At 46.8% G+C, this 243,793-nt stretch overlaps 3 protein-coding genes and 2 long non-coding RNA genes across 8 annotated transcripts; 4 read left to right on the forward strand and 1 right to left on the reverse strand.

The window, feature by feature from the left end:
- The first annotated feature begins 39,662 nt into the window (after positions 1-39,662).
- LOC135385186 (tyrosine aminotransferase-like) lies at positions 39,663-89,029 on the forward strand. Of its 2 annotated transcripts, none has more exons than XM_064614380.1 (12): positions 39,663-39,825; positions 69,022-69,203; positions 70,037-70,141; positions 70,772-70,839; positions 74,527-74,685; positions 76,133-76,324; positions 77,856-77,938; positions 79,406-79,475; positions 79,673-79,801; positions 84,184-84,267; positions 84,330-84,428; positions 88,501-89,029. In XM_064614380.1, exons 2-12 carry the CDS (start codon positions 69,071-69,073, stop codon positions 88,675-88,677), a joined length of 1,299 nt encoding a protein of 432 aa, XP_064470450.1. In that variant the 5' UTR covers positions 39,663-39,825; positions 69,022-69,070; the 3' UTR covers positions 88,678-89,029. The 2 variants fall into 2 exon arrangements, with proteins under 2 accessions (XP_064470450.1, XP_064470451.1); XM_064614381.1 differs by lacking the exon at positions 39,663-39,825 and adding an exon at positions 62,544-62,638.
- A 12,162-nt stretch (positions 89,030-101,191) lies between these two features.
- LOC135383099 (uncharacterized) lies at positions 101,192-105,265 on the forward strand. The gene is made up of 3 exons (XR_010419661.1): positions 101,192-101,503; positions 101,676-101,834; positions 103,686-105,265. It is a non-coding gene; the product is annotated as an uncharacterized LOC135383099 (long non-coding RNA).
- Positions 105,266-116,565: 11,300 nt separating this feature from the next.
- On the forward strand, positions 116,566-242,912 carry LOC135385187 (cytochrome P450 3A24-like). Of its 2 annotated transcripts, XM_064614382.1 has the most exons (15): positions 116,566-116,672; positions 181,691-181,826; positions 182,627-182,723; positions 185,495-185,547; positions 198,144-198,240; positions 198,922-199,038; positions 199,140-199,228; positions 201,491-201,636; positions 204,656-204,771; positions 221,292-221,391; positions 231,182-231,339; positions 231,823-231,911; positions 238,779-238,916; positions 241,171-241,333; positions 241,775-242,912. In XM_064614382.1, exons 1-15 carry the CDS (start codon positions 116,576-116,578, stop codon positions 241,850-241,852), a joined length of 1,674 nt encoding a protein of 557 aa, XP_064470452.1. In that variant the 5' UTR covers positions 116,566-116,575; the 3' UTR covers positions 241,853-242,912. The 2 variants fall into 2 exon arrangements, with proteins under 2 accessions (XP_064470452.1, XP_064470453.1); XM_064614383.1 differs by lacking the exon at positions 181,691-181,826.
- On the reverse strand, positions 175,735-177,371 carry LOC135383100 (uncharacterized). The gene is made up of 4 exons (XM_064612722.1): positions 177,266-177,371; positions 176,559-176,584; positions 176,188-176,226; positions 175,735-176,075 (listed from the first exon to the last, which is right to left on the reverse strand). Exons 1-4 carry the CDS (start codon positions 177,306-177,308, stop codon positions 175,851-175,853), a joined length of 333 nt encoding a protein of 110 aa, XP_064468792.1. The 5' UTR covers positions 177,309-177,371; the 3' UTR covers positions 175,735-175,850.
- On the forward strand, positions 210,367-214,516 carry LOC135383101 (uncharacterized). Of its 2 annotated transcripts, none has more exons than XR_010419662.1 (4): positions 210,367-210,845; positions 210,983-211,077; positions 211,201-211,318; positions 212,341-214,516. It is a non-coding gene; the product is annotated as an uncharacterized LOC135383101 (long non-coding RNA). The 2 variants fall into 2 exon arrangements; XR_010419663.1 differs by lacking the exon at positions 212,341-214,516 and adding an exon at positions 211,441-212,129.
- Positions 242,913-243,793: the final 881 nt, after the last annotated feature.

The following is a 243,793-nucleotide window of genomic DNA, read 5'->3' on the forward strand; positions in this document are numbered from 1 at the left end:
TACTCGTTATGTATTCGTGTGGATTAGTAATAAATGTGTTAAGTTGTACAGTCGTTCAAGAACTGCCACATGGTACAATGTGATATTGACGCTACCAATGCTTGGTGCAAACAAAACGGTCTGCTCTTAAATCCTGGTAAAACCATATTTATGTCAATAGGAAGTGCGGTGTCCCTACGCATGATTAGACACTTGATGTCTTTAGGTTTTTACGGCCATGTTTTTTCTACTATTAGTAACTGTGTGCGTGTTCTCGGATTGATTTCTAGGATTAGTCGAAACTTTAGAAACCCAGCCTGTGTTGTCCATCCAGCTTGTGTTGTCGACCTATAGCAGAATGTGCGTATACATGCAGTGAGGAACTACATCTCGCTGACTGGTATAATGGTATGGAGAACATTCAAAGAAAGGTTGCGAGAGTATTTTACGACACATATATGAGGAGACGACTATACTATCGTGATGTGATGTGATGTGAATAAAGAAAAAAATGGGGATGTTAGTTTCGACGACTATACTATCGTATTTGGGTATACTGAGCCATTTGTGCATACCTACTCACTTTTCTTCTTCATATCATCATCACTTCTTCATTTATTGTTGTTGTTGTTCTTCAAATGGTATCTGTGTTTCCTTGTGTAAACTGTTTATTACAGATTTTGTTTCGTTTTATGTAGGTGCACTGACTTTTAGTCTATTGATAGAGCTGTTGTCAGGCACTTTATCAAATAAAATGACCAACAATGGTACATCGTCACTCACCGCACGTCTGAAAACACCTGATCCGACGAGATGAGACCGCAGTTCTCGTTGTTCTCCGGAGCAGGAAGCAAGATGGCTACTTTCCGAACCGCCCCAGCCTATACGACGCAGATGTGGAACTATGGAGTCAGTACGTTGAAAAGTCGGAACAGTCTTTCGGCGGTAGCACGATCACATATAGGAATCAGTTCGTCGGCACATTTCCGTGATTTAATGCCTCTTTTCTTTTCTTTCTGTTAAACATATTATTCCCCCTCCCCCACCTATATTCCTCTGGGTTGTGGGACCGAAAACCTAGGGGCTACTTCGGAGCCTCCTGGTCCCGGCCAAGCCGAGCACGAACACCTTCCTGGAAGTCGTAGCAACACTCAGCTGCCACTTCGCCCCGAATCCATCTGAAATTGTGGAACGTTTCCGTTTCAACTCCCGTATTCAGCAGGAGAACGAAGCCTTATCTAGATTTGTCGCAGAGCTGAGAACGCTATCTGAGTTTGCGTATTTGGAATCACTCTGCGGATGCGATGATACGGGATAGGATGGCATGTGCTGTCAGAGACAACTGGCATGCAAAAACGATAGCTTACAGAGCGGAAATTTACCCTGGAGAAAGTCACGACACTCGCGTGCGCCGTAGAGATGACAACCAAGAATGCCTTTGAGTTGAGTCAGCCTCCGGACAACTGAGTAGACGAGATCATCGGCCGAAAGGGTCCGATTGGTCATGGGCCGACACTGTTGGAATAGAAGGGGGGGGGGGGGGGGGGGTAATAGCAGAACCGGCTCGCCGTTGTTGGCCACACAGAAGTGGGTGTCATCGCGATTATAACAAAAAAAAAAAGACGGATGGAGGATAGAGGATGAAGGGTGGAGATGCGTGTATGCACGGCATTATGGCTACACCATCGGCTCCGTCTCCCGTTTTCAACAAATCAGGGACGAGCACGTTGTCATTCGGGATGATGGTTGGCTAGTAGCGTGCTATGTGGTGAAATTCATTTTTAAGAGTGTAGAGCAGAACGTTATGTGTACGTCAGCGTTGGCGTCTGGTTGGATGCTACGATTTTTCGAATCATGTAACAATGGATAGAAGTATCTGGATGGCGGTACGCCGGTGTCCGAAAAAGAAGTGCGTTTTTATATTAATGCGGCGGCGGTGGTGGTGGTGGTGGCGTAAACCGGCTTGCCGTTGTTGGCCTCACGAATGTGGGCTGCGTCACGGCTGTAGCCAAGATGAGATGAGATGATGTGATAACAGATGAAGGAATTATGACTGCCGAAAGTTACGATCTAAGGCAGACACTGCCAGAGTTGAATAGAAGTCCGAGCAGGGCTCATAGCCTTTGAGCGAGGCCCGATTCCTGGAGAAAGCAGACGATGCTGCGAATTTTGAAGTTTCTTTCTGTGAAAGCGCCTCTGGGATGTAGGATACCGTACAATTCCTGCAATAGCCAAGGTATTTCTCCCGCAACGCAGCATATGCACCGCAATGCAGTAGGATATGTTCAATAGTTTCAATTTGCTGACAATGTATGCAGTTTGCGTGTCTAGAGAGCCAATCTTGAATAAATGTGATTTAGTGTAAGCGCTTCTTGTTCGCAATCTGAAGAGCAGCGTAAGCGTGCATAAGAACTATCTCATTGATGACCAATTTTCTGTCGCTGTCTCCCGGGGTTGGCAAACTAAGGCTAGTGCTCTGGTGTGCAGCGGAAGGAAGTTGGTCCGCTTTTTCGTTGCCACTAATGCCGACGTGGGAGGGGATCCGTTGCAGTGAGATGTCTCCACCGATTGTCCTGTGTTGGGCACATGACGTTCTGATACACCTTGCTAGAATGCTGTTGCATGTTGGGTTCATCACCATTTGGAGAGCGCTACGCGAGTCCGTGAGGATTACAGCCTTGGTGATTCCCCTGACCTGTACCGCAGCTGCTGCATGTAATATTGCCAGAAGATCAGCCGTCGTAGAGCATATTGGGTATCGAGCTGATTTTCCTTGCCATGCCACATTTAATGATGGTGTATAATAGGAGGAAGTAGCGCTCCTACACTCTGCGTCAACGGAGCCGTCTGTGAACACCAGAGTGTGAGCGTGAAAAGTGTCACTAATTAGGACCTCAGCAGCCGCCTTGGCTTCCAGTATCCAGTATCCAGGGCGAATCCAGAGCTGGATTCGCCCTTCTTTCTTAGCCCTGGGATGTGCAACAATATATTGGGCATTCCCTCACGCCATGGAATAGCATGGTCGTGGGATATATTCGTCGTACGGTAGGGGGCAATGGCGTGCGACCTAGCCAGGCGGCTTAAAGACGAGGTGAGGTGGCCTTGAAGACCGGTGAGGAGTTGTTTCTTGCCCAGAAGTGTTGCGTTGTCTATGAACTGGAGCGCTCTGAGTTTTGAATGGATGCTGACGGGCTTTTCCTTTGGCTCCAGTTAGGTATAGGTAATGCTGGAGAAGCTGGGTAGACCAAGCGCTGTTCGTATACCGGCCCGACGGAGACGCTCGAGGTTTAGCCATTGTGTTGGAGACACGTCAATGTACGGTGTCGCATACATGATCCGAGATAGAATGAGAGCTCTGTGCAGAGTGAGCATAGATCGCGCATTACAGCCCCATGCTTTGCCACTGATTCGTCTGAGCAAATTGAGCGATTTCTTCAATTTAGCAATGGTTTCGTTCACCTGCTTCGTCTAGCGTAAAGTGCTGTCAATAGTGACACCGAGGTATTTGCATGCTTTACATCTTGGAACAGGGATGTTATTTATGCTTAGACGTGGGAAGTCCCTACCAACGTGTTTCCTTGGGGGGATGCAGACAAGACATTGGGACTTTTCTGGTGATATCTCTAGCCCTCTCTCCGATAAGGCCTCGTTGATGGCGTTTAGAGCAATGTCGCCTGAGTCGCGAATCTTCTCCTTGTTCGTTCCTGCTATGCGGAGACAGATAGCATCCGCGCATACGGTCAGTTGTGGCGCATACGGTGTCGGGCGCATCCGTTTGTGGATCCCAGCCATGATTAAGTTGGATAGCGTGGGGGACAGTACACTGCCCTGCGGGACCCCTCGCTGAAAAGATTTCGTGTAACTAATGTGGCCGCTAACAGACACTTCGAACTTTCTGTCTGACAAAAAGTCAACAATGAATCTCAGGAGGCGCCCAGTGATCCTGGCTTCAGTTAGCGCCGATAAGCAGGCTGCGTGCTTTACAGAATCGTACGCTTTCTTCACATCTAAGAACAGGGCAAGGGCGAATGCATTTGACTCCCTCGCCTGCCTTAGTCCTGTGGCCACTTCGGCAATTGCGTCCGAGCTACCTCTGCCTTTTCTGAAGGCTGTGATGTGTTCAGGGAAATGGTGACTTTGCTCTAAAGCCCATGACAGCCTCTTTTGAACAATTATTTCCAGTAGCTTGCCAACACACGAAGTGAGAGCAATGGGACGATACGAGGACAACTGATCAGGCGGTCTGCCCTTCTTTAATATAGGAATGACCCGGGCGTGTTTCCAATCAGTGGGTATGTTTCCCGAACACCAGACCTTGTTGAATACTCAAGGACAGAGACAAGTTGTTCGTCACCTAGGTTCTTCAGGGCATGATTCGATGCGTCGTTTTAAGCCCTTGACAGCCTCATGTAGCTCAGTCATGGTAATATCATCATTCGCTGGGGAGCCATCGGAAGCTGAATCCCTTAGCGATGGACGAGGGTCATTGCAGCTGGCCACTTGTGCTAGTTCTGTGGCAAATTCTTCTGCAAGGTCCTTAGGCTGTCTTTTGGATGAAACGGACAGCGTGACCAACGGGTTTGACGGTTGAGGGAGGCATTCAATGGCTCTCAGAGTACTCCACACTTTTGTGACAGGGGTGTGAGCATTAAGGGACTCAATAAACTGCTTCCACTGTGTGCGCCTCAGTTTTAATACGTGTCTTCTGTGTGCAGCCGAGATTCGTTTGTACTAGATCCAGTCAAGCAGATCACCTGCTGTGGAGTTGGCCAGTCCCTGTCTGTATTTCTCCCAGTTCGTTATTTTCTTCGTTTTCCTGGGCACACTATGGTGACTTGGGGGCGACAGCACAATAGGGAAGTGGTCCGAACCCCATGTGTCGGGCTCAGTTTCCCACTTTAAGGTGATATCCGGAGTAATCAGGGTGAGATCAATGGCATTCATATATCGAGGCGGCCTCATGTACGTCGGATTACCATTGTTGATGACAACTAGGTCACTGGTAGACAGGTAGTTAGCAATGGCGTTACACCTTCTGCAATTCCTGTGACTGCCCCACAGAGTGTTGCTGGCATTGAAGTCTCCGCAGATGATCAGAGGTCCACAACAAGAAGCACAAAGTTTCTTAAGGGATTCAGCGCTCGGTTGAGCATAACCCCAGTGGTACACCGAGATGACCGATACAATTTTCGAGCTGGCCTTCAGCAGGCAACCTACGTATTCCTCAGTGGGTGAGCAAAGACTAGAAATGTCGATCTCAGCCTGAGCAATAGTCCGTTTCACGAATAGCGATGCCCTTGGGAGGCCATCAGCTTGAAAACCCCCTAGCGTGGTATGACACGTATGGCGGAATCTTGAATGATGGCTGAGTGAGGCTTTCTTGTATGGTCAAGACATCAAAGTCCTCCTTCCGTAAGAGTAACTTGAGATCGGCTTGCTTGTGTACGCTGCACACACTATGAAGAGGAAGCATTGACCAATAAATTGTAAATAGAATTACGAAGCGCGGAAGAACAATATTACACCTATTACACACGTAACTAAATACCTGCAGATAGGAGTTGTTACCCCTTTAATCTGCATGGAATACACAGTGTGGACACCCGGACAACTCCGCGTCCATGGATTTCACCACTCGTTGGATGGACATTCCCGTTAACGTGGAAGCTGACACAGGTTCGTCACAGCACGGGGGCTGCTTACTTTCAATGTGAATGCCGGTAACAGCGAAAGCAAGGTTGCCAATCTGAATGTGGAATTCAAATCCCTGTTTGAGCCAGTCATGTGCTTCATTGTAGGTTCATACATTTGAAGCAAGGCATAATGTCGAAGTTCCGCAAAGCAAGGTTTCTTCCATACGCAATATGCGCGACAGTGTGCGCGACAGTGAACTTGATCGGCTGGGTGAAGCGGGAGTGCTCACACTGGTGACCCATTCCGAATTGGCAACATCAATTGTGCCCATCATAAAGAAATATGGCACAACAAGGATATGCGGCGCCTTCAGCGTAACCCCGTGGCAAGTTTGCTGAGCAATACAACGTTCCGTAGATTGAAGACATGTCTTCTTGACTTAGTTCAGCGGAGTACTTTTCGAAGCCGGACATGTGCGACGTCTACCTGCGGATTCCACTTGATGAAGACCCACAGAGACTCGCGGTAATAAGTACACACCGCGGCCTCTACAGCCACTAGCGTCTACTCTACGGCATTGTTTCCGCACCCGCGATCTTCCGGCGTCGGATGGAGTCCTTGATTAGAGATATTCCCGGAACACAGATCCTTCTCGATGACACCCTGATTGGAGAACGGGTGGCGAACTTCGGAGAAACTGTGCGCAAGATACTCCAGCGTCTACAGGACAAAGGTGCCGGGGACGGAGGACAACTGTGAGTTCAAAAGGCCGAAATTTTGTATTTGGCACATCGTATTGACAAAAGAGGACTTCGCCTCGAAGAAAAGAAGCTGAGAGCAACAAAAGAAGCGCCAGCGCCGCAAGACGTGTTTGAGATCGTTCTTGGGACTGCTTACTTACTACCACAGCTTCATTACTACTTCATTCGTAGCCTGTCCTTATTGCTCACACACTTGTACGACCTACTGAAAAATGCTTCCATATGGAAATGGTACTGCCCAAGAAGAAGCATTCTCAAAGGCGAAGGATGTGTTGGTAAATTCCGGATTTCTAACACATTTTGATCCGTCACGGGAACTTTAGCTGGAATGCGAGGCATCACGCATGGAATAGCAGCAGTTCTATCACACCGCATGGATGGGCAAGGCAGACCAATTGCGTTCAGGTCTAGAACTCTCACGGCGGCTGAACAGAACTTATCTCAGCTGGAGAAGGAAGCATTTGCACTTGTTTTCGGAGTCACGCCATTCAGAGACTACCTGTGGGTACGACAGTTCACTCGATGGAGAGACCATAAACCGTTGGTTGGCCTCTTCAAAGAGAGTTTGAGTTTTATTACAGAAAAAAAAAACAAAAAAAAACAGGAAGATATTCAATTCGTCACCTGACGATTTCTGCTACTCCCACAAAGATCCCCTAAATGAAAGAAAAATGAAAAGATGGAAAGATAAAACTAGAAAAAATCACCCGTCCCGGTCACCGAACTGTACGTGCACCATGCGTAGCTACATCTCCTAGAAGTGAACTGAATTTCTAGAAACTAACAGAAAGAGGGAGTTCCCTCTTCAAAGGAAGCAATGCTACATCATCCACGGCAGCTAGTGGAATTCAGCGATGTGCTTTGACACTAAGCAGAGCGCCTATGGTTACAAAATTGAACATAAACCCGGATGTCAAAACGGCAATGCGGATGAACTAAGTTTTTTTTTTCCTTTTCGTCAAATAAATATATCGCCCATGCCTCCCCCTAAAAGGAACTGCAACTCAGGAATAACTCGCAAATTCACGAACAGACGCACACAGAAATTCGGAGGATGATGTGGTGGGTCATTCGTCGCCGCATTGCCCCATTGCTCTTGCGGAAGGGACGAAAAAGGGACGATGATGGAAAGATGTTCTGTTAGAGTTCGTTCATTAGTCCAGTGCTGGAGAGGAACTCGGCAATAACTCGTGGGGCTTGCATCTGAGGTGAGGGGTTCGACCATGACCCGATAATTTTGGCTACGCTGAACTGGCATTGATCGACGCGTTGCAGAGCAGTTTTCATGAGGGCGCGCTGGGCGATCGTACTGTCCGCAGACCAGAAGGATGTGATGGAGGTCACCGCGCACCGTCGCAAATTCAGAAGCACTATGTATCCACATCCTGGAGGAGGGGCCACTGTCAGCAAAGCAGCTAGCAGACTTGACAAAACAAGATGCTTCCTTGTCGGCACTCAGGGATGCCATACATCGGGGATGTCCACATACGCTACAAGACAATTGGCACTGCGACCGTATTGGTCTCGGAGAGATAAGCTCTCGAAAAACACGTTATGCAATGCTACTGGACCGCCTATCTACACACTCTGGAATTATAACAATGAAAGACGCAGGAAGGTCACCATTCTGGTGGCCCGGAGTAGATGGAGACACCGAAACCAACAACAGGAATGTCAACAGGCACAACCAATGCCGCCAACAAAAGAACCTCCGTGGATGCTCTCGACAACTATATGATGGTCACTAGTGCGTATTGGTTTCTCCGGGCCCATCGAGGGAACGATGCTGTCATAGTGGACAGCTTCTCACGCTGGGTAGGAGAAATACTGGTTAATAATGCTTCGTCTGAACAAAATGTGAAGGAACTTCGCAGTGTATTCGTGCGTTTTGGAATCCTGCACTGCGTAGTGTCGGACAGTGGCGCTCCATTCACAGGAATACTATTCCAGGATTTTGTGAAATGGGATACGACATATCCATGCAGCCCCATATCACACGCAGTCAAACGGACTAGCAGAAAGGGCAGTACGCACAGTGTGGGATGCGTTGAAGAAAATGAAAACTGGGAATTTGTGCATAAATGTGGATTCTGTGGACCGCTCGTTGCATTCATACCGTCGATATGCAAACACTGTGCCCAGAAAATCGCCTTCGGAAATGATGTTTGGGTAAAACATCAGGTCAATATTGGGCTTCATCAGCGTCCGATAACTGCACAGCGGAGCAATCTCAAAACCTGACCATGCACGTCCAAACACTCAAAAAGTTGCAAGCACTCGAACAGAAACAAATGTGCTCCAGCTAGGGAGGCACGTGTTCTCTCGAAATTATGGGTGAGCACAAAAATGGTTTCCTGGGGGAACCAAAAGGGAGCCCGAGTGACTGTCGTGAAAACGGCGGTCGGAGACACAACGCGGCCCGTCCACGAACTGCGCCGACGACCTCCGTCGTGGATCATCTCTGGGAATGACACCGACTGTTGTGCAAGTCCACAGCTGTCCACGAGTCCACGGAAGCCCACGAGTCTCCTGACTCCTGTTCCTCTACCTAGAAGATCGAGACGGTGCAGGAGGTCATCAGTACACTACGGGCAACCGATGACATACTAATAAAGTGGTAGGAGTGCTGAGTGCGAGACATGCGGCTAAAAAAAAACTACAGGCTCTGCACCCGCGCCAATGGTGCATTCCTCACGGAAAGGCCCACATAGGAGATGCCCATAACATGGGGTCGGAATGCACCATCGCGGTTCGAATATACTCTCACCTTTCTCATCAATCGGTTTCTTACGAGCATTGAAGCCACTAGCTTGTACTCGATATATATTCGTGTGAATTAGTACTAAATGAGTTCCTTTGATATAACCCACTTGGATACACTTCACTTCGAGTGTGGCTGTCGCGTGTCGCCGTGGTCGTTCCACTTACCAAGCTACAGTCGGTTCTCAGCGGTAGGCCAACCACCTAAGCAGTGACGTCCGTGCGGTAAAATCGCCCGTAGGTAACACTGTACCATTTGCCCCGGTCGTCGTCCGATTTACACGGCTGACGAGTATTTTATTTGCGCATGCGCAGTGACGACATGACGCCGGTATCACTTGTACAGTGACCCTTCGACTGCTGTGCTTCAAGGCTTCGCGCCATTTTTATTGTTACTGTTCTAATGATAGGGGACACGCTCGTCACTGACGAAAATTGTTATGCTGAGCACCCCCAGCTCCTCCTCTATCGCACGGTTTATTCCGTCGACTAGTCGAATGAGCGAGGTTGATGGCTCTTATAAGTGCACGGTCAATTCGCATCAGGCAATGCGTACGTCTCAATGAGCGTATGTATCTCACGGCAGCGTCTCCCTTCATCGCCTCGCGTCTGGGAAGATACTCCTATCTGGGTTCTGCAATCTCGCATTATCTATCTCGCATTATCGCATGCAATAACACTTGAAGCCCATGTCCCGGCTGCTCCGTTGACCGAGGAGGATATGCCGTCATAGAGTGGATAGCTGCGTTGTAGCGCGTTCAATTCCGTGTCGTGGAACCGAATGCCCTACTTGTTGAAGCGTCGCAAACGGTTGGTGTTGCTGAAGTTCAGCAGAGTGTGTCCACTTATCCAATCGTATTCCGTTGCCCACGTGTCGATTTAGAAACAGAAAGGAACAATTTCACTGTACACAGCACCGAGGAAGAACTCTCTGGAGTTGAAGCGGTGCACGTGTTGTCGGTAGTTGAAGGATAATTTAACGTTGTAGTGGCCCCGGTGCTCTTTTCAAAGTCATTGTATATTACACATAAAATGTCACTTCAAGAAACCATCGTACTGCAGAAACTGTACAAAAACTGTTCGGGTTCCCACGTTGTTTGCCAAACTGTTACGGCTCTGGTGTCAATAAGCGCACCAAGAACAGGGTTGGCATGCTCTGCCAGATTCCAGGGGACTGAAGCCGAAACGAATATCGGTTCGGTTATGGATACGGTTCAGTGTTAGAACTCTGAAAGAGGTTTCGGTAACGTTTACGGGATTCGCCGTTTTAATATTTGTGATTACCGGTAACCAAACAGTTGCACCGCTATTTTTTTGTCCCGGTTTTCTCTATGATATATCTTCAGACTGCGTGGATGTCGCAAATTGAGCTACAAAGTGCAAACGGGTGAAAATGGCCATACTTATCTGTTGCAGGAAATTTTATTCGAAAAGCTTAGCAGGACTGCACTGCAAGTATACAGGGTGTTTCAACTAAATCCCCGGGCCAAGTAATTCGCGAACGGGTGCACCAATCGATCTGTCCGATACCACCTACAAGCTGCGCACCGTGTGAATGAGTGGGAGGCGCTCATTATTTAAATAAAAATTCAAATGAGTTTCGTGAAAAACGTAACTTCTAAAGCAGTGCGCCGTCAGCATTAAAATGGGTACTACCCCTTTTGGGACCTTCAGTGGACACCTTTTAGAGAAAAATCTTCCACCGAAGCGGGTCATTTGTTGCAATAATTAATTGGTTTCGGTTTACATATTTTTGTCGCGGCTGGTCGCGGCGAAGCGCAAAAGGACGTAATTCATTTGTGTAATTCATTAATGGATAATGGAGTGGAAAAGCGTCCTTTTGCGCTTCACCGCGACCAGCCGCGACAAAAATGAGCGCCTTCCCTCATTCACACGCTGCGCAGCTTGTAGGTGGTATCGAACAGAAACCCGTAAAAAAAGAAAGTTCTGGTGCACCCGTTCGCGAATTATTTAGCCTGGGGATTTAACTGAAACACACTGTATACTACACTGTTAAAACAGAACTTCACCACATAGCACGCTCCTAGCCAACCATCATTCCGAATGATATCATTCTGTGCAATGATTTGATGAAAATGAGAGGAGGCGCCTATCTGGGACAGATTATCTTGTCCCAGATAGGCGCCTCCCCCCTGTTTTGAACAAATCATGACACAGAATGATATCATTCAGTATGATGGTTGGCTGGGAGCGTGCTATGTGGTGAAGTTCTGTTTTAACAGTGTAGCGACAACGTCTTGGACTGTTTCCCCTTTACTTTGAGGAGAAGTGTAGCCATCGAAGAGTACAACGCATTATATCTATGCAAGAAAACATACATTTGTGACGTACAGAAATAACATAATATACGTCAGAACAGGCCACCACAGGAAAGCTCATGCATCGTTCACCATATACGTGACATTCACGGATAAACATAAACAAGCCCCTGACCCAACTTCCGGTGCCACAAAGACTTCCGGTCCTTCTGCGACCGAGGACGCTCGCAACCGGCCGCCATGCAGAAATATAACTTTCGCTTTCCTGGTTTGTTAAAAACAGGAGGCGTACGCCTTTTTGTGGCAATTTGAATTGCCACGAAAAGGCGTATGCTATCTTCTCTCTCCAGGCAGGCAGACCGCTCGAAATACCCCCCCTCCCCTCCTGTCTCTCTCTCCTCAAATCAGAAGCGATAACTGTGAATGAATCGGCACAGTGGTTAGCACAGAGCGTGTTTGCTGTGAAACCACACTCTTAGAAATGAACTTCCCCACATAGCACGCTACTAGCCAACCATCATCCTGAATGACAACGTTCTCGCCCCTGATTTGTTGAAAACGGGAGGAGGAGCCTATTTTGTGCCATTATGCACGGCACAAAATAGGCTCCTCCTCCCGTTTTCAACAAATCTAGGGCGAGAACGTTGTCATACGGGGTGATGGTTGGCTAGAAGCGTGCTATGTGGTGAAGTTCATTTTTGTTAAAGGAAAATTTATTAAACTCAAGAACGGAATAAGAACTGCTACTTCACACGTTAGTTGACGTACACCTTACATACACATATGCTTACAAACCACTCTAGATCCACTACTTCACATTTCCTTACATATATACATACAAACATACAAACATACATACAGTACTCCCTAAGACCACCACCCTAGATGTCTGCGATTATGTACAGTATGGAATGAAGTACATAATAAGTAGGAATAAGTAGGAAGTTAATTTTTAAGAGTGCAGATGTCGTTTTGGCACCAAACCGGAAGCAGTGAAAACGGTATGTATACGGCAGGTTACAAAGAACCATCATCATGTCCTCTAGAGTATCTTCAGACAGGTTTCCTTTTTGTGGAAACACACAACGTGCAACGCTTGGTATCTTAAGTGATCCTAGTGATACAGTTCATAATTCATAAGGGACGTACGCACTACATGTCATGCGTTGCCTATGTCATGCGATTATGGGTGCAACCCAAGCGCATAAGATCGTATGTTGTCTACACAACTTCTGAAGGAAAAACACATGACGAAGAGACCTACTTTAACAGAAGCAGGTACAACACCACTAATCAGAGACTCAGACTAAACTCAGACTCAGACTAATCAGAGCTGTAAAGCGATACAAATATCGCAACAAAAGTTGTTCGCCATTAACGCTTGAACCGATTCATATGAACCGGTAACAGAAATCACATTTTTCGGTTCGGGTTACGGTTAATTGCCGATGATGAATTGCGGTTACGTTCCGATTACGGCTCTGGAAAACATTTGGGTGCCAAGCGGTTTTCGGTTCCGTTCCAGTTTCAGTCACTGCCAGATTTTGTTGTTTTGCTTTGACGGCAGAAAAGAAAAGGAGTGTGTTGTGCTCATCAAGGGCGTCGGATCGGCCACTTCTCGTAATGAACCTCTTTCTGTTTTCCAACCAGCTAGGAAACACGTGGGAGGCGGGAGAGGAGGACAAGCGCATGCGCTCTGACGCAGGAGAAAAAGCTGGATTGGAAGAAGAAAGAAAATTAATATAGAAGAACTACGAGAGAGAGAGAGAGAGAGAGAGAGAGAGAGAGAGAGAGAGAAACGTGGTGTCTGAAGAAAAACGCACAAAAGCTTCCAGGACTTGGGGTTGTTTAACCGCAGGGTCACAACGGTGGTCTGGAAGATCTAGAGCACATCCTTCTCCATTGGCTGCACTACCAACCTCTCCTCCTCCTCTCCTCTCCTTTCTTGGGCCATGTCGTGCCTGTACTGCACTAACTGTTCTTCTTTCTTTTTTTTTTTCGTTCCTTTCTTTCGTTTCGTTTATTTTCAGTTTCTTTCTTTTTTGGAATAGCAAGCTGGCATTAGCCTGGCTGACACTTCCTTTCTTCCTTTTTTTTCCTTTTCACTCTATTAAAGATATTCCGTCCCCCCTCTCCGATCCAGATTTTCAGGGTCTCTAAATCAGTTGAACTCTCGCCCTCTCGCTATGGCAAAATTACTTGGTCCATGGCCAAACCCAGCCTACGAACGCTCCACTCTAAAAACACTTATGAAGTTTTTTGGACGCTGTAGAACTTCGGCCCTCACTGTGAGGGCACTCAGGAAACCGTAAGCGCCCTTCGATTCCGACTGCGTATCACTGTCAGTCAATCAGATATCAGCAACGTGATGTCAGCGACTCCAAAGGAATCAGGCAATTGGCTTATCATGTTTTCGGAACGTTATTGTAAAACTTCTACGTTTTCGTAACACTCCCTAATGCTCCCTAAACTCCCTAACTCCTCCTCCTGTAATAGTCGGGGTTTTACGTCGCGAGACAGCTGCGATCATGAGGTCGGGTGTGTGGGTTAATTTTGCCCAACTGAGGGCTCTTTAACGTGCGCCGAAATCTCGACGCGCGGCGAGTTGGCACCGTCCTCGGCTGGGTTTGAACCCGCGATCTTGGGATCAGCAGGCGGACACGCTACCGCAACTGAGCCACAGAGGGTGCGAAACACCCATGGAGATGAAACTCCTCAATCATCATCATTTAAAAAATGTTGTTGTTGTTGTTTTTTACCACAGGCCAGAAACACAGGATCCTCTTCACGTCAGAAGGTCTGCTTCTATGTCGGGCCAAGACGGTCTGGAGATCTGGTGATTATATCGTCGACAAGACAGCATGCTATGTTATGTGTCCTCAGCAGACACAGACATTGGGCCAGTTAGGGGAGTCCGCCTTGCTAAATCAGGTCGTCTGCTTGCAGGGCACGTTCGTGACTACGTTCTTGCCTTTTAGCCTGCCGTATTTTTGACGAGTTGGTTTCGGTTTTGGTTTTAAGAAAAATAAAATGGAGAGTTTGGCTTCACTAATGTGAGGCCTGCAACTCCACATCACTTGCACCAGTTACTTTGGTGGAAAACTCCTGGATTGATGATGCCAGTGATGGTGAGCAGGATGATGGCGATGGTGATGATGATGACGATGATGCTTAGTGCTGGTGGTGATTCCGACAGAAAGTAAGTACACACACACTGAGATGTTACAGAACGCACAAACACGCAACATGCAAACAGTCGAACAGCAAAACCCACAAAACATACACAGGCTCAAAACTTGTTGACGAAGTATTTACGTCTTCTCGATCGTTTACGGCGCTTTTACGTGAAATATCACGTAATGTCTTGGCGTAACGGAGCAGAGCGTGTCCAAGAGCATCAGAGCCAGAAAAACTGCAGTGGAGCCTTCGACGCCTACGGATCCTCTACTAATTGCGTCCCAACGGTCTCAAACATGCTCGATCGCCAAACACCGGCCGTCAACATCATTTGCAAGAGGTTGTTTAGCTGCCTCGGAACCACTGTCAACTAGTGCTGAAACTTACCATGTCAAAGCCACCAACTCATTAACACAATAGGCGATTTCAGATATTGCCCTTGTGCTCCGCACGGGGGCCCTCCGTCGCCCAAGTCAAGCGCATCGCGCAACGCGTCGTGGGAAATGGTTTGCATTCGTGCTTGCCTGCCTGTTGCTCGAAGGAAGGAGGGAAAACCGAAACCGTTTGCGCTCTTCTTCTTCTGTCTGACTCATGAAAACTAAATCCCAAGGTGCAGTGGGGCATTCGCAACACGGCGCTCTCTGGCGGGCCATCCATGCAATTTCTGGAATCGTCTATTAACTGATATCGCGAAAGTGGCCAAAGTCCCCCCCCCCCCCCCCCTTCTCTGATTTTTCGACGCGAAACGCGCAACAACAAATGAAAGATAATGACATTAGTAGCGCACTGGACTAGTGCGCGTTGTGTGTGTTCTTTTTTTTTTGTGCCATGCACTGTGGCTTTTAGCGTTTTTTTTTATATATTCACTTCACGTTCAACACTTCGGCTCACCCAGCCCTAATTCATGGAACTGATATACCGATTCAAAATAACCGATCAATAGGCAGTTTTGGTAGATAGGAAGGCGTTCGATCTACACCGTATACGCAATAGGAATCCGGTAACGAATCCGGAAACATTTGAAGTGGCAGGTCTTCACCACACACCACATTGCCGATATTTGTGTTATCGTATCGTTATCGCGAAGTGCTTTCAATCTGTTCTCCTGCTCACAGATCGATCTATAGTGAACTTGATAGTAGTATTGGGGAAGAGAACTAGGCCAGAGAAGGAGGGAAGTGACTAGTAAACTCCATTGCCACCCGGTACCACAGCTCCAGGCCGTATCGCTCAGGTGGGGTGTAGGGGAGGGAAAAACAGAAATGATTGACAGGATGTTTTCAGAGATGATAGCACTCACTAGCGAAGCCACGTCGGAAGCCATGTACGTCGCTCCTGCTCAAAGTCTGAAGCACCGCTCTGCCGCTCGTGAGCAGCGCTTCACTTCCGCGTCAGCCCTCTTCGCATGGTGGGCGGGGCGCTTCCGAGGGCGCGTTTCCCTTGGAGACACAACGTCACGGCTTGTATATATGTCATAGCGAGGAGGAGTGCACTCACGCCGGGCACCACTCGAAATAATAGCAGAAAGGCCAGCATTTATTTATTTATTTATTTGCAATACTCTCAGGGCCACAAGGGCACAAAAGAGGGAGGGGCTTGATGCAATCGATAAACAACAATAAGCGTACACTCTTAAAAATGAACTTCACTGCATAGCACGCTCTTAGCCAATCATCGTCTCGAATGATATTGTGAGAATGAATTAGATGCAGACGCATCGCTATTGTCGACTGGTGCCCTGTAGCCCGCGGCGCGAGATTCGCTCGCTTTGGCTGATCAGCAACCCTGGCGATCTGACCTATCGAATAAAGCTCTCACAGTTTGGTGGAGGTGCGCCTGATCTTCGCCTTTACTCCTAATACTCTACCCTGGAGCTTCGCTCCCGCAGGATACTGCCTACAATGTCGCCACCGCCTTCCGCAGTCGGTGACCACCCGACGCCTTCGGGCGACTCTGCTGGGTCTTCATCACCGCTCCTCAGGCCCCGGGACCCACCGTCCTTCTCGGGAACTGACTCTCTCGATATCGACGAATGGCTCAATACCTACGATCGGGTCAGTCGGCACAACAAGTGGGATGATGCCACAAAACTTAACAACGTCGTGTTTTACTTAACCGACTTAGCGAAGACGTGGTTTCTCAACCATGAAGCGGATTTTACCAACTGGATGGCTTTTTCCGCTGGCATTCGCGAACTCTTCGACCGCCCTGCCTATCGCAAAGCCGATGCCGAACACAAGCTTTCGCATCGAACACAGGGTCCCGACGAAACATATACTTCGTACATCGAGGATGTCATCTCTCTTTGCGCCAAAATCGACGCTAACATGTCCGAAGCTGATAAGATAAAGCACATCATGAAGGGAGTGCGCGAAGACGCCTTCCAACTCCTTGTCTCTAAGGCCCCAACCTCGATCTCCGACATCGTTACACTGTGCCAGACGCTTCAGGATGCGCGCAACGCTCGTATAACCCTCCTACAAGCCTCACCATCGTCATCGCTCAACAGCACCAACTTGTTCCCCCCCGGCACCCTGGACACTATCCGTACCATCGTAAGGGATGTTATACGCGAAGAGCTTGCGCGCGTTGGCTTCCCTCCGCCTACACAGGAGTCGTACCAGGCAGAGCTGGCACCAGTCAACCTTCACACGGTCGTGCGTGAGGAGCTCGCTCACACACTGCGCAGCGCCACAAGCCCTCAGGCTCGGCCGACTTATGCGGACGTCGTGCGTCTGGCGCCACCGTTGTCCAGTGGCCAGGCTGAACACGTGGCCTCCCTCACTCACATGAACGCACGCATGCCGACGTCACCACCCGCCGTTCCTCAGCCTCGCTTACCCGAATTTCGTACATGCTTATATTGTGGCATTCGCGGGCACATCGCGCGCTATTGTCGTAAGCGGCGTCGTGATCAGCAAGCTTTCTACGTGTCACAGAGCGCCTTTCCTGCTGACTACGCCTGGCACAGTCCTGACAACAGTCCGTTTCCATCCTCACAGCGCGTGTGGGATGATTCTCGACGCTTCCCTGATCGTCCTCCTTACGGACGTGACTCGTCACCTTCACAGCGTCGCCGTTCAGCATCTCCATATCGCGGACGATCACCACCGAGGCCTTCTGCTCGTCGTCGGTCGCCCACCCCTCCGGAAAACCAGTAGCCGCAGTCCGAGGAGGGCGGGCTGCGCTTGCGGCACCATCGCAACCACCTCCGTCTCTTCAGCACAACCTCGTCGACGTGTCCATTGAAGGTTGTGCTGTTGCCGCCTTGATTGACACGGGTGCCGCAACATCGGTCATCACTTCGGAATTATGTGCTCGATTACGAAAAGTCACGACGCCCTACGATGGTCCCAGCTTGCGAAACGCCTCCGGAAGTCATATTTCGCCCCTCGCCCGTTGCACAGCCCGCGTCACCATCTCAGACGTAACTTATCCGGTGGAGCTTCTCGTTTTGTCGTCGTGCTGCCATGATCTTATACTAGGTTGGGATTTTCTTCGTGACAACCTCGCCATTATTGACTGCGCCTGTGAATCGCTCTTTCTGAGCGATATGCCATGCTACGACGCTCTTCATGTCGATAACGCTCTCTGGAACCTTTCTGTGACCGAGGATGTCGTCGTTCCCCCTCGCTGCACCATGAACGTGGCCCTTTGCCCTCCTCCCTGCTTCCTCGGTCCTCCCTTGTGTGCTGCTCTTCTTTCCCCGAAGAATAACGCCCTCAGCAGGAAGGGACTTGCGGCACCGTATTCGTTGGTTTGTTTTACGAACAGCACTGTGCATCTCTCGATTACCAACGTTAGTGAGAATCCTGTGCTTCTGCCAGCTGGTTTCGTCGCTGCTTCTGCAGAACGTACTGATGCGTTATGTGCAATCACTGCCCTCGACGTCACACAAGACGAACCTAGGTCTGGGACCCCGCGCGTCGACCCAACCGTCTTTACCCGCATGATCTCCTCTGACCTCCCTCCCGAGGACCTCGCCTCGCTACAGTCGCTGCTTGCTTCTTACGTCCACTTATTCGATATAGGCAAGCCTCCGTTAGGCGTTGCTAAGGGAGTCTATCACCGAATCGACACCGGGGATTCTCCACCGCTACGTCAGCGTCCGTACCGTGTGTCTGCTTCTGAGCGCGCCACCATCGACAAAGAAGTGTCCGACATGTTGTCCCGCGGCATCATCCGGTCCTCCTGCAGTCCGTGGGCATCTCCTGTTGTGCTTGTCACGAAAAAGGATGGCAGTATTCGTTTCTGCGTTGATTATCGCCGACTAAACAAGATCACTCGCAAAGACCTTTATCCAATGCCACGCATCGACGACGCCTTAGACACTCTGCGGAATGCCAATTTCTTTTCCTCCCTGGACTTGAGGTCGGGGTACTGGCAGATCCCGATGGCGGAATCGGACATCGAGAAAACTGCATTTACCACCCCTGACGGCCTATACGAATTGACAGTCATGCCATTTGGTCTCTCTAACGCGCCCGCAACATTTGAGCGCATGATGGACACGGTTCTTCGCTGGCAGACCTGTCTATGCTATCTCGACGACGTCGTCGTGTTCTCCGAAACCTTTCCCGAGCACCTACAACGCCTACGTACAGTCTTCGAGTGTTTCGTTGCGGCTGGCCTTCAACTGAATCAGAAAAAATGCCACTTCGGGTACCGCCAGATCAAAGTTCTCGGCCACGTTGTCTCCGCGGATGGCGTATCACCCGACCCTGAAAAACTTCGAGCTGTGCGCGATTTCCCAGCCCCTACAAATCTGCGCGAGCTGCGCAGCTTCATAGGCCTGTGCTCCTATTTTCGGCGATTTATACGTGGCTTCGCGACAATCGCCGAACCCTTAACATCCCTCTTGTCTCAGGGCTTTACGTTCCAATGGACCGAACCCTGTGATGCCACCTTCCGTCACCTCAAGTCCCTTCTTACTTCGGCGCCTGTCCTCTGCCACTTCGACCCGGCCGCGCAGACGGAGCTTCATACGGACGCTAGCGGTGTTGGCATTGGAGCAGTGCTGGCACAACGGCTACCGTCGGCTTCGATGGAACAGCCCGTCGCATTCGCCTGCCGTGTCCTCAGCAAGCCCGAACGGAACTACTCAACGACTGAGAAGGAATGCTTGGCTGTAATATGGGCCGTTCAGAAGTTCCGACCCTATCTCTACGGCCGCCGCTTCTTTGTCATTACTGATCATCATGCCCTTTGCTGGCTCTCTACCCTCATTGACCCCTGCGGACGTCTTGGGCGCTGGATACTGCGACTGCAAGAATTTGACATCACCATTAAGTTTAAGTGCGGCCGCTTGCACTCGGATGCTGACGCGCTGTCCCGTTGTCTTCTGCCACTATCCACACCTCCTGCAGCACCCGACATTCTCCCGGACAACGCAGATGAGTCGCTCTCTCCCCCCTGCTGTCCTCTAACCACGTACGACCCAGCATTCCTCCGTGCGGAGCAAATGAAGGACACCTCTTTCTCGCGCATCATCTCCCACTTGGACGGCAGCCGTCCTTCCTCGGACCGTGCCGTCATCCGCAAGAGCAAGAACTTCACACTTCTTGAAGGCGTTCTGTACAAGCGGAATTTCTGCCCCGACGGCAGTCGTTTCCTATTGGTCGTCCCCAAAAGTATCCGTGAGCAAGTTCTCCGTAGCCTTCACGACGATGCCACGTCCGGTCACCTCGGCTTTTATAAGACGTATGAGAGGGTCCGAAGTCGGTATTTTTGGCCTCGCCTATACACTTCCGTCAACCGCTACGTCAATGCATGCATCACATGCCAGCGTCGCAAACAATCCCCTCCGCCGCCAGCTGGGTTCCTTCGTCCCCTCCCGCCTCCAGGCCAACCTTTTGAGCGAGTAGGCATCGACCTTTTCGGCCCACTACCCGTCACCCCCTCTGGCAACCGTTGGGTCCTCGTGGCAATTGACCATGCCTCCCGGTACGTGGAGACGGCTGCTTTGCCGTCCGGCACATCTGAAGAAATTGCGCGCTTCTTTATACTCAACATCCTTCTCCGTCATGGCGCGCCACGTGTTATTGTCAGCGACCGCGGACGTTCCTTTCTGGCCACGCTGCTTCAGGACATCTTCCGCGCCACCTCTGTGGTCCACAAACCAACGTCGGCGTATCATCCCCAAACAAATGGTCTCACAGAACGATTTAATCACACGCTTGCTGATATGCTTGCTTGCTACGTGTCCGCTACCCATACCAACTGGGATGCCATTCTACCTTACGTAACCTTCGCCTACAATTCCGCTGTGCAAGCAACAACTGGATTCAGCCCTTTTCGGCTCGTTTACGGCCGCGACCCCGTTTCCAATATCGACACCCTGTTCCCGTACACCCCGGACACAGACCACAATAGCACTCTCGCCGACGCTGTCACACGTGCAGAAGAATGCCGACAGCTAGCCCGTTATCGCACGTTCGACTGCCAGGCCCAAGCTAAACGGAGATATGACGCACGTCACAAGCATGTTGAATTCCGTCCGGGCGATGAAGTGTGGTTGTGGGCACCAATTCGTAAACCAGGGCTCTCCGAAAAACTTATCTGCCGCTACCTGGGCCCATACCGAGTCCTGCGTCGTGTTTCGGACGTCAACTACACTGTCGAACCTATCAGTCCACCACCCGACCGTCGCCATCGGGGCACTGAGACCGTCCATGTCACACGTGTCAAGCCCTGCATCCCCCCTGACGTCAGTTCGGCTCTCCGCCAGGATGGCTCCGTCTCAGCCCCGGGGAAGATGTGAGAATGAATTAGATGCAGACGCATCGCTATTGTCGACTGGTGCCCTGTAGCCCGCGGCGCGAGATTCGCTCGCTTTGGCTGATCAGCAACCCTGGCGATCTGACCTATCGAATAAAGCTCTCACAATATCGTTATCTACCCTGATTTGTTGAAAACGGTAGGCGTACGCCTTTTCTGTGACAATTATGAATCGCCTAAGTGTCACAAAAAAGGCGTACGCCTCCATTTTCATCAAATCAGAGCAGATAACGATATCATTCGAGATTATGGTTTGCTAGGAGCGTGCTATGCTGTGAAGTTCATTTTTAAGAGTGTACACTGTTAAAACAGAACTTCACCACATAGCACGCTTGTAGCCAACCATCGGTTCGAATGATATCATTCTGTGTATTGATTTGTTGAAAATGGGAGGAGGCGCCTATTTGGGACAGATTATCTTGTCCCAGATTGGCGCCTCCCCCCTGTTTTGAACAAATCAGGACACAGAATGATATTATTCGGAATGATGGTTGGCTAGGAGCGTGCATTGTGGTGAAGTTCTGTTTTAACAGTGTAGATACAATAAGGCGCACTGGGCACTCACAAGAGTGAATCGCACACTTAAAGCAACGCAGAATGCAACGCACTGAGATGGCACACTGGGCAGGGTCACATAGAGACTAAGCATGTAAGGACTATACACTGTTAAAACAGAACTTCACCACATAGCACGCTCCTAACCAACCATCATTCCGAATGATATCATTCTGTGTCATGATTTGTTCAAAACAGGGGGGAGGCGCCTATCTGGGACAAGATAATCTGTCCCAGATAGGCGCCTCCTCTCATTTTCAACAAATCATTGCACAGAATGATATCATTCGGAATGATGGTTGGCTAGGAGCGTGCTATGTGGTGAAGTTCTGTTTTAACAGTGTAGTGCACACTGGTGGGAAGATTATTAGACGTAGCAAGGAGCCACAGTCTGATGCACTAAAATAAATATAGTAGTAACCAGGGAAGGGTAATGGCAACGGAAACAGAAACGGTACATTAACGAAATTGGAGATGGTAACGATAACGGAACCGGAAACGCATACCACGGTCCTCAATTACCGGTAACAGAAACGGAAACGAAAATTATCGTCCGGTATTGAATTCGGGTAATGGCTATTCCTGTTGTGCGATGACATTTGAGTGACGTTTGATTTTATTTTTGTATTTTGATGACTCCATTCCCTGTAATGCTCTAAATACTACATGCGAGCATGGAAACAAAAGCGCAATATTGGATCTCGAGGGTGCATCCCTCACTTACCTCGTCCCGGTCCTCGTAACTCCTTGACAGCAACACGCGGCAATAGTCTACCATAGCACGAGGATGACAGCCTACGATCTTTAGTTATTTATTTTTTACTTTTTTTTCATTTCACCGTGGCTATGGCAGTAGTATTTACTACTGACAGCGTCCGGTTATGAATGCGACATTGAATGAAGGTTACGCCCATCTTGAGTTGCTGGACTTAGAGTGACTGAAGACACGTTCCTACAGTTAAAAAAAAACTCCAAGATGTGCGCATCCCAACGACGTAAAATTACTTTTGTAGTGTGTACGTGTGACATCAAACCAGCACTTGGGCAAAACGGGGTGCTGACAGAGCCGGACTGGCTGTCCTCCCGCAGCTCTGTAACAGACGTTACATTACCGGAAACAGTAACAGAAACGTAACAGAAACCAAATTGAAAGGCTGGTATCTGAAACGGATAACGGAAACGAAGATATAGCAGTAACGAAAATACGTCCGTTACCCATCCCTGGTAGTAACACATAGCACATGATATATAACACATAATAAGACACAATAAAGGGAAAACAAGAGAGCATGAGGCGAAAATGGGTTTAGCAGTTGTTATGAAGAAAATCACTCTGTAATGGAACCCCTAAAGGAGGGCAGATCCTCTATGGTAGCAATGTCACGCACTAATCTGTTCCAATCACGTGCGGTGCAAATGAAAAAAGAGTCGCAGAAAGAATTAATATTGGCATGATGGATTTTAACTTTTCGAAAGTGATCCAAGCCGTGGGAGGTATATATATTTATATATATATAGTTTTATTGGCTTGTCCATAAACAGCGCAATGGCCTTCTAATATGGTACAATGGTTAGTACAAAACAGTCGAACATGAATTAGTAAAACAATGTACAATCAAAAACGTCAATGTCACAAATTTCATCACTATAAAGACGCTGCACACGGGCCAGAGGACTCAGTGAGCTAAATCTCGGAACATTAAAAACACGACACTGGCGGAAAGTTCTCGTTGGTGCATGAAAACTAATTGATCCGATCAAACACTGGCTATCGCAAATGGCATGAACGCATTTGCACAAAAATATAATGTCTCGACTTTTGCGTCTCACAACCAACGTTTCTAAATTGCAATGACTCAGTATTCTGTTATACTCATAAATAGATACTCTCTATTTATAGATATATAGCTATACCGGGTGTTTCAGTTAAATCCCCGGGCTAAATAATTCGCGAACCGGTGCACCAATCGAATAACTTTCTTTTTTACAAGTATCTGTCCAATACCGCCTACAAGATGCGCACCGCGTGAATGAGCGGGAGGCGCTCATTATTTAAATAAAAATTCAAATGAGCTTCGTGAAAAAAGCTAACTTCTAAAGCAGGGCGCCGTCGGCATTAAAATGGGTACTACCCCTTCTGGGACCTTCAGTAGATACGTTTTAGAGAAAAATCTGCAACCGAAGCGGGTCATTTGTTGCAGTAATTAATTGGTTTCGGTTTACATATTTTTGTCGCGGCTGGTCGCGGTGAAGCGCAAAAGGACGCTCTTTCACTCCCATGTCCATCAATGAATTACGTCCTTACACCAATGAATTACACCAATGATTTACGTCCTTTTGCGCTTCGCCGCGACCAGCCGCGACAAAAATACGTAAACCGAAACCAATTAATTACTGCGACAAATGACCCGCTTCGGTGGCAGATTTTTCTCTAAAAGGTGTCCACTGAAGGTCCCAAAAGGGGTAGTACCCATTTTAATGCCGACAGCGCCCTGCTTTAGAAGTTAGCTTTTTTCACGAAACTCATTTGAATTTTTATATAAATAATGAGCGCCTCCCGCTCATTCACGCGGTGCGCATCTTGTAGGCGGTATTGGACAGATACGTGTAAAAAAGAAAGTTATTCGATTGGTGCACCGGTTCGCGAATTATTTAGCCCGGGGATTTAACTGAAACACCCGGTATATATATATATATATAGATAGACACTCTCCCGAGGTATCTATCAAAGTAAATTCTATATACGCGGGGGTGATATGTAAGGGAAGAGGATGGGGTCCTCATGATAGAATATTTTGTGAAAAAGTGATAAGCGGGCAGCTTTGCGACGACAGGCTAGTAGGGGTATTCGTAGATACTTCTGCGCAATTTTGTATGGATTCCAGCATTTTAGTAAGGTTATTGCTTCAGTGGTCCCAAACCCAAGCAGAGTACTCGAGTTTGGGACGCACGCGGGATCTGTACATGCAGGTGTAGTTTAACGTTAGAGGAGGCCGACGAATGAAACCAAGTGAGAAGTTGGCAGAACAGCATATGAGTGAAATGTGGGATTTCAAGCATTGTAAGAGTTGAAAGCAAAGCAAGCAGTCATTAAAACATCGGGTAGCCCAGGCAATCGAAACTCGAAAGGGCTGTCAGGTAATCAATCGCAACTGATGATCCTCGCGCGAAGCGTCATCCCTTATCCCTTCTTGCCCACTTTTGTACACCAGTCTTTCTATGTTCTGCAACCCAAGCAGTGACATTCAAGCAACGTATATAGACTGCTGAATGATGCTAAATGATGTGGATAAGGAATTTACGCGTCCTCTAACCAGGACGACCCACAGGGCTCACTGCATGTACGTCTAACTCCACAAGATAATGCAAACGACACGATGGATCGTGACATAAACTTCAACAGCGCTGGCATCAGTTGTGAAAAGACAGCAGACCACGAACGCTACCCCCAACCGGATGACATCAAAGGATCACAGAACCTGGAACCCAATAGTCCGCCTAAGGAATACCCGATCCAATCGATCACCGGGGTCGTCGCCATAACTACGACAGGCTTCAGCATATCATGGAACCAAGACACCGACATTCTAACCTTGAAAGACAGTGGTGAAGAAAACCAGCACAACGTGGCGCCAAAACGTCCAGTCTTCCGGTCTACTGCACACTGGACAGCATCCACCAACCTTGGAGTGGTTTGACTTCAACATAACGTTGGCAAAGGATATCTCCATTACGTATCAACTGGCATGACTTATTTGGCAAACGTATTTGCTGCACCCACACCGCTAAGAAAACTGGTGTGGCACCAAGGCATGGGTCCTATAGACCGCCGTCGAACGTCTGGCCAGCAGCGACCAGTCACGTTACAGGCGAGAAGTTGTTGCCAAAGCACACTGCGCTGCAAGCATCAACGCTGGACGAAGAGAGTTTCCCCAGTATACATTTCCCTCCTCAAGTAGTGGTGTGCTTCATGCACTTCGAGAATGCCAGGCGAACGACGAGGCGTGCAGACCGACTTTCGGTACACGATGAGGAGGTGGGGATTACTTGGACCAGGCATGTCCGAAGTACTAATAACAGAGAAGTATTCGACTGATGTTGTGCACAGTCAGCAGGCACAGGGCATTCCTTTCTCTTGAATACGACATCTTGTTAGACAGTGGAAACGCAACGCAGAGCAACACATGCTTCTTCCATGCTTCTTCGCGGGTGGCGGCCTGTTGAATATTTCCTCGCCCTGCGTAAACGAAGAAGACGACGTTCCAGGCCTCTCTCACGCGATCCTCCATTCTCAGATCATTTCATTCTTTTCTCTTCACCAGTATATTGCTCATCCTCTCTCACTGTCCTGTTTTGTCTTCAACACACGTCGCCGCACCGGCGCCATCTTTCCTCTCAGTCCATCGCACTTGTCCTTTAGAAGTTCTTACGCATCAGGCCAAAGTATGTGTACCACGACTACGACCGTATTGACTGTATAGCGACACCTCGCAAACTGTCCCTAATTTCTCAGTGTCTTTCCCGAGGTGGTCTCTTTCTGTACACTCCCCCACCAATGTCACGCGTTTCCAATTACGTAGATTTGGAATGATTTAATGTACCACAAAACATTGACCATGCTCTTTCGTACCACAAATCACCTCACGGGTCAACCGCCGACTCCTGTGAGCCGAAGCCGCATCACGCCGTCTCGCTCATACAGTTACAACGCTGGGTAGCTTAAATTTGTGATCTCTGTTCACAATCAACGTACGCGACCAAAACTTGTTCTTGTGACTATTGAATCAGGACTGCAGCTACATATAATAGGAACACTACAATTAATAGGAAAAATCCTTATGAACCGACAATCAGCCGGCGCATCAAGCAGGACGTCACACAATGGCAGCCAAAACACACTGGAACCGAAGGCGCGTCTTTCTTGTAGAACGATAAAGACACAGTTGCGAGGTCGTGGTGGCGTGCTATTTCCGAGCGATTTGCCTGCCGGACATTGGAACATGGAAGACATTGTTAATCAGCACATGAAATTTCCTAGGCTTTCTGACACATGTTGACCTGACCTCGATGTTCAGCTTCTGGGAGCCTCTGGTCGACAGTCATTCTTTTCTTTAGTCCTAAGGGGACCTGCGCATGGGATACCGGTGAAGGAGACGTGCCGCATCCTCGGCATTCATTTCAATCGGCGGTGGCCTCTGATCAAGAGCTGAGAGCTGGCTTTGCGAGACACCACCCACCCTATCCAGTCACTGTCTTCAATTACCTTAGGCTTTCGGGAGCGGGCTCCAGGGTCATGTTGCATACATCAAACGGACACTCAAACTTCGTACAGCGAGAAGCAGCAGAAACAAGGCTCGAAACCTAAGATGAATACTCGAAAAAGAGAACACACGCTGTACGCTGGAACGAAAGACACGGAGACGAAGCTGTTGCGTGGACACCGATATGACGGTCCGAGCTATTTGATAAAATCGGTTTCACATACTTTTTCCAATTTTCTAACATCAAAGGGACAGCGCCCTGTTGCTTTCAAACGGTCGCAAGAGCTCGTGTTCCCCCACAGTTGAAAACCATAAAACTTTAGTTTCTTCGTAAAAGTTTGGTTAGAAGTCCGTGGTGTCATTCCTTCTCGCTTCTGCGGGTTCCCACGTTGAGTGTGTCCCCTTTACTTGGTTAATTTTGTGCTCGGTCTCCTTTCGGCTACGGCGAGGGACGTCGCAATCCCTCGCCCTGTGACGTCCCTCGCCGTAGCCGAAGGGGACGGAGCACAAAATTGACACCACGCACTTCGTTAACGATAACGAAACATGATTTAATGAAAGCTCAACTGCAACGGTATTAATCACGGTCCATGACAGATTACAAGAATCGCGACAATAATACACACGAGATAAAGCGGGACAAAACTAAACACTACGCTATTATTCACTTCGTATAATGGACAACACAAATCGCGGCAACAACATGCATGATATCAAGCGAACACAGCTTAAATATATGACATGATATGCTTTAAATAAATGGCTACGCAAATCGCGGACAAACAAAAGTCGAGAATCATGGGCAAACGTGGGAGAGACAACAAGACGGCAAGCGTGACTGACCCCGATTTTGTACACCCCGACGACACCACATCTTCACGAGGCCGTGGACGATGGCGTGGCAGACGAGCTCTGAAGACGACTTGGGCAGTGACCTACGCGGCCGGGTTTTCATGCTGTGGCTTTCGGTTGCTGCTTCCGTCGATCTTCATCCGCTCTGGTCTCCATTCTTGGTCCACGACCGGGTCAAACAATAGCAAAGACGGCAACTTGGCGGCAGACCTATACCGTCCCACCTGGAGGCTCGGCCCAGGAGCTCGGCTACCACCCTCATCGATCCGCCTCTCTGCTCACCACATCGTCGTCGGGTGCACCTCGTTCCGGTCAGTCGCCGCGGTTGCCCGGACGCAGCACTGGTCGAAGGAGACTTCGGGGACGAACCCTCAGGTCGAAGGTGGGTTCCAGGCATCAAGGCCGCCGCCGTCGGCCATCTCCTTCCCGGCATCCGTCGGGGCTCCCGCTCTGGATCACATCTTGATGACTCTTCGCTGGTTGCGACTCTCGACGCAAGCTACGACTGACTGTTTCGGCGCCTGTCTCACTCTCTCCACTCTCTCGAAGTCATCCATGGTTTATATAACCTTCCCGCGCCACAGTCCGGGCCAGTCACGTACGCCAAATCAAAAGCACATGTGCGTCCGACACTGCATTCGAAGAACGCTGTAATTGCCACTGCTTCCGTTAACATACAGTTATGCTGCCTTCTACACAAAGCTGCCTCCAGGGGAAAACAACACTGTCTAAGGGGGAGCAGATGTCACCCTTCGCACGGAGAGACACTGCGTACATGTCAACTAAAGTTTTATGGCTTTCAACTGTGGGGGAACACGAGCTCTTGCGGCCGTTTGAAGGCAACAGGGCGCGCTGTCCCTTTGACGTTAGAAAATTGGAAAAAGTATGTGAAACCGTAGCTCAAGCTTTTATCAAGTTCAGTAAAAGCGCAAGCTTTTATCAAGTAGCTCGGACCGTCACACCGAGAATCTGCAACTTAACTGACGAACCTCGATGGTACATTAACTTCCAGCCGCGAGCTGAGGAAAATTGCTTCCCTTGACATATCATGCCAAGTCTCTTGACTCTTTCATCCAGGTCTCTTCATCATTTCGCTTTCTGTGCATGTATCTGAAATAACATTTTATTCGCTAAAACCGTCACGATTTCTACAATTTCAAGAGCGACGATACAGTTAGCATTCCACATACAAGATCGAACTCTCGCTTTGATATGCTCTTAAAGGAGCTATGAACTGTACGAAGCGAGCCCGCCGATTGTGTCGGCTCCTAACGGCGATTTCAACGTGTTGTCTGTGACACCCTTTGTATAGGTGAATTTGATAGGTGCGTAGCTTCAGCACATAGCACGCTCCTAGCCAACCATCTTCCCGAATGACAACGTTCTCGCCCATGATTTGTTGATAACGAGAGGCAGAGCTATTATGTATCTATTATGCACGGCTACAAAATGGGCTACGCATCCCGTTTAAAACAAATCAGAGACGAGAACGTTGTCATTCGGGATGATGGTTGGCTAGGAGCGTGCCATGTAGTGAAGTTCATCTTGAAGAGGGTAAAGCAGAACGTTTATGTGTACTTCCGCGTTGGCGTCTGATTGGGTGCTACAATTCTTCAGATGACGTAACGATGGATAGAGGTATCTGGACGGCGGTGCGTCTACTCGCCCGAACACGAAAGAGAGTGCGTTTTTGTATTAACGCTGCACAAGTTATGAAGGAGAAGAATTGAACAATAAATTGTAAATAGAATTACGAAGTGTAGAAGAACAATATTACATCTATTAAACCCGTAACTAAGTACATGCAGATAGGAGTTCTTACCTCCTTTAAAGGGGCACTAAAATGGAAAGACAAGTTGACTTCAAATTACATTACACGCTATGTTAATTTCGTACTTGTTATCATAATTGAAAACTTTATTTTCGTTACGAAGCTACAATCAAAATTATGCTGGTCTCTTTCCTGCTTCGACGCTAAGCAGAGAGTCTTTTCAGCTCGGTGTTTTTAGTTTGCTGCGCGTGCACGGGCGTTCCACGCCATGCAGATAGCCACGGTGAAAAACATAGTGCGCGTTGTGAAGCGGACTGACGTCGTTGTCCGAAGGGCGTGCAGATAAGTGTTGTCAGTGGAGCATTCGCGAGAACCGTTGTGGGCTACAATTCAGTGAATGGCTTTTGGAAAATGAGCAGTGTGCATCATGCCGGAATATACGGAGAACTACCATCGAACCCGTTCCAAATCCACACTCACACGATAGGCATGCGCGCGCTTCTCCTGCTGTCTTACTGGATGCCGCCAACCTTTGCCTCCTCGGGACTCCATTCGTTGCCGGCAAACACAATTCTGTTTTCATTGCGTGTTTCTTCTAAACGGTAGCGTTGTGTGAACTAATTAAATTTTGTTTGAATTGTGCGAATTGACACACGGGTTTTCATTGGAGTGTAAGTTGTTTTTGCATTTTAGTGCCCCTTTAACCCTCGGTGATCTCTTAGTGCACAAGTATGATGAGTTACGTGGTCAGTTTCTCCACGGTGAGGTCCATTATGACTGTATCTTGTTCTCGTGAGACCGTCACTATTGTTCATCATCATGAATCATCATCATATCCTCAACATCACTGCCAATTAAGAAAAAGGAGAAACAAACAGTGACGGTGCTATTAGTTTCAAAGAGCTGATTATGGTGGCGTGCTGTTCAGTGGGATATCGTAGGTCCTCAGCCTACATCACGGGGAACTGTTTCACTCCCTCATCTTCTCGTCATCATCATCTCATCATCATCACCTTCAGCTACAGTCGCGACGATGCCCACGGCTGTGAGGTCAAACAACGGCAAGCTGTTACCATCACTCCCACACGTTTCGACGTTTGTCTGAACCCAGTGTTTTCAACATTTGTAGTAACCCGCCTTTTGGATAACCGAGTGAAAAGAACAGGGCAGAACAGTCGGTGCCAGGATCCCAACCCGGGTTACGACCTAGTAGGTACGGCGGTAGTTCAACTACTCCTTCAGATGGGGTAGTGGGCAAAAAGAAAACTCAATACCCTGATGATAGGGCGCAGCCAAACAAATTTATTCAAATTATACTGCGAAAAGTATTCAGATTTCAAAGTTCAGTGAAAAGAGGTAAATCTCTCGCAACAATAAAAAGAAGGTAAAACTACTCATAGTGCATCCAAATCCACATGGATTTTATCCGGTGGATTTTTTGGATTTTATCCACACAATTTTATCCGGATTTTTTAGAGATTTTCTCCAGATGTGATGTGAAAGACAATCTGAATTCAACGTCACACGGAAAACTGCCGGTTTATTTTCTTGTAGTGTTGGCTAGCTGTTTGCAAAAGCCCAGGTGCGCGCAACATTAGCTTTTAACTTTTTTAACTTTGTAACTTTTAACTTAACTTTTTTAACTTATACCTTTCCAGATTTTAACTTTTTCCCGCTTTCTTCTACTTCTGCCCATTCAGGGAGAGGCTTTCTTCCGCTTCCTGGAGGCACTGTAACTGAAGTGCGCCGAAAGACAACAGCTAATCCAGGCGTGTAGGATCCACTACATTCAACCAGACGTGCATGGAAATCCACTTTTCGGAAACAATAGAAACTGATACAGTGTTGCTGGGACAGGCAGTTCCGTAAACAGAAACTCTGAGAGGTCACACGAAATGAAGAACAGCAAAGCACATTCGTTTTGACTCTGTGTCACATTTGTAGCCTTGTATATATTCTCCAAAGATATCCGGGTTTTATAAAAAAAAAAAAAAACACTGGAGAGGATCTTTTTAAAAATATCCGATTTTTTTTTTCAACCCTGAGCGTGCAGTGTTCTGCGTATGTTATCCAAATGTCCGCGCTCCTCAATGCCCCACACTTATTTATCCTCCATTTGACTAGTACTGGTGAAATGCATATTGAAGTTGGTGTGCACGTATCCCGAATGATCCTTCTCCCAAACAGTGCAGACTGATTACAGTGAGTAACTGTACGAGAGGTGCCATCACACGGCTACCTAGATAACGCGAACATAAAAGGGGGTCATATGCGAAAACCCGTCAATTCAATAAATTCTGTCACGCACCCGGTGCTTTGTGGCGACGTGCTATGAAGTCGAGCGGAAGAGCGGGAAGGTTGCACTAGTGATTTATCCGGACCCCCCTGCCATATGGCCGGAGACACCCTTTAACTTTTTGGTCTGCGTGCCCCCTACACGAGCTGCCATTGCTATTTCAGCTTTAGACACCTGTCGACATTGATATTTTATACTGTTATGACGTAACTAGAATAATGCCTTCCCTCCATTTTTGCCAACATCCCTCCGTGCTTGGGATTCTGGATAAAGCATTGGGTCGCAGTTAGGGGATTGCTTGTGCCCCAAGCATCCGTTGAATGTAAACCTAATACAACAACAACAATAAATGAAGAAGTGATGATGACATGGGATGTTTCCCCGTGGTAGCCACATGACCCTACCCCACTTCACAGTGCTTAATATGAGAGGATGAATTATGATGAAAGTGAAGCGAAGAGCCCTCCGAGGAGTCCAGTGTCTTGCATGAAAGCAAAAAGGGAGCGAAGAGCCCGACACTGATGCGCAGGGGAGCTCCATGGACCAAGTACTTTGGACAAGCTGAATGGTCTATGGTCTACCTAATACAGTAACAGTTGAAATGTGGAAAAAGCCGGACAGTGCGGCATTCTCGATTGCCGATCTCTCCTCGAGGCTGGTGTTGTGTTCGTCTGTTTGTGTCTTTCGGCCTCAGAACAGTTACTCTCCAACGTGCTAATAGTAACAACTGAGTAACACCAGATGATATCAGAAATTCCACGAGCCGTACCTGTGGTGTGTTTCTTTACTCTTCTGAAATATTTAGTAGTGAAGTGTTTGTTGCACATCATCGCATATTTCGTGAGCCGTTTCCCAATCCTGAGTTTGACGCACCGAACTTTTCGTTGTTTTGTGTCCTTCGGGAAGGCATGAAAGCTAATTCCGGGTCCAGTGCAATGTGTATCGCACAAAGGGACGTCCCGTAGTTGGCTTTCTTGACGTCTCCCATCTTTCTATATTTAATGTTGTAAGGTAACTTGATGCTTTGTTGTGTCCGTCCTTCCGTGTTCCAGCCTCAGAACGGCTTTCCATCACGCGGAACACAGCAACAACGAATAATTTTTCCATAACCGTTTCGAACGCTATGCAGATCTAACGCGCCATTCACACTATTCGGAACGCCCGCAGCGTCACCCATGGGCCGTTCTCCTCGCCAATAACCTGCTATGTATTCAGAGAGCAATACCAGCAGTACCTGCATACTAGCTGCACTGGCACATCTCTCGTTGAGGTATGTCAGTGTTACCATCCGCACTGGTTAGACTGACCCGTATAACTTAATTAATCAGCAAAGTTTTATAATAGTCGTTTATGAGCTGAGGTATCAATTGAAGTTACAAGCGCATTGAGAAATACCCGATCAAGGGGGCGATATGTTTAACAGAACGAAAAGAGGAAATGTGAGCCAGGCTCATGCTAGCAAAACAAAGAAAAACTCAAAACAAAAAGTAAAAGTTTTTTTTTCTTCGGCCTTAGAGGAGAGCCCCTGATACGAAGTTTGAACACACAAACAAGCAAACAAAAATAAATAAATAAACGGGTCATCGCGCTGCAACTCCGGCACGCGAGCCCGTTGTCACGTGGATTTTTTTAGTTTCGCGGACCTTCTTTTCTTTTCTTTGACAAAAACAAAACAAAAACAAAACAGAACACAAAGAAAAACAAAACAGTCACATAAAGCGTACTTTGCTGTAAACACCTCGACCGGGTGCACTCTACAACATTACAATTTACACCTCGGCAATTAAAAGAAGGTTAAAAGCTAGCTATGCATAGTCATATCTCATTAGTTTGTTAGACATATGAAAAGGAAAAAAAAAAATACTGTCGTCTATCTGAAAACTGATGGTGGCGGTGAAAGGGCTCTCCGTTGTCGGACTCACAGAGGTGGGCAACGTCACAACTAAAGCCCTTGTGTCCTGGGCCGACTTCTAAGGGAACTACACTCTTAAAAATGAACTTCACCGCATAGCACGCTCCTAGCCAACCATCATCCCGAGTGACATCGTTCTCTCCCCTGATTTGTTGAAAACGGGAGGCGTACGCCTTTTTGTGACACTTATGTAGAAATGTTAAGTGTCACAAAAAGGCGGACGCCTCCCGTTTTCAACAAATCAGGGGAGAGAACGATGTCACTCGGGATGATGGTTGGCTAGGAGCGTGCTATGTGGTGAAGTTCATTTTTAAGAGTGTATGCCGACATATGTCTGAAAGCGTCTGAGGAAAACTAAAAATTGAACTTCACCGCATGGCACACTCTGCGCCAATCATTGCCACGAATGACAGCGTTATCGCTTCTGATTCGAGGAAAGAGAGAGAGGCGTACGGCTTTTTGTGTCAATTATCATTAGGGAGTGACTTTTTCGGGTTAAATGCCTTTCTCAGATTCGGGAGGTAAAAATCGGGCGCTATTTTTGAATCTGTAATTCGGGGGAAATCGGGCGATAATTGTGCCTTTGGGTGTTATCGGGTGTTTTTGTTTCTCCTCTTGTCTATTAAGCCCTTTCCTAATCTCTCTCACTCTTTTTTTTTTTTTTTTTTGCGGGGTAGTGACCTTCCAGCGGTAATCCGCGAAGGCATAGACAGTGCTGGACACACATGGGTGTATTGCTGGGAACGTAAGTAACCCATTCTTACATGTGTTACACGTGGCGACGTCACTTGAGGATTTCATAGTGACTGGAATTCGGGGAAATCGGGTTTAAACCGAATTGGTCGGAGGTCAGTTCTGGGGGAGGGGGGGGGGGGAGGAGATAACCGGGCGGAATCGGGTTTAACCCGAAAAAGTCACTCCCTAATTATCATGCATCCAAACTGACACAAAAAGGTGTACGCCCCCTATCTCCTCGAATCAGACGCCCATCGACACCCCATCATTCGTGGCAATGGTTGGCGCAAAGCGTGCTATGCGGTGAGGTTCAGATTTTAGAGTGGACTATCATACACGACTGCTAACAACATTGAGTTGGTTTCATTCGCGATGAAATTTATTTCATTCATTCTTCCTTTTTTTTTTTAAATGCTGGCACGTGTTATGTGGACATCCTGCATAAATCGTGCCCTGCATCGTAGCGCAGTCAAAACCGTGTCCTTCCTGCACACATTTCTAACGTAAGCGCGTGTGTGTGACATGAAGGCGGTAAGTAGCGAGGCCCTCGAAGACGCGCTCACAAGACTACGGGTTCCGCCGTATACCCTTAAGTTGGGAACCATTGAGTACCCTTACATTCTTCTCCCTGAGGAGGCTCCAAGAGATACTTCGCTCGATAACGTCGACTACCTTCCATTGAAAGCGAGATCCGCATGTTAATTGTACCCCCAGTGGCCATCGGCAATGGATTCCAGTGGCCGTCAATTTTTTTATTTTTTTTTTGTCGCATGAAGTAAGAACTAAAAGAAAGTGAACGGCGGCGCATTCCGGTTTTCTTTATTACGTTACGCACATACGGCCACACATACATATGGAGGTGTTTATTTGTGCCATCAAAAATGAAAGGTCGAATGGCTGCGAAGTGATAGAGATTGAAAATAGCCGCGAAACGAAGGGATAGTTACGAACAAACAGCTCATTCGACGGGACAAACGGCACCTGAACGAATGCTATATGCCACGTTAACATACGTGAACGTTGCTGAGGAAGCCCCGCTTTCTTCGTTTTCTTTTTCCGTGATTGGATTAAACGCGCCATAATATGCAGTCTTTTCCTATATGTACTTTATCCGATGGGGCCCATTTATTTTAGACTAATGTGTGCAGATAACTAAAAAGCGAAAGATGTGTCCCATATCATAATACATTCTACACTGTTAAAACAGAGGGGGGGGGGGGGGGTGATGGCAGGATAGGCTCGCCGTTCTTGGCCACACAGAAGTGGGCGTCGTCACGACTATAGCAAAAAAAAAGAAAAAAAAAAGAAAACGCATAGCAAAACAAAACACAAAGGAAGGACGGACGGATGGAGGATAGAGGAGGTTGAAGGATGGGGATGCGGTGAGGTGCACGAGTTCATTGGGGAGAGTAGAGTATTAGATGGGTCGATCAGCAAGGCCTGTCTTCAGCAGGAAGAGAATGAAGTTTCTTGCTTTGGCGGAACGTTCGGCAGAAGAACCAGCGGGGTAGAGGATGTCTGCTAGCGAGCCCGAGGTGGAGCGAGGGAGATGTGTTTCGCGCGCAGAATGGTATGCTCGGCAGTCTCGCAGGATGTGTTCGATTGTTTCGGGTTGTTGACAGTGGCCACAGCAGGCGTCACCAACCACCATACAGACTGATATCATTCTGTGTGTCCCAATAGGCATAATGTGTCCCAGATAGGCGCCTCCTCCCATTTTCAGCAAATAAGGACACAGAATGATATCATTCGGAATGACGGTTGGCTAGGGGCGTGCTATGTGGTGAAGTTCTGTTTTAACAGTGTACAAACAGAACTTCAGCGCATAGCGCTCTCTGCACCAATTTGGATAAATGGTAATTGGCACAAAAAGGCGTACGCTTCCCTCTCTCTTCAAATCAGAAATGATAACCCTATCATTCGTGGCAATGGTTGGTGCACAGCGTGCTATGCGGCGAAGTTCCGGGTTTAGAGTGTATCATGAAGCCAAGAAACTGTAGTTCAGACAACCGCGAAGTACTACAGAAACATACGAGAATGACCTGAGTAAAAGGTTAGAGTGCACAAGAATGTTAGTGACTTATTACAACTTAAAGGGACTGTTACATCATTCTAGGGAAAAAATGGTGTCAACGTTCCTCAGGACTCAGGAAGGGGTCTCGAGGAAGGCCGAGCTTCCTTTGAAACGCGAACTTCTTTTTTACCCTAGAATCGTGTAATCGTCCCTTTAACTCATAATAAATGAATGATATCCTAGTTCACTTTAAAAAAGGACAGTCCGGGAAAACCGGAAGTTGATTTTTTCCAACTGTCACGGAAGCTTACATGCTGGGTGGAAAGTTTCAGCTCACAAAACGGCGTGGTTTTCGAGATATCGAATAAAAAAAGACTCCTCTGAAGACATCCGGTTTCGTTTTTCTCCCTCGCATACTCCTTGCCCCAAGGATCCTCTATGTACGTCAGCCGTCACGTGAGTATGACGTCCCGAATGGACAAAGTGGAGCGGAGGACTGCGCCGTTGCTGGGAATGCAGAGAGGTGTTTTTGTCTATGAGTGTACTGAACAGAAGGCTACGCCGTGATACCTATGTTTACATTGACGATACTCTGCATTTTAGTCTACATAACGCGTGATTGCTACTCAAAAACATCATAATGGACAAATGCTAGCACGCAACAATCAACTATCGATCAAACAGGCATGCGCAAGTCACGTGCGGCATTGCTCTTATGCACGTCACGCGAGAGCTCGCTGCGGCCTTTACTCGGGACCAACTGCGGCATAGAAAAATGTCGATTATAAATCGTGCGATACGATTTCTTCTGAAATATTTTGCACAGTTGTTGTGAGGAGTATTAGAAATCATAAGGCGGTGTTTCCCAGACCTATGTTTTCGGCCGGACTGTCACTTTAAACTTCCACAAAGTGGTCGCTCATTTTTATTGGGCTACAATGGTGTAAAAGGGCTACAAAGGTTTTAATGCGATACCCTGAGAGTTCACGGGATGATTCACGCTCGGTTATCTCACAAATGTACAAAAAGAAATAAGTCGAAGCTTTATGGCTGCGCATGAAGTGGGTACATGTTCATTTATCAAGCATACTAGTATCCCAACGAATGCGAACGGCTGCTTCGCCCTTTTTTGAGGCTCTTCCGCACAGCCCAGGGTTGTCATCAATGACACACTAAGCCTGCGACATTAGCGCCTGCATAGCGCATGCATATCGTTGCATCGTAGTTGCATATCGTAGTTGCATACCGTAGTAGCGCCTGTATCGTAGACAGTTCTGTATCGTAGAATTTGTTCCAATGATCAGTGTGATGAGGAATTGCGAAAGCTAGAAACAAAATACATTCATATCAACGGGAATTAGCCCCCCCCCCCCCTAGTTCAACGCTCCGTCCCGAGCTAGGGGAACTAGACGCCGGTCCCTTCAAAAAAAAAGAAGAACGAAAACGCCTGGTTCGATAAACCTCACAGTCACATTTATGAAGCACATTCCTCACATTATTATTATTCTAAGGCTATTCCATTTTTTCTTTCTACCACTATCTATTTATGTATCTATCTAAAGCAGCATCCCTTATGCTTTCACAGTACGAACGCGTGCAATCAATATTCCCTGACACACTCCGCGTAACTTGCCGCAGAAGTCGTAATTTACGGGATGGGCGAGCAACAGCCGAGTACGAACTAGCGGGACAAAGCTACAAGCTGTCGACCCTGTGACGGAAGCATGTGCCAGATCTGTAAGTTCATGCCAGTACATTAAGCATTGCACAACAAAAATCCACGTTTGACGGCAAATATTCTCGGGAACTTTGATTGCAACTCGTCTACTATCATCCACCTCCTGCAGTGCGACACTTGTAGCGTGCAATATAAGACTTCCTTCAAAATTCGATTCAATGACGATAGGTCAAACGTAACCGAGAAACATAACCTACAAGTTTCGCGCCACTTCCAGCAGCTCGGGAACTCACTTGATGATGTGTAAATTTATATTTTTTATTTCGTTCTTATTTGACATTTTCAATTAATTTTTGAATTTTTATTTGGGAGTTTACATATCGCATAACCGAAGACCCGGAAATTTTTTGCACTGCTCGTAGCATTAACATAAACGGTAGAAATCGCCCCCCCCCCCCCGAAAACGCGACGCAACCATTCTAGCCTTTACACTTTTCCTTTGAGTGTTTGGACAGTAATAATAATCAATTGTAGATCTACACGTAAGGTCAGTTCTCATGTGGACAGTTCTCAAGATGACGTCAACCAAAGGAAAGAAACCTAAAAGCCTGACCTTTTGAGAATTTTCCACAACGCGTAATAGACCATAGCCACGTGACGAGCCGCCCTTTTCCCACTATATGACATCATATACGAAATCGACGTAAGGCACAACCACTGTGGTCTCAACCAACGGATCATTGCCTTTACGCATGAATGTAACATGTTCCAGAAGCCGGGCCTCATTATAATGAAACAAAACTACATCAAATTTGACTGAAGAAAAAAGAAAACTTCATCAGTATATACATAGTAATATTATATAATATATAATAATAATATATTATAGTAATAATAAAAAACGTATTTTTCTAACACTTTGTTCCCTTATCGATGTGATTAATCTTGATCCCCTTTAAAGAATTCCTAACGTTTTACTTTCCTACAAACTTCCGCGTCATACTCACTTATTGCACATTTTATATTATTCATTGTTGGCGGCCATTTGAAACTTCTCCACATTCTACGTGCGCATATGTGTGCCATTATTTCCCGTCTCCCAAAATCCCACCATCGCACATGTGGGTGCCGTTGTCACAGCCACAGGAAAGCTTTCATAACGCCGCCTGTCGTCCAGTCCAGGATCGTACAGACGGGCGTCCGACTCGAGGAAAATCTCGTTGTGCATGCTCCTCTGATATCGCCGGTGGCAAGACACCCAAGGCTGCCAACGGACTGGTTCTTGTCTGTCCGCAGACGACATCGCGCACTCCACGGGCTAAGACGCAGACGAAGATTGTCTCTCTGCTGATCTGTACACGACTATCTCCCAACTCCTGCTCGGGTAAGTAGTGCTTATTGTGCCATTCGCGTGCACATAGCGATAACTGACAACAGCTTTTGCGAATCGCACGCTATTTCACTGTTGCTTCCTGCACCCCGTCCGTTCACGCTTGCAGCGACGGTGTGTCTTTGCCATTCTTGCAACGTATTAGTATCGTCAACCATTTTACCGTCTCCCTGCTCGGGGAAACGATCTTGGACAGTACCATGTTTGAGAAATTGCGCGTATTCAGTCAAGCGTATTGGTGCAGTGGACACCTTGAGAGTTCGCGGAAAGATCATTAACCGAGGTTTACGAGTGCTTATTTACACGGAAGGTACGACTGTAATGCTTTATTAAGGTGTAGAGAGTGTTCTGCATATAAATATTTCGTTATTACTGAATGAGAAGGTTGCAGCAATGAACTTAAAACCATCGCTGATAGGACATAATGGTTAGTACGCAGATGGTGGCTCGCATATGAGACTCGACGGTTAGTGATGTCGATAAATTCTATTTAGTCGATTGGTTTAGCAGATGTCAGGGTGGCACGAATGCCTTGCAGTGCTACCGTTGCGTAACCGGACTGTACTCAACAGAGTAGAACACAACTTGCGTTTCAATGACTTGACGACATAGCTATTGTGGCCAACCTGGAGGTCGCGGTTGTGCGCTCGTATGGCAGCAGGGGCTTGAATTGTGCAAAAAAAAAAGAAAAAGAAAAATAAAGGAAAAAAAGCAGACGTAGACGCGCTAGACAAGTACAACGTGGAATGTGTTCAAAGTTAAATTTTCGATGACCAGCATTGGTGGAATTCCAGTGATAATTGCAAAATAATAACCTGCGACTGATTGAAATACCCGGAGAGAAATGTTCTACTTGCACGAATAGCAGTACTTACGCAGTGAAAAAGGCACACTTGGAGAGGAAATGTTAATCCTGATTATCGCAAGTGTTCAGTATTTCATGGTGAGATAAGAGTTCCTCCGACGGTATGGTCGACGCGCGACATTACTGTTAACCGAGGCCGTGTCTCCTTGCTTTCTCAGTAGCTTCCCACAGTTGTGTCCTTTTTGTGGGTTTCCCTCTCGGTTCTTTGTACATGACTAATATTGCGCACTGTTTAGCTTGTTTGAAGCGTGTCGCGTAAGCATTTCGTGCGTTCTATTTGTGTTACATTGTATTGAAATTGTACTACACAAGTGTACTTTGGCACATTAAATATCCTGAACAGTATTTCATGCAACATTCACTACGGTTCTGTTCAGCCTTCTGGCGAAAAATGCCTTTCTCATCCCCCCCCCCCCCCGATACTGTCTGCGTACACATATGTGTTCGCTCTATACGAATAATTTATTTCACTACCATGGCAATCATAGCTCCAATGACTAACCAATGCTTCAATTTGGACTATAAGTTTCGGAAATAGTACTCGTCGGTATAGGCATCCTTAATATATTTGTCATCTGACGAAGGAATCTCGACAAATTTGTTCTACAAAGCGCGCACACAGAGTACACTGTTAAAACAGAACTTCACCACATAGCACGCTTGTAGCCAACCATCGGTTCGAATGATATCATTCTGTGTATTGATTTGTTGAAAATGGGAGGAGGCGCCTATTTGGGACAGATTATCTTGTCCCAGATTGGCGCCTCCCCCCTGTTTTGAACAAATCAGGACACAGAATGATATTATTCGGAATGATGGTTGGCTAGGAGCGTGCATTGTGGTGAAGTTCTGTTTTAACAGTGTAGACGAATCGACGCAATACGTACACTCTAAAAACTGAACTTCACCGCATAGCACGCTCAGCGCCAACCATTGCCACGAATGATACGCTTATCACTTCTGATACGATACGAGGAGAGGGGGGGGGGGGCGTACGCCTTTTTGTGTCAATTATCATGTATCCAAATTAGTTGCGTTTACATGCATGCGACAAAAGTGTATCGTATCGACTTATCGCAACAATCCCTTTCCGACAGGACCAGGTCAACCAATCCACTGGTCGGAATAGGTGCGAGGAGGTGCCATAATTCGATACGACGCGATTCAGTCGAATTCATGTGACTGCGGCTATTGACACAAAAAGGCGCACGCCCCTCTTTCTCCTCGAATCAGAAGCGATAACCTTATCATTCGTGGTAATGGTTTGCGCACAGCGTGCTATGCGGTGAAGTTCATTTTTAAGAGTGTAGTTCAGGAAAAAAAGAAAAAGGAAAGAGAGGGAGAGAGTGTGTGAGAGAGAGGCACAACACGCACAATGGTGCGTATCGTATTTTGAGCTGTCCTCACATTCTCCCGGTCTTTGCATATTATCGCCTTGAAAACTAAACCATACATCCTAGATCAGCAGTGCGCGGCCCCACCTCTCCACTTTTCCTACCTCCCTACATCTCTCTCTCTCTCTCTACTCTTAGAATAACATTGCATACTAATCACATGCTTATCATAACGTGAAACCACTCCCCTCGTCTCAAACTCGTTACTGATAAGCCATAGGCACTTTGCGCAGGTACCAGTAAGAAACGATGACGTGCATGGAAATGGCACGCCGAAGTCGCGAAGGGACATCGCCAATGCGCGTCACGTCCCTATCGAGGAATCCCTCCCTCATCTACCTTGCAGAGTGATTCACATGGCACACTTCTCCTTCCAGTGTTAACTCATCGAGTCGCGAAAGCTTGCGCGTATCACGGGTGCTACGGCGATAGTAATCGTGCGCTCGTGTCTTATGGCCTCGCTGATCCCAAGGTGCTATGTCCCGAGGAAGTTGCGAAGGTTCAGTACGATTAATGCCTTCTGAAATGCGTCACCACGAGGTACGACGAAGAAAATATAAAATAAATAGAAAGGAATCGTAACAAGCGAGGCATACGGAAACGTAACGTATCACGCAACATAGGCACAGTAAGGAATTATGGTTTTGTACGAGAAATGGTTTGTGGCAGGATGCTTTGCGACAACCGTATGCACAGCAAACACCTTAAGAACCGGGACGATCTCTTTTTTCTCAAAAATGGGTCGGGAAAAATGTCCTCCCCGTCTTACATGTCGGTCATTGGCGGAAAACCCACGAGTCAGGCAACAATGGGTGGCTGTAGCCGCCATCTTGATTTTTTCTCAGCGCTTCTCCAGGGCACCTCGCTTCAGCTACATCGTTTCGCCGTTGCGTTTGCCGCATTCTAGCTCGACAATGATTATAGCAATGGAAACAGGGGGAAAAAAAAGGAGAGCGTATGCCCCACGTTTTAGCTGTTTAGTATAAATATAAATATTCATTTTTGTTTTCTAGTTACATATATTCCAGGGTACACGGTTGTGTCCGACTATATCGGGCAAATCCAGATTCAACCCTTTCTTTAACCGTCGAGGAATTTTGGCCTTAGACCGGGTAAACTCGAATTTTTACGCGAGCTACCTGTCGTGGTGGTGGTGGTGGTGGTGGTGATAGGGCTTGCCGTTGTCGGCCTCACGTATGTGGGCAACGTCACGACTCACGCCCTGGGGGAATGTGCGTCCTGGGCCGACTTCTAAGCTGGGCGATTTGGCTCAGAGGATACAGCGCTTGCTTCTCATGCTACCTGTCGTGACTTCCCAGCTTTAATGCTCGGAAAGGCCTCAGATGAACGAATCATAACGGCCAGCAGGTTCTGCAATGCGCGTGCACGTGATAGAATAGATTGGATGAAAAAACAACAACAGAAAACATGGACATGTTGGTCCCAGGTCGTGGTCACGACTGGCTACACCACTGCTCGTTCCGCCGGGTGAACTCTCAACAAATCACTGTACTGATGTACAACACTGTAAGCGAAACTGCGCTGCAAGCAACTTAATTTAAAAGACTGATGTGCACAAAGCACACGTTCACTGTTTCTTAAATGCGAATCGTACACTGTTAAAAGAAAAGTGTAAGAGATGTACAACGAAGGTATAAATCAGGGCTAAACTATCATGTTTGTACTCATCACCACCGATACCCCGTTTAAACTACGTGGAAGGTCTAAGTCACCGTGGCTATATGCCTATACCTTCCACGGTAGCTGATCGTATAATAAGGTACTTCTCTCTCACATTTATACCTTCGGCGTTTTGTATACGTTTAGCTGTGCGACGTGTGGTGCCGCATTACTTTGTGGTGGAGACAGTATCATCTCAGTTAAGCAGTAAGTCAGTAACACAGTAGTATCATAATCAATGGGAAGAGTGATTTATAGCAGCGTGCTATTTGTTGCTGAAATGACAAAATATGCGCTTCCACACTCATAAAGTCGCTTCCCGCTCGAAGGCGGCTGCACATTTTGCGAAGCCACGGTATATTATCAGTATCTGTTCTCTACCAAATACCAATATCCTTCCACATTGCTGGTTGCGTGGTGAGTAATATGCACGAGCTCTCCTCTACGGTTTACACCTCCACCTTATGAGCATGAGTTTGTGCGTTGTCCAGGTGTCTTCTTCCTCTTCTTCCTTATCGCGCTAGGTGTTAGTAAAGCATATATGTTGTTTAATATTATTTTGTCCTGATTTGTTACAAGCTAGATTAGAGAAGTGCCGACTCTGATATAGCGCTGAAATAAATCGAATGCTATCGTGTTTCAAGATTATACCGCAAGGTTTTAAAAATATACTTTCTGCAAATAATATATCTCCAGGGAGGCATAACATTGAAAGAGGTATAGCCTTTATACCTAAGAAGGTATGCGCTTAGGGACAAGCCGTTTACACCGTAAAAGGTATAAGTTTTTCTAGGAGTGCCGGCACGCTCTGGTACGGTGTTAACAAAACACTCGCATTTCACTTACATTGCACAAAGTCATTTCCATTCACCCGAACTTTAACCATTGATCACCCAAATGCGTAACCAGGTCCCCACCTCTCCAGGAATTAAAGATAAAGAGATAGTGGCCCATCTATTTCTCCCCCTCTCCCGAATATATGGACGAAGCATTGAACCCCAAAACGACTTTATTACTGTTGTTCGGAGGGAAGATGCACCCATAGGCATCTGCGTCTTGAGAATGACGCAATGATAGAGACTGTCAGCGCCATCCATCCGTTGCGCGGTCTACTACGATTGTAAATAAATGAGGTCAGAGATGACGTCAGTAGTGTGAATAGCAGTGCATAATTAGCCATGGCACGTTTACATTCGCGCACTTCGTTTGCGTTGTATCCCCGTTCCTTTTTCCTGAGCGAAACGTACTAATCATCCAGGCCAACAATATCAGACGAGAACGGAGAAAAATAAATCATATCAGGTTTAATGACACATATCAATTCGAAATACATACAGTTATCACAAATTTTGACAACATGCACTGTGACACATGAGCAGGAGAGCAGGATACGGAAACGTACTCGAGTGGTTGATGATTTCGTGTATGTGCTCGAGTGGGGCAACATATAGTTTTTTCTACATTGCAATTATGAATAACCTATTAGTACACACACACGCCATGCCCATGTTGTAAACGTTTTTCTTTTTTTTTTTTGACAATCGTATCTCTACTGCCAACACCCAGGATCGCTCGCGCCTCATGATAATAGCCTTGCCGATGGGTCTGATTAGGTATTCCCGGCTTACGTTATACCAGGTTCGATATACCTTGGATGATGTTCGATCGCGATCATCAAATTGTATCATCGTTCCCCGCTCGTTCCCTCACTCCTTCACTTCTTCTAGTTCTGAGATGCGAGTAAACAGTTCCTCCGATTCCCGTTTCCTTATCACGCCGTTTTAAAAAAAATGGAAGACACTTCTTGTAAACAATACAAACAAGCTAATTGAATTGGACTGAGCAAAAGACAAAAATCATGTTGATTGAATTCAACCCAAAACACTTCAACAAAACATCGACATGTCGGTCATTTTCCCCATGCATACTAACAAAGGCAGTTTAATAGCGATAAGAGCTACACACGATCTGTGCATCCTCTGACAACAATTCATTATCATGCGCCGAGGGAGAGGAGTCGAAAACCTCTCCATGTTCGTCATCAAGGAACATCTGTCTTGGCGACATCATCCCAAGAGTATGCACATCGTCTGACTCAATCAGAGTCTTCGATAAGGCGTATTTACATTGGCGGCGTATGCGAAAAATAATCTATCACACTAGACACGCCACTTGCGTCGTCAACGTTCCTTCACTGGCCTGGCGCCGAGCCCTCTCCGGACTAGGGCTAGCTCTAAAGGAAGATGGAAGGCGTAGAGGGAGAGAGAGAGAGAGAGAGAGAGAGAGAGAGAGAGAGAAGAGAAATATGCCAGGAGGGGTAGAAATTAGGATCACAACCCCCATACGCATATATATTCGCTCAAAAAGTACACTCTAAGAAAAAAAAAAGAGGCTCGTTTTAGTCCCATTTGGGGACTAAATGCATTTCCACAAAAAATTATACCCTTTAGGGAGTAAATGCACGGGACTAAATGAATGTCATACAGTGGGGACTGCATTTCACGCTCTGTTCTAAGAGTCCAAGGTACATTATACAACAACTTGGTTGTGAGATAATGAATGGGCGTACGGTACATAATTTGTGCGTATGAATGAAAATACTGTGAAGTAAACCGTCAACCGTGATATGTCGAATGATATGAAGTCTTGCGACACGAATAGGGCACAATTTGGCAAGGAAGAAGCTGTAACTATTTTTTTTTCCTCTGTGTGGGTGGCAAGTTGCTGACTTCTTAAGTTATACAGCCTTCTTCCATCCAATTCACGGAGAGCGCATACGCTCGTATTTACGTAGACTGTTGCACTCAGGAGACCATTTGCGAAGTTCAGTGGCTATTTGCAGGTCCTGGAAAGTAAATTTCCGGGTTATGGGACTAAACTGGGGAGTAATTGCAGTCTAGGGGACTAGAAGATGCAATTACTCCCAATTTTACTTCTTTTTTTTTCTAAGAGTGGTACTAGTGCAGCGCGCTATCCTGTAAATTCTAAACTACATTCGTACATGCGCTACACACTTAGGAGATCTCACCTTAAGAGATCAGTAGCATATCTGTCGTGTGCTTGCATGTCTCTGACATTCCTGCAGCGCTGGACACACGTTGCTTGCTATTTCGGCCTCGCAACCAGTAAACGTGAAATTCACCTTCACGATGTGTGGTTGATCAAACATGCCGGAACTTCGCAAATAATACGCGACAATTATAGCCTTCTCTTTGGACAACTCCGTTACGCCTGCCAGAAGTACATTAGCAGCGTTTAATACTCGTTCGCCTTCAACGCATCGAGAAACAAGATTGCAGTTCAGAAATCTCGAAATCGAAACCAAGCGACAACCTAGGTATGTCCGCCATGTTGGAGTTTAGATATGCCACCGAGAGAGCATGCAAAATGCGAATACTCTGCGGTGCACGAAAACGAACCGAGGAATTCGCGATTTGCTTATTTGATAAAGGAGAAAAACGCATGGCATTTTCAAATCCGGTTTCGGTTTAACTGTGACGTAACGAGGAGCTACCGTACCTTGGCGGGCGTCCAGAGGGTGTGCAACCGAGATAGTGGTGGCTGTTTCGAGATAAATGAAAAACGTAATCGGCAAAGCTTGTCTCGAATCGGTGGCTTGATTGCACAGGGGAATTCGACTGGTCGATATGGAGCGGCTTTTCTTTTCTTCCTGTGTTTTGCTTGTGGTTTCAGATCATCTCGCTCCATGATAGAGCGCTCTTTCTCGCTCCGCCGAGAAATCTCGGATTCAGACGGAACTCCAACGAATCACTGTCGCTACCTCCGCATCTTGCGGAGATGATTGGAGTAGGTGCCGATCTGCTGGCCAGATGAAGCGCTTACCCGCTCAGATAAGCTTCCGTCGGCGAAGGTGATGCGCTCTTGAGACGCGCTTTTTTCAGTTTCGGCTCATTTGCATACCGAAATTCAGCAGTGGATATTTCACGGCACGCAGTCTTTTCTGGATTTTTTTAAAAATTGAATGACTTTCAGCTGGTATTGTCTCCTGTTCTGCTACACGGCTTTTGCCAGAAATTCCATAATTAAAGAGTTAATTAATGAATTTTAGGTGATTAGTCTTCTTGTAGTTACATACTCTCTTCCAGAGGATATGGCTGCATAACTCCACTGCGAAAACGACATCTACGCTGTTTCTCATATTTTTCTATAATAAATCTGGAAAGGGTAAAATAAGCACCCTGTATATTATTACTTAAAAAAAAAGGTACTCGGGGGGGGGGATATGTTTATTAAGAAAAAGAAAGGAAAGGTCAGCCAGACGAAGGTCGGCTTGCTATTCCAAACAAAAAAGGCAAAAGAAGGGGAAGGGGAAGGAAAGAAAAGGGGTACTCGGGTTAACTACGGTGCCTGCAATGTCCTACATATCCTTTAAAAGATTTCCAACTTGTACATTACTGCAATCCGAACCAGTACTAAGAACAAGACGTCTGCGATTTCGATGTTTAGTATGACACTTCAGTAATCAAAGTCGCTGCTATTTGTGCTTAATGGGGTACGTAACATATCAGGCATCACAAATGTATCCGAAAGAGTAATGCGTAGACGGAGAGAAGGAAGCTACCTCCAGGGTACACGAATTCGCAAAAGGAAGGAAGAAATAAATAACAGCGAGCGAAGCTAAGAGGGCATTTGGAACAAAATTACTCCTGGCGCCATCTCGATAAGGCTGGCGTCGGGAAGGACAAATGCGAGACAACATACTACTCAGAAAACTGGCTGCTTATGCGGCCGGTTGGACTGTGTGTTTGTGGAAGGGAAAGGGAAGCCACAGCAGATGATCGATGCAGCGTCCCGCGATTTCAGGAAGGGAGGATATACGCAAGAATGCTCACGCAAGGAAATTTGTCACAAAAAATCAGGACCTGCTACTCTGCAATCATATGGGTTGAGAGCTGCTAGTAAATGAGCTATGGACATCTGTGATGCATCCCATGCGCCAGCACCCGCATCGTATGGCACGGTTAAAGGGACCAGTCCTGTATCAATACGGAAATGTCCTAGTGCTTCTATGGTCAAACCCTGTGACGATGGACCAAGCGGAACTCTCAGGGCCTGTTCCCACGTATTGAGCTTCGCTCTATAGCGGTATAAAAGAGCGCTCGAAACCTAGCGCTGTTTTTCCACTTGCCGTTCTTGCCGTTTCCACTTGCATGTTCCGACATATAGCGATTTGCTATATAGCGCTAGAAAATAGCGCGATATTTTCCTCCTCGCAGTGCTCCAAACCGCTAAAAATTAGCGCTTGCCGCAGTTCAGCTTTGTCAACTTTTGCAGCGCTGGGGCGGGGGGGCTAATGGCAGGATAGGCTCGCCGTTGTTGGCCACACAGAAGTGGGCGTCGTCACGACTATAGCAAAAAAATAAAAAACAAGAACACAAAACACAAAGAAAGGACGAGCGGATGGAGGATAGAGGAGGATGAAGGATGGGGATACGGTGAGGGTGCACCACATTCGTGTTGGCCAATGAGGAGCTTCTTCAGCGATGACGTCGCGGAAGTCGTGGAGTTGATTTTGCTTCCGCACTTCATAGCATGGCGACGGCATTGGAACCGGCGAGTCTGTGATCCAAAATGTCTGGCAATTTTTTGTTTAGTCGGTTGATCGAACTTGTTCGTCCGCGTGCTGTCGAACTCCGAAAGCGCCATGATGGGAGAGACCGGAAACGACCGCCGCACTTCAGCTAAATTTTAGCGCTAGCGCCGCCTTGCAAGTGTGAACCGTCCGGTAACAATGAGTGCTGCTTTTGCGTGCTGTTTTGTAGGGCTATATTATCGCGTTGCTATATGTCGGAACAGGCCTATATAACAGAGCACATAGCGCTATCCTGCTCGGGTCAAGCGAAATCTTGTTGCCCACGTGATGTACCGGTACTACCGTGATTGTTTACTGCAGATACCCGATGTGGGCGTCGGGGGGGGGGGTATATTTATTAGACGAAAAGGAAAAAAAAAAACGGGGGAAAGGTCAGCCAAACGAGACGTCGGGTATCTGCAGCACCATGGCCTGTGACACTTTTGATGCTGTGATTTCCATGCATTGGCAGATGAAGGTCTTGGGAAAACTCGTGGCCATTTACACGTCGCCTTCCCGCCTTGCTGCTTCGGGTGGCCGGAAGCAAAACAAACCCCAGTTTCCGCGACGTCACTGCTGAAAGAAACAACAACAACTTTATTTTTGGCTTTGGAGAGTGGGGAGGGTTCATCGCCACAGGCGTGATAATTGCTGAAAGAAGCTCACGATTGGTTAAAGGAAAATAGCGCTGGAGTCGACTGTGACTCTACTTCGACGAGCGCTGTTTTATAGCGGTTCGCAGCACTGACAGGAGGAAAACGTAGCGCTGTTTTATAGTGTTGTGTAGCAAATCGCTATACGTGGGAACTGGCCTTGAGACTGGAAGGGCTCGTTATACCTTTGCCTGTAGACAAACGCAAGCAGGACGGCTGTCGTTCGGGACAGCACAGTTGACGAGTACTTGTACAGTGCCCACAAAGGGCGCCACTGGAGGGACAATCTGGAATGTTTTGTTTCCTAAACTTGTACATCCGTATCGAAGTATTAGCAGCACTTAGGCATGGCGTGCCAGTGCAGTAAAGATGCTCGCGGATTTACTCACACCATGAGGGATGAATCGCTGCAGGGTAGTAATTTGCATTTGCCACTGCGACCCAGCCACCAATAGTTGCGGAACAGAACCGACACCATTCATCAAATGACCTTCAGATGGGTTGGATTAGTTCGCGAACCTATCAGTGTGACGTCACTGACGATCAGTATGACCCGCTTGCTGCGCAACTACTTGCTGATGATGCTCCAACTTGCAGACGTGGCACGTTTCTGACGTAATTGCGGATTTGCGTATTGGGAGGTAGTTGTTGAGAAGTACATATTGCCTCATGGGTTTTGTTGTTGTTGCACATGGTACCAGGCGGCAGGGTGTGTTGTAAGGTAAACGGCGGAGATAAGCGTAAGCGGTCAAGTGCACCGAGATAAGATCGGCACGCTTTCTGGAGTGCTTTGGTATCACGGACGGACAACAATATTTCACGGTCCCAACTGGAGGCCAATCTCTGTATTCACATCATGCAAACACACGATGGAGAATACATGTGTACTCTCCTTGTGCCAGCTAATTGGTCAATCGATGTTCTTTGTGCTCTGATGACGTACTACTCCCTTATTACTGTCGTGTGAGGTTAAGGTTGATCTCGACAAAAGCTGCTGCAAAAGTGGTTAATTTCGCGAGTTCGATGGGAGGGTCGTTGAGGAAATATTGGTAATAAACATTCGAGATGCGTGTTCGGTTGTACCAAGAATTCATTCTCTTCATAACGCTACAGGTCTGAGGTTCCGTCAAGAGATCGGGAATCGTGAGTACTTCTGCGACACCAAGTAGAATCCCTTGGTTGGGGAATTCGACCTTGATTATCAAGCGTACGCTATCGAGTTGAAAACGAGGGTGTGATGAGAAAATAACGTTCGGATGAGAGCGGAATCTATATGGAGCAATGTAAATGTAGCCAAAGGGTGCTAAATGTGCACTGCAATAGTAATACAATAAACTCATTTAACGGGTCAGTTCGACTGGGTGAAACTCATGCGTTGAAAATTACAACTTTCTGTCTCTCTGTACATGGCTCGAATAAGAAGGAAAGATCGACACATGGCCTGAGGCGTAACCCACATAATCGAGTTTACATTAAAAGCGATGTTATCTGTTATCGGCGACGCATCGATATTTGCTGCGATATTGAGCGCGAATGACATTTCTTTCTCGTGATCCGACAGGGCCCCTTCTTCGGCATTAGAAACGCGAGTTAAACGTTACGTTATGCCAGTTCAACTAAATGGTGAGTTTTAGTATATCGTACGCTGTCTCCTTTGCGTACGTAAGAGATAGCGTAGTGGTTCTGCGCAATGAGCAAAACTCTCTTTATGTTCTGCACGTGCGCAGAACCACCGACGCTATCCCTTACGTACGCAGGGGCGACAGCGTACGAACTCACTCATGACAATTCAACCTAAACCTCACCTTCTCCCAGTTGTTGACCTGCTTCGGGACTTACGTTAAATTACGCCTGCAACGCGACGTGGACGCTTGCGTCTCTCGCGGTGACACCCAAAAGGGAATGGGTCAGGGCTTTTTTAGCGCGATCTGTAGCGTCGGCAGCTGTCAAGGAGTGTCGGTGCAAAATGTCTTCAGGGTCGTGGGTGCAGACGTGCCAAAATGTCTTTTCAGGTGTTCTTGAATTACAATTGCAACTGCATGCTAATAAAATCGCAGTTACAACTACAAAATAATAATTGCACTTGAATTAGACTTGCAGATACTGCGAAGAATAATTGAGTAGTTTCAATGAATAATTTCGATGTATAAGTTTATCCATAAACAAAACTCTTATAGATGTTAATTGAAAGGCAAACGAAACTGCTATTGGAGTACGATGACCCGCGAAAGGCCAACTTTTGCAGGTCATGCAGGCCTACAAATCTTAAGACGGCTAGGATTGGCTTAGGATGGCGCCTAACACCTCCGAGTCACAATCTAGTTCGCTCGCTTGCTTCAAGTTGTTGCTTGTACAGTGACCATGTTGCGAGAACACCCGTACGGAGGGAACGCTTCCCATGTCTACAGCTTGCAATGTTTATTGAGCTTGACAGGCAAGGCATTCTCGAAGTTATTGTGTTTCTCATGGTTCACGATAACGCTGTCGTTAAGTACGGATGTCGTAATATCACAAGCCACACGCGAAGTAATTCCAAGAGGAATTCTAAGTACATTATAAATTACTTTCAAATTCAATTAAGCTACGATTGAAACCGCATAATATCCAAAGCAATCCACAGCGGCATGGCCGACTGGACAAAAGCGTCAGCTCGCTGGTGTCTTCCAGGCTGGTATCTTCCTGCCGGCTGTGCTAGGTATGATGTCTTCCGTGGGCTTTCGAGCATGCTTTCCAGTCGGAAGTCAGTCCAGAACCCTCGTTTCTTCCCCCTCCCCTTTTTTTTTTGCAACTGACAACCAACAATGTGCGTTTTATACTTTTCCCTTTTCCCTTCTCCACTCTATTGTGACGAATGGCTCTTTCTGTCCTTGTCTCTTCACAGAGACCGGTAATTAACAGCGGATGAAGTAAAAATAAAAACGAAGAGAATACATACGCAAAGGGGTTTAAAAAACCAGGTGCTACGTGTTCATCTCGACAAAAACCAACCGACCGTTTCGACCAAAATGAAAAATGAAAGCGCTATCCCTGCCCTCTGTAATTGCTCGAATGTAATGACCACATAGTAATTGCAAGTGCTTTATTCTTTCTTCCGAGTTTCTTGAAGGTATTGTTTGTTGCGAGGAGCCTTTCCGCTCTGAGTTTTACTACATTACGCGCAGTTTGTGTAGGAGCCGATCATCCCACACACCAGAGATGAGAACCCCTGGAGAAAATCATCAAATCAAAATTACCATCATGGCGCCCTATAGCCCTAGTTGCTTGTGCGCCAAAAAAACTCCAACCATCATCATCAGCATCACAAAGTCATCAAAAATGATGCGCAGTGGGATTTCGATGCGGCTGATTGAATTTTCATTCGTGCACCAATTTAGTAAACGAGCCGCATTTTAAATACAAAATCTACGTATTTCTAATGCCGAACTGCGGTGGTACTGTTTCGTACGTGCAGCGTGGTGGTGGTGGTGTTTGTGAAAGGGCTCGCCGTAGTCGGCCTCGCATAGGTGAGCAACATCACGGCTAACGCTCTGGGGGATGTGCGTCCTGGGCCGACTTCTAAGTGAACTGCGCCGACATATGTCTGACAGCGAATGAGGAAAACCCAGGAAAAACCTCAGACAGCACAGGCGGTACCGGGATTCGAACGCGGGCACCTCCCAGTCTCGACGTGACGTGGCCAGCACGCTAACCACTCAGCCACGCGAGCTGGTGCAGCGCAATGTAGTACGCTGGTGTTGGTTCAGCCTAGAGTCACTAGGGACATAGGTAGTCACATATAGGGAGCAGAGTAGCGACACTGAGCGACGCCGGCGAGCGAGGCCGCCATCTTGGGTCCGGCGCCGCTGCGTCGCCTAGCAACGGGACGAAAATCTCACCCTTCTCTGCCGGAGAACAGCGCGTAGTCGAGCCAGCTCGCAACCGCGGAAACCGGTTTTCGACGGAGGGGACTCAACATAGACGGCGGCGCGTTCTTGGAAGGAGAAACCACGTGACACGAACGGGGCCCAATCGCGGACACTGAACGGCGGTTCCGAAGGAATGCGATACTCCGTACCCCTATTTAGTGACACTAGTTCAGCCTAGAAACGAACGAAAGGCGAATGGAAGGACCAAACCCGAATAACGTTGAATTGAAGCGGCCATTTGACATGCGTGCTCGAGCCAGTGTAACTGTTTCTGCGGTACAACGACCAGCATAATTCGCCATAAGACGTATTTCATAATGCGGTAAGTTGCTCATGGAAAACACACTAGTTATCAGATTGCTAACATCCAACGACGCACTTGCGAATAATACCTCCCATGCGTCCTCGCTCAGGAGTTCCGGCACGCGCCAAAGCAAATAACGCTATCCATATTCCCAGACCTATCTGAGAAGGGCCGTCTTACCACTTATCGCTGACCTTACCACAAGTGCAATGTCAATGTCAAAGCTTGTCTACTATAAACTACTGTCGCATTATGTTTACGAGATTGGCTCTTTTCACATGACGCACTTCTAGCCGTACATGACGCGCTCCCTTTACTATAATTACGGGGAAGTGTTGCAAGAACAAGCGCGTGACGGCGCGTAAGTGATGTTGTCGCAATTTGCCGCGCTCAGATAATAAGGCCCGCGGGGCTAATGCAAGTGTCCTTAACGGTACGGAGGTGTGGCGATGCCAAGGTGCCCCTTCATGGACGGGAGTGGCGATATCTGAGGACAATCGGGTCGAGCCTCCAATGCGTACGTAGACGTGACTGCATCGGGCGCCAACACTTTGGCTTCGCACCGAGAACTTCGCACAAAAATGCGCAGCGACGATAAACATAGAGACAAGGACGCCATGTTATTGCTTGTGATTGATTTGAAGAATGTTAAGGACGACGGTGGACACACTGATAAGATAGGACCTACCTCTGGGGGTTAGCAATTGAGCGTTCCGTGTGTCTTGATGCATCAGCAGCGTTTCCGTGCCAAGCAGCGTGAAAAAGTCTCTACCAGAGACGAAGTGCGAGAAGACCGTTTCGGCCACTGCTTTTTACATGCTACTGTCATCACCATCATTCAAAGTCATCACGAGGCGAACTTCCGCATGGCACAACACCCTTTGAAACAGTGTTCGAACTCTGCCCAGCAGCCAGAAGAAAAAAAATCTAGTAACGTGTCTGTACCTTAAATGCGTAGATATTCCAGAGTAAAAAATCACTCGAAATGAAACGTCCCGTATTGCTTTAATGTAACAGCAACTCTGATCCAGAGTCTGCATTTCTTTAGGCAACAGCTATACATACTATATACAGGAGGGATACAGAGGGTGTCAGCAAGCGAGAGAAACAGATAAGTACTTCCCTCAGAGAGGAATTTCGTATCGGTTGTAGGTTTACATGGTTAATTTCGCTCGTGACATGATGCACTAGAGTTGCATCAGACAGCGGTATGTGGCAGGTTCAACGGATTGGGTCTTGTGAGGAACGCGATCCCCTCAAACGTCAAATTCGTCTTTCTTTGTTTCACTGGCCTCGAAAACTACTACGTACTTGGGACCAGACTTGTACGTATTTGGAGTATTGTATTTAAAATACTGTATTTTAAATACAATTTGTGGTATTTTGGTACTCTACTCAATACTTTTTGTTTTGTGTATTTGTACTCTATTTAAAATACATTTTATGGTATTTTCTACTCAATACTCTAATTACATATTTTGGATCTCGCTCTCAAACTTTCTGTGTCTAGTCTTTCCATTGTCTTGCTTGTTCAGTGGAAATTTCCTGAGTCCCTCGGACTTGAAACGGAAACTGGCCCTTCTTCGTAGTCTCCATTTAGAGATCTTGCCCCGCGTGTACTAATCCTTGGCCAGTGAGGGTTCTATTATGTGTGCCCTGACGCGGTGACGCCGAATTCTGACCTCGCTGAGCAGGGACCTGCTAGAAGTTTGCTTTGTTCTGGGTCACATATACTTCGTGGAGTTATGTGGTATCTCTTTGTCATCTTTTTGGGACTAGTGTAATCCAGAAGATGTGGCTTCGAGTCCTACAGCTGGCTAACCTTTTCAGTGACTTTCATCTTTCATCAGATGACTCCTATCACACAGCGGCGGTTATCGTAGTACAGTTTTAGGTACGGGTTTCGGTGATTCATGTCTAATAGTAGCAACTTGACGCATTGACCCGCCTTTGGTGCCTTTTTGCGTTCAAGGATAAATAGTATTTTAACTGTATTTCAAAAACTTTTTCAAGCATTTTGTACTCTATCTTAATTACTTTAATTTTCATGTATTTATACTCTATCCTAATTACATTCTAACATTAGTATTTATTATCTTATCTTAAATGCATTTTTGAGTGTCTTGTACATGTCTGCTTGGGACTCTGTGAAGTACCAATTAGCCAAGCCTTAGCACAGGCATTGTCACCCATGAATTGCGCTTTTCCGGGGGGATGGGGGTCCTTAAAAATGTGAAGAAAACCTAATTGAAAGGAAGGTAAAGTATTATCTGAGTAGCCCGAATTCTGCAGGATGGGCCAGAATTCACATTCCCACAAGAACGTTGCAAGAACATTATTTTTCTGTGGAGGACCTCGATTTTCCGCTTGCGAAATCCCCGATCTCGAAATTCACGTTCTCGTCCTCCTCCTCCATCCTAAATTTGTGTCTTGTATTGTTGTCTGATTGGATGAGTCACATAATTAGTGAGCCCATCCTCCTTAACATTTTAGCCTACTATTTCCTATATTCTTAATTTACTGATTCGCTTGATTTTCCCAAGAAAGTCCTCTCCTTCTGATCCTCTCCATCTCAGATTAGTGTCAGATTAGTGTTCTAGATTTTAGGGAAAAAAATCTTCCCGGGAACAGCACCGCGAAGGATGCTAGAAACAAGGAAAATCAGGGAGAATGTTCGGTTGCTTCGTAAGACGATATGCTGTGTTTAAAAACATTACATCTCGATTTAACCACTCAAATTCACGGGTTTTCGGTGAATGTCCAAGTCGTTTTAACGAAAGCCACATTTTAGCAGCCGTTAGGCTTAGCAGGGTGGACACCACAGAGCAGCATGTTGGTTAGTTTATTGGTAGGTTAGTCCAAGTTCAGTGTCTGCATTTTTATGTCCAGGTGAGTTTCAGTTCGCCGCTTGCAGTTTCCCGCGCTCATATATATGTATTGGCATCATCGTGGAAGACCAGCAATATTGGCTGGCTCCCGCGCTCAGCTGCGCATTTTATAGTCGGGTAACATTTATACAGCAGCTAATTTTGCAACGGGGCTTTCGATCACTTTATTTCGATGTGCACCCATTTTTCTGGTGTCCCTTAATTTCGTGCAGATTACATTCCCCGAAAGTTTCCCGAAAAACAACCACATATACGTAGTAGATTTTTTTTTATTACGTCAATCTGAGGAGAGCACTCCGTCTGGAGCTCGACCAACTACATGGGGTAATTTTTCGAATTCCGTCACGCACTGGCTCGGGGAGTAATGACGCCAGTCGAGTTTCCTCATAAGTCTCATCGTTGACCAGTCAAAGATAAAAGCTTGCAACCCTGCGCTCGGATGATGTCTCGTCTGGCGACTGACCTTCAGCTGCATGGGCTTCCCTTGGCGACCTTGTCCTTGTTCGATTATCGTTCCTTCGCCCCTCGGTGATACGACCCGAGCGGCAAATAATGCCCCACCGCATGCAAGTTGTGACGCAAGACGAAGTGGGTTGACCGGCCCGATTGCATGCTAATCAGTGAGCACCGGTGGTATGTAAGGGAAACGCGGCCACCTCCTTTCATTTCTAATAACTAAAAAAAGAAAAAAAAAAGCCTCAGAGAGGGTGACGTTAATGGTACAGTAAAGTGCAGAATGACAGTGATGGTGCTAAGTATCTCAAAATTGTACTTAAAGTGAAGTACCTAGCACTTGTTGTGCTTTAAGTACAGTACAAAGTACCACCCTATACAGATGTACTTAATGTAAAGTGCGGAGTCTTTCACAAAGTACTTTGAAGTGCTCATCAAGTACGTTAGAAAATTTTTATCGCATCGCTGAACGTTTCAACACTTGGTTAGCGACGAAAGGTGAGGTAATTATATTTCGACTGTTATCGTTAGAAAGCTTTTAGCGAGCATTTTTGCCAAGCGCTAGATAGAAAACTTGGATATTTTACAGCTATTTTACAGCGGAAGAAACGATTTTGCGATCAAGTTTTGCGTTTGTATTGCCAATTGGGTACTTGGATAATTGGATACTTGGAAAGGAAAGCACAGAAGAAAAGTATTTAAAGTAGAGTAAGTACAAAGTACACAAATGGAAATGTACTTTATGTAAAGTACAAGTACTGAGAAATGTACATAAAGTGGTACTTGGTACTTCAAGTACTTCTCATCACTGCTAGTAGAGGGTGAAATCGTAGAATATTTATCTATTCAATAGCCTCTGCCCCCGGTATTCTTACGTCACAATTTTTGCCACCAATTGGGCTCGTATTTTTAAAGAAAATTAACATAAAAAATTCAGGACGACAATGTATTGAATTCCCCACCAACTGCGTATTGCGTGTCAAGTACGGCGGCAAAAATACATTTCATGCCGACCACACTGAGTCGAAATAGTTGGCTACGTGTCGGCTACGTAGCCATAAGGAGCAGTGAGCCAGTCGGGAACATAGATCACTGTTGCTTGACGAATTGGGGATTATTTCCCACCAGACACCCCGATCCATTTTGCCTCGACTCGGGTGCCAAAATAAATACGTACTGTTTTCTGTCAGATTTGTAACTTGATGCACTAGTTTTACAAGCAAGCGAGCTGTTAAACCATATATACGTCATCAACATAAACTGCCAGTCTGCTGCTTTACGATACCGTTAACACTTAGCACGGATTCGGACTGCAGTTTAGTGGAAATGTCGGGGTCTTGCACTGTATCCAAGGTGTTAAGCTAAGCAGCATACCTTACACGTAGTGGATGCTTGAGAGCTGTTTTGTATATAAGATTGTACTCATACCGATTGTTTAATGAGTTAAACATGGTGAGTAGATCAGGGACACCCAAACGGTCAAGGACAACTGAGTCGCAGATGCTAATAGGAAGGCGACAGTGAAATGTTAAGTGCCGACTGCAGCTTCAAACGAATTTGTGTCACTTCAAAGCTTGTATTTTTAGGATTCCAGTATTTTCTTGGAGCAAATATTGGAGCTGAATACGTTGAATGCAAGTCGAAATATATTTCATTCTTTTGATGTTCAAAGTTATGCTGAGCTGTTTATTGTTTGCATTTTTTTTTCACATTTCTCTTTACCCAGACAAATAAGAGTTAAGTTTGAGTAAGTTTAAGTAAGAGTTAAGTTAAGTTTGATGTTGATAACATATAGGCAATTAAGAGCGATAAGGCAAATAGGTAATCGGAGTAGAGTTACGCGTAAGGTAGTGTCAGCCTATTTCTGTGGCAGCAAACTGTTAAGTTTGCTCCGTTCTTTCAAACCAATGTGAGAAAGAGCTGCGCGTTCATCATCATAGTCTTTAACCGACAGTACGCATCGTAGGAGGAGTCGGGGGTCGCTTTATAGGCAGTGCACTATCTATCTGCAACGTTACCCACACAATCGGAGATTGCATTTAAGGGGACAAATCACGGTGTCAGGAGGGAACTGGGAATTTTCGCTGTTTAAAGGGACGATCGCGTCCTTTCCAGTCGATTTCGAAACCATGGTGTCAGTTTGTCCCTCGTTCACCACCGGCCACGATATCGAGAAACTCACGCGAAGTAGTGGCATTGACTGCTATTTGATGGAATACATGACATGAGCAGCCGCCGGATGTTGAGAGTAAGCCGATATGGAGATGCCTTCATTCGATATGGACGATATGGAGAGGCCTTCAATTGGACTTCTCAGATGTTCTCCCGCCATGTTTGGGCAAATCGTTTGAGGAGACCAACCAGAGGCCAATCCGTATTGTCGCCATTTCAGGTGTTTTTTCAGGCTTTAGAGTATTAGAGCTCATATGCCTTCACTCATCATTAAGGCGGGGGCCCAGAGGGCCAATCCGCATTGTCGGCCTTCTTGACATGAAGAGAGAGAGGGAAAGCGTACCTTGGAGGTTGTCTCACTCATAAATCACGCACGAGGCAACGAGTGAATCCCCTTCCTTTTGTGTCGGTGTCACGATAACGTCACCTTTTATTTCGCGAGCAGAAATTTTTGCACATGACCCTTGAAGGGGACAGTCTTGAGCCGCGGACCGGTTTTGATGTCAGTGTCGTGTTCGATCGCAAGATTAGGAGTAGGCGTCAAATGAAGGATTTTCTTCACCATAACATTGTAGTTTTGGTGGTAAACAAGTAGGTTAGTAAGTAAGCATTATCTGATAAAAAACAAGGGGGAAGACAGGCTTGTTGTAGGGTGGCTGGTACTACAGCCGCCTGCAGCTCCATGTCATTTGGGTTGGACTCTATCTTAAAGGCGCGGCGAAGGTGTTAAATGTGGCAGTGTATGATGCTATCTTTTAGGAAGGTGCAAAGTGCCTTCAGAGCTTTAACTTCTTGGTCCTGTTTAGGGCAACTCTTCATCACTTTACAAACGAGGAAAGGCCCTTGGTCGAGGGCTTGGAGGGATTGCCTCAGTCTTTCTCTTGCTAGTTCGTAGTCAAGAAAATGAAGGAGAAAAGCAAGAAAGACGAACCACATGATCACATCTGGTTTTGGCGTCTTCGCATTCTTCGACGTCTAGTGGCATCCCTGGCTTCCCGCCAATGGACAACTGACATCAATGCTTGCAAGAGTTGATCGAGGGATCGCTTTCCGGGTGCCACGAAACACCCCCAGTCAGAACGTTGCATTAATTCATCGAATGGGGCTGAACGCGGCTTTGACTGATCAGTGGCGTTACCGCTTGCTACAAGTTTACTCTACAAGATGCCGTCACTGCGGTGACATGGAAGATCTATAGCACATCCTTCTCCATTCCCCGCACTACCAACCTTTCAGAACCTCACTCTCAGTGTCTGTAGGTTAGCTGGAGTGTCGCCGTCTCACTATGTCAAAATAGTCCTCTACCCGTGAAACGTCATCATGACGTTGGTAGAGACTGAAACCGAAACAAATCGGAAGGGGAGGGCTGTGTTCAACGAATGGGCACTTGTTCGCTGCCTCCTATTTAAAGCAAAGTAGGACCGAAGGTCGCGTCCCTTTCAGGGACCATCGTAATCTCCTCAAGACCGTGGCTTCGAGCGTGACCTTGTTCGCCCCTAGCTTCCAGCGTAGCTCAACTCTACCAAATTGGTGGCGCTGTCGAACACTATGACGTCATTTGTTCACAAACAGGGAGAGGTCAATTGCTTTGTCCATGGCCAAACCCAGCCTAGAAATGCCTTAAAAGCCATAAAAGCGCTTCTAAACTTTTACCGTAGGATTTGGGTCCTCACTGTGAGGCGATTCATTACTCCATTTCATCGCATTACCGCCAGCAATGGGGTAGAGTAGCGCCCCTTGCGATGAAACTCCGCATTCATCATGATTAACATAAAGTTGTTGTTGTGGTTTTGGTTTCGACGTACGCATGAGTTTCTACCCCATTGCAGACGTCATAAGAGCGTGCGATAGAGGTATATGTGACTGACAACTTTTTCTAGATTATTATAAAACGTAATCACCAAGTTTTGTTTACAAACGGTGACTTTCTTGCTTGGAGAAACAAGAATCTGAGGCTGAAGATGGTGACGTTACGGCAGCGAAAAAAAAAAAAAAGACTCAAAATGATTAGCCACGAATTTAGTTGAAATATTTTACACGGGGACGCTACCCATAACAAAAAAGTACTACTGACTGCAGTTTCTTGGCCCAGAAGAAGAACAGTCTCTGTTCGAAATATCATAGATTGAGAAGTTACCCGTCAAAAAGAACTCGTTACAAGTTAAGTTACGGTGTGCAAAATGTAACTAAGTTAGTAACGACGTTCTTCAGCCTGAAATGTAACTCGCAGTTACTGAGTTACTTGATAAAAATAACTAGTTATTTCCAAGTTACTTCGCACACAAAATAGCATTAAGCAGGTGCGCGTGAGCAGTTGAGTTAGACCTTGCCTGCGGAGGAGTGCAACACGCTTAGATCGTTTTCGTTTATGTCCAACAATAGACCTCTCTCTGTTTGCAAACAAATTACGTCATAGTGTTCTACAGGCCAAAATTGGGTAGAACTGAACTACGCTCGAAGCTAGAGGTGAACAAGGTCGCGCACGAAAGCCACTGTCTTGAGTAGGGTTGCCACCTTTCGTAGTGAAAAACATCGGCTGAGGGAGAGGAGGTGGTATAGAGGGGAAGGTGAAATGCTCGCGGGAAAGGGAAAGTGGGTGAAGGGTGGATGAGGGCACACAGAGACAGAGAGATAATACGAGGTAACATAAGTTTCTGTGTGTGGCTGGATCATTGATGTTAGAAATCACTATCTGTGCTGCTCGGTTATCACCCCTTCTTCGGGTTGACCCCCCCCCCCCCCCCCGTACTATATCCACGTGTCTACTGTTCCGAGCACAGCGACATCTACTCCAGCTCCGACAGCGATACTACAATAGCCGTGCTTCTACTCTGTCCCAACATTTGGTGACAGTGGCAGCTTGAGTGAAACATCAGTTTCCAGGATTGAACGTCTTCCAGGTTAGTTTCCGGCTCTTATTCCATATATTCCGCTGATTTCGAAGGCGCTGTCACTGTCACCGGTTCTTTACATTTCATTGTTGTCTGTGCTTACCATTCTGCTCTCAATATGAACAAAGAAGTTGCTAGGCTGTGTGACGAGCTCAAGCGTGATATTAAGATAGAACTAAAATCGTTTAAGGAATGCGTAGAACGTGAATTACGTAATGAACTCCGTCAGTTCAAAAACAGCATGGATTTCTTTAACAAGAATTTTGAAGAATTCCAGAAGAAGATGGAGTCTCACCATAGAAAACCGTAATCTGAGAGAGGCGAATGAGGCGTTACAACAGGAATGTAGGGATATGAAAAAAGAGTTCGAAGATTTGAACACCAGAGCAATTCAGCTTGAACAATACTCAAGGAATAGAAATATCGAAATAAAGGGAGTGCCCTTCTCACAAGACGAATCTACTCCCGAATTGATGAAGAAATTGGGTGATGCCATCGTTGAACCTATACTCCCTAATGACATTGAAGTTTGCCATCGTGTTCCCATTCCCAAGGGACCCTCCCACAACATTGTTGTACAGTTTTTCCATCCCGGTAAACGGGACATGGTTCTCGAAAAATCGAGGAAAAAACGACTTGTTACTACCGACCTTGGATTTACTGATGCCCAGCCAATGTATGTGAATGGGCCCTTATGTTCAGATCTGAAAAAGTTACTTGGTATGACTATTGCTCAAAAGAAAACATTGAAATGGAAGTTTGTGTGGGTGCGACATGATAAGATCTTCGCCCGTCAGGATGTGTCTACGCCTGTTATCCGAATTCTGTGCCCCGATGATGTGTCAAAAATGACTTTGTTTCTTACTATTGTTGTTAGCCTTTGGTCTGTCAAACTGAAATGGCTACAGAGCATGCAGATTGTCGGTACTATTCCTGAGATGAACTGGAAGTGCTCAAAAGTTACAAATTCTCTGCCATGCACGTAAATATCCGCAGCCTTCGGAAACACTATGATGGCTTAAATAACATGATCTCAACCTCTAAACTATCACCTGCTATTATTGGTGTTACAGAAACATGGCTTCGCGCAGGGTTCTGTTGTCGTAAAGATAATCCACACGGTGGTGCTGCGATATTAATTTCTTCGTTCTTGTCATATTCTCACAGAAAAGATTTATTCATTGATGTTGATATGTGCGAGTCTGTTTGGGTAGAGGTAGCAAAATGTTCAACCACTGGCCTCCACCGTAATCTTATTGTTGGAATTGTGTATCGTTTCCCTAGTGCTCCATACAGCGACTTCTGTAATGCTCTTGAAGCAGTTTTAAGTGCTTTGTCCACTGAAAAGAAATATGTACTTATCCTTGGTGACACCAACATTGACATTTCTGACACATCATCTATTTGCTCCGCTTACACTAACTGCTTTACTAGCTATGGCTTCACATGCCTTGTTACTATTCCAAAAAGTATCGGATACTTCCAGTTCGACCATCGACCACATATTTAGTAACCTGGATCAATTCACAACATCAGGGGTAATAAGGCATGACATTTCTGAACATTATCCCATTTTCACTGCTTCGAGCTTCGGGGTGAAGCTGGTGAAGAAAGAGTCCACCAGGTCTCACGTCAATGAACATAAACTCCTTGAATCACTCGGTTCCACTGATTGGTCTTTCATTCCTAACTCCTGCCTGCCAGAGGAATGCTACAGTTGCTTAGTATCTCGCATCGCCAGCACACTATCCTCCTGTACTACACATAGTAGGGCCACAGGAAAATACTGTTCGCCACTCAACCCATGGATAACTCCCGGCCTTCTCACCTCTATCCGGAGGAAAAATAACCTATTTAAGAAAGTTAAAAGATCCCCAAATAACACGGTGCTCAAGGAACGCTACCGTAAATTTTCTAACTACCTTATGCCAACTACCTACTACCATATTAACTACCTACTACCTACCATAACTACCTTTTCTAACCATGCTCAGACTTGCAAAACGGACATATTACCTTGATGAATTGAAAAAAACTTGAGAAAAAAAGAACACAAAGAAAAATTGGAAACTTATCAATACTCTGATTCGAAGGAGCAGTCAAGGTACTATGCCTGCTGAAATGCATCTTTGTGATAATGCTAACAGTGAGGACAATGAGATTGCGGACGCTTTCAGCCTACATTTTGCATCTGCATCGGGCCAATCATCTGTTGCTTCGAATTTCGTACCAGTCAGCAGATGTCCCCACTCATTTTTCCTTCGTCCAACTTCACCTGACGAGGTCATTGAAGTAATCACGAACCTAAAACTCACGGCCTCTGGTATAGATGGCACCAGCGCTCGCCATATTAAACTTGCGAAAAACATCCTAGCTTCGCCCTTAGCGCATGTTCTCAACTTAATTTTCAAATCAGGCGTCTTCCCTTCTGGAATAAAATATGCCAGAATAACACCCGTTTACAAAAAGGGTGACCGAGCATCCATTGACAATTATCGCCCTATTGCCGTCCTTCCATTTTTTAGTAAAATTTTCGAGAAACTTCTTGTAACACGACTTAACAACTATCTCAGAATATTTTAACTTACTAACTCCGAATCAATTCGGCTTTAGACCTAACTACTCAACTGAATGCCCAGTTCTAGAGTTCACTGATAGAATCAAACACGGGATCGACTCAAATGAGGTCTCTGCTGCTGTTCTCGTTGATCTTAGCAAGGCTTTTGATACCATTAATCACAGTATTATTCTTATCTAAATTGGACAGCTATGGTATTTTTGGCCCTACCAACCAATTAATTGCTAACTATCTTCTTGATCGTTATCAGGTAGTACAAATTAACGACAAGTTATCTCAACCTATTATCACTAACCAAGGCGTCCCACAGGGTTCGATCTTAGGGCCACTGTTATTCGTAATCTACATCAACGACCTACCTAATGTTCTTAGGCACTCTAACTGTATTCTCTATGCTGACGACACCACGATTTTCTTATCGGATAAAAGCATTCATTCCTTACATTGTAAACTCGCAGCTGACCTGTCAAGTCTTACCCAATGCAGTAAACCCAATAAGCTGATTATCAACTGCAAAAAAACAGAGTTCGTCATCTTTCACAGTCCTCAAGAGTATACCTTCAGTTCCACCTTTAATATTAGATGGTGACACTCTTCCACCTACCCCAATCATTTCTTGGTGTAACAATTGACTGCCACCTTAATTTCTCTGCTCATATTACTAATATTTGTCGTCGTACCGCTTTTGGCTTACATGTACTTACAAAGGTTAGAGATTTTCTTCCTGATCGCATGATCCTGATCCCGATCTTGACTTCTCTTTACTACGCGTTCATTCATTCTCACTTGTCGTACTGTCTTACCTCATGGGGGACATCCTATACTTCCCACCTTACCGTTGTATCGTTTCCAAAAAAGAGCCGTCCGCATCATTACCTTCACTCCTCCCTCTGATAGTTCTCAGCTGTTTAATACTCTTCAAATACTACCACTACCAGCACTGTTTCAGTCTCGTCCTCTCTTGCTTTTCTTTAGGTGTTTAAAACAGGACATTCATCTACGTTACGTAAGACCAATGCCATCATTTACTAGTTCCACTCGTTTTTTTCATTCTCGTAATTACCTTTTGTGCAGAGTTAAAACTAACTATGGGAAACAAATGTTCAGTTTGACGTCAGTAAGTTTTTGGATCTCACTACCTATCCATGTGAAAGACATTCCCTCATTTCATCGTTTCCGTCATGCACTGAAATATCATCTCTTGATGACTGCGATTTAGTCACTAAACGCTAGATCACATATACAGCTACCTCTTTAATCCTTCATTCTCACTCATTCTGCTTTTGTTCTTGTTTTCTATTCCGTATCTTCTGTGTTTGCTAATTGCTGTATATATCTGTTCAGTTGCCTGTACTTGTTGATTTCCTTTTTTTTTCTTGTGTATTTACCTTATTTACTTGATTTATTTATTGTATGTATTTCTCACGTGTCCTTAATCATGGGTGGCCCCTCTATCTCTGCTACGGGGCCCCCGTTGCTGTCATTGTACCTCGTATTTGTAATAAAGAAACAAACTATAAACAGGCATGAGCGGTACACTGCATCGTATTGGAGCAACCGGATTGTTATTTACTCTAAAAAACGCATCGATGCACACAAACCCTTCTTTGCAGGAGGATATCTCATGCTAGTTGTATACGGCCAAAGTTCTATCTGCTCGACACAACCACCAATAGTTTTGCACGACCACTGATCTTGTCCTCTCCGAACACAAGACTTGATGAATAACAATGATAATAATAATAATAATGAATAGATAAGAAAACGACTGGTGACTGCGGAGTTGGGCTTTGCTGCAGATTTATTCAAGCTGTACTGGAATGTTTAAGCGAAAACCTCGCGAAAGCCCCTGTGAAAAGTCTTGAGCCACAAATACCGGCTAAAGGCTGCTGGTATCACCTTCCTACCGGCAACCGGCAGAGCGTCCAAATAACCGACTTTGCCGGTATAATACCGGCCTGGTGGCAACCCTAGTCTTTAGGGGATTACGATATGGTCCCTTAAAGGGATGGTCTTGTACCCCTGCCCCTCTCATAAAGTGTACCATTCGATTGTCCTCTGTTGAAAATAGAATACTGCGAATTTACTCGACAAAGCACGTCACGGTTATTAAATAACCGAATTAAATTGATAAAGATTACAGAACATGCCACGGTCCGTGTTGGCAACAACAAGAACGGCTACGTCGCTCTGCGGGAAAGTCCGTGACTGGATGCACAAATCGTCTGTTTTTGCGCGCGCTAGTGCCTCGGCGTGAGGAGACGACTCACAGAAGTGACTGGGGACCGCTGCAACTCTCGTACATTTTCTGTTAGTTCTCATGCGAAAAACGCACATTGCAAGAAGTGGCCCACATGCTGGTTGAAAACAACTGTGTTAATCCTCAGAGACAAGTTAAAAATCGCAGGACAGCCCCACCCACAATCACAAATCTGAAGTCGCGCCCGGTCGCATTACAGCTCAGACCAGAAATATATTACGCGCGCTTCCATTACATTCCCCGTTGCACACTGATCATGTTTCGAAATGAAGTGTCGCTGACGACGTACATGGAGAAGGGGTGCGTGTTTCTTCAAAAACCGCATTAAATACTCCCGGAAAGAAAACACGTGACTTAGCTTCCACGTACCCGATTATATGCGCCACATTCTCGGAGACCCCACAGTCAATGCACGGGCTACATTCTCCGCTCGCGGAGATATACGTCCCCAAGCAGCACAATGTACTGAAAGTCGAGTGCAATAGGGGTGGACGGGTAGGTGGAAGGCCTTGAACAGGCTCGTGCGACTAAAGAACATTGATAAGACACATACCGTCCACCTCTATTGCACTCGATTTTCAGTACATTGTGCTGCTTGGGTCTGAGCGTCCCCGTTTCCAGAGCAAAGGGGAGCTTATGGGGATGACTCAACCCAAGGTCCTTCTCCAGCTTGCAACTGTCATGACAACGGCAGCTTACTCGCAGGCCGACGTCATGCGTGACGTTGCATGAGAGAGAAGAGCCAGTTTAGTCGTCTGCTATTAGGCACATTTCGACAAATTCCTCGAAGACGACAAGGTTATTCCGAATGAAAGTTTGACGGTTGCATGTGTACAGTACTCGTGAGTATGGTCTTGGCTAAGTTTCGGAATCGCCCGCGCTGTCCGAGACCGTCCCTTTAAAGGGACGCGATCCTCGGTCCTACTTTACTTTCAGTAGGAGGCAGCGAACAAGTGCCCGCTCGTGGAACCCAGCTCTCTCCTTCTGATTTGTTTCGGTTTCAGTCTGTCTACCAATATCATGATGACGTTTCCCTGGTGGAGGCCTATTGGAACGCTTTGCATCTTACTCCCGCACAATGGTTCAGCTTCATTTCAATGGCGGCGGTTCTTAATTCCTGAATAAAATACTGTCATTGATTGAATATCATGTTTTATGGCAAAAAATGCCATGAGGGAACCGCAGAAAATATGTGGACGTGAGTGAAAAGCGAGTTGAAAGTAACTTGGAACTTTACTTAAGTTACTTTGGCGAAGTTACCTGAAAAAGGAACGAGTTCCTCTGAAAGTTACCACGGCGCAAAAGTACCGAGTCAAGTTAGAAGTTACCAAAAAAAAGGAACTTGGTTAGTGTAACGAGTTACTTGTAACGAGTTACCTCGAACTCTGTGAAATATCGGCGGCTTCTGTCCCGAGGCAACTCCATTCCTGCGGTTTCTTATGTTTGGTTTGGGCCGGACCGTTGCATGAAGAGGAACGGCTATGGAACGGGCGAACTGCTCGTGTTTTGTCGGAAGGCAAGCTAGAATTAACAACGAGTGTTTGTCTTTTGCAGCCGCTGTTGTGAAGTGACAGCCATTTCTCCAGGGAAAGTCCACGTGACAATGAGAGTGCGCAACTCCTGGAATTCACCACCATCTCGATTTGCAACAAACACCTACAATCCCATTCGTGGTTTCGTGGAAGATGCAGGCCTCGTCCCAAACCCTGAGAAGAGTCTCATCTCGCTTTCGATAGGTAAGTCAATCGCCGTTCAAAGCTCAGTCTTGCTTGCATGCCACTTTGTCAGAGTGCGCGCACACCGTTGCGAAATTTATTGACATGACATTCTTCGATGTATCAAATGATTGCCGCCTCTGAACACGTGGCATACGCACGTGCGTGCTCTGCGTGTGAGGAGTATCGTGTTATATATCAAAGCACTGAAGCTGTGCTTGATCAACCACATACTGTTACTGTAGCCCCGTTCAACCAAAGAATGGAACGTTTAATCCTGCGCCTGTTCCGATTGACAGTAATAGCTAGCCGCATCACTGGCCGTCGCGAGAACTAGCGCGCCCATTCTAAAACTGAAGGATAGGGTGCCTCAATATAGTATAGTATAGTATAGTATTCAGACACCCTACTGAAGGAGTCCTGTAACCGGCACCTGGTGACGCTGCAGTATAATTTCACCGGCGGAGTAATTGGGTTGAAGGACTACATTTCATGCCGTTCTCAGGTTGAACACGGGTTACTTCGAACAAGACGTAAGATACCTTATGCCGGATGTCCTTCCGTCCTTTAACCCAGAAATTACGTGTGCCTGATCATTGGTGTAGGCAGCATGCAAATAGGGCTATCTACGGTATTAGTTGTTTTTATGGCGTGATAAATAAGGCATTGTTTTGTGTTGACGGCTATAACTCTTCAAAACGAATGACAATGTCGTGACTATCTCGCGGGACACTGGTCGTGTTCTAGCACGCACATGCAAGTTCACCTCGTACACGGCCCTGCTTGCGGTCATTGTGTTAGACACCTCAAAGGCAATGGTGCACAAGAATAACGTTAATCTTTCTGCTCTCTAGGAGACCCCACTGTGTTTGGAAATCTCGTTCCTTGCGAAGAAATTATATCGGCCATCGAGTCCAGCCTACGAAGCCTGAAGCATCATGGCTACATACCAAGCACAGGTGATTTTTAGTCAAAATAAATGTCTTGTACGGGCACGGGAGAGGGCAGGTTCAACGTGAAACGAACAACCATGTAGGCGTACAACTGCATAGCGTGCATTGCATAGGCGTGCAATATCCATAGGTAACCATTAAGTAAAAATTGGGAGGGCGAAGGCTCTGCGTTGTAGATGTCCGCGAGGTTGCTTTTGTGACGTTATTTGTGTTAGTGGGCCGAGTGTAAGTTTTGAGTGGTAGGTTGCAGCGCGAATCGATCGTTCTAAAACAGGTGATGAACCCCTAGCAGACGACGTTGACGGTCGTAGCTTGGTGACCGAGAGCGTTGGGACAAAATTGGTGGAAGAGCCATAGACGTCGAAGGTTCCTGCGCAGATTTTATGGACCTATGCTCTCGGACACACTGCGGTTCGTAAAGACAGAACGTCATGCGCAATTTCGTAAGTGTCAGCCACGTAAACAGTCGGAAAGGCGTAAGTTCGACATCATAAACGTGATTGGCGGAAGCCGTAACTGTTGAAATCCCTGTATCGTGCGACTAACTCTACATCCAGTATCCTAACAAAGGATAAGAAAAATCTTCAAACGTTTTGACTTGTCGTTTGTAATGCGAAGTTGCTGTTTCTTCTATAGGCACACTTGACGCAAAGAAGGCCGTCGCAGAGTATTCGTCTGGAGAAGGATTACAAATCGACCCTCAGGTAAGGGAACCATTCTGCATTCTGCCGCAGTTGATGTTCAACCTAAGAACGGGACGTTCAAGCGCAGCCCTACCGTTGTTCCCAATGGGTGCAGTGGCTAGCCAGATTACTCGGCGTCGCTATGAGTAGTGCGCTGACACTGAAACTATAGGAGTCCTATGAGCGCCACTGGTGGCGCTGCAGTATTATTCCTCCGGTGGCGTAGCTCTGCTAGGGATCATTGACGCCATTTCCCGCCGTTCTTCGATTGAATACGGGTATATCTGGATTTCTTGCACCCGTTGGCTCAAGCATAATCGTCCAAGTTCATGAGGAAAGAAGGTTATGCCTTCGCATACGACCCCCTTGGCAGTTAAACAAAGGGAACTTCATCAAAAAGTGAAGTACGTAATGTGAAAGGAAGTACAAATTTCGAACAAGATAAGTACGTTCACACATGTGTATTTTCACGATTGCGCATGTGGAAATCTAGATTTTGGAAATGTCGTATCTGGAGTACGAACAAAAATCAACAAAAAGAGTAAGGGACCTGCTGTAACGGGGTTGAGGGTAATATTTCCTTGAGTTTGACGAGGTGTGGAAACGTAATGAAATGTTGCCATTAACACTGCCATAAAGATAAGATTTTATCGCGCAAAATAAAAACAAACGAGTACAAAAGGACTGCACCTGAGACGAACCACAAGATCCCCCAAGTGATTATGGAAATCAAGGGAAAAACCGACAAGACAAAAAAATCACTGCCTGGCGTTACATCACATGTGCCGAATGTTATGCTTGCGAAGCAGGCACACGGCGTATCTCGCGTATTTTTTCCGTATCCGAAACCGCATAGGGTACTGCCTCTTGTCCTGACAGCTGATGTGTCAAGATGTTACCTCGCGAGACGGCTACGAATGTGAGTGACGCCACGGTAGCGGTTACGTCCCCATTTTTTTCTTCATCTATCACATCACATTACACACTGTAGCGGTTAATTATGCACAGCTAATACCAAAGGGAACCAGTCGAGGCAGGCCACAAATATGGCCTCCAGCACCCATTAATGAATGTAAGTGAATGACTTCGTTTAGCTACTGGAATTCAGATAGTTAACGTAAGTTAACATACGGGCTCATGGACCGAATGCATACAGGAATTGGTACCGCGGGTTTCGTTCTCCGGAGCTGAACCTGAAGAAACTTTCTTTGGTTGTTCAACAGAGAAATCAGATAGGCTCAAGGCATGTCAAATACAGGTTGCTTGCAGGTCTGTGTGGCCAACAACGGCAAGCAGGTCCTGCCATTACCCCCCCCCCCCCCCTTTCAGAAGAAAGCGGAAAGCCCGTTGGCTGTCGAGCTACTTTCAGTTGCTCGTTCAGTTTCACCTGCTTCAGTTGAAGCAGGGATAATTTTTCACTTTTCAAATGAAAAGTGGTCATGCTCGCAACGTTGCAGTCGTTTAATTAGCGCGATTAACGCTAATTGTTCCTCGTCTTGCGTCACGAGACAACTATGACCATGAGCGACACCACGGTGGTCGGGCTGTGGATCAATGTTGCCCACCTGAAGGTCGTTTAAAGTGCACTGAAAATCCAGGGCGCATCGCCTGAAGATCGCAGCATCGTAACGGCGTCCGTGCTTGTGCAATGAGCGGCGTTATACGACGCTGCGATCTTCATTCGATGCCAGCAACGCGCCCCCAGTCACACCGTATTCAACGTCATTCGCGGGAGGACGTTGTGTCTGAGCAACTTGTACTGTGCCACCAAGTTGCTGGAGTCCTCCGGCGAGATAAAACCTTGACATCAGTAGGCCGTAATCCGTAATCAGTAATTACTTCCAGACATTCGTGGCACTTGCATTGATTGCGGTTAATGTCAAAATCAAAACAGTGTGATATTTCTTTCTGTTAAGGAACAGGTTCGGCCGCTCACGAGTTTCCGAGCTACGATTATAATACAGATTATGTGGTTGGAACGAGGATGGCAAGTGGAACCTCGACTGCCTGTACAGTGATACCGCTGTCTTGTAAGGCAATTGACAGCTTGGGCAACAAGCAAGATTGTTTGTTACTATTGCGCGAGGTCGCTTCATTAATGATCACGTCATCGCTAATCTTGATGACCTTGACACAACGCAAGAGGAGTGGCTACCACAGAGGGCTTGGGTATCTGGCCCATCGCCAATGCGGTATTTTACATTAATAGTTATACAGATAAGGTGGCTCTTCACCAGCCAGACTTAAATACGAATGGGGTTTGCTTGTCAGGAGTGACAAATGAAAGGCGTTCCAGCGCTTGCAGACACGTTTCAGCACAGCTCGAAAAGATGTAGATGTTTCCCCATCATTTCGACACTTCAGCTACGTCACGCCGGTGGACAAGAGCCACGGTTCATGATACTGGTTGAATATTAATGAAGTGCGAATTTTGAAATGGACAGACAAATGAGTGTTGGAGAATCTTCGGTAAATTTTTTAAACGCGAGGAAGGGCGACATCTAATGCAAGCAACGAGACCGTGTTGCTCCTGTTGTGTTTGTGTCATGCCTGATTGAGCTCGCCTGGTAATTCTGGTAATTTATTGATTGGACGGGCTAGTGGTATGAAAAGTAAGGAAATATAAAATCTCGCTGCTTCAGATGATTTGCTATCGATGGCTTCGACGAAGCGTGTTCCTGTCGGCATCTAAAGACTCGCCGTGGTTCGTTCTGATAAACAGACGCTGAAATTTCTGTGTCTGTTCCTTAGTGCGGTAGCTGGCTGGCAGCGGGAGTAAGAAAACTGTTAGAATATAATTTACCGTTATTATGCCCATTACTACAAACAAGCGAAGAAGAGGGCTGTGGAGCAATAGAACAACAACAAATAAACCGTGACTATGACCTGGGGTGATTCACCACTGGAGAGCAGTACATTACCTCATTACACGCGAAACATTAGATGTGAGATATGAGAATGAAGTTAAAGTTATGTGCAAGTACAACAATTGAGCTCTCCTTCACTGACTGCGCTACGCCGCCGCAAAAAGACCCACGTGGCTGCTAATGTGATTCTTGAGCTAGAAACAGGCGGAGAACAAGAAAGAAACGCTTCACTTCAGAACATGATTGAGAACGCGGATGGACAAAGACGACACACACACGGAGGCGTTCAACTTGCAACTGATTTTATTTAGACACTTACTATTGCTTGGCGCTCTATAGCCTTGGTAGCTTTTGCGCCAATAAACCCTAATTATCATCATCATCATTATTTAGACACACAACTCTAGTCAGGAAAGCCCCGGGCAACAAAGGCGACCTCTAGCGCTGACAGGTTTATTTACTTCTGACTCACGTTGTTGGAAGAACGATGTATGAAGGACGCTTCTACAACCTCGCGTCCAAGCCTAGAATGGTGCCTGTGAAGAACAGAGGCACTCCTCTCTACCACAATGTCCCAACCAACACTCTCTACACATTCTCGCATGTTTTACTTCGGAATATTTACGGAGTGGTACGTCGGTGCTCTTATAAGTGTGAAGCTGCTGTGGTTAGCAAAGGACGTTAACGAACGTTAACCTTTCAGTTATTTTGTCTTGGGAGCCAGGGAATTGTTGCTTCTTTATTCTAGACGGTTGGAGCCCTCTGTAAATTTCCGTGCCTCACATTGTTCAGGAAATAAAAGGTGTCGGGATCTAATACCCTTTCTCTTGCATGTGCGCAGGACGTGATCCTGACATGCGGCTGCTCCCATGCCCTTGAGATGTGTGTCACCGCCCTGGCCAACGCGGGACAAAATGTGCTCATTCCTCGCCCAGGATTTTCTGTCTACAAGACACACGCGGACTCGCTGGGCATCAAAACAAAGTTCTACAATCTCCGCGTAAGTAGTGTGATCACCATCACGACCAATATCATATGCAGTATAATAGGTGGCGGTTGTGGTAGTGTTGCCGAGATGTTCGCCTGCTGCTTGGCGTGGGTGGGGACAACATCCAAGCCATTTCCCGAGAATGTCCAAGGAAAGCAAGGAAAAAACGCGGAGACAGCACAGCAAGGCATTGCCCTTTTGCACTTTCCATGCTATCTCGGCGCGCAAGGCAAGACTGTACGCAACAGTAGACAGACATGTGCGCACTGAGAAGACGACGTAAAGGCGCGTGAATTCCATGATGTGCACCAAATGCACCCGAACAGGCTTCTACAGAACTTTAGAACATTACATGAGAGTATATATCAATATACTCACAGATAAATAGCACGAAATTAAGGACGTCGGTAGTCGAGCTGATCTTGAAGGATTGGTTCATTAAGGTCCTCCTGCGTATAGGAAAAGCGTAATAGGTACACGCTACACGACGTGCAAATGGCACCTAGTGTACTAAACGGTCGCGACGAAGGCATCTATATTTTTATGGGCCGCGAGGCGGCGAAGTTTGGGAAATACTTTGTTGGAGGATAATTAATACCTATTACACGGGCAGCCGTCAACGGTAAAAAACGCGCGTAGCGCAGGCAAGCGTGTATCGTGTCAACCTGTCAGGCGGCATTGGATTTAATGCCCTTTTAGAAGTTGACACATTACACGCTTGCTGGCACTACGCGCGTTTTTTTCAAAGTAGTTGGTTTCAACGGTCGTCGAAGGCTGCCCGTGCAACAGGGGTATATACGCCTGCTTTGTTGTAAAGTGTTGCCCAGGTATCGTCCCTCCTATATCTATTAAAGATGAAACACAGTGCTGTGTCCTCGGGATTTTCTCAAGCATATCCGTATTTTTTTTGCGCGTATGGATCACAAATCACATATTGATGCGAAAAAAGAGATCTTCCGTTAACACATTAAAAAATAAATCCTGCACTCACCAAAGTTTATACCTGTGTACATGAAAATGCTGCTAAAATCTGCCTTTAGGAATGTAGAAACTTTGTCAAGTGCGGTCAACACAAGTGATAAAACGATAAAACACAAACTACTGTTTATTAACGTACAAGCTTTCTTGCAGTCGTCTTGCAGTAGTCTTCAAGAAAGCTTGTACGGCAATAAACAGTAGTTTCAGTGTTTTTATCCTTTCAATAAAATGTGCCTTATAAGACGAAATTGCCACACCATACGGGAATTCCATGCACGAAAGGGGAGGCAATGACCTCGCAGTCAGTGCTCACACCTGGGACTTGCCCCAACCTTGCATGCCCCTATTGAGGGCACATCCCTGACACAGTACATCTATTCCAAATCCTACTTGTCTGAAAACGAGCGAACTCAATTTCGTTCACTTCCTTATTGTCAGGAAGTGTAACTCAGCGCACTTCCATTTTATTGCTCTTGCGTAGCCTGAGAAAAGCTGGGAAGTAGATTTGATGGACTTAGAGGCCCAGATCGACTCGCAAACAGCAGCCATCATCGTCAACAATCCGAGCAACCCGTGCGGTTCCGTTTATACCAAAGAGCATCTGCGAGACATCTTGGCCGTCGCTGCCAGGAATTACGTGCCTGTCATCGCTGATGAGATCTACGAGCATTTTGTAAGTACACGGCGAATATATTTTTATTTGCTCGACTACAGTTTTTCGTCCTTGACATTTGCCACTTTTTCCTTTTGCTTCGCACGAAGTCGCATACTATGCAAGGCGTCCATGTCACGACCTACTATACAGAACTGGACATACGCGAAGCTCCAGCATCGATGTAGTATAGTTCCGGCGGTCGCCGGTACCCTACGGGATTTGGCGCTAGTTGGCACTATTCATCGTCATGTGATTTTGGGAAACCGCAGGAAGGTGAACGACAATGAAACATAGAAATCGTAAGGAGGGAGACTAGAAGAAAAGCTGCGGGAGAGAGTAATGGGGGAAAGCAAATGACTTGTACGGAGGCGATAGCTCCTCCCAGCGTCGAAGTCTGGGAGCCGCCATGACCGATACGGTGGATACGGCCACGGCCATTCAACACGTGAACGCCAGTCCGCTTCGGCATCCCTGGTATCCAATCCCAAGTCGTGCTTCCTTCCGCTGGGTTCCGTGTGGCATGCCCTGTGCGAAGTGCGTTTGTTTTGTCTGCTATCATCGTGTGTGCTTGCTATTCTGTAAGGAACGAATATCGTACTGTTTAAATTCTATGCCGTGACGTGCGAGATATGCGCACGGAGCTTGTGGGAGATACCGTTCGTAACATGCTAGGCCTACCGTATCTACCTTGGCGGCTGACCTGCTGAGATGCCCGCCTTCGCTAGCTTGGTTTCTAGTTATTATGAGATTCCTATGCAATGGAGGGAGATGCGCGCGTAGAGGGAAACAGTCAGACGAAGTACGGCGCTACATAGACGAACGATGGTAGCCATGCCAATAATAATGTACATGTCATCTCCTCTCGCTGATAATGTGAAGTAGCGCTCCTACCTGGCACTATATTAACAAAAGCTTAACCCGGCTCTCCCATAAACGATTGCCGCATGTCCCAGTCCCTATGTAGGGCAAGGTGGGGCAAAACATGACATTTTTTCTTTTCTTTGCTTGGCGCCATCTATCTCACAACAGCACTGCTTGATGAACTTCGCACTTTACTGAGAAGTGTCTCTACGTGCCCGCTTTATTTGACTGATTATTTTTTGTTGTAGCTGGTGCATGCGTAGAAGAGAGAAAGAACTCTCTTGACGCCTAGATGGCGAAAACTCACCAAGAAGGCGTTATGTAGTTACTCTTATTTTAATGAGTGCAGCGGCGCTTTAAAAGTCTACTCTGTGAAAATAGTTTCGCATTCCATTCGTTTAGTTGTCTGGCTAGGTTTGTAGGAAATATTGTCTCTCTTGCGTTGCTAGTTTTGAGGAGAAAAAAATGTTTAAGTAAGGACATGCACGGGGCATAAAGCGACAATGTTTCATTTCGAAAGGCATGAACCCCAACGAAAGCTTTATGCTTGTTCCTCTCTTCACTCATCGTCTGGGATGCTTCGAACATACGAGAAGCAAACAGATGATTGCACTCGTTGACTTTTCGTCAACTGTCGTCTTTAAGATAAAATATGCTGATATGCATTATGCTTCCTTCACTGACGCAGGTATTTCCGGGACAGAAATACTATCCTATGGCTTCCTTGACTGAAGACGTCCCAATCCTTTCCTGTAGTGGTCTGACGAAAAGGTAGGGCAATATGTAGTTATCGTTACGATACGATCACTTCGCCTCGTCTTCACCGAGCAGACAACACAATATCTATGCCGCAAAAGGTACAAAAAGTTGCCGGCTGAATTCAATTTGGAACATTTCTATTCAGCTAAAGATGGTAGTTGGCGTGGTTCATGGGGAGAGAAGATACGTTTGGGTTATTAGAGGCTGACCTGGTGCACCATGTGCATGCATTCTGCATCTACGTTCTATTTCAATATTGGGCTTCAATTAAAAGCAACATTAAGACTCTGCATGGTTACACAAGGGTGGTGCCGACTCCTCCAGGTCACTTGTACCACGGTCCTTGCCTGACCGTGCTTGTACCACTATAATGTGGTCTGCTATCCCATGTAGCAAAGAGCTATAGATTCCCTAGATAACAGTGCGAGTGTTTGGGCTGGTTGGTACATGTTTCAATTAAAAACAATTAAAAACCCCCAGTGCTGGGTAGGACAAGGACGGAGAATAAAGTGCCGGTCTCAGTGCCGGTCCTTGTCGTTTTTATTGTCCGTCGTTGTCCTACCCAGCACTGGGGTTTTTAATTGTTTTTAATTGATCCCTAGATAACCTGCCGTAACATGCCATAACCCGCTTTCTACCAATGTTCCTGACTGGGCCACTTAGTCCAGGTGGTCAAGTGTGTTGTGTTTTCCTATGCAACCTGTATTTAACTGTGTCATTCCATTACACCTTGTAGTTGATAGGCAGCACTTGTGGTGTGTGCGTCTATCGGCGTTCTGGTGCGTTCTTTTCATTATATCAGGGTGGTTAATAGCACAGCCCACCAAGGGTTACTGGGTTGAATGATGATGCGAAGATAGCATAAAGAATGAGCAAGTGACATTTGAAATAATATGATATATATATATATATATATATATAATATTATGAAATAATAATAATAGTTGGGTGTTTACGTCGTGAGACAACTGAGATCATGAGCGACGTCACAGCAGTCGGACTGTGGATTGCTTTTGCCCACCTGAGGGTTCTTTAACCTGCGATGAAAGCTCACCACAAAGTACCCCATATTTAACGTCCCTCGCGGAAGACGGCGTGTCTAAGCAACTTGCACCCTGCCACCAAGTTGCTGGCGTCCTCTGTCGTGTTGAAACCTGCAATCTCGGGAACAGAAAGCGAACACGCTACCGACTGAGCCACCGAGGCCGGTTCATTATGAAATGATTAAAGTAGTTGACGGGTGTGCAATATTCTCATGGGTCACGGCTATACGGTCCACTGTTTTGTCCTGACAGCGTGCACTAAAATCTCTTGCCGTTTTCGATGTCCCGAAAATGCTTTACCACGGCGCCGAACACGCGATGTCTGATACGTACATGTGCGCTCTCACCTGGCAAGCGTATACTTTTTCCTCATTGCAGAGTAGCTCGGGGAGACCATGTCACAGTCGCATTTCTTATGAGTAAATTGTGATTGCAGGTTCCTGGTGCCGGGCTGGCGGACAGGTTGGATTGTTGTCCACGATCGTCACAACGTGTTCAGCAAGGGCGTAAGTGCACCTTTCGTTGTGTTCCGTTGCTGTTCACGTAGTGCAACTGTGATTCGTAAATCCCAGCACACCTCACGGTAAAAGCTGAATTGCTGCACTGCAGCAATACCTGGCGGCAAAGGTACTAGTGACTAACCTCAGGTGCATGGTGCGAGTGACCAAGGAGCCCACTGCAGCAATAGTATGTTGTCTCGCAGGTCAAACAAGGGCTGATGGCGCTTAGTCAAAAGATTATGGGTGGAAACGCACTCATTCAAGGGGCACTGCCGTCCATACTGAAGAGCACGCCCGAGTCATTCTTTGCGAACACCATCGCCGTTGTAAAGGTAAGAACGCATAAGCAACAGTGCCTGTCATTTGGGGAGAGACGCCCATTACGCTGAACGAATATCAAGCTCCAGAAGTTTGAAGAGCAGACCTGCTTTCGAACGAGCAAACGCGGTTAGATAACCACAGGACACTAGTAGTAGTGAGCGGCTCAATGTGAACAGTAATGTTCTGGCCTACTCAGCTTAAAGGAGCCTGGAAGGGTTTGACAAAGACGTGTCAGGAGGATTAGCAATTAGGACTACGATCCCGGGGATGCATAGTCGAGCGAAAGGTATGAGAGTAGCGCGCAATCTAAGAGTTCTTTCATGCGACGACACGTCTTCTGCCGAAGAATGAGACCCGCGCGCCATTTTTTCTTCTTCCTTTATGTGGTTGTATTTGGCGCCGACTGTCCTGCGTTTGACACAGAGCAGTGGACCTGTTGCCTTCCTCCCTCGCTCTAGCAGACTATTCTTGGCAGCCACTAAAACTGCTCGACGATCTGACGTCACAACACGCCAGAAGGAGCTGATGGAGATCGCTGCCGCGGGGCGCGTTCTTGTAAACTAATTTTCTCATAAAATGCGAAATTGGCAAATGAGATGTATTGCATAGCAGTTCCAGAAGGTGGTATGTTCATATCACGCGGTAGGAAAATACATGGTGGAGGTGCCTTCCATTCTCCTTTAAATCGCGGGATTTGCTGCCAGGCAAGGATGGCCTTGTAGATCAGAGTGTCGAACCAAATATTTTAATGCGAAAGCATTATAGTCCTTGCTACGCAGGAATTGCGGCGTGGTCCGTCTGTAGCCACAGCGCGGTGCGCATGCGCGGGGAATGAAGAAGGAAGGAGAGGGCGCGTGAAGAGTGCGATGCGCGACTCAGCCAGGCGTCGGCATTCGGCGGCAGTGCAGCTGCGGTGGTCGACAGGTGCAGACGTGTCTCGTGAACGCGCCATGGATTATGAAAGCTGTGCGAAGGAGCGGCGGCGAAAGGAGGCTGCGAGACGGCGCCGCCAAGCTGTATCCGAGTAAGCCCGAAAGAATGGCATAAATGCAGGCTAGTTGGTGAATAAATTCCACGATAGGCAAGTCTGAGCGATGGGCAAGACACGTAAACAAACACAAACACGAAGGCTCAAGGTTTTGAGCCTTCGTGTTTGTGTTTACGTGTCTTGCCCATTGCTCAGGCTTTCCTAAAACACAAACATGAAGGCTCAAGCTTTTCAGCCTTCGTGTTTGTGTTTGTTTACTTGTTTTGCCCATCGCTCAGGCTTGCCTATCATGGAATTTAAGCCCGAAAGGCTCGTTTGGCTGCGAACGCTGTCTTGCATTAGCGTTGTGTAGGGTCGTGTGAAGGTTTGTGTAGCGTTGTGAAGGCGAGTTCCCAAAGGGTTTTCAAGTCCTAATGCTAACACATTTCTGTCGGATCCACCGATAGATCGACCTTTTTTTTTTACGGCGTGTATGTGCGTGTGAGGGGCTGTTCACTTCGGGTTCAGATCCAGATAACTGCAAGTTTGCTTTGCGTGTCGAGAGGATCGCCGACGAAGGTGATCACGGCTCACACAAAATTCGGAAAAGCGACTTCGGCGAAAGGAAAAGAGCGGCTGAAAATGTGAGATTGCTCAAGGATACCGACGTGTCTTGAACGAGCAATGAGGCGACATTTAACATGGCTCGAAACCCTGTCTCATCTGTCAAGCCACCATTCAAAATATTTAGCTGTGCGGTGCATTGTCGCTGCGCAATCGAATGTACAAAAAAAGTACGTGACGGTCACGACTCGTGTAACGCGAAATTCAGCGTCGGCTGTACGTGTGGTGAAATGAAATAGTCAAATTTATGTAACTGTGAGTATTGATTTGTGGTCGCTGAAATGGTTAGCGAGGTGCGTGATGTCCTGAACGAGGGGGGCTGTTCTGGAGCACCAAGTCTATGCATGATCCATGTCTAGTTGTGGGTTGGCGGATGTCGGTGCACAGTGTAAGGTCCAGTTGTTCGGACATATCACTCAGGAAAGCGGTGTTCTTGGCCAGTGAAACGTCCACGTTGAAGTCTCCGACGACGAGAAGCTTGCGCGTGCGGTAAGGTGCGAGTACATACACGATAAAGTCGCGGATGCGTTCCGGCGCGAGGCGAGAAGTAGCACACAGCCAGCACGAGCCCTGTGGGAAGCTGCACGGCACAAATTTCTCCGACGTCGTCTCCAGGAAGGGCGAGTTCAAGTGTAGTCAGTACTCCGGCACGCAGGTAAATGGCAACTCTGGCCGCTCGGTTGCCCTAGTCAGTGCGACGCGCCCCGCAGCCGCACTTGAAGCCGTCGACTTGTATCGGTCTCCGTCTTCATTGACGTCTCGGAAAGACACAGAAGTGATGTCTTACGGAGGACACAGTCGTGTGCAACGTCTTGTGTGTAGAGCTGTACGGAGCGTTCATTTAGGGCTGCGAGTGTCAACGAGTGGGGCTCGTCTAGTTGTTCCACGCACCGCGTAGTGATGGCGCGTGCGCGGTGGCTTTTGCAGTCGATGAAATTCGTCCTCCAAAGTTCTGTCGATATTCGCCTCTCCGTGATAGACGCTGAAGTCATTGCCAGCATTTGTCAGGTAAAGTTGACGGATATCGGTTGCACGGCTGAGCGTGGTTTTTATCTCACTTTCTATCGATAGCGGTTGTAACAAGTGGGATTCTTATCCTTACTCCGAGAGCTGTGCGCACATGCGATAAGAGTTTTGTGCGGACATGCGAATGCCGCCGACGCGATCTCGGGAAAGTCTCCATTATACAGCTGACGCTGTAAAACAGCCAGAGAAAGCAGTCGCTGACGGCCGACACGATCCTGCCTGACACGTGACGTTGGAAAGTCGCCGTGCCTTCTTTCTCAGTTCACGCGCGGCTGATAGACGACCCTCTGTTTACAAACATGTGACGTCACGAGAAGACTGGTTCAACGCTATATTTTGCTGTGGTGGACAAGAACATCTCCTAGGTATCATCAGGCATGCGCGCTTACGTCACCCCACGGAGGCCTGCCTGGCTTTGCGAGCTGCTTCAAGCTTTCTTCTCGTTCGCTCTTTCATCGACGTCATAGCAGCATCCACAGCAGTCCTTCCTGTGTGACGCTGTGTCACGTGGGAGCAGGCCTGATGCTATCTAGGAGGTGGTGGCAAGAAGCGGGAAAAACGTGTCGGCTGATAGACTGATATAGCTGATAGTGCCCACCAGCGTGCTTTGCGCGGAGGCGTTACGTAATCAATGACGTAGGGGCGCTTGAGCCGCGCCGGTCCGCATCACGAGTCACAGGCCAGGGGAATAACCTACGTCACGACGTTCCCTCGTTCTCCAATACGCTCTTTGTAATTAAGAGTGGATGACTTTTTAAAAGTGTACAGAACAGAGGCTGGCGCGCGTGCTGCAAGTCCTGCGTCCGCCATTCTTTCGCGGGAGCTCATTCTATTCGTTGTAGAACACGCCGCAGTCAAGAACAACAACAAAAAAAAAGGGATCGTTCACCTCAGTGCTCTTTTAGGAGCTGTTGCCGGGAAAACAACAAAACTACTGCAACAAAAGGTAGTGCTGAGCTCAACAAACGCTCATACACGCATACACACATGCGCGCGCACGCCCGAACATGTTGCAAATTTGAAAAGGAAGAAAACACATTGCGACGGAAGCTTCCTAAATTTGACGTACATGGGAGGGCTGCGATCATTAAACCGCTGGTCAGAGAAGAAAATGCTGAAAGTCGAAGAAGCTAGTACGAAGACATGAGGCAAGATATTATCACTGGCCTCTATTTTTCGGCGCCCGCGGGCCCGTAGGGGGTGCTCGTAAGCCTCGCTGCAAGCGGCCCTTCACAGGAAAGGCGTATCACATTGGGCGGCTGCTCTTCCCCTATTTGGGAGAAGCACCAATGAAGGGGCTCCCCAGGAACGCAGAGAAGGATATAGGCTGCGGAGCTTCGCAGATAGTTGACCTATTTGCATGGAGTATTCTCACACACACAAAAAAAAAAAAAAAACGTCGCGTATTCAGGGCGTAGGAGTCGCATTGCTTGTTTCGATGTCCTGTGTTTATGTCTTTGTTCCCATCCTCACTGAAATTTTCAATCTTGAGCTGGAGAACTTTGAACTTGAGCTGGAGAACGCTCTGCGCCTGAATATTCCTCAGTATTTCAGCATCGGAGGTTGGCAGGTTTAAACGTTTGATTCGGTTCTTCGCACCTCTAATCGCTTTGAAATAATGCATGGTGGTAAAATTAACTGCAGGCGTCGTATACATGTACCACAAAGACAAAGCATGATTTGAAACTCCTGCACAAGCCATATTGTGCTAGTAGAAATTTTGTAACTTTTTAGCCTGAATGCCTCATGTCTAATTTCTTTGTAAACGGTTTGCAGAGCAACGCAGAGGCAGCATACCAGGCCATCTCTAACATTCCAGGATTGAAGCCTATAATGCCACAGGGCGCTATGTATATGATGGTACGTTGAAATTTGACGGGTGTCAGTCGCAAATGCTTCAATTACTCTTCTCCCTTTCATAGGTGGGCATCGAAATCGACAAGTTTCCTGAATACGACAGCGATGGGGACTTCGTGAAAGCACTTTTCAACGAAGAATCTGTGTTCTGCATGCCAGGACGGGTATGTGCACTCTATGCCGGAAACGGAAATTCACGCTGAGGTGTAAACGGTGTCCTTTGCAGAAATCGCGTCGTGTATGAAACAACTTCAAAGTTCACAATCGTGAACGGATAATTACCGGCAAAAGCCACACAGGCATTGTAGACATGTTGCAGCTCCAGTTAATAATCAATGGTTTTACGTCGCCAGACAACTGTTGTAGCTTATATCGAGAATAGTAACTCTCCCATCCTGTGCCATCCCATTCCATATTATCAGACATGAGAGTGACATTGCCCTGACGGGTTCAGGTGAGTAAGGCAAGTACTTATGGTGGCCGTATTTCTATTTATAGAGGGTGCTTTTTTTTAGCCTTTACAGAATTTGTATAAAGAAAGCTATGAGAGCCGAGTAGATGTCGAGCTTTTTTTTTTTTTCAGTTGGATTCTATACTCTAAAAACTGAAGTTCACCGCATAGCACGCTCTGCGCCAACCATTGCCACGAATGATAGGGCTATCGCTTCTGATTCGAGGAGAGAGGGAGGCGTACGCCTTTATGTGTCAATTATCATATATCCAAATTGACACAAAAAGGCATACGCCTCCTCTCTCTCTTCGAATCAAGAGCGATAACCCTATCATTCGTGGCAACGGTTGGCGCAGAGCGTGCTGTGCGGTGGAGTTCAGTTTTTAGAGTGTACGGCCGGGCGGACATCCTCTGGAAGTGTGCAACTACAAAATGACTAATTACCTAAAATTCATTAATTAAATTTTTAATTAGGGGAATTCGGACAAAAACGAGATAGCAGATCGAGAGACTATCCTAGTTATAAGCCATTTCACGTTTAAGAAATCCTGAAATACGCACGTGCGCTAAAATATTAATCCCCGAATTTTGATATGCAAATGAGCCGGAACCGAAACCGCGGCGACCGGGAACGCAGGGAGTACAGCGCTCATTTCACGTCAGAGGGCCACGTTATTTCGAGCGATGGAGATGATTGCACTAGGTGCCGCTCAGGTGGCCATATGAACCGCTTTTCGGACCCGATAGGCCTGCGTCGGCTAGGGTGACGCGCTCCTCAGGTGCGCTTTTCGGTTTCGGTTCATTTGCATACCGAAATTCAGGGATGGATATTTCACGACACGCGCTCTTTTCTTGATTTTTAAAAGATAGAGTGGATTTCAACGAGGGTTATCTACCGTTCTGTTATCTCGCTTTTGAACGAAGTTTCCTAATTAAAGAGTTTATTAATGAATTTCAGGTAATTAGTCACCTTGTAGTTTAACACTTTTTTCGAGAGGATGTCCGCCTGGCCGTAGAACTGGACTACATCTAAGCTTCTCTCATAGCTTTCTATAAAAATTCTGTAAAGGGCAAAAAAAAAAGAAAAAAAACACCCTGTATGTTATGGAAGACAACGTTTATTCTAATCTGGCTCTCGCTACCACTCGTGTCCTCTTCTTCCACGTCCGAGCGGGCACCTACATGCGCACGGCAGGGGGTGGGTGTGGAGGGTAGACCATCCCTCCTGAGATGATATTTAAAAGCATTGCCGATAGCTGCCAGCGTGAGCTGTCCGGTAGGGTGGTTGCAGCCAATGGTCTTTAGTATTCCTTGTTTGTGGGCTGTCTGGATGACTTCGACGGGACCCAGGAGTGTTTGTCGATTTCCCGGGATAGTTGTTCGTACCATTACGAGATCCTTCACTTGCATATCTGGAATGCGTGAGCTGTGATGTCGGTTAAAGACGTTCTTCATACCTGCTTTGTACTTGTTGAGTTTGTCAGGTGTGCTTCGACTTTCGTATAAATCAAGCCTGTCAGCTATACCAAGGTCGTGGTCTGCCCTTAGCATGGGTGGTTCTCCATTTAAAGCGTTGTGCGGAGAGCAACCAATGGTCTTATTGTGCGATCTGTTATGGTGCTGTGTTGCAGCAGCGAGGCAGGGAGGCCAGCCTCCCGGAAAGTCGGAATGCAGATTTACAAATTGTTTGATGTCCCGTACCGCTCTTCCGGCCATGCCATTTGCCGCAGGGTAGTAGGGAGCAGTGAATTTCAGGTGTATGCTTCTCTGTTGAGCCCATGCCTCCAGGCGCCAACTGGTAAAGCCGGCCCATTATCACAGACGAGTACTTTCGTGTTAAAGAACATACTTCTGTCCATAAGGGCGATCACATTGTTAATATCTTCACGGCCGGGTCGAGTGGCCACCATACGTGTACACTCGTCGACGGAAAAAAGAAGAAATGCTTGGGTCGCCCTAACGCCTTCGGACTTCTTTTTTAGTTCAACGAAATCAAGATGAACTACTTCGAAGGGGACACTGGAGTGTTCCGGTAATGTCATTGCGCCAGCACGCTGGCGGTATTTGGAGTTATACCCTAGACACCGGTCGCACGATTTTACGTAGTCTGCAACGTGATTTTTCATGTTTGGTCAAGTGAACAGCTTGTTATTTTTTCTGTATGTTTGCCAGGCTCCATCGTGCCCATCTGATTCGGAATTGTCGTGATACAAGTGTACAATTTTCGCACGTAGAGTTTCCGGTACCTCAAATCGACAGTTATTCTTCTGAAGAACTTTGGCTGCAGTGATCGACAGCATTCACTGTGTGCAGTTCTAATCCAAGACGAGATAGCGCGTCGGCGTCGAGCATGTCTTTTCCAGGTCGGTAATGCACATCAAGTTCAAGGGTACAAGTTGCTTTGACACGCCGTCTTCCGCGAGGGGCGTTAAATACGGGGTGTCGTGTGGTGAGCTTTCATCGCACGTTAAATAACCCTCAGGTGGGCAAAAGCAATCCATAGACCGACCGTTGTGGCGTCGCTCATGATTTCAGTTGTCTCGCGACGTAAAAACCCAATTATAATATATACATCAAGTACGAGGTGTTGTATTTCCGCAAGTCACCTGGATCGGCGGACGTTATGATGTAGTCACTTGCTCCAGTTTTCGTCAAAAGATACTGTATCAGTTTTTGCTGCTGTGGAGGATCTAACGTCAAGTCGACATTCTCACCTGCAGGTGCGTCTATGCCCTTATCTTTGGTTGCGTATAACGGGTTGCTCCGGTAGGATAACCATTGGCGGTGCTCAAATCAGGTCATTAGGATCATTGTTTTTATACTTCAGATTTGCAAACCACTCAGGAAACTAGTTTCACCTGGCACAGGTGAAATATACAAGGGATGGGATGCTGGAGATACAGCCTCCGTCAGACGTAACTGCATACGCATACGCTTCGCAGCGCTGGCGTCTGCGCGGGTAGTGCGCTCAAACGTTTCCGTTAATTCTGACGGTTGCTGTACGTGTTCGTAACTGTGCGAGTTCTAATAAAGTTTCAATTCATTCCACGCCCCCACGAGTAGGCTCCCTAAATCGTCATCGGGAGATGTTTGCTGTCACCCGTTCCCTGGTCACCGCTAACAAAATTCTATCAGATTGCTCTGTCTTCTCAGTCATATAGTATAAAAGTGTCCATCATGTAAAACTACTTGTAGCACCGATGCACACAACCTCTGCAAGTTTTCGCTTTTGTGCTTACAACCCGTGTAGGGAATTAGATAAACATTGAAGGTAGAGTGGACTGGCTGGAGTTTGCTCGTCAAATATCCGATCACCACTGCTGCATTTGTCGTTAAGGGTGCACAGATTCTTGCTTCCGCTTCTGAAGTCTGTTCCATGCTCCCACTCACAGTGGCCGGAATCCCGCTTCTTGTACGCTGTCGTGAATATGTGCTTCCTTTTCAATTCTCGCACATTTTGCACTTCACAGGCAAAGGTTGCGCATACCAAACGTTCTTAAATGTCTGCAAATGCAAATAATGACATCTTAGGTTACTATACTTTACAAGCCACTGAGTATGACTGTTTCGAACATTTCTGGTCCTTTGATGATAAAAACAAATAAAAAAGTAACGTGAAATTACTAACATCTACACATTCCTGGCTTTATTGCTGCTCCTAACCACGAGTCAACGAAAGCGCTGTTAATCGAAAGCATTCCTGGTTAGGAAATTGTACGTGTTAAATTCAATAGAGAATCAAGCTGGAGTAAGTGATTAAAAAAAATTCCTGTTTCGCTTTGCAGTGCTTCCATTTCCCGAACTACTTCCGCATAGTGCTTACTGTGCCACAGGAAATGATGATGGAAGCTATCAACAGGTTGAAGTCCTTCTGCAAGGCTCACATCTCGGAAGATAACAAGTTGACAGCACGAAACCTCATCATCGAAGGCACTCCCATTCCAATGGTGGCCAGAGGATGACGCGAAGAGCTTCCTGCTGCCTTCCACATGGTACATGTGGAGAAATATCCAACCAGAGCGAGTGGATGTGTCTCACAAGATCCCAGAGCCATAGCTTGAATGCCCCGGGCATCGGCTACTACAACGAATTCATACCCTTCAAAAATGGCGACTTGTTCAATGGCCTGCACCCTGGACGACGAGACTGAAGGAATCATCGGTAGCGGTACACCTGTCATATGTGTGTGATTGTACAAATCTTGGACAGTGAGCATACTGCCTGCAACTGATATGCACCCTGCATACTTTGTATTGTGCTCAAGCTACGTTTAGCTGAAGCTGCTTTGTGGATATTAAATATTTCGAGCGAACAGTGAAAAGGTCTTGCCATGCATCAGCATTCAAGTGTTTCGACAGGGAAGGCATTTCTGTAGATACGCAAGCCGGAGTACAGGTGTAGCGGAATATATAGGTGGACCTCCACACCCCACCTACCGAAGTGCAAGAAAATATGGTATACCCAGAGATGTGGGCTTTGCTAATAGTAATTTTAAAGCCGAAGAGAATACGAAACGAACAGTTATGTACCATGTACAGCACAGAAACAGATGTGCAGCACATACGCATGCGTCATACATGCAGTCGGATCTTCGTGTAAAGCAGCACTTTGTCTTGTGGCATTTTTGAGGTTACTGATGCAGCTTCAGAGCTTTAACCAATGCATTCGGTTGAAGGAGACAATCCTTCGACTCGAAATTCAAATACGGAATTTGAAATTTGACTCGGAATTGTAGATCAACCGCTCCGGTATTCGGCTGGACAAGCACAGTGGACGAGATATGCAGGTCATAATATGCAGGTCATACTATTTGAGCATACATATTCGGCATACTATTCGTTATCACACATGTGTCTGCCAAGATCTTTCATACTTCTAGCCCTGGAGGGAAAAAAGGGCAATGGCCTCCACTATGTCACTCCCTTGTCATGTCACGTGACTCATGTCACGTACTTGATTTTCGTAGCATATGTGACCGGAAATCAGAAGGTCCAGGTTCGAATAAGGGCGTCAGCACCTTTTTCCTGGTTTGTGCCGTCCATGTTTGTAGCCCTCCTCAGCTAATTCCTCCATGATTTCTGTAATTTATTCCCCAGCCTATAGCAACAATTCCAACTGTCACGCGTATGAGTGCCTGCAAGTACAGACCAATGACCTGAGGTGCGTTGTGTTTAAAATTGGTATGTGGCCCCATACGCACATTGGAGACATAAATGTGACATGGAATAATTATGGAACGTGTAAAAATGTTCATCCCCCCCACCCAGTGACATATCACATCGTGTAAATGCGCAGTTCCACTTCAATAATACTAGTGAAGCTTGGAAGGCATGTTGTTTATCGGACATATTTGGCAGAGTGCACTTTCTGAGTGAACAAACCAGCTTCATAAGCTTAACAGCTCATGAAACCTGTAACAAAATACCCTAATAAGTTGCTTTGTAGATACCGAAGTCCAAAGTTTACTTACGTGGGTTTTTGGAAGACGCCGTACATACTGTAAATAAATGTTAATTACAACTAGTGAGTCGCATTTTCTGAGGAGCTTTTCACTTCGCATAGCGGTGTTCAACATAAGAACGGCATCTCTTTCTTTCCTCATGTGGAATAGCCATTTACGTATTTGTATCATATTTAGGAATGTCCAGTGTTACTCTGAAAATGACATGCAGTCTGCATTTTTTTATGGGTCCTGTCATCAACAGGCCTCTCCACACTGCTTTGATTACCGGACCCCTTATCATCTCCATCATCATCTCTCATCACGTACAAGAGGCACTGGGGCAGCGCCTAGCCTGCTGGCCGGCATCAGCCCCATCTCATCATCGTATCTCAATGCGTGTGTGTGTGTGTGTTTATGGGTCCGCGAGGCTTTCAGCGTAGTATATTTACTTTGGTGATTTCCATTTAATTTCATTAATTAATTACGTAGTTCGTTAATGATTAAAATAAAGTAATTATATAATTATATAATTATAAAATAAGTAAAGCGTCACGCGCATGAACTATCTGAAAGACGTAAATTCTACGTCAGAATAAGAAGCATAACGAAAGTACATGTTGTTACGTTCGACACCACTATGCAGGATGTTTCACATATCCTGAAGCAAGCATTTTTTTTTTAAATGAAAGGTGCATTATGCGAAAGTGAAATCAACGCGGACTGGGTTGGCAGTCGTCTTGCGCGAGTTACAATATGTGTGTATTGTCCCTAATTACTGCGTTGAGATATTAATTATGGGCTTTTCTGAATATGAGTTTTAGAACCGAGAAAAATAGGCAAGTCCTAGAGCGCCTTCGGGGACCCCGGGTTCAGCTGTTTGCAATCATGTTCCTCTTACGTGGTTGCTTTTTGAGGTACTACGCCTTCACAGACAAAATGGCATAAATGCAGGCAAGCTTACCATAGGCATGACTGGGGAAGCCTTGAGCTTGGGCACGTAGAACTCCTTTCTTTGCGGTACCTAATGAATGTCACAACCGGTGGAAGTAATTTGAGACGCTCATGATTTCAAAACTAATCAAGATATTGCAATGTGTGAGGTGGCGTTCCATACATAACAGGTACATCTTTCATGTGATCATGGGAGCTTTTAAGAGCCGCAATGGTGCGGGGAAGAGGGTGTTGCGCAATTGACTACTACTTCGCTTCCCCTACTTTCGTCTTCTGTCTATCATTTATCTCAACGTTCACTATATACAGGGTGTTTCAAAAAACGTGTCATTCGGACTTTATAAAACAACGTGGCGACGGAAAAATATGAGGTAAACTGCATTTGTGTGGCAACTGAATTTGCCACATTGCAAAAATATTTCCATTTGATTTCAATTGAAATACATTGAATTTCTTTAATTGAACTCCAAAATTTCCCAAGTCAACCTAACGTTTTTTTTTTTCACAGGATTAGAGAGCCCGCAACGAACTTAGTCAGATACTCTCAATACTGCTCAATACTGCAAATGCAAGTTCCACAAAAAAAAGTCCCAAAACTGAGGCTTAAAAGTTCCGGGTATTCAACGGCGCACCAAATCAGTCGCAAAGATGCGTGGAGAGAAGGACATGCTCCTGCCTCCACGAAAGATAGACGGCCGAACCAAAAGAGGGCGGGAAAAAAGAGGCGGACTAATTTTTTTGCCGCTTATCAACGTATGGTGTAATGCCACACGCCTTGTTATCGGCGCGTCTCGTATTGCACGCCGGTCCGGCGATAAATTGTTCTATCTTTCATGGAGGCAGGAGTATGTCCTCCTCTCCACGCACCTTTGCGACTGATTTGGCGCGCCGTTGAATACCCGAAACTTTGAAGCCTCAATTTCGGGACTTTTTTTGGGCAATTCCATTTGCAATATTGAGCGGATTTCTTGGTGGATCTGACTAAGTTCGCCAAGCGCCCTCTAATTCTGGAAAAAAAAAATCGTTAGGTTGACTTAGGAAAATTTGGAGTTCAATTAAAGAAATTCAATTTCCTTTAGTTAAAATGAAATGAAAATATTTTTGCAAGATGGCAAATTCAGTTGCCACACAAATGCCGTTTACCCCGTATTTTTCTGTCGCCCCGTTTTTTATGAAGTCGAATTACACGTTTTTTGAAACACCCTGTATAGAGGGTGGCCCACCAACCATGATAGAAATTCATAGTAAAAAACGTAGGTCCCGGAGAGATATGCGGTCAAGGGATTTTTTTCTGCCAATAAGTTTTGCCACGTATTGGTAACATTTTTATTTCATTTCAATTGACGGAAAGTTAATTTCTTGAATTGAAATCCGAAATTTCCCAAGGCAACCTAACGTTTTCTTTGCGGAAATGGGTTCCCTGCGGTCATCTTTCTCAGTATAGGCTCTGTGCATTGCGTTTGTGGCGCCTCCTCGCGGAAAGAGCGGCTATCGCTCGGGGGAGACGCCGAGAGATTGCGTCTACCGTTCGCTTGCTTTGTAGTTGCCTTTCGCGATGACATACAACAAGAATTGTTGCCTTGTGGATTGTTCGAATACGTACAGCAGATGTCCACCAGGAACACGCTTCTTTAGCTTCCCTACAAGACCGTGTTACGTGCACCAGAGGCAGGAGTGGATTCGTGCTGTTCGCCGTTGCAAGTACGTCACTACGTATGTAGATCAGTCTTATGTACACAATTTAACAGGTCGTTTGTTATCTTCTAGCTCTGACAAATCAAGCTGGGTACCAACGAAGAACTCGCGTATTTGTAGTGAACATTTTTACGGTGGTGTCCAGTCGAAAGATCCGTCATCTCCGTCGTACGCGCCAACCATTTTCCCTGCTCGCTACAGAATACGGAACGCAAATTTGGAGGGGTCATAGCTAGGTTGGCATGATTATTTTCAAGTATCATAATATGAACCTCTGAACACCCGCGCAGCGTCCGTCTTCAGGACGAGAGGGGGGTTGCACGCTTTGTCCTTCCTAGAAGCCCCCAGTTCAGAAAATATCGCGGGAACGCTCATTGGAGCGGATAACAAATAATCAATTGAATCTCATCGCTTGGACGTGAAGCTAGCAGCACATTATCGACTAGGATAAAGTTGACACGAAGGAGTTTCTAGAAGATGAGAAATTTATTTGATCACCTGTATTTTCACATCGTACGGCTTCTTCCGCATGCTTGTTTGTCACACGCACTTTGCGATGACCGAGCACGACGTCTCCGTCTCCTCCTCACGGACTTTCTGGACATGGTTGCTTCTGCACAACAATTCTCCTTTCTTTTCCGTCTTCAGTCTGAAATGGCCCCTCGCGTCGATGCTGTCAAATCCCGCATGTTTTATAATGTGATTTCCCGCACGATCCATTGCGAGACGGTGCTAGACGCTCCCCCGAACGAACACAGTCGCCGTCGCAGAGGGCGCCACCGGTAAAGTTATAGCGCCCCCAATAGGTCGCGCACGGAGCCTATAGCACATAACCCTACTCGTAACGCAATCGCAATTGCCGAAATAAATTCGCCGAAAATCCGTGGAAATGAGCCCTTGGCTCCGCCTCTTTTTTGACGGCTCGTAGTGTGAGCGCAAAGCTGCGAAGAAAGGAGGTTACATTGACAGGCCACACGAGGGGGGAAAGGGTTACTAGCCGTCGAGCGACCTCATTTTTGATAAGATAGCTCTGATTCCCGCACTCACTGCGCGTGTTTGTTCCGTGGGTAAGGCTTGTAACCCTTTCCCCCCTCGTGTGGCGTGTCAATGTAACCTCCTTTCTTCGCAGCTTTGCGCTCAAACTACGAGCCGTCAAAAAAGAGGCGGAGCCGAGGGCTCATTTCCAGGGATTTTCGGCGAATTTATTTCGGCAATTGCCGTTGCATTACGAGTGGGATTATGTGCTATACTGAGTAAAATGACCACGGGGAACCCAGTTCCGCAAAGAAAACGTTAGGTTGCCTCGGGAAATTTCGGAGTTCAATTCAAGAAATTAACTTCTCGTCAATTGAAATGAAATGAAAATGTTACCAATATGTGGCGAAAGTTATTGGAAGAAAAAATCCCTTGACCGCATGTCTCTCCTGGGCTTACATTTTTTACTATGAATTTCTATCATGGTTGGTGGACCACTCTGTACATATATATACAGGGTGTCCGGTGAGAAAGTGTCATTGAATTCCTAGATATAGGTTTTACTTATGAAAATTATGAAACTACTTGGAATACACACACAGATACTTTGGCTTCATGTTGAGGCAGTTTGCATTCGCGTCACGCATTAATTAAGCTAATTTTGCAAATTGAACTCCAAAATTAACTAAGCAAAGGTAACGTTTTGCTTGACGAATTCGGAAGCCGACGACCATAGCACACTATTTCAATCGAAATCACAGGTTGTTTCTGAGGATTTCTAAAAAAATTGATAGCCCCAAAACCGTCACTTGGCGAGGCGTGGTCGATGAAATTTGTGTTTGCGGAACTTTTCGCTCCATCCAGATGCCCTCCCTCCTATGCGAGCAATAACATAATCCCACCTCCCGCCTTTATCAACGTGCATGCCGTCAATTCCCAGCACTGATAAACGTTGGTTACCGCGGCAATGGCCTCGATGGGGTGTGGCTGTTTCCACTTTGTCTCGATAAAGGCAGAGCCAGAGCTTAAGCAAACACATGATCTTGGGTCGACGCTAACAGTGTGTCTCGCCGAGACATCGCTGTTCCACGGTGACGGTGCCACCTGTGGGGGCCGCACTGCAAGCCAGCAAGTACATATACAAAAAAAAATAACCGAAACTCTGTGGCTGCACGTTGAGCATATGTTTATAATTTGATCGTGCACTCCCAGTCGAGGAGAGCTGTTTCGCTCTCCTTGGAGCTCGTCAGTCCGGGGCAGGGAAGTGACACGATCTTGGGTCGGCGCTAACAGTGTGTCTCGGCGAGACATCGGTGTTCCACTGTGACGGTGCCACCTGTGGAGGCCACAGTGCAAGCCAGCAAGTACATATACAAGGGAAAAATAGCCGAAGCTCTGTGGCTGCACGTTGAGCATATGTTTATAATATGATCGTGCACTCCCAGTCGAGGACAGTTGTTTCGCTCTACTTGGAGCTCGTCAGTCCGGAGCAGGTAAGTCACACGATCTTGGGTCGGCGCTAACAGTATGTCTCCGCGAGACATCAGTGTTCCACGGTAACGGTGCCACCTGTGGGGGCCGCACTGCAAGCCAGAAAGTACACATACAAAGGAAAAATAGCCGAAGCTCTTTGGCTGGACGTTGAGCACATGTTTATTACTTGATCGCGCACTCCCAGTCGAGGACAGCTGTTTCGCTCTACTTGGAGCACGTCAGTCCGGGCCAGGTAAGTGACACGATCTTGGGTCAGCGCTAACAGTGTGTCTCGGCGAGACATCGGTGTTCCACGGTGACGGTGCCACGTGTGGGGGCCGCACTGCAAGCCAGCAAGTACACATACAAAGAAAAATAGCCGAAGCTCTGTGGCTGCACGTTGAGCATATGTTTATAATTTGATCGTGCACTCCCAGTCGAGGACAGCTGTTTCGCTCTACTTGGAGCTCGTCAGTCTGGAGCAGGTAAGTGACACGATCTTGGGTCAGCGCTAACAGTGTCTCGGCGAGACATCAGTGTTCCACGGTGACGGTGCCACCTGTGGGGGCCGCACTGCAAGCCAACAAGTACACATACAAAGGAAAAATAGCTGAAGCTCTGTGGCTGGACGTTGAGGACACGTTTATAATTTGATCGTGCACTCCAGCCGAGGACAGCTGTTTCGCTCTACTTGGAGCTCGTCAGCCCGGCGCCGGGAAGTGACACGATCGTGGGTCGGCACTAACAGTGTGTCTCGGCGAGACATCAGTGTTCCACGGTGACGGTGCCACCTGTGGAGCCCGCAGTGCAAGCCAGCAAGTACATATACAAGGGAAAAATAGCCGAAGCTCTGTGACTGCACGTTGAGCATATGTTTATAATTTGATCGTGCATTCCCAGCTGAGGACAGCTGTTTCGCTCTGCTTGGAGCTCGTCAGAACGGCGCAGGGAACTGACACGATCTTGGGTCGGCGCTAACAGTGTGTCTCGGCGAGGCATCAGTGTTCCACGGTGACGGTGCCACCTGTGGAGCCCGCAGTGCAAGCCAGCAAGTACATATACAAGGGAAAAATAGCCGAAGCTCTGTGGCTGCACGTTGAGCATATGTTTATAGTTTGATCGTTCACTTCCAGCCGAGGACAACTATTTCGCTCTACTTGGAGCTCGTCAGCCCGGCGCAGAAAAGTGACACGATCTTGGGTTGGCGCACTCCCGGTGCACTCGCAGCCGAGGACGGCTGTCCTCGGCTGGGAGTGCACGATGAAAAAAGTGTGCGATCAAGTATATGTATCATAAGGGCCCTAAGGGCACACTGCGTGGCTTACGCCCTGCTGAATGTATATCCAGAACTGGCTGCAACATTGTATATCAATGCAGGTTACAATACACATTTTGACTTTTGGTCGTGATGAGACATCTTCGGGACTAATGAGACAACCTTCGGCCGTACTGAGATTTTGACCATAATAAGACACTTGAGGATTAAATGATTATTGGCCGTATTGAGACTTTCGGCCGTAATGAGATACAATCCAGGGATCAGGGATGCACGGATAAACAAGCCCACTCTGATACATGCGCAGAGGGCCAGAATACGGAAGCGTATTCGGGCGGCTGATGACTTTGTATATGTGTACGAGTGGAGCAACAGATAGTTTTTCCTATATTGAAATTATGAATAACCTATTAGTACACACACACGCCATGCCCATGCTTTTTTTTGCGCAAGTTTTTTCTTGTTTTTTTTTTCCCTCTTGTTGTTGGCGATCGTACCTCTACTACAAACACCTGTTCGCTCGCGCCTCATGATGATAGCTGTGCCAATAGGTCTGATTTGGTATTCACGCTGGCTTTCGCTACCAGTTTACATTTACATTTAGAAGGCGTAGCCTCGAAAACAGGACCAGCGGACGATTATTAGACCACGGCATTTGGAAATGAGAATGCGCCACGTGAAGATTTTTGTTATGTAACAGATGTACTAAGAAAGTAATTTTACAGCAAATTTAACAATTTAAAAATCATTATATTGATAAATAATAAAAATTATAATGAAAATTATAATATATAAAATAAAAAATATTTATCAATAAAATCTGATCAATAAAAAATTATTCATAAAGACCTCACGAAGGTTCGTGGGTACAGCACTCACGAGCCACATTTCAGATGACCCGACTGAGCAAACGGGAGATACTTCTGTCATAACGGGAAGCACAATTACCCTAGAATTGGACTCGTTACCGAAAGAAAGGAATTAAATACCAGTACTCGCTACCAAACTTGTACATGTTACCGAAAAGAGTAACTAAATACCGTTACACGTTACCACGAAAAAAAAAACGAACTAAACACGTTTCCCGTTACCAAAGTAGCAAAAGGAACGGATTCCCGTTACCCGAGAGTAACGAGTTACCCTAACTTTACTCTTTCGTTACTGTGGTGTTACAGAGCCAGGATAAGCATGTCAAAATTGAAATTGGCATGTGCTTTATTTGGTCCGACAATTTACATGAAATTCGCTATGAACACTAGCTGGTACTCGAAATGGCATCGGCTATTTTGGTGCGTTTCCTAGTGAGAGCCTCTGTAAGGCAAGACTGAACAATTGCTGTGGAAAGGTACAGCTGCGTCAAATACAGCCATCTTTGTTTGATGCATGGACTGGATGTGCCTGATTAGTAACGAGACTGCTTTTAATTTTTTTCTGTAAATGCAAAGCCCACAGCTGCTTGTGAACAAACAACAACAACAACTTTATTTTGACTTTGGAAAGTGTGGAGGTTCATCGCCAGAGGCGATACTCTACCCCATTGCTGGTGGGGATAGGTAATAATAAATAGGTAGGTAATAAAATAACGAGCCCCTTCACAATAAAGATCGAATTCCGACGGTGCCCAGAAAAGTCAAAAGAGCTTTGAGCGCAAAACGTTGCTGGGCTGGATTGGGCCAGGGACCAAGTAATTTCGATAGGGAGAAGGGGTGAGAGTCCAGCTGTCGAAGAGACTCGGAGAGTGCGGCTCGGGAAGGTTGGTAGTAGGGGCAATGAAGAAGAATATGCTCCAGATCCTCAAGAGCACCACAGTGGCAGCAGGTGGGAGAGTCAACTTGTCTCAAGCGGTAATGCCACTGAGCTGTAGAAGCCACATCGAGGCGCATTCGGTGGATTAATGCAGCATCAGACGAGAGGTGTTTCGTGGCATGCGGAAAGCGAGCGTTGGATCAACTCTGCTCAACATAGAGGGGGGGAGAATGTCAGTTGTCCATTGGCAGGCAGCCATGGGTGTCACGAGGCGTCGCAGAATGGAACGGCGGTCTCCTCTCAGCAGAACAATGCTGGTCCGCTTCCGATACGAGAGTGCTGCTTCTGCGGCGCTGTCGGCCTGCTCGTTCCCCATGACACCAAAATGGGCTGGAACCCACTGGAGAACTAGCCTGTGGCCTGCTGCATAGATACTGTGGTAAGCCATTAATACATCTGTGACAAGGGGAGCGGATGGACCTCGTATGCCGGAATTTTCAATTGCTTGAAGTGCAGATTTGGAGTCTGTGAAGATTGCCCATTCCCGCGGTGTAAAATCAGCGATGTGTTGTAGAAAGAAAAGGATGGCATAGAGTTCCGCAGCTGTGGAGGAGGTTGGATGTGAAAGGCGTCTTCCGTGCACTACACCTTCGGATGGTATGACGAATGCTGAGGCGGACTTGTTGTTTCGGGATGCGCCATAGGTACATGCTGCCGTAAACGTAGAAAACTTCTCGTCTACCAGAGCATGAAAATGGGCTCGGAGGACTTGAGGGGGGCCTGATCTCTTCTTGTTTGATTTGTTGATCTCAGAAGGTTTGGGAGCCGTACAAAACTCAGCGGTACCGGCAGAGACCGGCGGTATAATGCCCTTAGCTATGAAGCCAGTGAGAGTCTGGCGTGTCCTCTGCGCTACTCGATAGAAGTCGCTTTCATGGCGGTATCGAATTTTCCTGAGGAGCGGGTGACGGGGAACGTGAGCACGCAAACGGAGGAAGTGCCGAGCCGTTTCACGTTCACGGAGAACCTCAATCGGGAGTTCACCAGCTTCAGCCAGTACTTGCCGTGTTTCAGCCATTCTTCGAACTCCGAGGCATCGACGAAGGCTTCGAGCAAACAGGGACCGAAGGGTATTTAATGAAGTTGTTGACATCCTGTGCAGAATAGGAAGGCTGTAAAGCGCAGTCACCCCCACCAACGCTGCGTGAACTGCGAGCACGGAAAGCTGATCACAGCCCCATCCTGAGCCAGAAAGATGTTGAATTGCGGGGAGCCATCGCTGCACTTTAGTTTCAAGGTGTTCAATGTGTCGAGCCCAGCTCCAAAATACCAAAGACGTTTACCTTATCATTGCTTCTTCAAATTCCATTACGACGTCCGGGACGTACTAAGGCATTATGTTTTGGTAATGCAAAGAAGGCACGAAAATACCAAACTTCCATCACTTTTTGTCGCCTGATTCACCTTGAATATTTCGTCCAACGCGGGCCACACTGACGTGGTTGTCATTTGTGCCATCTTACTAATCACTAAGAATAAGAATATGTGTGCCTCTCTAATCCAACGAATGGCCCTCACTGGAGCCCACAAGTGTGCATGTGGGGGGGGGGGGGGCAAACACACAGACTAAGGCTTTCCTCCTGGGTTACCCTACGCGGTTAATGACCCGCACGAGCTTCATAACGATTTGATTTGATTTTAAGAAAAAATAAAATGGAGATTTTGGCTTTACTAGCTAGTGTGAGTTGCATATAATGAACCCTGGATGTCGTCATCCAGGTCAGGTGAACACATTTTACAACAACACGGCGAGTCAGCGGAGAATGACAATGTCATCTCAGGAGTTTAATCGAATTGAGTGACTCTAGTTTATCCCTGGTTCCGGAAAACATGGTCCCAGAATATTTGGTCACGGAAAAAAATGGTCCCCGGTTGCATGGGCGGAAATAACTATCCCGCAAGGTTCCGTGCGCTAAAAAGTGCAGGAGCGTCGTTATGAACAGCCGATGAATCGGATCATGGCCTCCCAAGTGCTATCGTTCGCCCTCCTGATTTATTGAAATTGGGAGCCATAGGTTTTCTTTTAACAAACACGGATGTTGGTTGGTATAAAAAACATAAATGTGGATGTTAATGAACAATAAAAGCTGCACGCTATTCAATAACGAACATAGAAGCGATTACATTCGGTGCAGCGCTTATATTCAGCGGATTGCGTCTGTTGCTTGTGGTCATATCTCTGTCTCTGTTTATTCAGTTGGGTAGACAACGCGACAAGATTAGGAAGCGGTTCTCCAAGGTCCTGCTACGTTCGGCGTAGTTATGGCAGAGAGGTTGGGAAAATGGTACCCGCGTTATTATAAGACGGGGTACATTAAAATGAAGTGAGCAAAATGGCACGTTACCTTGTATTCGTACTAATGAAATGAAACGCATATAAACGCTTTAAAGGGACTCTGACCAGAAGTTGTGGGAGCTCTTTCGTACTTGCAATCGATAAAGCACCCAACAAAGACTCTCCATGCGAAAATTCACGCATTAAAATCCCACGGTTTCTCTAAACTCGAATTTTAACCATTCGACTTCATCCGAGTGCAGCACGCCTAGCTTCAAACCGAGAAAACATACGTTTATATAGAATATCCACCCCGGCGCACCATCTAAATGACGTCAACACGAGGGCCACTGGCAACACCCACAATTGGCTCAAACGTGTCACGTGGTCACGCAATACCCTGTGAATTCCCTTTACGAAATGGTGTTTATATGTTAATATGTTTTTGTTACAGAGTCTCAAAAAGAAAAATATACTCTGCATTTAACACATGCAGTAGGTTGAACGATTGCCTTTTCAATCTGCGTTCTGTTGTCTTGCGTTACATATGGTTCCGTATCCGGTGAGCTGTAATGGCTGCCATATGACCAGCTTGCGATCTTATGTGATTCCCGGCTCATCCTGCCTTTTTCGGGTCATTGGGTTGGTGTTGGAGTTGTTTGCCATATTCCGAACGTTTCACCTATCATTGCGCCGTACTGTTCTTGACCTGCTGCGAAGCAACGAACTGCAACGGCAGTCACTCGCCTCAGCGAAATTCTGACTGCTGCATATCAAAGGAGCATCGGGACCTGATGGTGTACTGCAAATGCTGAAGTTGAATTCTTTGAGCCTTCATCTAAAGAAACCAAGTGTGCTCTCGCGTGGTTCTGACGGAAAAGCAGTTTAAACAAGGTTAGCACATTTATTTTTCAGTTCCAAGTCTACGCACTCGAAACCATGCAAGTGCATCCGATTATTCTCGTAGCTGTTGTGTAACACGTATGCTTTCTTACGTATCCCACAGAACCCTCCGCTTTTTCAACCCAGTTATCTTGATGTGATCCTTCTGATGGCTTCTTACTAGGATATGCCGCTCTGAAGCATTGAGATGACGAAAAGTCGTGGGGGCTGCACCTCTGCTTTCGAAAGATGAAACAGTCATTCCACACTGTGCTTACTGGCTTATTATCGAGTATGACAAATCCGACAGACCTGGACTGCCTTTTTCAAGGAAGTTTAAAATGTAAGTATGTGTTATATTGGTTTCACATATCCCCACCACCTATTGAGTGTGTACATCGCTGTACTTTTGATGCTATAGCATATCTAGCGTACATTATTATTGAACACCTAGTGTGGAAAACTCGGCACCAGCCACACAATGCCAACAATTATTTTTGCCCTTTCTTCGACTGCTTATTTTTATTATAATCTTATTTTAGTATAATCGTCTGATTTTTAATAGTCACAGTTTTTCCATAGTTTTCGCGCACTACAGCCTGAGTTGCTTATGCGCCATTAAAATTGAATCATCATCATCTTTAACTGCCATTATTCAATTGAAGTGCCATGTTTCATTTGGATAACAACAACAACTTTGTGACCTTGGAGAGTGGGGAGTTTCATCGCCACAGGCGATACTCTACCCCATTGCTGGTTGGAATGGGGGGAATAAAATAACGAGCCCCTTCACAATAACGATCGAAGTCCGACGGTGTCCAGAAAAGTCAAAAGAGCTTTGAGCGCAAAGCGTTGCTGGGCTGGATTGGGCCAGGGACCAAGCAATTTCGATAGGGAGAAGGGGCGAGAGTCCAGCTCTCGAAGAGACTCGGAGAGTGTGGTTCGGGAAGGTTGGTAGCGAGGGCAATGAAGAAGAATATGCTCCAGATCTTCGAGTGGCAGCACCACAGTGGCAGCAGGTGGGAGAGTCAACTTGTCTCAAGCGGTAATGCCACTGAGCTGTAAAGGCCACATCGAGGCGCGTTCGGTGGATTAATGCAGTATCTTGACGAGAGGTGTTTCGTGGCATGCGGAAAGCGAGCGTTGGATCAACTCTGCTCAACATAGATGGGGGAAGAATCTCGGTTGTCCGTTGGCGGGAAGCCAGGGCTGTCACTAGGCGTCGCAGAATTGAACGGCGGTCTCCTCTCAGCAGAACAATACGGGTCCGTTTCCGATACGAGAGTGCTGCTTCTGCGGCGCTGTCGGCCTGCTCGTTCCCCACGACACCACAATGGGCTGGAACCCACTGGAGAACTAGCCTGTAGCCTGCGGCGTAGATAGTGTGGTAAGCCATTAACACATCTGTGACGAGGGCTGCGGATGGGCCTCGTATGCCGGAATTTTCAATTGCTTGAAGTGCAGAGTTGGAGTCTGTAAAGACTGCCCATTCCCGGGGTGTAAAATCAGCGATGTGTTGTAGAAAGAAAAGGATGGCATAGAGTTCCGCAGCTGTGGAGGAGGTTGGATGTGAAAGGCGTCTTCCGTGCACTACGCCTTGGGATGGTATGACGAATTCTGAGGCGGACTTGTTGTTTCGGGATGCGCCATCGGTATATGCTGCCGTAAACGTAGAAAACTTCTCGTCTACCAGAGCATGAAAATGGGCTCGGAGGACTTGAGGGGGGACCTGATCTCTTCTTTCCAGAAGGTTTGGGAGGCTTACAAAAGTGGGCGGTACCGGTAGAGACCAGGGGGCTTCCGGCGGTATAGTGTCCTTAGTTATGAAGCCAGTGAGAGTCTGGCGTGTCGTCTGCGCTACTCGATAGAAGTCGCTTTCAGGGCGGTATCGAATTTTCCTGAGGAGCGGGTCGCGGGGAATGTGAGCACGCAAACGGAGGTAGTGCCGAGCCGTCTCCCATTCACGGAGAACTTCAATCGGGAGCTCACCAGCTTCAGCCAGTACTTGCCGTGTTTCAGCCATTCTTGGAACTTCATTTGGGAACCGTTTTCCAAACCGTTTGTAGTTGTAAAATAATATGGCAAGATATATTTTTTGCTTTCGTTCTGGAGTTGCTCATTTCAGAAGAATAGTCACTGCGAAGTTTGTTTTTGGAAACATTAAGAGGACTAAAACCAAACACTTTTCTTACAGAGCATCCCCTATGCGCCTCCGTTTCAATTAAGATCTGTGCTACAAGAATGACAGACCACTCAACAGCGACGAACATTTGAAGGTGGAAGTGCTGGAACGAAGATGCGTTAATCTGTGTGAAAGGTGCTTTGTATGTGTCTGAGTCGAGGACATAGGTCAAAAGCTAATTTCTGTATTCAGAATAGGTGTCAACTATGCTTCTGCTATCTACTAACCAGCTCCAATTTTTAGGGTTCCCTGTAAACTAATGGAGCACATCATATACCAGCACGTTGTTAACCATGTTGAGTCTATCAATTTCTTTTTTTAAAATTCCAGCATGGCTTTAGAAAAGGGTATTTAGGCAAAATTAACATAATTCGGTCACAGCATTTTAAACTGTCTTGATTTCTGGGTTCATGTAGATGCAGTATCTTTTATTTTGTAAGGGCTTTTGACACTGTGCTTTATGATCGCTTGTTGGCCAAACTAGCCTCATTAAAATTTGATCCTGCTACCATTAACTGGACATGCAGTTTCTTGACTAACCGCAATCGTACCAACAATGCGTGAGGAGAACCTATCATATAGCCACCATGCAGCGTTTGTCACGTTACAATTGCATCACATTTCAACCTAGTGTGAAGCAAGGCCTTTTGGTGATCGGTCTTGTATAATTACACGCCCCTCTGTTATGTAACACCACACGGTTCTTCAGCCTATGACAGATAAATGAATATATTGCCAAGTAAATTGTTTACAAGGCTCATTACCCCATTTCACCACATTACCGCAAGCAATTGTTAGAGTAGTGGCCCAGGGTATGAAGCTCGCCATTAATCATCATTGAAACAAAGTTCGTAATGTAGAATCCTTTACTGAAAACACCGACTTAACACAACCATTGAGAACAAAGAGAGTGAACGTTTCGTTGCCTATCCGGGTGGCATCATCGCTACAACAGAGAACAGTCAAAAACAACATCAATGGAGTCAAATCGTGGTGTGCATTCCTTTCATCCAAGGTGTTTCATATGCCATTTGAAGGCACTCTGCCCATCAGGCATTAAGACTGTGCATATAAAGTTAAGTGCATAGACTGTACATTGGTGAGACAGACAAAAGACGTGGGACAAGACTAAAAGAGCACACAAGGGACGTTGCCAGGGCTTCTAATGCTTCTCAAACCAGGACCATTGTTGGCCTAAGGGACATGTATTTAATTTTGATGGTGCGGTAACCTGTGCACATGACTAGCGATGTGGTCGTAGAAAGTGCTTAGAGTCCTGTTTTATCAGACGTGATGCATCAGCCTGTAATACAAACCGTGGCCCCCTATCGGATGTGTATGATGCCCTCTTAGATAAGTAGGCTGATGTGCTCGTCTTTGGCCTCTGTTGTACTGATGATGCCACCGGGATAGGCGGCAAAACGTTTACGCTCTGTTTTTAATCGTTGTGTTAAGCAGTGTTTGCAGTAAAGGATGTTACATTATGAAGTCGTCACCCGGCATTTGGAATATATTTTCAAATAAAGTTGTTGTTTTACAAAGCTCATTACATTGTAGAAATCATTCTTATTGCCTATTGTTTAGGGGATACCATTCTTGCAGTCACATGAAGCACTGAAGGGCCAATTTCGAAAGTAAAGGCAATCTGATTTATGTTCTTGCCGACATGGCACAGCGTATGCACGAGGTAGCTCCCCTTCATCCATTTCATAAGCCTGGGAACACTCAAAGCATATAGTGTGCTAGCATTAGATATTGTGTGCAGCATTACATATTTGCTTTTGCTAGGACAACTAAGAAGGGTGGATAGAAAGACAGTTACAACCTGTTTCCACAAAAGACACTCAGATTCATTAGCAATTTCCTGCAAGAGAGCTAAGGCTTTTCCAGATTACTAGAACATGGATACCTGATTGTAGATAACAAGAACTCATACACGAGAGGTCAGTGTTACACACGCCCTGCTTTCCATCAAAACTGTTAAAAGGCGTGACCCCCTAAACCTGCACAAAATTACTGGACTGTGTTCACTGGGCACTGTCGCTGTTCCTCTCATGAGGTGCTCTCTATGAACCTGACTCCCAGTCCTGGATGCACTGCCTGAGGTAACTTCAGCATGCTTTCCGACATGAATGGTTGCAACGTCTATGAGCAGTGTTGTACTTACTGAAAGCAATATGAAATGCTATGCCTTGACAGGTTATGTTGATGTCCTTCTTAAGACCGTACACTCTTAAATTTAAAACACCCTTTAGGGTGTAATCCGGGTGTAACTGGGGTGTAAACTAATTTTTACTCCCAAATTACACCAGCTCGAAGAAACATCCTGGGATGAGGGGTGTTAAATGGGTGTAATAATAACGTAACACCTTATTTACAACGTCCACTGAGCTCGGGTGTAAAAGAGGCGTAAAATGGGTGTAGCGGGCATAGAGCTTTTACATGAACTGTATTTCTTTTGAAAGCACAATGATATGCTTCATGTTACCTACAGATGCATACGATAGGGCAACTCAGTAGAAATTTTGAGTCTACACTCTAAATCCTGTGACGAACATGTGCCGGTTAAAAAAGTTCCCTCACAAAGTACAGCCGGTACAAAGCCGTAACCGTCTGGAAGCAGCCGTAACAGCTATCAAATAGCAAGCTCAACGATCCCTATCGCCAAATATGTATGCCCCGCTGAATAATATGTGTGCCTCCTGAGCCGTATACTCGTGTGCTTGTCGAATAATCCGTGTGCCGGCTGAATATGTGTGCCTTCGCTGGAGCGTACTACGTTGTTCCGCGCTCCGCCCGTGAGGAGTGACGTGGCACCGCGTATTCTACCGCAGTGCATTCGTCGCTGCGTGCGTGCCTGTTATCTGCACTGCAACCTCGCCTTTGAAAGGACGACAACCTTGCTTTTTAATTACAAGTTGAATGTTTGCTTAAGGTAAGTCAACCTGGCTGTGATGCAACGTACGACGCCTGCGTTTTACTTGTGTTTAACAAGCGTTCTGTTGCAGACGATGGACACATTGCAAATGGCGGCAGAAGTGGATCGGCTACATCGGTGAAGCGACGATTTATATTACAAGCGAGGCTAATTGTATTCTTTCGTTATAGGTGAATGTGGGACTGTATCGACTGCAAGGACGTGAGTTACAAAAACGTGTAATATTGTAGCATTAACGTTTGAACAATACCAGCGCGATGTTCACTTCGGTTTCTTTACAGGTGTCCTATCTCAACGGTCACGCATATGCGTGCAAAACTGCAACTGCTTGTCACATCGAAGAGGGGTCTGGTGCCACATGCTCGGACAATTATTCGTCGGCCATTTCGTTTGAGGAACTGTCGTGTTCGTCATTAAGGATGATCTTGGTTGAGCTTTGCAGTGCCAGCCTGGTGCATCGGAGGGGTTGTGTCCATGCAACGTGTGCTCCATATGTGTGTGTTGGGATTAGTGAACCGTGTATGCTTTCCATTCGGCCAACGATGATGTACTGGATGAAATTTAAAGGTATGTGCACGCCAATAAACTTTGTTGTTTCAAGTCCAATGTCCTTGGTGCATTTTTTTCCCTATTTACTTCTTTTTTCCTTTTCTTTTTTTTTTTGCGAAGCCTGGAGATCATTTTCTGTTAGAGAACTCGAGAGGCATAATGTGTCTCGCCTATTAGTTGGTACAAGTATTCCTTCATTACGTCCGGTACACTGTGGCTCCTGGCGTCAGCAGCGATGTCGTACCAGTTGTTTCAGGGGGCACACGGCACCTACAGCTTTCGCAGGCTTCCTCTTGAAGTCATCTGGTGCACTTTTTGAGAAATGTGCCAGTTCATCATGCGACACCTATCCGTCAGTGGGTTTAAAATGTACATTGTACCTATTTGAGACGTACTTGTCTGAAGTTTGGGTTTCGGGCTTTCACAACATTCTGCAGCCTCTGTGATGAGTCGTTGCAAGTAGTAAGCAGCAGGCAGGTCGGGAAAAATCTGCTCTGCCTGTTTATTACTCACAACCTGCAGCATGCCGCAGAAAGCAGCGAAACCATGAAACCCAAATGACAGACAGTATGTTGCCAGCAGTACATGTCCAGCTCAATATGACTTTTTTTCAGAGCATTCAAGAAAATTTGTGAAGCGAAAAAGCCGCTGCTCCTTGAGTGCACATGAACCTTTGGCACACTTTGATATATTGGCGTCAGGAGTTTTAAAGCAGTGTTGCCCAGCAGGACTTCACATCATTCTTGTTGAATGTTTCTTTTAAGACCCCAGAACTAAGAGAGACCGAGCTTTGTTATGCAATGCACAAAGCAGGTGCTTTGTATCCTGGCAAGCAAGAGTTTCATGCCATATATAGCTTCGCTGGTAATTACGGTTCTAGTATTGATATGTGGTGTTTGTCTGGTTTGGCCTCATTAGCAATACAAAGGATTGTAACTGCGGTAGCAATTCGACCTCAAGCACTATGAAATAAAGAACCTGTATACTTAACCTACGTCTGGACTTTTCTTTTCAGATGCATTTCCCAAATGCTGCAGTGGCTGTGCATTTGGTGCTCGTGGAAATTTATTATGTCCACAGTAATTAGCAGAGAGGCACCCCCCTGAATTATGTATGAGTAATTCAACTCCTCGTTTATTGAACTGCGTACATGTGCATGGATTCACAGTTTCTGGCTGCTGGCATTTGTGAGAACTATAGCATCTATCTCTCAAGTAGCACATGTATTACTTGACAGATAAACAACACTTTTTTGAAGGGTGTAATATTACCAGGGGTGTTAAATTACACCCTAAAGGGAGTGAGTTATAGCACTTTTGGATTACACCCTAAAGGGTGTTTTTGAAGTAGCAAATTACACCCTTTTTTGAGGTTGTAGCCGATGGAAAAGGGTGTAATATTACACCCTAAAGGGAGTGAGTTATCGCACTTTGGGATTACACCCTAAAGGGTGTAAAAAAATTAAGAGTGTAGAGAGATGTTCCTTGCTCCCTTTATTCGAAACCGCACTATCACACGCAAGCCCACTTGCCACCAAGCCGACGAGTATTGCCTCACAGTCAGGGCAATCAAGAGAATCAATCACTTAGGCTCAGAAAAGCTGTTTAATATGGGGATCTGGTCCAGGACTGAGACATAAGTAGCCCCGTGAAAGCACCAGGGTTTCTTCGAATTTTAGATGTGTCAGCTTTTAATTTCCTCGTTCTCCCTTTTTCTATGTAATACCTGATTACTTTAGCCTTGTACAGCTTTGGAGATGTAGAGATGATGTAAGAGGTGGAATTAGGCTTTAGGTACCATGAGGCAAAGTGTGACAACATACCTTCTGAGAATGTTTATGTATCATTCACACAAATAGACGATAGGTATTACAATAGATGATACATCTTTTTCTGGTTTTAATATTTATTTATTCATGAATATACCTCAAAGGCCCTCGTGGGCTTTACATGAGGGAGGACATCAACATGGGTCATTTAACAAATACAGAAGTTACAATGAACATGCATATTCGAAAGACAGACTCTGCTTTTCATTTGTTCATCAGTCCTGCTCAAGAAATTGTTCATTGTAGCAACGGTACACAATGTCACGAAAGGAGTGCTCATCTATCATTCCGCAAGACTCATTAAAAATGACTATAGTGTTGTGTTTCAACACAACATATTGGACTCATGAACCATGCATCATCCTGGGAGCTATAAGTCACCCTAAATACATATGCTGAATTATTTTAAATGCGATAGAAGAGCTGTGCGAGGAGGTACCTCTAGTTAGGAAGTTGGATAATTGAAGCCTGTAGCAGTTTCTGTGTGGAAGGGTTGCCAGATCGTGTTCACTGCACAGGTTGGGATGACCATGCCCTTGTTTTTCCCAAACTTGTGGTAAAAACACCTTGCAAACTGGCGATACGCAGTTATCCGTATCGTCTACACAGATGTACATAAAATATAGTTTAGGCAAATAGGTAACCGGTCACAGTACAGGGTGTGTGTCGTGGCATTTCCACATGTACTTGAGAGCGATTGCAATTTATCTGCACACACCCTGTATATTACTACACATGCTGTATTCTTTCAGAAACCAACATTTTTTTTTTCTTTTCAGTGAATCGAAAGTAAGAACACTCAATATCGCTAAAAAAACTTCGCTTTATGCTAAAAAACTAAGCACAGGGCAATACATAAAAAGGTGACTTAAGACACAGCACACTGACAATTACACAGTTGCCTATATTGCTTTTCTCCAATTCACAGTTCTGTATTGTGTCGTCTTTTATGTGCTGCACCCTGTACTGGAGTTTTTAGCGACTTTAATGCAGGACCAAACCAATTTTGAGCGCCCAAATTTTAAGATCGCTCGACAGGGCCACATGTGACTCGCTCATAGCTTCGCGTTGCCCACGGAATTCAAAATATGCCACCTTCAGGACAGTCGTATTGAGGCATAGAGGCGTGGGTTGTAATGTACCCATACTGCTGTCATTCGGCTGCGCTTTCGAGCTGCTTGCAGCACAAGCATTCGATCTCCTTCGGCATTATGACACAACAGCCGCACCGGCACCTTAAACAGCAAGTACGCATTAAATATGAGTACACGAAATTTGAGAAAACGATTACATGTTCGATCACAGTGTGCGTTAAAAAGCTCATCGCTTACCTGTCTGTCGAACACAGGCGACTGATCCTGTTTGCTTCATGTCTGACCCATGTTCGTAGAGCTTTGACTTCGGCTCGCATTTGCGGCATCGGCGACGCTGCGAAAGCGAGGCTCCCGAACTGTTCAGCACATATAATTTCCTTCTCGATCGATCGCAGAAAGGTCAGAAAAAAGTTCCGCGGGCTCGAAGTCTTGGCATTTCTTGCCTCGACGTCCATATTGAAGATCGCTTTCCGGATGCCGTCGCTCTCACAAACTCACTAACAACAGAACTTCCGGTCCGGGCGCCCAATGAAACGTGAACCTCATGTTTTCGTCACGCACACGGAAATTAGCGGATATCCACTACAAAGAGGCTAGATTTCGGAGTCGATTGCGCCAGTTGAGGAGGAAAAGCCAAGCTGGTTTTCAGCTCCCCGTTTGGCAAACTTTGCCGCCGCGCACAGCCAAAATATTTCGCGTGTGAGGCTTGGGAGGCATATTATACCTTCGTAATAGATGCAAACGAAAGCTTTGTTGAACTTCTGGTCAGAGTCCCTTTAAACTGAGCTCACTATCCTGAGGCTCCGACTTCATGCTTGCTCGCCGTACGTGGGGGTCGTCGGATGTAATTCCCAAATGAACCTGGAGTATTTTCCTATTCTTGGTCAGAGACAGGTTTTTGTAGTTGTTCCCTCATACTTTCTATGTCGATGAACCGTATCTTCAGCAGAAGTGGAGTTGTAAAGGCAATGAACCTTGGGATTCAACAAAACAATGACCAGAGGCTCCCAGGAGCTGAACATCCGGTCAGGTCACTACGTGTTAGAAGCCTGCGGAATTTCCACATGTTAATTGACAATGTCGTCCATGTTGAAGCCAAGTGTAAACAAAGAAGAGTAACCAGTAATGTGGGTAACGGTTACCGATTTTTTTAACTGAATACGTTAGTAGTTACAATTTTGGCAAAATAACTAAGTCGTTACGTAATTATCAAAAAAAGTAACTGGTTACTGGGTAACGCGTTTCTTGTAACGAGCTACGTACAACTCTGCTCGCTATTGAAAAGCGAAGAGTAACGTGTTCTCGTTACTCGTCAGTAATGGGTTACTTTTCTGTTACGAGGGATGTTTCACACAGCCAAATTATAAAATCAACTACGTTTTAGTCTCATTGATATTTTACACTGAATTCACTTTCAGTAGCTGTCGGTTATTTTCCAAGCATTCCGTGCTTTGTGACCCGAGTTAAGGAGTCATCCAGGTCGGGTTCTTGCCTTTTAGATATGCCATAACCTCATAGTACCGCGTAAGCAAAGTCAGAAAGACTGTGACTTTTCCAGAAGGCTCTATGTGGCCAGTAACATGAATAGCAGGAGTCCCCTGGCTCCCACGTGCGAAGCTTAGGGACGGTGGCCCCATTGCAGAAGGCCGTCCTTATATAATAAAGCGAACGGGTAAATGAGAAAAAGAAGTGCACGTGCACATACATTCAGTGAACACATGGCTGTCCTGTCATCAGAGGCGGAGGACGCTCCTCGCGTTATCTTTGCACCATAATTAAACAAAGGGAACTTGTAACTTGCTGCAAGTTACAAAGTTACCCAAAAAGGAGCGAATTCCTCAAGAAGTTACTGGAACTCAAAGAGTAACAATTTAACTTAAAAGTTACCAGAAAAGTAACTTAGTTAGAGTACCGACTTACTTGCCACGAGTTTCCCCAACGCTGGAAAGTACTGGTCCCGGGAAGACCGCATCAGCAACTGGTTTAAAGACGCATGGAAATTCGAAATGTATACGCAAATGTATACACAAAGTAACAGTAAGTATCAAACCTCTTTCGAAGAAGGAGTATAGGCATGCAAGCATTGGAAGCCCTGTCTCTCTGGAGTACCATTTCCCACCAACAGCTATGTGCAGCTCCGGTCAACCTTAAGAATAACACTGAAAAAATGTGGTCTCGTTCCCGAGCGCGATTACAGTAACCCTTGGGACCATGAGGCAATCTTAATTGAACCAAATTATTCTGTTAGTTTAACGCAAGGACTTTGTTCACTTAACGTTCCCCCAGTGCCCCAAGGGTGGCTGTTATCGCGCTGGTAGATGAGACCGAATTTTTTCCAGTGTTATTATTAAAGTTGACCGGAGCTGTACATGCACCCTCGGGTGAGCAGTGAGCGCCGAGAAATAGCTGTGCAGTTATTAACCGTTTGTAGTTTTCCAAAGAGTGTCCATAACGTATCCGTTGCTAAAACAAAACATTGTGGGTAGACTCCTGATTTCTACTGGCTCCCACTTAGACATCATCGCATGCATATCTATATAGCTACGGCGAAGGCGTTTTCACAGGTCATGCAACAGGGAACTCCATTCCTCTGTTCCTACACGTAATGTCAGCCTACGGCTGCGATTTGCGAGCGTCGCCTACTCGCGTGGTATGTAATCAGAAACGTGTACAAACTACGTATTACGATGCACGGAAGTGCACGGACACACTGATAAACAAGCTCACCGTTGCTCATGCTCAGAGTTTTGTGGGATCAGAAGAGCCCACGTACTCTTCGCAGTGTTCATGACTAATGTCGAAGACGCGTGCGTTGCGAAACTAGTTATATTTACCTGTCTTGAAACCCCAAATACATCATTAGCATATGCACAAGCCACTTATGTGCTCCCGGGTGGATGTCGATATTCCCGGTTGCGAAATCCCCGATCTGGAAATTCCCGTTCTCAAAACAAGGAAAATCAAGGAGAACGCTCGATTGCTTCGTAAGATGGTATATGCCGTGTTTAAAAACACGGTATGACTATTTAACCACCCAAATTCACGGGTTTTCAATGTCTGTCTAAGTCGTTTTAGCGAACGAAAGCCAAATTTTAGCGGCCGTTAGGCTTAGCACTCTACACACGACACCACGACACACCATGTTGGTTAGTTTATTATTAGGTTAGTCCAAGTTTGGTCTTTGCACCTCTCTGTCCAGGTTAGTCTAAGTTCGCTGTTGGCAGTTTCCCACGCGCGACTGTGTATTTGATAGTCAAATAACGTTTATTTCCAGTAGTTAATTTTGCAGCGGGGATTTCGATCTTGATTTCGAGGTACACCCGTGTTCCCTGCAAAATAATTGTGTTTGCGTTCCTGTTTTTGCTCCCAACACCCTATTCGTGGATCACTAAGATGGCAAAGTCGCGGAGGTCTAATTTGGTTCTATTTTTGAATGTCTTCGCTACGAATGAAGCGACCTTTGTGTACATCTCCCATTTTCGATAAATCAGGACTATACCATTCGGTTGGTTAATCGTACCATTGGTAGATTAGGAGCGTGCTGTGTATAATGAAGTAATGTGATGTGTGTGTGAATTAACGTAACGTTTCTGGAGTGAAAAGTTGAAACATACAGCTATCGTCTTCATAAGGCCGAAACTGTTTGTGCAAGCGCACACTCACAACACTCACTCCAGTCGGTTTGACAAGTATGTATTGCTCAAGCTAGAGAAGTGACAACGACATTCGTGTGTCGACCTAAATTTTTATTCTTTTTTAGTTGTTGGTTTCTTTCCAGGTTCATTGCATTCAGCTCAGTTCCACATTGGAATAGCTGGCTTGACGTGATAAGGGCATTTTCACTGCCGGTGACCACGTTTCATCCTGCGTCTTTAGTACGGATACCGACTGGACGATATCTTGGCAGCTTCGAGAATGAACACTGCCCTGTTGAAGGGATTGGGAGCGATGTAGGATTCGTCCTGGGTGAATTTTGCGGCCATATATCTATTCGGTGATTACACGGCCAGACGGAGCGTCACGCCGGTGCCGTCCTCTGGCGTAGACAACGATAGGCAAGAATCCCGACCGAACCAGCTCACGTCGAGGAATAACAGGAATAAAGGCTGACTTCTTGCGTCTAACATCTTGACGACTGATTTGCCTCCTCGTAACGCCGTGGTTCTTCAGCATCATGCCGCGGTGACTTGCAAGGTTTTTGTGCCTGAAGATGGCCCACGCAGCTAAAAATTCATCAACTGGAGGTCGAGTGGGCTTGGCCGTCGTTTCACGAGCACAACCGCCCGACCTGATTGTTATTTTATGTGTCGGAGCAGTCCAAAATACGGTTGTTCCTACCGTAGATGATTTCACATGGGTAGTCGACGGTTGGGTAGACGTCGTCGTCCTTGGCGTTGTAGTTTTATGCGTTGTCTTTCGTGTGGTATGATGCGGAACATAACCACACCTTCCAAATGTTGCTGGAGGTCGGCGTTTCGTCGTTGTGGGCACCAAGAGCCGCGGTTCCCCAAACGAACCTTGCCTGTTTTTCTTCATGTCGAGCCATGCTCCACCGAAGAGGCTTCCAATGGCAAGCTTCCGAGCGACCATGTCTGTAACCCCGTAATTTCGCACAGGCGTATGCAATGAAGTTTGCGAAGGAGTCGCACGTTGTCCAGTGACAGGATTGCTCCATGCAGAATTGTGAGAGGCCTCTCTGGAGGAAGTTGGAAGAACGGCACCTTGTGTTAAAGGCTCTTCAAAATGTTGAGGATTGAGTGCCGCAGGCACTGGATTTGGCAGAGCAACTATCACTGGTGCGTTCACCATTGCATCACGGAATCCATTATCGGCAGCTCGAAGACCTTCCTTTGGTTGCCACCCTGCAATGCCGGAGTACGACTTCAGGTTCATATTTTTTGTGAAAGACTCGCCCGCAGCTTCTGGCTGGTCAAGGTCCTCTAGTAATCTATGAGGAATTCTATTCATTTCAACACCTAATGGAGCAAATGAGTCATAGGAACGGTCCACGTACTCGATAGGCGGGTCATCGCCGAACTGTATGTGGACGAACTGAGTGTCCCGTTTTCTGGGACGCGCTACAGATTCACAGGTGGTTACAAGAAGCAGGATGAGTGCGATGGGCAACATGGTCATGGTCCGACAGTGATTTTAGCCGCTCCCTCCCTGCAACGATGGTAACGAAGACTGTCTCGGCTGTTGCTGTTGGATTGTCGTCGTCGTCTTTTTGCCATGAAGAAAACGATAGTCGTGTCCTGGAGTGATCTACTTCTGCGTCATGTGATGGCTGACAAGAATGAATTTTTGTAAGCACACTTGGAGGCCCGAATGCTCCCTGAGGTATGCTCATTCGGTGGGAAGGAGATCAGAAGTATGCTTGAGGTACCAAGTGCTTAAGTCCTACTTCAAGCACATTTCTGAATATATATACTTTCACCTTACTTGAAGTACATTTGGAACTATGTACATATTTTGGTTATTACTTCACATACTTTTGTCAGGCACAATCTTGTCAAGCACTGAAAATATCCCAAGAAAGGACCTATTGTGAAAAACGAGGAGGACAAAGAACAGACAGGAAGAAGAATTTAACAGACATTAAAACTGGGCGACATCATTAATTAATCCAGACCCCCTACACGTCCCGAACACACCCGAAATGTTTGGCGACCCCTCTAACTTTTTTACCTGTGCACCCCCTACAGGTGTACCTTGCTATTTCAGCTTTAGAAACATGTCGGCAACGATACGTAAAGTTGTTATGACGTAACATTAATAATTATAATGCGAGAGTGGCTGTAGTGCTGCTAATGCGGTTGTCTTTCCCCCTTAAACTCATATGAAAAAAAAAAAAAAAATGGTGCTCTCTCCATTGGAGAGAACAGCGAGGCGCTGGGCGTACAATTTACTTTGATGACTTTCAATTTCATTTTTAATTTGATTAATTAACTGATAAATTAATTATGCCAGATCGGAAATACGTAAATCTACGTAAAAAAAATAAATAATGCATGAGATATTGTTATGAGCCACCAAGTTGAATGTTTTCAGTTGTTCCCGCTGAGTTCGTTGAAGACATACGCGTATGAGGGTATTCTACTGTTTAAAAAAATATATATTGCCTGAGGTCTTGGTGTTGTCATTCTTCATTTCGTATTGCACTTTAAAAAATGAGTGTGTGAACGTCACGAGTTTACACATTTCGGAGTAGCACCCGATTCCCGCTGCAAAAAACGACCAGCGGAATTCCGCCATAAGCTTTTCTGCACTTCAACAACCAGTGGAGTTCACCATGACAGCGATAGCTGTGCCTAGGAAAATTGACCACGCAATCCTCGACGTTCCGAAACATTCAATACTAAGTGCAGCGTAAGATACAAAATATTGATAAAAAGGCGACCTTGATGTTACTTGCTTACAGCGGCGCTCCGATACGTCCACATCAATCATCGCACAACAGTTCTTTGGCAGCAGCCCAAATTTTTTCAGACGGATGCCTGCGTTCGCGAGCTCCGGCAATATAGCCTATTTAACGGTGCCATGTCGCCTGCTCTGGTATTCGTCGCAACGATCCTGGCTCTACTGGCATGGTAAGCTCACACCTTTGCTCGATAACGGCCAGTGTAGTGCCGAGAATATGGGACAACATCGTGTGTGCAACTTGATAGGGTTTAATGTGAAGCTGTAAAGGCTCTTTCGAGAGTCCCTCAAGAGGGCGCGCCAGCGCTAGGGGATTGAAGTATTTAGTAACAAGAACGTACAACGCGTTTAGCGATGTGACGCCTGCGTCAATTTTGATCTAAAGTGATTCCAAAGACTAATGGAAGAGAATCATCATTACATGGCATTGCTGAACGTGTAAAAAAGCGACTGGTTAGCATCTCTTACGGGAAACGCATTTTGTATAGGGTTCGTAGATTGGCAAGTAACTCGGATTCGGACCGCGTCACATACTGTGTTGTCTGTTCTGGGGGGGAAGGGTTCAACCCCCGGGGTACTGGGGGTGGGGTTTCAACCCCCGAAATGGTACCTTTGATAGTGCATTTGGGAGAGGAAAATAAATGACTCAGGCACCGGTTCATGTTAGCGGTACAAGAGAACGTTTATTGCACTGAGTAATCCTTATACCGGGTGTCCCACCGAAATCCCCGGGCTGGATAATTCGTGAACGGGTGGCGCCATCGAAGAAATTTCTTTTCGGTGAAGATCCTTGGGACACCGGCTATGAACTGAGCAGTGAGCGGCTCATCTGCATACACTCAATAATTAAATAAACATCCTAACTTTTAAATTTTACTTCGCACGCTTACGGAACCTCTGTTTTACGCATCGGGACCTTCAGCGAAAACTATTGCAAGAGAAAAAACGCGTCGACACTTAGTGATTTTTCCGAGTAATTAATTGGTTTCGGTTTGCATATTCCTTGCGCGGAGCAGTGCACCAATGCGCTCTTTGGATCAGCTATCCAGCTGTCAATTTCGTGTTCATCCGCGTGGTTGACACACGGGGGTGACGGAACGTAAGCAACAGCCGCAAGACCGCAGCAGACGCTTTTGTGTTCCTTCTCCTTCTCTAGAGACTCCGCCTCCCTTTTTTAACAAATTGGGCGAGAACGTTGTCATTCGGGATGATGGTTGGCTAGGAGCGTGCTATGTGGTGTAGTTCATTTTTAAAGAAACTGTAAAGTGAAATTTGACCCCCCTGTTTCTGTGTGCGACCTGGTAGAGTTTGCCCGTGTGATACCGCAAACACAGCCTCAGCACTCAAAGCGCGTTAATTATTACACAGCATAAATTAGAAAACTTAAATCGAACGGTATAGGTTGCGCCCCGCAACAGCTAAAAAAGTCATGATGGGAGTACTCCCGTCACGTGATACCTAAGTAATACACGATGAAGTACTGCTTCTACTAAGTACTACTAGCTACTAATTACCTATAAAAGCAAGATCCCTTTTAGAATAACAAGAATTACTGGGAAAATTCTTCGAAATATGGAAGAAACAGTATCCCAAAATACTGTCAGCGCGGTCAGCGCCCTCTGTTTGCTCTGTTTGCCCAACAATATCGCACGGCGTGTATTCCGTCTGGCGAGGTTGTGTATGCAAAAAAGTTCATTTCCTGGCGAAGTTGAACAGAACTTCACCTGACAGCGATGCCAGGTATCTGCTGTAGTGTTCGGGGGTACACCAAGTGTGGTCTTTCGACAAGTGACGTTGTGTACCACAATACTTCAACGGATAATGCGCGGAAACGAAAGTGGTTGCAAGGTGGTGGTTGGTCAAGACATCCGTGATCCACGCCGTATTTGCTCAACCCATTTCTCTGACGAATTGTACGAAATGGTAGCAGCGGACGGTTGAAAACTTCTCAAGCGGACCGCAGTTCCGACACCAGTGTTTCTCCTTGTGACGTCTGACGATGCGAACGAGAGTGCACACGAGGTATGTACCAATACACAGGAATAATACATATATATATATAGTTCATTTCAAATTCAGATTGCTTTTTGTGGTGCCTAGGCGCGTAATGTACCAAACGGAGCATCCGCCTTCCATTGGGGAGCCCTGAGCTCTCACAGGAGGATATTAGCATCAGACAAATTGTGCGCTGTACATAATGACCGTATTATTGATTTATATCAACGACACAGGCTCCCATCGTGGCTGCCAAGAAAGTGAAAATCTGAAGTAAAAGTGTGCAAACGGATGAATAACCGTCGACACCTCTCAACCTTTATCCAGTGATGATTTCAACACCTATATTGTCCATACACACTCATGCTATTAGGTGGATCAAGCTCTTCTTTTGTTTAACATTGTAACGTCTTCATTCCTTGCAGGTGCATGATATGACAATGTCTTCACCCCTGGTGGAACCAGCTGTTGAGTCAACAGTTTTGTAAGGTACATAGTCTGCTGATACTGAAAGCTCTTCTACTTTGCAGTGTTGTGCCCTCTGCTTCACCAGGCCAGAAGAAGTACATCAAATTCAGAACGTCACTATTAGAACTGTTCAAGAAATGCAGGACTTATGGTGCATCGCACGCTTCTCACCGACTGAAACAGAGCGAAACATTCAAATAATTTATTTTACTAAAACACAAGCTTTCGAATAGACTCTGTCCCAGAGTTGTGCCTAACCCGTTACAAGTAACTCGTTACTTGGTAACGGTTACTTTTTTGGTAACGAAGTAACGATTCAGTTACTTTTTAAGAAATGGTAATAGTAACGGAATCAGTTACAAAAATTGGTAACTCGTTACTGACGTTACTCGTTCCTTTTCTTCAGCGCGGGGGAGCACATTTCGGCACTCCGTGTGGCGCAATGCGAGGACCTGCGTGACCCACGACCACGTGTGACTCAAAGTGTTATTGCAGTCCCTCGTTGGATGTGTTGTTGACGTGCTGAATCGCCAGGCCCTTGACTTTTCTCTTGCTTCCGTACTCTCCAACTATCACTCCTTCCCAAGGATGGGTACCAATTGTGCTATGGCTACAAAAAACGCGTTTCGACTTCTAGCCTTTTCTTGTCTTCGCTAAGCTTCTCAGTGCCCTAAATTATGACGCAGTCCCTCGTCTGTTTTTGGGAACCGTTGGTGATCGGTGGCACGAAAACCGGTGTCTTTTCTTGTGTTTTCATAACCTCCGATCACCCCCACTTCGGCAGCAGATGCCATCACACGAAAGAGAACGAAGATCGCTGATGTAAATTTCCAGTATCAGCTTCTTGTGAAGTGCAATTTCTCATTAATAATGAGTTGAAGGCAAGTGACGGCATGTTTGTTGGTTGCTTTAACTATGCGGCGGTAACGAAAAAGTAACTCGTTACCTGTGAGTAACGAGAACTCGTTACTTTTGTATGTTGGTAACGAGTAACGTATTTAGTTACTTTTTTCTGAAGTAACGGGTAACGGTATTTAGTTCCTATTTTTTGGTAACGGGCACAAGTCTGCTCTGTCCTTCCTTCCTCAGGTACGATACAGACACACACAAACACACACGTTGTACAGATGTTTACACAGATGTACATTAGAGAAAGGGGACAAAGAAGGCGGTGAGGAGAAAATACAAATTCTTGTTAGAAAGGATTGAGGGTGCAAAAAAAATACAAAAGAAGGCACACGAGCTTGCGTACTTGAATTTTCTGTTACAATAATTCAATCTGCAACAAAGTAAAAGGCGTAAAAGGTAAAAAGAACTAGCTTGTAGTTATGTGTAGTAAACAATCTCAATATGCAACTACCATGCTTGGAAATGATTATGGGCCATGTAGTCCACAAGATCTTGTAACAGAGGGTTAAAAAAAAGCTTGAGGCTGCGGTCAAGTCCCGTGCAGGTGCTGAGCTAAACCCCTGGATGCAACAAACTTGTAACCACCTTTACAGGTGTACTTCCAATTTTGAGGGAAACCCAGAGCTTCTGCTTACCATGTAGGGAAGTATCAGCTTGCATACACAAATTCAGGAAACAGTGTATACTAACTTCGAGATAATTGTCTGGGTTTGAACTGGCACGCTGTCAACATCCGTGACAGCCATTAGAGACCATGTTTCGATATGAAGAACATAGGAAAGACACTTAGTCATGACCATATTATCGTTTCTTGGCAGAGGATGTAGATCATCTCCTGAGGAAATACCGACAACTTGCAAAGATGTAAGCTACAGTGAAATAGCAGCGGTCTGCAAAAGCCCTGAGCCCGCACCAATGACTGCAATTGGACTGGTATGAGGGAAAACATGGGAAATTTATAATGAGAAATTCAGAAAGGGTTACGAAGATGGATGTGCACAGAAAATGTCTAAAATTTTTCTTCACATGCTTGTGGAATCAATGATAGGGATACCTCTGTTGAAGACATTGGCATGTCCCCACCTGAGGCCTTCTTATACTGATGAAATCATGAACTCGTGATGTTTGATAGGCAAGGTGACAGCCTGTGTTCTCTTAGAGCTTACAGACTGGAACGAGTTTGTAGCAAGCGCCTGTGCATTGAAAAGAACAAAAAAAAAGGCATACATACATTGCGTTACTGGTTGGTAGGAAATAAAGCACTTGCAAATTGATATGGATACAGTACGGGGATGTTCTCCTTCCTTGTTTGTTTGTTTGTTTACTGCTGTCACTCGTATGTTCAATTCATAAAAACAGTGATCAATAAACCAATATTTACAAGCTTTGGTGTCTGTAGAATGTATTTTACTGTGTAGTGGCTGTCTCATTACTCCAGAACGGTATATAGCAGACCTCTCTTGTGCATGAAAGGGATATTGTTGTGATCAAGCAGTCTTCACGACCAAACCAGTGTACCTCTCTCAAGATAGCAGGCGTTAAATGCTGCCCACAAGTACCCGAAAGAAAAGTGAGAGCTTCACCTCAGTGAAAACCAATAAACATACACATGGTCAGACAGCACCTACGGCATCACACGTCAAAAAAGCAAAACCTTTGTATGCTTCAGAAGGAAAGTTTTCCCTTGTAGCATGTACAGCACATGCTTCGAGGACTTTTCTGCAGTGCTTTCCTAATGGTCCCCAGAGCCACCTGGTAAACTGTTTGTAGGCAACGTACCGAAAGTTCCTACATGTACCATGGGCAGCGTAAAATTATTACATGTAACTTAAATGATAACAAACTGAAGGCACACGCGTATGAACTCACTTGTTCACTTCGCTGTTCCTGATAAGGGCGTAGTCGTCGCTTTTTCTCACGTAGCAGTAGAACACCTGGAGCACCTCAGTCTCCAGCCACAGTATTTCAAAGTAGATATTTTTTTAAATGCAACCGATGAGCTGCTTCAGTAACGTCACATTTCACGGGAACAAAGGCATTCGTCTGCCGTCGGCATCGGCAAGCATTTGCCGCAAGGACACCTGAACCGAAGGAGCAATAACATATTTCCGCTGTGAGGCCCTCAACATTTTCATTACACATGAAGACCGTTTCCCACGCGGCCAAGTGACAGCGATGACGGCAATTCATCCTCCGTCGACGATTCTACGGATGATATCGTGTCATGCTGTGTCTCCGGCGTGCCCTTGTAAGAACAAAAATTTGGCGGCCTGACTGCTGGACTATCCCAAGCTCGAGGGCATTCAGGTTTGGAAAAATCGACATCACCATGGCGTGAACCCCAAAACATTTCGGCCATTACGGTTTCGCCATAGACCGGGACGCGGATGGGAAAGGCGAGACTAGCCATAGCCGACACGAGCCAACCCCGTGTTGTTGCTGAGGGAGTACTCAGCTTTGCACTCGAATGCAATCTTTGAAATTCGATTACTCGAAGAAAAGAGTGATTCGAAAATAAATATTTCGTAACTGAGATGTACTCTTCCTAGGCTTTCATAAAATCATAAGGTTACACTGGGTTGAAATTCACTTTACAGTTCGTTCAAGGGGGTGCAACACCCTTCTGCCCCAATGGCATTCTTCTTGCATTTTTCAAACCGCATAACTCGGCAAGCAATTGCTCAATTTGCATAAAATAAGTCTTGAATGGAAGCTCTCAATGGGTTCTAGTACTTAATGGTGCCAGAAATTTATCTTTTATTCTGGAAATTTTTCCGCAGACGTCAGAAATTGCGTTTCGCGCTTCCTTCGATTTTGTTGGCCGGTCACAAAATAAGTGGACCTGAGGTGAGAATTCTAATGCCATTAAGTACTAGAAAAATGTGTCTAAAATCGATATGTCCTGAAACATTTTGTTTATGTCGAAGCATAGAGTTGCTACACGGATTCTTGTAAGCAGTGGTTAGCCGATGCTGACCCGCTGGGCTTTTGGCTGTGCGCGGCGGTGCCATCTGCCTGCATGCCACAGAAATCTGCACAAGTGAGAAAATCCGGATAACTTGTCACAATCTGTCTGTCGGAATGTGATAATGAATGGAGCGTAGACTCGCAGCTGTTTGCTCGTTATCTCGGAATCCTTCGTTCCGTGGCTGTGCCATGCCCCGACAGTCACGGTTTTCCGCAGTGGGTAGCAGGAAAACCGCTGTCCGCGATGGGTGTTTGCTGTGTGCGGAAAACGGAAGAGACGCAAAGAACAATCCCTGAACTTCTACAAGAGAAGGCATCTGGATAATCTTTCGGTAGTACCAGACTCTTGCGAATCAAGAATCTTCATCATCTTTCATCTTCATCTCGAATCAAGCAATCTTTCATCGAGAGCTAGCTCACTCGACAGTACGCAAGACATGTCTCCAGGAACGTTCGTAAACGGACCCTGTGTTGTTGAAGGGTGAAGAATTGTGGACTATGTGCACTTGTTCAACAGATATCAAGTGCTGGGAATCCAGCGTCCGTTCAGCTGCACACTTGCAGACATGAAGATAACATCAGACAAGAGAAATAGATTGCGGAGCGAAATTACGCTGCAATGCAAAATGTGTTTGCTGACGCTCGTTCTAGATACTGAGGGCCCACCAGATAGCATGTCAGATCGTATGGACGTGAACACAGCACCTGTTTTCGGGGTGTTATCCATTGGGGTTGAGGATGCCTTGAGCGGTTCTACGAGGGGCGTTCAAGTCAAACCGGGACTTTCTGTCTCCTGAGTGTACAAATGGCTCCCGCTACTTCTTTTTCATTATTTTCACAGGCGGCAGGCCTCCGCGTTCACCACGTAGTGGTCCAAAGTTTGTGCAAAACAGAAGACACGTGATAGACAAGATGGCCGACAACGAGGTCAGCACGCACATCGAACAGCGAATTGTCATGAAGTTTCTCGTGAATGAAGGCGTAAAGTCATCTGAAATTCACAGAAGACTTCAGGCTCAGTATGGCCATGATACACTTAGCCGCAGCAAAGCGTTTGAGTGGTGCAAACGGTTCCGAGACGGCCGTACATCAGTGCAGGACGATCCCGGCCGAGGCGGCTCAGAGCCCAGTGTCAGAGTTCCTGAGAACATCCAACTTGTGGAGCGCCTGATCCTCAAGGACCGACAGATAACATGTCTCGAACTGGCTCGAAAGACGGACCGTTGTGTGGGAACGTTGAACATTATCATTCATGAACACATCCAGTTTCGGAAAGCCGGGCCTCATCACCAAAGGCGTCCTCCTCCTACAGGACAATGCACGCCCGCATACCACGCATCTCACGACACGCACCTTACAGGAACTTGGCTGGGAGTTGCTGCCACATCCCCCTTACAGTCCAGACCTCGCCCCCAGCGATATCAATCTCTTCGGGCCACTGAAGGCGTTCCTTGGGGACCGCCACTTCAGCTGCGACGACGAGGTCAAGAATGCGGTCCGATCATGGCTGCTACGCGTCGGTAAGGATTTCTACGCTGCTGGCATTCAAGCCCTCGTGAAACGCTGGGACAAGTGCATTAGTGTAGCTGCCAGATTACGTTGAAAAATAAAACTAATTTCTCGCCTGTAAGTTCATTTTACTTTTGCGAAAAATGAAGTGTCCCGGCTTGACTTGAACGCCCCTCGTATAATGACTAGTTCCTTCCAGAGCTCGTTGACCCACGCATACCACGCAGTATGCCTGTCAGCGACGCTGAGTACAAGAAGAAATTCAAAACGGAGGAGAGGTCTTCGTAGTGCAACACTTTCGTGAGACTATGTATTAAATACTGCCAGTGGTACATGTACTACAATTCCCTTTTCGTTACACAGCTCTCCTTTGCTGTGTTTGCTGTTGACCCCAATGGGGCTTTCATCATCTAACCCAAGTTATCATCTAACCCAGTGGCCGAAGCCTCTGCTCCGCCTGCGGTGTCATGACGAATATGAGCACATTCCCATGGAGCGTAGACTGCGTCACACAGAGGGACACTGTACGAGCTGGGTCATTCCAGGCGAAATGATCCAATGGGTGCGCTCGACCCCCCACAATTTTGGTTCAAAAAATTACCACCCATTCCTTACGACAGGAAAAGGCATGTGTCCGAGATTTACTCGAAAATATTTGCCCGCTCAGAATTTACGCCGGGGCAAAGTTTGTAAGAATGACGTAAACCATACCGGGAAGTAAGTAGACTAGTGGGCAGAATATTGCAGCTGGACAGGTTTTTGTGGTGCAGAACGAGAGAGCAGGGTTCAAATAATGTGCCAAGGTTAAAATATTCCCGCTTGTTCCACATTTGACCAGTCAAACGGACCCCATTCGCGGGGCTATTTCGTCCTATTTTGGGCCTCGCTAAGGACACTTTTTAGATGAGTGAGAAATCCAGGAAAAATTGAGGATATTAACCACTTCCAATACCATAAGTTAATTTATTTTGAAGATTCAATTCGCAGTAGTGTTTGCTACATTTAATCTCAATGTTTGAACTTTGTTCAAAGTTCGGTGATTTCGATGCGGATTTTGAAAGTGAAGCGGTCGACGGGCAGCAGTAAAAAGGTATGCATTTGATAGCTCGAAATGGAAAGCAAAACATATAGAAAAAGTAAAAAATAACTTTTCCATAAGCGCGTGAAAATATTTTTTATGTCAGACATGGTACGTACGGACCGTGCGGGTATACTGACGGGCGGCTCTCGTAGCCGTGGTTTGCAGAAGACGCCTGCCGGCTGGGTGACAGCTGTACCGTAGTAGTTCTGGACCTTCCTTTTTAAAAACCTAAATTGTCTTTGTTGATATCATTTGTAATTCCATCTTCGGCGTTCAGTCGTTGCAGTAAGAGAAATGCACAACGGTCCGTGAAGTGGTAATGGCGGTGGCGCTGCGCTCACAGGGGGAATAGGCAGTTTTCGCCCGTTTCCACAGCATCAGCGGCAGGGGCAGACTGGCCATAGGACTCACCGCGAAATTTCCCGGTGGGCCGATGGGGCTGGATACACATGGGCCGCTCAGAAGGCCGCTTAAGTGGGCCGCATAGTGCTAATCACTACCAGTGTCACGAGTAAATGCTTGCCTGTGCAGTACCACCTCGATGCGGTAATTTGTGCCGACGTTATCTGTGAATGCACGTTGATGCTGTGGAAGGGCGAAAGCAGCCTATTGCCCCTCAGAGCGCAAAGCCACCGCCCTCACGACTTCACAGACCGTCGTACCCCTGTTTTACTGCCACGATTGAACGCTGAAGAGGGAATTACAAATGATATTGTAGAGGAGGGGGTATTCCTCTACATGAATCTTGACCGGCGATGATGGAATGTCCCAGCCGGCAGATGGACGTGGCCCCACGCTAGGACGGTGCCGGTAGAACTGGCTGGCAGGCGCAGTAGCGCGCGGCAGCAGAGGCGCGTCGTCGTCGTCTTGCACGGGCCGCCACATCATCAACACAGACCATTTCGATTCTCAAAAAGAAAGGTCCAGAACCACTATGGTACAGCTGTCACCCTGCCGTCAGGCATCTTCTGCAAAGCACGGCCACGCGAGCCGCCCGTCAGTATACCCGCACGGTCCGCATGTACCATGTCCGACATAAAAAATATTTTCTCGCGCATATGGAAAAGTAATTTTTTAGTTTTTTTATATGTCTTGCTTTCCATTTCGAGCTATCATCTGCATACCTTTTTACTGTTGCGTGCCGACCGCTTCATTTTCAAAATTGGCATCGAAGTCACCGAACTTTGAGTAAAGTTCGAACTTTGAGATTAAATGTAACAAAAACTACTGCGAATTTAATCTTCAAAATAAACGAACTTAATGTATTGGAAGTGGATAATATGCTCAATTTTTCCTGGATTTCCCACTCATCTGGAAAGTATCCTTAGCGAGGCCCAAAATAGGACGAAATAGCCCGGCGAATGGGGTCCGTTTGACTGGCCAAATGTGGAACAAGCGGGACTATTTTAACCTTGGCACATTATTTGAACCCTGCTCTCTCGTTCTGCACCACAAACACCTGTCCACCTGCAATATTCTGCCCACTAGCCTACTTACTTCCCGGTATGGTTTACGTCATTCTTACAAACTTTGACCCGGCGTAAATTCTGAGCGGGCAAATATTTTCGAGTAAATCTCGGACACATGCCTTTTCCTGTCGTAAGGAATGGGTGGTAATTTTTTGAACCAAAATTATGGGGTGTCGAGCGCACATATTGGATCATTTCGCCTGGAATGACCCCGCGAGCTTGCTAATCACAAGAAGCCTGAGTCCTGTATGTTTGCGTGTCCGTGGCGCTCCTGGTGTCTATTGGGCACTGTTTATTGCGGAAGCTTATCTATTGTATTCACCTTTTAGACTGCCATCAGAACCCTTGTGTGAACAAACTCAGTTCAGCCACAGGTGTCTCCGATTCTCATAATCAGCTGTTCGTTTTTTATCTACACATATTTGAGCTCCTCTTAGTCGGTATGCCGCTTAACTGAAATATGCGCATCCTGCACAACGCTGTAGTTGGTCAGCTTATTGCCCAATCCCATTTGTGTGCGGCAGTCGCATCCTGTTATAGACAACACTGAAACCTTACGTTGTCCTTGTGGATTAGGACGTGCTGTATGAGGGATGCGTGACTTTCAGTGAAATAACACAGCGAAATAACACTGGCACTCTGTTTTGAAGACGTCGTCCCATGAGCAGTTCGCTCGGGCTATATCCAGTGTTTCCAGGCGTACTCCTGTACGCCAGTAGCACTAGGTAAGAATCATCGGCTTTTTCGAAGAGTCGCTTTACTGTCTTCGCCATGCGCTCGACTTCTCCGTTTGCCTGGGGATACAATGGACTACTCGTTACGTGCCGAAAGCCGTAGGTGTCCGCGAAACGCCTGAACTCTTTTGAGGAAAATTGCGGGCCGTTATTCGACACCAAAGTATCCGGTATCCCGTGGCGTGCAAAAATACTTTTGAGGCGATCGATGGTGCCGGAAGAGGTCGCACGTGGCAGCAGCGAAATCTCGGGGTACTTTGAACGGTAGTCGACAGCAAGTAGGTAGGTGCTCTTCCTGAAGTGAAGTGAAGTGAAAGGTCGATTCCTACCATTTGACACGGAAGCGTTGGGGTTTCTGAAGGAAGCAACGGCTCGGCCGGTTGTTACCTGTGCTGTGCACACTTCTGACAGGTCTTCACTGCCCTCGCTAGCTGTGCTGACAACCATGGCCACCATACAGTTTCCCTGGCTAGTGCCCTGCACCTGACGATCCCTTGGTGCCCATCGTGCAAGAAGTCGAGTACCTCTGCTCGCAATTTCTCGGGAACGATTATTTTAATGCCGAACACAAGAATTCCTGCATGAACTGTGATGCCTGCTTGATCCTTCCAGTACGGACGAAGGTCGAGCAGTGTCGACGACCAGTGTGGCCACCCAGTGGCGCAGTACCGCCTTAACTGTTGACAAACGTTGTCTTTGGGCATCTTGAATATGTCGAAGCCGCAAAGGTACGTTGCGAATGCCCATCATTGCTCCGCTGGCGAAGCTTTCCACTTCGGTGACAGTGAGGCTGTCGCTATCTGCGACGTTCGGCTGAGGTGCTCTTGAGAGTGCGTCAACGATGACCAGACCCTTTCCTGGCACGTAAACTACGCTGTAGTGAAATCGCATGAGGCGCAACCGGAACCTTTGAATGCGCGGCGGAAGTAGATCTACTGGCGACTTCCCCAACAGCGTTACAAGAGGACGGTGGTGAGTTTCGAACGTTGCGTGAAGGCCTCTGAGGAAATCTTGGGAACGCTCAGCTGCCCACGTCACTGCCAATGCCTCCTTCTCGATCTGTGCGTAGCTTAAAGCAACCTAGATGCGAAGGATACTGCGCCTATCACCAGACGGCTGCCCTCAGAACGGCTCCCAGCCCATAGGATGAGGCGTCAGCTGAGACAATGGTGGGAAACTTTGGGTTGTACTTCGCCGTACAAGTAGACGAACAGACCATCCTTTTCAGTTCCTCGGGCGCTTTATCTTGTTCATGGCCCGAGTGCCATTCCGTGTTTTTCTTCAGAAGCTCACGAAGCGCCCTCGTTTGGGAAGGAACCTTGACAGATGATTTAAAATGCGAAGAATTCTTGTAACGCCGGCTACGTCTGACGGCGGTTTCAAGTGTCTTATTGCTTCCACTTTCTTGGCATCAGGACGAATCCCATTCTTGCTGATTGTGTAGCCCAGGAATGTCACTTCATCGACACCGAAAAGGCACTTCTCGCGATTCAGCGTGATGCCCGCCGTTTGTATGCGCTGCAGTAGTTGCTTCAGACGGTTGTCATGTTCCGCCTTGTCCTTGCCATAGACCAAGACGTCATCCATGAGGTTTGCAACCCCTTGTAGCCCATCAAGAACTTCTGACATTCGCTTTTGGAAATATTCTGGAGCCGATATAATTCCAAACGGCAGCCTCGTGAAGCAGTAGCGACCAAACGGCGTAATAAACGTCGTTAGTTCCTGGCAGCTCGGAGCCAACTTGATCTGATGAAATCCCGAGTTTGCATCAAGTTTTGAAAAAACTGTCGCCTCGCCCAGCAGTCCCAACGTCTCCTCCACGCTGGGTAGGATGCATCTCTCACGCATGACGCTTGCGTTCAACTTTGTCAGGTCGACGCAGATCCTGATGTCTCCAGACGGCTTCAACACTGGAACAATTCCAGCACACCAGGACGTTGGGGATTGTACTGGACGGATAATTCCAGCTCTTTCCATGCGTTGAAGATCTTTCTGGACACCTTGCCTCATCTGTATCGGAATCCGTCTGGGCGCTGAAATGGCGTACGGCTAGCAACCTTTCACAAGTCGAATAGCATACTCTCCAAAAAGAGTTCCCAGGCCATGGAAAAGTTGGGGAAACTCCTCTTGTACTCCCTTCTGCTCGTCCATGTTGCCGATAAACCTTATGAGACCAAGACGGTCAATCAGTGGCATTCCCAGTAGCGCCCCACGCAATGGATCCACGACGTAGAATTGCTCCTCGCAGTACCTGTCCTTCCAGCGGACTTCGGCTGTGAATTTTCCAACTACGTTCAGCGTCTTGCCGCTTGGCCCTTGAAGATGCTGATACGAAGTCTGTAACTTGCAAGGGATGCCAGCGAACGTAATTGGCAATACCGAAACGTCGGCGCCGGTGTGTATCTTGGCTGAAATTGGTATTCCATTGACGGTGATCTCTGCATACCTTGACGGACTTTGCTTTTGAAGAGACAGCGCTCCGAGAAACGCAACCTCGTTGTTTTCTTGCAGTGCAGAAATATCTTTCGATCTTCTCCCTGACTGGCACACTCGAACGAAGTGCCTGTTGCATGAATAACACTTGGAGTTTCTTGCTGGACAAGTGGATTTCTTGTGCGACGTGCCACCGCAGTAAGCACAATTCTTTGGGTGGTCGTGGGGTTTACCTCGTTGCGAAACTCTTTGCTTGTGGGACTTCTTGTACCTGAACTTCTGCACCGCGTCTGCGTTCGGCGCCTCGTGATTTCCTTCCACTGGCGTATTTTGACGACGCAGTTCTTCCTGCTGACGGCGCACGGTCTCTCGTTCTCGAGCCAGCTTCAATGCTGAAGATAAAGTGGCTCTGGCATCCATCTGTAGGCTCTCGGAGAGAGACTTATCCCGTAGACCTAATATGAATCGGCCTCGAACCATCCGCTCCTTCAGTGTTCCAAAGTCACATCTTTGTCCCAAAGTCCTGAGCGCAGTGGCGAGCTGATGCACTGACTCACCCTGTTCTTGAACTCGCGAGTTGAAGCATGCGCTTTCATAGACCAGGTTCTCCGCGTCCGTGAAATGCTCGACAAACTTGCGTTTCACGAAGTCGTAATCCTTCTGTTGCTGTTCGCTGAGTTCGAAAGTGTTGAATATTTTCCTGGCTTCTCGTCCCATCGTATACAGGGCGCGAACTTGCGCCTCGCCGCTGCGTTCGCTGAGGCCGGACGCGTACCGGTAGTCTTCAAAGTGTTCTATCAACTCGGGACACTGTGAAGCGCTGTCGGAGCTGAATGGCGGTGGTTGCTGCAGCGAAAACCCACCTTGCACCCCGGGTGCTGTCGATGATTCGCCGTCCCCTTGAGCCGTATCCCTTCAAGGCTGCGTGGCGTCGTAACCCTAAACTTCTGACACCATGTCGTGTCCGCTAGCCGCAGTCAACCACGCTGCATGCGCTCTCGTGCCGGATACCAAAAGAGCCCCCGTTTATTTCCTCGTCTTCTTTCATGTGCTCGTCAGGCGAGCATGCGTACATCGCCAACAAATCATTTACCATTTGTATTAGCACCACAGTATCCCCGGTATGTCAGTGGCAGAACGTTGTGGCTGTTCTGCGGAAATTGCTTCTTGCTGTACACCCTGGGAATCTGCTGCACTTGTCTGCCCTTCAACGGGGTTGCTGGTACTTGCTTCCTCAAAGTCGTCGTCCCAATCGTAGTTACTTCCTACGCCTTGATTGAGCTGTGACTGCTGCTTATTCGTTGGACACACATTGTCCCAGGCTCGCCGTAAATGGTGCACATGGCGTCGATGCACTTCCTCACTGTCAGCCCGAACACGATAAGACAATGGACCTGTACGCTTACGAACCTTCACTGCCTTCCAACGTGGGCCTGGGCTAAAATTCCTCATGTACGCAGAGTCTCCTGGTTCAAAACTTCTCATCCTGCCGTCGATCACTGGTTCCGGGTCCCGCTGTAAATCTGGATGTAGACTGTCTAGTGCCGATCGTAATCGCCTTCTCATCATTACTTCCGCTGGAGTCCGTCCGGTTACGGAGTGCGGCGTAGTGTGCTGCTTGAAAAGAGGCGTGCAAGTTTACACGACGTGTCCCCTTCAGTTTCCTTTTTTAGTGCCTCTTTCAGCTCTCGAACCATACGTTCAGCAATTCCGTTAGTTGCAGGATGGTACGGTGAACTGTAAATGTACTCTACTCCGTTTTGTTTACGAAGTTGCTGCATCTCGTGACTAACAAACGCTGTTCCGTTATCGGACACTATGGTGTCGGGTACACCATGCGTGGCGAACACCCTACGTAGCTTGGCTATGACAGCGGTGGATCGCAACGATGCCATCACCTCGACTTCCAACCAATTAGACCAAACGTCTACGACAACCAAGAAACATTTTCCTCTTACAGGTCCAGCGAACTCCATGTGCAGTCTGCTCCATGGCTGCTTCGGTTTTGGCTAAAAATGCACTGGTACGCGGGGCTCACTCTGCCTATTGTCTTGACGGCTCTGACAGTGTCGCGATCGACCATAGGCCACCATACACACGACCTGGCGCACGCTTTCATCACAGTCATTCCCGGGTGACTGGCGTGTAACAGAGTTAACACGAACTGCCTCGCCGTCGTGTATACTACAACTATACAGCCCCATACCACACAACCTTTATGCAGTGAGAGCTCCGCGCGCTTGTTCTCATACGGGGCAGATTTGCCACCTAATGTCTGTGTCGGCCATCCGCTTAAAATCCACTGTTTCACCCGTGCTAACCAGGGTGTCAAACCACAAAAAATACGGGTTTGGTTCGGGTTCGCGTTGCTTTGATTTCGTTCCGGTTCGGCCACGCCAAAAATAGAACCGGTTCGCAGCCCTGAACCGGTTCGCACACTTATTGTAAACATAGCCCACGCTGATGAAGCGGTGTAGCCCTGCTACTTTCTGTTCCCAAAATTTCTTTTTTTCACACGCACAGTGCCAACAAAGTACACTTAAAGGAAGCCTAATAAGTGGACAGCACTTTACTTCGACGACGGTACTCGAAGGCACAATACATTCGCAGCGTAAATCGATCTGAAACCGTACTGAAGCATGTCGAAAATAAGTCTGCAGGCCTTGTTCTGTCCCAGCTCACAGCAGTGTACTACTTAATCCACACTACAAAGGCAATGTGTCACAACACAATTCCACTACCACATAAGCCGAACTGCATTTACTTTTCAAACCACGACCAACCAAACACGCACCGTTTTGCGTACGTTCCTTCTCCACTTTTCATGTTCCTGACTTGTTTAATTTTTACTGCTCACGTGTAAAGGGAAATGTTGGGCACTTACTTAATCACATATTCGTCCTATAGAGCTATATAACTGGCCTACTCCATTCCTGTTCCATGCGTCCGCGTTGCGCCTCGTCTCTGAAGAGCAGACGCCGCAGCGCGTGCGTGGGGCGCTAGCCGCGGCGCTCACAAGGACAACTGCGCTTCAACGTGTTAAAAAGACGCTGAAAGTGTACTTACAATACGTCCGCGTTTGGCTGTTAAGTGAAAGTTTTCGAAATCCATGATATGGACTCGTGATGATGATACCAATGTGTCTTCGTTCGGGGATTGAGATGAACTCTTATGCTGACTTCTTTTATGTCCGAACCATTCTGTTGCAAACCGGTTACCGCTAATATTTTCTACGGTTCTGCTCCGGTTTGGGTTCAAAAGTGTCCTGAAAATTTCGGTTCGGGTTCGACTCCGGCAAAAATAACGGTTCGGGTACGGTTTTCGGTTCGACACCCTGATGCTAACACACTATCGCGCCGAGTAAGCAGTCTAATATCGTCTGCTCGCAAAAGCGGATACTCGTCGCCTTCCAGTAATGGTACATCGCCCGTTACTAATTCTTCCTGATCATCACAGGTGACTGGTAATCGACTGAGTCTATCGGAATTGCTATTCTGTTCACTTCTTCGGTATTCCATTTGATAACTGTAGGCCCCAAGCAATAGTGTCCATCTCATGATACGCGGCGATAGGATTTGCGGAATAGGTTTCACCTGTTGAAAAACTAACAGTGGCTCGTGATCTGTTACCACTGCAAATTTCCTTCCTGCTAAATATTGATGAAAATGCTTCGCTGCGTACACCACTGCTAACCCTTCCTTTTCAAACTGTGCATAGTTCCTTTCGCATTGACTTCATGTTGTTGAAGCATAAGAGAAATGCAATTCCTTACCGTCACTGTCTCTGTGTGCATGGACGGCACCTATTCCCACCAATGACGCATCACAAGAAAGTACTACCGGTCATTTCTCGTCGTAATGTGTCAGCACAGCGTCCGAGCTCTGCAGACTTTTCAATGCTTCGAAGGCCGCTTGGTGATTCGTAGACCATCGCCATGCACTCTCATTGTCCAGCAGCCGATGCAGGTCCTCTGCAACCACAGTCTCATTCTTCAAAAACCGTCCATAAAAATTTGCAAGTCCCGGAAAGGCTTGCAATTCTTTCTTGTTTCGCGGTGCGGGTGCCCGCTGGATTGCTTCAATCTTTGCTTGGCTCGGGTACACTCCGTTGGCATCTATGGTGCAACCTAGAAGGTCAAGTCTTTCTTGACAAAAGTCACACTTAGCTGTTTACCTTCAAACCGGCTTCGCTCAAGCGGATCAGCACTTCCCGCAGACGTGAATCATGCTTTTCTTCGGTGATCCCACATAGCACGATATCGTCTAGATACGGTGCTACTCCTTCAATGCCACTTAAGGGGGTGCAACACCCTCCTGACCCAATGACATTCCTCATGCATTTTTCAAACGGCATAACTTCGCAAGGAATTGCTCAATTTGCATAAAATAGGTTTTGAACTGAAGATCTCAATGGGTTCTAGTACTTAATGGTGCCAGAAATTCATCTTTTACGTTGGAAATTTTTTCGCAGACGTCGGAAATTGCGTTTCGCGCTTCCTTCAAATTTGTTGGCTGGTCACAAAATAAATAGACCTAAGGTGAGAATTTTAATCCCATTAAGTACCAGAAAAATGTGTCTAAAATCAATATGTCCCGAAAGAATTTGTTTATGTCGAAGCATAGAGTTCCACACGGATTCTTGTGAACAGTGGTTAGCGAATGCTGACCCGCTGGGATTTTGGCTGTGCGCGGTGGTGCCATCTATCTGCATGCCACATAAATCTGCACAAGTGAAAAAAAAACGGATGAATAGTCACAATCTGTCTTTTCGCATGTGATAATAAATGGAGTGTGGACGCGCAGCTGTCGCTCGTTATCTCGGAATCCTTCGTTCCGTGGTTGTGCTGTGCCTGCCAGTCACGGTTTTTCTCATAGCAGGACACCTGTCTGCGGAAAACGGAAGAGATGCAAAAAAGAAGCCCTGAAATTCTACAAGAGAAGGCATCTGGATGATCTTTAAGTAGTACCAGACTCTCACGAATCAAGCAATCTTTCATCGCGAGCTAGAGAAGCGACAGCACGCAAGACGTGTCTGCAGGCACGTCCGGAAACGGCCCCTGTGTTGTTGAAGGGCGAAGCATTGTGGACAATATGCACTTGTTCAACAGATTTCAAGCACTGGGAATCCAGAGTCCGTTTAGCTGCACACTTGCAGACATGGAGATAACGTCAGAGAATAGAAATTGATTGCGCAGTGAAGTTACGCTGCAATGCAAAATGTGCTTGCTGAAGGCCGTTACAGCTACTGAGGGCCATCGAGATAGCATGTCAGATCGTATGGACGTGAACAGGGTAGCTGTATCCAATGTGATATCCACTGGGGCTGGGTTACTTTGAGCGGTTCTATAATGATTAGCTCCATCCAGAGCTTGTTGACCAACGCATACCACGCAGTATGCCGATCAGGGACCCTGACTACAAGAAGAAATACAACACGCAGGAGAGGTCTTCGTAGTGCAAGACTGCGTATATTCATACTGTTCTGCATGGTATATGCACTACAATTCCCTTTCCGTCACACAGCTCTGCATTGCTGCGCTTGCAGTTGACCCCAATGTGGCCTTCATCATCTAATCCAAGTTATCGGGCCCAGTGGCCGAAGCCTCTGCTCCGCCTGCGGTGTCACGACGAACATGAGTACTTTCCCGTGGAGCGTGGACAGCGTCACACACAGGGACACTGTACCCTAGCTGACTTATCATTATCACAGGAAGCTTAATTCATGTATGTTTGTGTGTCCGTGGTGCTCTTGGTGTCCATTGGGTACTGTTTATTGTGGAAGCTTATCTCTTGTATTCATCTTTTAGACTGCCCTCAGAACCCTTGTGCGAACAAACTCAGTTCAGCCACAGGTGTCTCCGATTCTCATAATCAGCTGTTCATTTTTTATCTACACATATTTGAGCTCCTCTTAGTCGGTATGCCGCCTAACTGAAATATGCGCATCCTGCACAACACTGTAGTTGGTCAGCTTATCGCCCAATCCAATTTGTGTGCGGCAGTCGCATCCTGTTATAGACAACACTCAAACGTTACGTTGTCTTGAACTGTCCTTGTGGATTAGGACGTGCTGTATGAGGGATGCGTGACTTTCAGAGAAATAACACAGCGTTCACATGCCTGCTTAGTTTTCTTTTCATGGGGTAAAATACTACAGGGAACGGTAACACGAATGTACCACAGGTGACAGTTCTACAATTTCGATGTTCTGCATTCTGTGTACTAAAACATCTGGCAACGAACAGTTTGGCTGACAATTAAAACATTGGTGTTGAACGTGGCCTAGAACTTGGTATAGAACTTCGCGTACGCCAGATCGCCCTTCTCCAGATGAGGGAACGGAGGGACTTGTTGCAAGCACGATGGCCGATGGTCAGCGTCCGCGTCTCATTGGTCACAATTTGTGCACTGAGCTCGCCTTAGAAACTCCAGTGCACAACTGTTGATGCATGCCACCTCGTTGCAAAAGCATCTGGCTATCAAGTCATCCGGTTGTTACAGCAAACCCTTGATGCCCACCAATGGCGACCAGCAACCTGCCCGACGCCCCCGTATGCTGTACAATCCACCACAAGCACTGTACCGCTGGCACTGTGCTCGTGAAAATAACTGCCGCCGCTGTCATATGCAGCTTCCTTCCCTTCTTTTTAGACTTTGTGTACAAATATGAGTGTCGAACTTGTGACGTCGGCATAAATGAGTCGACAACAGCACTGTCAACTATACTGAGACACCCATCACTGTTCAGGTGATCAGACGCCGTCAAAACTGAGAATGAACGCCATGAAAGACTGCACTGCCGACTACACAACTTGGCTCGTCTTTACCGATCACACTGAACCAAAAATACAGCATTATATGTGCCAGTGTCAAAGCACCGTGATATCGCAGAACAGTTCACAATAATTTTATAGGACAGTGCTTGAGGAAAGCCCAGCCTCAGACAGCACAGCTTGTGCCCAGATTCGAACCCGGGTCGCCTCCCAGTCTCGGCATGGTATGTCAGCATAAAACGGCACCTCACATTCTAACACATAGTGACCCCCAGACCCAGGAGGTCACCGCAGGTTCAGCCGCGTTCGCGGAGTGGCCCGGATTTGACCCCGTTGGGGTTGCTAGTTCTGCTGAAGCTATCTTCCAAAGTTTGGACGGCTTTGGTACGAGGATGCCTGCTCCTAAGCACTAAAGTCATGAAAGTTCTCTCTCTCTCTCTCTGTCTCTCTCTCTATTTTTTTTATTCGTCATGATGTACTTGGCGAACTTGGCTGCTCTGTGGTGGCGTCCATGAAAACAACAGGTCATTTCTCAGCATGGAGCGAAGACTAAGAGCTGCTGCGTTTACAGTGCGTCCTCGTTTTGAGAAACGCTCACTTCAGCCAGCAGGAAGAGTCTCTTCTGCTGGAACTGTTTTTGTTTTCCCCTTTGGTACCATGCTTTCTAGTCCAGCTGATTCATTCTGATTATATACCAACTATGAAATAAAATTTCACAGTTTTTTTCAATTGAAATCAGATTTTTCAAAAATCAAAATTTCAAATATTTCAATTGAAATTGAAATTTCGGTGAAATTTCACAAATTTCACCGTTTTGTGTGCTGCTGTTCATATTCTTGAATAGAAAGCTTGTTAATTGCATTGCGAAAAGCCGGGAAAGGGGAGAGCAGTGACATAGTGCATAAACCCTGCTCTGAAATCGTAAGCGAAAGCGTTTCCATGTACGGCGAAGGTATAAAAGAGATAGAGTGTTCCTACCGGATGTGACTTCCTGTCTAAACAGCATGTCACCTTCTACCACCTCTATAGTACGATGTTCGCGACAAATACATAGTACACCGCGATTATTGCTTGTGAAACGACGCGATTACATATGTTATGAGATAAATAAGGGGACGTTCTTCAGCCTGCATAATTTGCTGTCAAGAATTGGCTTAAGTATCTGATTCATTATCCAAATACTGTGCATCTATTAGTACGTGTCGCTGTTTTCGGAAACGGCGGCTAAAACAAAATTTCAGCAGGAGTATGGAACGATCTGTGTGACTTTCATCGCGTGTATCACGATAGGTCAGTCTTTCGCGCCCAAAACTTTATACATTATGCACCAGTGTATCACTGCATTATGCGACAAGCGCAGTTATGTTGAGTTGTACAACAATGGGGTGTAAAAAAATCCTGCAGCCAAAATTTTAGCAGCCTTCCACAATGTCCCAAAACGGAAGATAAGCCGAGTGACCTTTCCTTGGAACGCATTGAGACGCTGCCTTTACCACAACATTCCAAACGCGAACTTGTCCGTCGGTCGTAATCATATCTGCGAAGCGTGACGTATCAGCACGCCCACATTTTTTTCCCTCTCCCCCCGTATCTGCCATGTATTGCTTCAATTTCGCCCATCGCGGGAACCCCCTGGCGCTCCCACGTGCTCTTTGCACATGGGGTCACGTGGCCGTGAAGGCGCAAGAAGCGGCAGCGAGCCGAGCCTTTGGTAGCCACCTATCGGCACGCCCGTCGTCATGACCCAGTTTCAGTCGCCGTTCAGCACACCATTCATTCTAGCCTATCATAGTACCGCTCCAAGAGCTCTGCCACACACACACAAGCATTGCTGATGTAACAGGTTTGCCGATTTTGCGTCGCTCAGTCCATCTCTTCCAACGATGCGTCAAAGTAGGCGGTATTCCATGTGGAAAGAAGAAAACGTGGAAAGACAAACTGGCTGTCCCCTCGGCGCCCATAGTCGCATTGTGGCACAGAACAAAAGTCGTTTGGTTTTCTTTCCTGGTCGCTGTCCGCATTGTTTCCTTCATCCATGATTTCAACAGCAAAATACAGGTGCAGCTGAGCGACCCATGCGAAAAGCAGCAAGTTCTCCGCAAGTGAACGCGGGGTCGGCCGTGTGTACGTGGATCGGCTAGTCCCGAGTTTCATCGCTGTGCGGCGTCGATTTGGCGAAAAACGCGAATAGTTGACAGTGGTGTTGTCGACTCATTTACGCCGACGCCACAACTCCGATACTCATATTTTGTACACAAAGTATAAAAAGACGTGAATTAAATTGCATATGACAGCGGCGGCAGTTATCTTCAGGAGCACAGTGCCAGCGGTACAGCGGTGCTTGTGGTGGATTATACAGTGTGCGGGGGCGTCGGGCACAAGGTTGCTGGTCGCCATCTGTGTGCAGCAAGGGCAGGCTGTAACAACCGGGCAACTTGATAGCCGCATGCTCTTGTAACGAGGTGCTATGCATCAACAGTTGTGCACTGGATTTTCTCACACGAGCTCAGTGCACAAATTGTGACCAATGAGACGCGGACGCTGACCACCGGCCATCGTGCTTGCAACAAGTCCCTCCGTTCCCACACCTGGAGAAGGACGACTCTGCGTACGCGAAGTTCTATACCAAGTTCTACACCATGTTCTACACCAATATTTTAACTGTCAGCCAAACTGTTCGCTGCCAGATGTTTTAGTAAACAGAATGCAGAAGAACATCGAAATTGTAGAACAGTCAACTGTGGCCCATTAGTGTCACTGTTCCCTGTAGAATTTTACCCCATGAAAAGAAAACAAAGCGGGCATTTGAACGCTGTATTATTTCACTGAAACTGACGCATCCCTCATACAGCATGCTCTAATCCACTAGGACAGTTCAAGACAGCATAACGCGTGAGGGCTACCTATAACAGGATGCAACTGCCGTACACAAATGGGATTGTGCAATAAGCTGACCAGTTACAACGTTGTGCGGGATGCGCATATTTCAGTTAAGCGGCATACAGACTAAGAAGAGACAAATATGTGCATAAAAACGTACAGCTAATTATGAGAATCGGAGCGTCACAGCTGTGGCTGAAGTGAGTTTGTTCGCACTAGGGTTCTCATGGCAGTCTAAAAGGTGAATACTGGAGATAAGCTTCGGCAATAAACAGTAGCCAATGCCAGCATACAGTACCAGTAGCGCCACGTACACACAAACATACAAGCATCAGGCTTCTTGTGATAAGCGAGCTAGCGCACAGTGTCCCTGTGTGTGACGCCGTCCACGCTTCACGGGAATGTTCGTCATGACACCGCAGGTGGAGCACAGGATTAGGCCACTGGGTCCGATAACTTGGATTAGATGATGAAAGACACATTGGGGTCAACTGCATACACAGCAAATGAAAGGTGTATAACGCAAAGGGAATTGTAATACATGCACCACTGCAGCATTTAATACATAGTCTGACGAAAGTGTTGCTCTACGAAGACCTCCACTGCGTTTTGTATTTCTTAGGGTCCCTGACCGGCATACTGCGTGGGTCAACGAGCTCTGGAAGGAGCTAGTCATTATAGAATCGCTCAAGATATACCCAACCCCAATGGACACCACCCCGAAAGCAGCTGCTGTGTTCACGTTCATACGATCTGACATGCTATCTGGTGGGCCCTCAGTATCTACAGTGACCTTCAACAAGCACATTTTGCATTGCAGCGTAACTTCACTGCGCAATCAATTTCTATTCTCTGACGTTATCTCCATGTCTGCAAGTGTGCAGCTAAACGGACTCTGGATTCCCAGTGCTTGAAATCTGTTGAACAAGTGCACATAGTCCACAATTCTTCATCCTTCAACAACACAGGGTCCGTTTACGGAGGTTCCTGGAGACACGTCTTGCGTACTGTCGCTTGAGCTAGCTCTAAATGAAAGATTGCTTGATTCGCGAGAGTCTGGTACTACTGAAAGGTTATCCAGATGCCTTCTCTTGTGGAAGTCCAGGGCTTGTTCTTTGCGTCTCTTCCGTTTTCCGTAGACGCAACACCCACCGCAGACAGCGGTTTTCCTGCTACCCAATGCGAAAAACCTCGACTGTCGAGGCTCAGTATAACCACGGAACGAAGTATTTCGAGATAACGAGCAAACGGCTGCGCGTCTACGCTCCATTTATTATCACATTTCAAAAGACAGATTGTGACAACTTATCCGGTTTTTCTCACTTGTGCAGATTTCTGTGGCATGCAGACAGATGGCACAACCGCGCACAGTCAAAATCCCAGCGGGTCAGTATCGGCTAACCACTGCTCACAAGAATCCGTGTAGCAACATTATGCTTAGACGAAAACAAGATCTTTTGGAACATATCGATTTTAGACACATTTTTCTAGTCCTTAATAGGATTAAAATTCTCACATCAGGTCCATTTATTTTGTGACCGGCTAACAAACCTGAAGGAAGCGCGAAACGCAAATTCGGACGTTTGCGGAAAAAATTCCAAAATAAAAGATAAATTTCTGGCACTATTAAGTACTTGAGATCTTCCATTCAAGACTTATTTTATGCAAATTGAGCAAGTTATGCGGTTTGAAAAATGCATGAGAAATGCCATTGGGGCAGGAGCGTGTTGCACCCCCTTAAGCTCGATTGGGAAGAAAGTTTACTCGGGGAGCTAACACTGACAGACGCGGAATTGCTGGCAATAACAGAAGCGCTTAAGGCTGCAGGAGACGCGAACTTAAACAACATTGCCATCACCACAGACTCACGGGACGCTATTTCTGGTATCCAACTTCACCACGGAAGATGCTCCTTGCGGGAATGGCCCAGCTGCAAATGGCACGGCTTGAATCCGAGGACACCGCGGTATCGCAACAGAGGGTGCCTTCCCATAAGGGCATACCAGGCAATGACTACGCCGACGCCCTGGCTAAAACAGCTGCGAAACCGAAAGTCAAAGCTCCCCCACGCAATTTCTGCTGCTCGAATTCAATCAGGGGACATGTGTGGACGCAACACCCAGACAAGCAAACGAGAGTCGGATGTGCACCACCACTCTACGCAATCGGTGCTCTCTCCAGGGCTGAGGCTTCCCTCCTTCTCCGCATCCGATCCCGCCTACGCACGCGCCCACGTCTGCAAGCTTTGCTGTACACCGAGCCCTAGATGCCCTCACTGGGGGGAAACAGAAACGGAGGAGCACGTTACTATGGACTGCCAGGCCACATCGGATGCTAGACACAGGCTTCAGCACGCTATGCAGCACACCGGCAAATCTGAACCCCAGCTTGAGGACATAGTCTTCAACTTCCACCGTCGGAAGTTCGTCCAACGAGCTCTGCTAAACTGTTTTAAGCCGCTACTATGTTTTTTGAGTCTATTTGAGATGCTGCAGGAAGCCTGCCCCTGTGGCCGGCCTTCCATTTGATGCCAATACACTCTACTCACGCAGCCTGCGAGCTTCTCTCCCTGATGACATAACATCATGGCCCGTGCGGCGCCTTTACATGGCACTTCTTGCGCTTAATCGGCCACCCCTGAACTCGACGCCTATTCAGCGCCACATAGTGTGGCGTACGACCACTGCTGGCTGGCTGGACGCCCGTCGGGCCAGTCTTCAGTGGCGCTTAGCGCATGACGTCTTGCCGCTGCGTGAGCGTTTTTCCCGTTTTGGTGTAACGTCACCCGGCTGTCCCTTCTGCGTGTACAGGGAGTCAGCAGAACATGCTTTCAGTTTATGTTTGTTGCCAGGTGCCCTGTGGCATCGTGTAGCAGGCCTCTATAGCCTGACGGATGTTGAGTGGAGCACAGTTCGTGGTCTGTACCCCCTCCCTGTCTCGCAGCGGGATAGGCGGCATTTTGTGCTCTTGGTGGTCGAAATCAACTACCAAGTGTGGATTTCACGCTGTCGACGAGTGCACGCGCAGGAGAGCAGCAGTGTGCAGGAGGTGATTCGGCTAGTTAACGCCGGTATTCGCAAAGTTCTTTGCAGGGAGCGTGCGGTGCTTGGAGCAGTTGAGTTTCACCGTCGCTGGATGACCTCTGACATCCTCTTTAGGGTGGACAATGGCAAGTTCCATGTTAACCTATGAGGTGTCCACGTCCTCGTGTTGTTCTCCCACTTGCAGCTTTCCAGTGTCATGGACTGTTGCATGGCGAAACGGACACGTATAGCAATCTCTGAACAGTCTTAGTCGCTGGGCGAGAGTTGCTATTCAGAATGTTGTTCGAGTCCATTTGAGATGCTGCAGGAAGCCTGCCCCTGTGGCCGGCCTTCCATTTGATGCCAATACACTCTACTCACGATGGATGTGTGATGTGGGCAAGCTTTCGCTTGTCCCATCCTACAGTTGGCAATACGACTACTCACGATGGACGATGAGACCTAGCGTTCAACTCGCTACATTTCCTTTCCTTTTAATGTCTTGCAACCTTAAACGTAGGGGGTTTAGCAGGGAGGCCAAGCAGGTGGAGGTTGTCGATTGCGCAAAGTTGGCGGGTGCGGACATTATCCTTCTTCAAGAGACTGGTTGCCTTTCCGGGCGTGCGATCAAGTCCCTTGAAGATTCACATGGGCTCAGAGCTTTCTTCAGTCCTGGCTCGCCACACAGAGCAGGCGTGGGTATTCTAATGTTCCCGTCATTCGGGGTACCGTCCGGTGGTTCGACACAGACACCGAAGGTAGGGTTGTGGCGGTGGAGTACGGCAGTAGTGCTTTTCGGATTGTTAAGAGGGGATATCACCGAGGAGCCATCTCCGATTCACGACTTTGTCGCATGTAGATGGCGCCACACAAACATCCGGGTCTCATCAAGGTGAAAGCTCTAATGAATACCCCTGTTACGAGTTTCTCCTCCGCGGGATCGTGTAGTTCCATAAACACGTGTGACCTCCTTGACTATTGAGGTGCAGGGATCTCCCGTCATATGTGGGTTGCCAAGGTCAACTGAGCTAAAGGAAAAAAGACAGGTCCGACCAAGGCGAATTCTTCTTCATTGTCTCTTTGTGGACAGCATCTCCTGACTTCTGGGGTTGATGTTATCTTAGCTTTTCTAAGCTTTCCATGTCTGAGTTCTTCGACACCAGCCCGCAAAGTCGAAGTGTTACGTTTCGTTTGCCGCGCTTATTTCTTTAAAATTATATTGACCTGCTGATGTTTCTTTGGCTGGGAGTTGCAAAACATTTCGCAGATAGAAGCTAGGCTTTCGTAAAGCCAAGTGCTGTGTATTCACAGAAAAAGTGTGGTGCATTGATTGATTGATTGATTACATTACCATATAGAATTTCTCCAATCTGCAAAACACACACGCAGGCGAACCTATGCTTGATTAACGATGAAAGAAGAAAGTCACTGAAAAGGTTAGCCAGCTGTAGGACTCGAACCCACATCTTAGTTCTTTCATGTCTATGCTTGATGTTTACGAGTCTCATACCATTTTTTATTTCTCCTTTATTGGAAACGGTCACAATCGGGCAGGGGGACACAAATAGGCGACAAAACACTTTTGTTTAGAACTTCTACTACAATGTCATACCTTCGTCCTATTCGATGTCTGACTTATGGGTGACGGAATAAATGGTCCTAAAATATGAACCCACAGAAGAAAAAGAAAAGGCCATGGCAGTAAAAGAGTCGCAGTCGGTAAAAATGTGAGCGATATCGTTGGGTGAGCTCTTGTCCGATGAGCGATTGTCGGCGCCCTGGTGAACTTCATTCCGATAGAAATTAATTCGCAGGGGCACTACATGCGAAACGAATTGTAAATAGCTGTATTCGAAACGAATATGCGAAATTTTTCTTCTTTTTTTTTTTGTTTTTCAGCTGAAGAGGGGAGACCACTGGTTATTTTCATATCTTTGTCATTCACGAACAGCACAGGTCAGATAAAGGTTTTTCAGTTGTCTTCTCATACTTCAATTGTAGATTAACCGTATCATCAGCAGAAGCGGAGTTGTAAGGGCAATGAAACAATTGAATAAGTGTGTGTTCAGCTTTTATTATCCATAAAACATCGACACAGAAAAGTCTGACCAACAGATGAAAAAAACTAGCTTCCAGCGAACGATCGCTAGCGAACTAGTGCAGCGAGTCATATCGATTTTATGTTAAACTCTGAATCAAATGTAGATTTCATTAATCCATTAACACACGAAAGAAGAAGAAGAAGAAGAAAAGAAACAAGAACCTACGTCTCCCAATTTCAACAAATCGGAAGATCGAATGGTACCACTCGGTCGGCTTTGATGTGCTTCATCGGCGATCTGCAACTACGCCTCTGCATTTTTGTCCGCGCAGTACTGTCGGGCAGACTTGTGCGTAACTCGTTACTAGTAATTGCGTTAGTTGTAATCAATTACTTTTCTGAGGTATTTTTGAGCAATCAGTTACTTTACTGTGAAATTAAGTTTTCGAGTAATCAGTTAGTTTACTGTGAAAGTTTTTCCAGTAATCAATGACTTTTCCGAGTAATCGATTACCCAGTAATTGGTTACTTTTCTGGCAGATATTAACTTGTCTTTCTGATGTTCTGCACCAAGTCCAGCCCGTCAGCCTTAGTTGGGCCGTTCTTCTTTTTTAGAGACTCTAGTTCTACTATAGCAAGCGGAGGTCATTGTAATAACGTTCTGGAATCTCAGGGTCTCTCTCCCAAATCCCTTCCTACACCAGAGGTGTGGTACATGAAGCTTTTGGGGTTTAGTGAGTCATGGGGAAGTTCCACGCAATGTTCTCCCACAATCGGGTCAATGGCTTCCGGGGCCATAAATACAGTAGCCGTACAGATCTACCTCTTCTACGCGTTTGTGTTTTTTGCTGTTCTTCAGCTGTTCCGCTGTTGAACAGCTTTTTCTTTTCCTTGTCTTTCTTTCTTTTCTTTTTTGTTCTTGAGGCACACAAGGACGGATATAATTTGCGTGAATGTAGAGTAACGACCGGAGTAACGCGTTACTTTTCTACTCGTTACTCAATCACATTTGGAGTCGAGTAATTGGTAACGGTAATCAGTTAGCTTTTGCGTAGAAGTAACGGTAACGGTAATCAATTACTTTTGTCCAGTAACGGGCACAAGACTGCTTGAGGGGCCATTTTTTGTCGACCATTTTTTCCTACACCCGTACGCATCCCAAGCAGCAAGATGTACTGAAAGTCGAGTGCAATAGGGGTGGACGGGTAGGTGGAAGGCCTTGAACAAACTCGTGAAACTAAAGAACACTGATAAGACACATACCGTCCACCCCTGTTGCACCCGACTTTCAGTACATTGTGCTGCTTGGGATGGTATCCACCACATGCGAAATCATTATTCAGCATGAAACGGACGTAATCTTTAAATTTCCTTATCAACTTAGCTTATCTTGCTACAATTTACCTAGACGTTTCGTGTCCTCCGTTGCTTTCCATGCTGGAGCAGCGCTCACATTATTTTATGCCCTCTAGTCTAACGTGTGCAGCTTCGACATTATTGAAATGTTTCTCCCTGGTTTTCTTTTAAATAATCAATCAATCAATTATTGAAATGTGTTCGGTTTGGAAGAAACATCGATGCGATTAGGAATTCGAACGTTGAATTGCATGTTTGATTCGGAATTCAAACAGAATATACGACTACTCGCTTCGGTTGACCTTTCCTTTTTTCCCTTGTTCTTTAATTCATCTTCATATCCCCCCCCCCCACCGTGTTTATTCACACTGTAGCAAAAAGCCGACGTCCAAAGTGAACAAGCCCACGCGCATCAATATTGGATGTCCCTCAGGGGACATTTTTTTTGTGCACATTTCTTCCAGCTGATAATTTTTTCGGTGGCATTTTGATTATTTGGGGGGTGGGGGCATTTTCCCCTAAAACCCTGCACCGGAGCAACTAATAACAAAAGCAGTGCCGATTTTCATACTCAGTGCAATTAAAAACTTGTATGCTTTCAAAGACAGCACCCTATAAAAGTAGGATACATGGTCCTTTTACCGAAAAATTGGCGGCCACTGTGCACAGAAAACAAACAAGGGTGATCGACACAGCTGCAGACTTGCCTGCCGGAAAACTTGCATTGCCATACCGATCAGGACGGAAAAACCCTAGGCAGGGACAGACTGGGAGATTGCGACACACATACTATCTCCAACAATCCCAAACAGCAGACGCTTTTGTCATTCCCTTACCTAATCTCCCAAAAAGAGCTGTTTCAAAGACTTCATCAGAGGGAATGGAACCTTTCAGGAAAGGGAATCTAGGATAGGGTGTTGGATTTACGCTGCTGTGTGGCGGAGGGATTCTTTGTACCCCTTCAGCCCGCGATATGGCGCCACAGGGAGGCGCAAAATGCAGCGCGTTACCAACATTCACATTTTATCATATATCGAGAGAACAGATAATCAGATGTGGATGATCCTCGTGTTAAAATGCTCTAGAAAGATTTTTGCTTTGCCGCTCCAGGAAAATTTCCGCATAGGTCTCTTAGTTTTTTTATCAGAGCGTGTCAAAGCTTGAGTATCCAATTTTGGTAATTTTTTGTACTTCAATAACGCGTTTAGAAAAATGTCTTGAGAAAAGCAATATTTTTTCCTGAAGCGACAAAGCGCATTTCCGAATGCTATCCAACAAGACCAGTCTCGTGAAAATCGGTTCATTATTTTCGGAAAGAGACTGCAAAGTTGGTCCCATAGAAAATACATGGGGCCGCCGGAGGTGGTATCCCCTCTTAATGTTTACGCCCCTACCCGTCGCAGTGAGCGCTCACAATTCTTTCGCACAATTGATCCTTTTTTCTATGGTAACCAAAATCTACTCTATGCGGGCGACTTCAACTGCACGATAGACCGACAGCACGGCAGACAAGCGAATAGAGAACTTGAGCGCTTAGTAAATTCTGTTGGTTTCATTGATGCTTGGTCGCACGTCAACGGGAATGCCTATGAATTCACCTGGGTTGATTCCCGGGGTCCCCACAGCCGATTGGACAGATTTTACGTATCGCCAGGGCTGTCGGGTTTCATCACCCGCTGTATGACGCGACCTGCTGGGGATCTCACAGATCATGTTGGTGTTCTCTTATCTTTATCTGGCCTGTTAAATTTTCGCTCTGGCTCCAGTTTTTGGCGCCTGAACGTGTCTTTGCTCAACGACCCCGACATTAAAAATTACGTAAAAAATTGGTTTGCGGATGTTTGTTCCGCGCCCGATTTCGGGCCTAGTCACTGGGAGGCTCTAAAGCTGGATGCAGCACACCGTTTTCGGCATTGGGGCAGCCAGCGCGCGCGTGAACACCTGCAGTGTAGAGATGCACTCAGGCAGGTGTTAGCTGTGCTTCGCCACCCTGACTCACGCAGTCCTGAATCTGCGTCCGATATCGAGGACGTGCGGTGGTGCCTAGCCTCTCTGCGAATGCAGTCCTGGCGCAAATTTGTTGCGCAACGCAATGTGGTGCGCTGGTGCCGGGAGGCATATTGCTCCCGTGTGTTACTCAAGCGCTAGGTGGTAGAAAATCCGGACTTCGGAATTACTGAGCTCCGGTCAGCTGACGGCTCAATTCTGACGAATCCCGGTGACATTCAGGAAGCAATGGGTGAGCATTGCGCGGCCCTTTATCAGGAGTCACCTCACGACGAGCCTGTTCTCAGCCGAGAGTGCCCACTGCTGGCGAAACAAATGGAGCATATTGACTCAGGGCCGCTCAGGCAAAATGAAGTTTTTACGTCTGCCTCCTCAATGACGAGCGGAAAGTGCCCTGGCATTGATGGCCTCCCAGTTGAGTTTTACAAGCGCTTCGGAGTGTGATTGGTTCTTGCATGACTCGGGTTTTTAACATCTGCTTAAACCAGGGGTTGCTATGCCCCAGCATCAGTGATGGGCAGTACTTGAAGTACCAAGTACTCAAGTAGTACTTTAAGTACATGTGTGTGTATTGTACTTTACTTTAAGTACATTTTAAATCGTGTACTTTGTACTGTACTTAAAGTACTTTTTTTAGTACTTTCCCATCAAGTACTCAAGTACCCAAATTTTGACTCTGACGAAAAACCACAAGAGAATATAAAAAATGCACCCTACTAAAAGCGCTAAAATGACAACACGAAGACGAAAACACACAGATAGGGCTCGTATATATCTGAGTTTTCGTCTTCTTGCATCATTTTAGCGCTTCTCGTGAAATGCAGTACCAAGATTCCCAGTATGACATTTTACCAAAACGGATTTTTGTGCTGTTAAAGAGCATATTTGTTGAAGCAAGTCTATTGTTGCGAGGCTTGAAATGTTGAAAAAGTATAAACTCTTCTGTGATTGAGTAAAATGAAAAGTAAGTAAGTCAAATGAAATGCAAAGACACGCGCACATTATGACACTGCAACCGGCAGCACAATAACTTGGTCAATTGTCATTTCAGCTCTCTCAATGCAAGGTTCTATGCTTTTTTTATATTGTTTCCTTCATTGGTAATTAATAATCAATTTAAATCACAATGTGTGATTGCATTACACGATGAACACTCTGAAAGACACACATGCTTTCATTTTTACATTTTAAGTTTTTTTAATTGGTCACATGGATTACATTGCTGCATATCACAGTCGTATAAAAATGAAGGCTTACATCGTGTTTCATCCTCTTTAATTTTCTTCATATTATTTTTTTAAACATGTTGTATTTCAAAAAGCAGCTAGGAATGCCCAGAAACATATAATCTCTGTTGGCTTGTACTTTTTTTCCTTTGAAATTTCCTAGCCTGTAATAGCAGAAGATTAGCACCGGAACACCACACTAGGCGGGTGATCTTGGATCAGTCAGCGTATAATACTATTTTGCATAATCACAGCACAGCTGACTGATTACCTCTCTACATGTAACTGCAAATTATAACATCTGATTAGCCCTTAACCTATGGGACTTTATGGTTTCAGAGCATTTGTCAAGAATGCTCACTAAAGTTTTGCCAAAAGAGCAAGACACAGATACTAAACAGTGATATGCAAAGTGATACAAATTAAATTGCCGATGTACTTGATGAGTACTTGAAGTACTTTGCCTAGTACTTTGTACTTTACTTGAAGTACATTTGGAATTGAGTACTTTGTACTGTACTTGACACCAGGTACTTGGGACTTTACTTTAAGTATAATTTTGAGGTACTTTGTCCATCACTGCCCAGCATGCAGAATGGTGGTGTTGTTCTTCTGTGCAAAGACAATTCTCGAAAACTGGACCCAGATGCTTTTCGTCCGATTACTTTACTGACGAGCGATTATATGATCTGAGCTAAAACTCTTCTATTGCGCGTTTCACCTCTGTTGGAGAAGGTGTTACATCCTTGCCAAGCATGTTCCGTCCCCGGCAGGTCCTCAGACCTTCATAGAATCGCTCTTCGTGATGCCATCCACTGGATTAACAGTGGTCATGCCCCCCGCTGTGCTGGCGTCATTCGATCAGTCCATGGCATTCGATCGCGTACGACACACATACCTGTTCTCTCGGCTGAGGGCATATGGGTTCGCCGTTGCTTGGGGCAGGTATGTGGAAACGTTGTATAGGGGCGCTAGAAGCGTTGTCTCTGTCGCTGGCGGACTGTCGTCCCCCTTTGATGTAACTTGTGGGGTCCATCAAGGATGTCCCCTTTCTCCCGCCTTGTACACCATTGCCATCAACCCTCTACTCGAGAGACTGTGCTCGCTTCCAGTTACATTGCCACACTCTTAAAAATGAACTTCACCTCATAGCACGCTCCTAGCCAACGATTTTCTTGAATGATATCGTTATCTGCCCAGATTTGTTGAAAACGGGGGGCGTACGCCTTTTCTTTGATAATTATGAACTACATAAGTGTCACAAAAAAGGCGTACGCCTCCCGTTTTCAGCAAATCACGGAAGATAACGATATCATTCCAGGTGATGGTTGGCTTGGAGCGTGCTATGCGGTGAAGTTCATTTCTAAGAGGGCACTGCCCAATGGATGCCCCCCACCTGTTTTTGCGTTCGCGGACGACATCTCTGTGATCGTTTCTCGCGAGTGTTCCCTAGGGCCCGTTTTGAAGGCGTTTGAGGATTACGGAGCGCTTTCAGGGGCAAGACTGATCAAAAAGTGCAGCACTGTTTTTGGAATCTCCAGCCTTCCTGCGTGGCTCCTTTTTGTGTTCCAGTGAGGCCAGAAGTCAAAATTATTGGCGTGGCTTTTGATTGCACTGGCATATCTACCGTAAATTGGCCACGAGTGTTTAATCGTTGCAGAGCTGTCCTGCGGCAGCCCATCACTTTTCACGCTCATCTGCTAGTGGCCTGGTACTACAGTCGCTTGTGGTTTTTAGGAGTCGTTGCCACGCCGCCACCACTAATTCGTACCGCCATCACTAGGCACGCGTTCAGTTTCCTCTGGGGCGGTGCGGTGGAGTGGGTCGCGAGGTCCCGCTTGTACCGTACACGTGACCGGGGCGGCTTAGCCTTGTAGGTGGTGCTCGACAAGTGCCTTGCACTTCAATCGCGCGTTTATTTCGAGGCATTGCACACTCCCGAACACCCAGCATGCGCATTAGTGCAGTACTCTCTGGGATGTGCTACCAGGTGCTTCGTTGAGAGCCCTAGGTTTTGGCCTAGGTCCGAAGTCCTGCCTCATCAATACAGGGCCTGTGTTGATGTTGTACGGCGTTTGCGACTCCAGCTTCTGGACGCTGACATCCAGTTATGGGCTGTCAGCGATTTTTATACAGCTATCCGGGATTTGGAGTCTGGTCCCCCAGTTCCTTCGGTGCCGACGAAGCTGTCTTGGCGTCAAATCACTGCGGGCTGGCTAGATGCCCGCCGCGCCAGTCTTCAGTGGAAGTTGGCCCACGACGTTCTTCCTCTTTGCGAGCGACTACACCGTTTTCACATCTCTCGCTCTGACGGTTGCACGTCTTGCGGGATGTGTGAAACCGCAGAGCACTGTTTCAGGCGTTGTCGTGTTCGTGTTCTTTTGCTGTGGCGCAGAGTAACCCAGATATTTCAGCTGTCGACTGTCGCCTGGGCCACCGTACAGTTCCTGGAACCGTTGCCTGTCCCGCGTGTTCAGCGTAAACAATTGGCTTTATTAATTACCGAGATCAACTTTCAAATTTGGATCCGTCGTTGCCGGCTGGCTTTCGGTGGCCCAGACTTCGGAGACGCAGCTATATTTCAGGCTGTCAGGGCAGGGCTTCGTAGCCACATTGTCCGTGAGCAAGCACTGTATGGTCTTGTGGAGAGCTCTCGCCGCTGGCTGACGTCTACTCGTCTTTTCCGCCACGTCGAGGGTGAGCGGCAAATCATGTTCCAGCGAGCTCGCTAGGACCGTACTGCACTCTGCAGCGGCTCTCCCGTGTTTGGATTGTTCGCTTGGTATGGTCAGTACGAAAAGCAAACTCTCCTAGAGAGTGTTTTTATCTAGCTTGTAGGATTGTAACGTAAAGTTACTGTCTGTCCAAAGGGGACTACCTCCATAAGTAGCTCTCCTGCTTGATGACAATACACACGATAGCCTACCTCCATAGGTAGCTCTCCTGCTCGATGACAATACACGATAGTTATATGGGAGGCAGTCCTTGTGACTGGACTTCCGCCTCGATGCCAATACATACTCACGGTAGCTGTGCACGGCGGCCGTGCTCGCACCGCCGTTGAGGTACTGAACAGGGTCAGAGCGGGCATCCGCAGAGTGCTTTACAGGTAGAGAGCAGTCCTTGGGGCCGTTTACTTTGGAAGGCGGTGGCAAACATCAGCGACCCTCTTCGAAGAAAGTGTAGAGGCCTACACTCTTAAAAATGAACTTCACCACATAGCACGCCCGTAGCCAGCCATCACCCCGAATGACAACGTTCTCGCCCCAGATTTGTTGAAAAGGGGAGGAGGAGCCTAGCCGTGCATAATGAGCACAAAATAGGCTCCTCCTCCCGTTTTAAACAAATCAGGGGCGAGAGCGTTGTCTTTCGGGATGATGGTTGGCTACGAGCGTGTTCTGTGGTGAAGTTCATTTCTAAGAGTGTAGAGAAAGCGACCAGGCAGAGAAAGGTTGCGAGCCAAAAGTGCTTTTTAATCCGATGGAAGGTGAATGCGTGGTGTGAGCGCGAGCATGCGCAGGATGGAGATGGCCGTCGTTATCGTCTCGCTGGCGAGCCGCCACACTGCTTCCCCTCTGCAGAAGTCATGAGCCGTGGAAGAGCGGAGTACGCCAGCGGACAGTGCGGGCAGGAGGTGAGACAACGAGAGGTACTGCAGCGGCGGTGGAAACGAGAGGTAGGGGGATGTGCGATGCGTCGAGGAAGGCCGGTTTGAGGCGCTCAATCGAGACGGTGTCGTGGCGGCCGTCGATGTCCACGGTGAAATGACTGTCTGTCCGCTTAAGTACCCTGAACGGGCCTTGGTAAGGTGGCTGAAACGGGGCGCGGGTAGCGTCATTTCGAATGAAAACATGAGTAGACGTGTGAATGTCCTTGAAGACAAATGGGCTGATGGATGCGGGGAGTCGTGTTGGTGTCGGCTGAAGAGCACGAATCGCTTCGCGGATCCCGTCAAGGGAGGCAGCAGGGAGAGGTGCAGAACGGAGGGACGGGGGACCCAAGAATTCTCGGGGACGTGGAGGGAGGCCCCGTAAACTAATTCGGCAGGAGAGCATTCCAGGTCCGTCTTGACGGCTGAGCGAAGGTCGAGGAGAATGATAGGGCTATTATCAACCCAAGACTACTGTAATTTCGCTCGGCGGGTCGAAGGGGTTTAGAGAAAAACGCAAGTGGCGTCCAGGCGCCATTGATCTCCTGTTGAAGGATCGCGCCGATCGCGTCTGTGGAAGCATCGACAGCGAGGTTTGTCGGAGCATCAGGAAGCGGGTGGGTCAACAGCGCTGTTCCGCGAGAGCGAACTTGAGCTGATGAAATGCCTGGAGGGCAGCGTTCGACCATGAAATGCTTGCAGAGCTGGATTTCTTGGGGGACAACAGCATGTGGAGTGGCTGCATAATCTGAGCTCAATGGGGGATGACGCGACGATAGAAGTTGATCATCCCAATGAATTCCCGCAACTTCTTGGATGACTGTGGAAGTGGGAAATCACCAATGACCTGAACTTGTTGTGGAAGAGGCTGTATTCCGTGTCTGTTGATAAGGTGGCCGAGGAATTCGAGCTCTTCAACGCCGAGTAAACACGTGCTGGGGTTGATGACGAGGCCGTACTCTTGCAAACGTGAAAAGAGCTCTCGTAGATGGGCGCAATGTTCTTCAGCTGAAGAGCTGGCTACGAGGATGCCATTGATGTACACATAGCAAAAATCAAGGCCTCACGTGACTTCATCGACGAAACGTTGGAAGGACTGCGCTGCATTGCGAAGACCAAAGGGCAGGAAACTCAGCGAGGATGGCGGAAAATGAAGGCTGGGATTCAGGGACCAATACGTTTAGCTCCCAAGGAGGATAGCCTGGACGCTATACCCAATACGCAGAGGGTGGTGGTGCCGTCCGTGAGTGGCTTGTGCCGCATGTCAACGAGGAGATGGAAGTGCCGCAGGAAATCGGCTCCAATGATTGGATGGGTCACGTCAGCGATTAAAAAAATCCATCGAAATTTGCGACGGAGCCCCAGGTCCAAGGTTAATGAGCGTTCGCCATAAGTGGGGATTGTGGATTTCTTTGCGGCTTGAAGTGCTGGACCATGATAATGACGATGGCGGCGGTCGGTCTGTGAGGCAAGTACGATGCTGACCGCAGCGCCGGTGTCGATGAGAAAACGCACGTTAGAATGACGATCAACAATGTAAAACAGGCGATGTAAACAGGCGGAAGCTTAATTTCCGAAACGTTTACCTGGGGGAGAGTTGGGGGTGACGGTTCGGGCGGCGTGTCTCCTTGGTTAGGCATGATTGCTGCTAGACGATCACGTTCGGGTCACTAAAATGTAGAGTCCTAGAGAAAGCGACCAGGCAGAGACAGGTTGCGAGCCAAAAGTGATTTTTAATCCTATGGAAGGTGAATGCGTGGTGTGAGCGCGAGCATGCGCGGGATGAAGATGGCCGTCGTTATCGTCGCGCTGGCGAGCCGTGGTAGGTATATCATCCGCTTCTAATATCCTTCGTGCTGCGGTCCCACGTCCAACCCTCCGTGAGTTTTTGGTTTGTTGCGAGGTGGCATCTAGCACGTACATCAATCCCAGACCTGTCGTGAGCTCGTCTTCGGGTGTTGGCGTTGCGATGGTTGTAGACTAGTGCGTTTGTTGCGTTATAGGGAGCCAGCCAAGAGATATGGCTGGTCGTCCACCATGATGCCAATACATATATATTCACGGCAACACCTCATTACGGCCGAAAGTCCTTTAATCCCCAAGTGTCTCATTATTGCCAAAGTTAGTCTCATTTCGGCCAAAAAGATGTTTCATCACGGCCAAGAAGAAAAAGAAGCATCCACCATATGAGTATGAGCAATTTCTGTGATGTATGCTTCCCAAAGCGTCTCCGAGGCTGGTGTGCCCCCACGGCTTGTGGCACACACAATGGTTCATACAAACAGTACTCCGGCAGTGTTTCATGCATCCCTCGTGGAAAAAGTTTTTATTCCCATACTGTGTCATACGATATTTGTATCTGTTACACCATTTTCTCTCGGTATTCGATCAACATCCTACTCATTGGTTCTGTGAGCAATCTGTTTGTGTGGCTCCTGAAAAGGTTACTCCACAGGAGCGTCTACCAGGAGCCACGTGAACTATGACCATGATCTTTTCCCCCACTATGTGCCTTCTACATTTTACGACCACCTGAAATTTAAAAAAGTACATAAGGTGCTGTACAAAACGACATGTGCTCTTGTTCGATTATGATCATAAGACATATGCTGTCAACCAGAATTTTTTAAATATATATATTCAAGAGATATTCGAGAAATTATGGACGGCAATGACAATTATGTCATACTGACGCAGTGTCATAGCCAGAAAAATATTTCAAGTGGTGTTTTATGAGGCCTTTACATGGGGCGGAGGAGTCCCCGTCGTTCATTTTTGGGGCACTATATTAGTAGTTATGCCACTGCACTGATGTCAGAATGTTGCTAGTGTGTGTCATCCTAGGCATTCGTAATTACTCTAAGCTACAATATGTAAATTCAGAATCGGTATGTCAGAAGGGTAAGCAGAAGTCACCTGCAGGCTTCATACTGAAACGTGTGTGCGCAGCAACCTGAAGACGATACATTTTCTCAGAGTTCGAGGTAACTCGTTACTGTAACTAAGTTCTTTTTTTTGGTAACTTGTAACTGAACTCGGTACTTTTGCGCCGTGGTAACTTTCAGAGGAACTCGTTCCTTTTTCAGGTAACTTCGCCAAAGTAACAGTTAAGTTCCAGGTTACTTTTAACTCGCTTTTTACTCACGTCCACATATTTTCTTGCTTTCTCTCCGGTTCCTTCATGGTATTTTTTGCCATAAAACGTGATATTCAATCAATGACAGTATTTTATTCGGGAAGTAAGAACCGCTGCCATTGAAATGAACCTGAACCGTTGTGCACCCACAGGGAATAAGATGCAAAGCGTTCGAATAGACCTGTACCAGAGAAACGTCATGATGACATTGGTAGACAGATTGAAACCGAAACAAATCGGAAAGAGAAGGCTGGGTTCCACGAACGGGCACTTGTTCGCTACCTCCAATTGAAAGAAAAGTAGGACCGACGGTCGCGTCCCTTTAAGGGACCGTATCGTAATTCCCTCAAGACCGTGGCTTTCAGGTGCGACCTTGTTCACCTCTAGCTCCGAGCGTAGTTCAGTTCTACCCAATTTTGGCGCTGTCGGACACTGTGAGGTCATTTCTTTAGAAACAGCGAGAGGTCTATTGTTGGACATCAACGAAAACGATCTAAGCGTGTTGCACTCCTCCGCAGGCAAATCAAGATCTAACTTAACTGCTCACGCGCGCTGCACCTGCGTAATGCTATTCTGTGTCCGAAGTAACTTGGAAGTAACTCGTTCTTTTATTTAAGTAACTCAGTAACTGCGAGTTACGTTTCAGGCTGAAGAACTTCATTATTAACTTAGTTACATTTTGCACACGGTAACTTAACTTGTAACGAGTTCTTTTTGACGGGTAACTTCTCAATCTATGCATTTTCTCGTAATATATGATATGCGTAATCAGCAACAGACTGCTATACCTTCCCACATAATTGGTTTTGTCGTTTGTTGGAAGCCCTAGTAGGGGCACAACACTTGGTTAGTCTGGTTAGTCACATATAGGCCACAACGCGAGAGGTGCCGATATCCCGATTACGCCATCAAAAATCAAAAGTCTAGAACCATGCATGCAGATACATCAACATCGCGAGTCACCATGCCCTTGTATCCAGGTACAGCGTAATGAGAAATGACGTGCAGGAATGAAAAAAGATACTAACATACCTATAATCCAGTGTCTCATCCGTTTTCTTCTAATTTCTGGCAGCTACCATGGAGTGGAATGCACGAACCATAAGTTTCGTTTCGTTTCGTCATTCCCATTGCTGCCCATTTCGCAAGCGTCATGCAATCCCACGTGACATCCCTTTGATCAGTGAGAACTACTCCCGTCATGGACGTATATGTTCATCTCAGCGCTAACCACATTTTGCATGCTATAGAAGGGGAGGGGATGAATACGCTTCCTTTCGTGTTTTGATATCTTGTTGTTTTGCTACTCTCATCTCGGATGGCGTCTTGGAACGCTGGGTATCTCAACGTTGCACGAGCGACCAGTTGCGGTTTGCGATGTGTTTTTCTATCGACTTTTGGTGCTAATTAGCGGACTTTAGCGTGCTTTTTATTTTGCGTCGTTGTCTTTCGAGCAGCGCGTGTTGTTCCAGTGGAAACTGAGTTGAATGAATCGTCACAGTCCCAACGTACGAGTATATCGCAGCAGTGTTGACCAAGGTCAAGTCAACCAAGAATTCTAGTGAGTTACGCTTTCGTAAACTGTCTGGCTCAGCAGTGTCCTATCCCCACATAGTTGCATTCTCATACGAGTAATTTCGCTGAATCAAACGTGCCTGTAATAGGTGTAGCTCGGTATGTGTTAGTAGATTTGCGCCCTTTGTGGCCCGCTGCGCGTTTAGGAAAAACAAATTTATTCCTAGTTACGATACCGATAACGAATCACCGTACAGCAGCATTTATCATTGTGAGCCATATTTAAATTGTTAAAATTTGTCGTCTTATTCAAAAATAAAAGCACAGGTCGGCGTATTTGGACTGATCTCCTTGAATTGTTTACTGCGAACATCTGCAAATGGAGTGCTTCTGTGCCCTCGCGGACCATACTCTGCGCAGAAGCATATCTGCTTAGAATAAATATTTCAAGAGGAAGTCATTTAAATACATTGTTATTTATAGCTATTTTTCTATTACAGTCACGTTATGTGACTACACGAAGGCTTCCGAAAAAGAAAAACAACAACAACATGGCTAATAGGATGTTGCTGCTCCGGGACTCCTGCCCGAAAACGTGAGCTGTTCACATTACAAATGTACCACACGGTTCTGTTGTAAAGTGGGAAATTGTGAAATAATGTACGAATGTTAATTCGTGCACTACTTTCACAAAAAAGAAACGCGAAAAGGAAAGTCATGCATTCATCATTTCATGAATTGTAACATGTAACATGTTTTCATATATGTGAATGAACTAATGAAACAAAGTTGATGGTCATGCTCTGTGCTTACCTGGAAGTCACATTTTTAAGCCTTTTCATTCTTCTTCTTTTTTTTTTTGTCTAGATGAAGACTTAAGACATGTCAACACGACAACAACAACTTTATTGCGAGATGATGAATGGGGAGTTCATCGCCAGGGGCGATCCTCTACCCCATTGCTGGCGGTTATGTGCGCACTAATCTGCCATGTAGAGTCAAATGCCTGTTTTTCTAATATTGTAGCCTATTCACGGTTGCTGTTTGTTTCTTGCTGGTTTACTCGTTCCAGAAACCAGAATTGTACCATTCTAAGGCGAGTGGAAATAAACTGACGTCGACTGAGATACGTGATCTTTCTTGGCCAGTGACTGTAGGATGAAAAAAAAAAAAAGTCACAACAAAGGCAATATTCTTCTAGCACTCCACATAGTAACGTGCTTCACACCAATATCAACACTACCTTGTGGGTGTACACATTACACAATATGCTACATTGTGCTGTGGTATGATACATACTGTTTGTCACACAATATGTATATTGTCTTTTTTTTGTCTATTTTGTCACAATATGTATATTGTATTTTGGGTGTCTTTCTTTTCAATACAGATTTTCATTAAAAAAACTATAAGGGTATAGACATCCTGTTTTCACATCTATCATCTCTGGGCATGCGGACGGTCTTGGCCATCTGTTGCTCAACCGTCAAATGACTAATGACCTAAAAACCGTGAATTAACATTTAATTATAAAAGGTACGAAGTTGTCCTAATGAGAACATCTGGCCCCTTCGGTCACCTGATACCGTAGCCGTTTTCAGAACAAAAATCCGTTCGATAGATCGTCCGTAAAAAAATAAATAAATAAATATATAAATCAAAATATTTTATTCGTGAAGAAATACAATTTTTTTAATTTTGTTCGTTGCGCATCTCCAGAGACGCGTCTTCCGTTCACTCCCAATGTGAGAGGGTGCATATTCTACATGAACTGACCCGTTTCCCAACGTGTGAAATACGTAAAAGGGCACTCCTGGAAAGTCTCGACGGGTGCATATTCCACATGAACTGACTCACTCGCCAACGTGCGAAATATGTAAAAGGCTCTCCTGAGCTAACCTTGGTCACTCTCGACGTCTGCATATTCTACAGCTTTTACAATCTCCTTACATATCAACCTCGCATTCACATCAGGCACCATGTTATCCGTAAAAATTCGTCCGTATTCGTCCGATCGTCCATAAAAAAATTCAATAAATAAATATATAAATCAAAATATTTTATTCGTGAAGAAATACCATTTTCTAAAATTTTGTTCGTTGCGCATCTCCAGAGACGCGTCTTCCGTTCACTCCCAATGTGAGAGGGTGCATATTCTACATGAACTGACCCATTTCCCAACCTGTGAAATACGTAAAAGGGCACTCCTGGTCAGTCTCGACGGGTGCATATTCCACATGAACTGACTCACTCGCCAACGTGCGAAATATGTAAAAGGCTCTCCTGAGCTAACCTTGGTCACTCTCGACGTCTGCATATTCTACAGCTTTTACAATCTCCTTACATATCAACCTCGCATTCACATCAGGCACCATGTTATATCCTAAAAATTCGTCCGTATTCGTCCGATCGTCCGTAAAAAAATTCAATAAATAAATATATAAATCAAAATATTTTATTCGTGAAGAAATACCATTTTCTAAAATTTTGTTCGTTGCGCATCTCCAGAGACGCGTCTTCCGTTCACTCCCAATGTGAGAGGGTGCATATTCGACATGAACTGACCCATTTCCCAACGTGTGAAATACGTAAAAGGGCACTCCTGGTCAGTCTCGACGGGTGCATATTCCACATGAACTGACTCACTCGCCAACGTGCGGAATATGTAAAAGGCTCTCCTGAGCTAACCTTGGTCAGTCTCGACGCCTGCATATTCTACAGCTTTTACAATCTCCTTACATCAGGCTCGCATTCACATCAGGCACCATGTTATCTCGCCTTCGACTCGACACTACTGCAAAAAGTCAACTTTCTTCCTCAGCCAACTCAAAGAATGAGACTTCGACTGAGCTGTCCTAATGATTTTTATTAGTGCCCAAGAATGTAATAACTAAAGCAGTTGTAAAAGAAGAACGGCAAACAAAGCGGTGAGCTTTTGTCCGGTGAGCTTTTTTCCGCGCCTCTGCCAGGTCATGTATGCTGCCATCATTCCTGCAATATTTTGTGACGATATGGAAATGCGACAAAGGAGCAGCGATCGACTACCTGTAACACCCATGGCGAATATAGCGTGAGCAGGTTTTCAATGAAGCTTCAATAATGAAAATTCACGTACATTCTTGCGTGCACATGTTAAATTTTAGGCGACATGCTAGTTGACTTCAGCTTAATAAAACGAAAGATCGACGTGGTGAATTCTAAGTGGTGCATGCCGTTCACTCCAAAGCATACCCCATGGCACATATCGGGTCCAGGAAGAAGTGTACCTGGAAGAAATGTCACCGGAAAAAAATGTCTCCTGGAAGAAACGTCCCCGGAAGAAATGTCCCTGGTTGAAATGTCCCCAAAGGCAGTGATGGCCACTAACTACTTCTACAATAGTTTAACTATAACTACTAACTACTTTGTGATTGAGTAGTTTAACTAGTAGTTCAACTACTTTTCAGGGGAGTAGTTAAAACTACTTTTTAACTACTGCAACGTAGTTTAACTACATCTATAACTACTTAACGTTGACCACGAACACCAATTCCTTGTAGTGTTCTTGGACACCTAAATATGAATAACAAGCAATAATAAACTTTGGCTCAAGCCATTGCTACGATCGTCAAATACAAAGCTTGCGGCGGGATTCTTTCTGTGCCTACGCGATAAACTAAGTTGCAGGATTATTTCACAGCAAATCAAATGAGGCTTCACTAGACAAGCATTAAAAGTGAAGATTTAGTACACATGCACGACACAATTGCTCTGCACCTCCGTTCTCATCAAACAAGTAGCTCAAAGTAAAAGTCGGAAGCACAATCGTGCCGTAAAGCTTGCGGCAAAAACGGAAGTATAGTTGACGCCTTCAGTAACCTAACTACTGTAGTTAACTACTTAAAATAGTGGTTTAAGGCCGAGTGACCCAGCCCGCTCATGTTATCTCCTTGCGATGGAAGGCGCCACGCACTGTTGAGCCACGTGATATTTCTGGACCAAAATCGGAAATGACGAATGCACGCGCGTTTGCGTGTCTATACGTTGTCTGACTTTGGGTACTGACGGCACGAGGAGCCCGCTGGCTGCTGCTTCTTCTTTTCAGGGTGTAGAGAAGAAAGAGATCAATAGTAAACACCTTGTAAAGGAAATTGTGTACACGAAAAGACATATATTACTCTTTGGAGTGTGCGCCATTTACATGTTTATATCAGAAAATCGCTTTGGAAGAGTGATTCAGAGAGTTTGCATTCTACATGTTGACGAAACCCACACGGTCTTTTTCTTCCGTCGTTACGACACAATGGCTGTACTAGCTTACCATGACCTGTAATATGGTGAACTATAGTTCACCATACCTGTCCTTCCGATGACTTATTTTTCTTTCGTTCGAACATATTAATTGCGCGACAGGCGGCAGCCATGATGGCTTTTAAGGAACCCTACCCACTGCTTCGAAATGTGTGGCGTAATGCACTTGTGTATGATGCCGAAAATAAAAGCTGTCGAAATATAAGTGTATTCATCGTAACCTGTTGTAATTTTTCTTTCCTCAAATTAAAGGGCGAGCGACTACACCTGATTACTCTCCTTTATCAAATTGCGGAGATGACACGCTCGCCAGTCCCACTGTTTACTGCGCATGATTTCTCACCACGCTACATTGTCTAAGCGATCCTCTTGCAAACCACCACCGATAAGTGAAGCAGATTGCAGTAAAGAGCGCCCCATTTTCTCTTTTTTCTTTTCTGATTAGTCGGCATCAGACGAGGCCAAGGCAACCAAGGCTTCTAACGATCAACTAAGTAGCCAACATTTTCTAACATTTTCTTTCTTCTGTTTTGTGAACTGTTTCGAAATTATCTGCGCACACACATACACAATACCTGTCATGCTCCGGCAACCAAAATGATCATTAAAAAAAGCAAAAAAAAAAAAAAACACAGCTTAGTGGCGGATTGCCTATAAAATGTCACACAGTTATCATTGTCTACTGCCATGCAAGAAATATTGTAAAGAAATTGTTCTCGACACGCTGACTTGGACGTGGATCAGCTGTGTCTTGCTAAACACATGTTACATCCAAGCCAAGCAGAGTCAAGGCTGTCACTCTTGCAGTGCATTCTTCAAATAATGAAATCCTGCTTCGTACATTCCGTAGTTCGGTATGCCATCACCTTACAACCTGCGACTGAGAAGTAAGGACAAACGTGGACAACAGCTACAGCAAGTCCTGAAGGTCACTCATTTCCACAGCATCTTCTCTCAATTTCATATGCCTTGTTACACGGGGATCGATTATTTCTGGCATCAGGTAATGTAGGCAGAACTTTTTGAGCTGGGGCAACAGGCATTCCCACAACGATGGGTCTTTTCTTATTGTAAGTACCTGCATGTCCGTGGGTGACCCAAGCTTGCAATAACTTCTCTTAGTTATATTTAATTGCGCTTGGATCTGATCAAAGTATTTATGTGATCGCGGCAGGTACAGTGAACCTTCTTTGGAAACTTTGACGCCAATGGCATGTCTTTTAGCAGTTTCCACGATGGACGGGTTGTTTTGAGCGCTTGCAGGGCATTTGATCTCAAGGATGCCATCGTCATCAATAAGGCGATCGGGGCTCGTGGCCACGTACGGCGTGTCAGGATTCACAACAAGACCACAGCGCTTCACCACACAGGCTGGATTTCTGGCTTGGAATACCGAAGCTGCCTCATTCTCGTGGTCCATACCGTATTGGCAAGCCCTGCTCTGGAATGACCTGGGATACAATATCTGCTTCACAATTGACGAGTAGTTGGAAAGTCGCTCGATGCGGCCGACATATGCTGTAAATCGAGGTGGAAGGTATCCTCTGCTTTCTTTCTGGGCTGTAAGCTGTGTCTTCTTCGCTTCGTGGGCTGTAAGTCTTAATTTGTCAGCTAGCTCTTTAGCTTTCTGCAGAAAGATGGTGTTCTCGAGGTCCTGCCTTTGTGAATCTGGCCCATAGTCCTTGTCTCCCGCGACGCTTGTAAATTTTGGCATCCTGCAAGGATTGTCACGACGCACCGCTTTTCTGCGTGCCTTGCGTTCGTCTCGTCTCTTTCTTTCTTCTATTATCTTGATCAACGAAGACGTCGGCCTCTTCCCGGATGACTTCTGCAGGTAGAATGCGTGCCACTTTGCACCTCTCATGTTGTATGCGATGGCTGCAAGGCGACACCTATTTCCATACCCCCTGCCTTTCGCAAAGTCCACACGCTTTCCGCCTACTGTACGAGCAACCATGCTCATGTATGTCTCAGCCGCATTGCTTGCTGCGTCCAGAAGGAGCATGTCACTCCTGTCAGCGAGTATATCAATGGCCTTTTGAATTTCAACCATCATGCCCGATCATATTAGAAGCCTGCCCTTTTCGGTCCGTCGTTCGTGTTCAATCGCATCACCTCTCTTGATGGGACAATGCTCAGAGGGACAGCCGCTGTGGATGCCGAAAACATGATACGGGCCGTTTTTCAGTTGGTGACGTAGCCTCCGTATCGCTTCAGGCGTCACAGCGTGGGTGTTTTGGGCATGTCGTCTAACCGTGGACCTCGCGAAACCCTTTAGGATTCGGATATTCGCTGACGACAAAATCTTCCTGGCTTCCCTTCCACCTGGTGATGTGAATGCTTTGGTGTCTTTTGCAGCGATGTACAGTCTTTTAGTGTAATTTTTGACCAGGTGATTCACGCATTCAACTTTCTTTACCAATCGACCGTATGAAACTTGTGTTTGAACAGCAACGAAAACGTTGCTATCTCCATCGCCAATTCGTGTCGTATATCTGATTCCGTACATTCGTTCACTTTCTTGGAAACCCTGGACGATAATGTAGCGCTCCATTGAGGTCGAAGATGAAGCCCAGTTGCGTGCACAGGTGTGTGGAAAAGGATCTTTCCCTTCAGCCTCCGCACGTTGACAAAGAGTGCAATACTTGACGCCAATGTACAGTATCTTTCGTGAATATTTGCCGACGATAACCGCGACACCGCTGTTTGCATTGTAGCTGTGCCCAAAAGACCTCTTACTCCATCGTCCGTCCACTATGACCGGAATCTGCCAAAAGCCGTCAGGATCAGGACATTCTTTACGTTGCTTCGCCAATTCGATTTCCTCTTGAGCGGCAGCCTTCATAGAGTCCAACGTTGCAGCGTGCAAACTCTCGCCAACTTTGTCCTCGCACTTCTGATACAATTTGTAAGAAAGGAAGGGAAGGCCAACCGACGCTGTAAGTTCTCGGGCTTGAGTGAACCCAATTCCGACCTCGAGACATCCTCGAACAATATTAGCATTGATGCTGTTTTTCGAATCCAGTGGAGGTTGTGTGCGCACAAAATGGCTAAAGGTGCAGAGAGGTGATTTTGTGCAGCGATATTCCATTGTGACACTCAGCCCCACTCTAACTTCTTTGTAGAACCGAAGCTGGCCACAAAACACGCATTCTTGTGAATGAGTAACAGCAGCTTTTCCGTATTCCTCAATCACTTGTTGAAAGTTGATGACTAGGGTGGCTCGTTCACCATCTGCGGTTTCTGACGCCATCGACTGGCTTGTGTTGACAGGGGTTTCTGGAAAGTCGCACGCAAAGGTTGCGGACAACGATGCCGTACGAGGCGGGTGCCGGTTGTCGTCGTTTCCCGATCTGCCGTGAACACTCGGCGCGGATGCTGGTAGTTCCAGATCACTTCTCTGCGATTGCTGCCGGTTATCACTGCCTGCGTCGTTGTTATCGCAGACGTGATGTGGCATGAAAGTACATTCCTGTGGCTTTCCCGTGTTTGGACGTTTTGGGGTAGACACCCATTGTGCTTCAGTGGCCATCACGTCCGCATCAAATGCACAGGACTGATCCATAGAGGTGAAATTAAAATTAAATTAAATTAAAATGAAAAGGTGACGCTCACGCGTTTCCTCTAATAAAGTAAGGAATAGTATACCCAACGTGGGTCAGCAACAACGCGCTGCAAACGCAAATGCTGCATCTGGTCACTTTCCAAGCTAAAAAGGAAAAACGAAGTGAACTTTTATTTTATTTTATTGTTTTTTTTTTCGGTGCATCTCGTGCTTTACTTACGAACAAGTTTTGCACTCCTTTGGGGATGTTTCCAGTTTAGGGATTGGACAGCTATAAATTATGTCATGCGACGCCTACCTGTCAGAGTTTTCCGCCAATGATGTGGCAACAAGCCGCATCCTCTTGCGAGCTGTGGCAATGCTCCTTGCTCTTTTCGTTCGCTTCCTTGCCTTTGATGGACGTTTTCTTGACCTAGTCATTTGTGGATAGGCGGATCGTACGCAACTGAGGAACTTTCCTAAGAGTAAAACTTGCTAGCACCAACAACGGCAGCTTTTTTTATTTAGTTGAGACACTATACGATCCCTAATACGTTTCGTGAGCCAAAGGTTCAACTAACTCTTTCAGTCACGAGCCCTTGAGTGACATAGAGGATATGTTTGCAAAGAAAAACAAAGTCGGAATTTGTAATGTAGTTTGATTATCGGACAGTTTGCCCTGGACGCGCTTGCTCGCGCACTTTCTCCCGTCCCCTCTCCCAGCTAGGTGCGAAAGCCGAGGTCCCTCTCCCAAAGCGGAAGCTGGATGTGGTGGCAGTACAGTGCAGCCCCGGCGAACAGACGACAAACAGCCAAATTTATGTCCACTTCACCGCGGAAACTTCACGAGCCTTGACACGAAACTTCAATTGAATGGTGATCAGAATCAACATTTGCACTGCTGGACACCATTCTGAAAAGGAAAATTTTCTTCACCGACGTTATACCGACCGTTTTCATGCTAGTCCCATAGGGCTTGTGGCCCAGGAAAGGACTGACAACCGTACCCGGTGACTGGCGGAGAACAACTAGTTTAATCGCGCTCTGCGCGCTCACGTTCAAACTGAGCTGCCATCATCCGATGGCACTAGTGCTGCTACAGGCCTCCCCCCCTAGACCCTGGTGGTAACCAGGGGAGAATGCCAGGAAACATTGCGCAGAGGGACAGAGCGTGGGCGTTGAGGGCCTGCACAGTTGGGGGGAAGGTCGGGGAGATGCACAGGGGCGACGAGTGTCTCAAGATGAGCGGGCTTGACCCTGTCGAGGGAGATGGTTTCGCGGCGGCCATTAAGGTGGACTGTTACGGTCTTGTCGCTGCGGGCCAGTATCTTGTAAGGGCCAGCATATGCAGGGGTCAAGGGTGGCTTGGCATGATCCACCCGGACGATGGCGTGAGAGGCATTGGCCAAATCCGGGTGCACGAAAATCTTCCTATGGGAAGGCTGACGAGGTAGGGCGGGTTTGACGGCCTGGAAATGCTGACGGAGTTGCGTTGCGAAGTCGTCACCGGCGAGGGGAGGCTTCGGGCTGGGATCGAGGAAGTCACCAGGCAAGCGCAAAGGTGAGCCGAAGACTAACTCCGCCGAGCTACACTTGAGATCCTGCTTTAGCGAGGAGCGTAGGCCGAGGAGCACCCATGGCAAATGGTCAACCCAGTTAGTGGGCTCAGGCTGGGAACAGAGAGCGGCTTTTAGCTGGCGGTGCAGCCGCTCCACCATCCCGTTTCCGGCGGGGTGGTAGGCCGTCGTCATCATGTGCTTGGCTCCGATAGCTTTCAGAAGAGACGTGAAGGAGCGGGATGTGAACTGGCGTCCCCTGTCGGTGGTCACAATGTCAGGGCACCCGAAACGGGCGACCCAACCGAGTAGAAACGCGCGGCCGACCGTGTCCGCCGTCGCGTCTGGGATGGGTACAGCCTCTGCCCAGCGCGTGAAGCGGTCCACGCAGGTGAAGAGATACCGGCAGCCGAGTGAAGAGGGAAGTGGGCCAACGAGGTCCAAATGAACGTGGCAGAACCGGCCTGCGGGCGTGGGGAACGCTTTGAGTGGCGTCTGGATGTGGCGTTCAACTTTGGTCCGCTGGCAAGCAAGACAGGAGCGGGTCCAGCTTCGGATGTCCTTATTGATATTTGGCCAGACGTAGCGGGTTGCAATGGCCTTCTGTGTAGCGCGCACGCCGGTGTGGGCGAGGCTGTGGTACTCGCTGAAGATCCGGCGGCGTAGCGGCTCGGGTACGAAGGGGCGAAGATGCGCAGTGGACACGTCGCAGAAAAGAGGGTCGACGCAACCAGGGAGGTGTATCTTTTGAAGGACGAGGGAGGATTCGCCAGCGAGGGAATCCTTGATCTCAGCGTCATTAGCCTGGGCGTTGAGGAGATCACTGACGCTCACCGGGGATGGCAAGTAGGGAACGGCATTGATGCGTGAAAGAGCGTCAGCTGCCGAGTTGTCAACGCCGGGGATATGGCGAACGTCGGTGCAAAACTCGGAGATAAAAGCAAGCTGACGGATCTCACGCTCACAGTAGCCGGAGTGGTTGCCAGAGAATGCATATGACAACGGCTTGTGGTCGGTCAGAATGTGGAAGTCACGCCCTTCCAGGTGATAGCGGAAGTGTCGCACGGCCGCGTACACAGCGAGAAGCTCACGCCCAAACGTGCTGTAGTGGGTCTCGGCGGGCTTGAGGCGGCGGGAGAAAAAACCAAGCGGCTGCCACATGCCATCAACGAACTGCTGTAGAACAGCGCCAGCAGCCGTGGTAGAGGCGTCAGTCATGAGGCGGGTTGGTGCAGAAGGAATTGGATGGACGAGCAGTGTTGCATTGGCAAGGGCGAATTTCGCTTCGACAAATGAGGCCTCGACTTCCGGCGTCCAGGATAACGGGGAGGTCGCCGACTTGGGCGCCCGGAGGAGGTCCGTGAGCGGTTGGACAATGCGTGCGCAGCCGGGGATGAACCTCCGATGAAAATTCAGCAGGCCAAGGAACTGTCGCAACTGCCGTACCGATTGCGGACGGGGAAATTCATGAATGGCCTGCACCTTGGTTTCGAGAGGACGAACGCCGTGCTGATCGATATGGTGCCCCAGAAACTTCGCTTCGCTCTGCCCGAAACTGCACTTCTTAACGTTAATGACAAGGCCGTGGTCTTGGAGACGTGCGAATACCTGCCGGAGATGCACAATATGCTCCTCCTGCGAGGCGCTTGCAATGAGGAGGTCGTCAATATAGGCGTAGACGAAAGGCAAGCCTCGCAGGACGTTGTTGATGAAGCGTTGGAAGCTCTGTGCAGCATTGCGCAACCCGAAAGGCATCTTGACAAATTCAAAGAGTCCAAAGGGTGTTATGACGGCCGTCTTAGGTATGTCAGGCGGGTGCACCGGAATCTGGTGATAGGCTTTCACCAAGTCCAGGGTCGTGAAGACGGTGCAGCCCGCAAGACTGGCAGTAAAATCGTGGATGTGAGGTAGAGGGTATCTGTCTGGAATAGTCCTGGCGTTGAGAGCCCTATAATCGCCGCATGGCCTCCAATCGCCTGGGTCCTTCTTCGGCACCATATGTAGCGGGGATGCCCAGCTGCTGGAGGATTGCCGGATGATACCTAAGTCCAGCATGTGGTCAAACTCGCGTTTGGCGATAGCCAGGCGGTCACCATGGAGGCGGCGGAAGCGGGAGGAGATTGGAGGACCGGTGGTAGTAATATGATGGGTCACGTCGTGCTTGACCGGTGCCTTCAAGTTGCAGGGCTTGGTGATGTCCGGAAACTCGTCCAAGAGCGCGTCATACGGGGAAGCGGGACGTAGCGCGCGGATACCAGTTGGGACTTCCGGAGAAGACAGGCCCTTCACTGCAAGCGTTGTGGTGTTGTCAAGGAGGCGTCGATGGCGGACGTTAACGGACAGGTTGAAAGCAGCCAAGAAATCGGCGCCTAGAATAGGCTGCGAGACGTCCGCAAGAGCGAAGACCCACCGAAATGTCCTCCTCAGGCCAAGGTCCAACGTCAAAGAGCGTAGGCCGTACGTTTTGATTGCGGTACCGTTGGCAGCTTGAAGGTTAAAGCCGCTGGGCGAACGGCGACGATCTGCGGCCGATGCTGGGAGCACGCTTATCTCAGCGCCGGCATCAACCAGGAGGCGGTATCCAGCAACGCGGTCACATACGACGAAAAGGCGGCTGGGGGTTGGGCCATGATCGCTTGCCACCATCAGTGATCGGCCCGCGAGTTTCCCTGCCAGGCGCAGGGCGAAATGCAGCGCTGGGCTCGATGTCGGAAGCGGTGGTGGTACCAACAAAGGGTGGCACGGGAACGAGTATCTTCTGACGGCGGAGGCGGAGGGGTGGACGATTGACGACGGGCCGGTGGAGGTCGAGAAGTGGAGCGGCGATGACGTCTTGAGCGACTTGCAGAGAGTGAGTGGAACGCGTCCGTTAGTTCTTGAAGCTTCTCTTCTATGCGGTCTAGGCGTGAAGGCTGAGCGGGTGTTGCCGCTGCCACCACCGGCGGATGCCCAGGCGCAGAATAGTCTGCGATCCGATCTGCCAAAGCAGCAAGCTTGTCAAGGCCGAGGTCTTCGGATCCTGCCAGAACCATGCGCATTGCCTGCGGCAAACGCTGAAGAAATAATTCCCGCAAGAGCGGCTGCTGGTTCTGACTGGCGGAATCTCCGAGCAGCTGCTTCATTCGGTGTAGCAGCTGTGATGGCTTACGGTCACCAAGGTCTTCTTCAGAAAGTAGCTGCTGAAACCGGGCACGTTCGGAAATTTCCAGGCGATCCAAAATGGCGCTCTTAAGAACGTCGTAGGCCTCAGTAAGCGAGACTGTGGCGAGGACATCATCCAGCTCGGCCGCAATTTCCGGAGGAAGGCCTGCAAGGACGTGGAAGTACTTCGACTGTTGGCTCTGTATGTGCCGAAGCGCAAATTGTGCCTCCACTTGCCGGAACCACGACCGAGGGTTCTGTCGCCAAAAAGGGGGAAGTCGCAGCTGTGGCGGGGCGGCGGCCGAAATGGCCGGGTCCGCTGTCGAAGTTGCGGGCAGCGGTGTGCCAGCAACGGGGACAGTTTGCGGCGGAAGAGGTTCCATGAAACCAGACGAAGGTTTGCGTATGTCCAGGTTCGGGTCACCAAATGTGGCGCAGGAAAGGACTGACAACCGTACCCGGTGACTGCACTGTAAAAAAATACTGTGATTTCTACGGGCGTTTAGTAGTATGTGACGACGGCGTGTTACCGTAATCACAAATACTGCGAAAACTACGTAAAACGGTGGCGCCATCATCATGTGCCGGCCAAAAACTTCAATGCGGAGGCAAGGCCAAGCCAAGTACGGGGCATTGCCGTCATTCGCAAACGCCGGAAGCGGAACATCGTGCGCGGACGATGGTTGACGAAGGACGACGAAGCGGTTGTTGTAAATCTCGCGAATGCATGTAGTTAGGTAAGCACATTTCTGTTCGCACATCCTGTTCTTTGCGATTTGAGCGTGGTGCACCGTATGCCTGGTTTTGTTCAACTTGACACCAGTAAATCGTGGCTCGCGTTTGTTGTGAAGTGTCTCCCTAGTTCTGTGTGTACGTCCTGGCTCGTAGGGTGATCAAGGCGCTCTTGTTGTAATGTATCGTTGCGGAAGGTGCCCATGTGTTTTTAACACTCTGATGGGCTAGTTGACCACCGTAGAGGTGTACATGAAGCGAGCAGAATACCGTGCTGTCATGCATTATGTGTGTACACGGCGGCGACCTATGCAAAACTCGGATGTCACATTTTGGGGCGTTACAAGAACACACCAGGGCGGTCGCCTCGAATCGATTTGCTCTCCGAAACCACGAAAGTATGTCACGTCCATTCGTGCTCGCGTCAGTTCACTACGAATATAGAGATAATGTCACATATGAAGCAGCACATACGAAAGGGTCATGATCAGATGTCCTTATGAACGCTTCCAGAAGAAGTTCCGTGCCGTCTCCGCGCTTTGTGTGCACCTTCTTGTTCTTTCTTTGAAAAAATAAAACTGAGTCTAATTTCCTTTCTCTTTGAAGTGTTTTCATGCCAGAACTGACTGATGGGTGCACATGGTTCCTTCGTATGTTCTTCCTTCGAAAAAATAAACCATTAGCATAACTGCATGTCAACTGCCCTGCTCCCTGTAACAGTTTCCTTTCTCTTTGCAGTATTGTGATGCCAGACCTGACTGATGGGTGCACATGGTTCCTTCGTATGTTCTTCTTTTGAACAAAATAGACGGTGAGTATAATTGCATGTCAATTGCCCGGTTCCCTGTAACAGTTCTCTTTCTCTTTGCAGGGTTTTCATGCCAGAGGTGACTGGCGCATTTTCATCACTATGTACATAGAAAATAAATCTCAATGTGACAAACATCACAATGTGTTGCGCATGGTCATTGCTTAAACTGCTCTCATTGCTACGACTATATGTAGAAAAAAAAGAGGGGCTCCAGGGACGAGCACAGCACGATAAGGGTACACGGCATATGTCAGTTAAAATTACTGGCCAATGCAGTTTTTTTAACGACCACAGCACAGTAATGCTACACGGCGTATCCCTGTTAAAATTATTGGCCAATGCAGTATTTTTTCACGGGCACAACTTATACGGGGCCACCGTAAAAATAACGGCCGATGTTTGGCAGCCAACTTTCCTTGCATTTGCCCGTTTTTTTTACGGTGAAATTTTTTACAGTGTGGCGGAGAACAACTAGTTTAATCGCGCTCTGCGCGCTCACGTTCAAACTGAGCTGCCATCATCCGATGGCACTAGTGCTGCTACAGGCTCAATGTATTTGTTTTCAAGGAAGCAAAAAAATGTATAAATTCAACCGCGTGCAGAAGATGAATTAAAAAGGTGTCAATACCTACATGGTCTCTTCCATTATTTTGTGCCCAGAGTTTGGCTACCTAAGAGCTGTGGTTTGCGAGATGAACTGGCCACCGTGATACCCATAGAGATTACATTGGGGTGATTCCGCCTCAAGACTAATGATATGTCAATCAAGCTTATGGCTTTGGTACAACAAATGATAATGGCAGAAACACTGGGATGCACTCGATTCGGGTGCACACATTTTTCTTTTCTGCTGTCCAATACAGCAAGTAAAACAATAGGCTACAGGACACTGGAGAAAAAAAGCAACGTTATGTAGCTTGACCTGTCCCAGCCGCCTACTTCAGACAGCGCGGCAGTGAAAAAACGAAAAAAAAATACCGAACAGCTGCTGACTTTTATGAGCAGCATGTCTTCAACGCGTCATGTAAGAGCTTGAACAGCGCACTGAAGAAACTGGCAGGTTGCATCTTGGAAAAACAAAACAAGAACATTTTTAGGTAAAGAGGTGTGGGTTTGGTATAGTTCTGTGGCGTGAGTACTAGGGAGTAGTATAATGGGGTGTAGCGGTTGTGTCTGTTACGGAACCGAGGAAAAAGCTAGCGAGTATTAAAAGGTACTGTAGAGACTAGATCTCAGGGGCAGAACCAAGTGGAGCATTTACATCTTGGGCAGATATGGAGAACTGCAGGACGCGCGCTGTGCGAGAGGGTGTGTGTACCTCGTAATCAGATCAATGAAACGAAGCAATCAAAAAGGTACCAGCAGCTGCCAGTGAGGTGTATCGGTAGGATCTTCGGAACGCATATTCGTTGGGAGCGGGTTCAACTCCCGCTGCTCCATTTCATTGAACACATTCATTATATTGCGCGCATTTCGGGTCCGACACTGAGGATTCAATACATTTTGTTCTTTTTGCACTCAGTTTTCAAAGGCGTAATGCTTTCAGTTGTGCACTGTGCACTGTTTACGTTCTCTCTGTTTTTTCTTTTCTTTTGTTTTTTCTGTTCTTCCTTCCTGTTATTTCTATACCAGTTCTGCATACATCATAGGATCCCGCAAGAGTGTGTGATTCTTCAGCTTTAGTTTTGTGTTCTTCATTTTGCTTTTCCTTTTCTTTCCTTCGTTTTGTTTTCTTATTTTCTTTGCCTTTTTTGACTTCCCCTTTCATTTTCTTTGAATAACAAGCGGACATCCATCTGGCCTACATTTCCTTTCTTGTTTTTTTCTTAATAAACATATTCTCTCCGCCCCCCCCCGCCCCCCTCCCGCCAGAGTATTTACTTCGCGATGCGCCCTTGCCCCCTCCGGGAAAAGGAAAAATCTCCGCCTCTGATACATGGTGTACTGTTTGGGACACGGTTGTCAAACAAATCTTCAGCCCGTGGCGGACCAATCCCTTTCGGCGATGTCGCGCACGAAGGAACTATATACCAATACCCTCCCCGGTACAGGCCGCTCTCAACTGCTCTCCCTAGCAGACGACGCCGAGTATGCGATGGTACTCTCTCCCGACAGGTGGCGCTTCGTGGACTTACCTCGGAGACTGTAATGGTAGAGTTCCTTCGTGCGCGACATCACCGATAGGGGACTTCTCGGCCACGGGCTGGAGATTTTAGAGAACCGTGTCCCAAACAGTACGTAGACATTTATCGACACGCTGTTGAAAGTGCAAAAGAGCGCGTAAGGAAACTCGAATCCGGTGTTTTTGTTGCTACAGATATACCAACAGCGTGCACAGAAAACATCGAACGCAGACGGGTACGCAGAAACATCATAGCATGCGCAGCATGCTTAATTCTGTGTGTTCTCTGCATGATAGTGCTCGGAGCGCTAGCTATACTACTCCTCATGTCTCAAAAGCTGGAAGCCACTGTTGTCAGCTGTATTACTCACGAGTGCTTAAGTCTCAGCACCGCTCTGACCCGACTACTTGACACAGACGCCTATCCGTGCAATGACTTTTACGGGCACGTTTGCCGCAGTTGGACCAGAAGAGGGCGCTCTAGCTTCCTGGATGACACCGTTGGAATGTTCTACGACACACTCGCTGCAGCCCTGAATCGCACGTCTGATCGGCCGCAGCAGAACGGCATACACGTTTTCTAAAGCATTGCATTGGATGGGCGCCAATACAGTATTTGACATCAAGACTGCTTTAGACAGGACAATGATGCGCGCTTACGACAATGATGTTTTGTTTTATATGTCAACGGGAGTCGACTATACTACCTTTTCCCTGGACGACACTGACTTCGTCTCATCGTATCTCACCCTGAGGAGTTTCGAGACGAGAGTCATGCGACGGAAACTTCCAACGGACGAGACGAGTTTAATAAGGAGGCACCAATTTGTGCCTTGCCCGGCTGCCGTTACGCGTCTTAGAATGATCCTCATTCCAACCATATTACACGGCCCGCCGGTATTTTACGTCTTCGACGACCGCGGCATTCCCATCTATTTTAGTCTGGGAACACTCGATGTGCAGATAGGCAAGGAAATTGTTGAACTCGTCAGGAACTTGTTGGACTGGACGCCTGAAAGTCAGTGGAGATATGGCCAAGTGAAGTCCTGCATCCTCGAAATGCGCAGCTTCATCAACCTATCGAGCGACGGCGACCCGGACACTTGGTCACAGAGTGTTTTCGATTTGTCGTACGGCGCACGGATCGCGTTTGAAACCCTCCGAACGATTACCGAGCAAGCAGCGGTGCCGCCATCAGTAAGCGAAGAAGCACTGAAGGTATTCTTTGTGCGGTCCTGCATGATCTTGTGTGCATCTAACTCGACGGGTTCTCGTCTAATAGCGAGACAGCGATGCCTTATGGCAAGGATCACTAATCCAGCATTTTATGAAACTTTTCGCTGCAACAAAAACATACGCTTTCCCTTCTTGCGTTTCGACGATGTTTAGAGAATCGAGTACAATGTAGCTTAATTATCGTTTATTATGTGTTGTGCACGCTTAGATTTGTGCCTGTAGAATACATTCCGTGAGAATGTGACATCTCTGTGCCCGCTAGCCTCGCGGCGACGAGCGAATGTTGACTCCGTTGTTGCTGCGTGTGATTGTTCCAGGACAAGAAAGGGATTCCTCGACGTCGGCTTTCGAAACGAAAATTAGAAGCACGAAGTAATGTAATAAATGCGCTGTCACATGGTGGTCGTTAATGTGTTGCTCGCCCTCATTCCCAGATAGAATAGTTAGTTTTAGTATATCGTGCGCTGTCGCCTTTGCGTACGTAAGTAATAGTGTTGGTAGTTCTGCGCACTGCGCGAAGCTATCTTTTTGTTATCGGTGTGCGTAGAACCACCAACGCTATCCCTTACGTACGCAAAGGCCATAGCGTGCGATGTCCTGCGTATGAAGAGAGTACGTATAGAGGGTCTATCCCTGGATTTGAAAAGGTTTATTGGCGTGCTTCTGCGTCGGCAGGAATTACATGCTGCTTGTTGTCCTTCACAATGCAGTGAACGGAGATGCCAATTTACGTGGCAGGATGAGTCCTAACCCTTGAATGGAATCTCTACTCTGACTCCTACTTCTCCTTTCGGCTTTTCTTGCCACTTGTGTCCCTCGTGCTTTCCGAACGAATGGCTGCCTTCCACGTGGGCTACAATCTTAGCTCCGTTCTTGAAGCGGTGTAGGTCGTATTCGGCACGACCTCCCACATTCACGTTGTAGTGCTTGCCGCTTTTGCCACCTCCTTGAGCCGCGATCTCGATGCGATGCTGTCAAGAGGGAGGAACAGCATGTAGGCTCTGGTTAATTATGACTAGACAGCAGCTGCATGTGTTGCACTGTGGATAACGTATGTAAAGATGGTGCTGTTGCCCTACTTACACGTGGTGGTGGAGGCTGGAAGTTGAACTTGGGACGACCCTAGAGATATTTGCAAGAAGGTTTAGTTTGTGGTTTTATTTAGATGTATCGTTCTTCCTATACTATGGTTGGATTTATTTGCAGTTAACACCTGATATTCGCTGTCTTTTCAGCAGGTGGTCAGTTACTAAGCAATTCAATTTTTGCTATGAGTGACTATGTTGCAGTTAACAAAATACATTTCTGTATAGCATTCAAAAGCCTGACTTTAAAAAAAAATCACGGCCACATACTCTAGTGTGTATTGTAATATGCATCAACAGATTGCGTATTTGCAAGTATACTCTATGTATATGAAACGAAGGGGAACTGAGACCTATCTTCATACTTACAAACTGTGCGCTGGCCAGTGTCACGACTGAAAAGACGAAGAACATTATCAGTGGCAGATATGGAAAACACCTCAACAACAACACTTACGACAGTACACATGGAGCTCTCTACTGCTCAGTGCAGTCTCCCTCGCCAGTATTTACTCGAATTATAACGGACTCGCCCCAATCAAATCGCCTGTATTCGATGGATATTCTCAGTGTTTGCGTAAAATATTAGATAAGATAAAGGAAAATATAGGCACAGAAGCTCTGAGGAAGACCTGCGTTGAGTTTTGCGAAATCTAGCGATACTGATATTATCCGAAGCATAGTGACTATGAATGTCCCGAAAATTTGCATAAAAAAGAGAACGAAACGAAATAACAGTGGATCATTAAAAGTAAATATGTGAACGCAGATTCGAGTGGTTCAAAATATATTCGTTGAGTGAGTATAATGCGTGTAACGATGCTGATCATGCAGTAACTTACAAGGCACTTTACGTGCACTATCCTCTCCGCGCTGTATTCTGCATCTGTACCTTTTAATATTTTTTATACGTACATCCTAAAAGGTGAAGTTAGACAAATCGCCAACAAAGACTATCCCTGCACGATCTAAGTATCTCGATGTATAAAAAAACTAAAGAACGTACGCACCTAGCAAACCAATGAACTCTCTTCAGATCCCACAATATTCAGAACGCAAACGTTGTATTCACTTACCAGCCAGGAGAGCGAAAATGCAGAGGAGCGTCTTTGAGGTCATGATGCCAAAAATCTCAGTCGTTTTCCACACTGTGACAACGAGGGGATTGTGATGAATCCAAAACCATGCCCGTCGCTTTTATATTCATCGCAGAGTATATCGTTTCCTTTGTTTGATTGACGTAAAGCCAAACTTATCTAATTCTTTTGTCGAGCTTCTCCTAATCAGACCTGGGATTCTCCGGCGTGGGGAATCCCAACTCACATATCGCCGTTGTTGGAAAATGGCGACATTGCATTATTTCGTGGAACTATTCGTCGTACAGGTGAGCATTGCGACAAGCGAAAGGAGTTGAAGGAAATTTACTCGTGCCAGGAAAACTAACAGGCGAAAATGGGAAACGTCCAGCACTCGCAAGTGAATAACATAAGTATTTAGAGAGATTGAACCATTCAAATCATTTATTTTACTGAAAAACAAGCTTCCGTCCTGCGTCAGGTGGGACGACACCTTATGAAGGACGGACTCCGCCCGAAAGCTTTTTTTTAGTAAAATAAGTTATTTGAATGTTTCAATCTCTTCTTTAAATACTTATCTCATGCCAGGAACACGGTGAAAAACGGCATTATTTTGTGTTTGAGAGCCATACATTTTTGTTTCTGGCACACCCCAAAAACAGAACTTCACCGCATAGCACGCTGTGCGCCAACGATTACCAAGAACGATAGGGTTGTCGTTTCTGATTCGAAGAGAGAGATGGGCGTACGCCTTTTTGTGGCAATTTGGATACATGATAATTGCCACAAAAAGGCGTACGCCCACTCTCTCTTCGAATCGGAAGCGGCAACCCTATCATTCTTGGTAATGGTTGGCGCACAGCGTGCTATGCGGTGAAGTTCTGTTTCTACAGTGCATGCTGTGAAGGGTTCTCAAAAATGTAAAACGGGAGCACGCTTACTGTATCGCACACTCTTAAAAATGAACTTCACCACATAGCACGCTCCTAGCCAACCATCACCCCAATGACAACGTTCTCGCCCTACATTTGTTGAAAACGGGAGGAGGAGCCTATTTTGTCCCCATTATGCACGGCACAAAATAGGCTCCTCCTCCCGTTTTCAACAAATCAGGGGCGAGAACGTTGTCATTCGGGATGGTGGTTGGCTAGGAGCGTGCTATGTGGTGAAGTTCATTTTTAAGAGTGCAGAAAAGACTTTGTTTATCGATATGCAGGTACACGCAGCCTAGATGTATGGACGCTATATAATTTAAGAGATTCGCCGCACAAGTGGCGTTTGCCATACACTCTTAAAAATGAACTTCGCCACATAGCACGCTCCTAGCCAACCATCACCCCGAATGACAACGCTCTCGCCCTAGATTTGTTGAAAACGGGAGGAGGAGCCTATTTTGTGCCGTGCATAATGGTACAAAATAGGCTCCTCCTCCCGTTTTCAGCAAATCAGGGGCGAGAACGTTGTCATTCGAGATGATGGTTGGCTAGGAGCGTGCTATGCGGTGAAGTTCATTTCTAAGAGTGTACGGACAGCTGAAAAGAAAAATTGTGTGCAGCAGAATCAAGTGCGCCCCAGTATGGAGATGCCAGCATGGTCAAACATCTAGCAAAGAGGATTTTCTTTGGAAGTCAAACAGCGCGGTTAAACGGAGCAGTAGTTACCACTACATTTCTGCAAGTAGTTGATAACTACTTTTTAAGACAATCAGGTAGTTTAACTACATGTAGTTAACTACTGGCATTCACTGCCCAAAGGCATCTACTTTTGTCGCTAACACCTACAAATGTTTTTTCGCACCTACTAAAAAATTTTCGCACCTACTAAAATTTGCTGACACATCCCTTCGGCTTGTTGGAAGGTGAACTCCACGCTTCAAGAGCAATAAAAACTACGGACACAGACAAACACAAGCTCAAGTGTTTGTAGTTTATAGCTCTGGTTTGTGGGGCGTGGACAATTGCTCACCTGACAGTTGCTCACCGGACAATTGCTCACCAAAAAACTGCTGAGGCTGGACAATTGCTCACCACAGAACCGTTGAAGCCGGACAATTACTCACCGCCTCTTTCACCACACTTATATTGTAATTTTATTTCGCGTTTATGGCGCTTGACTTTTTTTTATGTTAGCTGAACTTCTTGTTTAGCTGTCTAAGTTGCTTCAAATAGATCTAGGAAATCCGCCAGTGAAGAGGCTGAGGCGAGAGGTCGTCCACTGCACGCCTGAAGCGTCTTTGTCAGGACCTGCGTCCATGGGGCGTTCCTATAGGATTTTTTTTCCAAGGGGGAGACAGCAAAGTGCTTCCAGGGGGCAAAGCGTGCATCCACCTCACCTCCTTTCCTGGAGCGGACGCTGCGGACTGTGCGGGTGTTCACAGGTTCATATTATTATGACATCTGAGAAAAAAATCATGAGCTATGAAAAAAGGGTGCAAAATTTTCACAAGTGACCTTGCCCCCTTCTCGGTACGCCCATGCCTGTGTCACCAGGAACTTCCAAGACACAAGCCGGGGGAGATTTAAAAACACATCTCAATTTAACCGCTCAAATTCACGAATTTTCTATGTCTGTCCAAGTCGGTTTAGCGAACGCAAGCCATATTTTAGCGCCCGATTGGCTTAGCAGGGCGGACACGACTGAACAGAACGTATTAGGTTTGTCCAAGTTCAGTGTTTGCATTGCTATATGTCCAGGTTAGTCTAAGTCCGCTGTTGGCTGTTTCCCGAGCGCGACTGTGCATTTTATAGTCAGATAACATTTATTTACAGTAGTTTATTTTGCAATGGGGATTTCGAGGTACATCCAAGTTCAGCTAACATAAAAAAGTCGAGTATATGAGCGCCATAAACAAGAAATAAAATCACATCACATAAAAACGCGAAATAAAATTACATATAAGTGTGGTGAAAGAGTCATCCAGCACTAAAGCTATTCGTTATCGTTCCTGGGTCCTTTCATACATTTCTGGTGCCGAGAAGCGTAGCCTCACTCATTGACGGAAAGCAATCCAGGAACGGGAAAATGGTGTATAGCAGCGTTAACGTAGTAAGGGCTACGGCTGTTTTCAGCTACGGTTTCACTTATGGTTCCATTGTTTTCAACCAGAAGAGCAGAACACGCGGGATGCGCATGCGCATCCCTCACAGCAACGGTTCCTCTTCTATGTCAAGGGGACTGTAAGCACCGGAAGGTTGCTCATTTTTGTCTCACCTGAAGCTCTGAGGCTTTTGGCAAGGAGCACTCAGTGATTTATGGACGGTAACTTGGAACTTGCGCTTACTGGCTTTCAGAAGGTGTATTTTATACTTGCTTCTTTGGGCAACAGTTTTGTACCGGTTGTGTCTGCCCTCATGGAAACCAAGATTAGGCAGAACTACGAAGAGCTGCTGAGGGCAGCTATCAACGAGTGTGAAACTTTGGGCCTTACTCTAGATCCTGAGGAAGTCATGACAGACTTTAAATCAGCCGTGATCAATGCGGCACAGAACGTCCTTCACGCAGATGTCAGAATCAGGAGTTGCTTCTTTCACCTATGCCAAAGCACTTGGCGCAAAATACAGAGCGAACGGATAGTTACCAGCTACAAGGACAACGCGGATTTTCGGTTGCTGGTTGGTAAGGTTGATGAACTCGCCTTCCTCCCAGTTGAAGACGTCCGTGACGGCATGCAACTCTTGAAAGACAATTGTCCAGGAGATGCAGTTGAGTAGATTGAGTATTTGGACAGGACTTATATTACTGGAACCTACACAAGGTTATTCAGAGCAGACGGTACTGTGAGAGTGCGTCGTAATTTCCTCAACTTTCCGCCCCCACTTTGGAACGTGCACGACGCTACCACGAGTGGAGAGCATCGGACGAACAATATAAGCGAGGTGTGGAACCGACGGATAGAGGCAGTCATCCGCCACAAGCATCCCAGTATCTGGAGACTCATCGAAGTGCTGCGCAGCGAAGAAGCCACTGTGCAAGCGAGGATTCAAGATGGGAAGCAGACCTGCCACCCGAAAAGCGTGCGGCCACTGCAGCTTGACCAACGCCTGCGGAGTCTCTGCTCCGATTACACTGGTGGTACAAGAACAATGGAGGATTTCTTAACCGCTGTCGCGCATAGCATACGTTTTATGGCACAACAGCTTTACCATATGCACGACGACTTCCATAACGATTTTCATTAAACAGTATCTGTCGATTCTTATTCATTGTCTTGATGTGGATCTCTCTTGCGGTCTTTCTAAACAGTATGCACAACACCCCCTCCCCCACGTACCGGCTGTTCACTAGCATCGCATCTCACTATTAAATCACGTGTCATTGCACCACACTCCTCACGGGACATTTTCTCCCGGGAAACATTATTTCTGGGGAGGTTTCCTCCACGGACATTTCTTCCGCGTACATTATTTCTCGGGACATTTCTTGCAGGAACATTACTTCCGGGGACATTTACACCAGGGAAGATTTCTTCGGGGACATTTCCTCTGGGGACTTTTTTCCCGATCCCGGCACATATCACGAAAAGGCCCATAGAAACCAGACTTGTACACGTTACTCGAACAAGGTAATTAGTTACGAAAGGTGATTACCGTTGCCATTACTCTGGTGGCAAAAGTAATTTTTACCGTTACAAATTACCTGGTGAAACCTGTAATAAGTAACGGCTAAAAAGTATCGCGCTACTTTGATCGTTACTTTCAATAACAAGTCATATGGTTAAAATTCGTGAAATTACACATACCTTTACCCGCTTTGTGAGATTGGAGCTCGTCGCTTTTAGCAGGATATGTATGATATTATTTAAACACATTATGCACTTAAACAAGACATTATTTTCGTCTTTTCTCTCAATCACTATAAACATTTCCGAAAGGGTGAAGCCATGGCGATAAATGAGGGGAGCTATTTGACATGGTTGTATCGAAGAGGAAGGACAATCGCAGGAACGAAGGAATCGTACGAACACAGTGTTCAGGGCAACCTCTCTGTGGATCTCATTCCAGGGCGTTGACCCTTGAGATCTTCACAACAGAAGCGTTCAGCCGCACTACATCCTAACTTGGAAATTCCAGGAATGTCCATGAATAAAGCTGAGTCGTAAAGTAATCGATTTCTCAGTAATCGATTACCCAAAATTGTTATTAGATTACTGCAAAAATTACTTTCGCCGAAAACTAATCGATTACTCGCAAAATTGCTATAAAAAGTAATTGATTACTAGTCACGCAATTACTTGTAACGCGTTAGTACAACTCTGATAGAAAGCAGGCGTTTGACGACGCCTTTGTGTGCGTTTTATTCTTGCCTGTTCAGCTTGGTCCCTTGAACATCGCTTATTTTCCTCGTCCGTTGTTGCTGCTGCAGGAAGGTCCGGAAAATATTCTCCTATTGGGAAGGCAAAGGGATTCCTCACCAAGGATTCTGGCAGTATATGCGTGTCGTCTACGAAATGCTCACAAAGGTCAGTGTGGAACGATAGTTACAGAGAACGAACTTTTTTTTCTTCCGTTAATACTTGTTATGTCGAGTACTGACATCGACAAGACCTTGCCTGATAGGATCTGCGTTCTGGTGTGTGTTTCTTTATTGTGTGTGTGTCGTCAGTCTGAAAGCCGAAAACGCGAATGTTCAAGGCCTTCGTCTTCTGGCGGAGTACTTGCGGATTCCACCAGTTTGGTGACGGATCTCTGAAACTGCTCTCCCCATCATCACACTGTCATCCGTTCCCTATGTGCAATAGGGCAGTGTACCGCCTCAGCGGCGGTGAATCGGCCACCTCACCCCCATCCAATGTGTGTGTGTGTGTTTGTGTGTGTGCTGGGACTACTTGATTGTGTGTTTCTCTCGCTCACACCGAATGCCCCGAGTGCTCTCAGTATTAAAAGGGCAGTATAAGAGTGCAAAACTTTCTCCTTGCGGAATGAGAGATGTAGTTCCCTTTAGAGCACTACAGAAGGAACGGGATTCATCCGTTACGTCATTCGTGATCTATGAGGGAAGAAAAACGCAACTTGCGCTTTCCTTAATTATTCTCTCTTTTGCCAAGAGTCACAACATGGCGTGTGGATAGGGTGTCCAACCTACGACGTACTAGATTATAACGACCATGTCATAATCGCCAACCCCTATGAGTGGCCTGTCTGCACGATCCGCAAGGAGCGCTACATATCGGCCCGCGAGAACTACATCATGATTGGACAATGGAAATTTGAATTCTGAACGTGCGGAAGCGGGCATACGACTACCGTAGCAGACTACAGCAACAGCTCGTATGAAAACGCGTAGAGTGATTATGATAATCAACTTTAGAAAGAGGCACCTCTCATGGGATATCCACCGCTTGTACAAAAATGCTAAGGTAAGCTGAAGTACGAAGTATTGTAGAAATTGAGGAACCAATAACCGTGCCGATGAGTAGCGCCTCCGCTAGCCTCCAAATGAGGAGCTCGGAAGGGGTACCTATGACACGGTCGGTATAGTAGGTCGTGGTCCAACCATAACCACGAAGTCGTATACGGAGACCAATAGGAAGGCTCCCCACATTGTCGCGCCTTTTGAGGAGCAGAGAGAAGAACGAAAGTCCAAATTGCAATATCTTTGGCGCTTATATCAGGAACGACGTAACGTATACGAATCTTGTTCCTTTTCAATGTAACGATATCTTTTATTCCTCGAGAATAAAGTTTTGCACTTTGCAACCCTTTTCGAGGGAAAGTTCGCCCCGGACTCCCTGTCATATTTGATATAAATGTATGTCTGCCGGGATCATGTGACTCCAAACAACTCTCGTGTGAGCCCTATCCCTCGAAATCGACATGTTTTCAGAGTTATTGGCATTTTGTCGTGACAGTCGGCAGAGGACGAAATCGTTCGTTCGGGGAGGAATCTCCTCATTGGCTCGCTCGACCTTTTCGTGACGTGTCAGGGCTCCCTCTCTCTCTCTCACACACACACACCTCCTCCTCCTCCTCACGTGTTCTTTGCTTCCCCACTTGTGGGAGAAGAAAAGAGGGCCCGCGCCGCCGTGCGGAAAGATGTGCGGAACCGCGTCCGCTTCCATTTTCTTCACACGTGTTCTGGTCATGAAACGTGAATGCACGGGACGTCGTGCGAGATCGGCTACCGCGCTGCCGCAACGCTGTCGCCTGGGCGGTCGGTTTCGTTCTCCGCAAATCGCTTTCTAATCCGCGCGAATCATGGACAACGACGACCCATTGCTAACAGTAGTTCAAGCTCCACCTCGACTTTCCTAGCTCGATTAGAATCGAACGGACGAACGTGAGGCGTCCACGCTTTCCGAAGGCTGTCCCCAGATCGCAAGAAAGCGCCTACCAAGTGACTTCGCCCCAGACCGTACACGTGCGCCTCGTCAGCTAAGACGTCACAATATCTGACTAATGACATAAACGCCCGCAAGGGGGAGCGGGAATATACCCATACTTACGTGCACTCAGAGGTGTACTTGGTTGTGAAGGAAGGAGTCCACGTGAATTCTAAGGTCTCTCCTATCCTTAGAGTGCACTCTGCACGAAAAAAAGAGGACTTCAACTCAGACGTTATTCGCTGTGCCAACAAGGTGGAAATGACGTACACGATACTAACCACCTCTTTCGTGGCATGACAAAATGCTGAATATGCAACCTCTCTTCGTGGGGCATACCGCTTAGCTCTAAAACTGCTTTCCGCGCAAAAAGAAAAAAGAAAAGAAAAGGAAAACACGAAAAAAAAAAGTGCGAAAGAATTGTTCAGTAGCTTTCCCCCAGTAGCATAAGACAAGGCATCGTCCGATTGAGCTAGATGTGCGTGTTCTTGTCCTTGCTTTGTTCGATTGTTCAACTCCCGCTGCTGGTATCTTTTCTTCGGCTCCTGTCATTCAATTGAAGTGTGCAACTGCGCGTTGTGCGGCTTGTGTTGTGTTTGTCCTTCTATGTTTAATTGCCTCATCCACTACAACGTTACTACGCCGTTATACTTGTCCAGCGTTGGCTGCTGGGTTTCAGACTGATTGTAGGGGCGATGACTGCCCAACCGAGCATGCTGTCGTAAGGCGGTGATGTCTCAATACAATGTGGGACGCAGTCTCAAACCTAGAAGCTAACGGTCCGCGATGCTGGCGTTTGCGCAAGCCATGCGCTCGTGCGTTACCTTCAAGCCTGAAGGCGACTGTACCTATCAGGTAATGATGCGAAACCATATACCATCTTGTGAAAATATTTTCTTCTTTGTTTACAGCCGTTGCACATTAGTGTGATTGACGACTACAAGAAATATGGACGTCTATACGGGTAAGAGAGAAAAAATTGCATTGCTACATTGTTACACAGTACTAACAGACGAGCACGTGCGCGATCGGTGCAAATCATGTCACTGATGTGACGTACAGTAAATGCCTGAGAATAACATATATCTCCTACGTGTTCTAAGAGCCAGTTACTAAAAAAAGTAACTAAGTTAGAGCAACTCTTTTTGAAATGTCACTTGTTCAGCTATAGGTACCACGTTAAAGTAACTTAGTTACTTTACAGTTACCTTTTCAGAAAGTTAGGTCTGAGCCAAAGGTAACGAGAATGATTAAAACACACTTTTATATATATATATATATAAAACATGCAGTTAGACTGCATCATCTTCAAAGTAAGTTGATTGATTTTAAAAGACAAAAAATGGAGATGGTAGTCTCGAGCCACTCGGGACTGGCTACTCCAGGACGCGTTATTAATAAAAGAAAGGGAAACTACACTAACCTCGACGCTTTGAAATGCTCTGAAAGAATAAATGAGAACATCATCACCGAGCTTGTCACCAAAAGCGAAGTCTCAAGGCACTAAAACCAAAGAGTGTCACAATGTGTCAAACAGGTCCGTCGAGACGAGAAATTGCACAAGGGCGCGCATGGCAGGTATGAGCTGATTTGCTGGCCAGCACCCAAGAACCTTTTCGGTGGAGTATGGCCGATTATCCAGGCGAGACAGGGACGACACAAGGGTACATCGGTGTGCACTGTACCTCGGGCAGTCTTGGAGTATATGATCCACGTCCTCAACTACATCACACAGACTGCAGTTGGGGGACGGGACCATGCCGAGCTTAAACAAAAGTCGTCCACTGAATGGCACGTTGAGGCGAAGCCTGTAGATGAGCGACGTGATGGGTCGAGGAAGCGCTGACGGCATATAAAAACGGACATCTGGGTCCACCCTGCGCAGGAACGACGTAGAAGGGACACTTCTGCGCCAGTGTTCACTGCACAGACGTCCCATGAGAGTACCAATTGCTTGCTTCGCGTCCGCTTGGGTAAAATAGGTACGGTGCGTCGGTACGCCTCGTGCCACATGAGCCCGTCTCGCAAGTAGGTCGGCAGCCTCATTCCCAGGGACGCCACAATGACCTGGGATCCACTGCAAGGTGATGTTATGTGTCTGTGTGACAGCACATGAATACTCCCTGAGGACGTCACACACCAGTGGAGCGAGGAAGCTCGAGCCCAGGGTGCACTGCAGAGCTTGGAGGGCGGTTTTGGAGTCATTGTATATGGTCCAGTGCATCGGTGGTTGACGGGGCACAATGAAGGAAAGCGCCATAAGAATGGAATGCAGCTCGTCCACAGCAGCCGACGTCGGGTGCGGCAGCTTAGCGCTTCGTTCAATCGACAGCTCAGGGATTACGAATGCACAGGTAGAGCCGGTCTGTGTCGATGAGCCATCAGTAAAGATTTTAATTCTGCCTTCATCGCGATGAAGCAGACTCAGGGTGAGTTGGTGAAGAACAATTGTTGTAGCCGATTTTCTGGAAGTCAAGCCAGGGACATTGACATGCACAGATGGTGCCTGAAGGGCCCATGGAGGGACTGCGGGTAGAACCAGTTTTTTATGCTTTGGAATGAGGCTGCGGTGAGCTAAAACGGCTTGGCAGTACCCGGATGCTGGTCCCCGAAGAATGTCGGGCACTAATGTGTGACGGTAGTGGCGAGTGGAGAGCCTCATGTAGTGCCCAAGAGATTGTGCCGTCCACATCAAGACCAGCGAAGGCTCCTTGGCTTCAGCCATGACAGGGGCAGTTGGCGTTGATTTGTGGACACCAAGGCACTGTTTCATGCTCTTTGCAAGGACAGTTTCCAACACTTGTTCAGATGAAGGACAAAGACTATGCAACACTGGAAGATGGTACATTAACATTTGTCGTATGAGGGACCGGTGCAGACCAAGCAATGCCCTTGTAGAAAGCCCCCAGCGGGCACCACAGTGGTATCGCAGGACACTCAGTCGAGACTCAGCTCTACCTCTCAGACAACGAACCTCCGCTCTCCAGGACAGACAGCGGTCAAGAACCACACCAAGAAACGTATGGTGTGTAACACGCCGCACGACATTCCCACCTATATGAAGCTGAAAGTTCTTCAAATGACGGCGAGTAAAGGCAAAAAAAAAACAGTCTTCTCATGAGAAAGGTCCATGCCTCTGTTTTCCAGGAAAGCAGCTACAACATCAAGGGCACACTGTAAGCGGCGCTGTAGCGCTGGCCACTGCTTGCCGGATGTCCATATGCATATATCGTCAGCATACAAGCTGATGTTGACGCCCCGTGGCAAGAGAGCTGGTAGAGCAGCCATCACGACATTGAAGAGGAGTGGGCTGAGGACCCCGCCCTGTGGGACACCTGCTGTTGTGCTGTGATGAGACGTTTCACCATCCGAAGTCATCACAAAGACAGTTCTACCACGTAGATAGTTGGCTATCCACCTGAGAGCTCGCCCAGTAACGCTCAGGGAGAAAAGCTCATGGAATACATGGCCGTGGCTTGTAGTGTCATAGGTTCGCTTAATATCAAGGAATGCTGCCACGGTTAGTAGACCATCCTATCTAGACTGTTCTACGTGGGTTACCACATTCAAGACACAATCCATTGTACAACGAGCTCTCCTGAAACCTGCCTGCGCCGGGTGTAGGAGCGTCCGGGACTCCAGAAACCAGTCAAGGCGGTCCAATATTAGCCTTTCCATTACCTTGCCTAAGGAGCTTGTGAGGCTAATGGGACGAAATGAAGCCAGTTCCCTTGGCGACTTCCCTTGCTTCAAAACTGGGATAACTCGAGCCGCTTTCCATACGTCAGGCACGACACCAGTTCTCCAGGAGTCATTAATGAAGCACAGCAGTTTTTCAAGCGACGCATCCCCTAAGGAGGCTATGGCCTGATACGTAATCCCATCCACCCCAGGTGAGGATCCTTTCCTAGAGTGGGAGATTGCTGACTGCAACTCGTTGATGGTAACGTCCAGGTCCATGACAGTGTCACAAGCCATGCAGCCAAAATCAACACCACTAAGGGCATCTGCAACCGATTGCTTGTGGGCGTCAGTCGAAGAGGCGCAAGATGGCCGTGTGAGGAGACAGCAGAACTCTTCACCAGCTGTAATTTCTGAGATCTTCAGATGAAGCGCGAGAGCTCTGAAGGGAGCCTCCTGCTCAACAGGGCAACTAAGTGTCTTAACAATCTGCCATATTCTTCCGGTAGGTGAATAAGGGGAAAGCGTGGAACAGAATGACTTCCAGCTTTTGCGACCCAGGCGCTGGAGGTGTTTTCGGATGACGCTACGAAGCCTACATACTTCCTGGTAATCCTGTTGACTTCCAGAACGACGGAACCGGCGCTCTGCTCGGCGTCGTATTGTTCTTAGGCGTTCAAACTCGACATCAACACTTGAATGCGTTGCTGGAATGGGGACCTGTTTTGTTGCGGTAGACACGCTGGACGCCAGAGCACAGTTAATATCGTCCAGACTTGTCGCAGAGCGAAATAAATCTTCAGCTGTCGTGTTAAAAACCTTCCAGTTAGTAACTTTCTTGGTCTTACGGGGGCCTCGCAGCCCACAGTAGCAGACAAGCAGCGGCATGTGGTCACTCCCCACGGTGTCCATATCTACTACCCAGTGAACTCCCTCCCGGGCCACTCCTACTCCCGGGCCAACGAAGGAGAACAAAAGGTGACATCAATACAGCTGGAGTACAAGGGCCCACGAAAAAAAGTCGGAGAGCCATCATTTAAAACGATGGCGTCAAAATCCTCCAGGCATTGCTGTAGCAGCCGGCCCCGTACATCATCATGCGAGCTTCCCCATGCAATACCATGAGCGTTGAAATCACCACACACGATGAAATGATTATGGAGAAGCCGAAAAAAATCCGTGAACAGATTATCTTCAATGCGTACCGACGGAGCAATGTATACACTAGCAACAGTCATGCGTCTAGAGCGCAGACGCACGCTGCACACGACATATTCAAAATCATCATCCGATGACCCACCAAGGAGTACACTTGGAATGTCTTTTCTGACGCAAAGCATCGCCCGACTAAGCCCTGTGCGTCTCTCAGAGCGGTATATAACGTAATTTGAAAGTCTGAAAGAAGTCGGCACCCGGGCTTCACAAAGAGCGATGAGGGGAAACTGGTGACGATAGCCGAAGTTTCGAAAGTCGCTTAACTTGTTTTGAAGCCCATTACAATTCCACTGGAAGATGCAAGTCCTGGAATAGCTAGTGGCCATCGCTGTTATCCGAGGGGCACGCTTGTTGGTAACGACTTAGAAGGGGCTCCAGCGTGAGTAACGCTTGCACTTCTAGAAGCTCAGTAAAAGAAGGTAACGACTTGAGTATTGAACGTAGGGCAGCTAAGATAAGAGGCAAAATGGCTGTGAGAATGTCACAGTTCTCCCGGTTACTGTTTCCTTGTGTGTCTCTGTGGCTAGGACATCCACCATGTGGCACAGACCGTGGCAAATCCGGTTGAGCTCGAGCTGAAGACGATATTCCACGAACACTATTGAGAACAGCTTTTTCCGGGGCAACCACTTCAGCAAAATACTTTTTTGGTGTGGGTCGCCGAGCCTTTAGCGCTCTTTGTGTAGTCCCTTTCGAAGTAGATTCCGCACGCGAAGGCGGGGAGGCGCTAGGCGGTGTCACTTTTACGTAGCTCGGGTTCGGACAAGCGGCTGTCTTGGCATTGAGGTCGCCCGGTGACACCTTGCGGACGTGAACCGCAGCTGCAGCTCTTGCGACCTTGCACGCGCCATACGAAGCCACATGGTTCCCACCACAGTTGGCACATTTTGGCTCACGCCGTGATGTGCATGCTTTAAAATCATGAGGGCCTGCACAGATTTTACATCTCTGGGAACTGCGACAATCACGCGCATAGTGACCAAACTTCTGGCAGTTGTAACACTGAATTGGAGGTGCAATGTACTCCGTTACTGGGTGCGTCGTGAAGCCCAAATTAACCTCAGTCGGCAGAGACTGTCCAGAGGCAAAAGGGAGGATGACGCTGGATTTCTGGTAAGCCGTGGAAGACCCATCATCCTCCCTTCTGTAGACTACTTCTCTCTGCACAGCACACACTCCATAGGGTTCTAGATATTCTAGAAGATCCCTCTCAGAGTACCATCTCGGGATGTTGTGGATTCTCCCCATTGACTTAAGATACGACGCCGGTACACACGTATGGACATCAATACCAGCTACACATTGTAACTTCAGGAGGTTATTCGCTGCCCCTTCTGAAGGTACGCTGATAACGAGATCTCCATCCTTTGTAATGCGATGCGAAATAATCTTCTCTTGGGTAGCAGTCATCACGTCACTTGCGATGCGGTTAGGGTTCACTTTCCAGAACGACAGTTCTGGCTTTACCCGCCTGAAGACAATAGGAATGCCAGTCGGCCGACTTCTCTTGTAAGAAACAACCTGGAACGGCCTGGTATCCGAGTCAAAGATCTCCTTTTCTGTCCCATCTGACATCTCTTGTTCAACGATCAAGGTGCCATCCGATGAAAGCTCGTGGGGGTCATCTTCTTCGGGATCCTCTCGAAAGCGCTTATACCGTGACTGCGATGGCTCAGGAGGACCCGTCGAAGGAGCAGAAGCAGCACCTGGGACCACTGGGGCGTCCATCGCCACCACACCAAGAGCAAGTAGGGCACTCGGCGGCGGCCCCCTCAGCAGCGTTAAAGACGGCGTAGAAGTAATTAGAGCAGAAATAAGTCGCAGAAACAGAAATATTTTGCAGAGAAGAACAACAGAGCAGCTGTTCTGAGCAAACTTCTTCTTCTTCTTCAAAGTAATTTCCTTGGGACTGAACACAGTGATTCCAGCGTATCTGGTATTCTCCATTGTAGTGGCAGAGGTCTTCATGTGAGAAGCTGCCCAGAGCCCGCGTCGCATCTGACTAGACGTTTTCAATACTGCCAAAATGGCGTCCTTTCAATTGAATTTTGATTTTGGGGAACACGAAAAGTCGCACGGCACCAAGTCAGGGTTATGGTGTTGGCAGGGAAAGGTAGGGATGATTGTTCGTGGCAAAAACTCCGTCGCAGTCAAGTGAAGCCTTTCAGTAATGAATTCTGCACACACCGTCCGGCTTAACAATAACGACACCGCTCCTGTTTTGTGTGCGTATTTTTATTATATAGGGTAGTAGGTCATTTTATGGTATTGTATTAAGTGGTTTCTGACAAAAAACGTAATTTCGTTTCTGTGTGGCCTTCCTTCCATGATGTGGACTGAGGTCAATGCGGCCCGCAACTCCATTTGAGTTTGAGGACCCTCCTTATGAACGTCAGCCACGGGGTTCGGTGATCTCGATGGTAATCCTAACGATGAGATCTCGAGCGCCCGATCCGATAACAAAAGGTTGTCCGGGACAAGAGCGAGTAGTTTCACTCGCGGGTGCTGGACAGTATCATGTTCGAGGAACTGCAGGACAAGGTTCGCAAAACCCCGCTTGAGAATCACTGTTCTAGAGAACGACAAGGCGACGCTAGCTCACAGCTGAGCTCTCCGCTTCCTCACTCGTACTAGTTCGTGATCTCTCACTCCCCACTCAGCTTTCCGTTTGCTCACTCATGCGCACCTCAGTCGCCACATAGGGCATGTGTTGTCATGAGTGAGTTTTGCCGGGGCATGGATGATAGTTCACGAGCTGTGTGCGCGTCTTTTTTCTGTACCGCTCATAACTGTACCACCGTTTATCCGTCATGTTGACCCCGTCCATGCTCTCAATCTCTATCCTGACAACACTGAGGACATTTTTGAGCTCACCGTATGTGTTTCCTTCAGTTTACTATGATGACCCCGTGCTGTCTGCACAATTCGTTGTGTTGTACAGCTCGCGTCTTTCATTTTGTGCCTGGTAGTCCAGCGGCGGATCTGCAGGCAAACTTGAGAGCAGGATTTCGCATATCGTCGATTAATACCTTTCGCTTGCGACGCCTGGCGCTTTGAGGCCTCGAATGTACTTTTTGAACGTGGTCGTACAGCTCCCGAAGTCCATGCTCGGTATGTGATGATTTTACGTAAGGGATTGGCCGAAGCTTCACCCTTTCGATGGACTTTCTGTCAGCAAAAAGTTCGATCACCACCTCAATGGCATCGGTGTGATATTCCTTCGTTGCTCTGAATATGCCGGAATATGCCGGAAACCAGGAATATGCCGGTCCGTCTTGTATGGAACGCAGATAGTAAAATTTATCCGCTTTAGAGGGTGAACGGTACTTTTACAGTGTTCGCAGAATGTTCTTCACATAGCCAGCTCGCCTCAGAACGTTACAACTTGTGAATTGGGAAGGCGGATACCATTTGATTTCGATCTGTTGTACTGAGATAAAGGTGCAGTCCTTTGAGCTGACGTTGTTGCGTTGTGTCTTCGTTCTCCAATGCCGTATCAACTAATTATTTAGTTGCTCGAGTTGCTCATTGTCTTCGCATGTTGTGTTTGGAAGTTTAGGAAGGGGCCGTCAAGCAAGCGTTCGGGCATAAACTTACGTGTCCACGGAGCCCTATTAGTATTTTTCAGGTGTTCTGTTACACCTTCTTCGCGTTTGACGCCACCCACTGAAATATATGCTACAGTCTACCACCTTACCAGAAATAAATTTAGGGAGCTCCCTCTGTTGGAGAGGTCTGCAAGGTTTCGGGCGCAGAATTTAATTTGGTGACTTGTACTTTTATTACTGTTTACTTTTATTTCAACTAATTTAAATAGTTTTAATTAGTTAACTAACCATATTAACTTATATATTAAATTATGTATAAACTGTTTTCATTTAATTAACCAAATACTTAGATGACTAATAATAAACCACAACCAGCGGCAATTCAATACAAGTTCAACCCTTCAAGGAGTGTAATTCGCTCTACCGTGCCTCCTGCCCGTGCACACTGTAAATATCGTAAAATTGTAAATAATGTCTTCTCATTCAAAAAAAAAAAAAGGAAAGAAGAAAGAAAGCGGCATGGCCGAGTGGATGCAAGCATCCGCTCGATCGTTGGTAGTTACTTCAAGGTCGTGCTGAAGACTGGACGGTGGCTGGTCCGAATCTTACCACCTGCTGGGCTTTTCCCTTATATTTTTTGAGCGGACGTTATGTGGGCACAGTTCCCCCTGAAGTCAGCCCAGGAAGCAAACTAACTCCTCCGTCTTACAGTCCTCTCTCCATCTGCCTGTGCATCAGTCAAAGCCATAGTTGCTTCGTGGCGGTAACACGGCATCAAAAATAAAATAATGAATCTGCAAAATAACAATGCGCCCGGAGATCTCGAATGTCATTCATCATTTTTAGGGAACCCGTACCCCGGGATCGGAACCGGAACCACAAAAAAACGTTATTTTCTGTTGAACCCGAACCGAACCGAACCCGAACATTTTTTTTTTTTTGTTAGGAAAATTTAATACGGCATCTAACGGTCGGTTGTCCTGAACCGAACCGGAACTGAATCGAAAAAAATTGATACGGTTACCGGTTCGCGGATCGGTTCAGATGTGAAATAATTGTACTACCGACCGACTTTTTTATTTTTATTTTTTGTACGATGATAAAAGTTTGTGAGTGTAGCGCCAGTCTTTTTTCCGGAGCGAAAGAGGGCCCTGTCCGCGTTCTGCCAAAAGGCTTCCAGCACTTCGCTTTTCGTTTTCAGCAGACAACCACGAGAGTACAATACAGTAAAATATCAGGTAAATAATAAATGTGTTTATTGCTTGTCTTGTGTTTTCACCTGAAGCAGTTATCTCACACCTTTCTCTTACAAACGTGTACGGTGAGGGTAAGCTCGCTTTCATGTAGCACAATTGCTACCTATGAAACGGTTAAACCAGAGCCGAAGAAAGTAAAGGTTCCAATCCCTGTAACTGTCCCGACAGCTGGTGGCCGCTTTTTTTTTGGGGGGGGGCGGGTTCTTCCTGAGCCGAACCGAACCCGCACCGAACCCACATACCTGAACCGGTTCAAGCTGAAATTTCGGTTCAGCGGAGCTAAACCCGAACCGAACCAGTATGCCTGAACCCGAACCCGAACCGGACCGCAAAAAATACCGGTTCCGATCCCTGCCCGTGCCACGCGGGCAGGATGACATTAGCGTGTATGTAGCGTGTACACTCTTAAACCCGTACCTTTTATTGTAACTTTTAGAAACATGTAACTTCTATATAGACGTAGATTTCGAGATTTCTTATAGGTTACACCACTGTAACGTATATTTAGAGGTTAAAAGCGACCAAGGTCATGTCTTTACAACACGAATACAAGTTACATCTCGGAAAAAACAAAAACAGCTTGTTGTAACTTATAAATGTACCCTCTACTCCGGCACTGTAACTTCTAAGCGAAATCTCCAACGATAATTTATTTGTTAGTTTCTTATCGTTCATGTTCTTATCGTTTGTTTTCCTTCTATTTTTCAGCATAATGCCGCGTTTCAGCCTCCCATTCGAGACGACAGTTGAGAATCTACGCTGTTATTTTTTATCTGTTTCAGCGTCATCTATACGTCGACTACATGTTATCAATGCTGTATGAACACAGATTATAAGCTCGCAGTCTGGAATACTGATAGTATGTTTCTTTCTAAAGGGTGGAAAACCATTGTCAATGCCGCAACCACCAAGATTTCCGATTTCGCTGCGTAGCCGAGCCTGGTCTATGTCTATCCACACTGAGAGCGGTTGCCTTGAAACGCTTAACGCTCGTCGTCCGTCCGTTAACAAGTGTAATCTGTTTTAATCAGTGGTTTTCCTCGCGTTTATCATAGTATCGTCAGGAACAACGGAAAAGCTAGATGTCTCTAGCAAACAAGGATATTTTCGGTGTTCTCAGGGGAAAGTGTAGTGAGTGCGAAGATTGCAAAGAATATATAACCGAAAACGAACGTCACCACCGCAGCCCTAATTCACACACTTCATACACTGGGTAAGTGTACGTTTTGTGCTAGGTACGTGCGTTATTTTGATAGCAAGAGCTCTTAGCGCATGTTTGTTGTGATTATGGCAAGCGTTTTGCGGTCCTGCATATGAACGCCACTTACGCTTGCTACTTTTCTGCTCTTACTTGGTCGCCAAGTCAATACACCGGCGTGCATTTTGCGAGCTGCGGATATATGCATCAAGATATATAATTCGCAGCTTCTTACTCGTTGTATTCTTACGATATTCTAAGACTCAATCGCGGAGTGAACGCCTTCCTGCATTTATGCTGCTTTGTACCTTGTGCTTTGTACCGATTTGAATGGTTCCGTAATTGTTACTCTCATTGCCCAAACTTTTGTTCCCAGGATCCCACATGCAGGTTCACATATACCGTCACCAGCGCAATGCAGTACCTCACAAACTCGTCCCAGAGCGCCTCCAACGCTGATAACGCAGTAATGTAGTGTCTCCTGCGTTACTGTACACTCATATTCCTCAAGGTTGTGTGCGTTTTATGTAATACTGTATTGCCATTTGCGCTCGCCTCTGCAACACGAATGTGGAATAAATTTTTTTCTGCTGCTGTTCTCCATTTCGTTGGGTCTGTTCAGCTTAGCAAACATAGGTCAGTTGTTTTGACTCGCTGGCTTCCTCGCACTTTTATGCATTGTTTCTCACTTAGAAGATAGTTCTTTTTTCCACATACCTATGGTAAAGCGATCATGGTTCCTCCTCACATCAGAATCGCACTTGTGCACAATGTGTCACCTCTAGCTATACTTCTGTTTTTGTAATATACATATGTTCAAGATCTCCTTTTCTGCGGGTTCATTTTGGTACCTTGGTGTGTTCTGTAAATGTCTGTCCATATCCCACGCACGGGGTGTTTGTTTTTATTCGCATCACACCAGCACTCATTTGACAGGTGGGTTACGTTAATTTTCGCAAATTAACCCATCCGTAGTTACAAACATCTCCGACATTTCCTGACGCATGTGTCTGTAACTACGGACCGATTAATTAGCAAAAATTCACATAACCCACCTGCCAAATGAGCGCTACTCTGTTGCGAATAAAAATGAACATCCTGTATAAAAAGCCGCGCGTTGGCGTACCCTTTACGGGCAGGTGCTGGATTGAAGGCCTTAACCTCTAATTAGTGGGTTTCCTTGTAACTTTTATAAAAGGGGTCGCTCAGAGGGTACCTGGTAGCTTCTGAAATAGAGGGTAAAATATTGCGATTTTTTACCCTTTACTAAAGGGTACGGAGTTAAGAGTGTAGCGTGTGTAGCGTGTCGGGTCCAGAATGCTATTTCTTAGGATAGCCCTACTACACGTCAAAATGGAATGACAATAAACGCGATGATGTCGATGCGTGTCTCCCGGTAGCCGCGTAAGAGATGGGGGACTTGAAGAGTGTTAACGTGTTCAAAGAGATTGAACAACAACAACAACAGCAATAAATGATGGAAAGGTGATGATGACAAAGAGATTGAAAATACCTACAATATCACGCAAACGAGAAAATTTGCTTTATTTCATAATCGATCGCCAAAGGCAAATATGCAAACAAGCAATCCTTAACAGCGCCAGGCATTTTGCCAAATATCATGACTGTTTTCGTGTAATTATGAAAATTCCGCGGTGCGCAGTACTGAGTGGCTTTATGGAAGTTTTAAATTGCTCTTGTACTCAGACAATGGGATCGAGGGTACGCATTTCGTGGGCCAATGAGTTGTGGCGATCTCATTAGGCGGAAACAGTCATTCAGACGAATGTCATTAAATATATCCGTATAGCACGGCACGAATGACATTAAGACTTAACTCATTACTCATTAGTCACGTGATCCACATACTCGTGCAGACAAAAAGTCCGTCCCGCACTATAACCTTACCCACAAAAATGGTATCTGTGCTTGCTCGTTAGATATTTTACTATCTGTCTTATTGCTTAAAGGAGCCCCAGCAAGCCATTCAAAACATTTTCTGTTCCTGGCGAAATACGAAAGGATGTAACTTGATGTGACAACTAACACAAAAAAATCCCTGTACGTAGTATTGTTCTCGGAATAAAATGCCCCCGAACATCGACGCGTGCGTTCCCGCTGGACTCACTCTGGAGGCCGAAACGAGGAGGAGGAGGAGGATCGTGACGTCATCAGGGTTACAAGGGAGACCGCGCTCCAATCGGGATCCGCCGCTTTTCGCACTTTTTTTTTTCTTTTTCGTTTCTACTCCCAGTTCTCTCTCTGTGTAGCTGACGACATTTCTCCAAACAAGCAAACCAGCTAGCAGGTTTTTCACCGCGATGACGTCAAAAGGACTCTGGCGGCTAGTTGCGGGCATTGCCACCGTTGCGCGCGGTCGCGATTTTCAAAATCGAATTCCGCGATATATATGCATCTGTCGAGTGAATCACTTCGCATGGTGCGTTTTAGCAGTCAGGTTAGCGGGTTGGTTTGAAAAAATTGTCGTGACTGAAGCGCTTTCTGTGCTCCTTTAAGAAGGACTCTGCATGACACTCTGAGACGCCCCAGCACTTATCTCGCTTCCAACACGTTCATTACGTGTCGAATCTAAGGAGTGCTACGATGAATGAACTCGACTGGCGTGAAACAACGGCAATCGTTGTGTTACGTTTAATTTCAGATCCTACCAGGACACCGACCCTTGCTTGGTTGTGGGGGAACCAGACGTGCTCCGTGAGGTTTACATCAAGGACTTCTCCTCGTTCGTCGACAGAACAGTAAGCACACATACATATATAGCATTCGAGTGTCATGGAAGTCATACCACAGCCTTCCTATTTTTTTTTCTGGTATATCGCCTGTCAATCAATACATATGCAAATATGTATTGATTGAATTTTATATATGAAAATTGTCGCTTGAGAAAGCGCACGTTGCACTTCGCCTTCGCCTGAAGTGACGCATTATGGAAAGAGTGACTTTTTCTATTTTTCTAGCTCAGTTAATCGCATTGGTTCAATTAACGCATGATATTAGCACAATCTACATTAGTTTTATCCTCTTTAGTTTGGCTTGAGTTTTATCCTGTGTTGTACATTTGTTTGTTCGTCCTCTTGTGCTCACCCCAAGCTCAGTGGTACGTTGCCTACTTGAAGTTTACAGCAGCTCACTTGCATAATCCGTTTATGCTCAGTGTATGGTCCACCAACGCTGTTATGGCTGGAATCCGGCCTACACCTCACACACATACTAGGACACCCTCAAATGACACCAGAAAATGATAAGTGGTAGTGGAAACAATGCTTAGAATTGTACAAAGATACTATTGTACAATGTTTGAATTGCTCTAGAAACCTGCGTCGTGACGTTCTTTGCTGTGTGTTTTAAGATTACCGACCTTTCTTTGCATAAAACTTTTGTGCAACTTCTGAGAAATAATGTTTTTTCTTTCTTCTCAGCAAGTACTGGTTGGTGAAGCAGTTTGGGACCGGATGGTTTTAACCCTGAGAGGTACAGAATGGAAGAACGCCAGAACGATTTTCACTGCGGGATTCACAACAGCGCGGCTGAAAACAGTATGCATTTGTCTTACGAATTAGTGACTTTACAAAGAAGCGGAACAACACTGCACTCGTATAAATATTCCAATGTTTCTTCGATTTCTTCAAATGCCCAGATGGTGCCCAAGCTTCTGCGTGTTGGCAGTCGAACGGCCGATGTATTCGTGGAGTATGCAGACAGCAATGAGCCTGCAAACATTTGCGAGTATGTTGGACATTTCTTAAATTTCTTTAAATTCTGCAATTTCTTAAATACCTCATCTACCCTTGCACTCTAAGAAAAAGTGTGTGAAAAGGTGTTAAAAGCAATTATCATATATCCAAATTGCTACAAAAAAGCGTACGCCCCCCCCCCCCTCGCTCACTCAATCAGAAGCGGTAACCTTATCATTCGTGGAAGAGAGTGAGGTAGCAGGTAGAAGTGTGCAACCTTATAGGTACATGTGCGACAACTATTGCTTCCTGGAAGGTGTAACTGCTCCACCTTTTTTTCTAAGAGTGTGCAGCGTGCAACGTGCTCCCTAAGTGTCAGTAAACTGCATGCATGTGTGACTTTACGAAGCAGTTTCGTCGTGATAGGGTGACCGTGCATTCAAACGAGCAGCATTCCCGCGAATGTTCGAGAGGAAGATGCCAAAAACGCCTTTCTGCTGTCACGGAAGCATGAACGCTCAGCGTCTTTTCATGCGCTACCAACGCCACCTAGATACAGAGGACTGCTTAATGTCTCCTCTCACTCATTCATCACGTGGGCATATGCAGGTGCGATGTCATCTGCTTCTGCCAACAGCACTAGACAATTGAATAATGAAACAGAGACTTTCTGTGGCTATCGCTGCCGCATGCCGCTGATGGTGCCTCGCCTCCATAGCTAGAGCTGCCATTGGCGTACTCTTAATAACTAGGTCACGTCGTGGCCAGTACGTGGGCAAAATCTTTCCTAGTCTCAGCATTAACAACACTCCCATCCCAAGATGCGCGTCATGTAAATATCTTGGTATCACCGTCGATAGCGGAGTACTCGTCTGAGCAAGTAAACCAGACCATCTGGAGAGGAAAGAAACCGCTTAACTTACTTCGTCGAATCAGCTGTAAATCATGGGGCTGCAATGCGCGGTCGTTGCTCACCCTGCACAGAGCCCTCATTTTGTTACGCATCCTCTACGTGACGCTGTACGTGGACCTTACGCCTATACACAATGGCAGGCCCTTGAGCGTCTTCATCGTGCCGGAATAACAACTGCGCTTGGTCAACAACATTTTCTAGCGTCACCCAAACCTACCTGGAAGCTAAGGAAACGCAGGTCAGTGTCCCTTTAGAGCTCAAAGGGCTCCGGGTTTTGGATAACGCGGCATCATCTATCAGCAAGCATTCCCTCTTCACCGACATGGAACAAATTAAACACACATCACTAGGGCGCCTGGCTAGCATGTTCGCCATCAGCTATCTGGCCAACAGTGGGGTCCTACCTCGACTACCAGCTAGTCCACCTACACCGCCATTCATCGTGGCCGCCACAACGCTTCACATCCCAGGTTTACGGAAGAAGATGAGTCCAGCCCCCTGCTGGTGTCCAGAATGCCGGTAGAAAACCTAACATCTGACATCTACCACTCGCGTACTCCACTGACGACAGTGCCAGAAACGCTACCAGTGCGTACCACATCCCACCAAATGAGGTGGCCCGGCAAGGGAAATCAACTCGTTACCCGACATCTTCTACGACTGCCGAACTCCTGGCTCTTGTGCACGCAGCTGCTGCGGTCCAAGTGACAGGAATAGTTAAAGCCGCCTTACTGTTGAACTCGAAAAATGCCCTGTGTAACGTGATGAGCCCGATGTACGGCAGCATAGCCCACGCTATAAAAAGGTCGTGTGCCCAGTATAAGCTAATCGGACCAGTACCAACGTCAAAATGGGATGATCAGCGGCATGGCCGAGCGGGCTAAGGCGTCTCGCTCGTTGGTGGTAGCCAAGATCGTGCTGAAGACTGGGAGGTGGTGGGTTCGGTTCCTACCACCGGCTGGGCGGTCTCTGGTTTTCCCCTGGGCGTTCCGAAGACTTTCCAGACAAATGTCGGCACAGTTCAGCCTGAAGTCGGCCCAGGTCCCCCCACCAGTCCCCCACTCCTTCCTGCTGTCCTCTCTCCATCTGTTCACGCCTGTACACCGCTCATAGCCACAATTGCTTTGCAGCGCTAACACCAAATTTAAAGAGACTGAGATTAAGAAAATCCATCACATGACATTGGATATATCATGCAAAACATGCTGCATTCTGTACTGTGGCCTGAACGGGAATTTTTTGATGTCCTTGTTATGTCCTTGACTTTTATGTGTTTGTTTCCGCTATGCGGTCGGGGTTAGTAATTTGACCTGGTAAACCACCCACGTAGAAATAAATGAAATTCAGACAAAACAAGTACAAGCTCTTCAGTGCCTACTAATATTGCTTTGTGCTTTTCAGTATCTTCATGAAGTCGTCACTGGACTCGGTGGCTGCTGTTGCATTCAACGCCGATATGGACAGCGTCCGAGACCCGAACAATCCGTTCATCAAAAACTACTTCAACATTTTCGGAGGAGATGCGGGCTGGAAGATAGTGCTATACTGTATGTTGGAATGCCATTTCATTTCTGGTCTGGGAACACCTTCATAATTTCTGTGTGACAGACAGACAATATAAAAGCAACACAACGGTATCCCAACAACACATGGTATTATGCTTAAGCTCCATTTTATTTTTTCTTAAAACCAACGAACCAACCATTATGCGTGACAAGACAGGAGGAAATAAAATTGTGTCGGTTTCAGCAGACACTGTTTTGACCCAAGTCGTGGTAACTCCTCATTTGTGGAGAGCGTGGGGCGTACGCCATTTCGCAACAATTAACATAACTGCGTAAGTGTCACAGAAGGGTATGCGTATTCCGTTTTGAAGAAATAATGTGTAAGAACGATGCCAATCGGGATGGTGGTTGGCTAGGAGCATCTTATAAGGTGAATTTCTGATTTGTTTGTCTGATGCTCATTCGCGTGTGGACAACAGCGGCAGGCCAATACCGACATCACCCACAGCCCCGCCCATTTTCTCTGTTTTTAGAGCGTACCGCCTCCTGCACGAAAGTGTAATGTAACTACCGCTACAAACCAGGTGTTGTGCAATACCTTTGCCCTATCTTTTTTTTTTTTAGTTATTCGCTGCGGTGCCATAGTTTGCTTCTGATGTTGAAGGGCATTCATGAAAATGAAACGACTCCGTTTTTGTTTGACAAGAGAGATGTTGCTGAACACACAACAGAAAATGGATCGATGGAAGTTGAAGAAAAGGTACCAGTAGCGGGGTTTCGAACCCACACACTCGGACCCACACCCTCCTTTCTTCAACTGCTATTCATCCATTGAAGTGTGCGACTGGGCGCTGTGAGGCATGTGTTGTGTTTCTGCTTATCTGTTTAATTGCCTCATCTACTACAACGTTACACAACTGAAGTTCTACGGTTCGGCAATGGAACATTTGTCTCGTGTAAAAGTTTAAATGAAGTACCTATGTTATGCGAGTCTCATACACCTGGCATCACCCCGTGGCGTTTCGTGCGGAGAAACTCAACCCTTTCACCGCTGTGACCGATTACGTCACCCTCGCCATCACCGCTGACCGATATGGTACGCCAACCTACTAGAACGACTCGAGAGTAGATAAGCCCCGTTCCAAAACCTACCCCAGTTACTCGATGACGTCATAACCTAGCGCCCCAAAACTATCTCAGGTCAACTACCCAGACGGTTTATGACGTTACGGACGCTGTCGCCTGCGAATCTCTCACCGTTTTGTCCGGGCTTTATGAGCTGTTCTCCCTGCAACTCGTTTATTTATGAATATTGTATCAGAGTGCTCTTTGTGACAGGTCTTTTCAGTGTAAAAGGGAGGCACACACGCACATTCGCAGCACTCATTTCCCTGATCAAGATGGCAAACAGCGGTAGCGCTGTGCGGCTGCAGATTTGTAGCTCTTAGAAAAAGGAAAGCGTGTGGTGGTGGTGTTTGTTTTACGGGACATCTAGAAAAGAAAGCTCTCACGTCGTTTTGGGTTGATTCACTGTGCTTTAGCTTTACTCAACAAGCACTGTGCTTCGGCCGAACTGATCTCTTCAGTCTCTCTTTTATTCCGCGTACTCGTTAAGTCACGTACCGCGGCTTAGCATAGCTAAATTTGCACTATTGCACGTATCTGATACGAATGTCTATTTTCAACATGCCCTTCATTGTCTTCCATTCCGAAATCCGTAGGCTTAGAGATAACTGCACTGCCTGCGGCTGGATCAGCTATAGGAAGCATTAAAAAAAAATAAAAATAAATACAGGATCGATTCATTGGTGGGTCTGTTAGCATGCGTTAGCATTAAAACATGAAAACCTCTTTGGAACTTCTCTTCACAACGCTGCAGATCCGTTCAACGACCCTTCACAAACGTTACACAGCCCTTCACATGACCCTACACAACGCTAACTCGAGACAGCATCCGCAGCCAAACGAGCCTTCCGGGCTTCCTCCGACTCAGCTTGGCGGCGCCGTCTCCGAGCCTCTGCCTTCTTTCACCGGTGCTCCTACGCACAGCTTTCATAACCTATGGCGCGACCACGCTGACACATCTGAACCTGTGACCACTACAACTGCACTGGCCGGTGCGCAGCGTCGCGGTTCACCACGCGCCCTCTCATTCCCTCCTTCCCTTCCCACTCACCGCGCATTCGCGCCGCGCCGTGGCTACAGACAGACCACGTGATTATTTTACCCTTCTAGCCGTTCTCGTTTGCCAGCCGTAATCGCGCTTGTAAGCCGGGCGTCTCGACCCACTGCATCGTTCCAAAACCCAGTTACTCACTCGATCACGTGGTAAAACCTGGTCACATGACTACAGTACCCGAGGGTTTGTTTAGAAACGCACCCCAAGACAAGACGCTTCTTTCTGCTGCGCGTGTACAAACCCGACGTAAGGAGGCAACCAGGACCGCCGGGTAGGGGAGGAGGAGGAGCGTGAAAGAGAGGCTCGGGTGGCGATTGCAACCGCGTATTCTAGGTAAACGTCGCGCTTTAATCGGAGGAAGTTTCTCGGGAGAAATCGGGAGGGGGCCCGGAGGGCGATGTCAACCCAGCGTGAGCGAGAAAACGGCGCACTTTAATGGGGAAACATGTCCAGTGTATGAGTTTCCTGCCAACATGAAGAAGCGTTTTCTGCAATAATTTTATGGCGTCAACAGAAAATTTAATAGTAAAAGTGTCAGATAGGAAACGTGTTGTATTTCAACCGAAAGGTCATATGTGTAGTTCACTTTTCGAGAATCTGAGTCGGCCCGTTCGTTACAAACAATTACAAACGTTACAAACTCCTTAATGTCTCACTATGTGCGTCATGAACTTTAACCTGAGTGGACTGTTCCACGCACTGTGTTCATTTAGTATTGTGATGCAACCGTATTGTGCAGCCACATAATTCATATGTTACGCCTGAATCAGTGTAACTTTGGGAAGCGGAAGTCAGGAAGTATTTTATTTATTTATTCCTGAATAGCGCATTGCTAGCCGAACAAGTTTCCTGTATGTCAACTGTCTTCTAATCTTCTTTCAGTTAAGATGCCACGGCTATTCAAGCTTTTAAGGCTGTCGATAATCACCAAGGAATACATGGACAACTTCTCTGTTTTTGTGAAAAGCATCATTGAAGAACGCATGAAAAGCAAAACTGTAAGTAAGCTCGCTGCAGACAATAGCCTGAACTTACAGGAGTCGTTCATATTAAGAAGTGGCAGCCATTTTTGTGCCCAACCTCATCATCATCTTTTTATGTGTGTGTGTGGTGCTGTCTTATGGCAATTTTTCGCAGACACCATTGTGACACCATCGAGACATTGATAAAAATAATCTGGTTTCTGCGGTCTGGTGGTGGTGGTGCTGGTGTGGTATTTCTGAGTGGTCTGCCTGCCTGCAGCATGTTGGCCGGGGGGGGGGGGGTATCGTGCGTCCAAGGCCTACTCCACAGAGAATTCTGTCAACATTTCTCTTACAGCGTCTGAGGAAAACGTATATTGCTTATAGGACTAAGTATATTGCTGTCGTAACTGCAAAGGGAATAAGAAGTTTCCCTAAGAACCCTTGCAGTTTTTTTCGTTTTTCTGAAGACGGTTCTTCCTGTTGAGAATCTCGTACACAGACATTTTGGCCTATTAAAGTGCGACGTTTTTTACTCACGCTCGGTTGAAATCGCCTCCAGGGCTCTCCTACATATTCCTCCTTCCTCCTATTCCTCCTCTCGCTTCTTTAATGCTACGCGTGTGGCCATGGACAGCGGCGTCACTAGGGGGTTGCGGCCGCTCCGGGTGACGCGCAAGGGTGTAGGGAAAGAAGTCCCCGCAAAAAAAAATGTCCCCGGAAGAAAGGTCCCCGGGAAAAATGTCCCCGATTGGTAGATTAGATTAGGTTAGAAGTAGAAAGAAATTGGTACCGCTATTCGCGCTTTCGACGGTATGCAGGCGCGGGTATTTTTTTTATCTTTTTTTTTTATACTCCACAGCCGGATATTTCCTAAAGCATGAAGGCCTGATGGAACTCCCTCGTCGATATTAGAGCCGTTTACCATTTTAAGTCTCAGAATAGCTTTGCATTTTTTGTGATACATAAGTATAATTATTGCAGTAGACAAATATCTGCATCCGTTCTAATGAAATAAAATAGACCTGTACCACCTGCACCGGTATCAGCTCTCAGGGTGCAAGAAACGTTCCGGTACTACGTACGGTTCGCAACGCGCAACCATCGCCATCCTCAGCTTCGAGCCATTATCAGACGCCACCACTCTTCCTTTACCCGAGCTATCCAGACACAACGTGGTCTTACTCCAAAGCACAAGCCACATGCATTACTGGGTATCCCAACATGGGCTCTAAGTGTACTGGGGTAGCTAGTTCGACTTCATCCAAACTCACATCCCCATTTTTTGCTTTATCACATCACCATTACCATCGAAATGCGGTCTTGCCGACACACCAACGGTCTTGCGAGACACAGCTTGCATGCTTTCTTCACGACCTCTTCATGAATGCGGATACCCGCTCACAAACTGACGCCATTTTTTTTAGATTTTCGCAAGGCGTTCGACAAGGTACCTCACCATTACCTTCTCGAAAAGCTCCGCGCGACACATATTGACTCTAAGTCTTACAACTGGATCAGAGAGTTTCTCACTAACCGTTCCTCATTTGTAATGTGCAACGACTGTCCTTCTTCCTCCTTTGCTGTGACGTCTGGTATCCCCCAGGGCTCGGTACTTGGTCCCCTTCTTTTTCTAATCCTCATCAATGATCTCCCTAAGAACATTTCCTCCACTATACGTCTTTTCGCCGATGACTGTGTAATTTATAGGAAAATCTCATCACCTGCCGACCAGATTGCATTACAATATGACATCTCTCTAATTCACTCCTGGTGCCTGACTTGGGACATGCCTCTTAATCTTGATAAATGTAACCCCATATGTTTTCTTCGTCACAGTCCTAACCAAATGTTTTCATTTCCTTATTCACTTGACAGCTACGTTCTTGTCAGGGTCGACTCTTCAAATATCTCGGTATTCATCTTTCCCAGGATTTATCTTGGAACAAACACATCGAATCAATAATTAAGAATGCTAATCGCTCCCTGGGGTACATTAGACGTCACCTTAAGTCGGCCCCACAGGTATCCGAAAATTAGCATACGTTTCTCTAGTTAGATCCAAATTGGAGTATGGTTCAGCTATCTGGGATCCCCCTCAGCTGTACTTGTGCTCTGCTTTAGAGGCTGTCCAGAACAGAGCAGCTCGTTTTGTTGTCAGCGACTACTCGCGAAGTTCCTCGGTAACGGCAATTAAATAGCTACTTGAGCTCCCTAGGCTGGACAGTCGCCGAACCGTCGCAAGGTTATCACTTTTTCACAGATTCGTCCACAGTATCCCACCTAACATTTCTCCGCTTACCCGCTCTACAGTTATATTCCCACGTTTCGACCATCGATGCAAAGTAAATCGTTTTCAATGTCGAACAGACATCTTTGCGAAATCATTTTTTTGTCGAACCGCAATTAACTGGAACGATCTTCCCTCTGACCTAGCTGAGCTCGTTGGCTACGATAATTTCCGTGGCCAACTTTCCGTTTGATGTTTGTATTCTTTTTATAATGTACTATTATGTTTTTCTATTGTATGCTCTACTTTTCGTGCCATCCAGGCAATATGACTGGTTCAGTGTTTTGTACTTTTTTTTTCTCTCTCTCATCGTTTTTGTGTTGCTGACATTCATGTACCATCCTACTCCCCCATGTAGCGCTCTCATGAGCCTTTGGGGTACTTTAAATAAATAAATAAAGTAGAACACTTAAACTTTTACCAGATATACTTTTCGTTTTCTTGCATTTGCGTATACTCTTTTCTACTTTTTATATTAAAAGTCGATAGCGCAGCCGATGTCGTGGATAATTGTCTTTTCGTGACCAGTAAGACCCCGAGACTCGGAACGACTAAAACCGACACACACGGACAAAGCTTCGAGACTTTTTCTCTGTGTGCGTGTTTTCGTCGTCCCTAGTCTCAGTGTTTTAATGTCACTCACCAGCGCACTTGCTTTTCTGGCAATTCTGTTTTTTTTTTTTTTTCATGCTCAGCATATTGCGCACATAGATTCCGTAGCCTTGTCTGTATGTGTATACAGCCGCCGGTTACGTCCGTATATTTGAAAAAGTTACGGACTTCTATTAGAACGCGGCGGACATACGACAGCTGATTCCAAACCGAAATATTCCGTAAGTTCGCGCACGGCTCGATAACTGTGCCTGAAAACGCTTCGGACTTGTCGGTATTGTTGCGAACCGCCGTTTGGTAGCCAGGCCGGAATCCCAACATCCTGGGGCACTACGGAGAGGCAGACGGACGAAGGGAAAACAGGTCGAAGAGAAAGTGTATTTCGGGATATATACAAAATAGGGATCTGAATACAGTGTGTCAGCGCGTCCGCTTAAGTATCCTCGGAGCCTGGGAAAGAGGTCGCAGCTTTGGGCACTTCGTGGAAGACGCTCTCGATTTCTCCTTTTGTGACGGACATGAGTGGGCAGCTGTGTTTTTTGGCGAAATGGCGTCCCGGTGGAAACAAGGTAGCCAAGATGGCGAGATGAGTCGTAACAGCTCGACGCCGCCCGGGGTTGACCTGGGATGGGCTGCGGTCCAACAGAGGAGTCCAGAAGAGGTGACATGCGAGCACTCGAATATCCATTTCGTTTGGTGACCCTCAGTGCTCGAATGAAGGGCAGGTTCGTTGTCCGGTGCGCAGCTTCTATCGTATGCCGCTGTAGCGTGCAACGTCGAGGCGAGGACAAAATCTTGGACCCTGGCTGTTCCCAGGAGGTTCGAAGTTGCCGTGATCCCGCTCTGCTCCGGGTAGTAACTCATCAGGGTTGGGTTAGGCATGGGTGTCCTAGACGAGTTCACTTCAACGTGGCTAACAGCAACAAAACAAGGCACCACAACCCAGTCTACAACATGGCAGCAGCTCCCTCCCACATTGTCACACAGCCAGGATCATATTTATTTCTTCACAAAACTTTCCGCTAACCTTACGATTTTTGCAGCCCTCAATTTTTCAACACAGAACAATATTATGCAAACAGGAACCCGCATCAAGTTCTCCGACACGCTTCTCAGAGGCTAATCACTTCTCATAGCAAACAAAGACATTTTGACACAACCCCACGCGCAATTTGGCCAACAGGCAGGACGACATGAAGCAAACAAGTCCGTATATCAGGCGCGACTCAAGCCATCGGCATTGGTGTGAGCTTTTCCTTTTTTATACTGCACAAGAAAATCGTGCTGCTGTAATGCCAGACTCCACCTGAGGAGGCGTTGGTTTTTGCAAGACATCTGATTAAGCCACGCCAGGGGACAGTGGTCTGTAACAAAAATGAACTCGGCTCCGTAAAGGTAGCAAGAAAGCTTCTGAGTCGCCCAAACGAGACAGGCGCACTCTTTCTCCGATGCGCTGTAGGCTTGTAGCCATACGTTAATGCCCTCAGTACGCGCTTCAATACGGAGTGCCATTTTTCGACACTGTTACTTTGCGGATGGTGAAGCGAGCTATGAACAATCCGAATTCCGCACTTTTCCAGGAAGGTTGTGGTCAGCGCACTAGTGAATACGGATCCGTTGTCGCATTGAATTTCTTTGGGAAATCCAACACGCGCAAACACGGATAACAGCCCGTCCACAATTTCAGGTGACGATAGTTCCCTCAGAGGCACAGCTTCCGGGAATTTAGTAGTCGGACAGATCATCGTTAGCACGTGCTTACACCCCGTTTTACACCCCTGTCACACGGGCATTTTCGATCCTGCTCGACCGAACCTGCTTGAACCCAATGCAGATCGGATGGTGCTACACGGCCGCTTCCAAGCAGGATCGAACTTTGATCCTGCTTGACTCAAGACAGTTCCCATAACAGGATTGAGAATTTCAAGACGGCTCGACGGCCGCCATTTGCATCCCCGACCCCGGTGAACTGTCATAACTTAAGACGGACATGCGCGCGAAGCTACAAATGATGCTTACATCGGTATACGATAAAACCACTAATATCGCTGTTATATAGGAAACGCGAAATTAATGAGTTCCGTTTATTCATTTGCCTATATTCTCGACACCGTCAACGATTCAATGCGCATTGAAAGTGGCCGTGTAGCAGCGTCAAAACTCGAGCGTGCTCGGGAAGTTCGATGCAGATCGGATTCGAGAAGGATCGAAATGCCCGTGTGACAGGGGTATTAGACGCTGGAAGGGGACCAACTACATCAATAACCAGCCTCTGGAACGGTTCAGTGATGATAGGGACAAGCGTTAGCGGAGCCTTGGTACGCTCGTTGGGTTTTCCCACCCTCTGACAAACGTCACAGGCCCTAACGTAATTTTCAACATCCCTGAAACAGCCGGGCCAATACCACTCTTGCAGCAAGCGCTGCTTCGTCTTTCTGGTCCCGAGATGCCCCGCCCAAGAATTGTCGTGGCGAAGCTTAAAGGTCAGATATGCTGATTTTGAAGTGCCGCAGAACTGAGCGATACTCGCGCTGTGTGTTCATTACCGAACACTGAATATGTGTGCGAAATATCTTGCTCCAACTGTTCGTAGTTTTTTAGAAAACAGTTTTTTTAGTTCCCACGCCCGGCCGTCAGACCGTCGGCAAACCCTGCGCACGGGCGCACCGACGTCACTGCTCTCGGTTTATCTGTCTTTGGCTTGGCATGGACTCTTGGCTTGGCTGCTTGGCTTCTTTCGTTTCCTCCTCTGTGCATCGTACATAAGCGAACAGCTGTTGTGTTGTTGCTAAGCCGGAAACAAAGCATGTGAATGTTTGTTTTTGGCACAGCGTCGTTTGGAAAGTGCACTTCCTTGTTCTGACCTTGCCTTTTATGGGCTGGAGCGATATGATTCGTAAATATGCCACGGCGAAGTTGTCGAAGATGCGAGAGTGCTACGCTGTTAGAACAATTCATCGGTGCATTCAAGTGTTACCTATTATAAGCTGCCGAAAGACCAAGCAGTGCGAAGCTCTTGGCTGACAGTGGTGCCTGCTAATTTCCACTGCAAGGATTTCGTCCACGAATGTTATCATAGGTTACGCGCGACTCCAGAGGCAATTTGGAATCTCGGCACGAAATCGTCTGATGAAAATCTGAGGTGCCCGACGCATAACATTTTGAACGTGCCACGGAGGATCAAGGCAAAAAACGAGAGCAAAAAATGGTAAGTCGAGGTTCAGATATAAAAAATAGCAAGCTTAATGAATCGATTGTGCAGCTGTCCTACTGCGCTTACTCTGTTATGACCACGATTAACAACACAATAGTACTATTGATAATCTAACTTCTGAATTATCACAGGTGCACGCTGAAGGCGGAAATGAAGCATGATCTGGCTTGCATCTGGTCATGAAGAAATTGCTGACACGTTAGTTGCAGTCCACCTCCACCAACAGGTATGACAATGTGATGTTATAATTTGAGTATTCATCTATGTTCAACTTTTCATGTGCACTCGCATGCAGACATTTTGACACCACTTTTAAATCTGCCCTCAAAGTTACAACCTGTGCTTCCAGGGTGGAAAACAAAGATCGCCATTCCGATTAGCTGCTATCTCCCAGTTCAAGCACTTTTGTGTCTGGACACTGGTTCCTGTGGATGGGGTGTTACAAGCTTTACTGTCTGATATAGAAGGTACGTTACATTAGTTCAGTTAGTTTGTCTTTTGCACATTTTTGTTGCTGTTAGCTGGATTACTGTTGGACATACAATCCTTTGACACACAGAAGCTGATGTCGCCTCTGATAACATTTCAGAATTTTCAGTGTCATCAACGTCCATTGAGGAAGGTGCCTTTACTATCTGTGAATCTTCAACTGAAGAATAGCCCAGAATTCATGTTAACATTCTCTACTCTTATTAATTCACTGTCTGTTTTCTGAGAGCTAAGAAAAATGGAAACTATTTATTTGTCACAACTTCACACTGGATACTGGTCTGGTACTGGCTTGACATGTAAGCTAAAATACCTGGATTCTACAATAATTGTGTTCAACTTGGTGCATTACCGTGGGCAATGCCACATTCACTACATTTTTAGTGGGTCCGGTGCGCAAATACTGTGTGCATACTGCATACATACATACTGTTCGATAGGCAAAAATACCTGAGCAGTGCTGTGTAGTCTTTTTACCCAAAGTCCATACTCTTACTGCAAAGTCACAGTACGTAGAACAGCAATATGTATCAAGTATGCTGCGTATGCAATGCAGGTATGCTGCGATAGAGATTCACAACTGAAAGAAGACTGTTGAGAGCATCTAAATTTTAATGAGACGAGACTTTCGTGCACAAGGCTGCTCTTGTTAATGTCTAACATGAAGTTACAAAATCCCAGAATATATAAAACATGTTGTAATGTAGAGAGCGAGGGGTGGTACAGACATAAAGATAATTATATAATCATATATAATAAAATAAAAAGGGGGTACAACTGCCCCCTCAACTCAACTGGACAACTCAATAACTCTACTTATTCTCTACCTTACAACATGTCATATATTCTGGAATTTTGTAACTTGATGTTAGACATCAAGAAGTACAGCCTTCTGTGCAAAAATATTCTTTCTGTTGTGCACAATCATTATGCAGTAAATGCGACTATCCATTTCTTGTCATTAAATGCTTTTCCTTTCTTTCTTTCTTTTTTTCTGCAGTGATGAGCATCCATAAGGACACATGCCAGAAAGGGAGTCTCTTTGGGATGACAAACCCTCATCACCTCATGAGGATACAATGGTTGACGAATGGTTCTCAAGCACATCGAAACTTCCAACAAATAATTCATGAAAAAGCCAGTCAGTGCTAGCACCAAGAATTGAACGTGGACCGTCCTGCTACCAGTCAGAGATGTTCAGTGGCGTAACCACAAGGGGGCTAGGGGGGGCTCGAGCCCCCCCTACCTACCACGGACCGACCCACACAAATCGTGCAAATCCGAGAACATAATATATGGGGGGGGGGGGGGACCAGTGTGACTATCGCGAAAGTTCTTGCAGTTCATGGCGTCTATCTAAGAAGCATTCTTGAATGGTTTTCAAAGTATGAGCTTTTCAAAATACTTCCAATCTCGTGACACCACTTCATTGGTCATGACAGCCTATACATGTAATCGTACTGTGAACGTCTAAATCAACTATTTTCGTTCCCTTTTTTAATCCTCAGTTTGAAGTGTGCACAAGTATGTGTGTGTTGTCGACACAGGATCAGCGGGGGGGGGGGGAGTTTTCGTATCGAGCCCCCCCTACCTTTGAGGTCGGGCTACGCCACTGGAGATGTTACATTTCAGGCGCTCATTGACTTTTGGTGAATTACTTGTTGACTTTGTCCCAAGGTGGAGCTCGCTACAGCTCATTTGCTATCTGTTAATGTTGTGGCATGTGTTGCGTTTTTCTCTTTGTGTGTTCCAGACTCAGAACGGTTAATTTGGATCAGGTCAGGTACGTTTCATTTAGACATGGCAAACATAAAGTGGTGTTTCGCAACACTTAGCAGTGGTCTTCATGCATTACTGCTACGGCCATTAAGCGTGAATAGAAACCTAGCCAGAGCAGCTGATACACAGAGAGAACACAGCCCGTGTGTGTTTGTCTTTTCCACCGCAGCCCTTGGGTTTCCTCCCTGATGGCTACACATGTCAGGGATAGGTTTCAGAACCGGTAGTTCCCGCCAAGTGTGAATTGCTTTTCAGGAGATCATCACGCTGGCAGATGAAACATATGGTTTAAATTATTTGCAGGACAGGAATTGCGCAGCTTCACACAAATACTACTACTATGACGTAAGAGTGGTTTAAAATCTATATTTTTTGTGTTCCTGACATTATCGCACAAGATGTAGTATCCACTATGATCCTTTATGTGGGGGTATGTACAGTGCAATCAACAGATGCTATTTACAAATCTGTGTTTTCTACTGTGTTGAAATGGGGTAGTTTGTATCTGAGAGCCATAGTGAAACACAGGCCCTCGAGAAACATGGCAATACATTGCAGGGACTCTGGATGCTGCCTAAATTTCCAGAACACACAGCTCAAGGCAGCGGTTAAATAACAAGTTGTTAGAGAAATTCAAGATAGTTGCATCCGTAAGCAGTCCGCTATTGGATTTGCTTCTGTCAGAGACACGTTATCTCAAAGGGAACGCACGGACACACTCAGAATGATACTAGGGCTGCCTGTGAAATAGAATGAGGAGAGGGGAAGATATATAACCCTTTTTCTTGTCTGTTATCCTATTGGTTAAATTGTCATTTTCTTAGCAGCATATATGTGTATATTTCAGAGTCTGCTAATAAATATATCAGTTTAGAGCTAGCAGTCGCATTGTAGATGTCTCATCCTGTCCTTGGTTGCTTGTGATTCACTATGGCCATGCTTGCTAATGCAAAAACAGAAAACAAAAAAAGACAATAGAAAAATACGGAAAGAGCGACCTAAAAAGCTGCCTGTTCTAGTGCTCACATGGAGGCAATGAAATGAGGTAACATGTTCCATTCATGAACTGTGCATAGTAGTACATATCACAACGGCAACCGATTATTCAGATTTTTCTTGAAGTACTTTGTTTTTTTTAGCTTTGTTTGCACAGTCTATTATTGGAGCTTTATGTGATTCCCCTCTTCAGATACTTTAAGATTGCTGATGCTGTGCAGTTTGTTAATTTTGAAACTATACTGTGCTGAGGTACAAAAACAGAATTGTCATATCTGCATTTGAGCACATAGGAATAATTTGTAAGTACTTTACTTGTTGACATTAATATTTGCACCAGGTCACAACATTGTTGATTTATGGAAAATGTAAATAAATATATTTATTTGCTTGCCAAACAATGCACAAATGTCTTCTTTTCTAGTGAGATATTCCCTGTTCACCAGACATAAATGTGGAAAAGTTAAAGGGGCACAATGATGGTAGAGTCTAGCGTTGCTTTTTGCCACTTCACATATATGCACTGTTATTCGTGTGCACATGTAGGAATAGGAAGGTAGAGGATGCGCATAAAAAATTTCGTATGCAGCCACACATATGGTTCAGAAGATTAATTAGATGATGTCCAAGCATATATAATTGTGCTTCATGTGCAATGGGTATGCTAACGGATTGCTTCCATGAAGCCTTCTTATTTATTTTTTATAAATTCTTTTTATAAATGTTATTTTTGATTTTATATGAATTTCATATTACATATTGTATACTTATATTTTTATAAATTTTATACTAAAAACTCAAGTTACACGGCCCCTGTAAGAGTGCCCTTTGCAAATGGTTTGGTAACGTGTCTCGAACTGTAAAGGTAAGAGGCAATCGAGAATGCTGCAGACAAGGTTGCAAATTACATATTGCTTATCACGTCCTACATACAGAGTGCTTTGTACAATAATTCCTGAGCACGGAATTAATCCCGAGGCTGGCCAGTGATGTCACCCACGACGACAAGTCACATAATTGCCTTTAATACTTTTACACCCCATGGGCTGAGTTGTGAATTGAAAGAGCACTCTACAGAAGGATAAGGTGCACCTGATTTCTAGGATCTATGCTATGCCCTAACTCTTCAGACACCACATTTCTAAGTGGCAATATGTGCTCTGGTACTTCTTTTGCGTCTGCATAGTGTGCAACCACATGGCTACTGGAGCTTTCGTGTGCATGTTTTTGTGCGACGGTGTTCATTACAAACAATATCCAGATGTTAGACATAAAATGCAGTAGTTTGTAGCGTACCACACAACACAGCGTGACATGGGAGTGCGTGATTCAAAGAAAGCTTCTGGAAAATGCACAGAATCCCACAAAAAGTTTAAAATGTGATTTGTATTTCGTTTTACGTCTTTCGTCGTTACATACCATCGTCGACGCTGTTGCACATTGATAAATCGTACGTAAAACTTGTCCCATAGCAGTATGCGGTTTCTCAAATACATAGCACAATTTTCCTGCAGTAATAAAACGCTGTCGGCATTTTCTTGCTGACACGGCTGTCGAAACGTCAGCCTCTACAATGGGCAAGTGCTGTAAAGGGGCTAACGCAGACGCGACTTGATACAAATTGTACGTGCTCACAAAACACAAACGACTAATTCCAGTCACAACATCGCACAGAGGTTGGTTCGCGAATGAGTTCGCAGCTGCTGCACTGTTTACTTATCGCGGAACGGTGGAACCCGGCTGTCCGCCATCTTCAAGCACAGATACGTGAAGCCGCGAGGAGCCGTAGCTGAAATCCACTGACAAGTACGAAGGCGCGTACACGTCACAATGCCCGTTCGGGCGCATCTACGTCATAAAAATGGCTGCGCCCATGTGTGTTTCGGAATGAATTACCTATTTTTTTGACATGGTACTGTACCGAACTGAGAGAACGAAGGTGTATTTTGGGGAGAGCTGGATGTGGGCTTTCAGAATATCACAACCGTTTCGACTATTTGGGATATCGGCATAGCTGACCTTTAAGATATCGCCGCGCAAACTTTTCGGTACCGCCAACTGATCGACTACGCTTCCATTCCGGTCCTTATAGTGACGGTAAAGAACCCCGTCTTTCCTACACACTGTCACATTCTTTTGGCTATGCCCTCGTCATGAACATCGCTTATTTTCGCGAGTGACGCATCTTCCCCTTGTAGCCTGATGAGAGTTTCCCGGTCACTTTTAACTAGGTTCGTGAGAGCTGAGATTGCTGGCGCTAGAAACTGTCCTACATTAGGCTCATCCTCAACAACTCTGCTGTCGTCACTGCTTAGAGGGGGCGAATTTTCACGGACATTATTTCTACCTCTCTTGCTCGCGGCTTCCTGCTCTTTTGCGTCGTCAGCATCTTTCAGTGCTTGTAACTCTCGCGCCTTCGCTCTAGTCAATGCGCAAATGGTTTCCGCTTCCAATTTCATACCCGACTTGCGCAGCAAGTGTGCTGTTCGATTAGAGAGCAAGTACAAGTATCTCTGTGGTAGCTTGTCACTCACTGCCGCCTCCGTGTGGAGTTCTCCGAATGGGCCCTTTAGAGTTACTTCGGCTACTGGTAGACATAGGCTATTGTCTCTTCCTGCATCACTTGCCGAATCCATACGCATTTGCTCAGATAATTCTCTGGCGATACGAATGAAGGATGAACTAGATCTAGCGTCACCCCACTATCCCGTAACACGGTGCACTGTTGTCCGTTTACTTCCATCTGGTACAAGTACGGCTTCATTAGATCTTCCTCGCTATCGCTGTCACTCTGGTATGCCATCGCAACACCCGGGTTTCTGCAACCGACAGCTATGTGCCCCGTTTCATTACACCTGTGGCACACGACCGGTTGCCTCTTTTCGAACGCTTTCGCTTTTTGACGGTCCTCCCGCCCTTCTTTTCTTTTATGGTCCCCTTTCGACTGACCATTGTGGGGGTTTTCGTCGTCGACGCGTTCCTTTTGTTCCCGTTTGTGCCCGTTCTTAGGAATTGGCCTGCTTTGTCTCGTGGGCGTCTTGGCTTCCTTCGCGTCCATACCTCTCAATGAGATATACTCATCGGCGAGGTCTGCGACTGCTTCTATTGTCGCTATGCCGGTCTTATCTCGCACCCAGTTTTTGATTGCTTCGGGTATTTCCTGAAAGAATTGCTCTAATGCAATTACTTCTACCGTTTTGTCCGCATCCCCGAAAGCTTCTGCACTTTTTAGCCACTCGCGCAGGTTTGCTTTAATGTCGAACGCACGTTCGGCAAAGCTGCTTACGTTCCTTCCCGTACCATCGCGGAATCTTAACCTGAACGCCTCTGCGGAAAGACGAAAACGCTTGAGTAAGCTCTGCTTTACTTTTTCATAGTTTTTCGCGTCCTCTGCAGAGAGGCGAGCCACACTGTCCGCTGCTTCGCACGGGATAACCGTTACTAAACGAGCTGGCCATGTCTCCTTCGCGTACCCCTCTCTTTCGCATGCCCTCTCAAAGTTGACTAGAAAGAGTCCTATGTCTTGACCAAGTTTGAAAGGTTGCAAGAGTCTAGACATGTCTAAGTTCTCCGTTCTGGAGACTGACTGGCGGTTCTCAGAAGGGTTCGAAGCGTCCCTTCGAAGCTCGAGTTCTAACTTCAGTTTTTCCAGCTCGAACGTCTGAGTTTGTTTAATCTGTTCCAGTTTCGCCCTCTCCAGTTCGAGCGCCTCAGATTCCCTCTTTTGCTTTTCCCGTTCTTCCTCCTCATGCCGTTTCGCTTCTAATGCCTTGAGGGTTTCCTTAATCTCATCTTCCTCAAGTTCGGCATCAACGATCGCCTGTATGACCTGAGCCTTCCTTGCCGTGCTGCCTATGGGGATCCCAAATTCTTTGCACACGTAGAATAAATCTGCCCGTAACACGCGCGCCAAATCCATGATGCAAGTCCCGTGCTCACAATACCGTGCTGGCCCACCCTCTTGGTACAATGCAAAATCCCAGCTAATACACACAGAGGGAACCCCCGGAATAATTTGAATTTACACAAAACCTACTCCTGGCTAAATGACAATAAGGTGAAACCGCTTACCCGTTGCATCCTGAAACCGTGGACCTTATCCCGCCGCTGGTCACCAGTTGTTGCGAACCGCCGTTTGGTAGCGAGACCGGAATCCCAACATCCTGGGGCAATACGGAGAGGCAGACGGACGAAGGGAAAACAGGTCGAAGAGATAGTGTATTTCGGGATATATACAAAATAGGGATCTGAATACAGTGGGTCAGCGCGTCCGCTTAAGTATCCTCGGAGCCTGGGAAAGAGGTCGCAGCCTTGGGCACTTCGTGGAAGACGCTCTCGATTTCTCCTTTTGTGACGGACATGAGTGGGCATCTGTGTTTTGGCGAAATGGCGTCCCGGTGGAAACAAGGTAGCCAAGATGGCGAGATGAGTCGTAACAGTATATGATGTTGCCCAGCGGTTGTTTGTTCTGTGTCCACGGTAGCGTTGTGCGCATTCCACACATGGAGACCATAACCAGAGGTCCCATGAAAGAGAAACTATTCGTGTGATTGTTTCATGCTCGATGCGTGAGCCATAACACGGTTTGCCGTTTCTTTTAGACGTCCCTTTATTGTTGTTCACTCCATAGATTGAGAAGTTACCCGTCAAAAAGAACTCGTTACGAGTTAAGTTACCGTGTGAGAAATGTAACTAAGTTAACGACGAAGTTCTTCAGCCTGAAATGTAACTCGCAGTTACTGAGTTACTTTAAAAAAGAACGAGTTACTTCCAAGTTACTTCGGACACAATGGCGGGCGCAGCGCGCGTGAACAGTTGAGTTAGACCTTGAGTTGCCTGCAGAGGAGTGCAACACGCTTAGATCGTTTTCGTTTATGTCCAACAATATACCTCTTCCTGATTGTAAACAAATGACGTCATAGTGTTAGACAGGGCTACAAATTTGGTGACGTTGAACTACGCTCGAAGCTAGAGCCTAGAGGTGAACAAGGTCGCGGCCGAAAACCACGGTCTTGAGGGGATTACGATGGTCCCTGAAAGGAACGCCACCTTCAGTCCTACTTTTCAATAGGAGGCAGCGAACAAGTGCCTGTTCGTGGAACCCAGCCCTCTCCTACCGATTTGCTTCAATTTCATTCTGTCTACCAACGTCATGATGATGTTTCTCTGATAGAGGTCTATTCGAACGCTTTGCATACTGTGTGCGCACAATGGTTCAGATTTATTTCAATGGCAGCGGTTCTTACTTCCTGAATAGAATACTGTCATTGACTGAATAACACAAAATGGCCAAAAATGGCATGAAGGAACCGGAGAGAAAGCAAGAAAATACGTGGACGTGAGTGAAAAGCGAATTAAAAGTAACTTGCAACTTAACTTAAGTTACTTTGGCAAAGTTACCTGAAAAAGAAACGAGTGCCTCTGAAAGTTATCACGGCGCATGGGGTTAAGTTACAAGTTACCAAAAAAAAGGAACTTAGTTACAGTAACGAGTTGCCTCGAACTCAGGTTCACTCATCCCCAGAACACAGGGTATAAAGGGTGTTCAAAATTAAGCTTTCACTAGCACTTTATAAATAGGCGAACAAAAAAAAAAAAAAAACTGGTGCTATTTTTCTGTTCCTTGAGTAAGAAACAGGTGCTACATAATTTTCAGCACCTTGTTTCTTACGCAAGTAGCGTAAAGTTATCATCCGGTTTCCTGTCATCGCTGTGTTTGCGGAGCGCTCGTGAAAGCTTAATTTTGAACACCCTGTGTATGCCGAACCATGCACCTACCTATTTCCAATTATAACGTTTTCCGTAAATCCCGGTTCAATTCGATAAACACCCTGCCAAGTAATATGTTTCTCGTTTGTGTAAAGCCAGATTTTTCTCAAACTTAAATTTGTTTTTAGCAACCCGAGTGCACCACAGGAGCACACTAACACACGCAGACACATAAATGGGATGATGATGCGGTGGGTCATTCTCCGCCCTTATGGAGCACACAAAACATTCTAACAAACAGCGTCATTTGCGACACACATGCGTCTGGTACGTTCGAAACAGATCAGTAACCACGGGCCACAACAGACACATATTCCAGAATGAAAACATCGGAGTTTGTCGGACACATGCTTACTAGAGATAAATAAACGGCTCTGTTGGATCGCACCGGGTAGTGCCACCCAGGGGACTACTCGTACCTCCTTTCCCAGGGACATTTTTTTCGGGGACGTTCTTTGCGGATGCACTCTTTCCGGATCCCGACGCGCAACACCGGTATCACGGTCACTTTCTTTCTTTCTTTCTCTGCGGCGACATGAGGCGCCCTCTGCGAGCACGTGATTTTTTTTTTCTTCTGGGATTATATTGTTATGTGTCGCGTGCCCTCTGGTATGGAAAGGGATCCATTATTGGGGGGTAACGCAAAGAGCTCCTGCACCAGGTGAGACGTACACTTAGGGTACGCCTCTCCTCGTGCAGGAGCTCTTTGCGTACCCCCCCAACACCAACGTAAGGAGGTACCCATTACCAGTGGCGTCATCATAGTGACTCCAGTGGACATGAGTACGCCCTTACGTTGGGGTTGCACACCGGTCGCAAAAAGGAGCGCCAGCCTATCATAAGCGTGCCAATAGGTGAGCGATCAAGTCGTCTGTGACGTAATCGGGCACCAGCGGTTCGTGGGTTAAGTTTCTCTGCTCGACACTCGCCAGGTGTATCAGCTTCGTATAACTGTGGAGCTTCGTTACTCTGGCGAGACAACCGTTCGCTTGCTGAACATTACACTTCGGTTGTCTGTTCAGAACATCTTTTCTGGCAGACACAACCAAGAAAAAAGGGTTGCATCGTCATCTTCAGGCGGCAATTTTGTACCGTGCAAGCCTTCTACTGGGAAACGCGAGATCGAAACTGCGATATTGCAACATATGCGCCACAGCAATTCTGCTGCTGTAATAGCGAGCTTTAGTACATCGGAAGAACTCTACGAAAGTAAAATGATACGACAAGGGAAATTATCAAATCCAAGATCAGCAATGTGATGTCTCCCGCTTAAAGGAAACACTGCCATTGGCTTATGTTTTCGGAAACGTTATCGTGAACACCTTACGACCTGCTAATAGTCGCTGGTGTCTTTTCGCCCGTTTTCCACTGAGTTGTTTGATTATATGTGTACACTCGATTTCGCAGAAAGTCAACGATCAGCTCCAACTGTTGCTGGACGCAGTGGTGCCCGAGGCCACGACCGGTGAGGATGGAGGGTCGTCTGAAAACCTAACCACGGGAAAACGTAAGTGCTAGCACACACACACAAAAACAAAAAAAAAGAAAGAAAGAAAGACGGAAAGAGAAATTAAGTCTACGGTGAGGAAATACGATTACGTCATGCCGGATGGCGAATTCAATAGAGTTTTAGCAGACCGTTGATAACGTGGCTTGCGTCTCATCGTATCAACCGGAACCAATCAGTGGATAAGATTCTGAGTCACGCACCAGTGCGATTGGTTTCCGATAGAGACGATAACTTTATCAACGGTATACTAAAACTCACTAATGTCTCCTTTTTTGTAAGACGAAGATGAAATCAACGATTACGGAGCTTTTCGGTCTTATCATGTTCGGCGTCAACCTGCACACGGAATTCATGAGCCGTGATGTTACAGGTAACATTTGTCTGCCTATAGTATGGCAGACGTGTTGCACGTGCCGCAGCGTAGGACTGCGCATGTCGACCACCTGGGTTTCTTTTAACATGCGGCGGAAATCTCCGGCACACGGTGCTGGAAGCAACGTTGACGTCCCCACATTGCTACAGTCGGGTTTGAACCCGCGATCTTCAGCTCAGCAAGCCCACACGTTACCGACTGAGCTACCGAGGAGGGTTCAAGCAATTTGAGTCTCTCTGTGAGCGGACCAAGATATCGAGGGACCTTGTTCGAGGAGTGTGGTAGCACCTCCGTCAGACTGAGCACATAGTCGCCTAGATAATTATGAGCAGAGCGCGGATAAATACGCACTCAAATCCATATACATGCGAATAAATTGCACTGAAATATACATGCAGCTATGTGGTGGGATATGCAAAGGTAACATACGGAGAGGTTGGCTTCAGTTATGCAACTATGCACCATATAGGGTGTGTGTGTGTGTGTTTTTAGCCTTTACAGAATTTTTATAAAGAAAGCTATGAAAGCAGCATTTTCTCTTTATCGCATCACCATCACTGTAATTGTTTTTGCAATTGAGTTCTACTGTCAGGCGGGCCTCCTCTGGAAGAGAGTATGCAAGTACAGCTTGGGACAAAAGTTTACGGAACACAGGGATGTCGCATTTCGCTATGGGGGCGACACCCAAGCAGCAAACAGGAGCAGACACATAAAGCGCATTCTTTTCACTTGCACTGGACTGCACTACCTTGGATTCCACGCAAGACGGGTTTTCGGGAGCTGCACTTTCCAGCTGAAAGGAACTTTATGAGTAATGCCTTTCTTTTCAACAGGAAAGTGCAGCACGCAAATAACCCAGTTCAGATCTGGTGCAGGAGGTGCAAGCGAAAAGAATGCACCTATACTGAAAGATGGATAGAATAGCCTATCACCCGTTTCTTATTTGATCTCTTCCTAATAGCTAGCAGTGGCCCGCTCCGATGAAAAAATACGGCACTGCCGTGTTCCGTAAACTTTTGTCCCAGCCTGTACAAGACGACTAATTACTTAATATTCATTAATTAACTTTTAATATGGGGATTACGAGCACAAGCAAGATAACAGAACGTGAGACGATCCTCGTTGAAATCCACTCTATCTTTTAAAAATCAAGAGCGCATGCCGTGAAATACCCATAGCGGAATTTCGGTATGCAAATGAGCCGAAACCGAAAAAGCGCTCCTCAAGAGCGCATCATCTACGCCGGCGGAGGCTTACGTGGGCCGGGAAGCGGTTTATCTGACGAGCTGGGCGGCGCCTACTCCAATAATCTCCATCGCTCTAAATCACGTGGCCCTGTGACGTGAATGAGCGCTGTGCTCCCTGCGTTCCCATTCGCCGCGGTTTCGGTTTCGGCTCATTTGCGTATCGAAATTATGAGATGGATATTTTAACGCACGTGCGTGTTTCAGGATTTGTTAAATGACTTGCAACTAGGACAGTATCTCAATCTGCTATCTCGCTTGTGCCCGAAGTCCTCTAATTAAACAGTTAATTAATTAAATTTAGGTGATTAGTCATTTTGTAGTTGTACAGTTTCTTCGAGAGGATGTCCCCCTGGCCGTAGAACTCAACTGCAAAAACGACATCTATGTTGCTCTTATAGCTTTTATAAAAATTCTGTAAAGACTAAAAAGAAAAAAAAAACACAGGCTGCATATATCCGAAAACTCCGGAACAAAGCGTCGTTATATGCCATGTTCTTCATTATTTCCAGAGGCATGGGCGAGCGGGTTAAAGGAATACGGAGGTGACCTCCAAAATGTGTTTAGTTTTTGGGTGCACAGTGTTCTCCAATGAATAAAATGAGCTCCTCCGAAAGAACGATGCGCGCAGGTGACCTACAGAGCGAGCGCGAGGGTCTTTTCTGCACACATTTGAAAAATCCTTCTCCTCGTGAAAAGAGTGCATCGCAAAACGAGAGGACGTCGTGATGTATGCTACTACCCTCACGTGACCAGTGCCGTACAGCGGCACAGCGCAAGCGCATATAAGCGGCGCGTGCGCAAACGAGGCACGGAGGTTCTTCACGTCACGAGAGCATCGTGTCGGCCGTCCGCAGCTGCTTTCTCCGACCGTTTTTTTTGTAAATTCGATTGCACAGCTATAACGCACCGCAGAGCGAAAATGTTTTACATGATGACTCCTGGTGGACAGCTTGACAGACGAGGCAGGACTTCGACCGATGTTAAATGTCACCTCATTGCTCCTTTAAGGCGTCTCGCTCGTCGGTGGTAGCCTAGGTCGTGCTGAAGACTACGAGGTGGTGGGTTCGAATTCTGCCACCGGCTATGCTGTTTGAGGATTCCCTGGGTTTTCCGAGGACTTTCCAAATGAATGTCGGCACAGTTCCCCTGGTAGGCGGGCCAGGACGTATACTAACCTCCTGTCTCCCACTCCATCCCGCTGTCCTCTCTCCATGTGTCCGCACCTGTACGCCAATTATAACCACAGTTGCTTCGCGGCGCTAACACGGAATAAAGAAAAGGTAATTGTTCCCGGCGTGAAAGTTCTACATAGAGTGCGTATTTCACAAAATTTGAGCATTTTATCAGGGATCACACGGTAATGCCGCTTCGTTCAGGAGCACACAAGAAATATTATTTGTGAAACAAAGTTTTAATAATCATTCAGCTGAAGGCTTCGGTTTGGTCTTTGCAACAGGTCTTTGGTCTTTGCGTATATGCTGCCCGCTTTCGTAGCGGTAAAAAAAATTGGCTAAGTACGGACTGTCAGCTGTGCATGCGTAGCGTTCACACTCCGATGTTTAGATGGGGGCGCGAGCCCCGATGCGCCACTAAAACAAAATGTCTCGGACATCAAACAACTCGGCAAAAAAATTTCATAGCTTTCAAAAATCAATTTCTCAGATTTCATTGATTCTTCGGCGTTTGGAGCCTTACGTGTTCCCCTCAAATGTAGCCTACCTCAGCTAACTCCCGTTGTTTACGTTATATCTCGGACGTCTGTCGGTATTGCGCGCTTAGCGTTACTTCGATGCTGAATCTATTCAGTGCAGTGGAACATCCAAGAAAGGGGTTGAAAACCGCCGAAACATCGAATATCTTCGACTCATGCCGGAATTTCGAGAGAGGACCCAAGCCTTCCTGAAACTCTGGCTACGCTGGTGCTTTCCTTTGCTGACCATCTGAAAATATGACAAATCGTGTAGTACTATTCATGCATTTCATACCGAAATATGTCATAGCGTACAAAACATGTACCACAGAAGCGTAGAATCCTTTCTAATCTGTCCTAAATCAAGAGGAAAAGCGTTTTTTAGTCAGCCAGATACGAAATCATATATATAAAAAGCGCTTTTGCATGCAAGTCCGTGCTCTACTTATGAGTAGGATTTGTGGTTTTCGGCATTTTCTTTAAAGCTAATTCGGGGAATGTTTCTCGGCATTTGTATGATTCAGTAACAGTTGGGTTCTTTCGGCAGCTATATTCCGCCCTGAATGGGGAATTGAATTCCACACGAAGATCTTGCTGGCTTGACCGTGTTTTAATGGACCTCAGAAACGGTAACAAGGGTGAGTCTAAGTCCTTATTGGACGGGCGTAGCCGGAAGAGTTCAAGGAGTAAAATGTCGGAATAGAAGGCTAGGGAGTCAGTGATCGGCTTTTGGAACTGTAAGTCCGTCGAACTCAAACGTCGGGGGCGCCCGGACTTAGCAGAGACCAGAAAACACACGACCACTTCGTAGCTTTGAAAAGAGACGACTATTTTATTTACAAAAAGAAGGGAGAGACAGAGGCACAAGAAACAGTGACCAGATGCGCCTCTCGGAAGACGTTGCTTTGGGTATCGGGTTACACTGACCCATTCGGGGACGTTCCAGCGAGGGGTGCAGGTGCAGCGCCCCATAAATAACATGAACTGGTTGACAAGCCCCCGTGGCTCACATGAACAGCCAAAAAAACACAGTTCGACCGGCATCGTCAACAACATTCTCCGTTACTTTGTTACACGTTGTGATATTCGCCACATTCGGCCATCCTTATAAAATTTCGTCCTCGAAATTTCCATCATAGCAAAACGTAGACTTACACATTGCTGAATGAGAACACTTAAAACACATAACAGTTATGCTCTTAAATACATGGTAGGTATAGGTACATCAATCATTGAAGGGCATTGAAACATTGAACAGCATTGAAAACATAACGCCAAAAATAAAACACTTCAATATCAATTGAACATACGTGGTAAAATGCAGTACGTTACACATTTTCGTTTACACGGAATCCGAGTGTATGTCGTCATCACCATCGTCATTTCTTGAGTGCGAACTCCATAGCTTGAGTCGGCATGCACCGTAGAGCTATATAACGGCTCCCTTTTTGTCCGCTCATATACGAGTGATGCGACACGTGTCGTTAGGTAGCACTGCTTCGATAACCAAGGGACCACGATACTTTGGTTGGACCTTGGTTGGCTTTCCGCCGCTTACGGGTAGTCTTCGCACTGCGACTATATCGCCAATTTCGTATCTTGGGGCTTTTGATCTTCGTAAGTTGTAGTGTCGAGATTGCTTTTCTTGTTGTTGCTTTGTCGTTCTTGTTGCTTCTTGGCGGATCATTTGTATGTTTTTGTTGAAACCTTCGTCCAAATCTAGGTATATTAGCCTTTGCGGCATTCATGTAGAATATGGCACGCATGTGCTCTCTTTCGTCGTGCGTTGCTCTGTATGGTTTGCTGTAGACTGGCTTAGAACCATCAAGTTCTTCGATTTTCATTCCAGCCATCTTTCCTTTTCTGAGTTCGTGGATGTCAAATGTAAAACCATCTGGGGAAGAGGTCAGCGATGTGATCAGATGTCTGTTCTGTTCTTGTGTTACCGTCGGCCCGCATTGAACTTCGAGTTCCGTGGTACGTCGCTCACTTACGGTATCTTCGACTATGAGGACTGGAGAAACATCGTGAACTTGTTCTACGCCCTGCTCCTGTGTCGTGCTTTCGTCAAAGTCGTTGAATACGCCAGCGTGCGTGGAAACTTGATCCACCTTCACCGCTTTACCGAATGAAAAGTTCTTCTTTGTTGTTATTTCACCAGGGCTTCTGTGTATGATCGGTATTTGCGTCCTTCCATCTCGTAGCTCAAGCAGACATCCGATATGATGCTCGTGGAGGTTAAGCTTAACAGTCCCTGAATTATGGCTGCCTTCGGCCTTTACGTTGATCAACTGCACGGAGTTTAGCGATGATGTAATAGAGCCTTCGTTCACCAGAGAATATTTAATTTCACTATCATCCAATGTGAAATCCTTAAAGGGGCCGTCCTTACGACTGTCGATTAGTTTCATGGAATTCTTCGCTTTAATCATGACAACGTTGTCAAGATCGATCAGCGTTCGTCCCACGAGTACATCGTAATGAATGACATTATCGTTCACAACATAGGCTGGGACTTCAGCTGTGACGTCGTCGATGCATATCTTAATGACAGTCCTTCCAACTGGCATAGTTTTTTTTTGCGCGAGTCCGTACAGCGCATCCTTCTCGGCGACATCGAAAATTGTCAGCCCACATTTCGCTGCTGCGGAAACTGTAATCATGCTTACGGCACTACCTTGATCAATAAATGATGTCACCAATATTTCGTCGTTGATGACGGCTTGTTTTACGTATTTGTTGGGTCCATTGTCGCCGACGCAGAGGGATTCTTTCGTCGCTTTCTCACTTCGCGACTTGCACTCTCGTTTTCCGTGACCATACTTGTTACATGTCGTGCAGTACTTTATCCTCTTCTCTTTGGGGCAATCCTTAGCTATGTGATTAGCGTATTCGTCGCAATTGAAACATTTTTGGTTGCCCTGCGAGTCCTTTGCAGGGGCCCACATTCCTCCTTTACGAGTCTGGATTGAATTTTCAGCTGCATTGATACTGACATTCTTCTTGTTTTCGGGCGTTGGTTTTTGAGTTCCTCTGCCAAACATGTCATTTCTTTCTTTCTCCAATCGGACGTGACGCTTTAGATCATGCAGTAGCTGTTCTAATGAGTTGTGATGTTTAGGCATATGCATTTGGTACGCTGACCTGTCGGCAATACCTAGAAGGATCATTTCCTTCGTTTCGTCGTCCTTTAGCTCACAGCGTTTACAGAGATGCATCTTATCCATAAAATAATCAAGCACTGATTCGCCCTTAACTTGAACTCTGTTGCGCATTTTTTCGTACTTAGTTACAGGATTAGTAACAGGCACAAATATATTCCTAAAATGGTACTCAAAATGTTCCCACGTGTCACATTCCTTTGACTTACTGCGATACCACGTTGCTGCAGGTCCCTTTAACTTTGTCTGTACCACGGTTAGCCTCATAGGCTCAGTCCATTGGCACTGGATGGACAGCTGCTTAAATGTCTCTAGCCACTCTTCTGCTTGCTTCTCGTCACCGGCGCCGTCGAACACATGGACCTCCTTGGAGATATCCGGCATGATGCGTGCAGAAGGGGCTTGACCATCGGACCTCTTCGATGAGATTAAGTCGTAGAACATCTTGTCACGAACTTCGTCACGTTCTTGCATATACTTGATAAGTTTTTCCACCTCAGTCATCGTTTTTGCTGGAACGTCGTTGCCGTCGTGAGCTTCGATAATCGTTGACGAGCCGTCTTCGTCGCTTAAACCAGATTGCTGCTGGTGTTCATCGCTGGTCGTAACGTTATCTTCGGTGCCGTTAGTTTTCGATCCCTGAGGGCGTCTTCGTTGCGATCTCGGCATTGTCTACCTTCGGTGCTTACGGGCTAAAGTCCAGATGAGTCAAAATTGATGAAAATGTTCACCTGCTCATCAGTCTAGTCAGTCCTTATCCCACTTCTGATAAAAATGTAAGTCCGTCGAACTCAAACGTCGGGGGCGCCCGGACTTAGCAGAGACCAGAAAACACACGACCACTTCGTAGCTTTGAAAAGAGACGACTATTTTATTTACAAAAAGAAGGGAGAGACAGAGGCACAAGAAACAGTGACCAGATGCGCCTCTCGGAAGACGTTGCTTTGGGTATCGGGTTACACTGACCCATTCGGGGACGTTCCAGCGAGGGGTGCAGGTGCAGCGCCCCATAAATAACATGAACTGGTTGACAAGCCCCCGTGGCTCACATGAACAGCCAAAAAAACACAGTTCGACCGGCATCGTCAACAACATTCTCCGTTACTTTGTTGCACGTTGTGATATTCGCCACAGAACTGTTTAGCAATTCGGAACATTCCCTCGCGATAACTGACCTCGCAACTAGGGCATACTTCTATAAGCAATGAAGCACAACGAAATATGGGCGCCGTTAACGCCGTCCGACGTAACGTAACGCCGTCCGGAGAAAATAGTGAGTTCTATAGTACATCGTATACGCTATCGCGTGAGCGTACGTAAAGAATAGCGTGGTGGTTCTGCGCACTGCGCGAAACTCTCACGTTTTGCGCGTGCGTTGGACCACCAACACTATCCTTGATGTGCGCAAAGGCGATAGCGTACAATGCACTCAAACTCTCTAATGTAAAGCTCGACCTACGGTCCACAAGTGGGGCATTCCAGTGGGATTTCCCTTTCTCATTCAAAGGAGGGCAGCTGGCATGGTACTACATATTCGGATTTTTTCGGAATATTCCGAATTTTAATCAAATCATTCGGGGTGTGTTTTTCCGGCATTTTTCGGCAAATGCCGAAAACCACAAACTCTACTTATGAGATACATGTGGTGTCATTTACGTGGGCAGACGTCCGCGGTTATTGAATGTTTCAGTGCATAACCATACACTCAGAGAAAAATCTATACCTTTAGAGGTATAGATCGCCTGCTCAATAACTTAGCCCTTCTTAGGTATTATTTTATACCCCGCTTACAGGTATAAAAAAAAATAGTCCTCAACAAAGGGCTATATGCCATACCATTTCGTGACCAGGTAGACACGGATTTGCGTTTCATACGGTGAAGACAGCAAACGTGTGTGGCTCATGGTGTCGTAAGCCCGCTCAATATCGCAGACAACGGCTACCGTGATGTCCCCCTGGCTGAGGTCAGGGACATCAACTGTAGACTTCCGTGGTATGCAAGGACTATTCCCGGGTCGGTTTATTAACTCTATGTGGTACCTTTAGGGGTATTTCTGATGAATTGATAGGTCAACGCCGCCTTCACCCCTGTGTTCTGGCTTAAAGTGACAGCCCGGTCGAAAACATAGGTCTGGGAAACATCGCCTTATGATTTCTAATACTCCTCACAACAACTGTGCAAAATATTTCAGAAGAAATCGTATCGCACGATTTATAATCGACTTTTTTCTATGCCGCAGTTGGTCCTGAGTAAAGGCCGCAGCGAGCCCTCGTGAGCGCACGTGACTTGCGCATGCCGGTTTGCTCGATAGTTGATTGTTGCGTGCTAGCATTTGTCCATTATGATGTTTTTGAGTAGCAATCACACGTTATGTAGACCAAAAAGCAGAGTAGCGTTAATGTAAACACAGGTATCACGACGTAGCCTTCTGTTCAGTACACTCATAGACAAGAACCCCTCTCTGCATTCCCAGCAACGGCGCAGTCCTCCGCTCCACTTTGTCCATTGGGGACGTCATGCTCACGTGACGGCTGACGTACATAGAGGATCCTTGGGGCAAGGAGTATGCGAGGGAGAAAAACGAAACCGGATGTCTTCAGAGGAGTATTTTTTATTCGATATCTCGAAAACCACGCCATTTTGTGAGCTGAAACTTTCCACCCAGCATGTAAGCCTCCGTGGCAGTTGGAAAAAATCAACTTCCGGTTTTTCCGGACTGTCCCTGTAAGCTGGGTTAAGTAACACGGCGCTGTGCACAGCTTGGAACACCGTAGCTACGATTCCCCATATCATCGAGGACTCCGACCGGTACACGTATGAAAGGCGGGTGCTTCAACGCCAACTGCTCAAGTTGGCGTTGACCACACACCACAGACCACTCAACGTGTCCAAAATCTTTGGCCCATGGAGCTCCCCTGCGCATCAGTGTTGATCCCTTCGCTCCATGTTGGCGTTGTGCAAGCTACTGGCCTCCTCGAAGAGCGCGAAACAAAACTCCGACCTGTCTTCGCTTACCGCTCACCATTAATTAATACTCTCATATTAACCTCTTTGAAGTGGGGTAGGGTGCTGTGGGTACCACGGGGAAACATCCCATGTCATCATCACTTTTACATCATTTATTGTTGTTGTTGTTGTTGTGACCTGTAAGGGTTGCAGAATGACACCTCCAATTATGAATGACTGTCTACGGCACGCGCCGTCTAGTTATGAAGCAATTCTCGCATAATGAGTGGAACTAAATAAAATTGTGCGAGCTGCCGATCAAAAACGCAACACAAATATGATACATGTGTACACGGCATTTTGTTCTAGACCTCTCCACGGACGACGTTGTGGCTCAAGTGTTTATTCTGCTCATCGGCGGAAATGACACCGTGGCCTCGGCTCTCTTCTGCATGTTCTACGCACTGGCGCTGTATCCAGAATATCAAGAAAAAGTGATTGAAGAGATCGACCGTGTCGTCGGAAAAGTATGCTTATAATATATATCATGTTACATACTTCTGTTAAATGCCGTACTTTCTGTCATGCTTCTGGGGCAACATCCCATGTCATCATCACGTCTCCTTCATTTATTGTTGTTGTTGTCATGCTTTGTTCATCTCATTCATTCTGCCATACATTCTGTTACATATAATTTTACATACATGTCAATGATCGATATTTCTCAAATGTCATCGTCCTCAAAGGCAGCGCGCTCAGTAATCTGCGTTCATTAAGTGCGTCACGTGGAACAATTATGTCTACAATGTCTACCATGAAGTAATTGATAATGAGTAAGAAAGTGCCGTAACTATACTTTAATAGGAATTGTCTCCCGAAGTGGCGCTACCCACAACAATGATTGTTATTGACTTTGTTTATTGGTCATACTCAATGAAATTAAAGTGAATCAGCGTACGACACAATGTATGTGAAAGTGTACAGTGACCTGTGTTTCGCGATCTGTGCAGGAAGAAGTGACTTACGAGAAGTTGCAGTTCTTGGAGTACTTGGAAGCTGTGATCAATGAAACGCTCCGCGTTTACACCCCGGACGCATTGTAAGGAACATTTACGTAGGAGGGACATGATGGCGCTCAAATGTGTTTTGATATAACTTCGTTGGAAAGCAAAAGTACACAACGTGGGGTGAAACTTGGTACACACCATGGGTCATCTCATGTGGAATATTGGCTGTATGTATTTTTAGGGTTTGCTATGTGATTGTGGACAACGCAGAGGACACACCTTGTGGAAAACACAGTTCTTTATCAGACAAAGTTAGCATTCTCGAAGACATGCGAGATCAGTGGACGCACTGTGCCTGTGTGTGTATGTTGGGGGCGGGGGGGCGGGGCTCTTTCCACAGTTGCATGGATGTCATAGTGAACGCAACTTCTCTGTGTTTTGTAGATCATTTTGTCAACACAGTTCGGTCCTATTGCTGTCCATCGTTCGGTTATAAGGGCGTATAGTCCTTAGTGATATCCGTCACCTGTTAGACTCGTAATTTTTAAACTGATAATTGAAGTAATTCGTAATATTATAACGACATTTAGGCCGCTTCGCTTCATTTTTTATTTTTCCTATTGTTTTGCGCGTTGTAATTATTTTTCTAAAAAAGGAATAACATTTGCCACACGAACGCGCATCAAGTGCGCTGTGTGGGACATGATGGTCTGAAATTTCTAGCCCGTGACGGAACGGTCCCCCGTCGGCAATGTCGCGCAGACTGTTTGTCTAGTCTCTCGTTTATGGTGTCTTATAGTTAGGATACCTGCCCTGTGTTAAAACCGATTCCCTGAACCTGAACCACGAAGAGAGATCGTGCTCAATCGGGCATTGCTAGTAGACGATGCCAAAGTACCCGACATTGAGGCCCAACCGACATGCGACGTTTTTTGGGCGACAAGCGATGCTGTCGAGATACGCCCAAATCCAACCGCATGCAGCGTTTCCACAACGGCGTGTGGACGATAGGGGGCAGCTGGAGACTTCACTTAACCATGTCCTACACAGTGCACACACCATCGATGTGGTGGACTGTTGAAAGAGCTCGCCGTAGTCGGCCTCACAGATGTGGGCCACGTCATGACTAACGCTCTGGCGGAATATGCGTCCTCGGCAGGTTTCTAAGGGAACTGTGCCGGCAAATGTCTGCCAGCGTCTGAGGAAAATCGCAGACAGCACAGTCGATCGGCACCCAGATTCGAACCCGGGTATACCTACTACTCTCGACGTGGCATGGCCAGCACGCTAACCACTCATATGGTAACCACAATATCGATATGCCACGCACTGACAACTATACAGCCAGGTGGTGGTGGTGCTGTTAATGAAAGAGCTCGCCGTTGTCGGTCTCACAGAGGTAGGCCACGTCACGACTAACGCTATGGGGGAATGTGCGTCCTGGACCGACTTTTTAAGGGAACTGTGCCGACATATGTCTGCCAGCGTCTGAGGAAAACCCAGGCAAAGCCCCAGGCAGCAGAGCCGGCACCGGGATTCGAACCCGGGCACCTCCTGTGCCAGTGATGCGCTTTGCAGTTTAGGATGGTAACTTACTGCGAGGAGCAATGAGAAGTGAAGCTGCCTTCTTTTCTTCGTTCGCGAGTCGAAGTATTATCATGCGGCGTGCATCGCGTGATATGGCAGCAGTGTTGTCGTATATCACGAACGTAACTCATTAGCAGATATTCCAGTGATCTCCAGAATTCCCAGGTCCACTTCTGTCGTCACTAGAACAGTCGTTACCGCAGAAATGACCCTTGCTTTCGCAAAGTGTTTTGAGGAGGCATCACTGACAAGAAGCAAAGAATGAGTGACAGCAAACGATCACGAAAAGGTATATAATCTATATAAAATTCGTGACTTTCCCAGAAGGTGTATCGTTGCGTTTGCGTCCGGAAGGGCGAACAACTTGATAATTAACACCACTTCCTTCACTAACAGGTGTAGTGTCACTTGTCGGTTTATGTTTTTTTTTTAAATTCTGTGTTAGTGCCGCCATAGGTGGGCATTTTGGTGAAACCTCACTCGCCCTCACCCTCACGGCCCTCACGGGCTCATGCCCTCGCTCGCCCTCACCCTCACCGCCCTCACGGGCTCATGCCCTCACTCGCCCTCACCCTCACGGTCCTCACGGGCTCATGCCCTCACTCGCCCTCACCCTCACCGCCCTCACCGGTTCATGCCCTCACTCGCCCTCACCCTCACGGCCCTCACGGGCTCATGCCGTCACTCGCCCTCACCCTCAAGGCCCTCATGGGTACATGCCCTTACTCGCCCTCACCCTCACGGCCCTCACGGGCACATGCCCTCACTCGCCCTCACCCTCACCACCCTCACGAGCACAGGCCCTCACTCGCCCTCACCCTCACGGCACTCACAAACGCAAGCCCTGAGGGTCTTATCCTCATAAGGTCTCCTGTGAGTGCACTCATGAGGTTGTGCCCCTCATGAGACCTCCTGTGAGTGCACTCGATCATGAGGTCTGAGGGGCGCCAAGTCTCTGTGAGTGAAGTCACGGGCCGCAAAGCGTCCTGAGCTGACTGATTACTTGGTGATATGGTTCCAGTGAGCGAACTACAGGCAGGGTGCACTTTAAAGGGCTGGTGTGCCCGTTATTAGGAATTTCGCGTACATCGCGCTGGGAACAGAACAAAGTCTACAGAGCTGACTGATTACTTCGTGATATGGTTCCAGCAACCCAACGACCGGCAGGGTGCACTTTGAAGGCGCTGGTGTGCCCGTTTGTAGCAATTTCGTCTACGTCGAGCTGGGAACACAGCAAATCGTCCTGAGCCGACTGATTACTTGGCGATATGGTTCCATCGACCCATATACAGGCTGGGTGCACTTTAAAAAGCTGGTGTGCCCGTTTTTAGCAATTTCGTCTACTTCGCGCTAAGCAAAGCCTGCTGAGCTGACTGATTACCGTATTTTCACGCGTATTAGCCGCACCGCAGATAAGCCGCAGGACTCGTTTTTAGATACATTTTGAAAATGTTTTTGCAGATAAGCCGCACTCGCAGATAAGCCGCGGGTAATACGACGCGACTGCTTTGTGCGCTAAACCAGTGATGCACATACAAAATCAACAGAGACGCTCAACGCTTGTCAGCGCCGTACTCCCTGCCAGCTGCCCTGTTCCCGTACTTGCCCGCGAAGTCGACGACTTTTACTTTGAAGCCGCTGTCGTGGCTGTGCCTCAGCGTTGGAGCCATGCCTCACCTCAAACTGCCGTGCCCGTGTCCACGAATGCTGCTGCTCTCGTCAAATGAGAACTGACGTTAGCTGACCACGTTTTATCCCGATATCAGGTGTATTGAACCCTTCCTGTGGGTCTGCCGACAAAGGAGACCGTAGGGAAGGCCATAAACCCTGTCCACATTCCGGTGTCGGCATGATGTATAACAAAGGAGGTCAGTTCTAGTGTTCTACTAAGATCGGATTGTGCCCTTGTTGCGTGTTTTTCGTGGATTGACGTGTTCGTCCACTCGAATGTGGAGTGGACCCGCCCCTGTTCGGTATTGTTCGTGCACTGGCAGGGCGGTCCTGTTCCGAAAAACATGAGGCACTGTCGGCCCTTTCGTTTAACCCGGGGTATGGGGAAAGTACCAGGGAAAAATAGTCACCAGATAAGCCGCACCCACGGATAAGCCGCAGAGCGTCCGCGAAAAAAATAAATTGCGCATAAGCCGCGGCTAATACGCGTGAAAATACGGTACTTCGTGATATGGTTCCAGCGACCCAACTACCGAGAGCGTGCACTTTAAAGGACAGGTGTGCCGGTTTTTAGCAATTTCGTCTATGTTGCGCTGGGAACACAACAATGCCCAGGACAATTGGCTGTGTTCCCAGCGCGACGTAGACGAAATTGCTAAAAACGTGCACATCAGCCCTTTAACGTGCACCCTGCCTGTAGTTGGGTCACTGGACCCATATCACAAAAGTCATCAGTCAAATCAGGACGCTTTGCTGTGTTCCCAGCGCGATATAGACGAAATTGCTAAAAACGTGCACACGAGCCCTTTAAAGTGCGCCCTGCCTGTAGTTGGGTCGCTGGAACCATATCACCAAGTAATTAGTCAGCTCGGGACGCGTGGCTGTGTTCCCAGAGCGACGTAGATGAAATTGCTAAAAATGGGCACACCAGCCCTTTAAAGTGCACCCTGGCAGTAGCTGGGTCTCTGGAACCATATCATGAAGTAATCAGTCAGCTCAAAAGGCTTTGTTGTGCTCCTAGCGCGACGTAGATGAAATTGCTAAAAACGTGCACACGAGCCCTTTAAAGTGCACCATGCCTGGAGTTGGGTCGCTGGAACCATATCGCCAAGTCATCAGTCAACTCAGGACACGTGGCTGTGTTCTCAGCTCGACGTGGACGAAATTGCTCAAAACGTGCACCCCAGCCCTTTAAAGTGCACCCTGCCGGTATAATTGGGTGGCTGGAACCATGTCACCAAGTAATCAGTCAGCCAAGACGCTTTGCTGTGTTCCCAGCGCGACATATACGAAACTGCTAAAAACGGGCAGACCAGCCCTTTAAAGTGCACACTGCGTGTAGGTGGGTCGATGGAACCATATCACCAAGTAATCGGTCAGCTCAGGACGCTTTGCTCTGTTCCCAGCGCGGCATAGACGAAATTGCTAAAAACGGGCACACCAGCCCTTTAAAGTGCACACTGCGTGTAGTGGTCGCTGGAACCACGTCACCAAGTAATCAGTCAGCCAAAACGCTTTGCTCTGTTTCCAGCGCGACATATACGAAACTGCTAAAAACGGGCAGACCAGCCCTTTAAAGTGCACACTGCGTGGACGTGGGTAGATGGAACCACATCACCAACTAATCCGTCAGCTCAGGACGCTTGGCTGTGTTTCCAGCGCGACGTAGACGAAATTCCTAAAAGCGGACACATCAGCCCTTTAAAGTGCACACTGCGTGTAGTTGGGTCGCTGGAACCATATCACCAAGTAATCCATCAGTTCAGGACGCTTGGCTGTGTTCCCAGCGCGACGTAGACGAAATTGCTAAAAACGGGAACACCAGCCCTTTAAAGTGCACCCTGCCGGTAGCTGGATCGCTGGAACCACGTCACTAGTGCCTTCATAATTTGCCCACGTCTCGTAAGCGTCATTTAACCTCATTTCTGAATGCACTCACACTGACCTCACACCCCTCAGGCCTCACCAGTGACTTCACTCACACAGACCTGGCGCCCCTCAGACCTCATGAGTGCACTCACAGGAGGTCTCATGAGGGGCAAAACCTCATGAGTGCACTCACAGGAGGTTTCATGAGGGGCAAAACCTCATGAGTGCACTCACAGGAGGTCTCATGAGGGGCAAAACCTCATGAGTGCACTCACAGGAGGTTTCGTGAGGGTAAGACCTCATGAGTGCACACACAGGAGACCCCATCAGGGTAAGAACCTCATGAGTGCACTCACGGATGGCCTGATCGCGGGCTTGCCCGCACTCACCCTCACCTCAAAGCCGTGAGGTGAGGGTGAGGGGCACTCATGAGGGCCCTCATGAGTGAGTTCGCCCAGCTATGAGTGCCGCGAAGCAACTGTGACTCTGAACTGTGTACCGACGTGGACAGATGGAGAGAGGACAGCAGGAAGGAGTTGGGAACAGGGGCTTAGTATGCGTCCTGGGACGACTTCAGGGGGGTGCCGACATTCGTTTGGAAAGTCTGCCAGAAAACCTAATAGCCAGTGTGGGGATTCGAGCCCGCGTCACCTCCCAGTCTCGGCGTGGAAAGCGATCACCCTAACCGCTATGCCACGAGCGCTGGTCTTGGTTGCGTCCACACTGCAGACGTCACAGAACATGACCGTGTGTGGTAGAGCGGCAGATGCAAAATTAAACACTGTTTGACTATGACTGTCGATGTACGGTGTGGTATCTAGGGAGAATGCTGCCGATAACAAGTAAAATGGTGCTCCTGTCGCAGCGTCTGGCGCCAATTAATAAGATGACGAACATATCATGAGGTAACCAATAGAGTAAAACTTGTAAATAGTAAAGTTGATAATGCAAGTTACTTAAAAAATATTAAAAATGACTAAAGGCACTATAAGGAATTTACAAACCAGCTTTCACTGCGTCAAATTCGCCGAGACATCTTTTTACACTCAAGGAAGCACGATTTCAGAGTCTGTTTTGACCCAATGGAGGCCTTCAAATGAGATTTAGCAGTAACCTGCAAAATCATATCTCACAACTGGAGATGAAAATTGCAATTGCACTGGTGCACTGGAACCTGCATTGCTTTCCCATAGTACGCTCACCAAGCTCCACAAGTCCAATGTCGCAGCGTTCAATCACTTCTTGCCTGAGGGCTGGTGTCTGTTTGAGAGAGTCCGGTACACTAGGTTTCATGTCTTCAGGTTGCACCTTTCTCTCTGCCTGCCCTACAACGTCTCTCCTCTCTACATCCACTCTACAACGTACAACCTCTCTGCTCCTACGGTTCTCATCGTCTGTGGCAGCTCACTCTTTTAATTTCATTTCCTACTTAAGTGCCCCCTGCTCAAGTGGCGCCCAAGCCAAGTACCCCCACTTGCCCCACCCTACGCTGTTATAAGATAACCTCACCGCATTGCACTCTCCTAGCCAACCATAATTCCGAATTATATCATTCTGTGTCCTGATTAGTTGAAAATTGGAGGAGGCGCCTATCTGGGACACATTACGCATGTCCCTGTTTTGGACAAATCAGGACACATAATGATATCATTCGGAATGATAGTGGGCTATTTCGGTTTGGTGTCATGTGGTGAAGTTCTGTTTTAACAGTGTAGATGCGCCTCTGTCGATATTGAGACAAATGAAGCGAAATTAGCAGTTTTCACAAAATTTTAGTTACGTAGCTGGTGAGGGGCAGATGATGTACAACAATATTACGTTTTATTTTCCAGCCTGATGAGGCACTGTACGAAGAAAACGACGCTGCAAGGGATAGAACTCCATCCTGGGAACGCGATTCACATTCCTATTCATGCAATCCACATGGATCCTGATTTCTACGATGAACCCCTGAAATTCAAGCCTGAAAGGTAAAACAGACTTACACTCACCCGTACACCCGTATCACTCTAAATAATTTTACACCTTAAAGGGTGTAAAAGAACATGTGCATGACGCACACCTTTTAAGGTGTAACGGAACACCATCAAGAAATCAAGGGTGTAATTGTATGGAAGGGTGTAAGGTAACCTGCAGACCATAGAATAGGCAGCTGGAAATTATTACAGCTTCACTGCGAAAATATAGTGTTTCTAGTTTTTACAGACGGCACATGCTTGGTAGTTTGGAGTGTCATTGTGGCTATCTTGCCATCACTCTTCGATCACAGCCATGCCCAAAATATTCTTTAAAAAGTCAAGAATATACTTTTCTCACACTGAACTTGTAATACTTTCCAGGTATACTACTCAGCTGTACCCTGTGTGAAGCAAAAATAGGACATTGCAGACACATGTTGCACAGCACACACATGTTATAGGTGATTGATGTGGGTATATGCGGGCATCATACATATCAGACACAATCACAAGAACTGAGTAGTTATGCTTTTATTAGGTTGACATTATGCCATGCAGCATACATATCCTACATTACGTAGGCGTGCAGGTATTCAAACGTATCACTTAATACAGCTTTATCACATAGTAGTAATTTTATATTTTCCAGTCATCTAACCTTGAGGGGTTAGATGACAGTGTACCAAATGTTGAGTGACTGTGCATTTGGTCTTTATATCACAACTTGCTTAAGTTCTGAGTACCACAAGCACTCCAACACTGCACAGGAACAGGAATACATTTAGCCTGTGTAATGGAGCCCGTCCCACCTCCAAATACACCCTCTGTTGCACCCTCATCACACACTCCTGACAATGTCTCTTAAAAGGGTGTAATTCACCATAGTTACACCCTCGAAAATTTTCAGGCCAAGATTCTAGGGTGTAAAATAGGTGTACTACATGAGAATACACCAATTTTACACCTTTAAAGGTGTGAAAATATTTAGAGTGTACAGCTAGTCTACACTTTAAAAACGGAACTTGACGCTCACACTTCCCAACACGCTCCTATAGCCGACTATGATTCCGTCCGAGTTGGAAAAAAGTATGGGGGTCATGGGTCATTATTACAATTACATCGTAACAGTGTTGTGTATCATCGCTGACGCATGTCTGAAGCTGAAAAACCAAAGACCCCACCTGTAGGTGGTGCGCAGGAAAGGAAGGCAGGTGGTGTCGCCAAAACATAAGGGGAGGGGGGCGGATACGGTAGTGTAGGGGGCTTCTGAATCACTGCAAAGCCAGGCAGTGCCTAATGTGATCGACAAACACGAAATGGTGCTGACACGCTGGTGCATGACTGCGAACTAAACCCGGGACAAGGAGTACAGACATATTCTCATTTGTGTGTCTTGTCTTGTCTTTTATGAATATGTCTGTATTCCTTGTCTCGGGTTTAGTTCGAAGTGCCTAATGTCCCTGATACCCTTTCGGCCAAGCCATTCCCTGCTGATCTGAGGGATACTGGTCAGTGGCCAGTGTGACCAAATACCGAATTAAGAATGGATGTGAGGAGCGTGATTCCAAAAGAAGAATATTCGTTGTTCGCAATATTTCCATCAGAAGTAGAATCCTTAATCAGCAATGCGACCCAGAATCGTACCGGGTTGGTCGCATGCGGTAGCTATGGCACAACGAAGGCCATGTCGAAGACCATCAGCCTGGGACTCAGCGGGCTGCGCTCTGATTGGCTGCCTAAAGTTACGGAGCCGGAATTGCAGGACGGTTACGATTATCTAAACCTCTCTATTATGATTACAACCGCATGGTCCAGCCCGTTAAGTTTCTGGACTTAGTTCCATTTGATTACGATCTAATGTGGACGGAATGTAATGGCATACAAAAATGTCACTCCATGAAATCTCGAAATTCGAGGGAAAGCAACAAAATGAGCCACTCTCGGTCTACCTTACTTTCTATCTACCACAGCGTCTCCACAAGCACGTCTCGTCACTCACACGAGTGTGAGGTCCTGCGGATGTGGTGACGTGACTGTGGGTGGCTGTGCACGTGGTGCGGCTATTGTAAGAAAGCTCGCTATACAAAAAAAAAAAAAAAAAAAAGAACGAAAAGCAGACTCCATATAGAGTACCGGCAACGATTCCTTCTAGAATATCTTGCACACCCTGGACAGCATGAGAAATTGCCGATACTGGTTTCTGAGTCTGCGTTCGAGAATATTTTGCTCCATTACAGCATTACACGGGAGCTTGGCTAATTTGCAGATTTCTCCCGGAAAACAAAGACACTATTCGCCCCTTCACATTCATGCCCTTTGGAGCTGGTCCACGAAACTGCGTCGGAATTCGTCAAGCAATGATACAGTTGAAGATTTTCACGGTTTGCATCTACCAGAAGGTCAAGTTTGAGCGATGCAGCGAAACCATAGTAAGCACATTTCTTTCTTGAGCATCTCTACACTACTGTTGTTTCTACTAGTAACGAGAGAAGCGTGAGCATTACGGGAGGACGTCGTGTACTCACGATGTAGCACATGATTGTGTCATATAAATATGTGCGCGCGTAAGAACGCATTTAAAAAAAAACAGAACATTGCAAATAACGAGAGGTATCGGATTGGGTGCAACGGGAAAAATCGAATGTGCATTTTTTACTAAAATTTCGCACCTGTCACCCCAAATCCCGTTTTCTGCGTCACCGCCTTTTGAAGTCTTGCGCTGTATCAAATTCCGTCGTCACCCTAAAGGAAGCATGTCCTCATGTAACAGGGTATAGTTATATTTTTTCTGTAGGATTCAGGGCTATTGATTACTCACTGGTGAATTCAACAGAAAGATAATTGCATGCCATGCGGTTCGATGGACGCAGGATCACATGGAACTCAAGTCTGGTTCCCTTGTCCGTGAGCTGCGCAAGCCGATCAAACTTCGTGCTGTTCGACGTTGATGGTCCCCGCCTTACTTCAACGTCTGCCTTTCGAGTTTCTGCGAACTTTCTTTCACATTTTTTCTTCAACACGTCGAGATATAATAGTGAATGGTGCGTAACCAAGTTAGCGTACGTACTTTGATTGCTGCTGTTAGTTAATATGAACTCAACTGGAGCTGGTCGAGTTTGATTGTCGGGATCGACTCGCTCATGAAGACGCTGTCGGGTCGTGTTGAACCCGCGCCGCGGCAAGTCGAGACAACCTGACGTCAGAAGACAGGTTGACTCGCTTGAGGAGGCGTGTGTAAAGGAGTTGTCGTTGTCGTCCACGGGCCGCCACGATCGCCTCTTGTGTAAACAGCATCGGGTCGTGTTCGACTCAGCCCGCTAGTCAACTCAACCCGCTCCTGTCAGTTTCATGTAAACGAGGTTTAGTCGTGTTCAACATAAAAAACAGCCAGTTGTAAAATATGCTTCCAGGGACGCGTTCCTTGCCACAACTTAGCTTCGCAAGCTCGCCATTGCCCCGTCTTCGCCTGCGCCGAGTGGAAGGCCTAAAAATGGTCAGGGGCGTGCTCACAGCTACGTCGCAGACTCGCAAATTTGCGTTTGCTTCCCTCATCATCGTAGAAGCAGGTCGGCCGCATAGTACGTTTCGCGTGCCGTTTCCTGTCAGACCCTCCGCCTGGGGTCGTAGCCGTTGGGAGAGGAGGCTGAACGACGAGAATGAGTGATGTTCGACGTTCGCGTTCGAAATATTTACATCTTGATGTCTTCTTAAATAGGGAAGGTACTGCTGACAACCCACTGCGTAATCATACCGCACTCATGGGATGCCGTCACTACCATGTACGGGTATTTGTTTGGTTTTGTTTCGTTTTGGTCTTATTGTATTGTAGGTTGTAGTGCTTTATTGATATGTAGGTACTTTTCTCGACGGAACCTTTAACTGGAGGGGGGATTCTCCTTCTGGTTCTTTCAGTTGTATCTTATGTGTATGAATGTACTCCATGAAGGAATGGTAATAAAGATAAAAATGATTGATTGAAAAGGAATAAAAAGAACAAGATGACACAACTATTTTGAGTTCTTAGTATTGTATAAATTCGGTAACACTAATCCTCTAGACAATCCAAGTAGGCCATGTGTCGTGCCATCTCCATACAAATGTATCAACTTGAACTTCAGTTTGAACCTGTATTATGGTACCTGCATTTCTCACGGGTGCAATATTTTCATGAAGTCTTAGAGGTTACGAATAAGAGACAAGTAGGCGATGGACGATAATGTATTAGTGGTGCTGGTGAAAGGGCTCGCCATTGTCGGCCTCACAAAGATGGGCAACGTCACGACTAACGTCCTGGGGGAATATGCATCCTGGGCCGACTTCTAAGGGAACTGTACCGACATACGTCTGAAAGCGTCTGAGGAGAACCCAGGAAAAACCCCAAGTAGCATAGCCGGCACTGGGATTCGAACCCGGGTACCTCTCAGTCGCCCGGTTCGAATACCGGTGTCGGCTGTGCTGCCTGGGGTTTTTCCTGGTCTTTCCTGGGTGGTGCCGACAAATCAAGGGGGGGGGGGAGCTGTAATGGCAGGATAGGCTCGCCGTTGTTGACCACACAGAAGTTCACGAACAAAAAAGAGAACACAAAACAAAACAAAACACAAAGAAAGGACGGACGGATAGAGGATAGAGGAGGATGAAGGATGGGGATGCGGTGAGGGTGCACGAGTTCGTCGGGGAGAGCCGACCAATAGACCGGCTAAGCACCCGACTTAACATCGAATGAACGACATTCAAAACACGCGCAACAACCTTTGGGCTTGTGTGTGCGCTCTTTTGTCGTTTTCGTAAGATTTCTTACAGAGCTCCGGACGGCAGATGGACCAAGTCGTGTTGAGAGCCTAGAGTTCCAGCTGTAGGAAGGGAGTTGCCTCAGGACAGAAGCCGCCGAT

This window comes from Ornithodoros turicata, chromosome 2, assembly GCF_037126465.1.
Source record: "Ornithodoros turicata isolate Travis chromosome 2, ASM3712646v1, whole genome shotgun sequence".
Taxonomy (NCBI): Eukaryota; Metazoa; Arthropoda; class Arachnida; order Ixodida; family Argasidae; genus Ornithodoros; species Ornithodoros turicata.

Bases quoted from the DNA above. Each gene is read 5' to 3' on its own strand.
- LOC135385186 (XM_064614380.1), top strand. From the start codon at position 69,071: ATGAGAGTGCGCAACTCCTGGAATTCACCACCATCTCGATTTGCAACA. The intron at 70,142-70,771 runs GTGATTTTTAGT...TTTCTTCTATAG, and splicing joins TGGCTACATACCAAGCACAG to GCACACTTGACGCAAAGAAG. The intron at 74,686-76,132 runs GTAAGTAGTGTG...GCTCTTGCGTAG, and splicing joins CAAAGTTCTACAATCTCCGC to CCTGAGAAAAGCTGGGAAGT.
- LOC135385187 (XM_064614382.1), top strand. From the start codon at position 116,576: ATGCCTGCGTTCGCGAGCTCCGGCAATATAGCCTATTTAACGGTGCCA. The intron at 198,241-198,921 runs GTAAGCACACAT...CTTTCTTCTCAG, and splicing joins CCTCGTTCGTCGACAGAACA to CAAGTACTGGTTGGTGAAGC. The intron at 221,392-231,181 runs GTAAGTGCTAGC...ATTTTGTTCTAG, and splicing joins AAACCTAACCACGGGAAAAC to ACCTCTCCACGGACGACGTT.
- LOC135383100 (XM_064612722.1), bottom strand. From the start codon at position 177,308: ATGACCTCAAAGACGCTCCTCTGCATTTTCGCTCTCCTGGCTG. The intron at 176,585-177,265 runs GTAAGTGAATAC...TCGTCTTTTCAG, and splicing joins CATTTTCGCTCTCCTGGCTG to TCGTGACACTGGCCAGCGCA. The intron at 176,076-176,187 runs GTAAGTAGGGCA...CCCTCTTGACAG, and splicing joins TCCAGCCTCCACCACCACGT to CATCGCATCGAGATCGCGGC.